The sequence below is a fragment of the Tamandua tetradactyla genome, chromosome 6 (genome assembly GCF_023851605.1).
Source record: "Tamandua tetradactyla isolate mTamTet1 chromosome 6, mTamTet1.pri, whole genome shotgun sequence".
Lineage (NCBI taxonomy): Eukaryota > Metazoa > Chordata > Mammalia > Pilosa > Myrmecophagidae > Tamandua > Tamandua tetradactyla.
The window spans coordinates 119,313,221-119,601,279 of record NC_135332.1 but is presented as its reverse complement, the minus strand read 5'-3'; the positions used below and the strand labels follow the sequence as shown (position 1 = coordinate 119,601,279).

Below are 288,059 nucleotides of genomic sequence, written 5' to 3'. Positions count from 1 at the left end.
TCGTTAGGGTAGAAAACACAAATAAAATTAATGATATTTATCACTTATGTTTTATAACTCCTGTATAATTAATCTTTTCATAAGTTACTCAGACATATATATATCAGAAATAAATCATTGTAAGAGAGTTCGTATGTACTGTCATTGCTTCTAGTTATAGATCTAAGAACCAAGATGTTAAGAACTGGACTTATGATCAGTTCAGGCATTTTTATTTCATTTAATGCTAGAGACCTAGATTGTCTTTAAATTCAACATTTTTAAAAACTCACCTATAGTTTCCTCAGTCAGTCTTATTTTTATAAAAGGAAAGAAAACCATTACTTTTTAAGCAGAGGCCTGAGATAACAGTAAAACAGCTCCTGCCACCGGGACCGCGCAATCTTTCCTGACCCAAGTTTCGTACATCTATATCATGGTAGCTCTGTGTTTTCTATTTGGCAGATGAAATTACTATTCTTTGAATTTTTCTTCCTGAGTATTGTCTGGATGGCAAAATTTGGGCCACAAAATGCTAATTTCTAACCTAACACCATGACAGCAATCACAGCCGTCGCAAGGATGGAATAAAGAGAGCAATCTAACATCCAGGGATATGAGTTTCTCATCAGTGGCTGGCAGACTGCCGTGAAGGCTTACAGTAATCCCATTGGACAGCCCTGGTTGATGAAGCCTGGGAACAGGCAGCCTCAATGTAAGGAGTTCACAATTGCAAGCATTTGTCCATAATTTAAAGCTATACGAGAAGTGGAAGTATTCATCTGAACACAAGCTGTAATTTTACTGGAGTAACATTTACACAATTTTTAACCCGTTAACTCCTTGCACACGCTGACTTTCTTGTTTTGTAAAAGGCCTCTCTAAAACGCAACATGCAAACACGCCACACTAGCTTATCTGTTGAGCTGTGAAAACCTGCCATAAGAATAAAAGCTTTTTGTTTGGAAACAGCATCAGTGAGTGACATTTCTAAATCTCAAACTTGGCAGTTTTTTGATAGTTTCCTCTTACGTAGTGCTTTTAGTACTTGAAATTCATTTTTAGGATATCACAAGCCTATCTGGGCTGATACTTAGCTTTTTTTCTTTTTGTTTTCATGTATGCCAGGTCTAACCAGCCTAAGATATTACCAAAGTGTAATAATTCAAGCAAGTCCAATTTTACCATTGTCATAGAGCTGTTTTTCTTTTTTTGCCCTTGCTATAGTTTGGAAATATTGTAGACCTTCGCAGCTTACGCCTAATGTGCTTCTCTTATTACTTTAAAAATTGGCATTATTTCAAAGAAATGAAGCTATGTTTTTTATGTCAAAAATGTAGAATGATAATTATAAAATATACAAAACACCTACTTGTAAAAATGTGAGTGGTTATATAACGGGTTGTTATGATAAAAGAGTTTTCCATCATCTAATGCTCAGAAAGGAAAAGTTGGAATGACTTTTTCTTCTTCATAGAAAATCTACCCTTTTCCCTTTTTTCATCCCTCCCACTTTCTCCTCAGTATCTCCATATATATAAATATAAGAATTGCACTACATTTTTCCTATCCTCTTAACTAAAAAGACTAAAGGCATGTATATACTCTGATTTTACCTCTATTATCCATCCTTTACCCAGTGTTCAAAGAAATTCTGTACAGCAATGTCTGCTTCTTCCTACCGTTGTTCCTTATTCCCAAACTCTCTCTGCTTCAAGCCACAGAGAAATCCTATGACAACTAGCATCGTAATCTTTTACACTTTGGTCTTCTGGTGCAAATTACTTTATTTTCCAGTAAGTCTATTGGCAACGTCAGTAATTTTGCTTGTGCACAACTCAAACAATTCTAATGGCATCAAATGTTTCCTTTGAAATCAAATGTATTACCTATTTTTTTTGGAGTAGCAGGAAACAGAAACAGGATCAGCAATCACTTTTAAAAAATAACATTATTGGGGCAAAGATCACTGTGGACACGCTCTGCCAACCATTTTGCAATACACAAGTGCTAGAACCCAGAAGATACATTGGTACTGAACCACAACATATTTGGCACGCACAGGTCCCGTCACTCTCCCAAACCTGCTTGTGCTTTTTGTGATGCTATCACAAAACTGTTATACTACTTGTCCGTGATGTTTGAAGGAACACAGTTTCCTATTCAAGTCTGATCTAGAAGTTTCAAGAAGAGTCAAGTATTAATGCTAGTGTCTCTAAAGTGGTTCTATTCACTCTGCTATTCTCAGATTACCCGGGATTCAGAATTTCTCCAAATCCTGTTCATTATATGAATGGTATCAATAAATGTTTGTACTTTCTCACATTAAATTAAAACTCCTTAAACTTGGCACTCAAGACCCTAACCTTTCTTTCTAGTCTTTTTATTTTACCTTTTAGTAGTAGAATAAAACATGAATACAGAAAGCTTCAAAAAAAAAATAGTATATCTTAGTGAATATAAGATAAGCATACTTGATAGCACCACTCTGGTCAAAACATAGTACTTTACCTTCCACCCCAAAAGCTTGCCCAGGTGCTCCAACCCAACAGAAGCCCACTTTTCCTGCATTTGTTTATGATCTTGTCACCGAAGTGTGTACGTGCAGCTCTGGTCTCTATAATATAGTCTTACCAATTTTTAAATGTGATATGCCTTTTTAATCTTTTTAAAAAAATTTACATTCCCCTCTTCCATCCCTTTCTTTTCCATACAATTTTTCAGGTGAGAAACACACACATATCAAGTAACTTAAAATCTATAAACATTTCTACCACGTTTGTCACTTTGGATTTGCTGATTGCATACTTATGGTACAAGTTAACATGTTCTTCTGTCCTCTATATTTCCTGAAAATTGGCAGTTATATCCAGAAGTGTGATAAACCTCAGGGCTGGTAACTTGGTTAGTGGGTTCTTTCATTAGGAAGTGGAAAATGTTTTGTCTGTTTTTGGATGTCTGCAACTATTAATGTTCCATGCCATTAAATTGTTGGACTTGCAAAATGATAATTTTCCAATTCCGTCATTTTGTTTATCTCTATTAACTGGAATAATTTTATAAGGGGCTTTGTAGGACAGAGTTCCTCTAAAGATCTCTGTGTATGTCTAGGGATGCCTGAATGTCTGGCTTTGATTTTTGACCAAGATAAGTGCAGTGGGATTTCTGACATTCAGTTTGATGATCTAAACTCCCCTGGTGACTGCAACACCCAAGGCCAATTTATTTACGGATGGTTTTCAAGTGGTAGAACCAGTCAGAAGGCCTGGATGATTATGTGACCATATAGGGCATAAAATACCCCCTGTGCACATATGCCTTGAGCTCATCTGAAGCCAAGGATCATTGCACAGACCCTGCTGGATCAATTAAGAGATGAGACACATCCATGTGTGAATAAGAACCATGGAGACCTTGCCTCTGAATGTCTCTTGGACCCCAAGTACTTGCTTGTGCTATCTTTTTCTTGATGTAATATTCCCTTGGCCTTAAAACAGAACAAAACAAAACAAAGCTTATTTTTTTGTTCTGGGAGTTTATACTATTTTCAAATATCCAAATATCAAAAATTATGAAATATTTGCAAATGTCCCCCTCACCAATAGTTTTTCAACCAATGGTATAGTTCATATAGAAAGGCAGGATAAATGTTTCTTTCCTTTGGTTACCCAGTTCCCTGTTATAATCAGTAGAAAAGCATTTGGTTAGATTTTATTTAATAAGTTATTTTAAACTTGTTTATTTCAACATATTTAGCAAGTTTAGATCAATTACAATATTTACCCCTACTGAAGCACAAATTGCCCCATTTGTGCTAGTAGTCTTTGATAGCTGCCTTACTATGTGGTATGCCAAGATCTGCCAGTGTCGTCCTTTACATTTCCTGCTCCCGACTTGGGATTAGCCATTACTCCGAAAGCACACTTGGATGATAAGCATGCACATTGTAAATGTCACCAGTCCTTTTCAGAGAACAAAACTGATAAATAAATGAATAGATTATAGATATTTAAAAAATGAATTCATACTCATATTTTGAATCCAAAGTCAGAACTACAGAGAGTTTACTTAACCCTTTCAAAAAGATTCCAAGATTGTACACACAATGACCTCTAATAGATCACTTGAGGAGATTTATTTTAAAAGATGGGAAGTTAAAAACGTTCAGACATAGAGTAATCACAAAGAATAATACAATAACCCACAGCTGAGTATTTAGTTTCACCATTGTTAAAGCAAATACCATGCAATGGATTGGTTTAAAACAATGGAAATTTATTGGCTCATGGTTTTGAGGCTAAGAGAAATCCAAATCAAGGCATCATCATGGTGTTACATTCTGCTTAAAGACTGGCCTTCTTGGGCTGGCTGCCAGTAATCTCTGTTCCCTGGTTTCTCTGTCAAATGACAATGCACATGGCACCCTTTCCTGGCTTCGTCTTTCTTTTTTCAATTTTTGTTGACTCTTAGCTTCTGGTTGCTTCTCTCTATCTGAATTTCATTCTGCATATGAAGGATGCCCATAATAGGATTAAGATCTGATTGATTTGGGCCACACCTTAAGTGAAATAACCTCTTCCAGAGGTTCTCTTTACAATGGGTTCATACCTACCGGAACTGATTAAACTTAAGAACATGTTTTTTCTGGGGTACATAACTCCAAACCACTAAAGTGAACTGTTACCAACTGTAAGAACAAAAGAATGAGACTGGTGGCATGGTTTCTGAAACCTAGGAGAATTGCAGACAGTCAGTTTTCTTATAAGAAAACAGGACCATGTTCAAAGGACACAGCCAGTCCCAGGGAATCGTTCATGGAGGAAGCCAGGAGAATTAACACCCTGACCTCACAGATTTCCTTCCATGATTTTCCACTGGATACATCCAAACTAGAATCACACAGAACAGGAGCTCTGCACATACAGTCCATAAGTAAAGAGAAAGGAGGGATCACTCTAGAGAATAAAGTTGAAGATATTTGAACTATCAATCCTGTTTGTTGATCAGAATCCATTCTTGACTTTGTCTATATGAAATGTTCCCATCGCCAATACAGAGGATGCACAAAACCTCATCAACTATGATGTTCTCATGGAGTGATGCCAATTTGATCTGTCCACTTGAACCTAAAATGTTAACCACCAGTGGGGTAGTACATAAGAGATAGAAAAAGAAACGTGGGAAGAAAAGAAATTACTAAATTATATAAGAGATCTGCTATAGCTCTCATTTCTGCAGCTCTTCACAAGACCTACCTAATAAACATAACTGCTTCCTTCCACAACCAGTTCGTTCTCCTTCACTTCTGCCAGCACCTTGGCCAAATGGAATACTTCACCTTATAGGACAGATACAAATTTCTCACCCACAAAATCTGAGTCCTTGTTCTCATATTTATTTGGGTGAATGACTTTCCATTGAACAAGACTGTTAAGGAAATGGGTATTCAGAGATGCTCCAGCGTTATTACTCGACTCCAAAAGATTCCTCTTTGCTCTGATTATGTAGCTGAAGATCAAATTCCTTCATGCTAATGGAGATTAATTATTACAGTCAGTTCAATGGTCTCTCTCCTTTTAAGGCTTCTCTTATTTCTTTGTCCTTTTTCAGAGTTCAAATGAAGGATTGAATTCACTGGAATCATGACCGTTTTCCTTGGAGGAAACTTTCCTTCCTTAGGCACTAGGATCTCCAAACCCATCAAGTCTTAAGGTTGTAGATAAAGGAACCCTGTTGATAAACTCATATCAGCCTCCAGTGGCAGAAGGTAGGATGGAAGATGGAGCATTGATCTGGGTGGGAAACCAAAGACAGCTGGCAAAATTCATCTATACATATTGTTTATAATGTTTTATACATACTATATTTATCAATAACTGTTCATCAAAAACAGTAATTCAATTGCTGAAAGAAATTCTATAACATATATATGCCACAAATAATGTACTGAATTAGTGATGATTTAGTATTTATTTTCTGTTAATTTTCTGCTATTTAAACAAAGTGTGATGGAATTTTGCATGACTAAATGTGCAAATTTGAAGCTATCCGTTGGGTAAATTTGTAGCAATAGAATTAATATACCAAAAAAGATGTAAAATGTTAGGGATATTTTGTGAAATTGCTCTCTAGAAATATGCTTCCATCATATTTCATCCAACAATCTTTTTTTCCCCTACTGTTGCAAATATTGGGAGTACAAGCAAGTCTTGATTAAAAGTGTCAGATTTCTTAGCATGAAGTCCTGACTCTACTACTTATTAGTTATATGACTCAAGGCAAGTAACTTAATCTGTCTCAGCCTCATTGTTCTGTACAAAGAATGGCAGTAATAATATCTACTTATAGGATTGTTGGAAAGATTAAATAGGATGCTGAATGTTTAAAACAGTGCCTAATATACAGAAAGTACTCAATACATGTCCACTAAATAATGGTGAGTATTACAGCTTTAAAAAAATGTATCTTTCCCAATTTGGTAAGTACAAAAGTTATTTATTATTTAGTATTATATAATCACAATTTGTTATTATAAATTTTAGCTTGAATTTCTTTAATCACATTGATTTTTTTTTCATTTGCTTATTAGTGATTTAAATTTATTCCTTATGAATTGCTTATTTGTGCATTTGCACATTATTCTTATTTAGCAGTATTTATTTTAAATATTAAGGAAAGCATCTATCTTTAGAGATAGTTTATATATCATGTTTCAAATTATTTTCAGATTGACAGTTAAATTTGAGTTATATTGAGGATTTTAACATAGAAACTTTTTAATTATAAGTAATTGATTCCACTGTACTTTTCTTTATGATTTCAGCCTTTGTAATCATGTTTTCAAGGGCCTTCCACAGCTAAATCTTACATTAATAGACTTCATATTATCCTAGTATTTTATAATCTTGGCTTTTTTACACCTGCATCATTAATATATGTGTAGTTTATTTAGATGTAATTTGTGAGATACAGTATCTAAATATTTCCCCCAAATGATTAAGGTCTATGCAACAATTTTTTTTGTATAATATATAATTTTGCCACTGTTTGGAATTGCTATTTTTATTACATGTTACATTTTTCCTGTGTAGACAGAGGTATAGTTCAAGACTTTCTATTGTTTCACCCATATGCCTTTTTGATACATGTTAATATATATGGTAAGGTAAGGATTCTTTCAAAACTATTGTTTCTCGCAATTTTGTGGAATATTGTAATGTGGTGGGTTTTTAAATGTAGGTCATAATCCATTTGAATCTGGAAGCTAATTTATTGGATCACAACCAACATTAAAAAAATACAATAAAAATATTCACTACATGTATTGAGGGCAAATACAATTTTATGAACTTTTTTTCTTTTGTGCATGCATGTGTTTGTATTGTGCATCTCGATGTAGAATGGATCAGAATTTTAAGTATGCTTCATACTGTAGGTCATAGTCCAAAAAAGATTAAAAGCCGCTGTAAATTCTTCTGGATAATACAAAATAATTTTTCAAGTTGCAGTAGACCTCTAATTTTTTATTGGAATTTTTACTTGTATTATATTAAGCAGTAACATTCTTTATTTTCAATTTTTAAAGCCATTTTTCCAAAGTAATCTGATGATTTAATCCATTCCCATGACATTTTAATATTTTTCATTGTATAATATTGTCCACACTAAGAAATTGAGGGAGTATGTGTTCACATGTTATCTGATATTATATAAACTGTAATAGGAAAACTGTGATGAGATTATTATCTCTTATAAGGTCAGATGAGAATTTATAAATGAATTGCCTAAAAGTCAAATATATATATATATATTAGAACCCTCTTGGTAATACACTTACCAGCACCAGAAGCCACTGAGATAAACAAACAAGTAAAGCTTCATAGCAACCTTTAACATGCGCCCAGCATTGTGCTGAAGGCTCTGCATGCATTATCTTATTTAAATTCCAGCCTGTGAGGTTTAAATCTTCATTTTACAAATGATGAAAATGACACGAGTAAAGAAACTAAGTTAAGGACTCAAAGCTGGTGTGTCACAATCCAAGACTGGAAATCAGATTTGCTCACTCTTAGGCACTCTAGGTTGCCCAATGGGTGAAAATTAGTTGTTTCAGAGGTTCTATTATTTGGGAAAATCAAGAGACAGGGAAAACTAAGCTTCCAAGAGTAGAGTCTCTTGTGGCACTTCCTGTCTTTATCAGGTGGATTGGTCCTAATTCTCTTCTACCCGTTCAGACTTATTTGAAAGCTGTTGCCCCAGATTTCTTCACTGTAGAAATATTGGCTTGCTTTCTTTCACTTGAATTCATATTTTTCATTCACATATCTTTTTGAGAGAATGAGTGATTCATTTAATTGAACTTCATATATGGGGCAAAACAAGACAAGTTGAATGTTTTCATTTTTCACTTTGAGGAAAAAAATAAGCTTTTAGTCAAATCAACTTACGAAACAGCTTGAATTGCAAGATAATACTGCTCCTATAAGTAATTGCTTATGTACTTGTCCTATTCATAGTGGAAGAGCTATGATTCATGAACATTTTTATTTAAAGTATAATCTTGGATTTATTCCAAATAATTGTCATTTTTGAAATGTTGTCAACCTGAGCTAGCCACAGGGAAGCCAGAATTAAAGTATTATATCAGCTCACTACATGGTCTGCCCATTGGGCTCAAGTACTTTTTTATCCATCTCTCTTATCAAGTATTTCCTTATTTCACATTTATATTTAATCCTTTGACTTCCATGATTTCTTTTATATGAGGGAGTATGTAAAACACAGGAGAAAATGAGAAGACATATTCACTTAGCAGGAGCTTTCTTTCTGGTCCTTTCTTTCTGGTTGAAACCCCATTAGGCAAAAGTGCTCCTGGTATTACTCTAAGATTATTAGCTGTGAAATGAAACACAAAGGCAAGCCTGGGATGGAGCCTTATGAGGGATGGGAAGATACTTTAGAGTAAAAGGATCAAGAAAAACTGAGTTTAAGGGAAATTTCAAATGATATCAGGCATAAGATATAATACTGGTGACAGCTGCAAAGGAAATAGGGAAATGTATACATAATACATGGGTGCAAACACACTTTCACACACAAAAACATTTGTCAGTGTGGAGATTATTGCCGGCCTTGCATTAATCTTTCCAGTCACATATATGGGCCCAGTAGTCAATATATTTCAGTTTCTCCCTCTTTCTGTTTTGTTTTTTTAATCTCTTTTAATATCATAACTTCTTTTCCCTACACCTTTCCTTGTAGGTGTAGTTGTCGTTATGGTTGTGGCTATACTGTGTGCTCCTCTATATCGTCCAGCTTCCCTTGCAATTAGATCAAGTCATAAGGCTGTGAGACTAGTTCTGGCCAATGCAAATCAATCAGAGGTGACCTGTTTCACATCTAGGTCAAATATTTAAGGATTAGTGTGAGCCCTCTCTGGGGATCCCAGAGAGGATCCCAGCCTAGATCCCAGAGTCGCCAGATGGAAGAGCAGCTCCACTGACTGACATCACACTTGGCATAGGAAAGAAAAGGTTGGGATGCTATTGAGATTCTGGGGTTAATCTTTTCATGTGGCATGATCTAATTTATAAACTAATCTAAGTTTTAAACTAGGGTATACACTGGTATTCATCACTATTATGGTATTAAGTAGAAAGAATAAACAAAACACATATTAGGAAACCAGGATTCTACTGCTATCCTTTCTCTGTTCCTTCAAATAATATGCATAGAGTGTCTACAGTATTTTAATCATTATCGCAGATAAGATCTGGGAATGATTGCCAAAACAGACAAGGCGCCTTCTCTCAGAAGAGGGGGCTAGACAACAATTAAGTAAAAAACTAAATTAATTCAGTAATTCAGAGATAAGAACGTGCTGTAAAGATAATCCCAATATTATGTGTTAGAAGTGACTAGAGGAGACTAAGTTAAATTAAATAGTTAAAGACAGCCTCTTTGTCTTGGAGTTGAGACATGGATTAAATAAAGGAGCTAGCTTAGGCTTTCCAGGGAGAAATCCTTAAATATAAATGAGTTTGATGTATTATGGAAAAGAAAGAAGTCCACAGTGGCTGAAGCATCAAAGCATGGTGATCTTGAGACTGTACCATGAGATGAGACCATAGAGTGGCACGCTACATCTTGAATCCATGGTAAATATTTGGAGTTTCAGTTTAAATTCTATAAGAAAATACTGGAGAAATTAAGTAGGAAAATTACTTAATCCATTTCCATTTTCATGAACTCATTATAGTACAGAGAATGGATATATCTTGAAGGTAGAATTGACCAGACTCACCAATAAATTAGATTTGCAAGGTTAAAAAATAAGGAAATTAAAAATAACTCTTGGGATCCAGGTTTGGGCAGCTGGGTTCTTGGTGACTGTCTTGCTAAAATGGAGAAGCCTAGGAGAATTACATGCTTTCAGATGAGATTCCGGTGATGCCTATTGGACTCCCATGTGGAATTCTTTAATAGGAAGTTAGACATAAAACACTAGAACACAGTGGAAAAGCTAGAGTAAGAGATAAAATTTGGAAATCCTTCTTATACAGTTTACTTCTAATGGCATTGGATTGGTTATGATAATTTAAAGAAAGAGACTAGACAGAAAATATTCCAGCATTTGGCAATTCAGTCTTACTTTTTTAATCCTTCCTCTAAGCAGACTGCTCTAACCAGCTAAGAGCTGCAGGTCTTGAGGGGATCCATAAGAAGTGATTCTCGTGAAAATTTCAGGTACAGTATTAGGCCATTGGGAGAGATCTAATCAGTAAGGCTTTACTTTTAGAAAACTATAAATCACACTGCTTAGGTAGTTGCTTATTCTATCTGCAGGCTCTAATCTCATTAAGTCTGAGCCACCTAACTCAGAGAATTCCTGTCATATGGCTCTACATAGGGAAAATATGGGCAAACTACTTCCTTTAATAAACATGGTGAATACAGTCATAAATTTGAAATAAATTATGACCATGCCACAAATCTTGATTGGGTTCCCATGAACAGCCCACTAGCGAAATATTCACTTGGCTAGCCAAGGAAGCGATAAGGGGGCCACAGAAATGAGTAATTGCTCTAAGAGTGATCCAGCCTGGTTTGTTTTAAGCTTGGGGATATCACTCAAATTTTCTGTGTGTTTTGAAGCAACATTTTGAAAATGACTAGCAACAAAAGTTCCATTTGCCATCTTTGTGGACTATTTTCACAGGCAAAACACAGCCATTGCTCACCAGGTAACATAAATATAGCTTTTATTGGTAACAAAAGAGACATCAGGGGCAGGGGCAGAAGATGTCTCAATGAAATAATGATGTTCAGCTCTCAAAAAACCAATGATGAATTTCAGAATGCCAGCAATAACCCTCTTTCTATAGCACAGTAAACACAGTATCCAGAGAAACCGGAAGAAGTTGTTAAATAAAATGTCTGTATCATAATCTTAATTAACAATCTCATGAAGGAATTTAAAGAGAAGGATTTGTTTGGGGAGGAGAAAAACTATTCACTATTTATTTCAGTAATTTCCTTATATAACCATTAAATCTATTGTAGATACACTTAGCAAAAGTTAACTAACAGAACGGTCATAAATTGGTTTGAATGAATGTCCACTATCAACTCTCAATCCTTACTATATAGCCTAGACTATTAAAGTGTAAACACAATCATTTTCATGCTTCATCATCCAACTTGAATACAGTTGCGTGGTAAATCATCAAAGACATGTTTAATATTCCTTTTATGGCGGAAGGAAAAGCTACAGTTCTGATTTCTTGGTAAAAGACAGCATATTTGTTAAAACAACTCTAAAACTGCTAGGAAAAAAAAAAAAAAACCAAAACAACACAATAGAAGTTCATTCTTGCTCACGTAACAGTCCAAGACAGGTTTGCCAATTGGTTCAGGATTTCTAAAGCTCAATGTTATTGACATTTGGGAACAGATAATTCTGCATTGTGGGTGCATTATCCTGTGCATTACAATCTATTTAGCAGTATCCCAACCTCTACTGACTAGATGTCAGTAGCAACCCTCAGTGGAGAGAAGAAAAAATATCCCCAGGCATTGTTAAATTTCCCTGTGAGGTAACACAGCCTCTTGTTGAGAACTGCTGTGTTGGTGGGTGACTAACCTCCGTGGGGTGATTCGGATTACCAGATTCCCTATACCTAAAGTTCTAGAATCTTCTGCCGACACCAAGGAGATGATGCATCCTAATAGCCTTGACATGGAAGTGGTACACATCAATTCCACTCATATTCCATCGCCAAGAACTTGTTGCAAGGCCTCAAATAGATGCAAATGGCATTAAAGAATGTCATTTAAGGCTAAGCGGCTGCTTCACAGTAAACGTTCTACACAAGACCAGAGGAAACATGAATCTCTAGTGGACAGTTATCCATCTCTGCCACACCTGATTTTTACTAGAAATTTCAGGTCAGTTCAATTCACCAATAAATTCAAAAAAATAAGATAACAGTTTGTTAGTAAAACAATCATATTTCATTTCACCAGTCTGGGAAGGAATAAGAAACAAAGTATGGGTAGGATCAAGCATAGATTATCTGTAATATGGTGATAATAAATACTTACTTTGGATTGATCTGCCATATGCAGTAGCTACTTTGAGGAGGAATCAAAACAGATAGATAAGGAGAAAGCAAAAGATTTTAAAAGGAGAAATTACTGTCTGTTCTAGTTTGCTAGCTGCCGGAATGTAATATACCAAAAACAGAATGGCTTTTAACAAGGGGAATTTAATGAGTTGCTAGTTTACAGTTCTAAGTCCGAGAAAATGTCCCAATTAAAACAAGTCTATAGAAATGTCCAATCAAAGGCATCCAGGGAAAGATACCTTGGTTCAAGAAGGCCGATGAAGTTCAGGGTTTCTTTCTCAAGTGAGATGGCACATGGTGAACACAGTCAGGGCTTCTCTCTCAGCTGGAAGGGCACATGGTGAATACAGTATCATCTGCTAGCTTTCTCTCCTGGCTTCCTATTTCATGAAGCTCCCCGGGAGGTGTTTTCCTTCTTCATCTCCAAAGGTTGCTGGCTCATAGACTCTCTGCATCTCATGGCTTCATCGTTCTGCTCTCTCTGAATCTCTCTGAATCTATTTCTCCAAAATGTTTCCTCTTTTATAGGACTCCAGTAAACCAATCAATACCCACTCAAATGGGTGGAGACATGTCATCCCCTAATCCAGTTTAACAACCATTCTTGACTAAATCACATCAACCAGGGAGATGATCTCATTACAGTGTCAAACATACAGTATTGAATAGAGACCATTCTACCTTTAAGAAATGGGATTATATTAAAACGTGGCTTTCAAACCAGCACACTGTCCTTCTTACTTAAAGACTTGGTTCCAACAAACCAGCAGTTCTCAGTGCCGTGTGAAACTGAGCGCCCTGGTACTCACTGACCTTTTTCTCCAAGGCTTCTCTCATTGCAAACTTAGAGAAACACCTGCCTAATTTCATTATTAACTTTCCAAGGGATCTAATGTGTACCTTCTCCATTTTCCAGTTGCACATCTACCCCTAACAGTCACCATTTCTCTTGGCTTTTCCAAGATGAATTAAGCTGATAAAAGATTGGGTGATTTTGAATATAGCAAAATCTATGTCCACTACCAGGTGTGGGACCTCTGAAAGGCCCAAATAATATTGGGGCTTATCCTGATGAATTCATACATTCAGTCATTTTATCTTTCAGTCATGCTTACATTTTTGTTTAATTTTGCTTTTAGTTTTGTATATCAAGAACCTTTAGAAACTCATTCTGTTAATTGAATATTTGCTAAATATTTATTTAGCACTTATGCTTTACCAAGGATACTCTCATGTTGTGATGATATGGAAGTAGGCATTATACACATTACAGTGAAATTTGAGGACTGTTATAACATAAAGGATGATTCTGAAGTTCATTATAACTATCCTCAGGAGTAACAAACCAATCACAGATTAAAATACTGTAGAAGACCTCTGGGAGAACTGATCCCACGCCCTCTCCTGAATTCTGATTCACACTGGGATAGTCCCTGACTTTCAAATAAATTTGTATTATCAAAACGTTTGTCTTCCAGGCAATCTAAGTAGACATTTCCCCACCAGGCCTAGCATGTGGACTCTTTGTTCCTTGTTCATGTAAATCTTGGATGTGTAATATCAGAGATCACATAAATTGAGTAGAATTAGATCAGTCTACTAACTCAGGACAGTAGTTCCAACTCAAATGCTAACCTAGTCTTTGTGGAGAAAAATTCAGAAGTTCCACATTTGAGATCAGCAAGAAAAAAGAACCATGACAATATCTGTGACAAGGACATAAGAAGGGGAGGGTGATTCCTGTTTTTGCCATACCTGTACTAGATAGAGCACACTCTTCTTTATTTTATTTTTTTGCCTGGGCAGGCACCGGGAACCAAACCTGGGTCTCTGGCATGGCAGACGAGAACTGTGCCACGGAGCCACCTGGCCCTAAGCACACTCTTGTTTACTAGATAGACCACCCATGCAAGACTGTGAGTTCCCCGACAGTTACAGGGAGTCTTACTCATTTCTGTATTCCTTTAAGTGCATAATACTTGTCAACGAGAGAGCAATTGTATGTAAGCTCCTGGCATTGAGAATTAACACTAGGAAATTTCTTTTTATTAAACTCAATACCACATTTTTAAACAAATAGAAAGAGATTTGTCAGGAATTTTCTTGGAATTCTAAATGTGCTTCATTAGATAACTGATGTCTTTCATATTAATATTCTGGCACTGCTGTTTTCTAAACCCACTAAAGAAAGTTGGCAATGCCAAATGCAAAAAATTACGTTATATCAAATTGGCAAGGCATACATATATTCAATAATAGGGGGGTGTTTTTCTATTTTTCATTATATTTTCTCAACACTCCAAGGTACTTATACGATACAAACCTATGTAGTGGAGAAAAAGAATAAAAAAGTTAAACAATCATACTCTATAAGCCATGTGCAACTCCTTATAAATTCCCCAAATTCTGATGGTTTTCTCCCTAGTAAAACCAGTTTATTGGTTTGAACATGATAAGTGCATTTGTCACCTGAACAAAATGGCAAACTTTTGCAATGTTTGTTCTAATAGAATTTTTCTATTAAAATCGTTGTTTCTTGAGGGAAAATGTGTTTTCACAATTGTTTCATTACCAGCACATTTCATGGATCTTTCTCCTCCAGTGCACTGTTTATTCTAAGCATCTTGTCATTTCACATGATTATCTGAAACTTCCATACGGGCTTATAAAATAAGTCTTTCAAATCATTCAATCAGATTAAAAGTTTAGAAAAGAACGTGATAGTTACTTTTGTTGGTATAGGGTGGGCAAGATTAAAAGAAAACCGTTAATGTCATCTATACCACATACATTGATTCGTGGTGAAAAAACTCCTTACTTTATTAGTTCCATCTAAACAGCAAAACTATATAGACAGTGTGATCAAAACACTGCTCTTTAATAATGAGTTACCTGTCATTATTGGCATGCTTCAGTTGTGTTGACTTTTACAACACTGGTAGAAGCAGCTTAACACTAATCGGTGGACTGATACTTAAAATACATATGCTTCATATGTATTTGGAGTCATCTGAATGCTGTCTTATCTGAATGCTGTCTTACGTAAATTTATAGAAAAAAGTTTTCCCAGTGCCAATGGAATAAATGTAGATAAATGTAGGCCAGTATTTGTCTTTGTGCATTTTCTTCTCACCCAGTAGGAAGCAGAATATATACCCTGCTGTGTATCAGGGCTGCACTTTAGCACTGGGTACCCAGTGGACTGATCACGAAGTGGCTGATTTGGGGATGGTGAGTTTTCCGATTTCAACACTAGCAAAGGTGTTCCATGAGTGTTGACTCCTCAGTTGGTATTCTAATGACATTTCAACACCAAATTGAGATAAAGCATTGGACGCTACTAATAGAATTTGCTGCAGGGAAGCCCATGGTGAATTGCTGACTTCACTGTCAACTCTTGGGCTATATGAGTCTAAAACAAAGCTATGGTGAAGGAAGTGAAAGCGAACAAGAAAAAAAAAAAAAAGAGGAACAGGAATTAAAAAATAATAATGTGAATATGGTAAGGCTACGTAACACATTACATGACTTAATGTACAACAATTTTGTTTGCTAAATCTAAAGCCAAGCTCCATGTTTTCTTAGATTAAAAAAGCACTATGCAATGCACACATTTTTATGCTGCTTTGCAGTGCTTGGGATAGTATTATATATTATAATAAACAAAATGCAGGAATGTCACAGTTGGCTAAATTCCTATCAATTATGAACTTAATTTTTACACACATTTAATACTTATCTCATTTCAGACTTTGCTATACTGAGAAATTTTCTTTTAAAGAAAAATGGTTTATACAGTTCACTTCCTGCCATAATCAAGGTCTTTCTAACCTGATATCTGAAGGTTATGCTTCAGTGAATAATTCAGTAGGTTAGTGAAACTCTGGCAGCAAAGAAAGTGCTAATCTTAGATGGAAGCTGTGAGGATATTAAGAAACAATTGCAAAAAGTGACATATTTAATAGAGAAAGATTACGCTGTGCTACATCTATTTAATTTGAATTGAATAAATTTTGCCAGCATTTTATGAGATTCAGGCTAGAAATTATGTGAAACTTCGTAGTGCCACGGAAGTCTAGGAGAGAGAATAAAGGCCTTAAAAATATTTTATTGTAATTTTGCAGACTTCTCAGTCATTCAGAAGAATTTAAAGAAGCTGAAAAAGAGTCACTGCAGGACTTCATTAATTTGAATTTTAAAACAAGGGACAGTAAAAGTGAGTTTCCCAAAGATAAATAAGTGTGGATCTAAAAGGAAACAGTGTGATGTGAGTCCTTGAAATCAGGGAATTCCTTCTAGACTGAGACTAAGTGAGGCTGGCTCCATTCTCCATTTTTCAAGAAAAATTTAGTTGAGCTGGCTGAGACAAGTCTGAAATTATGAATAATTGCAAGTGTGGTAAATGATAGGGGGCAGTTTGTGACCTTAGTCACTAAATAGATCCTCAGATGGGTCCATTTCTGACATTTATAATTAAGTTTTACAATGAGTCCACCTGAAATAATTTTTTAAAAAGAAAATACAAATACTTTCAATGCTTAACCTAAGACTACTAAATTTAAGAACTTTAAAAAGACAAATTTATTAGCAAATTAACATGAATATTTTATCGTAGGGCAAGTGTTGCCATACAGATATCTCTGCATCCATTTGCATATGTGTATATATATATAACATATTCTAGTTTCTTCTTGAATATTCATAATATATACAAGCATATTAGAAAATTGAAAATATTCTTCAGGGAAACAAATTAAAAATCTAAAACATTAGCTAAAATAGCATTGCTTAATCCCATTTTTTCCTAATTTATATGGCTTCAGAAGTCTACCCTGCCCTATCTAATACCTTATCAGCATTCTGAAAAATAGGTTTTGGAAAATGTTCCTAATATTGCTTTATCTTTTCTCATTCTGAATTATATTTTATCCAAATTATGTCCCTGGGTCATGATTTCTTCTGTCCTTAACCCTCTTAGGGACCTACATGCCAGTCTTTTAAAAGTTAGTGCCTTATAGTGGAAAGAACAAAGAAATTATCTCTTGTCTCCAAACACAGGATTTACTGCCATTTATTCTCAAGCAATTTCCACATCTTCTTGAGTCTTGGTCTTTCCCTCTGAAAATGAGTACAGTAACACAAAATTGTTAAATTGATACAAAGATTAAATGAGCCACCTGTATAAAAGTTTTAGAACTGTGCAACTGTAGAAGGTAGACTCTTATTTTGTGACAGAACATAATTATGATAATTATTAAAGGAAATATAAAAACAAACCAACAAACTAGATTATTATCAGTATACACTTACATGTTATAATGATATCACAAATTTGAAGCACTACTATATATTAAGCATCATTAGAAAAATGTCTACTGAATTTCCAATCCCTTTGCTTATGAGGTCCTATGGAAGAGAGAGAGAGAGAGCTAGAGAGACTTGCCTATTTAGCCACTGTAGCAGATTCTCTCGGTTCCCTAGTCACATCCTCTGACTTTACCAATTCAATGTACTCTTGCCAACTTCCACTTGTCAGCCTGCTGCCTACAGGCTAAGTGTGCCTGCAGTGGCTTTTTATCTGGTCATTTGGCCCTTACGAAACTGGAAGAGCTGGGATTTTACTACATAATAGTTTGTAGCTACTTTTTAAAGCTGTGCTTGAATTTAGTAGAGGAGTGAAATACAATTTAGTAGATGAGTGAGTGACGGTCATGGCAACCCTCCTTACTACCTATGAACAGCAGCATTCATTCAACAAACATGTATCAAATATCAGGCTAAGATTAATATAGATGAAAACAAAATGGATTTTGGCATGAACCAAAATTAAATTTGGTTTTTACTTACCTGTCTTTGGAGTAAATGCAGTAGAGTACCAGCATTTGTACTAAATATAAAATATTTATCTTGTAGTGACTAAGAACCACAGCCCAATTTCAAACTCTGTCGTCATTCCAACTTATTCCATGAAGAGACTAAAATGCAAAATGATTAAGTATAAACTTCTCCATCTATGTTTCTTTTTACTTTGCATTTGGACAACATTTTATACTTTTTCCAAAATTTTACCTGACCTAGTACCTAATTTTATCCTCACAATAAACAAATCAGCTGGGCAGGATATGTCATTGTACCCCATTCATGAATGAATATTTAACATGCAGATGAGAAGACGCCTACAACCGTTAGGAATGACAAAAATGCTTATTTCTGTATCTCCACCCTGCTCCACCTTGGTTATATTCTCCCACCTTCTGGTCTACCATGGACAGGTCTGTCTTTAGAGGAGTGCCTAGGGAAGCAGTCATTAAATTATGGGTTTCAACAGTCTAGCCATTACCTTAAAGCATATGCGTTGCTCAGGGCCCCTGTGGTGAGAGCTGTGCTCTGATCTTTGTACCAGATAAAACACTGAACCTACAACGTCTCCCAATCACTGCTATTGATATGAAAGCAAACAGAAGAATAACTCATCCACTTTTGTTCAAGATATGTGATTCAGTGGCTCTGTGAGATACCTTACAGTAAGGACATTCGTCTTCTGAGATACCAGCCTTTCCACTTCTGCCCTAAATCCTATAATTTTCACTTACCTTCTATTTCATTTCCTCTCCATCCATCCATCTCTGACTTCTGCCTTCAAGCACACCCAGGACGTTTACTATTAAAAGAAAAAAGAAATTCAACATTGTGACTTCCAACTACTATGTGTTTTTTTCTTGAGAGACTTTTTTCTAACAGTTTCATCCACTGAATTTTCAAAAAGTTAACTTTCAATAAATCTTTAAGTAGTTTTTAAATAATATATATTATACTTGAAAATGTACAAAATTTGAAATACAAAAATAGTATTCAGTGAAAAATATCCTTTCTTCCTAAGCTTTCATCAGCAGCCTATATCCCTTTCCCAGAGGTAATCATTTTATCGCTGTGTGTCCTTCCAGAGGTAATCTAAACATGTTTAAGCACATAGGTTTAGATGCAGCTTATTTCTTACACAATTGCTTATACACAATGCATAATGTTTGGTGTGTTGGGCTTTTTACCTGACACTCATATATCTTGGAAGCAGCAGCATATCAGAACATATCAAACCTAAGTTTCGTTGTTTCTTTCATTTCTTTGTTTGCTTGTTTACTATCGGCTCAGTAGTCATTGTATAGAGGTACCATAATTTATTTACCCATTAATGGGTATTTAGGTGTCTAAAACTGTTGATATTTCGAATAATACCACAATTGGATATCAGTTACTTATGTCATTGCTCTTATGGGCAAGTGTATATGTAAAATATATTTATATGCATAAAAATGCTTTTCTAAAAACAGAAAACAAAATTAAAAACTTCTTTACATCTTTTCTGTGTATTATTGAATGATCCTATGCTCCAGATAAAATAAATGATTCACTGATCCTCACATCCCTCTCATTTCTGTCCGCATTCGTTTTGTGCCCGTCCCTTTAAATGCCCTTGCCACCACCTCTAGAAACTCAAGTTGCTTGCTATGGGGATACACTCCTTCTTCTTCACATCTCCATTGTGTCTTGCTTACAATTGTACTCTTCTAGCACTTACTGGACTCAAACTTGTAATGTAGTTATTTGTATTAAGGCTTAAGTTTACTCCTAAATCCTTCGAGGGCAGTCTGTGTCATTTTCCCCCCTCAGTTGCACTTAGCACAGACCTGTTTATTTAGTAGCCTCTTAATAAATGTTTGTAGCATATATATACATGAATAAAGAAAGAATGAAAAAATGAAAGAATGAAATCTAAATTTTTCAAAGAACCACATTTAAGGCAATTTCAGAGGGCTATGCTCATCCTTCCAGAATTTTCTCTTTGCATGTAGATGATAATTTTTATCTTCAAAAGTCTTGTTAAATGTATGAAATCTTAGAGTACTTCATAGATCAGAAAATTGAGATAAACTGTAAACCCTTCAAATCAATTGACATATAAATGAAGATGCTATTAGGACATGTTATTCCACTCTGGCTAGGTATATAGGTTCTAGAAAGTAATTCATATGCAGTAATTGAGAACAAAGACAGTATTCCTGGAGAAAAGTCTCTCTTGTTCATCACTGTACAGGAAGTCATGCCTTCTCTGCAACCCCCCTATTGTTTTGAGTCTAGATTCTTCTAGGGTTTAGAAAAAATCCTGGGCTCAGTATAAAACAGTCTACAGGGCTTCTGACTAGCTCTATGAGAGATATAATTGAGGAAACTGCTATCATAAGGCATTGCCAACCCGTTTGCTACCCCCACTGCACAAATAACAGAACTTGCTATTCTTACGTGAAGTTCTGTCTGTCTTAATAGGGTAGCTTATATAAACAATTTTCCTGTCTCTAAATCAGAGGGTTGGAGCAACTGCATGATATTACTATGAGTATCCCAATTCTTATTCTAATTTTGACAACCTCAAGCTTTGGAGAAAAAACAACTTTAGATGGCATACCATAAAATATTGTGGTATAGGAGAAAGACTAATGAATTAGAATTTACAATGGAAGAGTTCTAGTCCTGATTCAGCCACTATGTCACACTGCCCAGGTCCTTTTCCTCTCTTTCATCTTCTCATTGAATAAATAACGATTTAGACTAGAAAATTTGAAGGTCCATTTAAGTCCTAATGATCTATTTAGGAGTGAGAGCTCCAGAGATAGAAAACCTGCCTCCCAGATACATTTCCACTATTTCATGCTAAGTGACTCTTGGCAAGTTATTTAAGCCTCTGAGCCTCTGTTGCTGTATCTTTTTATTTGGTGTTAATAATGTCTACTTTACACGGTTATTATGGGGTAAAAATAAAACAAAATCAGTGAAAAAATTGTGAATTCCAAGTCACTCCTTGCAAATTGTAGTTATAACCACACTATTACCTATTTCTTAATTATGAATAGAGGCAATTCTCATCATTATTGCAAAGTGGTTGTTTTTTCTTCTTCTTTTTTTAGGTAGATTGTATGGTGAATAAGCATGGTACTTCACACACTGTTCTCTAGAACCTAAGCTCTATCTTATGTTTAAGGTTTAAAATCTTAGAAAAAATGACATTATCTTTTTTAACCATAAGCTTTCAATTCCTCTGGGAAACAACAACAGAAATTTTTATTTCTCAAAAAAAGGAATAAATGTTTATATGAAAAATAGTATCAAATAAAATCCAGGAATATTTGAAAACAACCAACCAAAATACCAAGGAAGCTTAAACATTACTAGACTCCATATGCTACCCAAATAGCAATAATAATAACAATAATAATAATAACAAGGAAGAAGTGGTGGACAATGAGAAGGAAAAAAGAAGAAAGAAGAACCATTTTATTTTCAAGTTCCATGCACTTTTCTAAGCATATTGCATGCATTAACTCAATCCTAAAACCACCTTATCTGATGGATATCATCATTTTACAGGTGAGATTAATTAAGGAACAGGTTAAATAATTTGCTCAAATGGAGTCAACCTCTTAGTTCACACAATCCACCTCATTAATAGACATTATAAATACAAACCACCTATCTCATAACAGGTGCTTAATAAAATACATACATACAAGCATATAACTTAATACTAATAACTATTCTAGGCTCAGGTGTCCTAAAAGAAACACAGAAACAAAATTTAGTCATGAAATATTTTCATTACTCTTGAATGTTTAAGTATATCATGAAGAGAAATGGAAATACACAGAGAAAAAAGAGAGAAGAGCTAGGAGAAATTCTGTGAGAGATGGGAGTGGGCACGTAGCAGAAGAGAGAGTTGAGAAAAAAAATATTTGAAATTCTGTGATTCTTGTTCCTTTAAGGTAAATTAAAGGGCTATTCTCTTGAGTTGATCCTTTCTGAGGAAGACAAGCATTGGTGGAAACTGCAGAATTGGAGGCAGTATCAATAACAGCTATAGTAGTATGAGCACTAGTATGGCAGTTAGCATTAGTACGTGAAGGATATTTCTGAGCATCTAAAATACAAGCAAAAGTGCATTTTCCAGTTATTTCCGTTTTTTTTTTCATTTTTGCAAGTTTTAAAAATGATTACTGAAAAAATAGAGGGAAAAATCGGTAAGGAAAAGGTTATTCCTAACCCTTTGCACATGCTGTCTAAACATAGTAGTAGTATTGTGTCATTGGTTGATTTCTTCATACAAAGTGAAGGTTGGCTCTCCCATTTGTCTTTTAAAAGGCTTATTTAGTTTTGTTATAGGGCATAGCATTTTCATAATCAATAATGTTAGTCTTTGTCCAATTAAGAAACAAATGAAAAGTCTAAAACCATCAAGCAGCTTCAATGCAATAATGCTAGCAACTGAAAGCAGCTGTAAATTTTGAGAAACTTCAACTTGACCTATATGTCTTAGGCTTAAAATGCTTTTAGAATCTAAGGGCAATTATACCACTGCTTTTCACAACATGGATTGATCAAAGATCAAATTGAAAAGGTTGCATTTCATGGAACCTCATGCATTTACTCTCCATATACAAAATATTTTTATTTTAAAAACAGGCTGTTTGAAATCTGGCTGGCTAAAGTTACTGTGAGCATGGTTATATAGAATTAAATCTTTCCGTAAACTTCAAAGATGTAGGCTGCATTTACATTAGCTCAAAGGTAGTTAATAAGGCCTAAGCAACTTACAGCGTAAAGCAATGCAGAGTTTCTCTCACTTTGTTAGCTTAGAGTGTGTTTGGAATAGTTGCTGTCGTTTACAAATGTACTCACAACCACAAATGAGAAGCACTATTGTCAGAATGATCCTTATTTTATTGAGCCTTGAATAACAAAATTGTGTTTCTTGGGAAGAGAGTGAAAGATTCCTCCACCAAGTCAGTATTACCTCACTTCATAACTCAGAACTTCACATGAAAATAGCTCTTGAAATTTTGCCCACTCCTAGATTTAAAGCAGCTACTATATTATAGGTCCTTTGTTTTAAATCTAGTCTATCTGATAGGAAGTAGAGTAGCGCATGTTTCTGCCTTCTGCCAAGGAGTTTAAAGTCCCTGGTTTCCAGGAAAGTATTTGAATAAAATGGCCAAGCTCAGAAGTCCCAAAAAGTTGTCAAGGGTCACAGGAAACATTCTGTCCTCTTGAAAGCAGGAAACAAAGAGAAATAAAATGTTCAGACTTCTAGAAATAAGTAACTGGCAAATTGGTTTCCATAATACAAGTAATAGAAAAATGAATGAGAAAGAAGAGAGAGAAAAGAAGTTAAGAGAAGGGAGAGAAAGAGAGAAGGGGAGAGAAGGACAGGTTGTTATGAAGAATGGATCTTACAGGATCTGGGAACCACTCCACTGGCTTTCTTAGCCCTTTGCTTCTTGGCAACCAGGGAGCTGAGTGGAGCATTCTTACCTGGCTTAGAGGAAAAAGGAAAATCTCTTACATCTTCTCCAACCTCTCCAATTAAATCCCTGCCAACAACCTGTATTTAGTCCCAAAGAATCTCTACATAATGCTGGGGATTACATTTAGCTATTCTCAGGAATTGAGAATACTCCTTCGATTGTATATTCCTATATACGGAAGAAAATTATAAAAATGACATCAGTTCAATCAGTAGTCTGTATTTTAGAATCTATAATAAAACACAGAAACCCAAAAGGAAGTATAATTTCATATCGAATACTATTCAGATTAAGTATAGATTGACATCAGAGTCTTTATTAAACACCAATTAAAAGGTATATATTCAAATTGTTGAGATAAATATTCCTTTCATAGAGCATCATAAATGCCCTAAATCCAAGAAAAATATAATTATATCTCCACCTAGTGGATACTTTTGGGAAGAAGTAAGAAGTAAAATATGAGAAATTCCCACCATCTAACGAAAAGCAGCAAAGCAGGGTAGCCATAAAAATCTTATAAGTGAACCCCAAATTGGTCTATGATGGTCTTGAGGAATTCTAGGGAATGATAGGTTACCCTTATTTTTAATTTTTGTCCAAGATAAGCTTATTCTCTGTCGCTCTAGATGTTACAAAATCGTCCCTGTCTCCCCTTCATCGACAGTGTTTTCACCTGACAGTATAAAGCCAACTTTGCATTTATAAATTTGAATGGTACATCCCTACTGACCTTACAGGGGGGAACATGCATTTTAAATGGACTTGGTAGTTGATTTATAGTGTATTCTTGGGTGAATAATACTGTTTAATTTTTGGTCTGAAGAAAATAAAGAGCTTGGTGACTATCATTAGAAACCAAAGGGAATTCCAAATAAAAGAAAAAATAAAGATAAAAAGAGATTTTTATAATGTATCAAGGACCTGTCCAAAAACAATTATTTTGATGCCAATGAAGGGAAAGCAAGAAGCGTAGGCTGACTCATTCACTATCAAATGGTTTAGGTAGAGGTTATCAGGTGTAATTTAATTTCTTAAAGATAACTATAGTATTTTTTGGCCAGCACAAGCATTTTTACTCTAGGAAGCAAATGAAAAATCTTAGTTTGGCTTTCTCCCTTAAGTGTTCAAAAGGAAGTTATAAATATTTAAAAGCTGTGATTTACAGCTGTAAGATTTAGAAGCAGTGGACTGCGGTAATCTGCACCATGTAATATATTTAGCACAATAATGTTCATCACAAAGACATATGTGGGTGTCTATGGGGGGGGGAGTGTTTGAAAAATGTACTTCCCAGAGAGTCAAAGAATAGATGGCATTAAAATCCCATGATTTCTCGACACAAAGAAGTACTTTTAAATGAATCACAGTTAAAAAATCAAGATCATAAATAGTTTTTTTTAAAATAGTTGGATCCAAACTAAGAATAACTTATAAATTTTAAGAAAAACGAAAAGAAATATTTTTAAAAAGCTAAGTTTAAATAGTGAAAAGTAGCAGAACCTATAGATTCCTTTTCGTAGATAGGGACAAAGACTTATAATTTATGAACTATTACTTATCTAGAAAGGTTTATTAATACTAGAAAAAATCAATCAATAAAAAATACCACTAAAACCTGCAGCTGTAAGTAAGAAAATGGAATGAAATTCCAAAGGAATCTAGCAACTGTTACGTTGGGATTTATTTTGCTTCTAAAATATGATCTTTTGGCAATCTTTCCATTTAGAAGTTTCGAGATATGTTAGTTGTTTTACAGATCAGGTTGTCTGAACTACATTTTGAACTTATAGTTTCAAATACAATTTAAATAAAAATTTACCTTGGAATACTGAAATTTAATTTGGAGGTCTCCTATCCATCACCATCCTGTTTATTTTTTTACTATTTCTCAAAATCTTTTGCGGAACTTATATTTGGGAAAGGTTTTAAATGACATTCTCATAATGTTAACACATTGAATTTTCTGCTATTACCACCATTTTCAAAATTGGCATTAAAAACTATTTTCTAATTTAATAACCGTTTTTTAAAATGAACTAAAGCTTGTAAAAGTATTTTCATAGATTCCTTTATTAAAACATTGAGGTAGACAAATTATCCTAAAAATAGAAAATTCAATCATGATTATCAGGATTTAATATGATTTTTGGGTGAATAATTTAGAGTCATATAATTGCTTCTAAAATACAGTAACAACAATAAAACTCTTTTCTATGTACAACCCTGCAAATGCTTTTGAAATTTTTCCTAGACCTTCTTCTCATTTTTTGTGAAACTCAATATAGATACTATGCTTGTTGCTGTCCTTCCACTAAAGATTTAAATTTAAGAAATAATAGATGCCTGTCTAGACAACCCTAAAATTGTTTTAGTTACTGATGTATGGATGACTGATAAATGTCATCTTTTCTGCCTGCAGTGCATTTTGCATCTAGTCCACTGACATTTGTCTACAGCTGACCTGTCTGCATTTTAGATTTACATGAAACATTGAAGTTTTACAACTCTAAACCCTTTGGTTTCATTGTCCCTAGTCTACATCCAATACAATAAAATAATTAGATCTTTTACTATGTTTCTTCTTTTTCACATGGATGTTTTTAATTAAACCAGCAGGGAAGAGTGTAATCAAACGAAAGGCAATGGAATTTACTTCATTCCTTACCTAGTGAAACAATTATTAAATTCCCTAGCTTCATATTTCTCATACAGATAAAATTAAATCTGCAGCTCTGCTTGGAAGGAGGAAAAAAGCAGTCCCAAGTAATCAAAGCCTACAGGTCTTCAGAACAATAATGCAAAATATATGGCCCTGTTGTCTGAAAAATTGTCAGCTTACTCCTGCAGATTTCATGTCAGTTTTCCTCATTTTCACTTTATTGTGAAATGTTCCTCTATTTTACACATAATAACACAGCAGTAACCCTTAGAAAAGTGATTATAAGACCTAATTAGATTATTTCTGAACATTTTTTAATAGAAAGATGGCTTACCTTGAGTTGACCACCATTCTAATGAAAGAAATAGTTTTCCTTGCTTATGTTAGATTATAAAAATGAAATTATCAAGAGCATGAATATGAAAAAATGCTTTTCAGCTGTGTTTATGAATCTATCTTAGACATCTTATTACCTTAATAGACTGTGACATGTGACATTCCAGCTTTTCACCTTTCATGCTGCTCATACCACTTAGACAAGTTTAAAAATTTGTTTGAGAAACCATCATCCTTATATTTCAAACACATGGCGAAAAATACATATTTTCAAAGAAAGAAACAAAGAATTTATGCAAATGACAAGCTTCATTAATATCAGAAAAGATTTCTGACAGTTCTCCATCTGATTTAGGTTTATGCTAAACTTATACCTGACAATAGCCAGTAAAGATAATCCTTCCTATGTACATAACTAATTTACAGCACTTATCTCAAATATAAGAATATTTGATTGCCTCAACCACTTGACTCTGAGATTAAGAGAAGAAAATGTAACATTTGTTCCTAACGAATACTTGACTTATGTAAGCATTCCATGAATATTGAATTTACTAGCGAATTAATGTATATTGAAAGAATAATTAAAATAATAAATATGGTGATAGTTGAAATGGCGATATTATATCACTGAATCCAGACTCTATTCTGTTTAGCCCCAAAATATCAAAAGTATTTATTCACTTGCTACAAGGTCCTAAAAAGAAACCTGAAATTCATAAGTGCAGTTAAGCATCAGATGAAAGCACAGGGACCCTGAAAAGAAAGGGAGAAAGACCTAAGACTTTCTGAGTCTTTGTGTTTGGATTTGGAAGACATGGGAGGAAGAAAAATAAAAGAATGACGATGGACATAATTTTACAATATTTTGATTATGAATTTGAAGCTTCAAACTACAGTAGCTGATGAATTTTCTGAAAATTAGACTGCAGTCCAAACTTCATAGCTCTATTTTTTATTTCTTTTGCCTGGATTCAAAAATAAATCCATGTTCTATAAAGAATGCTACCTCTAATTTATGAAGTGATTTATATAGGCAGATGCAGACACCTTTGAATGAAACTGGGGTTTGCTCAGGGATACAGGAAATGGAATTATATCTGTGGTAAATGTGACTATGGAATTGTGACTAGAGTCAATGCAAATTTTGTGGACAACGTAATTAGTAAGATGATAATGCATTTTAAAAGCAATTTACAAAGATAAATCCTATTATCTTACTCTATTTAGATATGTGAATAGGGCAGTTCAGGTATAGAGTACAAGAAGATAAAAGGAAATTCTCTCAGATAAAAGATGAATTTCCCAAGCAGGATTCAATGAATAAAATAAAACAAAATATACGTGAATCCACTACTATCTTTCTTAAAATTATTATCTCTTCCTTACTTTCCTTAGCTATTACTTTTCATCAGTTTCATTTATTTTATGCTAGCTAACATAAATAGAAAGTAAGAAGAATTCCACCCTAAAAATAAATATTAAAAAGTCTTTAGACAAATAACAAAAAACAAAATATAGTTTATAAAACAAACAATTGAATTTAGAGAAGAAATGAAATCCTTTTTAAAGTAAAAGTGAGTTTTATTTTCTACAAATGTCTTGACAAGAAATCAAAATCATCTTAAAGTAAGCTTTAAAATGTTGATCTATTTTCTCAAAAATTACAGTATATATCATCCCAAATGTCCATGTGTTTAGAAAGTGAGCATGGTCCTTATTAATTCAACCCACTGCATTGCAGGAACCATAATTTAACTTGCAACTGAATAGATAATTAATAAGCTAGAAAATAGTATCAGTGAATTTACTTAGACTGCACCAGAGTGAGCTATAAATTTAAGTATAACGAATATTTGAAAATATCAAATATAGACTGCAAAGGTACTAGAAATAGTTAATAGATATTGTAAGTTTCACTTTTGATAGTGGCATTTGGGCAAAATACCAAACAACAATTAATGCATACCTGTGTATGCCATAATGAAATAACAGAACACAAGACAAAGACAAATGCAAGCAGAAAAAAAGAGTCCAGTTTCATACAAAGGGCTTGTGGGAATTCAGTTGACAACAGAATTCTCATCAGCAACAAAACTCCAGAGGACAGTTAAATATTTCAAATGCTGATGGGACTAAAATTACGGTGATGAATGCACAACTATGTGATGATATCATGGACTACTGATTGTATACTTTGGATGTTTGGATGGCGTGTAAATATATCTTGGTAATGAGATCTATTAAATTAAAAAATAATGTTGAAGGGAAACTCCCAACTTAGAATTTAAAATCCAGTTAAATTATTTTAAAGAAAGATTGGAAAATAAAGATATTTTCAGACCAAGTCTTAGAAAGTGTAACTTTCATGATATCGTCATCATAATAATTATTACTGTTTATGAAAGAGTGAAAAACAAAGTGGAGCTAAAGCAGTAGCCGGCAATAAGATGAAAGGTAGGCTGCAGTAGAGAGTTGTTTGGACTTTGTCATGTGGCTTTTGTATTGTATGGAATGATGGTGGAGAGGTTTATTTTATAATTTATTAAATATGAATGAAAATTAAAATCTCAGAAGTTACTAATAAAAGAATGCAAATATATTAAAATCACAATAACTGTAAAAAGATTATATTTCTTTCTAAATAACAATAAATTTTCTTATTTGGAAAAACAAATTAAAAATAGATCATAGTAATGAAATGTAAATTAAGAAACAGCAAAAAAGATTATCCAAATCTAAAGTCAGGTCATTGAAAATATTAATGTAACACACAAATGACTGGAGAATGTATGGGAGAAAAATAAAGAGGAAACAAAAAGATATTAGAAATTAAAAGGTGACGTAAATACGAAAGTAAAGATTTTTAAAATTTTTCTTAAAGAAAGAAAACCTTGAGCTATTTTATGTCAATCAACACTATCGTCAAAATGGACAATTATCTAGAAAAGCATAACTTTCAAAAAACTGACTTAAGAATGTATAGCAAGCCTAAATAAACTTGTAAGATTATCGAATTATTAGTAAAAAAAAAAAGTCAGCCTGAAAAGAAGAAAATAACAATGAACAGGCACACATAATATAAATTCTTTTACACAAAAACTGGGGAACTGAAAGACTTCATGCCCAAAGATCTGGACCTCACAGAAATGCTTAAATGATGGAGGAATGGCAAATGAGAGCAAATGAGTGTTGAGCAGAGAAAAGGTTAGGTGTGACTAATAGTCACCAAAATTCATAACTCTAGGATGAGAAAGTAACTTTTAAATATGAAATGAATGTTTACATGACTAACAAATATGCAATAATTAACAAATAATAGAACACATCACCCCAAGAGAAAGTCAGAAAACATAAATCGACTCAAAAACTTTGGGGCAGTTTTATAATGTGATCCAGTGAAAAATGCCCAGGTTCTATGGTCACCAGATTTTATCCTAGCAACAAGATCACTGGCATTTGGACTTGAGATATTTATTTTACTTTATGACCTTCCATTTTCTAATCCCCAAGAAGATAATTTTCTTTGTTTGAGAATGTTGTAAGAACTAGTCATAGTGTAAGTAAGTAGCCTGGAATAAAGCAGAGGCATTTTAAAAAATGACAGTCTTACATACCTGCTAAGAAATGCAGTGGTATCTTTAGCCTTTAAGGTCAATGTTAAGGGATGCAAAAAATCCAATCTTATTGTACCTCTTTAAAACTTCTGATCATAAAATAATACAAGGATGAATGCATCAAAGTATTTAAAGTAAGAGATCAATTTTAAGTTTACATATCCCTACACATTTTCAAGGATGTGTAAGACGAGAACATATTGTAGGATTAAAGGTTCAGAGATCACCATTAAAGTCTGTGGTGGTTTAGAATGATACCTGCTCCAGAAAAATATATTCTTAAAGTTAATCCATTCCTGTGGGTGTGAATCCATTGAAAGTAGGACCTTTTGATGGGGATAGTTCAATTGTGACTCACCACAATCAGTATGGGTCTTAATCCTGTTACTGGAATCCTTTATAAGAGGATGAAATTCAGACAAAGGGAGAGAAAGCCATGGAAGCAAGAAGCTGAAGTCAATGAATCCTTAGAGAAGGGAGAGACCAGCAGACACCTCTACGTACTTTGCCATGTGGCAAAGGAACTGAGGACCACTGGCAACTGGTTTTGGAAGACTGCACTGCCTTGTTTTGGACACTTGGCTGGCCTCAACACTATGCATGAATAAATGCCCATTGTTTAACCTACCCATTTCAAGGAATTTTCTTTGACCAGCCTTGATTTAAGGAAACGAAAATAAAATCAAACAAAGTTGGCAAAACAAACAAATAAATAAATAAATAATAAAAATGCATACTTGTATCGTGATTATTTGCCTTTGTGAGAACAGGACAGAACAGAATCGCTACTTGGACGATGGAAAGATTTGGTAATGGATGGTGGTGACAGTAACACAAAATTGTGTCTGAAAGGGGAAATTTTAGGTTCTATATACATTACTAGAATAAAAATTTAAAAATAAAAGAATAGTACAGACACACCCAGATGTTAATTTCTATCTTTAGTAAAATTAGGCCAAATAAAAATATTGACATTTACTGACTTGCAAAGAAAGTTTAACTATTATGATAATAACAGTTAATAGGTGCAGAGTTCTCGCCTGCCATGCCGGAGACCCGGGTTCAATTCCTGGTGCCTGCTTAAGCAAAAACAACAACAAAAAGTTAATAGAGATAAAGCTGAAAGTCTCCCTGGCAGGGTGGGAGATGCGATGACTCCCAGGGATGAGTCTGGCCCTGGCACCATGGGATCAACAATGCCATCCTGACCAAAAGGGGGAAAAGAAGTGTAAAAAATAAGGTATCAATGGCCGAGAGAGTTCAAATAGAGTCAAGATGCTACACTAGAGGCTGCTCTTAAAAAAACTTCAGTTAGACATTGCTACCTATCTTAACTTGCCAAACTCCAACCAAAACCATTCCAGCCCATCCTAAAGAACACTTAGGGACATATATATGATTCTACAAAGATTCCATGCACTAGGGTAACTTTCCAGAAACCTACAACCTCCAGATGGGTTCCTGGACCAGATAAGTCCTGAAACCTAGAGGGTCCAGACTCTTAGAACATCAGCTAGTTTCATCTTCCTACTCCTTATTGTTGACAGATCCTTCCAACATGAAAAAGTTAGAATGGGCATAACCGAAACACCCCAAAGGAGTAGGACAAAGATAAAAGGTTATGGTGAAGTTATACAGAGAAGGTAGGGTTTAACAAGCAAGTATGATTGCTGAATCATTATATTGATATTTCTTTTAGTCTCCTACTCTTAAGAGTAGGTAGACGTAAAAACCAAAAATTGTGGAATTGTAACCCATACTAAACTCTGCAATCTGTTCTACAACACATTGTTGTGCTGTGCTTTGAAATTTATTGCTTTTTTGTATATATGTTATTTTTCACAAAAAAAGAAAAAAAAGTCAATTGTGATGGTAAAAAAATATATTTATTCCTTCTAGCCTCCAATATTCTGGAGCAGCTAGAAGGAAAAATCTGAGATAATGGTATGGTAGCTCATGACAAACTCCGGGATCTGTCCTCTAACTACTTGTTGAAGAGTGCTTTGAAACTATTGCTTTTTTATTTCTTTGCTTTGTATATACGTTTTATTACAGAATATTTTTTAAAGTTAATAAGTATTAACAATGTAATTCCAAAAGAATACCTTCTAAACTTTACCAACATATTTCAAGAGACTGCCAGAATTATTGACCAAGAGGAAATACAACAATTTTGTTTGTAAGCGTACAAACATGTTTTACTGGAGCTACGAAACGAACAGTTACAACTACAAGAGGAATGAAAACTAATTTATACAGACGTGAGTGTGTGGGAATTTTGCCTGGTGAAAGATGTTGGGGATGAGCCATTCTGAATGATAATAAGATCTTATTTATATCTGTGCTGATGGACGATTGAAGCAGTGAGAAAATTCACTGGAATATAATGATTTGGGAAAATGTGAGGAAATATTATTGGAGACAACAATAAAGACATTAAAATCACAGAGGTTAGTGAAAGGGAATGAGTAGGATAAAGATAAATTTTGTTCTAAAGTCTCAGAATAAAGTCCTTTAAGCAGCATTTATGCAGCTCCTAGTAGGTACCAGTTACAGTATAATCATATAAATTATAATATTGTGTATAATAATGCCAAAATGAATAGATGGTCTACTTTGCAAAGAGCTCATGACATTGGAGGAGTTTGGCAGGAGGTATTAGGGATTAAGAGCAGGTGTCTATGAGGGTATATGTTAAAAAGATGGTGTAAACAGCAACAGAATTGAAGTGTTTTGAGATGTGGTGCAGCCAAACATCAGAAAACGGGGACTGAGGAATGCTCACCTCCTGACCCTGAGAACCAGGTTGTTCTGAAGGTACAAAGGCAGCAGTATTACAGGGAACCGGCGGGAATTGTAAATTAATACCACGGGACAAAAAGGCATGAACAACAATTGTATAATTTCAGAGGAGTCAGGGGAGCTTAACAACAGTATGTTAAAGAATCCACCAGGTAGAAGGAAAAATGGTTTAAGGGACTGGTTAAGAGTAGACTTAAAAAAGAATGAGATTGAAGCAGAATAGGATTGAAAGAAATAGGAAGGGTATAAAAAGAAAAGTGAAGCAATTGCCTAAAGGGGCGTGAGTGTGGATAAATAGATAAAAGGAATGGGTGCATCTCTGTGAGCTCATGCTGTCATGCGTACGTGTGCATGTGTGCATACACGTGCAACTGAAAATAGTGAGAAAAATTGGAGTTAAGAAAAAGACTAGAAGGTTTGTAGAGACAGTATATTTTTCTTCTAGAAACCTTGAGGATTCAATTAGTGAAATCTGGGTGGAGCAGAGTAGAATAAGGTGAATTTCCAAAGAGTACCATAAATGACTTAGCGATGGTATATAAGTACTGGTAGTCTTAGCAGAATTTCCATTTTAAGAAGTTCATATTTTCAACAAACATTCAATTTTAGCCATCTTGTTATTTAGAGTCAATAACTTTTATTTGTACAGTATCCCTTGAACCAGCATAATAACACCTCATCTTTTTTTAGCACACTAACTTAAATAAGGTGTTGTCTCTATCTTTAGAAAGTACAAATTCGCAAGTACAACTTGGCAAGTACAAATTACTTGCTGTTGAGAATTGAAAGCATGAAGCAAGAAAGAATGGGAAAGGATAACAGGGATTTTATAATTTAGCAAGCTATTACTGTCAATCCTTTCAGTAGCAATAGGAAATACAAAGGCAAATCATATTGCAGTACAACAAAACATTTGTTGCAGTTGTTGTTTTAAATCAAGAACTATGTATGCCTAAAAAGAAACAGGTATCACTTTCGCACCACTCTGTAGGTGGTGCTGTTGACCTGGGTATCAGAATGGAGACTGAAACACCTGTTTGATTCAATCACTCTTAATAGAATAATATCTATATTAGTTATTTAAAAAAATGGAAATTTTTTTAAATATTCAAAATTTTAAATAAGGCATATTCACCTTAAAGGTGAAAAGTACATTGAAATAAATCAATGTATCTATTTATTTATTATTAAGAACGTCATCCTAAAATAAGGACTATTACTACATCTTCTAATATTTTAGATATATTTAAAGATGTCTACAACATCACACAGACAACTTGCAAACTGATTCATTTCTTTTATATGTATTGTCATATGTTTCTAAAATTATTTAAAATGACCACCTTACATATTTGAATATTTTGTTATTTGTGAATGTGTTCTGTTTTTAAACCCAGGGCCTTAAGGAAAATGCTAACTGCAACAGGCAAAACTCTCAATATGTAGGCCAACTTGAGCATAAATACAGAAAACAATTGGCTTGGACACATACCACAGCACACAGGATAGGTATATGTGAGCTGTGAATTTGTCCTGCTGCTAAAACCTTCAGTGAGTAGTGGTTCTGGAGGTAATCTCTATTCCAATTCTCAACTAGTCCCCATAGCCTTAGGTCATCTAGTAACTTATTTATAACTGCTACCCCCACCCCCACTTTCAACAATACAAGTAAAATAAATTTGCAGATAGTTGTTTTCTAGTTTGCAAATGTTTAAAGATAATTTTTGTAAAAGTAAAATATATGCTTTACACAATACTTTCAAAACTCTAGCCATTTCTGTTTCTATCCTTTATATGCACATCCAGGAGCTCCAAATTTCCTCTAGCTCTGCAGATGTGCCCACCACAGGCAAAAAGGATTGGGGAAAGCCTTCTTCTAGGTGCTTGTGCTGATTTGAAAGCACTATGTACCCCAGAAAAGCCATGTTTTAATCCTGATCCAATCTTATGGGAGCAGCCATTTCTTCTAATCCTATAGTGCGAAACTTTTAATAAGATTATATCCCCAGAGCTGTGACACACCCAGTTGTGGGTGTGACCTTTGATTAGATGGAGATGTGACTCTACCCATTCCAGGTGGGTCTTGATTAGTTTACTGGAATACTTTAAAAGAGGAAACATTTTGTAGAGCGTCAGAAATGATAGAAACAACAGAAACCTCAGAGCCAACAGAAATTTCACAGCAGAGCTGACAGATGTGGACACATGGAGAACAGAAACACGGATGTTTGGAGATGCTTGGAGCCCAGCAGACATTGCCATGAGATGTTAAGCAAGCAAGACCTGTAGAGATCCAAGGGAAGCCAAAAGATGAAAGCCAGCCCTGGAGAAGTAAAGTGAGGAAAGTCCACAGGAACAGAGGCTGAAAGCAACCGAGCCCAGTAACAAGGGACCAGCAGATGCCAGCCATGTGACTACTCCCAGCTGACAGAGGTGTTCCTGACCCATTGGCCTTTCTTGAGTGAAGGTAACCTCTTGTTGGTGCTTTAATTTGGATACCTTCACTTCCTTAGAACTGTAAACTTGTAATGCATTAAATTCTCCTTCTTAAAAGCCATTCCAGTTCAGGTATATTGCATTTCGGCGGCTTACAAGCTAACACATTGCTATTTCAGTGACAGGATTTCATTGCCCTCTGTGCTACCTGACTGGACATAAACAATTTCTACTATTGGTATTATTTGAAAAAACACTTTTTCAATACTTGGAAAACCTTTCTGTGTTGAATGAAGCAACATTCTTCATAGTGGCTGTAATGATCCTTAAAAAACAATTCACTTAAACAAAATAGTCCACTTGTTACTTGAAGACTTGTATTTTAACTATTTAACACCATGCAAATATAACTTAAACTGTCTTTTTCTATGGTGTACAGTGCACATAAATATAATTTATTCCCCAGACCATGTGAATATCTTCCACCATTTTCCAGGAATAATTGGAAGCAATCATATATGAATAAAAAGCGGCCAATCTTCTTTCTGATATTTAGTTTACTATAAGAAGATGGCAAATTTTTTATAGATTTAGCCTGCAGAGTCAAAGTTATTGTTTATTTAGGGAGTATTTTTGCAACACTAAAAGACAGTGAAAACATACAGAGGGGAGGAGAAACGTGATCTAAATACTTTCTTGCTGGTTTCTTATTGATGCTGTGGGGTTGCATTCTTTGCTTCATTTTATTACAGGTGTTTATCTATAACAGTGGGGCGGACTATTTCAAAGTTCCCTCCAAGTCTGCAAAAATCAGAGATGGACTAAGACATACGGGTACCCTAAGAAAGCTCATAATCTGATATCCCATCAAACAAATATTGTCAAACAAATATTAAACTCTTTCTTTTTTTTTTAAGAAGCTGAGGCCTATAGAGCAGAGAAAAGATACTGACTATGAAGGAGAGAAGAGAAAAGAAAGAATTGCTAATGGCAAAATTATATCGTCTTGAGGAATTCTTTTCCAAATTCCAAGCTCCAAAGTTGTATTTCCCACCTGGCAAAAGACCAGAGGTTCCTCCTAAGATAGTTTTCAGCATGGCAGTTGAGGGTGGGGAGCTGAAGTTCGCCCACAGTATTCCATCTCCCAACTATTCATAGAACTTCCCATGAAGAGAGTTCTGGAAAATACAATTTTCTTCACCCTCTTACAACTGTCCAGAGAATGTTTAACAATTTGCCTCCTCACCCAGTTCTGATGTTGTTCAGCACTAATCTTAGTTCTCTGAATTATAGGACATATCACCTTTATATCATATGACCATTATAAAGTGACACACTTTAGAGATTGAGGGGAAATATGAGAAATGTGAATCCTAAACAAAAGAGTTAAGTTTATATTTAGCAAAAGCCCTCTCTTTAAGCATATTTTGCTTTCAGCAGTCCATTACCCCAATTTTCCTATGCAGAGCCCCAAACCAGAGCTGCTTTCCACCAGGCTAGATTTCCACTGTTTAATCCCCTCAAGTCAGATTTATCATAGCCTCCCTTGAAATTAACCCTTTGGGGTCACGTGCCTTCAGAATAATAACCATGGATTTGAGGAATGATGACACAAGAGGAGGCAGGTGAATGCCATAAAAGGAACTCTAAATTGACTTTCTAGCCCTGGGCTACAAAATGGTTATGGGCAAAGGAGGTAAACAAGGAAGACTGATGCAATCAGACTTCAGGCATGCGCAGAAGGAGGGTTCCGTTTCCAAGAAATAGATCCAAAGGAGCCTAAGCTCTGACCATCGGCTTCAAATAAGTCTCCACACCTCCTTGTTCCCATAAGCTCCTAGAACACAGCTTACCTGACAGCAGCAGACCACCCCACTCCCTTTTGGGGACAATTATAAATTCCCAATGCCCTTTCTCACAAAGCTGCGGAATATCTGCTTTTTCTCGGGGCCGTCCGGTTCTCAAATTGTTAGACTATCATAAAGATCTCTTCTTTACATTTGCAGTAGCAGTTCGTTAGAAATGTTCCTAGTAATTTGTTTACATTATTGATTTAATCCATATGCATTTCAGACAAGACCAGAAGTGAGTTTTGTTTTGTTTTTTGTTTTTAAACAGGATGGCCGTTTTCAATTCTTTAAGTAACTTACAGATACTTCTTTAGATTATTTGTTAGGTGATAAAATAAAACACATTCTAAATGATCTCTGTATAAACCCAGGCAGATTTTTAAGCCGAAGATACCTATAAATGCCATTTACCGACTTCCACTGGAAAAATCATGAAGCCTGGCTCAGGCTTAGTCTCCTCACTGTGAAATGGAGATATTAATAGTGTAACTTTAGAGAGAGTTTGAAGAGTCAAATGAATAAATGCACATAATTACTACATTGTGTGAAAAATAGAAGGCATACAATAAAAACTACCTACTGTTGTTATTTGTAGGTCATGTTTGTCTCAAGGAATCGTTAACTTAAGATCCTGGTTTAAGGTGCTTGTTTTAATGACTTACAATATTAGATATATAGAGATACTCAGATAATAGAGTTTAAAATTAGATAATCTTTAAAGTAACTTCGAATCCTAACTCCAACTAATATAACTATGAATTATAAATGTGTCCAGTCACATAATATTCTAAATAGAGTTTTAACGATGTGCTTTGTTTTCTCTTTTTCTTTGTAGATTTCTAACAGCAACTTTGTGCAACTCAAAAGCAGTGAGACTCCTGTGTCAATTTTCTTCACTTTCACTTGAGTATCCAATATAACAAATGTGGGGGTGACTGTTTTATTGATGTTGAGAAAGCGAAACTAAAATCACCATTGAAACAAATGGAGGTTGATGATTCCCCCATCAGTTTAGATGACATAATTGTTAAACATCATTTCTTTGGGGATGTGTTTGCTGTCGAGTCCTATTGACATCAGCAAAAATGCCTTCATTATCTGGTTGCCCTCACTAGCTGTTCACGCAGTCAACTTAGCAAATGCTTCTGCTGGTACACAGCAGCAATTTGATGATTTTAATGTTTTTGCTCTTTCAAAACTCAGCTGCTTTTTTGTTTGTTTTTTTTCTAAATGGCCGAAGGCAGTAGTGCCAGAGAGGCTGTCTGATTATTTGGTTTAAGAATCAAACTAAACTCTTAAGGCCAGTTATCATCTTTTTGACAGATTTTGGAACAGACCACCAAAGCTACACTACAAACTGTCAAAAAAAAAAGTTGTGTTTCAATTCTATAGCTTCCCTCAGGCCTGGTTACCATTTGGTATTTTTAACTTACTTATTGAATTTTTACTCAAGTAATCTGGTTTTCTGAGAATTGTCAAGGTCTTCTATTAACAAGAAAAGCTTGTTCGCAGAATGACAATGAAAACATGGCTCAACCAGAAGTATATCAATTTATAATTTTCACCTCTCACATGACTCTATGTCATTTGGACGTGACTATCACTTGGCTCAGAATGATCAATTTCTGGAATGTTCTCGGTATGCTAGGAACAATTTAAAGAGGGCTAGGGTTTAATTTTACTTTTAATTTTTAATTTAAGATCAATATGCCTACTATAAAATAGTTTTACAGATTGTATTGCTAAGATGTAATAGCTTTCTAGGCAGAAGAACCTTTTGGACTTCATTATTTTCTAAATATAAGATAGAGTGACAGTAGAGATTGTATTTATTTATTTATTTACTTTTTTGTATGGGCAGGCACTGGGAATCAAACCCGAGTCTCTGGCATGGCAGGCGAGAACTCTGCCACTGAGCTACTATTGCCTGCCTTGAAATTGCATTTTATAAATTCTTGATTTATTCCTTTCTCAAGACATTATTTATAGTTTCTTATATTCCTTCCAATAAATAAACATTATGAAACTGCCAATTATTAATGATAATTATTATGATAATGAAATCAAAGTTATTTAGAGATTATAGATAAACTAGCTATAAATGAAAGCTATAAAACCAAGTTTCCAAGTATGTGGCTCTGTTAGTTTGCAAGTTGCCAGAATGTGATATACATGAAATGGAACAACTTTTAAAAAGGGAAATTTATTAAATTGCAAGTTTACAGTTCTAAGCCTGTGAAAATATCGAAATTAAGACATCCAGGGAAAGATAACTTGGTTCAGGAAGGCCAGTGATATTCAGGATTTCTCTATCAGCTGGAAAGGCACACGGTGGTGCTTGCTAGCTTTCTCTCCTCATTTCATAAGTCTTCCCCAAGGGCGTTTTCTTTCTGCTCCACAGGTCTCTGGCTCCATGGGCGCTGTTGGGTCTGTTGGCTCTAAAGCTTTTTCCAAAATGGTTCCCTCTTAAAGGGCTCCAGTATGCAACCCCACCTTGAATGAGTGGTGACACATCTCCACAGAGACCATCTAATCAAAAGCTACCACTCATAATTGGGTGGGTGGGTCATATCTCCATACATACACTAAAATAGCTCCCACCTAGCAGTATTGAATGAGAATTAAAGGACATGGCTCTTTTGGGGTCCATTATAACTTCAAACCAACACAGTGGTTAACTCTTTCTTAAAAATGAGTCAGTAATTTTTAAGTAACAAAATAAGGTAGACTTTTAGAGATGCATTTCAGAGACTATATAAACGTACTCCCCTCATTTTAGAGACATTAGGAAATTGAGCCTCAAAGACAGTCAACTTACTCATAGCCCCACGTATAGCATCACGGAACAACTATCGTGAGCCCCGTTTTCTGTATGTGTCCATTAGGTCACACTACCAGCATGTAATCATTCATTGATTCCAACTTTGTCAGCTCAGACTGTCAGCTCAGTCAGAATAACTGAAAAGAGTTGTGGTCACCACTTTCCAATAACAATTTTTCTAAGACCTTTCCTATATTTTCACATTCCTTGAAAAAATAAAAAGACAGTCTAAAACATATCTACAGTCTGAAACTTTTGGCTTTCCCTGAGATGGCAAGAATACTGCAGAAACAAAGTAGTTTTCAATTATGATTTGTTCTTTTTTAGAAACTTTGGTGTTAAATGATGTGAGAAAAGGTAAAACAGAAGAGAGGCATATTTTGCACTTTAAGAATGGAAGTTGGATTTGGTAAACATGCTTTTCTTCTCCATCTTTATCTCAGGTGTACATCTAGCTGACAACAGTTTCATGACATTAATATTTTTTTTTATTTTGGCAAATTGACATGTACACACTGATGCACTCACAAAAATATTCAGGAAAAATTGAAGAAAATTGTTCATAGGAATTTGCATCTTTTTTTCTATATTTAAGTCATTTCTTCATAGTCTGTTTTTGTTAGTTCTCAGCTTCAAAGTTCTATTTTTAAGATCATGAGCTATATATACGCTCTCTACTTTAAATATATGGGCATATCTCCAAAAACCCATTACTTCACACTGTTGCCACTGGCAATAAAATGCAATGATAGGGCAACGATTGCTCAGTGGCAGAATTCTTGCCTGCCATGCCAGAGGCCTGGGTTCGTTTCCCGGTGCCTGCCCATGAAAAAAAAAAAGCAATGATAGAAAAAGCCAATTATCTGTACTGCTGTGTGGTTACCATATTAATATTCCCTGTCATTTTTTATTCAAGTTTGTGAATGATATACAATGTAGCTTGTTTGATGTTCAATGATAATGTAACTATTCTAATTAAAATATGTCAGTACAAATAAACATTATGGAATAGATTAATTTTAAATGCAAGTTGAATAAATGATTTGCTTTATACCCGTTGCTGAAGTGTATTTCATTATTTGCATTGGAAAAATAAAACCTTTTGCTATATTGTGATGATTTGGCATGAATTAGCCAAATGAATTAGCAGTAGCCCTTTAGTGAAAGCTTCAAGAATTTCTCTGACTAGTTTTGACTGATCTTTCAGGAAAGAATGGGAAGACACAGAGGAAGGGAAGAGTATTTGCTCGATATTTTATTCCATGACTAGTGGGCCAATTTGAAATTTGCAAAGTCTAGAGCCTAAAGTTTGTTGTCTGCCACATCTTATTAAAAATATGACATAAAATGTATGTATCCTAATTCCAGAACACTGAGAGTAAAATTAATTATCTTTAATAGGTCTTCCTTAAAAGACAGCAGTAAAACAGAGCAGAGTCATAGTGTCATACATTTTTGAAATAATTAAAAAAAAGTTTTAATTGCTTCCTCCTCATTTAACTTGGCCTTGCTAGTCAAATTATTGGCAGCTATCATGACCCTTCAATCTCAGTTAATTTTTCTTTGCTACATATAGCAAATATATAATAATAAAAAAAATGTAACTATAGTTAACACTGGCCTCAAATTGCTAGATAAAAATGTACTTTCTCTGTCATAGTTTCTTGCGTTCACTTTTTCTCTCCTGTTTTAAGATCAGCAACATGGATCCTGTTAAAAAGAGTAAAAAACAAAAAAATTCATTATAGCCCTGGCAGTGTCTTTAATAACTCCTATTATTTAACCCGTAATCTTTCAAGACAGGCTTGACTTCTTCAAATCTATGAAAGATTATACAAATCTTTCTACTACTTTTTCATTATTAATTTCTACCAGGTACTTGAACAAGTATCTGGGAAGCTCTGCTTCCAGAATAGGTTATAGAAGAGCCAAAAACTGCTCAATTGCATGGGTGCCCTGCAGAAGTTCTCATTTATCTTATTTGAAAAGGCAAAATACCATTTTGATGCTACACAAAATATTAAGCAAAATCACAAGCAAAATAGATCTAGTTTGAAGACGAATAAAAGCTGTGAACTATGTACCACGACATGGCATTCCTGTGGGTGTACAGCTATAGTAAATAAGGACTATTTGAAGACATTACTTTTAGTTAGGGTGTGGCCCAACTGAATGAGGGTGGATCTTAATCCAATTTACTGGAGGCTTTATAAAGAGATCTACCACAGGAAGGAACCAGAAGAGGAAGTCAGTGGGAACCCAGAAGAAAAAGGAGAGGACATCCCCATGTGGTGGGAAAGCCAAGGAACCCCAAAGATTGTTGGAAGCTAACACCTGGATTCCATGGACTCTAGGAGAAAGCAAGCCTTTCTGATAACTTGATTTCAGACTCAAGATTATGAGTCAAGAAATTCCTGTTGTTTAAACCAACCCGTTGTTTGGTATTTGTCATAGCATCTTGGCAGAATAAGCCAAAAGCCAAAAGCAAAAACGTGGAAATTCTCTTCAGAGTCCCTACTGGTGTGAGGTAGGCTGGAGACTAAGAGAGTCAAAACTTTGATGGTGCAGGGGAGTTTCATGTCCTTCAGAAGAGAAATGTTAGGATGAAGTTGGCTATTTTGCATTAAAGGGTGTTGTGTTCAAGTGCCTGGAAGACAATTAAGAGTGGATTGCACACTCACAGTAACTGTGCTTGAGAGAATATTTGACAGCCAAGATGGTATAGAAGGAGGCAGAAGGCAGCAAGATGGCCACCAAGCTGGATGTAGAGCATACTGAACATATGCAGTGAGGAATAAAGAACTATAAGGCCCACTAAGACTTTGTCTAAATCTGTATTTGTCAGGGGAGTTTAAGAAATTATTAGCAAAGCTTCCTCTATGTGAACTGGCCTAAGAACTTCTGGGGAGATAGCAGCTCCTGAGAAGGTCAGTCGTTTATTGAATGTAAACAAAAGCTTTTAACCTTCTGAGATACCAAAATCACAGTCTCAAATCCTTATGTTGCCTCTTTGAAACTCATAGGAGCCTGCCTGTTTAATGGTTGACTGCCTTCTTCCATCTCAGCTTTGAACTTTTTTGTGCTTTCTAGTCTCCATTTACCAACATGACCTGCATTTCTTTCACTTTATCTTAAACTTCTTTCTTTAGTTCACAATGAACTATCTTGAAATTATCTTGAAATATTCGTCCAATTCATCAAGAGTTAACTTTTCCTCAAGTAGCCAAAAGGTTTATATACATGTACACGTAAGTTTGGGACTAAAAAAACATAAGCATTTATAATTTAAAATAAAAATCCCCATCTAAAGGAATGAAAGAATACAGAAGGCAGGCAATTTCATGTGTATTATATAAAGGCATATACAAAAAAATGACTGAACAAAGGGTTGATGGTTAAATTCATGTGTCAGCTTGTCTAGGTTATAGTGTCCAGTTGTTTGGTCAAGCAAGGACCAGCCTAATTGTTACTTTGAGGGTATTTTGTGGACTTACATCATCAGAGAGTTGATTGTACCTGTGACTGATTATATGTTCAAAAGTGATTATATCAACAAAAGAGATCGCTCCCAGCAATGAGAAAAGTCTCATCCGATCAGCTTAAGGCCTAAAATGAACTGACCATTTCAGCAGTGAGGAAGAATTTCTGTCTCTACTGCAGCCGGCTTCTCTTGGAGAATTCATCAAAACCTTCGGTGAAGTTCCCCAGCATGTGGCCTGCCCTGTGGAATTCAGATTTGCCAATCCCCACAGTCGCTTGAGCCAGTTCCTATAAATCTCTTAATATTTACATACATATTCAGTTTCTCTGGAGAACCTGGCCAATACAAAAGACTTCAGAGTAAAGGAAAAATTATCTTTGCTAATAACTTTGAAATGCAAAGAGAGGGCATACATGTGGTCACTTAAACAAAAGCCTTTTTGTTTATTGATGTTTTGTGGCTATCTTACTTAACAGGCAGTGAGGTTATCTTACTTAACAAAATTATGAACTGAAACGTCCCTTGGTTAGCCAACTGATCACATATAATTTTCTTCATGGACTCCTGCCACAAAATAACACAAAAAAGAACTCTAACATCCAAACTAGCTTCTCATTTCTTCTTATTGGTGCTCTGTTCCCACCCAAAGGTCTTATTTAAGCTACTGTACGCAGTTGACTAGCCTTCGCACTTCTACTGCTCTATAGAAATTCAGCTGCTAAAAGGAAAATTTGTTTTTGTTTTGATGGGAGTGAAACCTTTGTGAGCATAAATGTATAAATAATGAGGCAGGCACCTATTTCAGCAAACTAACACCAGCTGCGGCTTTACTTTGAGAAGTAAAGACATTTCTTAAATACATGGCATATTAATTAGAATGTAAGAGGTCCTAATGACTAAGTAATTTAAATACCCTTTGTTTTCAAAAAGAATTGTGTAAATAAAACTCCAACCTTTCATAACATTTCTTTGAATAGTGCTTAGCATGGTGTAGATCTCTACAGAAGTTTAAGAAAATCTAATAATGGCGAACTGATATAAACACTAACAATGGAAAATTAGGATCAGACACAGTAACTTTCACTCACGATGACTTGAGCCAGAGCTAACACCTGAAATGTTTTTTTCTCTCCGCTTTCTTACACTTGAATGGTTATCACACTTAACTGTCATCGTCGATATGCTCATTAAATTACTTAATAGCTGCTGAAGCAATGCTAAAGCTGGGCAAAGTCATTGAAACCAGCAGATGGACCACACTGTAGAGTTGAAACATATCCCATCAAGTACCTGAACAAATACTGTATAAAGTAGAATAGAAAATAATCTGCTAATTTGTAATATCCTGTTTTCTGTCTTTTCTTACTACACATTTTAGTATTACTCTTTTGTTTCTCTTTTCCCTTTGTCAGGCTCAGCTCATTCTCTCTCGCTGACTCTCTTATAGAAAATAATCACAATTAGCATTAATACTTGGAGAAAAGGGAATTCTTTATTTCCAAGTATCAACATTTTATTAGATCCTATCCCTTTGGGACATTGTGCTTCTTTATGTACTGTGGTCAGAGTGATAGGGGTAGTTTTCCCTTGGTGTTTTGAAAGAAATAAAATTTTTTTTTTTTTTTAAAGGAAAGACAGAGAGAAGGAAGGAAGGGAAACATCTTTAAACATTTTCTGGTTTTATTGTATTTTGTTTCTTCTTTGTTTTTGTTACATGGGCTGGGGCCGGGAATCGAACCGAGGTCCTCCGGCATAGCAGGCAAGCACTTTGCCCGCTGAGCCACCGCGGCCCGCCAAGAAATAAAATTTTAATTCTACCTTTCATCCTAGTCCCATTATTCTACCAATTACTTATTTCTTTACAGTTTTCAAATTTCCTTTTGTGATCTGAATTAAAATTTGGGTCTATGGTCATGTGTGTATATGGGGTCCATAAATTTCATGGGATTTCAAAGTTTTTAGTTGGTTGATCTTTTATGAATATCTTACACAAGTCAATATTATAACCTGAAATATCCCTTAGTTAGCCAACTGTTCATGTATTGCGTCTACACATTTTCATTTATACCTGTCAACAGAATAACACAAAAAGTTATTCTAACATTCAAATTAGCTTCACGTTTCTTCTTACTGGTGTTTTCTGTTGTAACCATCAAAAAAGTGGAGAACCCCAGGTTGCTATTCAATTTTGAAAAAGTTCCTATCAATGACATTGAGTACGCAATAAAATACTAAGGATGTGAATAGTGAAAAAGACCATAAACAGAAGGAAACAGAGCTTCCTCTCTAGTTGGTTTTGTTGAAAACATTTTTTAATGATTTATACACTACTGTATAAGCTTTTTTTCCATGTAGGAGCTATTAATGGTAGTCACATTTTAAAAAATATGACAATCTCACGGACAATGTTATTTTTTCTATTAGAACTCAAGCCATTAAATCCATTATCCACTTTTGTCTCCTTGTCAATGCAATCTGTCTCTTGCTTTGCCCTATTAACGCCATATTGAAAAATTGAATCTGTTCCCTAAGTTAGTCTCTAACCTCTTTTATTATTTGAAAGAGAGTTTAGTGCTTGGAAACTTGCTCAGGGAAATAGAATTCCCTTCCTAAAATTTTCCACAGCACAGACATCAGTATTGTGAGCATGTTCACCAGTGAGCCCCTGGTCTGTTTTTGAAGAATTACTGAGCAAAATGGCTGAGGTCAATATAGGACCTCTCAGAGGAACAGCTAATTCATATGTTACAGGTGACACTGATCCCTTCAGATGAAAAGAAAAGCCACTGCTTTCTGAAGCCCACTGTGTGTGCATGAGGACAGGGGGATTTTATATATATATAGATATATATATACACACATACACACACACACACACACACACACACACGTAATACAAATAATCTTATATACATGGCATATCTTATCATTTCATATTATATTATATTATACATTTAAAATAGTGTGTATACAGTGCATATATGCATTTTTTTAAAAAATGTGTCTATTTGGTCTATCTGCTTTGTGGAACCAAAGAGAAAAAAACCTTCATCAACTTAATGCAAGCTTTAGATACCTTGAAACACAATCCTTCCCACCCTTTTTTTTTTTTTTTTTAACTGCAAGGTAGATTCTATTTTATTTATTGCTTGGCATAATTTTTTTCATTATTATTCATGATGTGTACATATCGGATGAGTAAAATAATCCAAGTGTGCAGCATTGAACACGTACTGTGGCTAAGGTAGTTTAAAAACAAATCAAGTTCTTTTTCTCAGATACCTGGGAAAGTAGGATGGAATAATTATCAGATTTCATCCACCTGAACTCTGATCTCCGCTTAGTTACTTGAAGTCAGTGAGACCACTCTGTTCTGCTTGAGATTTCTCTCCCTGCATCTCTACAGTGCTGACACTTCCTCCAACAAAAAGTTGGGATTGTGAATGTAGGACTCACATCGTTTGTTTTCTTTTTCAGGGATCACAGTCCTGCACTTCTTGCTTTCCAGTATCTAAAAACAGGGGTTACTTATGTCACATCCAGCTCTCCAGTTGTCTACAGTGGAAGAATGAGGGCATTCCCCTTGACTCCTTCACGACAAGAAGCAGAAATTCCTACGTTCATATTTTCTAATTATTTATTTTTATTGATATACATTATATATTCACATACCATGTAATCATCCAAAGTGTACAGTCAATGGTTCACAGTATCATCATATAGCTGTGTATTTATCATCACAATCAATTTGTTTTCTTTTTGTGAAAAATAGCATGTATACAAAAAAATAAATTTCAAAGTGCATCACAACAATGAGCTGTAGAACAGATTTTAGAGTTTGGTATGGGTTACAATTCCACAATTTTTAATTTTAGAATTTACTTCTAGCTGCTCTAAGATACTGGAGACTAAAAGAAATATCAGTATAATGATTCGGCAATCATACTCATTTGTTAAACCCTACCTTCTCTGTATAACTCCACAGTCACCTTTGATCTGTCTCCCACTCTTTAGGGGTATTTGGGCTATGTCCATTCCAATTTTTCATGTTGGAAGGGGCTGTCAATAATACAATAATATGGGATGGGGGATGGAGCTAGGTGACGTTCTGAAGAGCCTGGGCATTTCAGGAGTAATCTGGTCCCCAGAGGTCCATCTGGAGCTCCTACATTCATTTCTGAATTTTAGACTCTTTAATTGAAGAGTTCCATGCATACAGAAAGGGATACAAATTACAAACACAGAAATCAGTTTTCACGAAGAGGACATACCCTGTATATAATTTGTAAATTGCAAAACAAGACATTGCCAGCACTCTAAAGTTCCTTGCATGTCCCCTTCCAGCCACTATATCCTCTATGGTAACCACTTTACTGACCTCTAACATCATAGATTACTTTCGTCTCTGTTTGTACATTATATATATTTATATGTAGTTTCTTGTGCCTGATATCCTTGTTCAATATCATGTTTTTGTAATTAACTATGTTGCACGTAGTTCATTCATTTCTTTGTTATGGAGTATTCTATTGCATGTATATACCACAATAGGTTTTACTGTGCTACTAATAACAGCTCCTTGGTTTGGAGCTGTTACTAATGGTGCTGCTACGAATATTTCTGCATGTGTTTCAAGAACATACGTACATATGTTTCTTAGGTATCTCACTAAATAACTAAACAAAAAATGTTTTTCTTCATTTACTGTAACATCTCTAGTTTGACCAGTCAGATGTGATTTGAAGTTTAGAGTTACTTTAAGTGCCATGCATTGTGTTGCCATGATTTCTTAATCTCATTTTATATTTACTGCTTGAATATTTAGTAACACTCACACTGAATTTGGAAGTGTCAAAAAGCAAAGATTTTCATTATCACTCCAAATTCAGAGACTATAGTTTTGAATTTTTTTATCTTTTATGCTGAAGAGCTAGTTTTATAGTACTCTGTTAGATGCTTTCAAGGCTTTTTTTTTTTTTTCTCATGGGTAGGCACAGGGAAGCAAACCCAGGTCTCCAGCATAGCAGGCGAGAACTCTGCTTGCTGAGCCACTGTGGGGCACCCGCCTTCAAGGTTTTAATAATTGGAGCACTTGCTTCCAAGATTCTCAGATCAACATCTATAGCTCACAATGCTAAAAAGTTTACAAATACCCTGCTCATGTGAAATGAAGCTGTTCATGGTGAAAAGTGATCTGTCATCTGTTCTAGTTTGCTAGCTGCCAGAATGCAATATACTAGAAACAGAATGGCTTTTAAAAAGAGGAATTTAATAGGTTGCTAGTTTGCAGTTCTAAGGTTGAGAAAATGTCCCATTTAAAGCAAGTCTATAGAAATATCCAATCTGAGGCATCCAGGGAAAGACACCTTGATTCAAGAAGGCCAATGAAGTTAAGGGTTTCTCTCTCAAATAGAAGGGCACATGGCAAACACAGTCCAAGTTTCTCTCTCATCTGGAAGAGCACATGGAGGACACAGCATCATCTGCTAGCTTCTTCTCCTGGCTTCCTGTTTCATGAAGCTCCCCGGGAGGCATTTTCCTTCTTCATCAACAAAGGTTGCTGGCTGGTGGACTCTGCTTCTCATGACTATATCGTTCTGCTTTGCTCTCTTTGAATCTCCTTCATTCTCCAAAATGTTTCCTCTTTTATAGGACTCCAAAAATGTATTAAGACCCACCTAAATGGGTGGCGACATGTCGTCACCTAATTCAACTTAACAACCACTCTTGATTAATTCACATCTTTAAGGAGATGATCTGATTACAGTTTCAAACATACAGTATTGAATAGGGGTTATTCTACCTTTACGAAATGGGATTTTGATTAAAACATGGCTTTTCTAGGGTTCATACATCCTTTCAAACCAGCACATCATCCTATTTTGAGCCTTATGCTTCTTAAAACTATGTTTACTTGAGAAATAAAATTCTATGCTAATAAAGCACTGAAAAAGTATTAATGCAACTCTGGGAACTCAGGCTTAAGTTTACTTCATTCCCAAATTTCAAAATCTTTTTTTCATGAAATTAATACCAGAGCAAAGATATGTGGAATATTAATCTGATTTTCTATCTCAGTTTTCATCAGGTTTTATTGAAGAAGTTTCTAGACTTTCACATTTGAACACCAATATGATTTCCTCTTCACTTGTATATACCAAAGTAAAAAAAAAAAAAAAACATGCAAGAACACGTATCTTTAAAATAAATTGCAATTGAATGACAAAATAATTAGTATTTACATAAAATACATGCCAGCAAGTTGAAGAGACCCATAATGTCAGGTTTTTAAGTTGTCATATATTAAAGAGCAGCATTAATTGTAAGACAAAATGCTTAATTTCTAACATAATATCAACAAATCAGCTTCTACAAAAAAAATTATCATTAAGCATTGCATTAATAACTAAACTATAAATTGAATCCAATTTTGTATTGTAAATTATTGATTAATAATTCTTCAAATATAGTTTGCGAATAATAACACACAAAATATAGAGAACTGAAGTTCAAACCACAAATGGAAGTACAATGGGGGTAAAGATATCACCTTACTGTAGTCTTAAACTAAGCTATGAAACTACACTTTAGTGGCAGAAATATCAACTAAACTTTTTACCTGAATAGATATGTCGTGGAAACCACCATCATTATACATTCTTTTAAAGTTTTTGATTTTGCTTTATTCTTTTAACTATACTTAATGAATATATAGTGAAGAGTTCAAAACTAGAATATTTTCCCAAGAAAATCAGCTAAACCAAAGTGTTGTTGGAAAAACATACATCGCAGCATTCTCATAATATTTTGTAACTTATTTTTAATTGTGGAATATAACATATATACAAAAAAGTAATAAATTTCCAAGTATATTGTAACAAGTAGTTATACAACAGATTTTAAAGTTTGGTACAGGTTACAGTTCAACGATTTTTCATTTGTTCTTCTAGCTGCTCCAAGATACTGGAGACCAAAAGAAATATCAATAAAATACCTAAGCAGTCATGTAACTATTTCTGGTTACATTGGGCCTGATTGTAGGGAAAAATTGTAAATAGATGACAGCTTATATTTTTTCTGGTTTTACTGTTTTAGTTCTTCATAGCTGCATTGCAAACTACCACAAAAAGTTAGTGGTTTAAAGCAACAACCACTTTAGTATATCTCATATTTTCATGGGTCAGAATATGTTAATTCTATATAATATTTATCTTATTTAATATATTTTATTTTTTGCATGGGCAGGCACCGGGACTCGAACCCAGGTCTTTGACATGGCAGGCGAGAATTCTGCCACTGAGCCACCTTGTTCCGTCCATATTCATCTTATTTTATTTCCTTGATTTTCTTCTAGACCCTCTTAATTCTCTGTTCTACTTACTGCTTAATTTGCTCTTCTGTATTATATTAATTAGTTAATAATATTGTTGCTATGGGCATTTTTACACGTTTCAAGAGCATATGTTCATATTTTATTTTTTGATCTTCTAATGGAGAATATTCATATCCTTAATCTTCCAACCTTTGTTTTCTAAAACAAGCATTTGAAACTTTTCATGGTTCTCTAAGCACTGATTTAGCTGCATCGAGTAAATTTTGATTGTTATGCTTTCATTAACTTTTAGTTGAAATATTTTCTAATGTTTTTAGACTTCTTTTTCACCCAAAGGTTCTACTTAATTTGAAATATTTTTGACTTTCTACATCTCTTAGCTTTATTGCTTTAATTTAATTATGTTGAGATCAGAAAATTGAGATATGTTTGTGTGCCTCATATGGTTTATCATTGCAAATGATCCATATGTCTTTAAAATTAGTGACTATTCTGCAGTATCAGGTATAATGTACACCATTTAGATATAATTGGATGATGATTTATTTAAATCTATATTGTGCCAGTTTGAATCTGTTATATACCCCAGAAAAGCCACGTTTTAATCCTGACCCAATCTTGTGGAGGCAGCTGTTTCTTTTAATCCTAATTCAATACTATAGGTGGGAAGCATTTGATTAGATTATCTCCACAGAGATATGATGTGCTCAATTGTGGGTGTGACCTTTTGATTAGATGGAGATGTTACTCCACCCATTCCAGGTTGGTCTTGATTGGTTGATTAGTTTAGTTACTAGAGTCATTAAAAGGGGAAACATTTGGAGAAACCTCAGAAATGACAGAGCCAGCAGAGTTACTTCACAGAACAGAGACACAGGTGTTTGGAGATGCCTGGAGGCCAGCAGACATCACTGTGAGATGTTAAGCAAGACAGAACCTGGAAAAAGAGCCAAGGGAAGCAAGAGAAAAAAGCCATCCCCGGAGAAGTAAAGTGAGGAACCCCCACAGGAACAAAGGCTGAAAGCAATGGCGCCCAGGAGCAAAGGACCAGCAGATGCCAGCCATGTGACTACCCAGTTGACAGAGGTGTCCCAGACCCATCGCCCTTACTTGAATGAAGGTATCTCTTTCTGGATGCCTTTGTTTGGACATTTTCATAGGCTTAGAACTGTAAATTTGAAACTTGTTAAATTCCCTTTGTAAAAACCATTTCAAACCTGGTACATCGTGTTCCAGCAGCATTTAACAAACTAATATATATATGCTTGCTGATTTTTGTCTATTTCTAAATAGACTTTTGTCTCAATCAATTATGAAGGCATGAGTATAAGAAATCTTCAGCGATTATTGTGAAAATATCTATTTTTCCATTTAGTTGCCAATTATTTCATATAGGTTTATAGTTCTGACATAAAATGCATATACATTTACTCTCATTATATTTTTTGATGGATTGATCCTCAAATATTATAAAATGCCTTTTAAATTAATATAGCCACCTATGATTTGTTAGGGCATATTTTCCATGCTTTTTATTTTCAGGCTCTTTGTGTTTTACATTTAAAGTATATAGAATATATTTGAATCTTGATTTATATCCAGTTTGAATATCTCTGTCTTTAAGAGTTTAGTTCATTTATATTCAGTGTTATTATTGATAGGCTTGAGTTTAAGTTTACTATATTTTTCCTATATATTCTTTCTTTCTGTTTCCTCATATTTTACTTTCCTAAGGATAATTTAGTTTGTTTAAGAATTTCATTTTTATCTCTATTTTCATTTTATGTATTTCTTTTTATAATATTTTTGGTGATTGCTCTAGGAATAGCAACATGCATTTTTAATTTATCACAGTCTACTTTGAATAACATAATATCAGCTCACTTATAATGTTAGAACTAGACAGCAATGTAATTCCATATACACCCTCCCGTCATTCCTGCTCTTGTTGCAATATATTTCACATTTGAAATTTTGAAAGTATGACAATGTGTTATTGTGCTGGCTTGAAAGGATTATGTGCCCTAGAAAAGTCATGTATTAATCCTGATCCATCTCATGAGGGCAGCCATGTGTTTGAATCCCTATTCAGTACTGTAAGGGTGGAAACTTGATTAAGTTATCTCCACAGAGATGTGACTCACCCAATTGTGAGTATTAACCTTTGATTAGAGGGAGATGTGACTCCACCCGTTCCACATGGGTCTTGATTAGTTTACTGGAATTCTTTAAAAGAAGAAACATTTTGGAGACAGACACAGAGCCATGAGAAAACCATGAGAACCACAGAGCCCACACAGCCAGAGACCTTTGGAGAGGAAGAAAACACCCCTGGGAGGAGCTTCATGAAACAAGAAGCCGGGAGAGAAAGCTAGAAGGCATCGTGATGTTCACCATGTGCCTTTCCAGTTGAGAGAGAAACCCTGAACATCATCGGCCTTCTTGGGCCAAGGTATCTTTCCCTGGAAGCTTTAGATTGGACATTTCTAAAGCTTGACTTTAATTGGGACATTTTCATGGCCTTAGAACTGTAAACTTGAAAACAATAAATTTCTCCTTACAAAAGCCATCCTGTTTCTGGTATATTACATTCCGGCAGCTGACAAACTAAAACACCTATTATTTGGCTTTAAATTATCCAATGTCTTTTATAGATATTATTTCAGACTTATGTGTTTACCATTGCCAGTGTGCTCTTCTTTCTCCCTTTAGATCCAAATTTCACTCCAGTGTTATTTACCATCAAGCTGAAACAGGACTTGTGCATTTCTTACGTGGTAGGTCTGCTGGCAATGAACTCCATCAGCTTTCATTTATTCAAACACGTTGTTTGCCCTCATTTCCATAGAAAGTGTTCACTAGATAAAAAATTCCAGATTGACACACTTTTTCTTTCAGGACTTTAAAGTGTTAAGCTTGTCATCACCTTATCAGTTCTGTACTCTATGGCGTGTATCTATTTATCACTGGCTTCTTTCACAAATTTTTCTTAACTTTGTCTTTTAGTACCTTGGCTATGATATGCCTTGGTGTAAGCATTTGTTTTGTGTGTGTGTGTGTGTGTGTGTGTGTGTGTGTGTGTGTGTGTGTCTTTGGATAGACTAAAAATATTTAATCTATGGATTGTAACTTTTCATTAACTATGAAGAGTTTTCAGCCAGTCTTTCTTCAAATATATTTTCTGTCTAGTTATTTATATGTTAACCCAATCAGTATTGTCCCACTGGTCAAGTAAGCTCTGTCCATGTTCTAATTTTCTTCATGTTTACCAATCCTTTCTTCTGTAGTGTCCAATCTGCTATTAAGTCCACTCAATTAGATTTATTTTCAATTTCATATATTATATATTTTTAGATATGCATTCCATTCTTTTAAAGAGTTGTATAACTCTACTGCAGTCTTAATCTCACCACCCACTTTTTCTTTTTTTTTTTTTTTTGCAGGCAGGCAGGCACCAGGAATCGAACCCGGGTCTCTGGTATGGCAGGTGAGAACTCTTCCTGCTGAGCCACCTTGGTCCATCCTTCACACATTTTTATATACCTTTTCCTGAATGTAAAACAGTTATTTTATATTCCTTTTCTAGTAGTCCAATACCTAGATCTTCTATAAGACTTATCTTATTGATTGTTTTGTTCTCTTGGGTATGAGTCACATTTTCCAGTTTCTTCCCATTTTTAGTAATTTTTATTATACCCTGGATATTTTGGAAGATACATTACAGATTTTCTGGTTTGTGTTATTTTCTACTGAGAACTATTAAATTGTTCTTCAAGCATTTCATCATTGTAAAATCTCCTTGATCCTGTGGAGCTTGATTTCAGACTTCACTACAGTGGGCCTATTTAAGTTTTGCCTTGAATCTAGAGAATAAGCCTTCCTAGATTTGGTATTTTCTTCCAAGATGTGGCCTTTTTGTTGTTTCAGTAGACAGCCTTAGTTATTTACCAAAGCCTTCTAGTTTGAAGGGATTAAAACCCAAAACATCAACTCCCTAGCTCTAAGCTTTTTGTTTTCCAGCTATTACTTTCCTTTGGAGTCCTTGAAATCTTGAGCTATATGTGCACAATTAAGAACTCAGACAAAATTTAAAGGGATTTTGTAGATTTTGAGGCTACTAACTTTGATTTTCTTTATTCATAAATGTTCTCTTACTTCCAGATGCTTTGACAACCCTGAACTCAGGTTTCTGACCACTTTTGCCACTCTCTGTTAGCACTCTATCTCCAATGTAGAACTTATGCTGGGAAGTACCACGAGGGGAAAAATCACACTAAATAAGAATTTCATGTTATGGAATTTCCTTCTTGAAAAGTTCATATTATATTCTATTTCTTCTGCTCTTAGTTGCTTTCCAGTGTCTTTAAAAAGTTGTTTTTTATATGGCATCCAGAGTTGATCACTGTTATTTTTGGCAAAAGATTTAGGCTAATATAGGCTACTCCAACACAATCTGAGCCAGAATTCTCTTCCTTTTTTTTCTCTTGAGTTATTCCCTAGAGTAAAAATATGAAAATACATTTAGCAAAAATGGTATCATACATTTTAATGACCTATATTATTCACTACACTGCAGCCATTAGTCATTTGAAATTTTCTTATTCTACCCTTACAAGCAAATATTCCCAGTCATTAAGGACTTAAACTGAAATAAATTTAGGGTATAGGACCAATTCCCAAAGTGAAAGATATAAAATATCTCAGGGAGATTACAGGGAAAAAGAGCAAAATACATTTAGAAGTTTAATTTCTAGAACTTTTGTTTATAGATAATCTCAAGATAGCACGTATATTATATATCAGCTATTATTATAGTCACTTTTTGGTTCACATATATAAAAAATTAATATACAATAATGATAAAGACATCATCTTTAAATCAAGAAAAATCTTAGTGATATGAACTCCAGATGCAAATTGTGACCATAAGCAAGTTACATAACTTCTCAAACTGCTTCATGTAGTTAATGGCTTTTGTTGTGAGAATTAAATAAATATGTGCGTATTTGGTCCAGTGATAGGAAAATAGTGAGAGCTTATGAAATTTTAATGATTATTACTGGGGAAGACATTTTCCTATCCTAATGTGGCTGTTACAAGTGGTGGGGTGGGGAGTAATTTATAAATGACAGGAACATAAATTTTTAAGAAATGAATTTTAATTAACTTCTGAAGTAAAAGACAAAAAGGGGAAAGTAAGTACTACCTGTACACGATACCTCCAACAATGAGGGACTACCTTTCAATTAATTACTTCAAGAAACATCTGACCATGTGAGCTACATCCTGTGCTCGCTATTAGCAGTACAGTGGTGAATAATTCAGATGTGGTTTCTTGTCCTATTTAGCTTATATTCTAAAGAAAGACAGAGAGAAAAAAGACAAATGAACAAATAACATTATTGCTCATGGAGATAGATTTTTGAAGGCACCTATTATGGTGATGAGATAAAAGAGAAACTTAGGGGACAAAGTCAAGGAAGGTCTCTGAAAAGGTAAAATAAGAGCTGAAACAAAAGCTGTTAGAATATATTAAGCATGTGAGGAGTATTCAAAGTAGAGAAATCTGCACAATCAAAAGCACTAAGCTCACAGAGGACCCGGGTTCAATTCCCGGTGCCTGCCCAAGTTAAAAAAAGTAACAATAAAATAAATAAAGCACTAAGCTCCACTAACCAAAATAATAACAATAACAGCAACTATAATAGAAATAATAATATTGTGTGAATGGAAAATTATTTAGATTAGAAGAAGGATAGATAGTCCACACTTACATTAGGCTTTGTGGGGCATGTAACTTGGATTTTACTCTAAAAGTAAAAGAAAACTAGAAAGGGTTTCAAAAACAGGAATGCCATGATCATTTATGTTTGTTACACACAAATCCAAGTTTCCAGTAAACATGTTTCTTAACTCTATCTCAGCATCTAAGGCCAATTTATAGATTTGCCTGATCGTCTTGCTATGCCTAATAACTGAAAGGAAAAAGTAAACTATCTATTTCAAGTTATTTTACACAAAGCAAAATATTTTCACTTGCACAAACTGTCATTTCATTTATTAAGTTGTAAAGTTTAAACTAATATCATTTATATGCTTATTTCTACTAAAAATTTTTAGTTATTAAAATGCTGCACATGTCAAAAAGATTGTTTTGCAGTTTTTTCCAAAAGTTTGCCAGGGAAGGCTGTTCTCTGTATCTGATCTTATCTGAATCCACCTTGGAGTCAGGAGACAGTCTTCGTGAATTGCTGTGAATAATTGGCTAGAGCTTAAAATCCATGTGAAACTGGCACTTTGAGCTTTCTCTGAGTACAGAAAATTCTCAACAGAGAGGAATTCACTTAGAGCGATTCTCATTTATAGCACTTTTGCAATTACACCTGTGTAATTATTTACAGCACTTAGAGCAGCAAGAGCATAAACTCTGTCACTCAGACTGTCGGGATCTTAAGTATTGCCACATAAAACTAGAAATCCCTGTCTGTATCCTTGGGGTCATGCTAGCTACCAGTTTCAGGTGCGCCATCAACTCCTGGGCTAGAAGTCACCACTTCCTTGCATCTCTTCTATTCTCTTTCCAACCAAAACCTTCTTATATAATAAAGAAAACTGTATGAAAGTCGATGTAGTATGCCCCTTTTAAATTAATATCCATAAATCCAAAAAAACATTAGCCCTACAAGGTACAGATATTGTTTCATTTGATGGTTCAAAAACTATAGGTTTCTAATCACGTTTATAAATGTTGATTGGTAGACCTTTGGCTAGTTTATGGAAGCCCTAACTGCAATGCTTTACCAACATAATGAAAATAGCATTGACATATCAAAGTACCATATATTCAGGTTATGATCAATAGCAGATTATCTGGATCACATTTTGAATGAGGAGTTTAGTTTGCTAATTTGTTTACTGGTTTAAAAATGTGTTTATTCATCTAAGCCCTTAATATTCACCTGGCAACATTATTATGATGCTTTATCATAAATAGCCTGAACAAGAACCTGGTTATTTTTCAAAATTGATATTTTACAGAGAAATTCCTCCTAAATATGTTCTAAGGAACCAAGGAAAGGGAGATAAAAAGGTGAAAATACACTTAAGACAAATATATAATATCTGCCTTAATTCATGATTTTGAAGCCATACTTTCATCAAATGTAGTCATAAAGATAATCCTGCCTATGAAATAGAATTATTAAAAGCAATTTCTAGGAATTAAGTCCTACCTAGTAAATACCTAATTCTTTGAACGGATTTCTGAAATTGAAAAATGATTTTGCACTTTCTCCTGGATTGTATTTTAAGCAAGAAACCCATCTTTTCTGGTTGTGATTTCTATTTCTATTACAGCCCCATTCTCCTGGTTTTGCAACTCACCCCTTAGTTGATGCTTCATTTTCAACTGCATTCTTCCTAATGATTCATTTATAATTTATTTATAATTTTCCTCAAACTTCATGTTCTTCTGTTCTTGACCATTAAATTTCCTCAGTGAAAATGCACTTCATAGCCCCTTCTCCCAATCATCTATATCCAAATTCTGCTCATAAGCCCACCTCAAATATTATTTCTTTTATTAAACATCGCTGGCACTCACAATTGGAAGTAATTGATCTTTTAACTGTGCTCTCAAATCTCATTGTTTTTTACCTTTAATAATAGTTCCTAACATTTTTTTAGTGCTTATTTAGACCCAGGTTCTATGATAAGTACTTTAGTAAACTTTCTCAATGTACCCAAAATAATTTAACTGATCATGTATTATAATTATCCTTTTTTTTCTTTTCCTTCTTCCTCCCCCTTCCTTCCTTCCTTCCTTCTCTCCTTCCTTCCTTCCCTCTTTCTTTCCTTCCCTCCTTCCTTTCTCTCTCTCCCCCTCTCGTCACTTTCTTGGCATAGATTCATATCTGCTCTTTAGATGTAGTAGGTGTAAAATGATTTACAAAGTCCTCTCTGAGTCAAAAGAAAGAAAGGAAGGAAGGAAGGAAGGAAGGAAGGAAGAGAAAGAAAGACTTCTTTCTTTTGACTCAGAGAGAACTTGTAAATAATTTCACACTCACTACACCTGAAGCATAGATATGAATCTATGCTAAGCCCAAATTCTTAATCACTGTGGTACCGAGGACCCTAGCACTTATTTAGTTCTACCTTCTGTTATAAATATTAATATGTCAATCTTTCTAATTAGATTTCAAATACTTCGAAAACAAAAATATTCGTCATTTATTTTCATGTTTCTGATCATATCCAGCTTAATATTTCCCTTGAATCTAGTGTTACCCAGCAGCCCCGGTAGTGCTCGGACAAATCAAGACTTCAACATGGGCTGGCATGGTGAGGATTCTTGACTCAGTCACAGGAAAGAATTGAAGGACAAGTCAGTGTGTACAGCCACATAGATTAATGAGCTCAATGCCGCAGAACCCCAGGAGTTCTCACCAGATGCCAGAGGGCACCAGGAAGCCGTGGAAAAGTCAAGACCTCACCAGGACCCACATGAGTTCCTTCCTATGTTGAGTTGCAGCTGAGTTGTAGTGTGTACTGCTGAAGAATCCAAAGACTAGCCAGTGTGTACAGCTCAAAATCTTGATGCGTAATAAAAGTGCATGCTGCAAGGGAAGTGAGCACGGGCATTCTCCAAAGGAAGAGAAGCCCTCTGAGGTTGGAGTCTTTGCATTATAAAGACTTGGAAGGATTCTACCCCCTCTAACTATGCTAAGAAGGGATTGATGAGCTGTATGTCTTATTGGTTCTTTTCATGTGCTGACCCTAGTGAGGACCAGGCGTGCACGGGCAATGTGTGCATGCCAAAAGGGACTGTGTTACAGGTTTTAGGGTCACTTTCTGCTCCCTTTTTTCCTAACTGGTCTCATTAGTACGTGAAAAACAGAAAGTGAGATCCCAGTGAATAGAGCCCTATATGAGGATTTAACCAAAGATGGAAGCAGCCAGCCATCACAGAAAAAGCAAAGGTTGAAAATAGAGTTATCCAGAAAGGATTTGTGGAAAATCCTGTTGTCTGATCATTATGATCTCTGCATATTGAATAGAACAACAAAGAGACTGTTGTGGAATCTGTATAAATGGAACCACTGCCAGTCTAGACTAAAAGGAATAATAGACAGGGACAAATTGAAGGAAAAATGACTTCAGAAACAGAATCATGGAAGCAAAGATCTGAAGCCAAGAAATATTAGGCCAGAAGAGTGGACCCACCCATGCACTTGGAGAGGGTGAGTTTGCCCTGAAGGCAGAGGGCAGGCACCCCAGGCCTTGAAGAGGGTGGAACACATAAACTGAGGATTAGGGGAAGCCTGGCTACCACCCTATTATTCTGGAAGGGTTGAACGTGTACCCTGGAGATGGCTGAGATCCCATGTGATGCCCTAGTATTTGCAAAGGGTAGACCTTAGAAAAAGGTGGTCCCACCAATAAGTCCCTTCTTGCAATCCTCACTCCAGCATTTGGAGAGAGTAAGGCTGCTGCATACGTCCTTTGAAAGGGTGGGACTGCTTCTCTCTAAACCCAAATATGAATGACTCTCAGATTTTGAAATCCAAAGGAGTTTGCCCTGCAAATTTTCTGAACTGTTTGGATTTGGTGACCCTTGTTTACCTTTTGATTTTTCTTTATGGCAGTGAAATGAAGTCTCTATCATATGACTGTCCCTCCTTTGTATATTGGAAGCAGAATTTGTTCTGAGTTTTTCATTTCCATAACCAGAGGAGACTGGCTTAGAATAGATCACACCTGTAACTGACTTTGATAAGATTTTGTACTGATTTTTCACTTTGTATTGTAACTGAAATGTTTTAAGGCTTTATGATATTGTAATGGAGTTAATGTATTTTGTATATGGAAAGAATATGTCTTTTTTGAGGTCCAGAGGGTGGAAAGTGCTAGTTTGAAAGTATCGTGTACTCCAGAAAAGTCTTATCCTTTAATCTTGATTCAGTATTGTAGGGTGGAAACCCACTTGATTATATAGATCTCCATGGAGATGAGACACTCCCAGTTGTGATTATGGCCTTCTGATTAGATTTCTCCACATCCAATTGTGGATGTGGCCTTTTAGTTAGACTGAGATGTGACTCTCCCCATTCAATGTGGGTCATTTTTAAGTTTGTTGGAGTCCTTTAAAAGGGGGGATATTTTGAAGAAACCACAGATGCAGATGCTTGGAAAACAGTTGCTTTAGATCTGCCAGAGACACGGATGTTTGGAGATGCTTGGAGTGCCAATAGAGTGAACAGATGCCTAGACATGGGCAGAGCCCAAAAGACATTGCCATGTGCCTTCCCACCAGATGCTAAGCAAGCCAATCCCAGAGTTGTGTCCCAGAGGAGGTAAGTGAAGGCCCACAGACACTTAGAGAGGAAGCCACTGGCATCAAAAGCTGGAAGCAACGGAACTGGGAACAAGGACCAGCAGATGTCGGTCTTGTGCCTTCCCAGATCACCCTTCCTTGAACCAAGATGTACTTCTCAGGATGCCTTAGCTAAGACATAGTTATGGCTTTAGAACTGTAAACTTGTAACTTATTAAATTACCTTTTTAAAAGCCATTTCATTTCTTGTATATTGCTTTCTGGCAGCATAAACAGTATAATTCAGGTTTTGATTAGGGAATGCTTTCAAGACCCACATCTGAAGAGAAGGATGGAGACCAAATTTGGTAGAGGATGAAGTTAAGTTATAATGCAGACTTAACAAAGTCCCCAACCAATTCCGCTCTGAACTCCGACCTAGGATGGCTCTCCAGAATGATCTTGCATTGGGATAGGAGGGCCAACCTTTATGCCCCACATTGATCAGTCTCTGGGTGTTGTGGCTTTTCAAATTAGGGCAGTTCTCAGAGATGGCTGCTAACTGAAAGTTGTTAGCCAATAGTCCTTCAGCAATTGGCAGAATTAAGTCCTTCACTCTATGGAGGGATATGCTCAACACATCACAGTGTTGCCTGAAATATAAATAATCCTTGTAGTACTCAAAAGCACATTTTCATATAAGTTTAGGTCCTGGCTCCTCCATGATTCTGTTGAGCCCCTTTTCAGGGAGAATATTAAAAGAGAAATGTTGGTGGGACAAACTTCGTGGCTGAAACTGGTCTTAAGCCTACAACTAATTGTCTCCTTCTTCTACTATGTATTCTATGTTCTCCTTCACCTGTAACCAAACCTCTGCAGTCTCATTGGCTGGTGTGAGTCAGACTTTCATCTCTGAGGGTTCTGAGTCATTGTCCTCAGGTCCTTCTCAGACTTCCAGTACTGTACATGCTGTTGTCAAACAAAGACTGTGATCTTTTGCCCTGCCACTCAATAACCAATTCCAGAGACACCAGGGTTTCAAAGAGAGAAAGAGTTTATTACTAGGCCCTTAATAGGAGAGGAGATGCCCTATTAGCCCAAGATCTGTCTCTACAAAATGCAGTAATCTTGATAGTTTTATTAGAGAAAAAGATGGGCAAGGTTTAGTATAATGAACCCAGTGGCCCAAATACTGCAAATATTGAGCATGCCCAGATTGATTACATGCTTAGTCACCGAATGTATGTAAGAAAATGGTGGAATGAAGTATAGGTGACTTGTAGGTTAAAGTCTAGGCTTCTGTGCATGTCAGGTGGGCCCATTTTGGTTAGATCCAGTCTCAGTTGTCAAGATAACTTCGGATTTGGGGTGGGTTAGTTCTGGACTGACCCAAGACCTTTCATCAATAAACATCAGAGACTGTCTTTAGTGATTACAAGACTTTAAAGTTAAAAAAAAAATGGGTAACTGGATACAAATGAAGGTTAGTCACAAGGATTTTACAATCACAGGGGCAGACGATAGAGGCTCTACAATCTTTATCAGAGATCAAGGCAGCTGTTACAACGTAGAGATTTCAGGTATTTCCCTTTGTCTGCTCCAATATACCAGAAAATAAAAAAAGAATGTCTATATAATAATTCAGTAATCAAAATCATCCCTTATATCCTGATTTCTTAGTTACAGTGCCCATTTACCTTCACAATTGGTCAAGGGGGCCCCATGGAACACCCAATGGAGCACCTAAATGCTAAACGTGTATCTCTATGCTTCCTACTGTCTGTTATCAGAGTCAGTTATTCTTGTTAAGTTGGTGATAACTCTTAGTGTTTCCTGTTCTTTTGGAAATCTTAATAAAAGTATTTTCACCATAGGTATAAATTTTAGTAATTGCACTGTTACCTTGTGCCTGGGGCTATATATCTTAATCACTGTCATCAGTGACACTGTCATCAATGTCTTTATTGAGAGTTGGCTTTTGAGTGATCTAGGTTTAAAATCCCCTTAGTATCTCCTTTCTTGTACCACTTCTTGTACAAGAAGATGCTGATGGGGTTCCCTGGGAAACAGACTCCAGAACTGAGATTAGCATGCGAGACGTTTATTATGGGGTCGTCTTGGGATCTATACAAATGGGAGAAAGAAAGGATGCAGGCTGGGTAGGGGGAGAGGACTGCACTGCATTCCTAACGAAAACTCCCCCCAACTCTTTCGGAGCTTCTGCATCAGAATGGTTTCAACTAGGGTGGCAAGGCCAGGCTTTTGCATTCCTGCTTTATTGAATGGAAGACGCCCATGTGAAAGGGAAGTGTGTTACCTAAAGTTGCAGATTACAGTCATGGGCAGTTTCTAGAAGGACAAAAATTCTGAGCTGTCACCTGGCAGTAATCCCAGCAACAAAAGGCTTAAATCCTTCAGTCCTGAAGGGGCTCTCACAGGTGCATCATAACATCCATAACGTATTATGTTCCTTTGTATACAGCACTTAAACTTATAAATTCTATTATAAATTCTACTACTTTGTTTATAGATTTTTTAAAAATTCTGTGTTTTACAAAAATTATTTGTAAATAATGGCATTATTTGTTCATCATTTTCATATGTATATTATTTAATATCCTTTTCTTGACTTATACCACTGGTTAGGATTCCCAGTACAATACTTAAGGAAATGAAGATTCTTTTTTTGTTCCTGCTGTGCCAGTGTGAATCTGTCACATACCCCAGAAAAGCCATGTTCTTTAATCCTCATTCAATATTGCTGAGTGGGATCTTTTTTATAGTTTCCTTGGAGATATGACCCACCCAACTGTGGGTGGTAACTTTTGATTAGATGGTTTCCATGGAGATGTGTCTCCACCCATTCAAGGTAGGATTGCTTATTGGAGCCTTTAAGAGAGAACCATTTTGAAAAAAGCTTAAAGCCACCAGAGCCACCAGAACTGACAGAGCCAAGAGAATGGTGAGAAGTTGTTGAAGATTCCTGGAGAGAAAGCCAGGTGGCGTCCCCACGTGCCCTTTCCAGCTGAGAGGAAAATCCTGAATGTCATCAGCCTTCTTGAACTAAGGTGTCTTTCCCTGGATGCTTTAGATTGGACATTCTCATAGCCTTGCCTTAATTTGGATATTCTCACAGCATTAGAAGTGTAAACTTGCAACTTAATAAATTCTCCTTTTTTAAAACCATTTTGTTTTTGGTATATCGTATTCCAACAGCTTTCAAACTAGAATACCCACCTTAACAGGAAATAGTTACTATCCCAACAATGAATATAATGTTAGTTGTAGAGTTTTTGTAAATATCCTGTATCAGTTTAAGGAAGTTTTCCTTTATTTCAAGTTTACTCAGAGCTTTTTCTTTTTCATTTGTTTGTTGTTTACTTTGTTTAATCATTATTGGGTTTAAATTTTATTGAATGTTTTTCTGCATCTGTTGAAATGGTCACAGGATTTCAGCCCTTCTATTCATACAGTGAATTAATAATGAATGAATAAATGAATCAATGAATTGCATTGATTGATTTTCGAACATTAAACCAACTTGCATTTCTTGAATAAAGCCTACTTGGATGAGCTTTAAATAGCACTGATCTTAATTTGCAAATAGGTTGTTTGAATATTTTGTATTTATCTTCATCAAGATTTATTGCCCTGTAATTTTCTTTGTGCTTCCTGCATTTTTCGTGCGTGGTATAATTAAGGATTTCAACTAATTCATTTTTGTCATTTTAGAGAAAGTTACTGAATTTATTATAAATTACAATTTTTATATTTCTGATACTACATTTGTGTTTGCTTTCATATTTATATTCTACTGCTTTCCACAGGTTTATTTTCTTGTTCTTTTTATAGTTTCCTGATTATAATGATTAATTTATTTCATTTTATGACCTTTATTAAGGAATAATTCATATACAGGAAAATGCCTCCATTTAAATATGAAGTTTGACAAATTTCGACAAATGTATACATCTGTGTAACCACCACCATGTTAAGATATATGGGTTTTCCATCACTCAAAAAATTTCCTCCTGCCCCTTGAAGTCAAATTCAAGCCAAGGCAATCATTGATTTGTTTTCTGTCACTACAGATAAGTTTACTTATTTAAAAATTTCATATAAATGTCTGATTTGTTTTGTTCTTCATATGGTTGGAAATTAATCCATTTTGTGATGTTTATCAGTGGTTAATTTACTTTAATTGCTGTATCAAATTACTCAGTATATGAATACACTACAATTTGTTTACATGCTGACAGCTGGACGCTTGATTTTTTCCAGTTTTCACTTATTATAAATAAAACTCTTTGTGCAAGTCTTTGTGACATGTATTTTCACTTCTTTTGGGTAAGTACCTAGAAGTGGTATTTCTAGATCATATGGTAATTATATATTTAACCTTCATAAGCAATTGTCAAATTATTTTCAAAGGAGTTGTACCATTTTACATAACCTATCGCATTGTGATTATTTCTAGTCTTTCCATCGTTATTAAAAAAATCATGCATAAAAAGGAAGAACGGTAAGAGAAAAAAGTGATGAATTGGATTTCATCAAAATTAAAAATCACTGCTCTTTAAAGGACACCAATAAGAAAATGAAAAGGTAATTCACAGGCTTAGAGATGATACTGTCAATTTATTTATCTGACAAAGGACCAGATCATGTAAAGAACTCTTACAACTCAATGAGAAGACAAGCAACCCAATTTTAACAATGAGCAAAATATTTAAGTAGAAGTTTGACAAAATAAAAAATATATAAATAGCCAATAGGCACATGAAAAGGTGCTCAACATATTGGTCATCAGGAGAATGCAAATAAGAGCCTTAATGAGATAACACAACACACTCATTAGCATGATAAAAGTAAAAAGAGTAGAGTCCTAACATTCAGTTTGATTCTTATTTAAAGCTATCACAACTAGGAATTTTCCTATGTGTGTTCTTTTGGCTTCATCCCTAAGTTTGAGATGTAGTGTATTTATTATTTTTATGTTTTTAAATAGCATGTAATTACATTTTTATTTAATTTTTACCTAACATATATTTTTTGTTTTCAAGAACTCAATTCTCTTTCAGTTCTTTGTTATTGCTTTTGAGTTTTATTATGGCATGGTAACTACTACAGAATTTATATCTTCTGCTTTCAATTATATGAGGATTCTTTGCAGTCTAACATATTATTTTTTAAATATCTTCAGAATCTTGAATTATTCTTTCTTTATAATTTAATTAGTACCTACAAAATGCATACATAGCCAACTTATCATTAGAATATTCAATTCTTAGATTTTAAAAATTATTTCTAATTTTGGTCAGATATTTGGAGTTAAAATTTGAAATTTAAGCTCTCCTACTATGATTGTGATTCTTGTCAATTACATTTATGTCAATTTGTTTTACATATTTGGTCTGGGTTGGACAAGATACACCTATTATTCCATCAAATTGGATGATTCCTTTTAACAATGTAAAATTAAACATCATCTCATTTGAATTCTAATTCAATTATCAGCATGCCCTTGTATTATCATCAGGTGTTTCTTCTTGGGTGTTCTTTTTGTTTGTTTGTTTGTTTGTTTGATATTTTCAGAGTGTACTTTTGTTCACTTCCATTGCTTACTCCCTGAAGTAGTCTCACTAAGGAAGGTTTGGAGGTATGAAGAAAATGAGCCCTCTGACTAGAAATTGCTGTTTGCTGGGTCAGGCTGTAAGGATACATTCAGAGGGCAGGGGGTATCTGGCTCGGGGATGTTTGGTGGCTGCAGCTTCTCTAATCTCCCTGGTTCCTTCCGGATTGGAGGAAAGGGTTCCAGGAAAGAATTCCACCAGGTCATATAACCACATCACTCAGACACTTCAGTATCATATGCTGTGAGCACTGCTTTTAATGAACTACATCACTTTGATCTCCCATTTGTGTTTCTGGTATAATGTCTCACTTTTTTCCACTCGTGCTGTCATGCTACATTGGCCACAGGTTATATCACGTGACCAGCCTCATCACATGGCAGGTTCCATTGAATCTGGGCTTGATCACAGCCTGTTCTGTATACCCGTCATGCTGATAATATTTGCCCGTTTTGCAGAAAAATACACTTTTAAGTTTCAGTATGAGCACAGATTTATCTTATTTTTAAAATGTCTTTCTCTGGGCAGTTCAAAGAGATTTTGGAGGGAAGGAACGGCAGTTAGTTAAAAGTATCAGTTCAAATAGCTAAGTTGGTATGACTATTAAATGCACTTAAGCATAGAGTTACAATAAGCCTTATTATTAGGGTATTATTTATTCTAAGTCATAGTCTTTCTATGACCTGGAGCAAGCAGCGTTCTTAATCTTCTCATTTTCTCTATAAAATTAGAGGCATGTTGCTTCTATTCTTCACTGGACTTTAAAAATGATATTTTATGTTTTAAAAGATATTTTCCAATTATTTAAAGCGTGAACACTAATGTAAATACAAAATACATAAATATCAAGAAATTGGAAGAATGTGGTGAAGGTGTCTGTACAAAGGCAAATTGTGCTAAAATCTCATCTCTCATAGTAAGAAGTCAAAAGTCAAGGTCTAAAACCAAATAAAAAATTAAAAAAAAAAAAAAAAGGCAGTGGCAGAATTCTCGCCTACCATGCCGGAGACCCGGGTTCGATTTCTGGTGCCTGCCCATGCAAAAAACAAAAAAGAAAAAAAACAGTGATATAAACATTTGTTTTCAAACTATAAAGAAAAATACCAGATAAAACAGCTGCAATAGTTGGGTGTTTTTATTAGACAGCAGAACTTGGGGAAACAGAAGTGCAGGTTGGAGGATAGCTGGTGATACATTCACATATCCTTGATAAGAGTAAAAATAAACTAACCAAACTTGGTAGAACGCTATAAAAATAAAATATGCTGGTTCTTATAATTTAAGAAATTTTACAAATGAACTTTTAAGATGAACAGAGGGTACCAATAATTAAAACATCTAATTTAAAAGTTTATCTCTACAAATCATATCTCTACATCCTAGGTCATTATAGTTTTCAATCCTCTGACAAAACTGAAGAGAAAGCAAAATTATATAATTAAAGTCCAATGTGAACATCATCTCTTCAATAACGTATCCAATGCTGCGATTATGTTGAGACAGATTTGCTCTGGCCTCTACAGACAAGTATTAAAAAGCAACATGTAAAAATTTAATTAAATGAACATATAAAAGCTTTTATAAGTATTTCTAAAATTATGAAATCATTTTGAACACTAATGAGGCATCCCACTTCTATTTTTTTTTTTCAATTTTTATTTAGAAATTTCAGTGAAATAACATGTTATCACAGTTTGGAATTTTAATCTCACTATAATTTAACATTCAAAAATCTAGTAATTTTTGATTTTCAACAATGAAATTTATAAAAATAATTTTATATTTATAAAATGAATCATTATTTAACAATAAATTAATCATTTTTATTACCTGAAAAACATTTTATACTATATAAAAGCAATAGCTTTTCTTACCAATATATTGAAAAGATGCTAAAAACATCAGTTCCTTTTTTGCCCAGCACTTTTGGAAGTTAGGTATACAAAAATATTATAAACTCCCTGACCATAGTTATTAAAACAAAATCTGTACTAGTAATTTCTACAATATAGCTAGTTAGTAAATTATGTGGTTAAATTAGACGCACTGAAAATGAGTTTTATTTTATACTTAAAAAGGTATATTTTCATGTCTTCTAAGAGAATAGCATATAAAAGCAAACAGAAACCTACAAAAGATTTGAATTTATAAACATCAAAATATCATTCATAAAATGGATACTAGTGAATTTCTTAAAATTCAGGGTTAAAAAATGCTTTCTTCTCTCTTACTGCCTCTCTCTGTCTTTCACTTTCTCTCTTTTTCTCTGTCTCTGTTTCAATATTTTATGGTTTGACAAGGATACCAGATCTAGAAGGAATGTTATTGATTCTATTAAATAAATGATAGCTTATAAGTAGTCATTTTCCACTTTGAAAGTTCAATTTCATCTTAAGAGCTAATAAGTTAGTTAACATTTACATTTTTTTATTCGCAGGATAAGTTAGGTTTATGAAATCAAATCTTAGAAATTTTTCAGGATCCAGAAAAAATCATTTAATTAAATCTCTAAATGAAAGCTTGGTGGTATTCTTTTCATTGTGTTGATAATTTGTCAGTTTTTTTGCTGCTAATATGGTGAGGAAAGGGAGAGAGAGGTCACTGCTTCATGAGGAAAACACTCATTAATTGTTTTAAAATAAGCTCCCCGCTGTAAACTCCAATGAACTGTACTCCTCACTCTGGAATTAAATGTTCGATATATCCCTGGATTGCTGGAGTTTTGAAAATCTGCTAAATCACTGATCTGATTTTATTTTTGTCTTTATTTTGACCATAACCTATGCAGTGGATCTTTTCTTCCTCTGTTAGTTTGTTTAAAAATTTGGGGGGAGTAGGTGCTTGTGAAAAGCTGACAAATACATGTCATAAGTAACGTGATAGTTACTTATAATCATGTTAAAAGTAATCACTACTCAATCACATATATTTAAAAATCGCAGTGAGGAGCTCAGGTTTTTTATTCCAATGCACAAAAGACTGATTTTTGTTATTGTCAACCAGACCTGGGCTCAAATGTGGCTCAACCACTTTATTTTTGTGAATTTTGGTTAAGTACTTAAAACCTCTAAGCTTTGGTGTCTTTATGTTTAAAAGAGAGAGAGAAATGCCTCCCTTACAGGGTTGTTGTAAGAATTAAACAAGGCAACATATGTGTGGGGGATGGTTCATTGTCTCCCAGTATCAGTTTTCTCAAGAGTTGTACGGGTAGAGGTGGCAAAGGCTTTCACCTGAAGACTACACTTCTGAGAGCTAGATATGGGCTTGTGTTAAAGCCTACTTAGTGGGATGGCTACTTAAAGATCGTTTCAGGGGAAAGAACTAAACATCTTTCCGCTTTAAGCCACTGTTTGGGGGGTTCCTTGGTTACTATAGCTGAGTCTGTATCCTAACTGAGACATATTGAGATCCTATCATTCTTCCTTGAATACAGCCAGATCTCAAAAAGCATTTGGTTATCTTTGGAATAGCTTTAATTTTTCAAACTCAAGATAGGCATATTTAACTGTGGGCCAAAGAGATGCTTTTTTGATCACAGAATGTTTATATGTGATTCTCTTTTTAAAGATGTACACCCTAGCCTATAACAACTGCTTTATTTGTCTAATCGGCAAGTTTGTAATTTGTAAAAAGTTGGCTCATTTTAAATACCCTGGATTTTTGATTTCCTATTTTCAGTCTAAGAAGGACACTTCATTCTCCACCAATTATTTACAGATTTAAATTAATATTAAGGAAACAAATGAAAATAGTTGAGATTCAGCTGGTTCAAGATACAGTGCCAGGGTAGTGGGGAAAAATACACCATATAAACATATCCAAATGCACATGTACACTGGTTGTATCTGAAGGTTTTAAACAGTAGCAACAGTAATAACAACAACAACAAATGAACATATAAACAGGAAAATGGGGTAACCTCTTATAACAGCACCATGAAGAAGCCTTGGTAAGAGTTTTCCGAAAGGACTATCCTGAGATATTTCAAGGTGAGCAACTTTTCACATTTATTCAGCGCCGTTCAGAAGTAAACACACTCTCACAATTGCTTCTGCTTGGGGAGAGACTGGTGTGAAATGACCGAGGCTTGGTTTGCAGTTATTTTGTACTGTTCTTGTCCAGAGCCTTGCGGTGGGGAAGGGAGTGGGGTTTCAGGAGTTGCTGGAAAAGCAAATGATTGTACGTGAGCATGGCAGTCAATCTGACCATCCCATTAAACTTTATATGACACCAATGAGCATTATATGTTGAAAACATCTTTGAAAGCCCATATTTAAAGTAACAATTTATATAATGCATTGATAAATTATTGGAGAGTCACACCCACCAGGCTTCCCCAGATATCCTTAAACTGGAATAGGGCATGTTTAAAAGACCATAATATTTACTTTAAGGTGGATTCTTCCATTCTTAATACTGTTGGCATGTATCTGTTTCACAAATACAGCAGAAAATGTTAATCAAATGAATTAATAGAATGCCGGGTTTTCAAGTTCTTAGAAAACAAACATTATAAATTTTAAAATCATGAATGTGCATCAAGTAAAACAAAATTTCATCTGGACTCCACATCCGGACATACTAGATGATATAAAAAATTATGATTAACGTCCTTTTAAATAATTTTGAAATCTATGTTGTAGTCAAATGCATCTGAAAAATAATGGCCTTCTTAGGTCAAAATTATGCTATTACAATTGAGCTTGCCTGTGTCTTCACCAACAATACAAGGAGCAATCCTGAATATTTGAAAAAAAAATTGTAGTTTGAATATTTCATTGCCTAGAACAGTATTTCCTCCTGTTGTAAAATTTTAACACATTATAAAATAATCTGAGAGAACATTCCGTAAAGTTTAAAACCTTGAAATATTTTAGTACTCACACTTAATATTATTTCACGTACTAAAGAGAACTGATAGAAAATGTTTAATAATCAGAGCAAGGTATTGCAAACTTTATAGATTGTTTTTCTCAGTTTTAAAAAATTCTGTTTAAAAACAAGAACAGTCTCTTTTCTTGGTTTTCTTTAAAACATTAATGTTTTATTATGGGTAAGTATGGATTAGCAATTACTTAGAGGCAGCTCTTTTAGGAGCAGTTTAATCAATAAAAGACTCATCAATTTAATTAAAAAAAATATTTGTGGATATTTAGGATGCAGTGCTCTGTTCTAGAACACCAAGAAAACAGGCATACACTTAATAACCATATATCCAAGTAAATGTTTTTGTTTATATGTGTTTAATGTCTTGTATTGCTTAGAATATAAACTATTCCAAATGAGCACAAAGCAAGGTTCTCCTTTATAAAGGACTCTTACAGGTATTATGTTGAAAGGAAAAACATGCAAAGTTTGATGATTCTTAAAAGTTTAGGATCAGCAAATATAAATTTTTAAAATACTGGAAAACTACTTTTAAGGAAGGAAAGGATTCCACCACCAGCAGAATTGTTAAACTTTCTTGCCAGTGAATGTCTACACGCTTCATGTGTTATTAAGGTATTTTCATCTTTGGAATTTATGAATAACTGATGTCTGAAAGAAATAATTCCATGGATTTTCTTGGCAGGGTAACTTCTACTTTCAAGGATGGCCCCAACTTAATGTGGCCCAGGGTCCTGCAGAATAAACATCCCATACCATTTCCAAAATTTCTATCGTTTTCTAACAGTTTCATTTCTGTCTCTCTCATAGAATCAAAGAATGTTATTTCAGGCACAATAGACACAAAGGTCTGTAAGTGCTTGTCTCTCAAGGACAGCAGTGATAGCAGGCTTGCTGTGGCCTCCACTTTTCCTAACACTAGCTAGCACCCAAGTGGTATTTGCTAAATTGCTGTTGCATTGCATTGAACATTTGGGTAAAATGTAATTAGTTATCCAGGGCACTTTAAGTTCAGCAGGTAATACATGTATGCATAATAATTACAGCACAAAAACCCAAGTTATCCCTAAGATAGCAGATTTGGTGTTCAGAGGTGATAGATCAAAGCTAAATCTGGGATGAATAAGGATAAATTCAGAAGCAATTAATTCTAGATATTTTGTCAAGTTTATTGAGATTTTTCTCCCAATGATAGCTTAAAAAAATACAAGTTGCATTAAAGTCAATGTAGTTTGCAGTGATAATATCAGATAATAACAGGGCTACTAATGGCCCCTCCTATTTACTTTGTACAATTCTCATATGCACACATTTCAGTTGCCATGGTTTTGTTAAATAGCACCACTCTTCCAACACCAAGGTTCAAATTGCAGTCATCATGCTATATTAAATGTAATTGCATAAAGTTCAAACTTCAATGCTAACTCCGCCTACAAATCAGTTCCTAAATGACAGATGTGCATTAGGATCAGTGACCAATCAAGTAACGTTTTTCAAAGTCTGTCGGTGATTGGTCACTTTGTATCTTTTATTCATGTCACACATTGACCAAAAAGTGTGTAGTTGTATTGCGTCTTTATCTCCCAGTGATAAATCCACATGACATTTCATAAAAATGGATAATCAAAAGAGAATTGGCCAGCAAAGCTGAAAATGCAGCGAATAACCAGAAAGTGATAACCTGGAAGTGAAATTTGAACGCAACATAAATGGAGTTATAGAAAAAGCAGTTGACATGTCGCTGTTTTAGTTCCTAAATATGCACCAGAGGAACAAGTGAAGCCAAACTTGTCACATAAATTAGTAAATGGGTTGTGACAAAAAGGATGAACAAATCCCAGAGGAAGTAAAACTGGCAAAAAACATCACATTAAAGGAATTCTCAAAGATATTTCATGATACTAAAAGTGCAAAGGTTAAAATGTTGGAAGCTGACCCAAACACCTAAAGGGGTGCATTTCATCAAGCCATGGAAAGATGCTTGCTTGTCCTGTAAGTTATCAGACAAGAAGAAAGTAAGCATTGATCAAACTACTCTTCTTAAACATTATAAAACGCATTAATTCTCAATATTTCTAACGTTTTAAATTGTGCTGTAGCATATAGATATTAGGATTACTATTATTTTTTTCACTTTCCCTATATGATTATAACCTATAGTTAAGAGAAATTTTGATGTTTTGGTAAACATTTTTAAGGGTTGTGAATAATCATAATTATCCTATTGATTGTCAAGATTGCTTTGGTTTGAGCTTTGCAGGGTCATTTTTATGCTCACACACTACCCTGCAAAGTGAGAACTACCTGTACATTCTTTTCCGCTCCCAAAACCTATGAAGTAGAAAGATGTAGGGACTCACATCTCCATTCTAGGAAGCAAACTCAGGCCTAGGGAGAAGTGATGTGCTGATATCAAATGGCTGAGTCCTAGAACGGAAGTTGTACCCAATTTTGCAATTTCTGGGTACTAATAGATTTTTCCCAAAATTTCACTTTCACAAGTAATTAAGTTTAAGAAATATTAGGGTTGAAAAGTAGTCCAAATACTTACAGATCTGGTCTGTATGAACCAGTGACGACATTGAACTTATAAGGATAGTCTGTCCAGTTAATGGATCTTGAGACAAATGTGGGTGCATTGGATGATGGAGATGGCTGGCATCATTGGAAGCACCTGCAAATGATACAAAGATGCTTTCATTAGTGATATTTAATCAGAAATAGAGAGTTTACCTTGGAATAAATGCAGTGACTGACAGCTTAAATACTGCTATTTTTGCAAAGTGCTTTTTGGAAATTCAAAAATAAATTAATAGAACCACTACCATTTTAAAGACAATGTCAGCCTTCACTGTACATTGGCTAGATTAATGTTGTATCATACTATATTGTATATTAATAATGGACCTTGTGTGCTGTTTCCTGGAATCATTAGATTTGCTGCCGTTGTTAAGGCAATTCCAAGAATCACTTACCTCAAGTTTATAGTATTTGGGATCAACCTAATAGCATGAACAACTTTATTTCAGCAAGATATCATTAGGAACACATTACACACCAGAGAACTAAAAATAAATAAAGTGATTTTACAAGGAAATTTAATCTAGACTGGAGCACAAAATAAATGATTTCATAACTTATTCCTGACATTTATTGCAGCAATAAATCTCATTTTCCCCCTCATTGTTTGTCATCAACTAATTATTTCAAGAGAAAAGTTAATTTTTAAGATATTTACTCTACATTTTTTTAGGTTGTGTTGCATTTCCAGTATCTTTGAGATTTTAAAGGAGTCGAGGCACAATATAAAGAGAATATACTTCAAGGAGTCCTAAAAACAGCCAATAAATTTCTATCTATCACATTTGGAAGGACCTGAAAATTAGGTAACGGGTTTTGTGGAACAAAGATGGTGGAAGCTGGCAAGCATGAGGATTTGATTATGATTCAAGCACTTTTTGTCCCCATCCAACACTTTTACAGACTTTAATATAAAAATTGTATTCATTGTGTCACGGAAAATAAAATAAAAGGCAGGAACAACCAGCATGTTTAAAAGATGAAATAAAAATGGACAAAAAACAAATGGGTCAAACTGGTTTTAAAGTACTCAGTGCCATGCTAATAAATACAATAGAAATGTTTAAATGTACTCACCACCCAGTAGCATTTCCTGAAGGAGACTGTCGATTTTAACCATCCCAAATAGTTTAACAAACTGTATTTGCTCTATCATTTGCCAGGTAATGCTCTGCAGGGTGGGTAGGAGCAGAAGCAGCTCCCCGAACCTCCCCCGGGAGTCGTACTGCCGGTCGTTGATGTAGTCCTCCAACCCGATCTGAACTTGGAACCGCATGTTCTTAATTTTCCCTGGGTCACTGAGCCCCTTTGCATCTAATGAAGAAATAAAATGCGCGAACCAAAGATTTATTACTCTACCTAGAGTGTGAGAACAAATGTTCTAATTAAAAAGGAGTTTAATTTCCACGGCAATTATTTTTTTAAAGGCACTTTGAAAACAAACCTGGATCAAAGAATACAATTGCTTTCAAGCAAGCATATTCGTTGTCATCGATCTGAATTTCTTGAAATGGTCTGACTAGCTCATCCAGAATGCGATTGGCCACGCGGCTGATCTCTACTTCACAGCTGTTGCGGTGAATAATGTAGTTGTTTCCTAGGGGGGGATAAAAAGTCACCACCGCCACCCAAAAATTGTCAGATATTGTTTCAGTTTTTGCAAACCGATGTCTAATATGGTCTTCCCTTGAAGTTACAGTAATAATAGTCCTCTCCACAGTGTTAAGTTAGTTATGTTAGAAAAACTTCACAAGATGACTTAAAAGATCAATAACATTGATAATGTGATCACATGCATTTTAACAGCCTGAGTCACAGGTGATAACATGAAAGTACAGACCAACAACAAGCTAATAATTGACAAGGGTGAAGCAAACTGTAATGATTAGCTTTCCGCTATGTCCGTCATCTATTACGTCTATTAATCTTGCAAGTAGCATTCTCATTGATGGACGTAATACAAAACCTAGAGGCTCTTTCTTGTTTACAGCGCATTACAAACAGCATCACCGTGATCTCTGGTGATGTAGGGGTAATATTTTTGAGACACAATTTTAATGAGCCTAACTAAATGAAGCTGATTTTGAAAAATTGCCATGCTTATTCTCTTATATTGCCTCATTAACTAGTAAATTCCTTCTTCCTAGGTTTAAGGAGTGGTGGGTTGAGCACTTTTACAGCAGAATTCAAGGAAATTCAGAAATTGGATAGAGACCTGAACCATCCAACTCCTAAAGACTGTTATAATTTAGGAAATCTCTGGTTAGAATATGATGACTGTTTATTTTAGTAAAACAAGCTAAATTGTCATTTTCTGACTTTATGAAAAGTGGAATATTCTGAATTCTTTCACCAAAGGCAAAGACAATCTTTGGGCTAACAGCACACACACAAGTACTCATAAAATGTAACCTTGCTCTTTCTCGTGAAAAGTTAGCTTACCTAATTATTCAGGGTAAAGCAATTCAGAACTACATAGTGAAACATTTTTTTCTAGGTATATTGTATTCAGATCTATAATGAGAACAGTAAGGTAGGTGTTTACTAGAAATTCAGACCTGTAAGAGAAGTATATAATAGAATTTAAGAACTTACTCTCTGCAGCCACATTATGTGTTTTAAAATCCGGGCTCCATCCTTACTAGCTTTGTGACCTTAGGCAAATTCTCTCTGCCTCCATCTCTTCACAAGCAAAAAGGGTTGAAAATAATAGTACCTATATATACCATAGTGTTATTGTGAAAATTAGGTAGTGTGCATCTTATACAGCAAGTTCTCAATAAACATTAGTCACTGTTACATTACTTTAAATATGTTTATATTTGGGAGCAAAACAACTATTTGCAAAAATAGAATAATCTAGGTATCATTTCACGAAGGCTGGAGGGAGCTGGCGAATAAACATTAGAGAGAACTTCAGCTCTCTCACTAGGAGATCTAGTGTCTGAGGTGCATAAGGTGAAGGAATGGGAGCAATTTAAGGAATACAAGGCTTTCTCTTCGCATCTAATCCCTTGCATTCCACGTGCCATCTTTACTGTTGCCTCTAAAGCTACTCGTACTTAAGTACCAGGGTTTTGTAAACATTGCCAACAAAATTTATTATTTTTTAATTTGGGATTATAGAGCATATCATGAGCAAGGGGATCATAGCAGATAAACATGCTCCTTTAAAGTGTATAAGTAGTATATTGCAATTATTAAGCAGATGCTGAGGATGTGAAAAACAATTCAGAGACTCCATGCATCACAGGATGGTCACAGAAGTCACTAATTATTTGTTCTGACTGAATGTGAATATACTTCAATACTGTTTATTAAGCAAAATATCTTCTTTTATTTCTTAATCTTAGCACACCCTGATCATCTCAATGTACTTTGAACTCCCCTGCAATTAAAACAAGGAAAACTATGGCCCAAGTGAGGGCACAATCAATTAAATCTAATCTGTGAAGTGAGAACACCATTTGACGGTCTCTGCAAATGCTTGGTACATACAGAAAAGATCCTGTGTATTACTGTATGGATGAAATATGTACAATTTCTTTTTAAATAAAGAAAAACTTACCCAAAAGCAAAATATCTTTATACACCATGGATCTCTTTGTAGCTCCAAGCAATAAGTGTTCCCCTGCGTGAGCTCTCAACAGTGCCACCTTAATGAAAAATTCCAAGGTTTATAAGTAATTATGAAAAATAGTGACTAAAAAATGGTACAATATGTCTGATTAACTTACAGTTTTCAGTATGCCTGGGACTTTTGTTGGTTTAGCAAATAACAGTATTCATAAATACTTGCCATCGTAAAACCTTCTGGTTTTCTATCTTACCATGTCCATAGAGTTTCATTTTTCTAATTTCAAAACTATCTAATAAGTCGACCAGAATGGCAGCAAACAAAGCAGAAAAATCATGTTCTGAATTCAAACAGGCCAGCATCAAACAGATCACAGTGCAAATCCCAGCTTGGCTACTTACTAGCTGTTTAACCTTGGGTAAGTTAACTAAGTATGTTAGAGTTGCGTTGTTCATCTGTAAAATGAAGGGAGTGATAATGTCCACGTGTAGTCATGAGGATTATATGAGAAAATGTATGTAGGACACAATCTCCTGCACATAATAAACTGAATAAACGAGAGTAAAAAGACTTGTGATGTAGTAGAAAGAGAATGAGCTTGCTTTCTCATGGAGATTGGGGACCTGCCACTTTCTAAGTCTGGAATTCTTAACTCTTTGCACCAGACTCTCAATGGAACTTCATTCATAGACTCGGTTCCCTAGAGTAGATCACCACTAGGAAGTAATGAAAGCATTTAAAATTCAACACATTCCCAATGTAATGTTTCTCCTTATCATCTTAATAAAAGGTGCCACCATTCAGGAAGGGGCAAGGGTAGCTCAGTGATAGAATCCTTCCCCCCACATGGGAGACCTCGGTTCAATTCCTGGACTTGGTGCTTGCCAAAAAAAAAAAAATGGTACCATGTTCCAAAGTGATTGCTCACTGCAAAAGCACGTCTTCCCTTTTTTCTTCATCCCTCTCATCGAATTCTATAGCAAATCAAGTGGCAGTTTCCCCACAAAATTTATCAAATCGATCCCCTACTATCCATCTCCATCACTGCCAGGCCAGTCCAAGGCCTCATCATTCACCTGGGTTACCGCAAAACAATCCTAATAGCCATAAGGTCTCCCTGCTTTCTTTCTGGTTCTTCCACCCTAAATTCTTCTAAACAAAGCTCCCAGGGTGTCATTTGTAAAACAGAAATCAGTTAGTACCACCCCTCTGCTGAAAACTCTTCACTGCTTTCTTATTGTCCTTAGACTAAAACCCGAATTCCTTAACCTTGGCCTCGGGGAGGGAATGAACTGACTGCCTCGTGCCCCTCCCCCACCTCATCTTGCCACATTCCCTTGTTTATTTTTCTCCAGAGACACTGTTCATTCCTCAGTCTTTGAACGTGTTTTTCCTGTACCTGGAATGCTCGGCTTGTTTGACCCTTGTCATTCAAGTCTCAGTGAAAATCTTCTCTGATTCCCAGTGTAAAGTATCTCTCATCACTCCACTCCCAGACCCCTCCAACAACTCATTCTGCTCCTCCTTTTTATAGTATGGTATACAGCTCGCCCCCATCTAGATTAACTTACTCATGTTTTGTATCTTTTTATTGTCTCCCCTACATAGAATGCAAACTTTATGAGGACTAGTGATACAATCTGAGTTTTTACTAAGAAATAGCCACGCTGCCTAAAACTGAATAGTAGGCATCTAATAAATATTTGTTTGATGAATTTATTGAATGAATTAAACTTGATATAGAACTCCCTCAGTCTCTTAAACTCAAAATGGAAACGATAACACTAATGCCCCAGAACTCCTGAGAGGATTTAATACAATAATATAACTTATAATGCAGCTGAGAGCTGCTTTCCCCGGGGCCTTACCTATAATGGACCTGCACTAATTCTTGGCTATAAATGTTATGCAGTTGATATTAAAATGTCAGTTAGTAAATGAAAACTATTTTGACTGGTTACAGGATTATAATTTCCCATTTTAAAAATCTTTTTCTTCAAACACAAGTCAGCAACTTCTAAATAACAGTGATAATAAAAATATAAAACTGATAAATAATATAACTCTACTTATATTGCTTGGGGTGAGACGAGTAGCTTTTAGCAATTTAGCATTATTCACTGTGGCATAACCTCCTGAGCCAAGCTATCTTTATGATATGTCAATAACTGTGACTCATACCAGGAAGGCAGTTACAAAACATTTTAAGAATGATTTCAGATTTCACAGTACTTTATTTCCCTCTGTCACCAGGTGAAATGCACTGTTAAAAATGTAATTGCTAACTTTCTATCTTCATTTATTTTGTCCATGCAAATATTTCCCCCTTCTTTGATTTTTAAACAATCATTCATTCCCCTTTGATTATTCCATTGTTTTTGTGTATGGATGATAAGGAGCACAGGTCAGAGGAGTAAAAATAGACATTGGGTGAGCACATAGTTTTCCTGTGTGGGAGAACTGGAGGCTTTCAAAGTACTTTCATCTATAAAAAAATCATACACTTCTTAGTGAGAAGAGTGTTAAGAGTCTGAAACTAATAATCTTATCTTCATAGACTAATTAGGGCATCAAACTTCCTAACCATTAATTAAGAATGTCTTTATGCTCACGTGACAAAGTATGAAAATATGTATATGAGGAAAAGATCATTAAATCTGAATTCTATTTCCCTGTAGATGCCAGAGCATGTTCAATAGGCTCTGTTGACAGATGTATAATGTTTATACAGCAAATGCTAGAAGAAAATTGACAATAGGTAAGAAAAATTTTGCACATTAATTGCATAAATCACCCACAAAGACCCCAACACATCCTGTGTGGTTTCTGTCTAAGATATTTAGACAGACTTGATATTCCTGAGGAATTTTATATGGTGTCTTCTGTAAACACCAAGAAACAATATAGAGTAACATTTGCCTCCCAAACATTTTCTCTTCTAATAATTTGTCCCTCAATGACAATAACTTGCCGTCTGTCCTTCTCCCTCACAGAAGCTTTTTCACCTCCAAGAGGTAGAACCATGTCTTCTCCAACTATTCTCCAACCTACAAGTTTGCTAGCTTCAAAATCAGAAGTCAGGCAGTTACTTACACATCTTGATAGAAGCAGGTGAAATGGACGGAGCAACCTCTTAGGATAATTTAACCTTTGTCAAATATGCTAAATCTACTACCAATATAATTAACAGAACACGAAAACTTAGCAAAGTGATTTAAAAGTATTCATTATTTCTTTTTAAATAATACCTGATCATCCAGTGGTAACTCAGAGAAAGCAGGGATATATTTAGCCCATTCCACCAACACTAAGAGTTGCTGTCTCATAGATTCACAGACATCAGCAATACTTGCAATTTTCTTAACATTTATGTCAGTGCTTGCCCCAGGGCTTGAGACAGGGATCTAGCATTAAGAAGAATGTTATATTAATTTATCATTTAAAATAAGACATGCCCAAAATACCTCTTTTTGCTATTACTTTAATAAGTCACCGCCCCTGAAGTAGGACTATCATAGCATCCTGAAAATACTAAACATTTTTAAGTTGAGAATAAAATACCTATCACTTTTCAAGTTAAATAAAAAATACTTAATGCATAACACAGTGGTCTGGGAACTGTATCTTACTTTACCGGCCAAATCTTTATATAAGTTACCACAATTTTTAAAAGAGTTTCATTAATTCTAAATGGCCACATGAAGAGATATGAAATATCCAACTCAGCTATGCTCTGTTTTTATTTTCAATTGGAAAAAAAAAAGGTTTGCCATTAAGGAAGCCCCATTTTTAATCTGTTGAAGTTTATGAAGAAAATGCTTCCAACGAATAAAGTTTACCAAATAGGCAAGAAAAACATTGGACAAGAAGTAGAACTACTTATGTTGCTTTATTAAATGGAAGTTCATCCAAATAACATTTTAAAACCAACCACTGATTGAGCAGTGCTGTGCAGCTTAGCACGTAAAGAGGAATGTTTAAAACTGGATATAATTTTTTTTTTGCATTTTTTTTTTTTTACACAAGCAGGCACCGGGAATCGAACCCAGGTCCTCCAGCATGGCAGGCAAGCATTCTTGCCTGCTGAGTCACCGTGGCCCGCCCTAAAACTGTATATAATTTCGACTGTATAAAAATATAAGTGGTGTTAAAATGTCTTTCAGCTGAGAAAAGCCCTGTCTAAAAGGTCTTATACATTTTTCTCTTGAACATGCGTGCATGTGCTTAGGTGTATGTGTATATTCCCTCATAGCTCCCCTGTAAGTCATTCTATAAATGTTTTACAGGACCATCAAGTAATGATGATGATAAATGTGATGTTAACCTCATCATATCACCCTGTGTTATCAAAAACGAAAGTAGTCACGCTGACTCATATAGGAGCTGATTAAGCTATTTCATAACATGCTTTAAAATAGAAAAAAAATCACTAGCATTTCTAATAAGGGTAATGCTAAAATAAACTGTCTTCAAGGATTTCTTTATTGGCTTCTTCAGTGATCTATTTTCAGGTATATAACCAATAGCTCTTTTTAAAGCTTAGGACTAATATTTTCATTCTAGAAATTCAAAATAATAAAGCCCTCTTTCTCCTGTGTTTTATGAATTCTGTTTTTTTTTTTTCCCATAAATAACTGTTTCCCAAACAGGATGCCAAGGTGACTTCTTGAGCCCAGAAGTCATTTTCAACAAAGGAAGTACAGATGACAGGTCTCCATCAAATTCCCAAAAGTTTTGCTAACTGATTTTTACAGGTTCAATCAATAAAATAAAACATTGCCCCCAGAGCATTGTGCTATGCAGTAGGTATTTTTCATTCAACCTTGTAAGAGAACACTTTTTCACAATATTAGTCCAAAACATATTTCATTTTCCCAATTTACAAAAAAAATAGGGTCATGTCCAGGAAACGTCAAAATTCATGTCAGCGGTCCCATTAATAACTTTAAAAAAAAGCTCTTGAATTTGTGTAGATGTAATTGATTTTACTGACAAGCACAATTTGGAAGAACTTAGAATATCTTGGCATTACGTCCAAATAAACATTTTACTCTATTAAACAGGATTGGTCGCTGGTGTGCAGGTACCTGGCGAGACAGAGCTTCAGCCTGTGCCAACGTGTTAATGGAAGGGATATTGCTGCCATCAAATGCACTTCTTCTGGTGCTTATTCTATCGCGTTCATTTTGCACAGCTAGAGGAGTAAAACAATCTTTTAAAATCATTTCTGTTTGGGAAATGTTTCTACAGCTTAAGGTTCAAACAAAGAGTGAGAATATAAGGAAGTTATCCCTCGCAAAGACAGGGATGGGTGTGGATGAGGGTCTGATCAAAGAAATGGTTCATACTGCACCACGTGGAAATATAGGAAGAGCAAAACTTGCCACTAGAGCTGATAATTTATTGCTGTTTAGGAGTTGGGGATGACATACCTGTGAGAAACCGTGGGGTCAGCTAGTTCAACTGCACTGTATTTTTAATAGGATCATTTTCTTTCTCAAAGTTAATAAAACCGCAAGATAACTACAGGAAAAGGTTTAGCCTGTGATTTTGACTGGGTCAAAGATAAGAGCATATTCAGTCAGAAGATTTGAGTCACAGAAATTTAAAACTTCCATTTTCTTTTTCCCTATAAAAGTCTAGCAAAAATGGAAAGTACATTGATTTCACAGAGGATGATTTTAAGGTTTCAATCTCATGATCTCCTATGAAACACTGTCCTCTGGACAGTTTACCAACATTAATAAAGCAAAAGGTGAAGTAGGTAAGGGTGTCACCCAAGAAGATGGAAGTTTGAACACCAGTATTTTGGAAAGATGAAGACATTTTTAAGTATTATATAAATGCGAGTAAGAGAGAACTAGGTCTCCTTTCTTATTTCAGAAAGAAAAGATTGAATAATATATTTTCTAAAAGCTGTTACTGAAAACTAGATTTTTAAAAATTAGGAAGAATGGGTGAGGTGTATTTAGTTGTACACTTGTCATTTTAAAAAGTCAACAAAATCAAACATTGAAATTGGATTTCAAAACTCAGAAAGTAAAATTATCTTCCATTTCCTAAAGAGAAAGAAAGCAAGACTCATAGTCCCTACTATTATTAGTGTTCTGCCCTATTTTCTGGAAAGATAAGGCACAAATCAACAGAATTTTTTTTCTGCAATTATTCTCTCATTAAAACAATCTACTAATTTTCTATGCCAAAATTTAGTAACAGAAGCCCAAAATTTGCTATTTGCTATTGACTCCATTAAATAGTAAGAGAAAATATTTGGCATTTTGCTGGTTAAAAAAAAAAAAAATGAATAGTTTTTAAATTGGAGTGAATCATCAATATTTTATATTAAAATCATATTTACTGGTAGCTCACACTTCTTTTTACAGAAATTGTTATTGATTTTTCAACCTAAACTGACTTGTGGAAATGCAAATGCGGATATAAAAAATTAAGATGTTGACTCTTACAAATTTCATTTACATTATAAATCTTTAGAAAAATGCTAAAGTATATTGGGAAAATTTGTTATCTTTCTCATTGCTATTATGTCTGACATAAAACCATGTTTACCTAGGTTTCCATTTAATTAATCCTGATACAATGCTATATAATCAACGAGAGAGGGATATCGATTTTGAAACCCAGAAATTACTTTCTAATCTATTTAGGAAAAATTAATGCACTCTTTCTTGACTACTTGAGGATATAATTTCACTATTTTTTGAAATAATTTTATTTCATAAATTTAAAAACTCATAAAGGAAAAATAGGATTGGGATTTGCCCAAACTTTTTTAGAGGTCAAGCTGGAATTCAAGTAGATGGATGAAATGATGATCATCAAAGTTCCTTATTAAGCCCTGCCACATAAAGCCCTCATGAGATTAAAAATGTCATTTTGAAGTGAGAAAATGTTTTTAATTGATAATTTTTATTTTTGTAGTTTTATGAAGTTTATTTTTTGCCTTCTTCTTTGGAACTAACAACCTGATCAAAATTAAAAGTACTTCTGTCTCTTTGAAAATCTTGAGGGCAAAGGAAAAAAAAGCTATGTTCAAAATAAGTTTCTTTGATAAATTTTACACTTCTGTAATGTAATGATTTGATTTCATTTTATTTTTTTATAGTTCGTGAACTAGTTTGCAACAAACATTTCTTTATAGGCATATGCATGTGATAAAACTGATAGGCATGAAATCTTACAGTTGCTATTCCCTGCCGAACATTCAGAATGCATCCAAAAATCTGTTTCTAAATTAACCTTATTTAGAATGCAAGATAGTATAAGTGAGTCGTTACTATGTACAAACTGAAATTACTGCACACTAAAATAGAGTACCTAGTTTAGTGTCTTTGTATCCCCAAAGAACATAAAAGGTCTATGAGAGGGGAAATTATTTTGCCTATTTTATTAACTGCTGAAACCCCAGAACCTAGAACAGTGTTTAGAAAGTAATAGTGTTCAATAAATATTTGTTGAATGAATAATGAATGAATGAAAAGTAGACGCTCAGTTAATGTCTATGAAATGAATAAAGATATTCAAATGTCATTGACAATGAAGAGATGTGAGTTTTAAAATAAATTTATAATTTATAAAACTTATTAAAGTAGTTGCCCACTTATTTTCAAATTGGACATTGAAATGTTATTTAGACAGTAATTATATTGCCAAGGACAACACAGTGGTATGGAGAATGATTTTTGAAATTAGACAGTCACGAGATCTAGACTGGCTCCTCTCTCGCTACCTGTGTGACTTTGGGCTGTATTTTTAAACTCAAGGAATCCTAAGCCTTTATATAATATGAGGAAAATCATATGATGCATATGAAAAGGTTATTGTGATTAATTAAGAATATACGTGTATTACTTTTATCAATAATGTTAATCATCATTGTTATTATCATAATTACCTTCTTTTTTCATTCCGGCTCTAAAACACTTCCTTAACCGACAATATCTACATTGATTCCTTTTGTCCTTGTCAACAACACATTGACGACTGAACCTATAATATCAAACAAAGATATATTAGTATGCAAAAAAATTGGTAATACAAAGAAGCCAAAAAAACAGACTTTAGATAAATATGGAATTTTGCTTAATAGAAAGAATGTGTAAGAACAATTGACCATGATCCTTCTATAGGACCTCATGATCAGTACATATGTGGGACTAGAAATCCCACCTCCCCTGTAGTTCTGTATCATAAAAGAAAAATGAACAGGACTATCTCGTTTTTATCTAGTAGGTAATGATCATTTCTATCATGAGTCATTAAAGCCAAAGCTAAAATTTTAGAAAATTTGTACAAAAACTTGAATTTTCATTGTTGAATGATTTGGGTATGAGGAAGAACATAATAAGACTTCCTCCCATGGTTTCCTCCTTTAAAAATTCTCCCATTAATTTTAAATGAACCTCATATTCTAATGAAGTTTACTTCAAATGCCAAATTACACATCAAGAGGCAGTTGATAACAGCAGTAAGGGTTTAGTCTCTGCACAAAAGATACCCCTTCATACTGACTATGATGGCTATAATCAAATCAGACAAGAGCAAGCATTGTCCAATATGCGGAGAAATAGAAACACTTATACATTCCTGGTTGGACTATAAAATGGTTAACAGGTGCTCTGGAAGAAAATCTGGCAGTTTCTTAAAAAGTTAAACATGACATTGTCATATGCTCTAGCAATTTCACTCCTGGGATGATACCCAAGAGAAATGAAAACATGTGTCCACATAAAAACTTGTACACAAATGTGCATACAGCATTATTTATAATAGCCAAGAAGTGGTAACAACCTGAATGTCCATCAACTGATCAATGGTTAACTAAAATGTGTTACAGCCATATAATGGAATATTATTTGGCAATAAAAAAAGAGAAATGATGTACTAATACATTCGACGACATGGATGACTGTCGAAAGCATTATGCTAAGTGAAAGAAGCCAGGCACAGAAGACCAAACATTATATGATCTCATTTATAGGAAGTCCCAGAATAAGCAAATAAATAAAACATAAAGTATATTAGCGGCTGCCTCATCTTGGTGGTGGGCACTTTGGGGAATGGGGAGTGACGACTAAAGGGGGAAGTGTGATTAAAATGTTCCAAATTGATTGTAGCAATAGTTACACAACTCTATACCAAAAAAAACAGAATTGTCATAAAATTACCCATATGCATTGATGTATCCCTCATTATTTGTAATTGATTATTAATGATGAAAAGGAAGGATTATATTCTGTGACCTATAAAAAATACATTTTTTTCTAAAACCTATGGATGGCCACTTAAAATTGAATAAGAAATAAAGCTTACTATAAATCAATTAAACTAGAAAAAAGTTATGTTTCATGGTGAGGACAAAAACATTGTTCATTTGGGAATGCATGACTCAGGAGAGCAAACCAGATCACCAATAACCACAACAAGATCACCAATAACCACAACCATCGAATTAATGTGAAATCAATAAAAATTTGAACAAATATATATTAAGCACCTACTGGGTATTAGATCCTGGAGTAGGAATTAAACAGATAAATATTATCTGTCTCTTCATTCTACAACTCTACAATCTAACAGAATACACATACATGTTTACAAATAGCCATAATAAAAAGCATAATGTGTGAATTAAAGCATCAATTTAAAGTGATTTGGGAAGGAAAGCCCAATTTCAGTATAATGAAATGGTTATAATGGAAATGGAATTTGTAAATCTAAGGAAATAATATATTTGAGATCAGCAGTATCTAAGCTGAGCAAAAACCTTTATGTCACCAAACTTTGCATCAAATACAATTACATAAAATCCCTAAATGGGAAATCATAGAGGTTGCCTAAAATATGTGAAGAAGGCTAGGTTGGCAGGATTATCCATGACGGAAAGGTATAACTGTACATGTTGGAATATTACTTAAACTTCCAAAATTACTGTGGGAACACTCCTTTCCCACGCTTCCCCTACAGGAAGGATGGGAATTCTGCTACCATTTTCTGTTTTCTTAAATTTGTTATTTAATTGTTTGAATCACCATATTTCACATAGATGTATTTTACTTTTAATGAACACATAAGTCAAAAAAGTGGTTTTTCACATATTATTTTCACTTACTTTAGTTGTTAATTTTTCAGGAACATATAACATTTAATGCAATTATAGAGAAAATGTTTTTGATGAAGGAAATTGAACTTTTACCTGTACAGTTTTGGTGTATGTAAAAAATAGATCAGTCTAAATTCTCTTTTTGTTTACTAAGAAGGTTTTCAAGTGGGTGCTTTTTATTTTTTAAAACCTACCTCAAACTCTCATGGAAAAATTATTAGAGAACATTAATTATATTTTTGTGGAATATATATAAACTTTTTCACAACACTGGAAATCAAATGGCACCATGTGGTGAAAGAGTTAAATTCTTCCCATATGCCCAACTTGTTCTAAAATATCCAACTTGTAGTATAATTAATAATCCTACAAATACTTTCCATTGATAGTGGAAATACAGGGCTTTTTTTTTTTCTGTTCAGGAATTTTTCTTACAGTCCTTTTTTTAGCCTGAATATAATATATATTCAAGAACTATCACACTGAAAAATCAAGGTGTGGTATCTAAACCTAAATTGTGCTATGGTGTTGACTAGGTACTATTTAAAAATAGTCAACTAAAGGTATGACAAACAATATAATTAGTAAGTTTCAGGCAAAACAAATTTAAATGGCAAGGCATGTGTGCTAAGAAATACATTGTAAAAATTGGACTTAAAAATCAACTTTAATTCATTAACATCAACAAACTACCAAACAAAGTACCATCTGCACTTTTATAATTTTGTTTCAAAAGAGCCAGGATGTTATGATGCAAAAATAAAGTCAAGCTGCAGAAAAACACATACATTATGATACAATTTAAATGCGGGTTTAAAAATGTTTAGTGGTGTATACATACATGATAAAACAATAAAGAAACACGAGAATACGATAAACCCATATTCCAGACAGTGGTTACCTGGGAGACGAGAGAAACACAAAGTGACAGAAGAAGTGTCCACTAGAGCTGGGGGTAGGTATTCTAATTTTTATATATATTTTTATAAGTTTAAAATATTTCCTAAAAAAAGAACTACCTGAGTGAATATATGCTGCAACTTACAGTTTTTATTTATAGAGTTAGAGAAATATGAAAGCTCTGAATTGCTTTCTTTTACTTTTTGCATGCCATTTTGAAACACCCCTAAAGATAAGGTTCCTAAAAAGAGCATTTGAAGTTACCTGCAAGAATAAACGTGACTCTTGCGAATGCTGCGTCTGAAGAAGCCCTTGCACCCATCACAGCTCGATGCCCCATAGTGCTTTCCTGTCGCTCTATCCCCACATATAGCACATAGGCAATTCACACCGCTGTCTGCAGTATTCATACTTGTTGTCTCTGGAGCAGAACTATCTGTTAGAGAAAAAGTTTAAGTAGAGTTAGAATTAGTACTAGTATTTCTTTATTAAATTTCCCAATTAATTATTCATAGGCTCTAAACACTCTGTTCCTTGGCTTCTTGGATGCCCCATCGGCTTCTCTTGCCAGTCTCCCTTCCAACCTCCCCACTTGTTTTTTTCACCATTGGTCTTTAAGGAGCCATGGGGCTCAGGCTCCGACAACACTGTTTCACCAGGGAAGGCTGTGTAGTCCTATGACTTTAAATACCATGTGTATCGTAGGAAGAACCCAAATTTTATCTCCAGCCCTAACCCCTCCTCTGGGCATCCATCTGAAATACCCAAATGCTTATTTAACAACTTCACCTTGAAACCTAATAGGAATCACAAATCAACAAATCAAAAACAGAACTCTGATTTCTCCCTAAAAGTTTTTCTTCCATCAGTTTTTCCCATATCAGTCAATGGTACCATTCAGTGTCTATCATCAATAACTGGGAGTCTTTCCTGAATTTTCACCTTCCTTCTTCACATCCAATCCATTAGTAATGCTACATTAAGTATATGTAATCCACAAGTTCTCCCCCTTTTAACACTACCCTTTTTCAATAGCCCATCACCTAGATAATTGTAACGGCCTCCTATCTGATTTCCCTACCCTTGCTCCCTTACCATTTATTTATCCACATATATATTTGTATTCAATAATGTTTCTTAAATTAGTTAATACTGCTGACTACATCCTTAAAAATATGCTTAAGTAAAAAGATATTGTACATATGATAAGGCAATATATTTGAATGATTAATTAATTTAATTATAAAACAGTATAGTGGGATAAATATAAGGTCATTATTTTATAACCACAGGATAAAATTTAAAGTTGTCACTTTCATATTTCATTCTCACAACACATATATTTTGCTTGCTAATAGATAGATATTGACATGTATACGATAAAACTTGAAAAAACTTTGATGTCACATATAAATAAACATATAGAGAGTTACACATATATATTTAAACATACAATAGCATTATAGAATATAAATGCTAACAAAATTTCTTTTAATAACATTACCAAAATGGAGTATTAGAAACTTGGAGATAAAAAGTGTTCAGGATTGATAGTGAGATTATATTGAAATATGAACAGCAAATTAAACTCTCACTTCTAAATTAATGGCATACTTATATATTTTTAGAAACATTATTACAAACAAACAAGTGTATCACTCACTAGACAGCACTTTAGAAATACCCAAAGTCAGTTATTTTAGTAATTTACTTATGGTAAATACAACCCAACTGCTTAGTAATTTATAGCCTTTAAAAAAAAATCATGGCGTATTAAGAAACTCTGTTAAATATCTGTCGACAAGTCTCAACTAAGAAACCAAAGTAGTGACTTTTTGGGGCAGGGGGGGAGTGTGTATGGTCCAGGAATCGAACCAGGGTCTCCTGCAAGAAAGGTGAGCATTCTACCACTGGACCACCCATGCACCCAAACACTGCCTTTCTAAAAGTTGCCCTACAGATTCACTTTAACCCTACTTGTGGTAAAATGTCAGAATTCATTTTCTAACAATTTTTTAAAATCTTAACATTAATAAACTTTTTTGTTGATTATAAATATAATCAGAATACCAGTCAGACAAGTTGTACAAAGTAGTAATAACATATTCTGAGTACAACATAGATTCTCAACGCTAAATTAAGCACAAAGACACACAGATATGGACATTTTCCAAAGTATACATGATTACTAGATATTAGACATTCTAACAATTAGAACTCACTTTGGAAAAATTTTTTCACTTAGGCAGAATTCAGTCAACAGTAAACTGTTACATAAAAGACATGAAGACTTAACAATTCATGTCTTATTTAAGGTTAAAATGTTACAGTAGATAAATACCAAGAGCTTCATGCGGCTAAATATTAGCCTGTCAAGAGAGTTTATAATCTAAACCTCTATTTCCCTTCATATTTTCATTCAATGCAAAGACTTCATAGTAATTTTAAATGCAGCTCCTCATCAGCAATAATTGAGAATTGTAATAATGAAAGGAGGTGACAATCAGTAAAATTCCCCACTGTTCTATAGAAACTTTGCTCCATATGCTATTTTGAATATCACATAGAAAATATACTTTCACAGTCAAAATGCCAATGTTACTTATCACTATGATTTCACCAAATAAAGTAGCTGCTGAAATTATTCTCTTTTTTTAACCTCTCTACCTGACTCATGACAGAATTCTGCAGTTACTTTATGATGAAGAACTAGGCTTTTTCTATTTCAAACATAAAATAGTGATAGCATTATTAATTTAAACTTTGTGATAAGATGCAAAGATTCTGATTTGTGGCCTTAAGAAGTAAGCCCTGAATCTTCGGCAATGAAACACTGAGCTACCATCACGGTAAGCTCCGTGTCTCTTCTTCCATTATTTTCTTTACTTCTATAAGCAGATAAGAACTCACCATTTGAATTATATAGAATCTGCATCGTTTCAAACTCCAAAGTTGTGTAAGTTGGGTCCAAAACTTCACTGTAATTTGCCATTTCCATGTCCAGTATTGGTTCCGATACCCTCATCATTGATTTAGAGACACACATACAAGTGACACCACGGTCCCTGAGAAGTGCGTGAAGACTGTTTTGCTTTCAATCTGTGAGTGATAATCCAAAGTTAACTGTAACTGAGTGACTTATGTGCGGCAGGGGGAGGAGCCGTAAAGCTGTGAACTCCTTCAACAGGCCACATTCTGCTTATTTCTTTCTCTTTTATGGTATACAATAGCAATTCCCTGTGATAATCTTGGAATGTTTCATGGCATCACCTTATCTTTACTGCTTAGTGAACTAAAATGATTTTCTAAAGTGATTTCCAGTAGACAATAAATATCATTGAAAAAAGGATTAAAAATAGAAAAGAAAATCCCTCAGTTTTTGAACTGTAATTACAATGTGATTTCCCTCATTTCGGGAACTGAAACCACGTAACAGCCTAATCTAAAAGATGAGACTTTACTATTGTAAATTTGCTAAGTCAATAATGTAAGTTAATGAATGCATCAACACTTAACATAAGCACTTCAGTCCAAGTTTTCTCACATGTATGATAAAACTAACAAGGCTTATGTTTGTGTAAAGTAAATTTGTACTTTGGAAACTATATTAGGTGTGATCCCAAAGCTGCTTTTAACATATTCTTTGTATCAACTGTTTCCCTTGCATGTTGCTAACTTCCAAAGGGAAGATTAATTCCTAGTACACTGTAGACATCAATAAAGAAGTGTTTTATTTCCCTCGACTCTGATACCTACTACATTCTAGGCATTAAACTATAGTAAAATGATCTCTAACGTATACACTGTAAATTTTACATGTAGATGTGACCATTTAGAGTTTGGTAATATGTAAAAGATAGTACTAAATGAATATATTTTACATCTGATACATCCATTGATTTATTTTTCTTCCAAGAAATAATTCTAGCCATATTTACACTATCAGTTCATTATTCCACATTTGTTAAAGATTTTTACAGAATAGTGCTTCTTACTCAATCTCTTAATACAATAAACCTCATAAATATTGTATTTTAGGTTAGAAATCATTGCATCTTTGCATCTGGGAAGGTTGACCTCTTAAAATGAACTAAAAATTACACAAAGAATTGCGATAAAGATAGGAGTAATTTTAACCACCAGATTCACTAACTCAGTAAGTGATCACTGGAACAGTAATATTGCCCAGATAGTGTTATAACACCACATAGTGTGGTGTTATTTGAATAGGGTCACACTTATTTTGGGGATAAGTCTGAGGGACTATTTTTCTTTTAAGTAAGCCTAACCATATTTTTTCCATTTTTTGAGAAGTTGGCAGCAGATAAATCCTGCCCCATTTGAGCAGTGGGTGCAGCGGTTCTCATTGGTGGTTACATAACAAAGACATGGTTCTTGTGGACCCCAAAGGTGAAAATTGTGTAGAACCCACGGTCTCTCTCATCTATGTAGTAAATAACCAACACTGAAGGACATCGCCAGTGGAGTGCCCTAATAGAACAAAAATGAAAGATAGAAAACCACTCACTCATAGAACTGCTAGACATTAAGGAAACATGAATATAAGCACACAAGAGCAATGACATAGTTTTAAAATGATCTTTTTTCTCTTTTTACTACCTTCATCATTGCCAAGAAAGGGGTAGATGGCCACCACTCAAGGAGCTTTTCATTATGGTACTTTTATAGGTAGATTCATTAAGGCTACGTTTGATTAAATGCTCATTATGTTTTACAGTTCCTTGTTTCATCCTCTAGATTTCCTTCTAGTGATATACACAACCTTATCACTCTACCTTGTCCTTTGCCTATGACGCTCTCACGGTAAGGTCAGGACATTCCATGCTAAGGTAGAAAAGGCTATGGAAGCATCTCAGCAGAAATCGTCAAGAGGCCATTAGCAATGGATCAGTGCTGGCTTTCATGATGAAAACTGTTTTTCATCCATGTTTTTATTATAAATTATTATCTTCATTTTATAGAATAAGAATTTGAAAATTTCCAGAAGCTAGAGCTAATCTAACTCCAACTTAGATAGCCAAGGAAGGATTCTCTGTAGATATTTTCTCAAAAGGATTACCAAGTTCATTAGAAACCCTGTTTTCTTAAATTTTAGGACTGGTAATTCACTGAACTGATTAAGCAAATAAAATAATTAAAACAAACAGTCATAAAATAAGGTACATCCACATTTAATAGCTCATTTGCTAGTGTTCTGTTATAGAACCAAGGTTTTTTTCTTTAAATACATAGTTGACTGAGAGTCTATTAATTTTTTGCATAAATCTCATGCATTCCCTGTTATTTCTAGTCTATTGTCTTTGAAATGGAGGGGAAAAGTCAAAGCTTACTTAAAAAGCTCTCTGAATGAAAAGGCTTTCTAGAATATTTTATACTTTTTCAAAATTTTTAAAATATTTTACCAAATGCCCTTATCCACTTCCAGAGTATTTCTCTTGGGTTTTATAGGGGGGGAAAAAAACATTTAACACTCATATTTAATTAGATTATGTAAATTCAACCAATTATGAAATGTGATAAGAACAAACACCATTAATATGCTGGGTAGAAAATGCAAGTGATTCTTGACAAGATGTAAAGTTGGTGAGATGTGCAGGGGATAAATTAGGATGAGTACGAATTAGGATGCTCCACAGAGGATACTGAGAATCTGAGCTAATCCAGGGAATTGGCTAGGTAGGGGGGTCAGTTATAGATCGTCTTGTGTGGATCTTAATTTGAGAGACCTTGTATTTCTAAATAAACTCATAGTCCTCATTATAGGCAATCCTTGCTTTCTATTTCAAAAATCAGTTAGGCTAAATTCAGAATATTTTGATTTACCTAAAGAAGAGAAAGAGAAGTTTGAGGAGAACAAGAAGGAAAATAAACAAAAAAGAGAAAAAGAAGAAGGGACTCTTGCAGAGAAATAATTTTAGTTATGATTACTCTTTGCATTATTATTTATGCATCATGAGGTATTCTCTGAGTTTTCAGTTCAATAGCAAGTATGGAGTTTTCATAATTTAGGAAATCTGACTTTTTGAAACAAGTCCATGCACAACCGAGCAAAATAAAATTACACAATTTGTTGCATAAACTTTTAATACATAAATCAATTACGGTATGCATGTGTTTTCATATTAAATTCAGTTATTTATAGGAAAGGGGTAGATAGCTACCACTTAAAGAGATTTTCATTATTGCACTTTTTATAGGTAGATTCATTAAGGCTGCATTTGATTAAGTGCTCAAAATTTGTAGATTTTGATCTCTAATCTGAGCAAAATGCTACTTTTCTTTAGTGTGAACTCATATTTTATAGGCTAAAATGTACTGTCTTAGTCCTAGTCAGGTCAAATACCCCTATATTATTTGTAGATGAAAGGTCAATTTTAAATAACTCAACCGATGACACTGAAAAATATAATTCTCTAAATTGGCATATTAAGTTTCTTTAAAGGAATGTAACAAGAGATGAAAAAGCACAGTTTTTAAAGAAGGCAACAACTCAATTCACTACTGACTATTTAAGATAATAACAGAAACTTTTCTATCTTATCTGTAAGACTATTAAGCCTGTTAACGTGTCCATATTTCATTTTTGATTTAATCATTCCTTTACAGCGTGATTTAAAATAGAACACAGGCTAATAAAAATCAAGGTTATTTTCATAAATAAATTTCATGAAAATATGTTGGAATTCTAATTCTAATATAAAAACATTTTCTTTTAAAGAGTAATTCATAAAATTTGTTCTTTAAATTTGTTCCATTGTGATTATTTGTCATTACCAATAGTACTACATACTAATCCCAAAAGCACATCTGTACTTTCTATTTTCTCTGGATTCCATCTTTTGCAAGTGTGATTATACAAATGGGATCACTAAAAGCTAGAAGAAGAACAATCCAAATCAACCCTGTGTATTTTTCATTGTAAACAAGAAACTACTAAGTGAAAAACTCTACTAATGTCCAATAATAATATTAATACAAAGCAAAGTCACTTTTCATTTCTCAAAATATCTCCTAGCCATTACTGTCCTAACCATTATTCCTCATTACAGAGTGACATCTTTCTCTTCTTCTTCCTACTTTTCAGGAAGGAAAACAAGCAAATCTGAAAAAATGAAAACAGGATTCTAGTCAACCAAGATGATGGTATAAGACACTCCAGGTTGCTGTAGCTCCACATAATCTTTGAACAACTAGCAAAACCTGGAAGAGTAATCTTCCTTAAAACTCCAGAAAACAGTTAAAGGGTTGCAATAACTATGTGAATACTAAATTAAGAAAATACAGCCCTAAAAATCAGTAGAAGCTTGTGTTATGCTTGCTGGCCCCTTTGTCAACCCCTCGCAATTTGGTGTGGAACCAGCCTGTACTTCAATTGTGGGTCTCTGGCCCTGCTCTGGAGGGAGCAGAGTAATCTGTATACATGTATTATCACATTCAGTGGCAGAGAGCCTGAAAGACTGGCTCACACTCCCAGAACTTGCACTGCAGGCAGAAGCTGCTTAAGGACAGCTGAAGCAGTGTAAGAAACAATCAAGTCAAAGTGGCCTGGGCAAAATCTGCTTTAAGTCATAGAATTGAACACCCAGGAGGAGCAGAAAGTTAATTTCACAGGGAGTAGAGGAACTTTCAAAATCCTGTAAATGGGGGAATTCCTAAGGCCAGGAGCAAGCACAAGCACAGAACATGATGAGGCTCAAAAAAGCAGAAAAGGTCCTGAACTTCACATTCACCTTTGACCTATCTAAACTCTAGGAGAGTTTAAATAGGTAGGAGAACTAAACTCTGAAGGATGGCACATGTCAATGAAAACTTTTCAAAAACTCTGAAATGCATTATTATTATTATTTGCATTGGTTTGTTTTTGTTAGCTCCTAAGACTCAAGGAAATCTCTGTCATATCACTAGCTGCATACAAACACAAGGAACACAAAGTTCAGGGACTAAATCTGAGAGTTAACACTTTGAAATATTAAAACATACAGTGTATAACAAAAGATTATAGAACAAAGAAACAGGAAAGGATGGTCCATTCAAAAAAGAAAGATTAAAATACAGAACTATCAAGGAAGAAGAACAGACTCTGACATACTGGAAAAACACTTTTGAAAAATGATCCTTAATATATTCAAGGAAATAAAGGAAACACAGAGAGAGAACTAAAAGATATCAGCAACATAAGGGATAAAAAAAAATATGAGAATCTAAATAAAGAGATACAAATTTTAAAAAGGAACTAAACAGATGTACTGGAATCGAAGAGCATAATAACTGAAAAAAAAATTCCTGGGAGGGTTTCACAACAAATCAAAGCTGGCAGAAGAAAGAATCAGTGAAATCAAAGAACAAGACAAATGGAATATTTCAGACTGAGGAGCAGAAAGAAAAAAGAATGAGAAAAATAAATAAATAAACAGAGCCAAAGAGATTGTGGGACTCCAATATATGCAGTATGTAAATCCCAGAAAGAGAAGAAAGAGATAAAGGGGCAGAAGGAATATACAAAGAAATAGTGGATGAGGATCTCCCAAATTTAACACATGACTATGCGCATTCAAGAACCCCAGTGAACCCTAAACAGAACAAGTGTAAAGATATTACTAGTCACTAAACACCTACTAGCAAAACTGTCAAATGCCAAGGACAAGGAGAGAGTTCTGAAAGCTGCAAGAGAAAATCAGAGTTATGAATAACGGATCCCCGAGAAGATTGAGTTCTGATTTCTCACCAGAAACTATGAAGAAAATAAGGCAGTGGGATGACATATTAAAGTAATTAAAGAAATCAAATATGAACCAAAAACTCTATATCTGATGAAACCCTTTTTCAAAAATGAGGGAGAGAATGCACATTCACAGATAAACAAAAGCTTAGAGAGTTTGTCCTCAGTAGACCTGTATTTCAAGCAACGCTAAAGGGAGTTCTTCAGAATTGAAAGGAAAGGACACTAGACAGTGGCTCAAATCAGTATAAATAAATAAGGACCATAAGTAAAGGAAATCCTATGGGTAATCATAAATGCTAGTACTATTATATTATGCTTTTTGGTAGGTAACTCTCCTTTTTACTTCTTACAGTTTCTAAAATGTAAATGCTTAAATGTAATGATAAATCTACAATTTTGGGCATACAGTGTATAAGGATATAATTTGTATCAAGCTCAAAAAAACAAAAGATGGGGGAATGGAGGTGTATAGAAACAGCATATTTAAATGCTACTAGTTAAATTGGAATCAGACAAACATGATTGCTACAGATTTAAGATATTAAATTTAAGACCCACAGTAGCCACAAAAAATATGAAAAATACATACAAAAAATGTAGAAGGGACTCAAAATACCACATTAAAAGAAAATCAAATTATTATTGTGAAACTAGGCATTAATGGAAAATTGAGGGACAAGAAAAGGTATAATACTTGCAAAGGCCAAATAGCAAAAAGACAGAAGAAAGTCCAGCATTATCAGTAGTTAATTTAAATGTAAGTGGAAAAACTCTCCAGTCAAAAAGTAGAGATTGACAGAACGAATAAAAACACATGAACCAGGGTGCATGGGTGGTTCAACGGTAGAATGCTCGCCCTCCATGTGGGAGACCTGGCTTTGATTCCAGCACCATGCACCTAAAAACAAACAAAACAAAACAAACAAACAAGCAAACAAAATGAACCAATGATAAACAGTGTACAACAGAGCCACCTTAACTTCAAAGATACAAGCAGGTTGAAAGTGAAAAGATGGAAAAAATGTCATGCAAATGGTACCTAAAAGAGAGTTTGTATAGCTATACTAATATCAGATAAATAGATTTGAATTCAAAAACAATTATGACGGGAGGCATCATATCTGATAAATGGATCAATTCAACAAGAAGACATAGTTTGTAATACACACCTAATATCAGAGTCACAAAATATATGAAGCAAATGTCAGCAGATTTGAAGGGAGAAGAAATAGACATTCTACATTAATAGCAGGAGACTTCAACATATCACTTTCAGTAATTTAGATAGAAGATCAATAAGGAAGTAGAAGACTTGAGTATAACTATAAGCTAACTAGACCTAACACTTCACCCATCAGCAGGAGAATATACATTCTTCTTTTGCACACATGAATCATTCTCCAGGTTAGAGTATACATTAGGTCACAAAATAAGTTTCAATATATTAAAGACTATTAAATCATACAATGTATCTTCTCTAACCACAATAGAATGAAGCTAGAAATCAATAACAGAAGGAGGACGGGAAAATGCATAAATATGTGGAAATTAAACAATGCTCTCTTAAACAACCAATGTGTCAAAGAAGAAACCACAAGAGAAATTAGGAAATATCTTGAGGAAAATAAAAAACAAAAGCACATCATATCAAAACTCATAGGATGCAGCAAAAGCAGTGTTGAGAGAAAAAATTTATAGCTCTATACATTTTTATTAAAAAAAGAAGAAAGTTCTCAAATACAAGATACAACCTCACAAATGGAGGATCTGGAAAAGCAGAGTAACCTAAACCCAAAGTGAACAGAAGGAAGGGAATAACGAAGTTTGAAGATAACAAAAAGAGGATCAACCAAACCAGAAATTGGTTCTTTGAAAAAATTGATAAAGTTAACTTTCCTATAGCTTAACTGATGAAGAAAAAAAAAGAAGAAGAAAGGAAGCAAATAAATAAAATTAGAAATTAAAGCAGAGCATTACCACTGACCTCACAAAAATAAAAATGATTAAAAGAGGATACTACAAACAACTGTTTACCAACAAGTTAGATAAACTAGATGAAATGGACAAGTTCTTAGAAACTACTTTTTACCCCAGAAAAGCCAGGTTTTGAAACTATTATTTACCCCAGAAAAGCCATGTTTTAATCCTGAGCCAATCTATTGGTAGCTTTTAATCCTGATTCAATATTGTTTAGGGTGAAAACTTCGATTAGATTGTTTCCATGGAGCTATGACACACCCAATTGTGGGTATGGCCTTTTTATTAGATGGAGATGTGACTCTGCCCATTTAAGGTAGGTCTCGATTAATTTATTAGAGTCCTTTAAAAGAGGAAATATTTTTGAGAAACTTCAGATGCAGATGCTTGGAAAGCACTGCTTCAGAGTTGACAGATATGCAGACATCTGTAGACGTTTGTAGTGCTAACAGAGAGAGTAGAGGATGTTTGGAGATACAGAGCCCAGGAAACATTGCCATGTGCCTTCCCATGAGATGCTAAGCAAGCCAGAACCCAGAGTTGTGTCTCAGAAGACCTAAGTGAAGGCCCACAGATGCTTAGAGAGTAAACCACTGGTATCAGAAGCTAGCAGCAATGGAACTGGGAACAAGGACCAGCAGACTCCAGCGATGTGCCTTCCCATGTGAAAGACACTGGCCTTTCTTGAGTCTAGGTATCTTTTTCTGGTTGCCTTAGCTTGGACATTTTTATATCTTTAGAACTTAAACTTGTAACTTAATAAATTTCCTTTTTAAAAGCTATTCCATTTCTGGTATATTGCATTCTAGCAGCATTAACAAATCAAAACACACAAACTACACAACTTGACTCAAGAGGAAAGAGAAGATCTCAACAGACATTAAGAAGAGATTGAATCTATAATCAAAAATCTCCCCACAAGGAGAAGCTGAAGACCACATGGCTTCACCAGTGAATTTTACCAAACATTCCAAGAAGAACTTATACCAATACTCCTCAAACTCTTCCAAAACATTGAAGAGAAGGGAACACTTCTTAATGCATTCTATGAAACCAACATTATCCTAATACCAAAGCCAGACAAAGGTACCACAAGAAAAGAAAATTACAGACTACTATTCTTTATGAATATATATGCAAAGCTCTTCAAGAAAATACTAATAAGGTAAATCCAGAAGGACGATTAAAGAATTATAACCATGATCAAGTGGGATTCATTCCAAGTATGCAACATAGAATATCAATTAATGTAATACACTCTAATAACAGAATGAAGGGATAGAAAAAAAGCCATGATCATCTCAGTTGATTCAGAAAAAGGCATTTGACAAAATGTAGCAGCAATTATTGATAAAAGCCCTAAGAAAACTAGGAATAAAAGAAAAAAGACTTCTATGACAAACTCACAGCTAGCATCATATATTATGGTAAAAGACTAACAGCTTTCCTTCTAAGAGCAGGAACAAGGCAAGGATGCTCACTGTCACCACTGTTATTCAACATTGTACTGGAAGTTCTAGCTAAAGCAATTAGACAAGAGAAAGAAATGAAAGACATTCAAACTGGAAAGGAAGAGGTAAAACTTTATCTATTTGCGATTGACATGATCCTATCCTGGAAAATCCACAACAAAGCTACTAGTATTAAAAAAATGAATTCTGCAAGGTAGCAGGGTACAAGATCAATACTGAAAAATCAGTAGTGTTTCAATCTGAAGAGGAAATGAAGAAAAATTTCAATTTACAATACAAGTAAAAGAAACAAATAGCTAGGAATGAATTTAACCGAGGCTATAAAGGACCTGTACATGGAAAACTACAAAATATTGCTAGAAGAAATTAAAGAAGACCTAAATAAAGGAAGGGCATTCCTAGTTCATGGATTACAAGACCAAATATTGTTAAGACATCAAATCTACCCAAAGGAATTTATAGACAATACAATCCAAATAAAAATTCTAGCATTTTTCTTTGCAGAAAAGGAAGTCAGTCATAAAATTTATGTGGGAGGTTAAGCAGTCCCAGGTAGCCTAAACAATCATAAAAAAGATAGAAGCTCATGGAGTCACACTTCCCAAATTTAAAACTTCTTAAAAAGCTACAGTAATCAAAACAGCATGGTCCTGGCCAAAGGACACAAATATAGAACAATGGAATCAAATGGAGAGTCTAGGAACAAACCTGCACATCTATAGGCAAATGATTTCTGACAAGGGTGCCAAGTGCACTCAAAGGAGGAAGAATAGTCCCTTCAACAAACAGTGCTTGGAAAACTGGATATTGTTATGCAAAAGTATGGAGGTGAACCCTTACCTCTCACCATATACAGAAATGAACACAAAATGGATCAGAGACTTAAATGTAAGAACAAAAACTACAAAACTTCTATAAGAAAATGTAGGAAAGCATCTTCAGGTACTCGTGTTAGACAATGGCTACTTAGACTTTGTACCAAAAGCATGAACAACAAAATAAAAAAATATATAAATGGAATTTCGTCAAAGTTTAAAACTTTTATACAACAAATGACTTCATCATTAGAGGAAAAAGACAACCTACAGAGTGGGAGAAAATATTTGGGAACCACTTATCTAATAAAGGTTTAATAATCAGAATTTATAAAGAAATTCTACAATTCAACAACAAAAAGACAACCCAATCAAAAATTGAGTACTTCTCCAAAGAACATATGCAAATGGCCAAAAAGCACATGAAAAGATGATCAATATCATTAGCTATTAGGAAAATATAAGTCAAAACACACATGAGATACTAGTTCACACACAATAGAATGGCTGCTATTTAAAAAATAGAAAATAATACATGTTGGAGAGTTGTGGAGCTATAGGAACATTTGTACATTGTTAGTGGGAATGGAAAATTGTGTAGCAACTGTGGAAAATAACTTGGAGGGTCCTCAGATAGTTAAGTATAGAATTACCATATGATCTGGCAATCTTACTTCTAAGTATATGCCCAAAAGAATTAAAAGCAGGGACTTGAACAGATATTTGCGCCCCTATGTTCATAGTGTCATTATTCACAATAGCTAAAAGCTGGGAGCAACCCTAGCATCCATCAGATGATGGGACAAACAAAACGTGGTATATGCATACAACGGAATATTATTGAGCCATAAAAAGTAATGAATTGCTGATACAAACAATAGTATGGATGAAACTTGAAGACATCATGTTGCGTATAATAAGTCAGACACAAAAGGACAAATATTGTAGGATCTCACTTATATGAAATATTTCAAATGTGCAAATTCATAGAGTCAAAAATGTTATCAAGGGTTGGAGTGGGGGTAATGAATGGGCAGTTAATGTTCAATTGGTAAAGAGTTTATCTTTGAGGTGATGGAAAAATTTTGGTAATGGATATGCTGATGGTAGCACAATATTACGAATGTAATTAATGCCACTGAGTTGTATATTTGAAAGTGATAAAATTGGATATTTTAAGTTGTGTATAAATTACCAGTGTAAAAAAATGTTTAAACCTTAGAGATGGCTCCTATGCCAGATAAGCCCTGAAATCCAGAAGTACCAGTTTCTCTAAGAACATCAACTCGTTTCATTCCTCTACCCCACAATGTCAACACCCCTTTTCAGGACAAAGAAGCTGGAGTGGTCACTGCCCAGATATCCCTGAAGTTTGAGAGAAAGATCAAATGAGAGAGAAAAAGTGTAACTGAGAAATTAGGATTTAACAAATGACTATGACCACTGAGTCATATGACACCTTTTCCTTTTTAATTTCTAGTGTATTAGAATAGCCAGAAGAAAATACCTGAAGAAATTTCCTAATTTCTCTTGTGGTTTCTTCTTTGACACATTGGTTGTTTAAGAGAGCATTGTTTAATTTCCACATATTTATGCATTTTCCCGTCCTCCTTCTGTTATTGATTTCTAGCTTCATTCTATTGTGGTTAGAGAAGATACATTGTATGATTTAATAGTCTTTAATATATTGAAACTTATTTTGTGACCTAATGTATACTCTAACCTGGAGAATGATTCATGTGTGCAAAAGAAGAATGTATATTCTCCTGCTGATGGGTGAAGTGTTAGGTCTAGTTAGCTTATAGTTATACTCAAGTCTTCTACTTCCTTATTGATCTTCTATCTAAATTACTGAAAGTGATATGTTGAAGTCTCCTGCTATTAATGTAGAATGTCTATTTCTTCTCCCTTCAAATCTGCTGACATTTGCTTCATATATTTTGTGACTCTGATATTAGGTGTGTATTACAAACTATGTCTTCTTGTTGAATTGATCCATTTATCAGATATGATGCCTCCCGTCATAATTGTTGAACTGTAATCCAGTAGCCTTGGCATCTGATAATAATTGTATAACTATAGAACTTTAATCTTGTGACATGTGATTGGAAAAACCCTGCGACTGACACCCCCTTTACCCAGTGTATGGTAGATGAGTAATAAAGACATGCATGAAAAAAATAACAATAATAAAAGGCTGGCAATAGGGGGAAAAACCTTATGTAAATAGACAATATTTGATAGTATAATTATAGTATTTCATCAATTGTAACAAAGTTACTGCACTAATGCAAGTTGTTAACAATGGGGAAAGCCTGTGTGTGTGTGTGTGTGTGTGTGTGTGTGTGTGTGTGTGTGTGTGTGAGGGAGTATATATAGGGACTCTATTTTATGTATGATTTTTCTGTAATCCTACAGCTTCTCTAATAATTTTTTTTAAAAAAATGGAAACAAATGGAAATAGCATTTTAATATTCAAAGCAAGTCACTATAAAACAAAGACGTTTGAAGTGCACTGTAACAATGGGATTTGATTTTCAAAGATCCTTATAAGTCTTTTCTTAAAGTCTGAATTATATTACATTTCATTTCTAGATAAGATATATTTTTCCTCATCTTTTCCCGTTTGTCTTCAATCTAGCAGATGATCCTGCAATAGCTAGGAACCGCATGAGCTCATTAGGACATTTAAGCCGAAGCCATTCCCAAGATTTAAAATATATATGTCTATTATTATTATTATTGCGACATAGGTTTCCTTTAGAACTGTTGAACATTTCATAAAGTTAAACAGAATGTACATAGATTCTGTTTACATATTTTATCATTCTCATTAAAGATTGTTTTTCAACTTATGAACCTTAGCCCAAGGAACCAATTGCCGCGGAAGTCAAGGACACACCTAGTGGCCGTGGTCAGCCCTCACCTACATCTATTACATGCAGATGTTTCAAATTTCCATTCTGCAACCTGTGGGAGATGTTAGGGCTAATGTAAAGGCCTGACCATACCTTAACCCTGAAACCAAGAACAAACAGTTTCAGCTCTTACCAGGGTGGGAACTCTCAACGGCAGAACCCCCTTGGTTTATATAAATACCCCCACTGGGCAGCACAACTTTGTCTCTCATCTCTGAGGTGAAATGGGGTGTGCAGAGCCGCTGTCCACTGACCCTGACCTAAGCAGTCAGCCTCCCTGGGAGACCAGCTAGGATGGGATTTCTCCCCATGCTCTTTTGGTCCCTTTGTGCTGTGTAATGAATAAAGCTGTCATTTGCTGAAAGTTTCTGTGAGCCTGTGTTCCCACTACATGCCATATAGCCACTTGCTTCACATCAGTTTGCTTTTTTTTTTTTTTTGTATGCTGTGTGGTGGGGGTCGCATTTCATTCTTCTTTCGTGTGCGTATCCCATTACTGCCAGCATCATTTGTTGGATTTTTGTTTTATTTTGTTTTTTCTTTCTTTTGTTTGCCTGTTTGTTTTTAGGAAGTGCCTGGGCCGAGAACTGAACCCAGGTCTCCCGCATGGCAGGCGAGAATTCTACCACTGAACTACCCTTGCACCCCCCACACCAGTAATCTTATTTTAGTTTTACAACATCCATATATTTCTTCTGACCAGTGCAAACAACTCACATCACTACTAGAAAATGCCACATTATACAGTTAAATCTGAATAAACTGAAGAGAGATTCAGAAGTACCTTCTGAAATAGCTGAATTAGTTTAAAGAGATGCTGCTATTCTTTCTTACATTTACGATTTATCGCAAATATTCATATTTATTTTAATTTCTCATGAAAGTATCAGATTATTATATACAACTAATTATATATAAGTCTAACATAAAAGCTAAAGAACAGTGGAAGCTGTATCATAATTAAATTGGTTACTGTTAGCATAGACAAAAGGAGGACTGTACAACTGAGGCTTAAATACAGCCAAGAAATACTCTGAAGAAGAACTTAGAGGTGATATAAGAAATCTGCATATGGTAAACCTACCTTCAAGGTCAGTTGCCTTGTGATTCAAAACATACTCTCCTTTTTAGAAGATAAGGAGCTGATTAGTACTAAATTATTACCTGGAATATAGATTATACTGGTAAGGAACATTTTTAAAAAGCATGGCTGTAAGGGACAACTTAAGAGCTGACAATCACTGTTGCTGCATTTCCATTTTACAATGGGTATTATCATCATCGTTGTCGCTGCAAACTCAGCAAAGCTAGCTATAATATTTAAGATTGTGGTGGCACTCTGATACCAAATTTGCTGCATTAGGCAAAATGAAGGGAAAGAAGTTTTGGGCCAAAAACCTATTTCAAATATGTTCTGAAGAGGTATAATATTTAAGAAAACAGCATTTTTACTATGCTGATGTGCACATTTAGACTTAAACATTTTGAACAAGGGCATTATAATGACCATAAACTATCTGGAAGTCAAATCAATGAATAAAGAAATACATAAATAAACAAAGTTTGCAGCTTCTACATATAAGAAAATACAGTACTGGCCTGTATAGTGTTATAGTCAAGAGCTGCTCAGATTCAGCCAAAACAGTATCTGCAACTCCAGAGATGCTAGTTTAGAGTTTTCCACTTAAAATAGTATAATTGAATACAAGTAAGTATATGGTGGACTCAATCGAAATGCTATCTCACCTCCGTTTTGATAAATATTTTTTTTAAAAACAATGCTTGTTGGTTTTCGACAATATCATAATGAAATGTTTCTTTGGAAGTAAAAATATAAGACATACATAAAATGACATTAATAGTAAATGTATATATATGAACCTAGTTTGAACTATATATATATATATTACATTAAAGCAGTGTACAAAGATTGACAATTAAACCACAAGCTCTCATCTCTCTCAAGTAATTTGGAATTGCTTAACGTGGAACTTGCACTTTAGGGCAGTTATTCATAATTGTCCCGCACATCAGAATCATCCTCTTTTTAGAGGAGCTTTTAAAAACCCCAATGTCCATCAGATACAATTAAATCTTAATATCTTGGGGTGGTAGTCACATCAGATACAGTTAAATCTTAATATCTTGGGGTCGTAGTCAGGCATCAGTGTATTTCAAAATCTTTAGGTGATTCTGATGTGCAATAGAGTTTGGGAACCACTGCATTAATCACATTGCATGTGGGTAAATACATTTTTCTATGCATTATGATGATTCTAGGGCCTAGAACAGTGTGGGCCACTTAGTAAAAACATCACAAGTTCTTACTAAATATGTGAATAAGATACATAGGCCAACAATTAACTTTGACAAGGTACAGCTTTTTTTTTTGAGCACGAGTGCAGTTTACAATCACAGACCCACCTAGGGGCTATCTCCCAGCCCTCACCTGTCCTTCCCCCCTTTTCACTGTGCAGATGTTTCCATAGGTTTCCATTCTGCAACCCCTGAGAGATGCGAAGCCCAATGGAGCAGCCTGACTATACCTTAAACCTGAAATCCGCAGCCCTTTGTGCTGTGCGATTATAAAGTGGTCATTTGCAGGCAGTCTTTCTTGTGCCTAAGCTCATGTTCCCATGACATCATATAGCAATTCCCTCCACAGGGTCAAGCACTTTTCTAGTCAATGGGCATTTTTCTATAAACAAAATCTCTGTCCTCATAGAGTTTGCAAACTGATGATAAGATTGATGATTTACACCTGTGTAAAAAGACTGAAAGCTGAACTGTTATGCTTCCATAGGATTCGAGAAGCTGGATTGAAAAATAAAAATTGGTGTTCTATACATTTGAACCTCTGAAACAGAGCAAACTGGTTTTCATATAGATAGAAAGAAGTGTAAGACCACTCTTGGATGTTGAACTTTATTTGGACTGTTGATAATTCTTAGGAGTTTGTTGTGTATTGAAATATTAATGATCTTGAATTCCTAAAACACTGCAAACATGCTGACTACAATTAAAAAGCATAAACAAATTGAGAAAAACAAGTTTTTGTAACAACTGATGACAGACATTCTCATAAGGATATGATATGGACTGGGGTTTGATGCCAGCCAAAGGGCGCTTCCTCTAAAAACCCAGAGCAAACGCCACTTCAGTGAGCAATAGGCTGAGGCTCACGTGGTCTCGCAGCTTCAGTGCCTGTGCTGCGCTGCAAAAAAAAAAAAAAAAAAAAAAAAACCTCATATCGCTCTGGCGCTACACTGCAGCCAGCACCTCCGTCACGGGAGTTCAGACTTGGTTCCCCATGCCTCTCATTAAACGTAGCCACCTGCATTTTTTGGCCCTAGGGCCGATGGACTTCAGAGACTCTCGGATCCTCCACCTTTAAATGTGCTCTGTGCCCTTCACCTGGTCACGTTGACAGCTTGAGATTAAGCAGCAAATAAATTGCATTGAGCATTTTTTTAAAGCTAGTCATGTTGAATCACTTTTTTAAGTGCTGAATAAACTTTTGATTCTGATCTGCTTTCTGTTTCGACAAGTACATTTACAAGAAGTAGAACTAGTTTAAAATAAAGGTGAAACTCATCCTGAATTGTGGAGCAGTCTCTCCTATAGGATTATTGATTTAAATCATAATACAGGGCCATGCCTTCCCAAAGCATCGAGAGCATTCTACTGGTTGCCTGGTCACTTCTACTCCAGATTTAAGCATCAGAGGTACTGTTTGGGAAATATACTTCAATGTGCTGTAAAAGCCAGCACTGAAGTAGAAGTTGATCACACAAACACTATCAAAATGTTTACCAAAACTCAACCTTGAATATACTTCTAAATGGTAGAACAGTAAGGCCGTTCCCTTAACCTAAGGATGATAAAGGCGCATACAATACCATCAACTCCAGTCAACATTATTTTGTAGGTTCTAGCATTTACAATAAGGAAACAAAATTAAGTAACTGGTATAAATCTTGGAAAATAATGAGTCTCTAGGAAATAATCCTCTAGAAATAAAAATGATAAATATTCCATTTACACTGACAAAACTTTACTTGACAATAAATTTTTAAAAGTACAGAAGAAAATGCAACCAAAATATAAATTATTTATGAAATCTAAAAGAAGGTCAAACCAATGAAAACTTTCCTATTCTTTTATGAAAAAGCTAATATTATAAAAACAATTCTCTCCAAATAGTATATGTAATTTCAGCTAGGAAGCCAGTGGTCAGTTGGGTTTAATTTATCTATTATTGATGGGTCAGAGGGGATTTAGATGACATGGTTTCAGAATTTAATTTGAAGAATAAATTTTTGTGAATAACCAAAAATTATAAATGAAAGAATAGTGAGGATGACCTTATATGGTATTTAAACATATTATAAATCCATTAGAATAAAAACAGTGTAGTATTATATTGGAAGAGATAAACAGATCAGGAGATAAAACAGAAATTCCACATTAGATACCAGTATTTAGGAAATTAATATATTAAAAGCGTGGTTAATTATTTTAGTTCAGTATATAAAAAAAGAAGATATTTCATCCAAATAATTAATTTGACATTTTTTATCTCATAGATAAAAAACTAAGTAGGACTTAAATGTCATATCACACACAAAAAATAAATTGTACTTACCTTTATACATGAAATTTAAAAATGACAGTATAATAATACAAAATTGAACAGAAAATACATGTCTTTTATTCTAACAGATGAATGTTATCTTGGTTGGGGGTGAGGGTTAGTTATCAAAGACCTTTTCTCTCAATCATCTGTAAATGTGATTGTTCTCTATTCCAGTTTCCTGTATACACCATAAAATATCTGACTGCTAATATTTGGAATTTGGGAATTTATCATGAAAAGTCTAGGAGTACCTCTCAATTTTATTTTTCAGAAATCTTTCATGGAAATTGGTATCTGTACATAGTGTGTCTTCATTATAGGAAAATTCTTCTATTATATTTTTACAGACTTTCTTATTCTTGTCCTTCAAGAAAACTCTCATTATTCATACATTAGACATCTCTAGAATTTCCACCTCAAATGGTCATTGAAAGCAATAAATGAACTCGAAACTGAAAGGCACATTCATTGAATCATTCCAGGCACGTGGAAGACTTCAAAAAATTAAGCTCATATTTTCCATCCGGTCAGCCTTGTATGATGTCCTTTATGATTTCTATCTCTTTGGCTCTTGTTTGGGATATTTATATACTTTGGTGCACTTTCTGGACAATAATGTGGATCTCAGTAGGGATGATATGCTTGTTTAATTCTTTGTTCATATTTTTTAAATCAAAATCATGCATTTTAATCTTAGAAGGTAACTTGAATCCATAATCACCCTTAAATTCTCATTATTTTCATCTAATTATTAGTAGTCAGCTTGAGAAATTCTGCTTAAATGCAGGTTGTTCTAAGTGTTTCACTTCTTTTTCCTTTGGTTTTTGGATCCCCTTAGGTGCAACACTTTTCTTTATTTACTCATGGCTCGATTCACACTCTGGTCTCAGATCAGCCTGTGATAGCCTGTGGCAAGAATCTCACCAGAGTGGAATGCTCAGCAGACAGGCAGGTGACAGAGCACCTACAAATTCATCAGTTCCACTTCAAGGTGACAGGTGTTGCCTCTCTGTTTCCAATCCCTTCAGCTTCAAAGTCCAGTGTTCTGAGAGTCTCAGGGGTAGGGAAGTTCAGCCTAATATCTCAGCACTCCTTTTCTCTTCAAAAGCTGTTCCCACAACACAGCACATTAGGCTAGTGTGACCCATCCTTGCGGGCACTGGAATTGGTTCAAATATTTTGATTGAAACGCTATTCATTTGATATTCACAGTAACTATGCAAGGTATTTATATCCTTCATTTAAAAAAAGCTGATTTGCATTTCATTGCGATTTTACATGAAGTTTAAGGCTTGAGTGTAACTACTCTTGAATTTCCTCAAGCCATAGTCTTGCCCCTATTTTAGAAATGATCTGAAGTAGGAATCTGTCAAAATGTCCTAATGCTGAAAAGAATGATCTAGGAACCTTGTATGATCCATATATGGCACGTCAGTGGCATCAAGACACGGAGATACCCACAGACACTTCCTGATTTCCCACTTACCTCACATATCACTCTTACTCCTTCCAGATTTAGGAATGAGCAAATAAATGGAACCAGTTAGATGAGGACTGCAAAATGCATGATGAAGCCCTCTCATGTGAACAAGGTTAGAGACACAGATATCGATGTAGTGTTTAAAACCTTTTATTCATGATTTCACAAAGAAAAAAAGTGTTGAACTAGAAGGGTACATTGATTTCTTTGAGCTACTAAATTTTCACCAAATAACAGAGAGATCAATCAAGAAGCATTTTTTGGGAAAACCAGAAGAGGAAGTAGTGGATTTTATCGAATTTACAGACAATGGCAAAAGACATTTTGAGGCAAACAAAACTGAAATTTTACAAAGCTCTTTGTTAATTTTACAAATACAGACATAGTTTTAAAATTCTTATTTCCATTTGTTGAAGAACTATCAATCTAAAAAATAGCTACCTGAATATATTTTTGAGTTAGAGTTTGGGTATTAAATATAAAGAAAATTTTATATATATTAACAAATCCATTTCCTTTCATGTTGTCCATTTTTGTTGAACCAATCTCCAAGTGTTTACAAATTATTTTGATACAGGAGCTGCACAGTAACTTTATAGATCATGGATTGCAAGACTAAACATAGTTAAGATGTCAATTCTACCTAAATTGATTTACAGATTCAATGCAATACCAATCAAAATCCCAACAACTTATTTTTTCAGAAATAGAAAAACCAATAAGCAAATTTATCTGGAAGGGCAGGGTGCCCTGAATTGCTAAAAGTATCTTGAGGAAAAAAAACGAAGCTGGAGGTCTTGCGCTGCCTGACTTTAAGGCATATTATGAAGCCACAGTGGTCAAAACAGCATGGTACTGGCATAAAGACAGATATATCGACCAATGGAATCGAATAGAGTGCTCAGATATAGACCCTCTCATCTATGGACATTTGATCTTTGATAAGGCAGTCAAACCAACTCATCTGGGACAGAACAGTCTCTTCAATAAATGGTGCCTAGAGAACTGGATATCCATATGCAAAAGAATGAAAGAGGACCCGTATCTCACACCCTATACAAAAGTTAACTCAAAATGGATCAAAGATCTAAACATTAGGTCTAAGACCATAAAACAGTTAGAGGAAAATGTAGGGAGATATTTTATGAAGCTTATAACTGGAGGCGGTTTTATGGGCTTTACACCTAAAGCAAGAGCACTGAAGAAATAAATAAATGGGAGCTCCTCAAAATTAAGCACTTTTGTGCATCAAAAAACTTCATCAAGAAAGTAAAAAGACAGCCTACACAATGGGAGACAATATTTGGAAACGACATATCAGATAAAGGTCTAGTGTCCAGAATTTATAAAGAGATTGTTCAACTCAACAACAAAAAGACAGCCAATCCAATTACAAAATGGGAAAAAGACTTGAACAAACACTTCTCAGAAGAGGAAATACAAATGGCCAAAAGGCACATGAAGAGATGCTCAATGTCCCTGGCCATTAGAGAAATGCAAATCAAAACCACAATGAGATATCATCTCATACCCACCAGAATGGCCATTATCAATAAAACAGAAAATGACAAGTGCTGGAAAGGATGCGGAGAAAGAGGCACACTTATCCACTGTTGGTGGGAATGTCAAATGGTGCAACCACTGTGGAAGGCAGTTTGGCGGTTCCTCAAAAAGCTGAATATAGAATTGCCATATGACCCAACAATACCATTGCTAGGTATCTACTCAGAGGACTTAAGGGCAAAGACACAAATGGACATGTGCACACCAGTGTTTATAGCAGCATTATTTACAATTGCAAAGAGATGGAAACAGCCAAAATGTCCATCAACAGACCAGTGGCTAAACAAACTGTGGTATATACATACGATGGAATATTATGCAGCTATAAGACAGAATAAACTTATGAAGCATGTAATAACATGGATGGATCTAGAGAACAATATGCTGAGTGAGACTAGCCAAAAACTAAAGGACAAATACTGTATGGTCCCACTGATATGAACCGACATTAGTGAATAAACTTGGAATATGTCATTGGTAACAGAGACCATCAGGAGATAGAAATAGGGTTAGATAATGGGTAATTGGAGCTGAAGGGGTACAGACTGTGCAACAGGACTGGATACAAAAACTCAAAAATGGACAGCACAATACTACCTAATTGTAATGTAATTATGTTAAAACATTGAAAGAAGCTGCATGTGAGGTATAGTGTTTTTTTTTTTCTATTATCATTTTATTTCTTTTTCTGTTGTCTTTTTACGTCCTTTTATAAATCGATGCAAATGTACTAAGAAATGATGAATATGCAACTATGTGATGATGTTAAGAATCACTGATTGTATATGTAGAATGGAATGATTTCTAAATGTTTTGTTAGTTAATCTTTTTTAATTAATAAATAAAAAAAGCACATAGCACATAGTCTTCTCTAAGATGTATACCAGATTCAAACCAGCACACCAACCTTTCTGATTTTTTTTAAATATAATGGTTTTTACAACATAAAAACCATGTAACATATAGACAAAAGGATATAAAGCAGGTTTTGAAAACTAACCATGATTCAACACCAAACGACAAAACTTTTCTCAAGACAACCATTTTAATGAGACAGGCTAACATTCTTGTGACTTTTGAGTCTTCTTCAGTAAGAAACATGGGTTTGGCATGGAATTGTAGAATGTTTTGAATTGTGGCTAACTTTTCCTTTCAATATGTCTTCCAAATTTACAGCAACTTCCCCTAGAGTTATAACCTTTCATATTCCTTTTGGTACTTAGTAGAATACTATGTAAATAATATTTATACCTTAAATTCTTCCTTAATAAATATATTAATAGGAAATCCAACCCACGAGATATGTATGCCCACCATAAATCTTTAAAATTGCTCAAATCTCTGTATTTAAATCCTAATCTTTGAATACATGGGTGTGTATTGTTTGTGAAACTTTATCATGCCATACACGTATGTGTATTTTTCTGTATCTATATTATACTTCAATAAAGATTTTAAAAAATTAATCTGCTTGGAAGATTGTATTTAAGGCAGTGTCAACATTTCCAGCCATTTAAGTTAGTCCCATGTAAACTATCTTCTATTTAATGTTTTCAATATACTGTACACACAGTATATATATACATACAGTACTAATATATAATATATTTTATATTAATTATATACAACTCTGACATTTTAGTTAGAAAAGTGACAATTACTGAGATTTCTATGAAAATATAGAGTTGCAAATATATAGAACTATTTTTTGTCAGTTATAACTAGTGCAAGCATTGATATAATGCCTTGGTCACCTTTTTAAAATTTAATACTCTTCAATATTATGGATTTGGGGAAAGTTTTAAAAAAAAGTTCATTGAAATTTTACCCTAATAAATGTGCCATAGTCCACTATTTGCATCTGGTTGTTTATGTATCACTATAGTATATACCAGCCTCCCATACATTCAATATACTTACGCTAAGATGACTCACATAAATATCTGTTTCTTCAATTGGTGTTCATCGCTAGAGCTCACAATTGGAGCAATTAGTTTGTTCTACATCTAGAATGAGATCAGTGTGTTTGTGTGTATGATTGGGGAAAGAAAAAATGACATAAATGATGTATTATATCTTTTCCTATGAGAAGCCAGTGTTACAATGAGATTTAGGGATTAACAGGAGTCATAACTAGAAGCAAGTAAGTTTGGAGGCTGGGAAGCTGCTAGGAAGTTCTGGCAATAGCTCAGAAGACTGATGACAGCTTTTCTTTCAATCTGGAACTGTATCTGTTCAGGCTTTCCACGAAGTAGACCTCAAGATGGGTGGTATATGTGGTAAGTGGGAAATCAAGAAGACTCTACAGGTATCTCCAGGTCCTGATGCCATTGATATGCCTTATATGTATAATATAAGACTCCTGGATCATTTTTTTCAGCATTAGGGTGTTTTGCCTGATTCCTTTTAGATCACTTCTAAAACAGAGGCAAGACTATGGTTTGAGGAGATTCAAGAATAGTTACACCCAAACCTGGCTGTTTGCAGATTAAATAGCAAAATCATACATTTTAGTCTTCTAAGATTAAAGTGTATGATTTGAACTTGCTGAAATTCAATTCTCATTGCATCATTTACTCAAAACCCTTTAATGGCTTCCTACTACTCTTAAAATGGAGCTCAAAATTTTCAACAGGGATTATAAAACACTTTAAACCCAGTGCTGGTCTTCCTTTTCAACTTCATGTTTTGTAACTTACCTCTGCTCCTCTAAGCTTCAGTATTAATGTACTTCTGTGCCCACGTTCTCTCTTGCTTCTATGCCTATGTACATGGTTCTCCTCTCACTCTTTTCCTTCCCTAGCATAAAAGATCAGTATTTCCTACTGTAAAAGCTTTTGATTGTCTTTGCAGTTAGACTCCAATCTCTATTGGCAATTGTGTCCTCTTACAACTTTTGTCTTCTTACCTGAAGAAAAAAATCAGTGCTCAAAAAATACTTTCTGAATAGATAAATCATTTTAAACTTAGAAAAACTATTTATCAAGATACTTAACAAATTTTCTTACGGTTGTGATGACATACTTTGTATCTGACTCTTTCATCTATTTAGAACTTATTTTGGATCACAATGTAGACAGCGATCTAAATTCATTTTATTTTTAAGTAAGTGCTTTTGATCCACATATGTATATATATATTAAATATTAAATAACTGGAAAAACATATCTTATTTGGATATTACAAGATTAACAAATGACCCAAGTCCTTTATCCAGTCCCCCTTTCAAATACAGGGGAAAGAAGAGAAAGGAATCTCTAAACCTTATCTGCCTATTTACCCTGGAAGGATGGGTTTTACCTGTACATGAAAAGGGACTCCATTTAGAAACTCTAATTTTACATGATTTTGCCTGCCTTTTCCTGTCTCAGCACTATCAGTGAGGCCTTTTAATGTTGTTTCATATTTGATATGGTTAGTCTCCATTCACTTTTCTCTATTGTTAGAACTACTTTATTCTGGGCGGGCCACAGTGGCTCAGCAGGCAGAGTCCATGCCTGCCATGCCGAAGACCTGGGTTCGATTCCCAGTGCCTGCCATGCAAAAAAAAAAACAAAAACTACTTTATTCTCTTTGTCATGTTAAAATTAAGTTTAGAATCCTTTAGACAAGTTTTGCTCAAACTATAAATTAATTTAAAACTTCTAAATTCTTTACACATTTTAGTTATCTTTCTCAGGAAGCTGGTAATTTCAGTCATTTTTTTTATGTCTTCATTTAATCAATTAATAAATTTATAGTTATATTAAAATTGGCACATCTCTGCTGGAGGCTATTTCCAAATGCCATTTAAATGAAAACATATAAACAGTTCAATTTTGATGGAATTAGTTAATACCTTTTTGAGAGTTTTTAAAATTTACTGAAAAAATAAATATTTTTGGTAAGACATATTATCTGTAAAAGAATAACAGTCTTCATCCCTGCCTTTTCCCTTGTATATAATTATAAAAGTCATATTATCTTGAATGTAAAATAATATCAAAACATCAAATATATGTATACTAAAATCTGAAAGTCAATTCTCTTTCCCGACTAAAGGGATAAGGATTTGGAGCTGGAGATTGTAAAAAAACATAGGTAGAAGATAAGTAGATAAGCTATATATAGAAGTGGATACATATACATCTATCAATCATTTATTTACATTCCTATGCATAATCTATATAGAAATTATAAAATACATACCTCACAAACACACACAAATACATGGGATTTTTATACATGTAATCTTTTTGTACATCTAGAGAATTTCCCAGTCCAGATAAAATTATATTGTACTTTAACAACCCTATGTTGATACGTGGAAATCTAGCTAAGTTTTTAGTGACTTCACGCCCTTACTGACTTTGACAAAAGGTATTTCAGTGGTTCTCATCTATAGCACAGGAGTCTGTCCTTGTATCCTTGGCTGGATAAATTGGCTGGAAGGGGAAAATAGCCTTTGCCGTTTACCTTTTAATATTATATGAGTGGAGAAAAATGTAGTTTGGGAAAAGCCAGTGCATAAACAGCATACTCAGAAAAATTTTAGGTACTATTTTAAATGTTAACAACCCAGTTGAATCATGAGATCTATTAAGCTCCAAACTAGAGAGTAGGTCAAAGGGAATGATATTGTGGCAATCAAGACACACATTTCCTTGTAAGAATTAAAGGACAGGAGAGTGAGTTTGTTAATTATTTTCTCTGATTAGGTTATCTATTCTCCCTATGTACATTTAAATATTAATCAGAGATTCTCTCTAGTACAGTTTTGTTCAAAAGGATTAAATGAGGGAAGAGTTCATGTATAAGATAAAACAGTCACTTAAACTGGAAGATAAGTGTTCCTTGCTTACTAAATGTATTATTGAATAATTGATAAAGACACTTGTAAATTTTACAATGCAGTATCTTGCTATCTTATGAACTGAACTTTTATGTTTCTTAAATTAGTACTTGTTTAAATTTCCAACTCAGATTCTTATAAAACTCAGTCTTTTACTGCCAGACCTATTATTATTCAACTTTATACTACACAGTCCCTAATTCACTAGATAGTCAGTGGTAGAAAGAAAAGGTAAACATCTTTATAATAGATGTCTGATTATAAACTACTTATATAATCATTCTTAAAAAGGTGAAAGTGGTTAAAATGGGAAATTTTCAGTTGTATATACACTACTACAATAAGAAGAATAAAAGCCCGCTTGAAGGTTATATTTGCATATCACTAAAAGAAAAGTATATTTGCATATCACTAAAAGAAAAGCTCACCCCAATTTTTAAAACACAAGATTCTTTCACTTTCATTGAGAAAAAAAATTCACAAAACCAATTCTAAAAGCTCAATTTTACCTCCAAGAATCTTAAATTCTTGAAATGTTTTTCTGCCTTTTCCTAATTAAAAAAATTAATTAAAGTGAATTGTGTTAGTTATTACAAACAGACTGTCAGGGGTCATTCCACTTAAATCATTGAGTGGTAAGCAGAGTTAATTATTCAGAGTCTATGTATTTGCAAACTGTTTAAAATGTAACTGATAGTTAAATGGATTTATTACATCCTTCCTCAGATGATTTTTAACTAGATGAAAAAAGTGCCAAGAATTTTTAAATATATGCATTCATGACTCTTGTACATGTATTTTAAAACAATATAAAATAATGTTCTTTCATATTTTGGCTTAATTTCATCTGTATTTTTAGGGAATGAATATAATTTAAAAATGTATGCTGTTTTGAGAGTTGCAAGCTTTTAATCTTTTCTACTGCTTACCTTCTCTAGAGAGAAGGTTAAATGAAGAATAAGATAAATTGGAAGGCCAACTCATTGTAGATCATGGACAATCCCAAATTTATCTGTATATGCCAAAGGTGTAGCTGGAAGTACAAGTGCATAATATAAATAAATTGGAAAGGTGCTGCTAGAAAGAGTTGAGAGACGTCTTAGACTAGTGCTTCATTTTGATGTTGAGGAAACAAAGAGGTTAAGTGACTTGTCCAAGGTCTACTGGCAAGTTAGTGGGAAAATTGGGTTTAGAAACTAGTAGCTACAACAAACATTTAGAGAGTAAAATCAGTGCCTGCACTAAAAAATTAACACATTTTCAGTACTTATCAGCATAGAGCAGAAATTTCTCCCTAAACCTTAATGATTTATCTGGAAAAATCCTGCAAAAAGAAAATTTCTCAGCAGTGATCATAACGAGGGTTGATAATTGAGCATATCCCACAAATTTGGTGGAAATTTCTATAATCACCTATATAAGTGGTTGAGATTAAGAAATACTTACCCTCATATTCATTAATGTACCACCTATATAATAACACACAATTCAAAAGTACAGCATTATGGACTTAGATAAGATGCTCAAATTTGCTTCCATAATTCACAATTCACTATGTATAATTTCAGGGTTATTTATATATAAATAATAAAGAGATCATTTTAATTTGTAAGTAAAACAAGTTATGCCAATAAACAAATGGTCACCTATGGAATGTAAATATACACAAACGGAAATATAAATAGAAGATCAACACATGGAAAAGTGCAAATTTTATAACAATTAAAAAAAATTAACCTCAAAACAGAATCATATGCCTAATAAAATTACCTCATTTTTTAAATGGCAGCATCATATTCTGCAGATAACAGCATAATTTACATCACTTATACAATGCTGATAACAATGTAATTGCCATTATAGTGCTCATAAATATACTGGGGCTCAGCACACCATGGCAATTAGCAATATCTAACTGAAGTTTGCATAAGAGTTGCATAGCCCCTCAACTCTGAAACCTCTTAGCCACAAAAACATAATTTCGTTATATTTCTTTTTACCCTTTAGTTCAGGAAAGCATTGTCAATCTCACAATGCTATGCCCAGAATTTTATTAGCTTTTAAAATCACAGCAGCAAATTAGGCTGATCCATTCTGAAAATATCTACAATGATTCCTTTAGCCTTGATGACTTGGAACTTCATGTTTACTGGCTTAAACCAGCTCCCATCCATAGTGAAAGATTATAGCTGATAATGATATGATTCTTCTCCTATATGGCACTCTCTCACTAACAATTCTCTGCAGTGTACAATGAATAACCATTTTTCCTCCCATGCAAAAAAAAAACCCTTTCAGAATTCAAGAGGGTGAGAGGATTTTTTTTATAGGCAGGACACTGACTCTACTCTAACATAAAGGAAACCATCTTCAAACTTTGGTAAAGTATTACAAGTAACAAATTACCCACAACCTCATTATTTTCCTGAACTTTCTTTCGACATAAATGTAAAATTAACACATAGAAGATTTTAGTGTACTTCATAAAAGCAATCTCAACAATCTACGTGAGGTCACTGCAAAATCAGCCCAGTCACATTGACCCAGAGAATCTAAATGATGGATGTGTTCTCAGAGATCATTCAGTTCACTCTTTTGTTCAAATGTGGCCTCTCTCTCTCTAAGCCAATTGGGCAGGTGAACTCAGTACCCTTCCCCCTACATGAGATATGATTCCTAAGGATATAAATCTCCCTGGCAACATGGGACATGACTCCCAGGGATGCGCCTGGACCCAGCATCATGGGATTGAGCAAGCCTTCTTGACCAAAAAGGGGAAGTGAGAAATGAGGCAAAATGAAGTTTCAGTGGCTGAGAGATTTCAAATATAGTCGAGAGGTTATTCTGGAGGTTATTCTTATTCACTATATAGATAGCCATTTTTAGTTTTTAGTGTATTACAACAGCTAGAAGGAAATACCTGAAACTGTTGAATTGTGTTCCAGTAACATTGATTCTTGAAGACAATTGTATAACTATATAGCTTTTATGGTGTGAGCGTGTGATTGTGAAAACTTTGTGACTGACACTCCCTTTATCCAGGGTATGGACAGCTGAGTAAAAAAAATAAGGGCAAATAAACAAATAAATAATAGGGGGGGGAGATAAGGGGTAAAAAAAATTGGGTAGATTGCATTACTAGTGGTCAATGAGGGGGTGTAAAGAGTATGTGATGGTTGGGGTCTTTCTTTTTCCTTTTTATTTATCTTTCTGGAGTAATGCAAATGTTCTAAAAATGGTAATGGTGATGAGTACACAACTATTTGATGACATTGTGAGCCATTGATTGTACACTTTAGATGGACTGTATGGTGCATGAAGATATCACAACAAAAATATTTTTTTTAAAAAGATCACTCAGCTCAAGTGTCTTAGTTAGCATTTAGAGAAATTGAGATCCAAAGAACCATGTCAATTTTCCATGGCCATTTGAAAGATACTGTCATTTATTATCTTCATTTAATTATTAAAGAAACAAGAGAAATTCACATAAAAATAAGGAATATGAAGCAAAAGCAATAAAGATGAGTGATAATACTAATAGAAAACAACCTGACATTGAGGAATGAATTCCACCATATTTCCCCACAAAACTAAAACTGTAGTTCTTTAAGAAGAAAAGAGACATTTTTAATAAAAGAAATGAATAGGCTCCTGGATCATTTGAAAATCCAATTAATGAAGGGGTGTGGATCAAATGACACATTGAGAAAAGATTTAAATTTCTTGCTGGTTTGACACAAAATACTGACATTGACGAAGGTCATGTAAAATGCATGATACAGTACAAAGTGGATAATGAGTATCATTAGTTCAAGTGATACACAAACTAACTACTGTGGTACTTTGAAGCTGTTATGTACCCCCGAAAAGGCCATATTCTTTTACTGCATTCCCACGGGTGTAGACTTCATGTGGGTGGGACCTTTTGATTAGGTTATTTCAATTGAGATGTGACCTACTTCATACAGAGTGGGTCTTGATTCTCTCACTGGAGTCCTTTATGAGAGGCTAAAAGATGAAATTCAGAGAAACATCCAGAAATGTTTACAGAAAAAGCCACATATGGAGAAGCCAGAAGTGGAAGCAATGAAACACGGAAGAGAAGGACCAGAAGACGTCACCGTGTGATAAATGAGCCCAAGTTTGCCGGTAATGGCAAGGAGGGAAGGTTCCTCCTGTTGCTGCCTTAAGTGGGACATTTTCATGGACTTACAACTGTAAATTTGTAAGCTCATAAACCTCCATTGTAAAAGCCAACCTATTTCTGGCATATTGCATTTCATCAGCTTTAACAAACCAAAAGAGTCACTGTACAAGAAAACATGAAATCCTCAAAATCTTATAGTTTTTATGAAATAAATTTGATAAAAATCTTCCCAAATTTGAAAACAATCTTAAAAATTATATGTGGTAGTATCGATCACAAGTTATGAACCAGCACGAAAATTTTCTAAATGATCTGTAACAAACAATTTTCAAACAAACAAAAAGTCTTCAATCTAGAGCACGAGAACATACATTTTATCTGAAAATATAACTTGCTGAGAAATTTGACAAACTTTCTCATTTAACCACCCTTTGAGTTCTTTTTTTTTAATATTTCATTTTATAGCTTCTGAAGGGGCAGTAAAAGAATCTTCCCTTTCCTATGTTTTTAGCTAGGTGTAGTTTAACAGGAGACAATTATTAAACAAGACAGAATTGTATCCGATCACATGGTAGGTTGAGTGATTCATACTATCAGTGGTGAAAGAATTTCTAAGGGGAGAGACAAGAGGGTGGGAACAATAGGGATAAAAGGAGTGGGGGGGGTGTGGGGGATGGTGGTACTTCAACTGGGTCTTGAAACACTGGGAGAATGTGAGAAAAGCAAATCCAGTCCAGGAGGGCACCATGAAAACAGGTATAGGAAACTCGTTCTAGAGGTTATTGCTCTCAGGATGCAGGGAGAGAGTCAAAGGAGAATATAGTAACACAAGTTGGCACAAAGTGCCTTGGTGACTAAGAAAGCTGATGACACTTTGAAGCAAACCTCACAGAAACAGGTCTGACACCCACTGGCATCCTGGCCTCATTGTCTAATGTCTCTTCCTTGATTACAGATGAGCCCCACTTGTGTCCACCACTTGCCCACATCACACTGTCTAGAAACACCTAGCTTTCTCTGCTTATGCCCTCATTATGGATCCGAACTGTTGCCCTCTAGCAGGTTTAAATTCTCCATTCATTGAGAATAAAAGTGATCTTAGAATTAATGTGATCTTAAAAGTTTGTTTTCATTCACATCAAATTTCCAAAACTTAGAAAATATACACGAACAAGTTGTTACAGTTATGAGGTATATTTTCTTTATTACTGCCGGTCTTTATTATTACAGGTATAAAATTAAATTCTGAAGCAAAAAATACCCATAAATAACACATCATAAGCATTACTGACACTTAATATGTATCTGCGCAAAGAACTCTAAATATATTATCTCATTTATTCTTCCAGGAATAAATATATTATCTCATTTATTCTTCCAGGAACCTTTTCAGGTGGGCATCATCATCATCATCATCATCATCGTTATTCATTTTATAGTGAAAGAAATGGAGGTTTAAAGAATTGAGTTACTTGCCTAAAATCACAGGGCTTATCAGTGGCAGAGATGAGATTGCAAAATCCATACTCTTAAACGTTGTCAAGTGAATTTTAAGGGATGTACTAGAAGATAGCTTGGAGTTTCAAACTCCAGGACTAGTTACAAAATATTTACTTGTCCTGAGCCTACAAAAGTAAGAAGCAAGGGGAAGGACAGGGAAGTACCTATACATTAAGTCCATGCCTCTTTCTATTGAGTGTTTTTATAGTATGTGTGTATAGTTTCCGTCAGCTACAAATAGGCAGTTAAAATCTGCTAAAATTGATCTGTTTGCCGGAAACAAAAGTGTATTGTTTATAATCTAAAATAAACATCTTAAAAATTATAATTCAGAACATCTAAGAGAAGATAGTAATTTAGAAAAGAGAGAAAACATTTGCAATTGTTTTCCAAACATGGAATCAATTGCATCCATGCAAGTGAATGAAATATACCATCTGCTTTGATAAGTCTTTTTTTTATTAGAGAAGTTGTGACTTTACAAAACAATTCTGCATAAAATACAGGATTCCCATATACTATCACATGTCCAACACTGTGCATTGGTGTGGAACATTTCTTACAATTGATGATAGAATTTTAAAAATAATTATTCTGTTTCATTAACGTGAGTATTTATGTCATTTGTAAGAGTTGGGGATTTTTTGGCCATGATTTACTCAAATATTCTTCCGGCCCCTTTTCTCGTTTCTTCTCCTTATGGGAGACCCAGGACACATAAATTTGCATGCTTCATGCTGTCATTCAGATCCCTGAGATGCTGCTCATTTTTTTCCCAGTCTTTAGTCTCATACTTTCTAAATGCTCTAGGCAGGGAATTAGGAAAGACACCAAAAACATCTCTGATGGCTTCCCAAGTCTGTGCTTTCCTGACCTGCCCAACACACATAGCCATTCACTAACCATCCCCCAGATCTCTAAAAAGGTAAATCTTCCCTGGCTCCACCCTGTCCAGGGAGGGTTTGAACAATGGCTGCTGCTGCCTTTGTCTGGAACAGATTCAAACATTAGCTCAGAGCCAGGACCCAGCAATTTGAATTTGCTAATCAAATGCTGTAATCGGTGATCTGCCATACCCACCTCTGTTGTTGGGAAAGAGGATTTTTATGTCCCTTTCTGTCCCCAGCGAGGTAGCCAGGGACTGGACCCCAAAGTGGCCCAGCATGAGTGGGGTGTGGATGTCAGCAGATACCACGCAGAAAGAGCAACTCACTGTTCTTTATTGTAGTTTATCATTCTTTTCTTCCCGTTCTTCCTTGTATGTGGTACAGAGTTCTTCTGGCCACCGAACTTTAAAATTAGCTGTTTCACACAGTTCTTCTTTGTGTAACAGCTGCTTCGGTGGAAGAACTGAGGCCTGGAGCTCTGCACTGTGCCATCTTCCACAGAAGATATCAATAGAAACTGTTTGCATCATCACCAAAAAAATATTCACCAAATGTTCCTAACATTTTAGTTTGAAAATGTGCTAATCAATCACCCCATGTTGGGATCCAAATTTCCAGGCTGCCTAGTGCTCAGTCTGGCATGTATGTATATAAGCACTTACGCTATTTTGTAGGTTATATATCAGAAACAGACTCAATGACAAAAGGCATAACAATGATAATATGGACAGCACAAAGCATATTTGTATTATGTGATATGAAAGAAAGGACTCTTATGAGAAAGTTGCCGTTAGTACACACCTTAAGAACTTTTGATATATATGAGATCATAGAAAGTACAAACAAGTCAGATAGTAAGAGGTCTTTACAAGGTGTCCTAGTAATAAATAATTTATAAAGCAATTTGGTACCTCACCAGTCACCACTTACAAGGCAGTGGTAGGGAGCGGAGTCTGTATTTGTTGAGAATAGAATTAATACAAGAAGTAGGCTGTCAGTGTTTTCTATAGTGTCAATATCTCAGACAGGCTGCTTTCACTGGTCCTCTTGTGGAAACAATTTCCAAAAGTATACTATTGAGTGACATGCTGCATGGATTAAATGATTTACTTTAATCCTCTAACTGCATGTTGAAAGACTGATAGCCCAAAAGGAATAGTACAGAGCCTGAGGACAAAGCAACCTATAATAACAGTGGGATTCCAGAATGGTTTATACTTAAGAAAACCCTAATGCCACAACAAGTTCCATCCAGAATAGTGAGTAAAAATGAGAAGTAGCCACGATAGACTTATAATATCTGGCTACCAAGAGGATCATTCCCAATATTGAGAAATCTGATTACTTAGATTTATGGGTCAACTTTTCCATTCAGTCATCAGGTAAAATGATGATTTATCTTAGCACAGCCGTGGGAAGTCTTAACTCTCTTTTAGTTTTCACCTATGCGATGAGGACCCAGTAAAGATTTTTGAAGTGTCTTACAAAACTCAAACATGGCTATTGCAGAAAGGATTTAGGCATAATCAATACTTATTAAATCAGAAGTTTACAGAATTCAATTGACTGTAAGTATGGAGCAATAGGCAGTTTCAGAGAGCAGAGAAACACTGCACCTATAGCCATGGAGATAGGTTTTTAAAAAGTTGGCTCTACAACTCCATTGCTTTGTGATTTTGATCTTTTAGATGAGAAGATGGATTCAATTAGCCCTATTCCTCTCCAGTACTAACAATTCTATTACTGTTCTATTATTGTTCAGTGTTATAGCAGATTGGTAATTTGTGAGCCATTGACATGTGTAGGAGCATTTTCCGTTCAATTAAATTCCTTTTCCAGTTGAGATTCTGCCATTTAGGGATACTAACACAACATTAGGAGGTGGAAAATAAACAGAAGCGTTATCTCTCCTCCACCATTAGCAAGCAAATACATGCTTGGATTTTACCTAGTGGCCTCTGGATGTTTTCCCGAAATATCAGCCACCTCGATGTTGCAGGCAATTTCATCACTGCCGGCAGCTTCCTAAAGTCAGTGGTGAATTGAAAGCTAACAGCAGTCTTTCCTGAATTTTGTTTCTCCAAGACTTCCAATGGTTTTGTGATCACTGTGTTCCTTCAGTTAAATCCCTTCCTGATTCGAATTCTTAAAGAGGTTTCTGCTTTCCTGAACAAACCAGGGATGTGATGGTGCCTTTTACCATTTTTTAATAGACAAAAAACATCATCCCACACATATTCCACTTAAAGTTTGAGGAGGCAGAAAGAGAAAGGATATCAAAGATGTTGAGATAAAAACTATTAAGAATGGCTGACTCACATATACAAATATATTTAAGAAAAAAAAAAAAAACTGTGAGTTGACAAAAAGAATCTGTCCAAAAGCAAACAAAAGAAATTAAATATTGTGAAAATCAGTTGCAAAGCATTTATGCCATTCCTAAAAGAGTGAATAAATAAATGCCAGGTTGCTGAATTTCACTACTTTTTAAATTGCTGACATGTTAAGAGAGATCTTAGAATTACCCAGTTTTTTTAAATTCACCTTTGAAGAGAGAATGATTTTGAAAAATCAAATTCAAACTTTTAAGCCTAGAAAAGGTTTCTTTGATTTTTGTTTGTCATTTGCTTGAACTTTACTGGGTTCCATTTACGAAGTTACAGATGAGCTTGAATTGATTTCTACAAACAAAACATGATAAATTTTACTTAAATTAACTAATTTAAGTAAAATATAAAATATTGTTAGGCAGGGAATATGGTTTGCATGCATTTTACTTTCTCCCTCAAGGCTTAGCTCATTACTTTGCACAAAACACATGTTCAACATGCATATAATCAAAGATATCTGACTATTAAAATACAAGAAGATTGAGGACATTACACTGAGTGAAATAAGCCAAGTGCAAAATGACAGCTATTGTGTGATCCCACTGATATGAGCTAACTATAATCAAGCAAACTCATAGAGTTAGAATAGAGAATATGGATTACCAAGGGATAGACTGGGGTTGAGAACGGGGAGCTGATGCTTAATTTACACAAAAGGTTTATTGTAAAAGTTTGGAAATGAATGATGGTGATGGTAGCACATTATTGTGAGTGTAATTAACAGCAATGAATTATGTATGTAAATGTGGTTGAAAGGTGAAGTTTTGGATTGAGTATGTTACTAAAATTAAAGGTAGAAGATAAAATATGTGACTATAAGACAGTCAACTCTGGGGTAGACAATGGACTGTGGTTAATAGTACAGGTATAAGAATGTTCTTTCCTGAATTATAATAAATGCACAACACTAATATAGGGTACTAATAATAGGGTGATAATGGGAAAATATACTTAGTATAAACTATAAATAGTTAAAAGTACTATCTTAATATTCTTTCATCAATTATAACAAATGTACCACACTAATGCAAAGTGTCAACGATGGGGGTATATGGGTACATTATATTTTTTACATGACTTTTCTGTGAACATATTTCTCTAATTAAAAATAATAATTTAAAAACAAAAACATTATGCTAAGTGAAAGGAACCAGGCACAAACTACTACATATGGAATGATTCCATTTATATAAAATGCAACTATAAATAACTCAATAGAGACAGAATTAGATTAGTGGTCCAATCTAATTAGATAGACAGACTGAGAGGTGACTGGGGAAGGATGGACAGATTGAGAGGTGACTGCCAAGGGATATGGGGTTTTTCTTTTTGGAATAATGAAAATGTTCTAAAATTGATTTTGGTGATATATGTACAACTCTGTGACTATAGTAAAAGCCATTGATTGTTTAAAAAAAATAAAAAGAAGAAGTCCCGTCAGGGTTCAGGAAGAAAGCATGGTGGGGCTTTGCAAGAAGACAATGAAAAGTAATACTTAAGATGTACAGGATCTAGGAAAAAGTAGTTTGGAAAAGACTGGTCCTAGGAACAATGTCCAAAGAAAGACAAGCAGGTTCATTGGTGATTCAGGACCAGGAAATCCAATAAGGAAGTCAGAAAAGATCAACTAAAGCCAACTTGGTAGGTGAACTCATTGCCCTCTCCCTACAGGGGACATGACTCCCAGGAGTGTAAATTTCCCTGACAGTGTGGGATAGGACTCCTCCTGTGAGCAATCCCAGCATCATGGGATTGAGAAAATCTTCAGACCGAAAGAGGGAAAAGAGAAATTAGACAAAATAAAGTTTCAGAGGCTGAGAAATCTCAAAGAGTCGAGATGCATTATATAGATACCCCTTTTTTAGTATATGGTGTATTGGAGTGGCTGGAGTGAAGTACCTGAAACTGTTGAACTGTGTTCCAATAGCCTTGATTCTTAAAGATGATTGTATGATAATAATGTTTACAGTGTGGCCGTGTGATTATGAAAACCTTGTGTCTGATGCCCCTTATATCCATGGTATGGACAGATGAGTAAAAACAAGGGGGGGGGATAATAAATAAATAAATAATAAAAGGGGTGGATAAAGAGTTAAAAATTGGGTAGATTGAAATTGGTCAATGAAAGGGAGGGGTAAGGGGTATGGGATGTATGAGCTTTTTCTTTCTTCCTTTTATTTCTTTTTCTGGAGTTATACAAACATGATCACGGTAATAAATGCACAACTACATGATGATATTGTGACCCACTGATTGTATGCCATGTATGGACCGTATGTGTGTAAAGATTTTGCAATAAAAACATCTTTTTAAAAAAAGAGCAGCTAGAGCCTTCCATGCAGGAGACCCAGGTTCAATTCCTGGACCATGTTCCCCCCAACCCCCACCCCCCAAAAAAAAGAGCAGATAGAAATTAAAAATCAAATTAAGGCTGGATTATCTTTCTTTTACTCAATCATTCATTCACAAGCTAGGCATGAAGCCTGAATAAACATATGCCCTATATAATCACTCAGGGTTTATTTATGTTTAATGATTTGGATCTAAGATATGGTAGGAAGCTTGCACAGACCTATAGATTAGTCCAGTAGCCCTGACAACCTTCAGAATCTGGCTGTGGACAGTATAAATGAACCCCAAGCTCTATCAAGTGCTGTATCTCAAGATACATGATCCTGTCCTGTCAAGAGTAGCTAACAAACTAGAGTGTCTGAGCCCAGAGCTGCTCAGGGCCCCTGCTCATTCGAACCTACTTCAAAGGCAAGGATGATCCAGACAGCAATCAAAGGAATAGGAGCTCAGAGCATGGGAAGAAAAGGGATGATGAAAATTCTAGAGATAAATTTTAAATTATGTTACCTTGGTGAGTTTCAAGAAAAAATTAACTTTTGAAAGGCAAGTTCATCTTAAATTTTTATGCTTGCAATATATAAAACAGGAATCCTTAAAACTGTATCATAAAAATTTGCTAGCTGGCAGTGTCTATGATAGAAAATTGAAAGAATAAAAGGCATAGATAGAAATATATTTAACCAGCTCAAAGCGCTAAGTAATTAATAGCTTCTATGGTATAGAGCTAATATGGCTTCCAGTTCTACAGTCTTACAGAGAGAGAGATAGATAATTAGATTTTACACAGACTTTTCTACTTAAATTTTAAAAACACATTTTAAAGAATGACCCTGGATTACATTACCAGAAAAAACTATTTTCTCTTCCATCAACAATCAATTGTATGTCAATTCACAAGATGGATCTCAATTTTTCAATTTTTATATGAATTTTGTATAAATTTAAAAAACTCTGACTTTTCTCTTAAGTTCTATTTATTTAAGGAAACTCTTTGGGATTTATGCCAAAAGACTTGGATTTGAGACCTCGCTTGAACATTTGTAGGTGAATAGATTTTAATAATTTTCTTCTTTTTTATAAAAATGTTGAACACTTAGTGTAGAAAATTTGGGAGAGATAGAATTATAGGCAGAAATAAAAACCATTGTGATCTTTCCGCTGTGTACATTCTTACATAGTTTCTTCAGTATATAAGATACTTTTATTAATAAATTATTAATATGATATTGGTGATATTTCATATTTTACTTACAGACATGGTGATTTAATATGGTTCAACAAGATATAGTTATCTTAATAAATGTACTTAATGCAACCAACTACACCATCAGCGGCCAAGGGATTAGACTCTGGACTCGATGACATCAGGATTAACTTCAAGTTACCCATTTACTTGCTATATAATTTGGGCAATTTACTCTAAGCTTTAGTTTTCCCAACCATAAAATGTGATCAAGATGGTACTGACTTCTAAAGTTTTTGCCTCAATGAGATTATGTATAAACTGATTCAGCATGGGGCATTTCATTGCATCCATTCATTCATGTATTCAGCAACTGTTTACTGAGTTCATCTACGCAGCACTCATTGTGATAGGCGCTGAGTAAGCAAGACTAATATAGTTATTGCTCTCATGAAGCTTATAGTCTACAGGGGGAAAGAGACATTAAAAAGATAACCACAAGTGTGGTTCAGTGTAGAATGCTCACCTTGCATGAGGGAGACCTGGGTTCGATTCCCAGATCATGCACCCCACCCCCCAAAAAAAAGATAACAACAAGTTAATTAATTAGGATCATCATGAAGATTATGAAGGAAAAGTATAGTGTTAATAGAGCATATATTGGGGAACATAACCTGGCCTAAGCCAATCCTGAGAATCAGAAAGCCTTTCAGCTGGAATCTGAAGGCGTAGCAGTCAGGCAAAGAGGCAGAGCAAAAGAAATTCAGGCAAAGAAAGCAGCAAGTGCAAGGGCCCTGAGGTTGCAGAAGCACATGCCCTGGAGCCACTCAGGCTCAGTACTTAGAGATATGCTGACATAATTACGATCACACTCACTATATATTTGTATACAGTTATGCCTTCCACATCATGGAAGATAGGAGATCTGAAAAGTTCAAGTAAAATTGTTTGGCCCTCCCTGTGTACCAAAGTATTAGTCTGAATTTTTTTTCTTTTATGGGGTGTTTACAATACCTTAGTAAAATTGAGGTTAAATATTTTATCATAGACTATATATAGGTCGATGTTAAGTTAAAAATATTGTCATCTACTGGCTTTTGTGTGTTATCTGTGGCTTCCGCAAAAGTCCCCCCCAAATTAGCATTTAATTAATTTCTTATGCCGACTTGCAATATATAGAAACCAAAATGGGGGAGGTCAAGAACTGGGATAACTGTATATATATTTTTTTTCATTTAATGTGTCAGTTTGAAACTGTTGTGTACCCTAGAAAAGCCATGTTCTTTAATCCTGACTCAATATTTCTGGGTGGGATCTTTTCAATTAAGTTGATTCCATGGAGATGTGTCTCCACCCATTCAAGGTGAATCTAAGCCTGCTTATTAGGGTCCTTTAAGAAGCAATAATTGTGAAAAAAGCTTCAGAGCTGACAAAGCCAGAAATCTTTGGGGATGCAGAAAGAAGATACCCCCAGGGAAGCTGTTTGAAAGGAAAAACTAAAGAACCAGTGACTTTACCAGATCATATTTTACCAGATCGGCCTTTCTAGAGTCAAGGTACCTTTCCCTGGATGCCTTTGTTTGGGCATTTTTATGGTCTTAGAACTATAAAATTGTAATTCAACAATTTCCCTTTTTAAAAGCCCACCCATTTCTGGCATATTGCATTCTGCAGCATTGACAAACTAAAATATTTAATATTAACCTGTAAGCATTTGTCCATGTTACTAAAAAACATGATTTGTGATGGCTGCTTATTACTCACCATGCAGATCCACCATAACATACTTAATCCTTCTACCATTTGGTCATTTGGTTTATTTCTAATAATTTCTAATTTAAGAAACGCTGAGCTGAATACCCTGCTTCTGTGAGATCAATTCTTCATAACGATATTGTGCTGGTTTGAAAGGAAGTATGCCCCCTAGAAAAGCCATGTTTTAATCAAAATCCCATTTCATAAAGGCAGAATAATCCCTATTCAATACTGTATGTTTGAAACTGTAATCAAATCATCTCCTTGGATGATGTGATTTAGTCAAGAGTGGTTGTTAAACTGGATTAGGTGACAACATGTCTCCACCCATTTGGGTGGGTCTTGATTGGTTTATTTGAGTCCTAAAGAAGAGGAGACATTTTGGAGAATGGGAGATTCAGAGACAGCAGAGAATGCTGCAGCACCACAAAGCAGAGAGTCCACAAGCCAGTGACTTTTGGAAATGAAGAAGGAAAGCGCCTCCTGGGGAGCTTCATGAAACCAGAAGCCAGGAGAGAAAGCTAGCAGATGACGCCGTGTTCACCACGTGCCCTTCCAGATGAGAGAGAAACCCTGAACTTCATTGGCCTTCTTGAACCAAGGTATCTTTCCCTGGATGTCTTTGACTGGACATTTCTATAGACTTGTTTTATTTGGACATTTTCTTGGCCTTAGAACTGTAAACTAGCAACTTATTAAATGCCCTTTGTTAAAAGCCATTCCATTTCTGGTATATTGCCTTCCAGCAGCTAGCAAACTAGAACAGATATGTTAAGTCAAAAGGAAAAAAAATACTGTCAATTTTACCAAATTCCGTTTCATTAGGAAAGTAAACAATTCTGGAAGCAGTCATCCACCTGAGTTCCTAAACTTGAATTATCATTGTTTTTTTAATCTCTAATAATATAAACATCAGATAAGATAATGATAATGATAGATGGTTGTGATAATCCAATGAGTCATTTCATATGAAAGTGTTATGAGTATAGAAAATTATAATAAAAGCTTTTTATTTTCATCATTGCTATTAATCATTTTCATTCAAAATATATTAACACAGGCATAAGAGTTCTAAACTACTGCAACTAGTAATACTTATTGAGATGTAAGCTTGTCTCCTCCTATAGTGGAAAAATTATTCTAACAAAACTTTAACAGAAATATCTGATATATACATGGTTTATAAAATATTATTCTCTATTTAAATACTTTGATCTCCCTTAGCCTCAAAGAGAGCAGAGCTATCACTCGATAAGCCCAGCATGACAAAAGTGATATTGAACTTCAATGAAAAGTTGCTCTGACTGTATACTTTTTAGGGAGAATAAAAGATGAGTAACTTCCACAATTTAGACTGTGAGGCCACACGGTGAAGTGCAGGGGGCAGTGTAACAAAGGCTGAGAAATGAAATGGCAGCACTGCCAGAGTCCACATAGGGAGGGGCAGGGCACCAGCGGGAACTGCCCCGGGCAGAATAAGTGGATTGTTCTTTTTAACAAGAGAACTTCACTGATCACTTTATGTTAATAGGCCTGTTAAAAGAAAAAGTGGGGTGTAGTGCAGACTAGCTAAGGGTTATCAAAACCACTTAAAAGAATAAGGTTTGAGCTAGGAAAATTCTTATCTGACCTATTTGAAATAAATGAATAAAGATTTTAAGAGATCAACACTTATTATTTTTACAAATGTAAGCATTTTTATATTCATTTTAGAGAAATATAGTATTAACAAATCATTGGGTATTTCCTCATAATTTAAACATTTTCCTTTTATCATGAACAAATGATATTTGTCTTTATTTTATGATGTTTGCGCATGTTCAGGTCACATGCCATTGAGTTTAGAAGTATTCAATCACCACCCAAGGATGCTCAATCACTCTGCAATACTTTGTTATTTAGTGAGAAGCAGAATAAAAGATAGACTAGCATTTTAACCAGAGCATTAAAAAGTTAATTGGGAATTACTTCAAGTTACATACAGAAATAAAATGATATGAATGTACTATAAACACTGTTTACCACAGTTAGTTCCAGTATCAAAATACAAGTGCTTCAAATGTTGTTTGAACCATTTCAAAAGGCAGTAAGTTCATCATGGGAAAAGGGAAGTATGATTGATCATCAGAAGAGCAATATTTATTTAAAAGAATATAAACTTGTCAGTATTCTAGTATATGTGTCAGACACCTAAATTGCTCAGAAAACATCTACACAGGAAAACATACTATAATACAAATCATCTTGTACAAGATCAAAACAAGGTCACATGTATAAACCCTCAAATTTCCAGACAAGACTTTTGATCTCTTCTGATCTCTCTGCCTCTTGTGTTACTATAGTAGAACTGTGAAATATTCCTTAATCTCACCCTTGTCCTGGAAGGCTTTTATGTTATACCACCAAGTACCAAAAAGGTGACACTCCAAGGTTAAGAGTCAAAGATTTTATCTTTAAATATGATCCACTTACAATATGACCACCTTGGGGATATTGTCACAATGCTCGTGACTGCCAGTTTAGCCTAAATTTTTATCAATGTCATGATTATATTCAAATGTATACTAAAAAGGCTGCCTGAACATTCAAATAAAATTCAGTAAATTTTGCTGAAAAAAGGTGCAAATAAGTAGATGATGTCCAGTTAGGGAAGGAAGACTTCTGTACTTGTGCAGTCCAGAGTTGTATACAGGGGGCTATGGCACACATTTTTTATTTTATTTGCTTTTGGTGGGTTTTTTTTTTCTAAATTTTTCAGTTAGTTTCCAAAAGTTAACATTTTTATATTAATCTTCAGATGTACAACTTTTCGTGAGTTATAACAGGGCACTACTGGTCTTAAATTTCCCTGTAGACTTAGTGCCGAGCCACCCCATTAAGCCATCCAGCACCCCATGAGGGATATCTGCTCTCCTTGAAGGGTCCTTTTGTCCCAACATTACCTTTTACCCCACTCCCTATTCCAGCTAGATGTCTGCCAGTAGAGAGGCATCTCCTCTAATGACAGAATGAAGAACTGGTAACTGCCTCAAAACTGATCCTAACCTACTGCTCTAGAAATCTGAGGGAAGGAGAGTTTAGCCCTGTCTTCACAAGCCTGATCATTGCTGAGAGGGCTGTAGAGCTGGATCTCAAAAAACAAGTGGAATTGCAACAGGTGAAAATGGGCAGATGTGCATTTCAATGCAAACCTGGAGGGTTAAGTAGTATCAGCAATGGAAAAACACAAAATATGGGTGGTGATTTGTGTGTCTGATCACAGTGCAGGACTTAGGAAAGAAGACGTGGGTCATAGAATGTTAAAGTTGGAAGTGATTCCAGATATAATCTAGCTCCGGTGCTTTTCACACCTTTAATTTATGGAAGTATCTGCTAAACAAATTTTATGCATGAGTCCAATAGGCAAAACATAATATCATGATGGTGTGAGATACTAAAGCACTCCTGATCCATCAGCCTTGGCAGAGCATTGTTGAAAACCAATGGTCTAATTCAAGGCTCTGATGAGAAAAATGAGACTCAGTGAAATGAAGTTACTTGCTCAAGGACATTATTGTCCTGGCAACCAAGAGAACCTTGCTTTGCAGAAGTATTTAGACCCCTATTAATTATCTCAGCTATATTTTCCAACAATATTCTGGTGAAATTAAGTAATCTATTATTCAGAGACCACATTTCAATATGAAAATGTTAATAATTTGGACAGGTTTTAACCTCCAACTGAATTTTCTTTTATTTTAAATGATATCTTTTCCATTAATTTTGGTTTCACTAATGAAAGGTATTTTGTAATGTAAATTGGAAATCAGAAGATCTAAGGTTAATATCAAGGTGCAGTTATGTTGTATGATTTAGTCTGAGCTGCCAACTTTGTTCTCCTTGAACTTTCAACATTCAATGGATGAAGTTCCTTCATGGCTGCATGAATGTCCAAACTTTTGTGTCTTGTTCACAGATGTGAAAACAAATTTTCCCAAATTTGGATTTATTTTCAGTGCACCTATTAGAGTGTTTCTGGTTCAACCTTATTATTGTTTTGTGTTTCCGTTCATTCTTGACACATATTTTTCATTATTTAGATTAATAAACTAAAAAATTACCTTATATGTCACATATATAAGCAAGTATTGCCCACTGGGCAGTTAAGTAGAGATTCGGTAAAAATTATATTATTCTTAAATTGCACAAGATGTTTTCCAAAATAAAACTCATGTCTGAACTACACAAATTTAAAAATTAGACATTGCAAAAACAATGTTTTTCAACTTTTTTTTCAGCTTATTATAAAATCATCCTTCATGCCCATAGTAGTTAGAACAGTTGGTAAATTCCCTCCGTGCTATCCAGTTTCTAATAAACAAAATGTTTGTTGAACAAATAAGTGGCTATACACAGCATAGCTAGTTCTAAAAACAAAACAAAATAAAAACATTCAAAACAAGTGACAGTATCATGTTAATGAGGTAGCACTGGTATCAATTTATAGACTGAATTTATCTCTGATTATTTACTGCACCATGAATAAACGCACAAGCTCCAAAGCCACTTTGTCCAAGTTCAAATCCTGGCTCTGTCACTCACTAGTGTGTGACTTTGGGGAAATGGATCTAAATTCTAGGGGATGCCACTTCCTTATATGCAAAATTGGAGTAATAGTCATACGTAACGGAGTAGTGTGTTAATACACATGAACTGCTTGGTGTGGTGACTGGCATTTGTAACTACTCAGTATATCTGACGTATCAATAATTTGAAATTATTAACAATGAAGAATTCACACATTCTTTTTTCAATGGTGGAAGAAAAGACAACCCATATTGATTTTAAAGCTAAAAACATTACAGATTTTTAAAAATCTCAAAGAAATGCTTAAATCATACAATGTCATTAATCCCACCCACCCCAGCACTTGCTTTCTTACTGGGAAAAAACTGCTGAATTTCTGACCTCTTGATGTACTATCTTCTGGTTATTGTAGAATTGTTTTTAGGGAAGAGTAGACAAAAGTATTAAAGGACTGCTGACTAATATCCACATAGAAAATGGCGAAAAAAAAATTGTCTCTAAAAGAAACAGCACTTACTTTCAAATAATCTACATTTTAGAATCACATTATCAGTGTAGCATGCAAAAAATAAAAGATTTTGATTTACACCATAGGCAGCATATTTTTTAGGTACATGAATCTGCAGATTGTTCAGGAACAATCATGTCTATCCTTTTAGATAAAACAATCATTTGCCTTCATTGATAAACAAAGCTATGAGACATTATCCAAGAGGCCAATCCATCTCTGAAGCAATCCCAAAAGCTTGAATTTTGATCAGGGACCATTTTGAGAGCTCCATTTGAAAGAAGGAGCATACTGAGCTGAACAGATAACTGAAGCCCAATTCTGTGCCAGGCATTTTGCAAAGCCCTTTATAGCTCTTATGTCATTTAATCCTAATCAGCTCTTAGAATGGATATGTTATGATCCCCATTTTTACAATAAGAAACTGAGACTTAAAAAGGTAAAGTAATTTGTTCAAAGATACCTAATATTCACAAAATCAAGACTCTAATTTCTGATACCAAAATGCATTCTCATATCACCACATTGAACTGAGGACTCCAGAGTCTACTAAGTGATTCTGTTTAATTTTTAGGGTGAGCACATTGTTTTTGTGTTCTCAGACTCAACATTGGCGTAGGTCTAAACCCCTATTATTTGCTTTGCTGTAAATGTCACCGTCTTTTCATTAAAAGAAAAACAGTTGTTGGAAAATCTGTACAGGACTTGTACTTTAGAATCCGTGTAACAATAAGTTTAAGCACATTAGAATACCTGGTAGAATATTGCAGGGTTTTCTTATTTATGTGTTTCCTTAAAAGGCTTCTGTCCTTTTTTCCAAGAATTATTTGAATTTCAATACATATTGATATATAAGCTCATGAGTCATGAGAACTTGTTTAAATAATTTTTAAAATGATGCAAATAATTCAAAAAACCTGCAGGAGCTAGTACAATAATAAGCCTATCTCTCAGTTTGGGTTGGATCCTATTCTGAATATCTACTTATTTCTTGCTTGCTTGTATATCTGTTGCCCTTTGCTCTCTGTACACATTTCCAAATTTGTCATCTAGAAATTAACTGTTCTTTGAAGTCTCAGTACATATAAAGAGACTTAAAGAATTTGATTTTAAATATAGAGATACAATAGATAATAGTATTGATAAAATCAAATACTTTCTAGTCTCTATAGTGTGATTTTAATAACTATTTCAGCATTAAAAGTTCATGATTGGAAAAATAAACCTGAAAATCTTTTCAATAAAAGTCATAGGCTCTGATCTCAAAGAACATAAGCACATCAAATTGTTTTCCTTTTCATAACTTAATAAACCAAAAATTTCAGCAACTTTAAGCAAAACTGGCAAATGCATTTTTTTCAACCCACAAATTTCTACTAAATGTATTATCAGTAAACTTAAGGAGGGATGTTGATAACACAAAGAGGTTAAGGGGGCTAAAGAATTCTGAAACTAAATATCCAGTATTTGATTTTACTTTGAAAATAGATAAGAAAGCCAATTATCAATCACTACATTCAATAAGACTTTTAATGCCTAATTTTCAGACTGAATCTACTCATAAATATTAGAAATGTTGACAATTTTGGAGGATGCAGGTGGGAGGAGCACTCACTGTTCATTCCTGATGTTTCTTTCTGTAGAAATGGGTGTCCTTTAGGATGTAGCCTTACTTCATCCTACCCTGTTACTCACCTGGCCTTAGAGAAGGTGGAGGGGCTCATTGAATTGATAAATTTGGAAGGCCTAACCTTAATGCATAGCCTAATCTAGCCTCTTTTTTGAGGGGAAGTAAACAGCCTGCAAAACCCCACAGAAGGTTCTACAGAAAGAAATTCCTACATTGTAAATTCTGGATAAAATGGGACATGAATAAACTCCTGTATATGAGAAAATGAATAAATAAATTTTAAGAAATTATGCTTAAGTTACCTTATTTCCTCACAAGGACAAATGTTAAATTATACAACTGGGTTAATTTTGTTAATAATTTCAGCCTCACAATTATAAAAAGAAACATAAGGCTAACATTTAATAGTCAGTCATAAGACAAATACTCAAACTCAGAAGCTCAACAATTTGCTTTTGAAATTAAGCATATTAGAAATTCACTTCTAAATTGCCAGTTAAATAAACCTAGCATATATTTTAGTTCTTCCTCTATAATAAAAAACGTACTTCCATAGTTTATTGTAAACAGAACACAGATTGGGAACTGAATTTTTTTTTCTTGGAACTTTAAATTTAAAAAAATAATAATAACAAGACTTCTGGGAAGATGGTGGAATAGGATAGACTGCTCCTGCTCCAAGGAACAGCTAGAGAAGTGACAGAAAAACAACTAGGATGCAAATGACCTGAGAGGTCTTCTACACAACATAGGGAGGCCCTGGATGAAAGGACTAAGGAATTGAGATACAGAGAACCAGAGACTATCCAGCTAGTGCAAAGACCCTAATGCACCCCTTTCCAGAGGCCTGGAGCCCTCTTGAAAGCTCCACAACGCACGTGCACTATTCCCCATGCATCTGCACAGCCCACCTCCCAGTCCACTTCCCACTGTGCCCTGCCTCCCCTCCATACTCTGCCCCTGCACTTCGAGACCTGCCCAAGCTGTACCCTGCCCCTGTAGTCTCCATGTCCTGCACCCCATGCTCCCAGGTACCAGCATGGTGCCCCCACTCTGTGCCTACTCTTGCACTGTGCCCCCGCAAAACACAACTGCACCCCACCCAATATTCCAGGCCCTGCCTCACACCTGTCCCACAAATACAAAACCTTAGATGACTGAGAGAAATCAACATCCAAAGTAAACCTATCAAGATAATTAAATGCCTCAAAGACAACAAAAAATCACAAAGTATATGAGAATGCACACAGACATAGCCCAACCTGATGACCAAATTAAAACAATGAAGGAGATACAGACTTCAGAACAACTAATCAAAATGTTTATACAACTCTACTAAATAAATTCAGTGTGTTAGCTAATGATATAAAGGAGACAAAGAAGACACTAGAAGAGCTTAAAGAAGAATTCAAAAGAATAAATAGAAAAATAGCAGATATCACAGAGATGAAAGATATTGTACACCAAATTAAAAATATACTAGAGGCACCCACAGCTGATTTGAACAGAGAGGAGAAAGAATAAGTGAACTAGAGGACAGGATAGTTGATTTCGAATGCAGAAAAGACAAATGGCAAAAAGATGGAAAAATTTAAATTGGATCTCAGGGAAATGACAGATGACATGAAGTGCACAAATAGAAGAATCACTGGTGTCCCAGAAGGAAATGAGAAGCATAAAGGGCTAGGAAGATTAATTGAAAAGATACTGGGGGAAAATTTCCCAAAACTTTGAAAAGACATAAGCATGTAAATCAAAGAATCCCAATGAACCCCAAATAAAATAAATCCAAATAAGGCCTACTCCAAGACACATCATAATCAGCCTGTCAAATGTTGAAGAGAAGCAGAAAATCCTGAAAGCAGCAAGAGAAAAGCAATTTACTATATACAAGGGAAACCACGGAAGACTGAGTTCAGACTATTCAACAGGCACCATGGAGGTGAGAAGGCAGTGATATGATACATTTAAGATACTGAAAGAAAAAGACTTTCAGCCAAGAATTTGGTACCCAGCCAGAATGTCAAAACTGAGGGAGAAGTGGAGTTATACAGAGATGGCAGTGTTTAACAAATGAGTATGACTGCTGAATCATTACATTGATATTTCTTTTAGTCTCCAGTATCTTAGAGCAGCTAGAAGTAAAAACCTAAAATTGTGGAACTTTATCCTATACCAAACTCTGAAATCTGTTCTATAACTAATTGTTGTGTTGTGCTTTGAAATCTATTGCTTTTTTTGTATATGTATTATTTCTCACATGCAAAAAAAAAATTGATCATGATGATACAAAATATTTATTCCTTTTAGACTCCAATGTTCTGGAGCAGCAAGAAGGAAAAATCTGAGAAGATTGTATGGGAGCCCATGACAAATCCTGAGATCTGTCCTGAAACTACTTGTTGAAGAGTGCTTTAAAACTATTCCTTTTTTTCTTTCTTTGCTTTGTATATATGTTATAACATACAATAAAAAAAAAGTTAAAAAAAAAACTGAGTGAGAGATTAAAATTTTCACAGATTAAAATAAAATACTGAGAGAATTTGTTAACAAGAGACTGACCCTACAAGAATATTAAAGAGAGTTCTGTAGGTTGAAATAACAAGACAGGAAAGGGAGGTCTGGAGGTGGGCACTAAATTGAAGAGTACCAGTAAGAATAACTTAAAAGATAAAAAGAAAAAGAAGAAAAAGGGTATTGTCATGGTCAGTTTCATGTGTCAATTTGGCCAAGTGGTGACTGGGCAAGTGCTGGCTTGTCTGTTGTGATGAGGACAGTTCATAGAATTAAATCATGGTCATGTCAGCTGCATCCACAGCTGATTCCATTTGTAATCAGCCAAAGGGGCATGTCTTCTACAATGAGTGATGCTTAATCTAATCACGGAAAGCCTTATAAGGAGGATTCAGAAGAGACAGGCTCTTCCTGTTTCGGATGGTGAGCCTCTCCTGTGGAGTTTGTCCAGATCCTCCATTGGAATAGTCGGCTTCAAAGCCTGCCCTGCGGATTTTGGACTCTGCATTCCTGCAGTCATGTGAGACACTTTTATAAATTTTATATTTGCGAGTGTTCCCCGTTGATTCTGTTTCTCTAGAAAACCCTAACTAATACAGCTATCTAGATCTGACAAATAAAATCCAAAGGATTCAAGAAATGTCTTTACAGTAATAACTTTGAATGTAAATTGACTAAACTCACCCATTAAAAGATACAGATTGGCAGACTGAATTAAGAAACATCATTCATCCATACACTGCTTACAAAAGACTCATCTTAGACCCAAGGATAAAAATTGATTGAAGGTGAAAGGATGGAAAAAGATGCTCCATGCAAGCTGCAACTGAAAGAAAGCAGGAATAGCTATACCAATATCAGATAAAATAGACTTGAAGTGTAAAGAAGTCATAAGAGACAAAGTAAGACACTAAATATATTAGTAAAGGGACAATTCAGCAAGAAGTAATAACAATCATAAATGTTTACACTCCCAATCAAGGAGCTCCAAAGTACATGAGGCAAACACTGGCAAAATAGAAGGGAGTGATAGATGTTTCAACAATAACAGTGGGAGACTTCAATACAGCATTCTTCCATAGATAGAACAACCAGACAAGGAAATAGAGATCTTAAACAATTTGATAAATAAATTAGCCCTAACAGACATATAGATCATTACATTCCTAAACACCAGAATATACATTCTTTTCTAGTGCTCATGGAATGTTCTCCAGGATAGACCATATGCTGGGGCACAAAACAGGTCTTTATAAATTTTAAAAGACTGAAATTATTCTAAACACTTTCTCTGATCACATGGAATGATGCTGAAAATCAATAATCAAAGAAACAGAACTTTCATAAATATATGGAGATTAAATAACACTCTTAAGTGGCTCAATGAAGAAATTGTTAGAGAAATTGATAACTATATGGAGATAAATGAAAATGAGAATATGATATATCAAAATTTATGGGATGCGAAAAAAAAAACCTAATGGGATTCAGTGAAGGCAGGGCTGAGAAGGAAATTTATTGCCCTGAATGCCTGTATTAGAAAAGAAGAAAGAGCAAAAATCAAGGATTTAACTGCTAACCTGGAGGAGCTAAAGAACAAACAGCAAACTAATCCCAAAACAAATAGAAGAAGATAAATAATAAAGATTACAGCAGAATTAAATGAATTGGAGAAAAAAAGGACAATAGAAAGAGTCAATAAAACCAAATATTGGTTCTTTGAAAAAATCAATAAAATCGATGAACCCCTAACTAGGCTGACAAATTAAAAAAAGAGGCTACAAATAAAATCAGAAATGGGGGGGGGGAGATTGTCGTTACCATAGACATTGAAGAAGTTTTAAAAATCATAACAGGTTACTATGAACAACTATACTTTAACAAACTAGAAAACTTAAATGAAATGGACAAATTCTTAGAAACACATGAACAAGCTATCTGACTCAAGAGGAAATAGATCTCAATAAATCAATCACAAGTAAAGAGATTCAATCAGTCATCAAAAATCTTCTTACAAAGAAAACCCCAGGACAAAACGGTTTCACAGAGGAATTTTATCAAACATTCTAAAAGGAACTAACACCAATCTCTCTCAAAATCTTCTAAAATATTGAGGATAAATGTACTCTGCCTAACTCATTTTATAAAGCTAACATCTCTCTAAGATCAAAACTGGGTAAAGACACTATAAGAAAAGGCAACTACACACCAATCTTCCTAATGAACATGGATGCAAAAATTCTTAACAAAATACTAGCAAATCTAATCCAACAACAAATTAAAAGAATTATATACCATAAGCAAGTGGGGTTTATACCAGGAATGCAAGGGAAGTTTAATACAAGAAAATCAATCAATGTAATATAGCACATTAACAAACCCAAGGGGAAAAATCACATGATCATCTCAGTTGATGCTTGTGTCAGTTTGAAAGTATTATGTACCCCAGAAAAGCCATGTTTTAATCCTGATCCAGTCTTCTGGGGGGCAGACTTTTCTTTTATTCCTGATTCAAAACTGTAGGGCAGAAACTCTTGAGTAGATTAACTCCATGGAGCTGTGGTGTGCCCAATTCTGGGTGTGACCTTTTGGTTAGATGGAAATGTGACTCTGCTTACTCAGGGTCAGTCTTGAGTAGTTTACTGGAGTCCTTTAAAAGAGGAAACATTTCTGAGAAAGCTCACAGCAGACACAGACACTTGGAAAGCATTTGCTTCAGAGCCAGCACTAGACCCAGGGTCCAACACACATTGCCATGTGCTTTCCCATGAAATAATAAGCAGGTCAGAGCCCAGAGTTGTGTTCCAAAGGAGCTAAGTGAAGGTGCACAGATGCCAAGTAAGATCCGCTCCCCACCCCAACCCAGGAAATAGAGGCTGAAAGCAATGTAGACTAGGAACAAGGGACCAACAGATGCCAGCCACATGATTTCCCAGCTGTCAGAGTGTTCTGGACAGCATCACCCTTTCTTGAGTAACCTCTTGTTAGTGCCTTAGTTTACACATTTTCTGAGCCTTAGAACTGTAAACTTGCAACTGAAAAAGGATTCGACAAAATTCAACATCCTTTTCTGATAAAAACACTTCAAAAAGTAGGAATCCAGGGAAACTTTTTCAGTATGATAAAGGGTATATATGAAAAACCCATACCAGCATCTTACCATAAATACGGATAACCAAAAAGGACATGAAGAGATGCTCGTTTTCATTAGCTATAAGGGAAATGCAAATCAAAACGACAATGAGATACCACCACATACCTTTAAGAATGGTTCTATTAAACAAACAGGAATCTACAAATGTTAGAGGGAGTATGGAGAAATTGGAACACTTATGCACTGCTGGTGGGAATGTATAATGATACAGCCACTATGAAGACATTTTGGTGTTTCCTTTGAAAACTAAATTTCGAGTTGACCTATGATCCAGAATACCACTACCTGATACATACCCAGAAGACCTGAAAGCAGTGACACAGACATTTCCACACCAATGTTCATAGCAGCATTAGTCACAATCGTCAAAAAATGGAAACAATCCAAGTGCCCATCAACAGACAAGTGGATAAACAAGACACTGTATATACATACAATGGAATATTATGCACCAGTAAGACAAAATGATGTCCTGAAGCACATGAAGACATAATACTGACTAAAATAAGCCAGACACAAAAGGATAGCTACTCTATGCATAATCTTGCTTTTATGACCTTGGTAAAGGTAAAGTCAGAGGCTTATAATATAGAATATAGAGGATCTAGAGATACACAGAAGCTAGATAGGTGAATGGTTAGCTAATGAAGTTGAACTTAAATGTAACGGAATGGCTAGAAGTGAAGGCAGATCATTAGTGGGCCTATAAGTCATATTGCCATATTGAAGTTGAATATGATTGAAAATGTTGTTATAGAGCCACGTATCCCACTGATTAAAACTGCAAATATAAATAAGTTACTGCCTGAACTGCTTCAAAGGTATGAATCTTGTACAAAAAATATATAATATTGGGATATTGGGGGAAAACTACTATTGCATGCTATGGGCTATATTTAACAGGAAGATATCAACAGTACCACAGCAATAGCAGGGGTAAATAACTGGGGGGAGAAGGACAAGATTTAAGGGGAGTTTTGGATTTTCTATTTGGTGAGGGTGTGTTTATCAGTCATTTTTCTCTTGGGAGCAATGGAAATTGTCTAAAATTGAGTGTTGCTGATAATACAAGTAAGTGAGGATAATGTGAAGTTTATACTGTTAACTTTGGACATTCTACATGATGCCCAATGGATGGAGGTGGTTGAAGGATACACTGACTGAGAAGTACAGTGGTGAACTATGGTGTATACATATGAAGGAATATAGTGTGGCTACAGAAAGGAATGAAGTTGTGAGGCAAACAACGATGTGAATGAACCTGTGGGACATTAAGTGATGCAAAGTAAGCCATAAACAAAAAAACAAATATTGTATGGTCTCAAATAGAAAATACTTATAAGATATTTGGGGCCTAGATTGTAAGCTCTTATGGCTGTAATTTGTTGCTTCTAAATTCTGAGAGACTGAGCTATATGTGCATGTACCAGTTTGAAAGGATTATGTACTCTAAAAAGTCATGTTTTAATCCTGATCCGTCTTGAGGAAGGAGACATTTCTATTAATCCTTATAAGTGCTGTAGGTTGGAAACTTGATTAGATTATCTCCACAGAGATGTGACACACCCAATTGTGGGTATTAACCTTGGATTTGAGGGAGATGTGACTCCACCCATTCCAGGTGGGTCTTGATTAGTTTGCTGGAATCCTTTGAAAGAAGAAACACTTTGGAAAAAACTTCAGAGCCACAAGAACCACAAGAGCCAATACAGTCAGAAACCTTTGGAGATGAAGAAGGAAAATACCCCTAGGGGAGCAAGCCTGGAGATAAAGCTAGTAGATGTCACCATGTTCACCATGTGCCTTTCTAGTTGAGAGAGAAACCCTGAACTTCATTAGCCTTTCTTGAGTGAAGGTAACCTCTTGTTGGTGCCCTAATTTAGACATTTTTATAGACTTGTTTAATTTGGGCATATTCACAGTCTTAGAACTGTAAGCTTGCAACTTATTAAAATTTCATTTTCAAAAGCTGTTCCATTTCTGGTATATCACATTCTGGCAGCTTGCAAACAAAAACAATGTATAACCTGGTATTTCACTGGAATTTTGGGTACCTGTATGATACCTAAGACTCAGAATTGGAGTTCTTCAGATCTGAAAGTCAGCATTGGCATATACAACTGTTAAAGAAACTGAAAAAGAGATCAGGCTTCAGAGATAAGAACAAAACTGATCAGGTTAGGACGAAGGTAAATCAAAATACAGGAGTAAGGAGGACATTGTCTGTATTTTAGAACTTTACCTATTACCTTTACCTCTATTAGACCAAAGAAAGAGAGGTTTATTTTAGCCAAAACCTAAATTTTCTGTAGCTCTGTAATGCCTACATACCTCCCATAGTAGATTGAACAGATAATTTTAAAATATTGGCAAAGTCCATTGAGGTATGGGAGAAAAAATATGAAACTATTAAACTTTACCACCAGGGAAACCCCTGATACTGTCTCAAACATTAGGGACTCCCAAGTCAGTAGGCCAAGACCTCGATCTTAAGGCTTGCTCTTGTGAAACTCATTTATGTAATGGAGACCTACCTAAAATTATGTCTAAGAGTTACTTCCAGAGGGCCTCTTTTGCTACTCAAATGTAGTCTCTCTCTCTCTCTCAGGCAACTCTGCAAGGAAAATCATTGCCCGTCCCCCTACACAGGACATGACATTCAGGGGTGAAAGTCTCCCTGGCAATATGGTATATGAATCCCAGGGATGAGCCTGACCCTGGTACCATGGGATTGACAATGCCTTCCTGATCAAAGGGGGGAAAAGAAATGTAACAAAATAAGGTATCAGCAGCTGAGAGGGTTCAAATTGAGTTGAAAGGCTATTCTGGAGACTACCCTTATGCAAGCTTTAGTCAGATATTGCTAATTACCAGGTTTGCCAAAACCCAACCAACACCATTCCTATTAACTCTAAAGAATACCTATGGTTACATCTGAGATTCTACAAAATTTCACATACTAAGATTATTTTCCAGAAACCTACAACTTTGAGATGGTTGCTAGGTCTGAAAAGTCCTGAAACCCAGAGGGACCAGCCTCTCCAAGACCATCAACTAGTTCCATCCCCCTCCTATATTGTTGACACACCTTACCAATGTGAAAAAGTTAGAATGGACAAAGCCTAAATACCCCTAAAGATTGGGAGAAGGATCAAAGGAGAAGGAGGAGACGATAGAATTTAATAAATGAATATGATTGCTGAATCATTATATTGGATTTTTTTTAGTCTCCAGTGTCTTAGAGCAGCTAGAAAGAAAAATGCTTAATTGTGAAACTGTAACCCACACCAAACTCTGAAATCTGTTCTATAATTAAGTGTTGCAGTGTACTTTGAAATTTATTGCTTTTTTGTATATGTTATTTTTCACAATTAAAAAAATAAACAAACAAAACCTCCTTAAAACACTGTTTTCAGTTTTCATGAATATAGTTGATCCGTGAGCCATTAGTGAGTCATAAAATTAAAAAGCCCAATAAAATAATCATAACATCACATGCTTATTTAGTTGTGAGACTTAAATGATGGACCTTTGTACCTAACCATGCCTACAGACACAGTTTCATTACACAAACACACACGCACGCACGTGCACAAATACACATCTAAACACTTTTGCTCACACTTTCAGTTATTTAGACCCATAACACATGGGACATGGGACATTATCTACAGTGTCATCACAGATTCCCTCTAATAAGCCACAAAAACATGTTATATTGAAAAATTCTAAATTGTAACTGTTTAAAATTCTTGAGCTCTGAATTTCCTTTGAATAAGAGAAAAGCTCAACACCTTACTTCAGACCCCAAAAAAAGATCAACTTGATCAACTTATGTGACCATATTTCAATGCTTTATAATTCGACTTCTAGTTCTCTGAATTTATTTCACCGTTAATTTAAGCATTTTTAAAATGCAGAATCTAAGATTTTTATACAAAAATCTTTCTAACTTCCTAACTTACACATATAGAGAAAGTCAAAAGTTGCATAACTTCTCAAGTGATAGTGGTATATTAGGCAAAATTTAGGGAGAATAAAAAATATGCCTCACACATAGCAAAGTAAATTATTTTATACCCTCAAATGAGTCTCTTGTCACTAACAGAAAATTAGTAGGCTAATGTACATGACTGATTACAACGTGTTGTCCCTGGTCAATTTTCAACACACAGTAAAAGATGTCGAACACTGTCTCTTTGTAAACTGCTGTTATCTACAACAAGTATCTCTCCATCTTCTCTGGTCTTAATCTCTAGGGGTCAAGCATAGGGAATTGCTTTCTTCTGAGATAATCTCCTTAACTAGGATTTGATTTCTTTCTTAGATTCATTTCTACCCTGGGTCTAAAGTCCTTCTCCACTGACTCTCCCGGTTGACCACAATGATTCTCATCTATCTTTGCAGAAACCTTCTTCTCCTCATTCTAATTGCCCGGTGTTTCCCCTCAGCATGTTTTCTCATGTTGCAGTTCTAAAAAGTTGTTTACAATTTGATCTTCATATTATCAACCCCCCACTCACTTGTTTTAACCTCGTTTTCCCCCTTCGTGGTCAAGAAACTGTTTTTCTCTATCAGTTGTCACCAGCCCAGGCCAAAGTCTTCCTTATCTTGCTTCTTTTGTGTGGTCCCTACCTGGTCTCCCAGTTCCAACCCCACGTACCCCTTCCTGACAGGTTGACCTTTCTCATCCTCCTAATGCATAGTTTGGTAAATCTGTCCTAGCATGGAGGTTGAAGAGGATGGAAGGAGGAGAGAAGCCCCAGTGATTCCTCAGTGGTTAAAGAACCAAACATATTCCCTTTTCTTTGGGTAGACTTTCATCTGATCTCATTATCTTCTTCTTCACCTATGAGTTGGTAAAGTTGTTCACTCCTCCACAGCTTTCACACTGCTGCCTCCCCATGCCTCAACACTGAGTAATCCCTTTGTCTGAAACAGTATTTTCAAATATTTTTTGCCATAATGAGACGTTCATTTTAAATTGTGACCAAGTATTCACATAAGCATATTTATACGTATCTGCTTTGTAAATATGTGTCATATTCAATCTCAACAATTGCTATGATAGAATGATATACTTTTTTTAATGATATACTTTTTTTATATAAACTTTTTTATGTGTGAATCATGACCCACTAAATATATTCCATCACCCAATAATGAAGATCAACCCACGGTTTGAAAACTCTAATCTATAATGTCCCTTTCTTTTACCCTCTGATTATCTAAATTCTCTCCCTTTTTCTAAATCTGGTTCAATCGCAAATCTCATCAAGCCATTCATTTTTCATTTCACTCAGAAAACATGGATTGATCCTCTATTGGAAGCCAGGCACTTCCGTGCACACTAGGATTAAAATGAGCAGGAGCAAAGCAAACAAGTCCCAGTCCTCTACAGTGTCCATCACCCATGCTTCGTGTGTCCTAAAGCACTTACCTACTAAACCATTTTACATGGATATCATCCCACTTTGCTTGTTCTTGTATTTTATATTTAAGTCCCATCTCCACAAATAGACTATAATACACATCGAGGGAAGAATCTTAATTATATATATTTGCACTAAGTACCTACACTTGGTAAGAAAACAATACGATATAATGTCAAAAAGATCTGAATTCAGGTCTTAGCTCACCACTTACCAGCTTTGCAAACTTGGGCAGATCAAGTTCTCTCAAATTCAGTTTCTTCATCTGTAAAATGAGAGGATGATGCCTCATAAGTGGTTGTCAATTGATAACGCATGAAGATTTCAGCATGATGGCAAGGGATCTTCTCTCAAAGCTATAAGACCCTGGGGTCCCCATCTTCTGCCTGAAAATGTAGTTTACTATTTTGTTTGGAAAAAGAGAGGAGTATTGATGCTAGGTATGCTTTTGCTATTTCTAAAATTATTAAATCCCAAGATTCTGCAATTATGTTCCCCAGCTTCTCTACCAAACAAGATTGAGGTGGGTGGAAGAAGGATAAGAAAGGAAGAAAAATGGTAGGAAAGAGGGAGGGTAGGAGGGAAGGAGGGGGAAAGGAAGGAAGAGAAGATGCCTTTCATAGAATAGACGACTATGCATCAGAATCAGTGCTGTGAGCAGCACATATGTTTTCTTATTTTTCTATTCATCAAGATAGTATTATTACGCCCATTTTACACACGAGGACAATAAGCTCAGAAAGGTTAGACAGCTTGCTCAAGTCTACAATTAAGAAGCAATGAGACCAAGGTCTGTACACTTTCCATGAATTCTTCCAAGCTGCCCTTAAAAGATGCTAACATCAGCATGACATTTGCCTTTTTCATTTTTCTCATATTTTTCTTAACTTCATTCTCACATTAGAATTGGGCGTTAGACTCCAGCATTATTCTTATTTTGTGAATTAGGAAGCCAAGATTCAGAAAAATGAAAGTGACGTGCTCACTGCCAAAGAAATTGAATGAGGCAAGGATGGAATTAAATACCTGAATTCATATTCTGTGCTCTGTCCTCCACACCAAACTGCCTCCTTTAAAAGAAAGAAAGAGAAGTAGAGAAACAATGAGAAGGAAGGAGGCAGAGAGTATGGGAGAGGTGGAGAATGTTAACAATTTCCCTGCTTACTTTAAAGGGCTATTGAGTCAACTGAGATAATTTAATGGAAAGCACCTTGAAAAATCTGAAACACTATACCAATATAATGCATTATTATTAACATATTAGTGACTTTTTGATCAGTGTGCATTGAGGATGACATTTTATATTTTTGTAAAATTCCATGCAGAAACTGCAAATATAAAAGAGCTATATAAAGAATTAATTGCTTAGACATACTGTAGAAACACATACAAAAGAAAGGCAATCTGACGCAGTTAAGATTATGATACAAGAACGGGTTACACATGCCTTCTTTGTGTTCATGATATAGAGTACCCACTGGCAGTAGAATAATTCAAATTTTCAATTTTTCTTGGATTTCATCACAAACTCAATCAAAAGCATGAAAGTCAGTGTTTTAATATCCTTGCACCATGTGAAAAATAGTAGTATGCTCCACTACCTGAACCCTTAGAGCATTTTTTATTTTGATTGTCTCCCCATTATACTGAGAGATTGTCAGGACTTTATCAGGAAGATCATCCAAACAAACTAGAACATTATTAAAGTTCCAGCAGTGCAGTAACTCACTGAATGTATGAGTGATTAAAAGTCATATAGTTGTGACAAGGACCGTAAGGAGATCAGACAAAGGAGTTACAGGTCTTTAAAAGAAGAAGTAAAAAAAAAAAAAAAAATCCCTAGAACAATTTAACCTTCCCGGTGCCAAAACTGCAGCATTTTTTATCAATATTTAAAGCCTAATGTAACTGGAAACTCTATGGCAAATGATTTCCAAAGATCAAAATAGTGGGACATAGGATCAACACAGAATTATTAAGGGATTTAAGGGAGCATGGTTAGGTAAATGAAGAGTAAGTGAAATGACTGTACATTTTGTATATTGAGAAAAAGGTGCCCATGGAATATTCAAGTTTCATTTGAAACACAAGAACTACACTCCAAAGACAGACTGGGGCACTTTCCCCTTTATTTTCACCATGAGAAGTAATTAATCATAAAATACAAGCAAGTAAACAAGTAACCTTTTTATTCTTGTAAGTGAAACCCTTTAAAACATCTTTGAGAAAGTTTCTGGAAACCAAAAACAAAAAGTCACATACATCAAAAATACTCATCTTTACATTCATATACTTATTTCTGAGAAAGACTGGATTATTATTCCCAATTATTCATTTCCTTGTACTAGGATTATAGATCACATCGTGTGCTATGTAATTTTACAGTGTAAATATAAAAGCATTCTTGGTATACATGTGGGTGAAATGTGCAGTTTATACTTTTCCTATCCCACTAATCCAGGGCTTGGCCATGAAATTTGCTTTGACTAATGGAATATGAATGAACATAATGTAAGCAGAAACCTTAATTGCTTGCATGATTTGGCTTGCTTTCTCATGCACCTGAGGCCTGCCACAAAAGAATGTGCCCAGATATCTACCGTTCTTTCTGCCTGGATATCACCTGAAAATTACGTGCTAGCCCTGATCCAGAGGCGACTGGCCCACACCAACCAAGGCACAGCCAAGTGAGTATAAACACAAATAAATAAAAGAGCAGTAGCTCCCGAGATTTAAAAAAAAAAAATTGTTTTGTAGCATTATTATAGCAATGGACTTTTTTTTTTTACAATAGACATCTAATGTATCTTTTCCTTTACTTCAAAGAATACAGTTTTTCTTTTTTTTCCTTAAAACTGTGGTTTTTTAAACAAAGCCATAATCCTCTTGTCTTAACTTGCTTTCCTGATTATAGGGAGGTGATAAAAGAAATGTCATATTAGAAAGGAATTATTGATGAGTAGGAATATACAGAGAGGGAGGAAAAACCATGATTGTTCAAATATTTTAAAAATTAAGACACTCTAAACATATTTTATATGGGTCTTCAATTCATCAGATGAACATAAGCTAGGAGATGTTGGTTGAGGCAGGGTTCGCATGTAATTCTGAAGTCACCTCCACAGAAGTTAAAGTGTTGAAGAAATAGGACCAAAGGAGGGGCATTTCCTGGAGGACATCAGCATTTAACAGACAGATAAGAAAGAAGCCAATAGAAAAGACTAAGAAGAAATGATGAGAAGCAGTTGTACAACTGGAAAAACAGTGTTATAGAATTCAATGGAGAAGAGAGTACAAGATATTAGAGTAGTAGATGGGGCATTAAAATGTTATTCCCTCTTAACTATTATTTCCACCTTTTGTCCACTCTGATGATATAATTATGCACAGATGCCCTGACTACATATCTGGATAATTTTAAAGACTTCAGAAATAAACTATTAGAATCAAGATATAAATTCTGCAAGGTTGCCGTATACATAGTCAATGTACACATGCACCAAAAAACTGTGTTTCTATGTATAGGTAAAGAGACAATGAAAATTTTTAAGTATTCTTTTTATAATAGGATCAAAAAATCAAATACCTAGGAATAGTTTTAATAAAATATTTATAATACTTCCATACAAAACACTCTAAAGTTGAAGGTGATAAAATCAATAAGGGAAATATCATGCCCATGAATTGGATGACTCAAAAAATTAAAGTTGTCAACTCATTGCAAAGTAATCAGTGAAAGCATAACATTTCCTATGAAAATATAAGCATCAATTTTTAGTTGTTTTTGATAAGTTCATTCTTAAATCTATTATGAAAATCAAGGACTAAGAATAGCCAAAACAATCTTGAAGACAATATTTTATCTGCTTTTATGTATGTGTTATATATATAAAAATCAAAATGAGTCAATAAATAGAAATAATTATAGAACAAGAAATAGATCTTAGAGCTTAAACAGAGAATAACAAAAATATAAAATGCCTAGGAGCCTGAAAAATAAGTAATGAAATGCTTTCTTGTAACAAAGCAAAAGAAGAAAGGGAACAAAAATATGAGATAAAAGATAAGACACAGAGAAAATAAATCCAGGTCGTCCAACTAATAGAAATGGAAACTACCAGGAGAAAACAGAAATGAGAGAGAAGAAATTATCAAAGAAAAAAGCAGAAAATATCCCCAAACTACAGCAAGGCATGAGTTTCAAAACTGAACAAGCCCATGGGAGCCCTGCACAACAATGAAAAAAGGTCCACACTAATATACTTATGAAATTTTGGAACACTGTGAATGGTGAGATTTTTCAAAACTCTCAGAGAGTGAAAAGAAAAAATCACCCTTTTAAACCTGAATCTGACTTCTCATTCAAAGCAATGGGTGCTATGCAAAAATGAAGGCACCTATTCCAAGTTTCAAGTGAACAGAACAAGAATTTTATACCCAATCAAACTCTTAATCAAGTATAAGGAAAAATAAAGACATTTGAAAGCAAGAACTTAGAAACTACTTCCATTAGCTCTTTATTGGAAAACACATGAGAATTTTGGTATGAATTTCGCAAATAAAAATTCTAATATGGAAATTGTAACTTTATAACTAAAATTTATTTTCTGGCTCTGAATCTCCATCTACACTAAGAGATGGCTGTGAACTAAATCTTCTACTTTCTGTTTTCTCATTCCATTCCAGTGACTCCTCATTTGGTATTTGTGGTTGCCGTTTGGTAATACTCTCTGTTTTGGTCTGTCCAATGCAAGCTCAGTCCTAAACTGGCCTTTCATTTTAGATGTCAACTCTACTCTGTCTCTTTCCCCTGAGGGTCCACTGTCCCAGGTAGGCTCCCAGTTCTCAGATCTAGTCAACCACTGAACAACTTCATTGTTCTGCTATTCTTTCTGTGAACTCCTAGAAGCCATGGGAAAGAGTCAGCTCTCCTGACTTCTAAAGCTGACATGCAGTATCTGTGGGCTCTTATGATACTCCAGTATCCTCTTGGTGCCATTTCTAGAAGTTAACCCAATACCAGAGTTCCAATCAGAGGAGAGTATTCCTTCTATTCTCAGATCTCTTGGGAAATTGAGAGAGACTGCTGTGCATCTACTTTATCCTAATCTAGCAGAGAGTAGGGAACATAGTTTATCATACAACACAATACCTCATTCCTTTTCCTCTCCTCTGAAAATTCGGTCCTTAGTTTTTCCTGAAAACTCCCCCAGGGAAAAAGGCAGCCTCTCATCCCATGGTCTTAACAAGAATAATTGGAGGGTAGTCAAGGGCAAAAGACAAATCAATGGCAAATATCTCGGATTATTAAGACACACCCTGATGGGCTCCAGAAAAGACAACAATAGACAAAGTGACATAGAAAATGAGGATCTCATCTAAGAAATAAAGTGAAAAGCATTCTGAGGATTACAGCTGTTTAGGAAGACTAAAGAGGCAACCAATCCTGAATAGACTAAGAAAAAGACATAGAGCTCCATGAGAATTTTCCATGAGAAGTTTCAAGAAAAATGAATTTGAGACAATATAAGAATTTGAAGGGGATAGGACGAGGATAAGCTAGAGGCAAACAGCATAGAAAATAAAAACAGAAACAATTGGAAGTTTCAGGACAAAAACAAACCTAAAAATGAAAAAAAAATAATCCATTTGAACAGGGTGAACTTTTCCACATGGGTGTCCTAGTTTCTGGAGAGTGGCTCTGTATCAGAGAATATAACACACTATGTATCTCAGTATTTTAATTTGCTAAAGCTGCTGAAATGCAATGCAACAGAAAAGGGCTGACTTTTCACAACGGGATTTATTAGTTTGCAAGCTTATAGTTCTGAGGCTGTGAAAATGTCAAATGCAGGCAGCTTGTTCCTGAAGATAAACTGCCAGTTAGGCTAAACTCCCCTGTTCAGTGGCAAGGCACATGGTCACAACTGTTGGTCTCTCCCTTCTTTTCTGGGTCTCATTGCTTACAGCTTCCGGCTTCTGTGGCCTTCTCACTGAGCTTCTGTGGCTTTCTTTCTCAGCTTCTGTTTCTTTCTCTCTGAATCGTATCCTCTTATCAAGGACTCCAGGAAGAGGATTAAGGCCCACCCTGCCTGAACTGGGTCATATCTTAAGATCCTACTTACCGAGAGATGCTACTTACAGTGGCTCCACACCCACAGAAAGGAATTAATTTTAAGAACATGCTTTTCTGAAGTTGATAAAGCCTTGAAACCATCACACTCTACCCTCTGCACCCCAGAAAGACATGCTCTTTCTAAGGCAAAACACATTCATTCCATCACCCATCTAAAGCCTTAAATCGTTTCAGTAACAATACAAAGTACAAAGTCTCATCAAAGTCTCTTACATGTACTCCCAAGGATGAGTCTGGCCCTGGCACCATGGGATCAACAATTCCATCCTGACTAAAAAGGGGAAAAGAAGTGTGATTATCAAAATATCAGTGGCTGAGAGAGTTCAAATAAAGTCCAGAGGCTACTTTGGAGGTCACTCTTATGCAAGCTTTAGTTAGACATTGCTACCTATATTAACTCGCCAAACTCCAACCAAAACCATTCCAGCCAATCCTAAAGAACACCTAGGGCAATATAAAAGGTTCGATAAAGTTTCTATGCACTAGGGTAACTTTCCAGAAACCCACAACCTCCAGATGGGTCCTTGGACCAGATAAATCCTTAAAAAACCTGGAGGGCCCAGCTTCTCCGGAACATCATCTGTTTCCATCTTCGTACCCTGTATTACTGACAGCCCCTTCCAAGTAGCATCTCTTGGTAAGTAGGATCTTGTAAGTAGGATCTAAAAAGTGGGATAGAAAGATCAAAGGTGATGGCAGAGTTATACAGAGAAGGTAGATTTTAACAAATGAAAATGATTGCTGAAACATTAATTTGATATTTCTTTTAATCTCCAGTATCTTAAAGTAGCTAGAAGTAAAAACCTAAAATTATGAAATTATAACCCAAATCAAACTCTGCAATCTATTCTACAACACACTGTTGTGCTGTGCTTTGAAATTTATTGCTTTTTTGTATATATGTTATTTTTCACAAAAAAGAAAAAAAGTCAATTGTGATGATAAAAAAAGTATTTATTCCTTCTAGCCTCCTATATTCTGGGGGAGCTAGAAGGAAAAATCTGACAAACTCTGGGATCTGTCCTATAACTACTTGTTGAAAAGTGCTTTGAAAATTATTTTTTTTCTTTCTTTGTTTTGTAAATATGTTATATTATACAATAAAAAATTTAAAACACTTAAAAAAATCACTTATGATTTGTCCTGGGGCACAATTTCCCTCTGGCTGTGAGCCTGTGAAATTTACAGGAAGCTATCTGCTTCCAATATACAAAGGAGGGACATTCAGAGTAAACATTGCCATTACCATAAGGAGAAACTGGAAGGAAAATAGAGGTCACTGATTCCAAACAGTCTGAATCCCTTCACGGCATACTTTATTAAAATTTAAAGGTCTGAGAGTCATCTACAGAACAATGCCTTGCCCTTGAGGCTTGATGGAGCAGCAGCCCCAACTCCTCCACATGCTTGCCCAGTGGTCATGTTCTCAGTTCCACCCTCATCAAGGATCAGGGTGATGGCAGATCTCTAGGGTTTACCTTTGTGAAGTATCAGGATAGCAGCCAAACTCTAGACCCCACCTTCCTCAAGCACCAAGATAGTGACGAGTCTCTCCCCAATCCCTAGGGAATGTAGTCCACCTTCTCTGAAGCCTGGGTACAATACTCTCCCTGAACAATGGGACCATCAAGCTTTCCTTAATCCCTCAGGCATCTGAGAACCCTGGGGTGGTAACACTTTTTCTGAACAACAGGACTTAAAGCTCAACCTCTGTAAGCTCTGGGGCAAATTCATCATTTCCACATACATGGGTTGACCAGCTCTCTCGGCTGGAGAAGATGCTTTGCTCTATACCTTAGCTTCCATAGTTCTGCCCTTGAATTCATTTTTCTTTCAATCTTTCCCTTTTGGTCTAGGCTGGCTGTGGTTCTGTTCATACAGATCTTGCAAAAAGCTTGTTGGTTTCACATATAGTGCCCAGGGGTTCCAACTATCAGACAGTAGGACTTCCCACAGATCCTTCCTGGATACCTGCATTTCCATTCCTTACTTGCACTGAAGTGGCTGACTGGTTCCTTGTTCAGTTAAAACCTCACATGGAGCGCTGTCCTCTGGGGACTCGTTTGCCAGAAGCTCGGAATTTTCCAACCATCAATTACTGGTTTCTTAATACCCAGGAATTCAGTTATCAGCTCATCCCATTCTTCTAGCATTTTATTATAAGCTGCAAGGGGAAGTCAGGCTGCACTTTCCACATTTAGTTCTGAAATCTCCTCAGCTAAATATCCAAACTCATCACTTTGAAATTCTGCCTTCCCTCTGACAGCAGTACTCAATTTTACCAAATTGTCTGCCACTTTAAAACAAGGGTCACCTCTTTCACAGTTTGCAATGACATGTGTGTCATTTCATCTAAGGCCTCCTCAGAGTATCCTTAGCATCCATATTTCTACCAACAATCTCTTTTCAAAGAAATCTAGGTCTTTTCCTTCAAGCACCTCACAATTCTTCCCACACAGCCAATCAACAAGCCATTTCTACATATTTGGTATTTATAATAGGGCAGCACCTACTTTCCTGGTACCAACATCTGTTTTAGTTTTTGTTAAAGCTACTGAAATGCAATATACCAGAAAAGGGCTGGCTTTTAACAGTGGGAATTTATTAGTTTACAAGCTTATCGTTCTGAGGCTGTGAAAATGTCCATACCTAGACATCATCAAGATGATGCTTTCTGGGCAGGCCACGGTGGCTCAGCAGGCAGAGTTCTCGCCTGCCATGCTGGAGACCAGCTTGGCATCCTGGTGCCTGCCCATGTAGGGGAAAAAAAAAAAAAAAGATGATACCTTCTTCCCGAAGAGAGGCTGCCAATGAGTTTAAACTTCTTTGTCCATGACAAGGCACATGGTAACAAATGTTGATCTCTCCCTTCTCTTCCAGGTTTCATTGCTTACAGCTTCTGGCTTCTGTGGCTTTCTCTCCCTGAACTTCTGTGGCTTATTTTCTCAGTTTCTGTGTCTTTTTCTCTGAATGTCATTCTCTTATAAAGGACTCCAGGAAGAGGATTAAGGCCCAAGCTGCTTGAAGTGGGCCACATCCTCAGATCCTCCTTACCAAGAGATGCTACTTACAATGGGTCCAGACCCAGAGGAGTGAGTTAATTTTTCCATAATGGCTTCAAACCATCACATTCAGCATTAAACAATATCTGAGGGATGCCAACGTTGTTTATACATTTCCAACTTTTAGAATCAACCTATAAACAAAAACTGGAAGACCTGGTGGTGGTTACGGGAAGAATGTAAATATAGAAGCCTCACCTGAAAAAAAGCCATAAGAGGAAGGAAAAGTTAAGAAACTGAGTAGGGTTATTAGTATTTTGTCGTAGAAAGTGAAGAATATATACTTTGTGGAAAACAAAAAAATGAACTTTTAAATATATTAAATTCTAAAAGTATTCAACAGGAGAAGTATAAAAAGGACAGGCAAGGGAGATAGAGGAGTGAATTGAGGCAGATCCCCAACTTCCACATTGGGAGTCAATAATATGGTTTTAAAGTTGATGAGTATATTCCTAGCATCATAGACTAACTTTCCCAAAGAAAAAGAATGAAAAATCAATGGTCATGAGCTTCCAGTAAGTAAATGATGGAGCAAGGATTTTTCTTTTTAATTCAAAGCTACTCTATTATATTGCACTATTATAATAACTTTGGTGATTATTAATCTCAGTGATTTTGCTTTCTGGTTTCCTAAATCATAGTATTAAGATGTAATTTTAAAATATAAACATAGCCACATTATATTTACTCAGATCTTTTTTAGCTTCTGTGGGAGTCAGAATAATAGTCCCCCGAAAGATGTTCTAACCCTTGGTACCTGCATGCAAACTTACATAGTAAGGGGACTTTGCAGATGTGATTAAATCAAGGCTTTTATAATGGAGATTATCCTAGATTGTGTGGATGGGCTCAATGTAATCACAGGGTCCTTAAGAAATGGAAGAGGGAAGCTAAAGAGTCAAAGAGGGCAATGTTATGACAGAAACAGAGGGGGTAGTGGGGTGACTACCCGCTTTGAAGATGGATAAAGGGGTCACAAGCCAAGAATTGTAGGCAGCTTCTAGAAGCTGGAAAAGATATGAAAACAGCTTCTCCCTTAGAACCTGTAGAAGGAAAGTGCCCTGCTGGCATCTTGATTTTCATCCTGGTAAATCCTATTTTGTACTGCTGACCTCCAGCATGGTAAAATACTAAATTGGTGGTGTTTTAAACCACTATATTTGTGGCTATTTGTGGCAACAGCAGTAGGAAAATAACACAGGCTTCGCATCAGAATCAGAAGGACATGGGCTGAAATCAGGTCTCTGCTGACTGATGTTGGGCCAAGTCTCCATGAACCTCTATTTGTTTAGTTGAAATTATTTTAAAAACAGCTATTGAAAGATTATGATGATAATTAGTCGGCAATACAAACTCATTCAACAGTAAGTTTTATTGCTGGGTTGTAATTATGGAAATGATTAGGAAATGGAAAGGAGTATAGAAGTATAGGAGGAAGAAACTGAATTAAATTTGTAAGAGAAAATGGTTAACATTATATTTTGCTTCTAAACCCCCAAAGTTACCTAGCCAGTGATTCTCCCTAACATATAGCCTACGAGTTGAAATATGAAGGGGGAAAATTGCTCCAATATTGAAACCACTTCATGATTTGAGCTCATTCACTGTACTCCTTTAATATCTTGCCTCTTTGGGGAAGAGGCAATATCCTTGACTGGCTATAAATTTATGAGTGTAGTTGTTTTATGGCTCTGAATGTAATAGAACCTAAGTAAATACTGATAAGTTTGCTATTCTTCTGAGAAGTTTCCACCCACATAATATTGTCCTATCACTGGAAATCCCCACAGTTTTGATAAGAGCAAAGGCAAGAACTCTTTCATATATAACAGTTGTCAATTGAAATCAGAACAGCATTCATCATTTTACTTGGAAGGGTTGCGGGTGTTTTAAAACCCACTTGAAGCCTATATAATGAAATTTTACCTTTATTATCTTTTGAGCATCTTCTCCTGATTTGAGAGGTTGATGTTGACTTCCAAGTTTCTTTTCTTAAAGCAGCTTTTAGCATGCTTTGCATTTATAGATTAAATGGTAAACTGAATTAAAAGAAATAAGTATTTTCTGTCATCACCATAACCCCACATAATAGACCATGTTTGAAACTCATGTCCATCCTTTCGATATAGAGATAAGTAGATCTTCATTAATTAGTTTGCAAGAATCTGTATTAACTCTTTCAAACCACTGAGCTACCAGGTATTTTCATGAATGTTTTGTGTATACTGTATTTAGGGAGATTTTTTTTCCCCTTTTTTCCTTGATTTTAAGTGTTCTGCATACTAAATTACAGTATGACACAAGTTAATTAGTAACTAGACAGGTTCTCAGGGAAAACCATGATACTATAAACAGTATAAAATGTGACTACAGAAAACTGATGATTTGTTATATAGCTCCCTATTCCATGGGGTATGATTCTTTCTCAGTATATGAATCACTTAAAGATATTCCACTTATGTCACTTGAAAAGTAACACTTTATAGAACCATTACTAAGATTGATCAAAAGAGAATCTTGCAGATCTCACCTGGTTATTTTGCTTTGGCTATAAGTAAACTTTTGCTTTGGGAATTTCTTTTTGGTGCAGAGTGGAGGCAAGAGTGAGGGGGTAGTTTCTTTGTCTAAAATTTCAGGCATTACCTAACAGAAAAGGCCTTATCTCTTATACAAAACTAGTAGGTGCTCATTAAATTCTTGTGAATATATATACACACATATATACATCTGAGTTCACAGTCCAGAAATGAGAAGCTTTTCTAGCCTGCTAGTATTCCGGAGGCCACAGCCTTGCCATGCTGGGCCACAGGAAGTGTGGATAAACATCTATATAATAAATTGCATAAATGAACAAACTTTTCTAAATGAACATGTAAATGAGTTATTTATTTGATTTTCACATGAGGGCAAAACAGAATTTACTTCTTGTTAGTGTGAAGACAAAATTTACAGGTGGCTTACAAAAACTACTGCACAAGCAACATTATGAAGTCATTATTAGAATCAATATTTTATTACCCACAATCCTATCACCTAACAAATTGACTATCACTCTCTTTCATGCTCCTATTAAATTCCTAACCATATTTTATGCAATTCATTTGTTTGGCCCAGAGAAATCACAGTTTTTTCCCTACATAATGAGTATAAAATTCTGCACATAAATTGGGCTTCATAATTTTGAGAGTCTGCAGTGATGTGTCCTTCTTAATAACTCACGACACTTCTTAAATATCATACTGACTAGAGATGCAGTCATAGGCTACTTTGTGTCACCTTTGATATTACTGTTTTAGCCTGACTCCTATTCAGTTTTACATATATGTTATTTACCTGCTTGTATGAAGCTCCTTCCTACCATGGAATATGGATTATGTCTCTTTATATAATCTCACTCTGCCTAGGAGGGCCAGATAGATAGACAGAGAGATAGATGCAGAGGCAGATACATTTCTTTTGAATGAATGTCAAATTAACATGGTCACTGCAAATGATTAAAATAAATAAATGGGAAAAATTTTTAAATAACTGATATTTTAAATTCTTATATTATAAAGATAACCATAGTAGTTTGTTTCATAATCTTCTGCCTCTTCAGATAAGGACCATCGTGTCCCTTAAAAAATACACATTTAAAGATAATCAGCATATTTTCCATTAGTATCGTATTCATTAAATAGCTAAGATATCAGAGAGTCATTAGGAAAAAATAAAATAGACCCAGAGGGCTTATCATTCTTCTTTGTAGATTCCCCCATTCAATTTTCATCTCAAAAAGTATATGTGAGATGAGAATTGTTTCTTCACCTTGACCCTTTGAAGATGCTGAAGCAGCATGACCTCTGCTCCCGAGTGTCATCCTGTAGGTGGAGGCTATTGCTTCTTTCCAAGAGGGTGTAAATTCAGTTCAGTAAATGTGTGATTAATAATTAATGTGAAATTAATAATACACCACCTTCAAGGTATTTACAGCAGAGTCAGGGAATTTTTACATTTTTTTCATTGTCAAAATCAGAACAATTGTTTTTAGTAGAAATCATGAACATTTGATTCTTCCTTATTTTGGAGAAAACAAAGCCAATGAAAATCAAACAAGTCTTCTTGTCCTCTAGGTTTCCTTCATTTTGGCAGCTATTCCTCAGTGAAAAATAGATAAAGGTTAGCCCGTTAAATATAAACTAACAGTGGTCTCCTTTCACCTCTCTTTCTTCCTTATCCACCTTCTTAGTTGGATTTTACATTTTCCTCCCATTCTTAAGCTAAGACTTGGTCTTTAATGTTATCTTGTTTCTCCATATACATATTAATTCAGTGATCTTATGCATGATAGGTGATGTTACTATCATTATTACCTCTCAAATTTTTATTTCTAATCCTAACCACCTACAGTCTCTCACCACACTCCTGCCATATATCTATATGTATAAATATTTATGTTTTTATTTGTATTTGTTTAGGTACATTTAAATGTGCACACATACCTATATGTATGTATTTATCTGCATGTATATACACATATTTACAAGTATGTATGCACGTGTATGTGTGTGTGTGTATATATATGCCTATGTACATATATATATGCATATATATATATACTTTAAACATAACCATTCCCTCATTCTATACATTGCATCTTTCACCAAATCATTTTGATGATACTTCAGGAATGAGAATCTAATTTCTGGAGCTGTAACAGCAAGTTTTTATTTTCTTCAAAATTTCAAATATCCAGTGAGTAACCATTATCCAGTGAGTAACCTTTCCTCACTATGGTCACTTCTCTCTCAATGAGTCAATCATCCCATCTTAAGGCTCTTGAGCTCAGCCTAGAGACCACGCCAGGCCCCAGTGGAGCTGCTCACACCCACAGCCTCAATACCAGCTCTGCAACTCATACCTCAGGTTTATTGAGACACCAACCCAATTTCAACTACAGTTGCTCATTGCCAGTGCTCTTCTAAGTAGATCAGGCTCGGACTCTATCAGACCTTAGATCCCACCTTCCCACCTCCAAAAAGGGCTGCATCTCTATCGTACGGCAATGATTCTTATGAGGAAATATCTCTTTGCTGAGCAAGATCTGAGCATTCCCCCTGCCCCTCACATGAAGAGATGTCCCATTTGCCTCTGCAGGGGTATACCCTACAGCACACAGCAGAGGACCTACCTATTACAGTCAAAGTGACACGTCAGGCCCCTTGGAAGTTTCAACCTCTCGCAGATACTACCTCTCTTCTCAAATAACTAATAGTAAAATCTAGCAGAATGGCTGGAGAGTCGCATACAGCCAAGTTTCAATTCTGTCCCTTTTAAAGAGGCTGACAACTTTATTTTCTTCATTTAAATAATGAAGCTAGAAAGATTTCCCTCAGGGGTACAGAGAAGGATAGGCATAAAGTTTTTGGCCCATGGTGGACACTAACCACCTTTGTGTCTTAAGACCAAGACAGGGGATCCCATAAACCTACCTGAGAAGTTAAGGCACTATCTGATTGCACAAAATATGCAGAAGGGGTAGCAGGAAGTTAATACTTATCCTCGTTTTCTCACTTTCTCTTAGGCATATGGTTCTTGTTCATGCAAACATTCACACGGTCCTCTTACAACTGGCCTGAAGCATCAACCCTTCAGATACTCGGTAAGTGGCTGGATTAATCAATTAGTTCATGAATCTGTTCTGGGTATATCAGAATACCAGAGACTTGGTAAATATTTAAACAATTTAACTAGTCAGAGTAGTTTGCTTCTTTATTCTATGTGGCTTTTATACAAGCTTTTATTATCTTCAGAACACTAGGAATAGACTTCAGTTAGCATTTTGGTAAGAACTATCTTTCTTATACTTTCTAAGACAGTAATTCAGTCAATTCTTTATGTTCCATTTAAAAATAAAAGGTATTGGGCCTAAAAATAGTCCAGATAAAACACAATACCAGACATAAATTTGAACAGAAAATTAAGTGATCCAATAAAACACACAGAGAGTTACATTTTATCAGAAGACTATGCTAGAGAAATAAGTGAGTTTTTTTAAACATCTCAGGTATATAAATCAGCAAATTCTTGTGATAGCCCCTAATTCACTTCTTGAATTGTATTATGTCTCAGAATAGATACAGAAATGGAAGATAAGTACTTAGAGACTTTTAATAGATTTGACTTTGCTGCATTATCCATCCGGGAATCAGTGGCCTCATCTCACTTAACAGGGCTTCACCAGTTTGGTTGGTAAACGCAACATGACAAATCCACGTACTAGTCACGCACAGTAGAGCCCTGTAATGTTTTCACGATTCGATTGGCAACCATCATATAATGTGTCTGAAAATCTCACAAAATATAAGCGCGTTTGTGAAAGGAGGGAGTGAGGGAAGGAGGGTATAAAGGAGGAAGGAAAGAGAGAGACCTAGGGAAGGAGAGAGGGAGGAAGAGAGAGTGAGGAAGGAAGATAGTTGCGAATCACTACAAAAGAACAAGTTGGTGACAAAAGGCATATAGACTGGAAAGGATAAAAGAGGGCATTTGACTTCTTGAGTAATCCTGTTTTTAGTATGATTTTCCTTTTGAAAACATACCAAACATATTCAAAAAAATCAATCAAATCATTAAAACTGGGAAGCCAAGAAAATGTTAAAACCTTAAAACTGAAAGCAAGCGAAAACAATGGAAACTAATTGTTCCACTAATTCGTTACAAATGAATATCGATCCGTAAGCACAGGGAGGGAGGGAGGAAGAAGGTAATCTAAGTTACCTATGCATCCAGTATTTATGTGCATTACCCTCAGCCTCGGGGAGTGTGGGATGCTGTGGAAGGAAGACAAGGTGCAAACAAATCCTGAACTCATTTTAATAAGTTTGTTTATTACAGTACCATAAGCAAAGCAGTGCCATTTTTCTGACCAATTTGAAGGTAACATGACAGCCCTTTATCTAGTGTGTAATTCCTAAGAACAGGAATATCTTCTCACATAACCACAGTGCAGTTATCAGTTTCATAAATTTACATTGATACAATATTTTTATCAATCTACCATCCACATTCAAATTTTCCAGTTGATTTAACAATGTCCTTTATGGCACTTTTTTCCCCACTAGCAGAGGGTCAGTCTGGGGCAATACACTTCAGGTGGTATTTTTATGTCTCTTTAACTTGTTTTAATCTGAAACATTTTCACAACCATACTTTGTCTTTTATGACACTGGACACTTTTGAAGAATATAGACTCCTCCCTTCCCATCTTATTTTGTTTGTCTGATGCGTCCTCATGATGTTGAGAAAAAAAATGTATAGATAGATGATAAATAGATGACAGATGGAGAACTAGCTAGCTAGATAGGAAAAAAAATAAAGCATATGAGCTAAAATGTTAACAAGTGAATCCAGATATAGAGTATTTCATGGTACTACTTTTATTTTTGTAAGTGGAAAGGATGCCCAAATATGTACTTTAATAAATGAATATACTGAACTTGCTGAAACTGCTTTAAAATCTTACTGTACTCCTGTGAGATTAACTGTAACAAAACATAGAAACAATTTAAATATACATTGCTCCTTATGGTGTTGTCGTAACCCAACTAAACTTAGATACATCAAAAGAGCAAGAAAAAAGCTCTTCTGTCACATGAGAAACTCTAAATATTTATATACATTATGATTATTCAAAATATTCCTATACACAGAATTGTTATCTCAAACATAATATTTTTTTAGAAACAATTGCAGAATGACAAAAAGTTACAAAGGTAATAGATTCTTCTTTAATTGCTTATAACATTCTCAACGAACAGTATGTAGACCTTTTCTAATTTTCTTTTCTCTGTACTATATTTCTTCTGTTGATAAATGCGATTTAATTTATTTTTCTTAGAAATGCATTGTGATTTCATTAATTGTAATTCATTTGAATTTTGCAATTTATAAGGGTTGGAAATAAAAATAAATACTGGCCCTTTGTCATGGATAGTTTGAGAAGCATTGCTCGGAGGTATACTTAGCAGTGGAACTGCTGAGTCATAGCAGCATTGCTTAACTTCACGTAAGTACAAATAGTTTTCTAGAGTGATTGTACAAAGATACACTTTCCCCTACAGTATAGGACAGTTTCTGTTGCTTACTTATGCAAACATTGCCATATATTTAATTCCTGGAAATTTTGTGGGTGGAAATAATATTCACTGTAATTTAGCTTTACTTTTCTCTTATTACAGATTAACGCAAGCAAGTTTACAAATATTTCTTGGCTATTCTAATTTATTTCCTGCCACACACCTATGCATGCCTTTTCCCCATTTTTCTACTGGTTGTTTATCTTTCTCTTATTGACTGACGCCAACTTTTTGTATATTCTGGATTCTACACTTTGTTGATGATTGGCAATGCAAATATTTTCTTCCAGTGTATGAACTGTCATTTTACTCTTTTTATAGGGCTTTTCAATGTACAAATTTATTAATTTTAGTGAAATGAGATTTAGCAATCTATCACTTTATGGCTGTGCATCTTTTTGTAAAGTTATCCTCTCATGGAAGGAGATCAGCAAGATATTCTCTTGGGTGTTATTTCAAAGTCATTTGTTAATCCAATTTGCATTGATTTTTATGTTAACTGTGACGTGAAATCCAGTTTTGTCTTTTCCAGATTAAGAACCACTTTTCCCAAATCTTTTATCCGGTGGTTTGTCTTTTCCCTATTGATCTGCAGTGCTAGTGCAAAGAACAATTTTCCATATACGTGTGAGTTGTTTGTGAGCCAAACATTCTGTTCTAGCAATCTATTGTGAAACTAATAACACACTCTAATAAATATAATAGGTTTAAAATAGATCTGGATATCTGATAGGGCAAGAGCTACTTTCCTGTACTACTTTTTCAGGGGTGAATCAGCAATTCTTGTGCTTTTGACCTACTATATAAATTTTTAATGAGTTTCTCAATTTTAATGAAAATTTTTGTTGGGACTTGATAGGAATTTCATTGGAGCATAAACTAGCTTGAGGAAAATTGTCATTTTAAAAGTATTGTCTTCTTATGTATATAAATTATAATATATAATATAATATAGTATATTTCTCCACTTATTAGGTGCCTTTTAGTATTTTGCAGTACAACATTATAACTTTCCACTTAGAAATATTTTACTTTGATTTCATTATTCTAATTTTTGTTGCCATTATAAGGGAATGCTTTTCTACGTAAAATATTAATTACTTTTTATCAATATACAAAATTTAAATTGAATTTTGATTTATACTAAAAAATCACTAATTTGTCTACAGATTTTTCTAAATGAAAAAAGTTATATCTATAACAATTTAAAATCTCTTTCCTCTCAAATCCTAATAATGTCTTTAGTTTTTTTGGGGGGTGCATGGTCCAGGAATCAAACCCAGGTCTCCTGCATGGAAGGTGAGTATTCTACCACTGAACCACCTGTGCACCCCAAACCCTAATAACTTTTATTTCTTTTTTGCATTTTATTGTCCTGGCTATGATCTATAGAATAATGTTGAATTGATACAGCAAAAACAGACATTTTAATTTATTCACAATATCAACATTTCACTGTGGAGTGAGATGTCTGCTAAAAACTTTGGTAGTTAAACTTTATCGTGTTAAAGATGATCTCCTGAATTCTTACATTATTAAACTTTTTAATAAATAGATTATCAGATTGAATTTTATAAATGTTTTTTTCTGTGATTATAAAATGATCATACAGAGTTTACCTTTAATCTATTAATATGGTGAATATATTAATAAATTTCTGAAGTTGAATCGACTCTGCATTCCTATTAAGAAGTGTAAATTAGTGATGATGTAATCTTTTTTATAGCAAAAAAAGTTAGTTCAGTGGTAGAGTTCTCACCTGCCATGCAGGAGACCTGTGTTCAATTCCTGGTCCATGCTTCTCCCCCTCAAAATACAAACAAACGAAACAAACATACAAAAATTCAGCAAATGGTGCTGCAATAACGGGATATTCACATGGAAAAATAAAGAAATGAGACCCTTCCATACAGCATACCAAAAAAAAAAAAAGGAAACCTGGATTTGTTTTGCTAATATTTTGTATAGTATTTTAAAATCTATTTTCATGATGCACATTGGCCTGCTATTTTGCTTCCTCATTTTATATGTGTTTAGTTTTGGTATTGTAGTAGCTTGTATTATATACCCCAATTTAAGCATGTTCTTAATCTTATTATCCATTCCTATGGGTGTGAACCTAGTGTAAATAGGATCTCTTAAAAATGTTATTTTAAATTAATGTGTAGCCCAATTGAATGAGGTTGTGTCTTAATCTGGATTATCTGAGGTTTTATAAAGAAAAAGAACCTGAACTCAGAGTCAGAGAAAGCCACAGGGAGGAACCAGAATTTGGAAGTCAGTGGGAATCCAGAAGAAAAAGGAGAGGCCATCATCATGTAACACAAGCCAAGGAACCCCAATGATTGCTGGCAGCTAGAATGCTATAGACCTTGGAGAGAAAGACTTGTCTTGCTGACACCATTTTTTTTTTACTTCTCCTTGCCTCAAAACCATGAGCCAATAAATTCACACTAATCCAACTCATTGTACAGTATTTATCATGGCCACTCAGGAAAATGAAGACAGGAGTCAAGGTTATGCAAGCCTCGTTAAAAAAGTTGTGGAGTTTCCTCAAGTTTTCTATGTCGTTCCAGTATTCATGTAAGATGGAAATTATGTGTTCCTTAATTATTAGGTAAATGCACCTAAATAAATCACCTGGACTTGTATTTTCTTTATGAAGAGATTTTTCTACTTTTAATGCAATATTCCTTATTGGCTATTAGACTGCTGAGATTTTCTCTTTCTTCATATGTCAGTTTCAGCAATTTATATCTTTAAGGATATGATTCTTTTCCCAATATTTTAAGCATGCATGTATAGGGCTATTCATGAATTGTAATATCTGCTGCATCATCATTATATCACACTTGTATTACCTAATTTACATATGGGTATGTGTTTTAGCAATATTATTTCTTTCTTTGTTTTTCTTGAGTCACCTCCTTAGAGGTTTTCAAATTTCTGGAGGTTTTTTCACTCTTTACTTTTCATTCTCAATTGTATATTTGGTTTTTTGTTCATTAATTTTTTTTATCATTGTGATAAAAACAATAGATTCCTTCATCTCTCAGGTTTTTTCCCCCATTGTTCTGTTTCTAATATCTTCAGTGTTTTTTTCTTATCTATTTCAGCAAGTGAAGACTTTAAATTGCCTTTTTGACTCTACTTCAGTGGTATTCCAAAAGTTTTGATATTTGCCATATTCATGTTACTCAATTCCAATTTTTTTTGCATTCATAACAACTAAGTAATTACAATTATTGAATCAATGTTTAACTTTCCTCTAGCTGCAACCATCATGAATAAGACATTACCTAGCCCATTACTGTCCTTAAGAAGCAGTTTATTTTTAATTGTGAAACATTATAAATAAAACCGTGCATATAACGCATTTGTACAGCTGAAAGATTAATAATTAATGAAATAATTATAAAGGATTGCCGAAGTGAAGAAGAAAACATTGGCAGTCTCTGAAATCCTCAATTGTGCTCCTCTCTAGCTGTATAGCCACCTGCCAGACATATACCAGCATAATAATTAAACATTATCTTGAGGCTTTGATAATTATTCCTGCACTTTCTTTTATAAAAAAATAATAATAATATTTATGGTCCTCATCTGTGCTCCTTTCCAATCATATACCCACTTGCCAGGAATATACCAGCATAATAGTTAAGCACTATCCCAAGGCCTTTATAATTATTCCCCTTCATAGAAAATAAATAATTAATATTTATGTGTCATGTAAACAAAAAGTATTTAGATTTTCTAATTTTTGGAATTACATTAAAGGAATTCTTATGAATGGAACTGTGTCCTCCAAACATGCTCAAGTTCTAACCCCCATTCGTGTCAATGTAAACTCATTTGTAAATAGCCTCTTTGAAGATGTGATTAGTTAAAATAAGGCTCAACTGGATTGGGGTAGGCCTACCTAATCCAATGTGGGCAGAGACTCTCTAAGAAGAAGACATTTGGGCAGAGACAGCTTATGCAGAGAGAGAGAAAAAGAGAAAGAGAAAGAGACATCTATGTTACAAGAAGCAAGATTGAGTTATAAATGACTGGTATGCTGGTTTGAATATTATGTACCCCAGAAAAGTCATGTTTTAATCCTGATTCAATCTTGTGGAGGCAGCTCTTTCCCTTCATCCTAATCCAATACTATAGGGCAGTAATTTTGATTAGGTTATCTCCACGGAGATGTGGCATGCCCAATTGGGGGTGTGACCTATTGATTACACAGAGATGCGACTCCACCCATTCTAGGTGTGTCTTGATTAGTTTACTGAAATCCTTTAAAAGAGGAAACATTTGGGGGAAAGTCAGAAAAGACAGAAATGACAGAGCTGACAGAGAGAAAGCCAATAGAAACTTCAGTGCCAACAGAGAGAATAGAGACATGGATGTTTGGAGATGCTTGGAGCCCAGCAGATGTTGCCATGTGAATTCCCATGAGATGTTAAACAAATCAGAACCTGGAGAGAGCCATGGGAAGCCAAAAGATGAAAGCCAGCTTCAGAGAGGCAAAGGGAAGAACCCCCACTGAAACAAAGGCTGAAAGCAACGGAAGTCCAGGACCAAGGGGTCAGCACATGCCAACCACATCACTTCCCAGCTGACAGAGGTGTTGGAAACCCATCAGCCCTCCTTGAATTAACGTATAATTCCCTGTATGCCTTAATTTGGACATTTTTATAGACTTAGAACTGTAAACTTGTAACTCATTAGTTTCTCCTTTTTAAAAGCTGTTCCAGTTCTGGTTTATTGCATTCCAGCAACTTCCAAACTAGAACAACTGGCAAGCTACCGTTAGAAACCCACAGATGTCTGAAGAAGCATGGCCCTGCTGACACTTTGATTTCAAACATCTTACTTCCAGAACTGAGATAATAAATTCTTGTTGTTAAGCCAATTAGCTTGTGGTTCTTTGTAATAGCAGCCCCGGCAAATTAAGAGAGGAATCATACTATATTCTCCTGTGACTTCTTTCACCCAATGTTAGGTTTCTGAGATTCAACCACAGAATAGATGGACATACCTCTAGTTCATTCATTCTACCAGATAGTATTCCACTAACAATTGATGGAATTGGAGTTGTTTGCTTCTACTATTAGAAACAATGTTGCTATTACTATTTTTGTTCAAGACCCATGCTATCATTGTGCAAGACTTGTCTAGGGGAAACTAATAGAAAATATCTCTTGGCTAATAGTGCTGCACAAACCTTCAGAGCTCATATAAATTATTAAAGTATAAGCTATTTTATGTGCTATACATGGTCATATATATTTATATGACTATTATATAAAGTTCAGATTTTATAAATTTTCTCAATACACCCCTGCTATTATCTAAATCAAAGAAGCATACATTTAAAAATTTAACACGTTTCATTAATGTATTCATTTGTTCATCAAATATTTATTAAGGCAACCTCTGTGTGTCAGGTACTGCACAGGATGCTAAAATATTCTTATATTTTTATATACACTTATTCCTATAGGTAATCAGAGTCTGGATGCATCTTAGACATTCAACCACACAGCCTACCACAGAACTTCAGAAGCTAAGCTCTGTTCTGGTCCTAAGAACCATAGCGAGATCATGAGTAGGAATATATCAGGAAAGAGCTAATACATGATATGTTATAAACTGTTGCTAATAATGTTCTAACAAGATTACTTATTTTTTGCTTCAATTTTTATTTTTTTGTTTTTATTTTATTTTTTCTTTTGCTTTTCTTGTTTTATTTTGTGCTTTAATTCTTATGTAATAGAACATCTTTGAACATTAACTCTAAAACTAACTCGTTTTCAAAAGTTAAATAACTTTAATAATAATATGGAAAAGAACAGATATTTATAATTTTGCAATCTGATTTTGGTCTTGCTTTTAAAAAAATATCACTGAATTTCTCCCCCACCCAATCCTCACCACCAGACCTAGGAATGGCTTTACCTGGTGGAGTTTTAACAAGTGACTATAAAACACCCAAGTACTAAAATAAACATTAATATCGTTCGATCAGTGTCAGGAAGTTCCATGGTACTTAGTCAATCATTATCACTTCCCATCTTACTCTTTTCACTAAACATCTTTTATCTTCCAATAAGTAAGAATTACAATAATGGCAACATTGTCTGGTCTGCACCTTGAGCATATTATTAAGCTTCAAACCTTGGCTATAATTTAGGCAACCCAGAGAGAAGATATTTATTGCCGGCACACCCTAACAAATAAAAGCTGCTTTATGACTATGCATGAAGGATTGTGTTAAAAGAATTTTTTTTTAACCTACTTCCTGGTTCAGAGGTATAAGAGAGGGTATAAGAGAATCATCAGATTAATCTAGAGAATATTTTGCTGTAAGGTGATCAAAACAGATAATTTATAAGAAGAGCTCAAGTTTTTTAAAAGTTACTTTCTCATACTCTTACTTAAATAAAGAGTATGTTTTCAAAATCATATTCATTAATGCACAGTAAAGCACAAGATTGGGGGGGGGAGGGGAATGCATGTGTGCTGTACTTACCTGAACTATTTGCATAAACTGTACGTTAAACAAAGTACCACGGTAGAGTTTTATGGAGTTCATCACCATAAACTAATGCCTACCTGTCAGTCAAGAGCATGTATTCAGTTCTCAGTAAGTATGAAGTGATAAAGTGCAATGGGGAAACAGAGAAGGGTGATGATGTCCCTCTGGGCAGACATAATGATGCACGCAAAATCCATGAGAAGAAGAGAAGAGTGCTTATAGCCAAAATAATGATAATAAGTATAATGACAGGCTAACATTTTGGGAACATGTTTGTGTGAACAAATAGTTATAGTTGCATGTATGTTGAGGTGATACAGAAACAAAGGGAAGGATCAAAGGCAGGTGGAATTTGTTAAGTTTTGGCACATATGAAAGACCAAGTTTCTAGACTCAACTCTGCTACTGCTTTCCTAAATTGTTATTCAGTCTGTCCATTTCTGTAAGAAGAATATAATGTTCTCATCAATTTACAATATGGGAATATTTATAGTAGTTTTTAAATAGGTTTTATACCATTAAAATGCAATATTAGCAAAACATATATGTCCCCTATGACCTAGCAACTCTTCTCTTGGAAATATATCCATCAGAAATGAAGGCTTAGGTCTAGTAAAAGATTTTTAAAAATATGCTGACAGCAGCTTTACTTGAAATAGCTCGAAATTGGAAACAACCCAAATGTCCATTAACAGTGGACTGGGAAAATTAATTGTGGTATATTCATCCAATGACATACTACAGAGCAGTGAGAAAGAACAGGAAATGATATGAATAACAACAGGATTAAATCGGCAAAATTAATTTCTGCCTGGATGGGGGCCCAATGGTAATGTCTAAAGGGTTGGCAATATTCTATTTGGGGCAGAGATGGTTACATATGTAAAAATCCAAGTTTGTGTTTAAGATTAGCAAACATACATGCCACAACTCAATAAAACCTTTCTAATTAAAAATAAAAATATGACACTATGTGTCAAAAGCCAGAAAAAGGTTGACTTACTTAACTCCTAGAAATTAATACTAGGGAAATGAATCAATGTTTTTAAATAAAAAGCTCTATTCCTAGAAACACATTCGTTACAAAATTATGAATACTGGGAAATAATTTAAATTAACCTGTACAACAAAAGGAAAATGGTTAAGTAGATTATTTCAACTTAATGGAAATTTTATGCAATATTAAAAAGATAGTTCTAAAAATTGCTCTAATAAGACAAAAAAAGTTAATTCAATAATCAGTGATGACATAGAATTAGAAACTATTCATGGTGAATAAATATACAACATATGTATACCCACAAACACTCATATATAAGAGAATGGACCGAAATGTACAAAAACGAAGTGTATTTGTGCTGGATTAAGAGTTATTTAATGTTCTCATTTTCAAAAACTTCCTTGAACATTATTAAAATTCTGATCTTGAGGACTTCCAGAGAAGATGGCGGCTTAGTAAGATTCACGGGTCTTAGTTCCTCCTCCACAACAGCTACTAGAGAAGTAGAAACAATACAGAACAGCTCCCGGAGCCACGACAGAGACCAAGAAGACAGCAGACCCCATTCTGGAACGGCTGACTGGCTGGGAGAACCAGCTGCGGTGAGATTACTGAGGGGCACGCGCTTCCCAAGGCCGGGGCGTCAGGCAGCCAGAGTCCCTCCCTCCCTCCTTCCCGGGCTGGCTGGGAGAATTGGACAGGCAATCCCCTCAAGCCACGGCAGCTGGCGCCACCCCCACGAGCGGCCCCACGGACCAGCTGGGAGAATTGGATCGGAGATCCCCCAAGCCGCGGAGACGGGCGACAGGGGTCCTTTCCAAACACGTGGCTTCCCAGTCCGGCTGGGAACGGTGGATAGGCATTCCCCCAAGCCGTGGCGGCCGGCACCCCCCCCCCGCCATGCTTGGCGCCCCGGACCGGCTGGGAAATCTGGTCAGGCACTCCCCCAAACCGCGGAGGCCGGTGCCCCCCCACCAGGCTTGGTGCCCCGGGCCGGCTGTGAAATTTGGACAGGCGCTCCCCTAATCCGCGGAGCCTGGTGACCCTCCCCACGCGTGGATTTCCGGGCCGGCTGGGAGATTCGGATTGGCACTTCCCCAAGCCGCTTCGGCTGGCGATCCTCCCCTACAGCGAGAGTTTTCCAAAGTTAAAGGAGCCACAGCATCTTTTACTGGTGGGACCCGCAGACAGACAAGCACCACAAACACCACCTACTGGGCAGGATAAGAAAAACAGGCAAAGAGATTTCACAGAAAAATCTTTCAACCTGCTGGGTTCCACACCCACGGAAATCTGATTAAATGCTCAGATGCCAGCAGAAGATAATGGATCATGCTCAGAAAATTGAAGATATGGCCCAGTCAAAGGAACAAACCAATAGTTCAAATGAGATACAGGAGCTCAGACAACTAATGCTGAATATACGAACAGAAATGGAAAACGTCTTCAAAAACCAAATCAATAAATTGAGGGAAGACATGAAGAAGACATGGGCTGAACAAAAAGAAGAAATAGAAAAATGGAAAAAACAAATCACAGAACTTATGGGAGTGAAGGACAAAGGAGAAAAGATGGAAAAAACAATGGATACCTGCAATGGTAGATTTAAAGACACAGAAGCTAGAATTAGTGAATTGGAGGATGAAACATCTGAATTCCAAAAACAAACAGAAACTATAGGGAAAATAATGGAAAAATTTGAACAGGGGATCAGGGAACTGAATGACAATATGAAGCGCACAAATATACGTGTTGTGGGTGTCCCAGAAGGAGAAGAGAAGGGAAAAGGAGGAGAAAAACTAATGGAAGAAATCATCACTGAAAATTTCCCAACTCTTATGAAAGACCTAAAATTACAGATCCAAGAAATGCAGCACACCCCAAAGAGAATAGACCCAAATAGGCATTCTCCAAGACACTTACTAGTTAGAATGTCAGAGGTCAAAGAGAAAGAGAGGCTCTTGAAAGCAGCAAGAGAAAAACAATCCATCACATACAAGGGAAACCCAACAAGACTATATGTAGATTTCTCAGCAGAAACCATGGAAGCTAGAAGACAGTGGGATGATATATTTAAATCACTAAAAGAGAAAAGCTGCCAACCAAGACTTCTATATCCAGCAAAATTGTCCTTCAAAAATGAGGGAGAAATTAAAACATTCTCAGACAAAAAGTCACTGAGAGAATTTGTGACCAAGAGACCAGCTCTGCAAGAAATACTAAAGGGAGCACTAGAGTCAGACACAAAAAGACAGAAGAGAGAGGTATGGAGAAGAGTGTAGAAAGAAGGAAAATCAGATATGATATATAAAATACAAAAGGCAAAATGTTAGAGGAAAATATTGTACAAACAGTAATAACACTAAATGTTAATGGACTGAATTCCCCAATCAAAAGACATAGACTGGCAGAATGGATTAAGAAACAGGATCCTTCTATATGCTATCTATAGGAAACACATCTTAGACCCAAAGATAAATATAGGTTGAAAGTGAAAGGTTGGGAAAAGATATTTCATGCAAATAACAACCAAAAAACAGCAGGAGTAGCTATACTAATATCCAACAAATTAGACTTCAAATGTAAAACAGTTAAAAGAGACAAAGAAGGACACTATCTACTAATAAAAGGAACAATTAAACAAGAAGACATAACAATCATAAATATTTATGCACCGAACCAGAATGCCCCAAAATATGTGAGGAATACACTGCAAACACTGAAAAGGGAAATAGACACATATACCATAATAGTTGGAGACTTCAATTCCCCACTCTCATCAATGGACAGAACATCTAGACAGAGGATCAATAAAGAAATAGAGAATTTGAATATTACTATAAATGAGCTAGACTTAACAGACATTTATAGGACATTACATTCCACAACAGCAGGATACACCTTTTTCTCAAGTGCTCATGGATCATTCTCAAAGATAGACCATATGCTGGGTCACAAAGCAAGTCTTAACAAATTTAAAAAGATTGAAATCATACACAACACTTTCTCGGATCATAAACGAATGAAGTTGGAAATCAATAATAGCCAGATGCCAAAAAATTCACAAATACGTAGAGGCTCAACAACACACTCTTAAACAACGAGTGGGTCAAGGAAGAAATTGCAAGAGAAATTAGAAAATATCTTGAGGCGAATGAAAACGAAAACACAACATATCAAAACCTATGAGACACAGCAAAGGCAGTGCTAAGACGGAAATTTATTGCCCTAAATGCCTATATCAGAAAGAAGAAAAGTCAAAAATTCAGGAATTAACTGTCCACTTGGAAGAACTGGAGAAAGAACAGCAAACTAACCTCAAAGCAAGCAAAAGGAAAGAAATAACAAAGATTAGAGCAGAAATAAATGAAACTGAAAATATGAAAACAATAGAGAAAATCAATAAGACCAGAAGTTGGTTCTATGTGAAAATCAATAAGATTGATGGGCCCTTAGCAAGATTGACAAAAAGAAGAGAGAGGACACAAATAAATAAGATCAGAAATGGAAGAGGAGACATAACCACTGACCTCACAGAAATAAAGGAGGTAATAACAGGATACTATGAACAACTTTACGCTAATAAGTACAACAATTTAGATGAAATGGACGGGTTCCTGGAAAGACATGAACAACCAACGTTGACTCAAGAAGAAATAGATGACCTCAACAAACCAATCACAAGTAAAGAAATTGAATCAGTCATTCAAAAGCTTCCTAAAAAGAAAAGTCCAGGACCAGACGGCTTCACATGTGAGTTTTATCAAACATTCCAGAAAGAATTACTACAAACTCTCCTCAAACTCTTCAAAAAAAATCGAAGCGGAGGGAAAGCTACTTAATTCATTCTATGAAGCCAACATCACCCTCATACCAAAACCAGGCAAAGATACTACAAAAAAAGAAAACTACGGACCAATCTCTCTAATGAATATAGATGCAAAAATCCTCAACAAAATTCTAGCAAATCGAATCCAACAACACATTAAAAGAATTATACATCATGACCAAGTAGGATTCATCCCAGGTATGCAAGGATGGTTCAACATAAGAAAATCAATTAATGTAATACACCATATCAACAAATCAAAGCAGAAAAATCACATGATCATCTCAATTGATGCAGAGAAGGCATTTGACAAGATTCAACATCCTTTCTTGTTGAAAACACTTCAAAAGATTGGAATACAAGGGAACTTCCTTAAAATGATAGAGGGAATATATGAAAAACCCACAGCTAATATCATCCTCAATGGGGAAAAATTGAAAACTTTCCACCTAAGATCAGGAAGAAGACAAGGATGTCCATTATCACCACTATTATTCACCATCATGTTGGAGGTTCTAGCCAAAGCAATTAGACAAGAAAAAGAAATACAAGGCATCAAAATTGGAAAGGAAGAAGTAAAACTATCACTGTTTGCAGACAATATGATACTATATGTCAAAAACCCAGAAAAATCCACAACAAAACTACTAGAGCTAATAAATGAGTACAGCAAAGTAGCAGGTTACAAGATCAACATTCAAAAATCTGTAGCATTTCTATACACTAGCAATGACCAAGCTGAGGGCGAAATCAAGAAACGAATCCCATTTACAACTGCAACTAAAAGAATAAAATACCTAGGAATAAATTTACCTAAACAGACAAAAAACCTATACAAAGAAAACTACAAAAAACTGTTAAAAGAAATCACAGAAGACCTAAATAGATGGAAGGGCATACTGTGTTCATGGACTGGAAGACTAAATATAGTTAAGATGTCAATCCTACCTAAATTGATTTACAGATTCAATGCAATACCAATCAAAATCCCAACAACTTATTTTTCAGAAATAGAAAAACCAATAAGCAAATTTATCTGGAAGGGCAGGGTGCCCCAAATTGCTAAAAGTATCTTGAGGAAAAAAAACGAAGCTGGAGGTCTCACGGTGCCGGACTTTAAGGCATATTATGAAGCCACAGTGGTCAAAACAGCATGGTATTGGCATAAAGATAGATATATTGACCAATGGAATCGAATAGAATGCTCAGATATAGACCCTCTCATCTATGGACATTTGATCTTTGATAAGGCAGTCAAGCCAACTCACCTGGGACAGAACAGTCTCTTCAATAAATGGTGCCTAGAGAACAGGATATCCATATGCAAAAGAATGAAAGAGGACCCGTATCTCACACCCTATACAAAAGTTAACTCAAAATGGATCAAAGATCTAAACGTTAGGTCTAAGACCATAAAACAGTTAGAGGAAAATGTAGGGAGATATCTTACGAAACTTACAATTGGTGGTGGTTTCATGGACCTTAAACCTAAAGCAAGAGCACTGAAGAAAGAAATAAATAAATGGGAGCTCCTCAAAATTAAACACTTTTGTGCATCAAAGAACTTCATCAAGAAAGTAGAAAGACAGCCTACACAATGGGAGACAGTATTTGGAAACGACATATCAGATAAAGGTCTAGTATCCAGAATTTATAAAGAGATTGTTCACCTCAACAACAAAAAGACAGCCAACCGAATTACAAAATGGGAAAAAGATTTGAACAGACACCTCTCAGAAGAGGAAATACAAATGGCCAAAAGGCACATGAAGAGATGCTCAATGTCCCTGGCCATTAGAGAAATGCAAATCAAAACCACAATGAGATATCATCTCACACCCACCAGAATGGCCATTATCAACAAAACAGAAAATGACAAGTGCTGGAGAGGATGCGGAGAAAGAGGCACACTTATCCACTGTTGGTGGGAATGTCAAATGGTGCAACCACTGTGGAAGGCAGTTTGGCGGTTCCTCAAAAAGCTGAATATAGAATTGCCATATGACCCAGCAATACCATTGCTAGGTATCTACTCAAAGGACTTAAGGGCAAAGACACAAACGGACATTTGCACACCAATGTTTATAGCAGCGTTATTTACAATTGCAAAGAGATGGAAACAGCCAAAATGTCCATCAACAGACGAGTGGCTAAACAAACTGTGGTATATACATATGATGGAATATTATGCAGCTTTAAGACAGAATAAACTTATGAAGCATGTAATAACATGGATGGACCTAGAGAACATTATGCTGAGTGAGTCTAGCCAAAAACTAAAGGACAAATACTGTATGGTCCCACTGATGTGAACTGACATTCGAGAATAAACTTGGAATATGTCATTGGTAACAGAGACCAGCAGGAGTTAGAAACAGGGTAAGATAATGGGTAATTGGAGCTGAAGAGATACAGACTGTGCAACAGGACTAGATACAAAAACTCAAAAATGGACAGCACAATAATACCTAATTGTAAAGTAATCATGTTAAAACACTGAATGAAGCTGCATCTGAGCCATAGGTTTTTTTTTTTTGTCTGTCTGTTTCTTTGTTTGTGTCTTTTTTTTTCTATTATTATTTTTATTTTTTTCTCTATATTAACATTCTATATCTTTTTCTGTTGTTTTGCTAGTTCTTTTCCTAAATCGATGCAAATGTACTAAGAAATGATGATCATGCATCTATGTGATGATGTTAAAAATTACTGATTGCATATGTAGAATGGAATGATTTCTAAATGTTGTGTTATTTCTTTTTTCTTTAATTAATAAATAAAATAAAATTTAATTAAATTAAAAAATTCTGCTCCTATAATTAAGAACAGGCCCCAAAATACCGAGAGTTCTAAATGCTGGTTAATGTAAAGTACTATCAAATAGTGAACAGAATTGGGACACATCTAAGCAAAAAGAGGGATTCTGCTATCAATAAGATAAATGGCATAGAGAAGGGCAGGGAGGGAGGTACCAGTACGTTAGACTTGAGGCATGTCAAAGGGAAAAAACTGGGAGAAATTCAAATGGATGTATAGTTGGGTACAAATTTATAGAATAGGAGGTCAGAGAAGGGAGGGGTAAGCCATAAAAGAACAAACGAAGGCAACTGAACCTCACAGAGGGAAGTTCAATGCAGCAAGCAGTTCAGGGTACCAGGGTATTATCCCTGCTGCTAACTAGCTGTGTATTATTTACCTATAAAATAAGAACCATAATAATAAAGCCATAATCTTGTTAAAAGGGTTAAATTAGTTGATGTAGGTAAAGCATTTAGAGCCGCGCATGCCACTAAAAAGTGCTCGATCAATATTGAATCATGCTACTAGGAAACACCAGAGAAAATCAAGAGGAAAGATTAATTACATTGAATCTGTTCTTCTAAATTTAACATATAAAAATATTTTCCACATCCATAGCTCTTTAAAGTTAATACTGTATATTTAATTTCATAACGATTTTTCTCTTCACTCAAAATTTGACAGTAATTTTATCTACTATTCACTGAGGCCTTGGAGAAATTCAACATAATTCAGTAAGCACTGTGAGCATTCCCCTTTTGGCATAAACAATGTTACCTATTCCATGTGAGCTTCAAAACTACATGTAATTGGAATTTAGAGTAGATGACAAAATGATTAGAAAAACAGATATGTCACAGCGGGGCCAGAGCAGCGGGGAGGCGGTGTGTGTTTCAGATTTTGACTGAGTATTCAACAGAGCTAATGTTGCTTAAATAAAAGACTATCATGTGGACCTAGAAAATAAACCAATCGTTAGGGTAAAATCCCTCCCAATGCCCCACCTTCACAGCAAACGTAGTAAAATTTAAATCGCTGGGGAGTGGGTGTTTCTCCTGGACCTCAGTAGGATTTCTTCAACAATTTCCTTTTCAAAATTTGTCATTTCGTTCCCCCTCTACTCTTATGTTCTACACTAACAAATGGATAGGTAACCTCCTCCATTCACCCACAAACACAGAAGACACAAGCAAAAACCCGGGGTTTCCAAGGTCTGCTTCTCCAACCAAACGCCACCCTCTGCCTGCACGGTTCCTAGGCGCGCAGGGATCTGAGGGTACCGGGCGTTTTTCGCACGTGGGGGCCAGACCAGCCACTGCAGCAGTCCCAGGCAGCCCGCCCGAAATGCAGATTCTCAGTGACACCTCTGACTTTCTGAAACAAAATCTCAGGTGGTGTAGTCCAGTAGTGTATGCATTTGGATATGTTCTGCAAATTGCCTCATCTCTAAATCTTAAAAGCAGTAAAAAGTATAGTGGCAATATTAACTCTAATTGTAAACCAACCCTTGACAACCCCACTATTTAGCTCCAAGCATAATTAAGAGAGGCATGATAGGTTTTCATTTTTATATATGTAAGAAAATAATTTTTCATAAATTTATTACAAAGTATTTGGAAACAAATCTAATATAGCTAACCTAAAAACATTAATCCAAAATTAGTTTGTCGCAAAGTTAAATTAAAGGATCATCCCGGCTAAAGAAAGGTTAGTAGACCTTGAACCTTGTTTGAGTTACCTTTAGATCTGGACTGACCAATACGGAAGCCACGAGGCACATGTGGCTATTGGGCACTTGAATTATGACCACTGCAAATGGAGATGGGCTGCAAGTTTAAAGCACACATCAGGTTTTGAAGACTTAGTATTAAAAAAAAAAGGAATGTAAAATAGCTCATTGATGATTTTTTTATTTATTACATATCGAAATGATTATATTTAGGATACACTGGGTTAAATAAAATATATTATTAAAATTACTTTCACTTGCTTCTATTTTTGTAATGTGATCATGAGAAAATCTAAAATTACATGTGTAGCTGGCATTATATTTCTGTTGCACAGTGCTACTTTCAGCTCCTAAATTAGCATTTAGAAATAAATATATCTTAATCCAAACCAAAAAAAAGTTGCATAATGTGTTTTCAAGTCATACGTAGATTAAAGAATGTGTCAGACATTATTTTATTAATTATTTAGCATTTTGATTTCCTTTCTCCTCTTGTTTCTCAGTTCTTTTGTTCCATCTCTTTGCCAAGCTCCACCCAAGTTTCTGCTGCCTCCAGGCCTGTGATTATCGACAATAATCAATAAATATGGAAAAGGTCACATTTACAACTTAGAGGAAACTCACGGAACCCCTCTCTGTGGAGGTAACAGTTAAGCTGAGGAATAAAGGATGAAGTTATATGATATGTATGTGAGGGTGTGGGATGTGGGAGTAGGTGCAGAAGGAGCCTGGAATACAAAAAGAAGAGACTTTGGGATGAAAAATAACTTAAACTATTTTGGGAATAAAGGAAAAAACTTCAGTGTGACTAAAATCGAAGGCGTCAAGGGGTTGTTGCAAGAGGGGAGACTTAGAGAGAAGGGCTGAGGCCACTAAGGCCATAGTAGACTCTGGATTTGATGCCAGGTAAGATGGGATTCCATTGGATGGTTTTAAGGGGTAACATGTCTGACGTCTTTTAAGAACACCACTCATGGAAGTAGCATATGGAAACTGAAAGAACTGTTAATTAATTCTTACAGTCATCCAGGCACATGATAATTGTGGCTTGTACAACGTAGCAATAGTAGAGGTAAGGTAAGTGGAAAAACTCAAGGCTCATTTGGAAGTAATATTGACATATCTCTAATTCACTGACATTACATAGGTTTGGTAAGGAAAAGACAAACATTAAGGACAACTTCTGCCTTTTGGTTTAAGTTAAAAAGTAAAAATTAAAAAAAAAAAAACCCATTTCCCATATCATAAGAGGAAAATAAAAATAATGGAGGAGAAAAGGAAAGATCCTTCTATTCATTAAGCAACTGCTAAGCACCACATATGGTGCTGGGTAGTGCTTCATATATGTTGTTCAATCAGAAACCCCAGTAAAGTAGGTGTCACAATCCCAGTTCAGAGATGAGCAAACTGAGGGTCAAAGAAGTGAAGTAACTTTTCATGGGTTTGTCACTCAGGTAGCTCAGTCAACATAACCCAATTCCCTCTAGCTAGAACGTGTTACACATACCACACCATACCATGACCTAATGATTTTCTCAAAATAAATGGACTGCTATTCATTAGATATTATCACAAAATGGCTGAAGTCATTAACATAGCTATTATTTCACAGTTTTAAAACAGACTTACCAGTGGGTATTCACTATTTCAAACAACTGTGATTTGCAAGTATACTATTAGTGAAATTAAAGTGTTTGAGAGAGTAGTCATGAAGTTATACTGCACTGTGAGTTAAGATTCTAACTGGGGAATTCTGAAGCTATCTGTTTAATGCATAACCTCAACTACAGAAACCTTTGTACTTTAAAGGGCGCGTGTGTTTGTATCCCTCTTGCTAGGAAAGAGGAGATGCAGCCATGGATGGCACTAAAAATTGGTCTGATAATGTGACACTTTTGTTCTCAGCACAAATGACACTTTGCTGTATGTCTCTTTCCCACTAATTCAAGAATGCAGTTCAGCAGTCTCTGAATTATTGTATATATTCCTGTGCAAAATCTTCTTGCTTAAACTCAATAAACTAAGATGATACAGAAATGCTTGTATTAGGACCTGGGCCCAGCAAAGACAGGATTGAAAAGGATATTTAAGGCATAATAACTGCCCTGCTTTGGAGTTAAGCCTAAATTGGCAATACTCTTTAACTTCAGGTCTACGTGACATGGACATACATACCCATACGACTGCCCTCTACTTCCACTTATTCAATACACTGCACCACTGATTCACAAGCAGATGGAGAAATAGTAGCATGAACTTACATAGCAGACTGTAGGAAAATTAAAAATGAAAAATAACAGGCTCATCTCTAAGTTAGTCTTGGAAAATTCCTCTTTTATATATTACTCAGTGACTCCAGATGGCATTCTTGCACCATAACTACACAGAGAGGTCACTGTTGCCACTTGTCCCAGGCAGGAGGGACCTGTCAAGAGGATTGGGATGAATGTAAAGAGAAAGGGAGGCCTTCCAGAGTCCAGTATAAATGGTTTTAGTCTTAAATGGTTGGACAGGATTGATTTAACTGATGGTCTAAAACAAATGTATACATAAAGTATGAGGAAGATATGAAACATCTAAGATTGTAATAAGACTGAATCACTTTCTTTATACCCTTCCAAAAATACATATTTTATTCATTCTTTTCCCTTACGTAGAAAAAATTTTTTTCAGATTAATTCTTTGTATTTTCTCTATATCTGGAATATTCTATATCAAAAAAAAGTTGAAATGTATTCTTTTTGGTGGACAAATTTTTATAGAAATGGATATATAATAGTTTATATTGTATTAATTTCCTTAATTTTGCTCCCATTTTCCTCTGTTTCAATATCATCATCACTAGTTTTGATAACTACTCTTTTTATTTTTAATCCATTTTTTTAATTGACAAATTGTTCAAGGAATAATACTTAACTGACAAAAGATATGGTAACTAATGGAAAATATTGCAAATATTGCAAATTAAAACTTTTACTTTGTCCAATTAAACTTGGAATAAAGCATCTCAAATGTTTAGAATCTAAATTAAAAATTTGTATGTACTCATGTGATTAGTATATATTGTTAGTGTATTTATAATATTTATGCATGCGCACACACACACATCTGAACATCCTGGAATAAGTGAATTGTTTATTTCAACCCTTACCAAAAATCAACTTGAACAAGGTTTTTTTTATGTATTTATTTTCCCAACTAGATTGCTACTTCCTAAAATTAAGGTACCTTGCTTATTCTTTAAATCACTTAAGCCATGACATGTTTTTCACATAATACCTCAAAAACTCCTGTCTAAATTGAATTGCAATCTGCTTGTTTCAAATATACAACTTATCAGTTCAATTTAATAAAATAAAATGCCAGTTTCTGGCTTCATAAGAACAAAATTGTTCTTTGTGCAGGTAGAAAATCACAATGTTACTCAAAATCATTTTGGACTTAAATAATAAAACTGCATGTTATGAATGTGTGCTGTTTGTTCTCATTACAGCTGGGGTGTTTGAGGTGGGTTAAGAGCATATGCCAAAAGTCAGCGGACATGCCCAAGCCCTGCAGGTTTGGATAAAATCTATTTGGCTCCAAAGACTGCAAGCTTTTTCCATTGTCCTAAATCAAACACATACGAATGGGAAGGGAAAGATTTTGTGAGTATTTTTTAAAAGCAGCTCTGACCTTCCAGGTTAACCTGTGGGAAATTGACACTTTCCAAGCTTTGTGTGTCTGCAAGGATATCCTGTATAATATTTGTGCAGTTCTTAAAGTGATTCTGAAATGATTACACGAAAGATACACAATAAGATATATTTATGTGCATGGACACATTATACATAATTAAATCACTTTACCTTTTGGTAAAAGAGTGTTTTGACATGATTATGTCTCATTCTTTCAAGTATATTTCAGTTATTCTAGATTACAATTCTCTTATTCATTTATCACAAAAACTTGCAAGTGAGTCCAATATGCAAATAAACAGATAAATAAGAAAATGCCTAAATCATGAATGTGTTCAGCATGTAATGCTTGTATGTTTCTGAAATTGGTCTAAGGCAGAAGTAGTTCACATCTGTAGCATGGGCAAGGAAGAAGTCAGGGACCTGAAAATAGAATATGCATTAAACCAAAGGATTATATTTGAAGAGAAAAAGTTCTCTGAATGTCCCATGAGAAACAATAATGAATGAATAAATAAATAAATAAGAAAGAACTTGGTCATATTATGGTTTTATCTTGATAAAATAACATATACATTTTATTTTTTTGTCAGTTTACAAATAAAGTACAATTAAAAGAAACTTCACAGAATCTAGAAAATCCTCTGAGATTTTGAAATTTTTATGAAACTCTACATCAGTGAATTGTCATTTTCCAAGTACATCAATGCACCCAACCTTTAGGAGAGCCTATTGTGCCATCTGCCATGGCTCAGCAGGATACTTTTTCCTGCCCCAGTGAGAAAGTACCCTCTTGAGCCGTTGCAGACCAACCCAGGTGTCACTGTTTTCCTCATATGCCATTAAATTTGCACACACACACACACACACACACACACACACAGAACACACACTGGTATGTAGCTGAGAAACATTGCCTGCAAATTCAAAAATATATTTAATATTGACAGCATACATCTCTAAGTCTTAGTGTCTTTCTATCATTGTTACAGGGCTTAAGTAAAATAATATAGGCAGAAAACCCTGTAAGTTGTGCATGTGAAAGAACTCAAACTGTTAAGTTCAAATATTAGTGTCATTGTTGTTATTGTATTGATATTTATTAATTGTTATCATTTACAAGAGAGTCTAAATTCCATAGCATAACACAGATTTTTATATTCAGGATTCTTCCTATTTCTGTAAACTCACTTCTTTCTACCACCTTCTCCTACTTACTATTTTGGAGCCTCGTAAAACCAACTTTATTTTTTCCTTTGCACATTTTATTCCTATTCATTATGATTAGGGCTGAAATAGTCTTTACTCTCTTTTTCTTTTTGTCAAACCCTACTCCTTGTTTAAGAATGAATTTTTAAAAAATTGAATTCATATTTGGGAGAAAATATTTGCAAAATACATATCTGATAAAGGAACTTATACCCATAATATATATATAGAACTCTTATAACTCAATAATAAGAAAACATCTCAATTTTGAATAGGGGGAGGATGAGTAGGTTTTGAGCAAAATATTCACCAAATATAATACATGAATGGTACATACACACATGAAAAGATACTCAGAATCATTAGTCACTAAAGAAATGAAAATTAAAATCACAATGAGATACCATTGTGTAGCTTTTAGAGGGTCAAAATTAAGAGACTGATCCTACCAAGTGTTGGTGAGGATGTGGAGCACGTGGAGCTCTCACACACTACTGGTGTAATGTAAAATGGTACAATTACTCTCGAAAACAATCCCATAGTTTCTTCCATTTGATCAGCTATTCCTACATTTTACAAGCAAAATTATTGCACTAACGATAAAAAGACTTGCACAAGAATGTTCACACGGCTTTGTTTGTAATAGCACAAAACTGGAAACTATAACATGTTCATTAACAGGTGAATAGATAAACAAATTGTGGCATAAATGCACAATGGCATGAACATACAATGGTAAAGAGTGGAATGAACTGTTTATACATGCAACTCTATAAGTGAATTTCAAGGAAATTGTGCTAAGTGAAAGAAGCCAGACATAGAAGAAGTCTGTACTATTCCAAATATATAAAACTCTAAAAAAGGAAACTTAATTTAAAGTGCAGAAAGTTGACTAGGGGTTGCCTTAAGATGGGGAAGAGGAGAGTGGGAAGGGGCAGAATAAAGAGTTTACAAAGGAATATATGGAGACTTTTAGAGTGATAGCTATATTATTATTACAGTGGTGATGGATTCACATATATATAAATATGTCAAAAATGTTCAAATGTATGCTTTAAATATATGCATTTTACTGTATGTCAATTATATCTCAATAAATCTGTTTTTAAAAAAGAATAAATTACTGACACAATCAACAAAATCTTTGAATCTCAAAAACATTATGTTAAATGAAAAAAGCCAAAAGAAAATACTATATACTGTATGATTTCATTTATATATTATTTGGGAGCAGTTATACTAAGAGCAGAAATCATATTAGTGATTGCCTGAAGGAGTAGGAAAGGTGGTTGACAGTCACACAAGAAAATTTGGGTGGAGAGTGACGTGGCTGTTTGAAGCTGTCTGTACCCCCAGGAAAACATCCATTTCTATGGGAGTGAACTCACTGGAAGTAGGACCTTTTGATAAAGTTATCTCAGTTAAGTTGTGTCCAAATTCATTCTGGATGGGTCTAAATCCTATTACTGGAGTCCTTTATAAGAGAATGAAATTCAGACAGAGAAGAGAAAGCTACAGAGGAAGCAGCCGGAAGCTGAAATCAAAGAAACTTGGAAGAGAAGGGAGAGGCCAGGAGAGTTGTATGTGCCTTGCTATGTGACAGAGGAACCAAGATTGTTAGCAGCACCCCCCAGAACACCACAGTATTTGGGCAGAGAGTATCTCAGCTTGATGATGCCTTGATTTGGACAATTTCCCAGCCTCAAAACCATAAGCAAATAAATTCCCATTCCATAGTATTTGCTCAAGCAGCCTAGGAAACTAAAATAAGAGAAATGCTCTATATCTTGGTTGTGGTAATAGTTACACAACTATATGCATTTGCTGAAACTCATTGAACTGTATGCTTAAAAAAGGCAGAATTTTATTGAATATAAATTATATTGCAATGAACAATTTAAAAGAATTGAAAATAAATTATATTGCAATTAAAAAATGTAAAAGAATCCATATATCAATTCCTGTGTAACATATACCAGGAGAACTGGTGGGTCTTTCACTACATTTCCATAATGTTTCACCATTACTCAATGATTTCACTCATCACAGTGAATACTAATTCTGTTCTATGTATCCCCAACCAGAGATGAGAAACTTAGAAGAATTGTTTCTTAGTCATTGCTTAAGTCCTAGCATAGAATTTAGTGCTTAACAATTTAGGCACTGAACAAATGTTTTCTAATTCTATTATTGATATTTTATTTCCCTTCTCCATTAACATAATTAACTTATTCAGTGAATACAAAGTCATTAATCGTCAAATAAACGTTAGGAATTGGGAATAGGTGAGCAGCGACATTTTAGTTCCTTACTCAGAGACCTAAAACCCAAATCTGAAAGAATGATCATCAAACACAGAAACACAATGTGTGATGAAGATGGTAAGTGTCATGATGAGGAAAGCACAAGACATTGATACATGGGGTCAGAAATTTAGTAGAGATTTTAAAGTAGTATATTCGAGCCAAGTCCTGAAGGGATAAATGGAAATTAGTTAGGATGTTTGGGGGTAGAGGAAAAATGAAGGCAATGGCAGCTGGTAGTGTTCCGAGGAGTAGAAACAACACTTTGGAAGGTACACAATAAGGTGCATTTGAAGAACTAAGAGATTTATTCCAACTGAACACTAAAGTAAGGGGTCTCAGATAGTATGGAAATCATGGGCAAATTCACAAGGGGTCTAGTTGTCTGAAGGCATTTGGACATTACTAAGGGTATTAAGAAGTAATAATTGATTTTAAGTGGGGAGAAAAGATCGTGACCAGATTTGTCTTCTGTTCATTACCTAGCTGCTCTCTTGGGAAAAATATTGGAGGCCAACAAAGTGAGACAGGGAGAACCATTGGTTGTTGCAGTATCCAGGTTAAAAACAAACAATTATTACTTTGTTGAAAGTTAGTCCAAAAGAAGGAAATAATACTCTTATAACTAACAACCCCTCTCAAATGATCAAGCAAGCTTCTGTTTTGCTATGCAAAACAAGTTTTTAAACATGAATGAATTGTACGAATATAATAGTTGGAGAAATGTAAGTCCACAATGACCATGGTCAAATCTTAAACTTCCTTGTAGAATCCTAAAGAATATGAATTTAGGATCAGCATTAACTCCTCTCTCCCTCATCTTCTTTATCTAATAGTCCTTAACTCCAGTTTACAGATCTTAATCCTCTTCTCTACATCTACATTGTCCCTGGACTCTTGTGAAAGCCTCTCTTTTCCCGCCTCTTGTCTCTCCCTCTACAAACCATCCTCTGAAATGCTGCTAGTTAATCATAAAAAAAAAAAAAAAAAGTTCATAACCTGGCCTACTTAAAAACTTGTGATGGCTTCCCACTGCTAGAAGACAGAGTTCAAATCTTTGTTACCCGCATTCACGCTCGCCAGACTCTGGACCAGTCATCCATCTCCACTTCATCTCTTTCTACTCTTCTTACTCCAAATGCAATCTCCTCTGCTTCAAATATACTACTTCTCCACCAAGCAAGCTCTAAAAAAAATCATAACTCCTCCGTGAAATTTCTCTAGACTATTCAAGCTAAATGTATCCTTTGTGCTCTCATTTTCCATGGTATTTCTATCTATAACGCCCATGAAAGAGTTATCACCATATATTCTGGATGGTTGTATGATGTGTTTGTCTTCTCAGTAGATTTATTTGTATTTGAGGGAGGAAATCTGCTTTATTAATTTTTCTATTCCAGGTACCTTGTACAGTGCCTATAACTTAATTTCTGTTAAATAAATATATATCAACTCTATTTGCAACCTATAACATGACTTCTGAAATAAGGAAAAACAAAAATTAAAAACAAAATTACTGCGACCAGATTCCATAATCTTCAGTCAGCTATGAATATAAAAGCAAAGCAAATCACAGTATATAAAGCCTAAATAGAACAATACTTAATGATTCAAAATATTAAAACATATTTAAATATTCAAATTTAAATATTAAAACATCAAGCCCAGATGGTAACAGCTAAGACTTAAAATAAGACGAAAAATCTGTCTAGATGTCTATGTCAACATTTTTATCATATATAATTTCTTTCTTATTTGAATTAGAATGTGCAGAAAGCTGTCAAACACTGAACAAATAAAATACTTGATTTAAATAATACAAGAATTAATCCATAAACCTTTTGAGAGTAAGGATTATTAGCCTCATCTTGCAGCTTTTTAAGGTGAGACACAGAAACATTAAGTAACTTGCCTGGGAAGAGAGTTGGGAAAAGGCAGAAGCAAAGACCTGCACACAGATTATAACCATTCCAAAGCCCATGCTCTATCCCTTGAACTATATGCACAACAATTCTCGGGAAAGTAATATTCAGCGAAAAGCTGCATGAAGTCAGGATCCATTCATGTCTATCTTATTCATGGTTGAATCTCCAAGGTCTATTAGAGGCCTTGGTTAGGTTGTAGGGATCCATAAACTCTTGAAGTTATATGCAATTTGTTTACGTATGTAAACGTAATATATTCTAGAGAGGGGGTGTCAATCAAAACAGGTAATACCAAGAATTTACTACAAGTCAGGTAGTATTTTAAATGCATTACTCATTCTATAACATATGTGATATGTGTTAAGCACTGTTCTAAATGTCTTCCATATATGTATTAACATATATGATCATCACACCAACACTATGACATAGGTATTATAATTATATACATTTCAGAAATGTGGGAATTGGGGCTTGAAGAGGTTGTTATTTGCCCAAGGCCCACACATTTAGTAAAAAAGTGTTATAAATCTCCCTGTTTGTCTATAAAGCCTGCGCTCCTGGGTTGTGTCATATGCTACTTGTGGCACTGGTCCTTCTCAAAGGCCTCCAAAAGCCAAAGTCACCCAAAATGGGGAGTATTGTGAAAAGCAAAATAAAACAAAACTGAAATCCCTTTGTCTTTTCCACGAAACTGCCTTGATAAAATGAAAGGTTTTTATGGGAACACATCAGAAGCCATCAATCCATTCTACCATGTAGATAGTATAATGTGTCCTGATGTATTTAAAAATAAGGTAAGAAATATAGTCAGGAAGGCAGATCTGTAGGGTGTGTTTATGAAGAGTTGGCAAGATAGTATGAGGTTACAAAGGTACTCGCTGGCAATAAACCTCCAAATATGTATACAAGTAGCTCCGTAAATGATACATCAGGAACAGGGTTGCTGCCAGCCTCTGCAGTGCCATTTTGTGAGCTAGAGGTTTCCCGTCCCCGGAGAATACCCGGCCAAGAACCAAGGAGCATGGCTTGACCCGTGCAGTGGGGTCAGGGTTTCAGTTCTTATTCCACCCACAACCCCATGGAACAGCCATAGTTACCCTCACGGCCTGGAGCTGGAGCCAAGACGCCTGCATTTCAACTCCTCAGCCCCTTGCAGATGTACGACCTTGCAAGTTACCTAATTTCTCTTTGCTTATTTTTCTCATCCATGAAATAGGGAAAATATAAGTGTCAACCGCATAGGATTGTTGTAAGAATCTAAAAGAGAAAATGCGTGTAAGTTGCTTAGATATTAAGGCCCTATTAGAGATTCAGTGAGTATTAGCTAGAAATATACTGAAATTACTATACAGCTTGCTCGACTGTAATAAGGAAGCCATATCTGAAATGATCCCTGGTTCTGTGTATGAGTTGGGGGACTAGCAACAGCAGGCACACATTTCTAGGAGAGTGGAGAAAAGGATTCATCAGTTCATATTGAGTTGTTTTGTTTACCTCAATGGCTTCTCAACAATCCAAGCTGTGATAACTCATTTAAAATTGTGCCATCATCCCCAGTGGGGTGAAGCATCTTTTATGAAGGTGGAGAACATGTTCAATCAAGAACCATAAAACATAAAATACAAGAGTGACTACAAAAGAAATGATAGTCCCATGTTTGCAATATGGAAATTCTCACTATTCATGCACCAATATCTCTAGCCATTCAGTAACGGACAGATAATAACAAATGTGGTGGCATCTTTTACAAGCTCAAAATAAGATTGCATTTTGAAATACATCTAATTCTCTTCCCACTTTATTATATTTTTAAAACAAAAATCTCACACTCCCCAAGGCAGATGTTCCAAAACTGGCTTATATAATTTCAAGGTATCAAACTCCAACAATGAGAAATCAATTTTTTGACACATTGTCAACATTTTAAACAAATCATTACTTTATTATTCAATGTTGGCAAGAGCATGGTAAATATACTGTGGATACTTAGAAAGGCTCCACAATATCCATCAGATTTAAAGTGAACATCTCCCTGAAGCCAGCAATTCTTTTCTCAGAATAAATCTTTGGAAGTACCCATGCAAAGATAATGTACACAGATACTCACTACATCACTTTGTAATAACAAAACATTGGAAAATCTAAATGATCATTCTGGGGGATGTTGGTTGGGTACATAGAGCAGACACATTAAGAGAGAATCTTCATATATTTACAGGGAAATATTTGAAAAAGAGTTAATGAAAAATCAATTTCAGAACATTGGGTATTGTATGAGCTCATTATCCAATTTTTTTAAATAATGAAAGAAAAATGCCTTGGGTGATACATACGGAAACTGGAGGGACACAAACCCAGTTATTAGTAGTGGATACATAAATATAGTGGAATGGGGTGAGGGAGGCTTCATTTGATATTTTATTAGAATTACAGGGTTTTATTAGCAAGTATCATCTTTAGGATTTATAGAAATACGAATTTTCAAAAAAAGAATGGACACTCAAAAATAAGGTTATTTACATGATGAGTATTAAAGAAACCTCCGCAATTCCCAAAATTAATTTCTGATGTCTTATATGATTATAGCTACAATTGCAGAATAAAATGCCAGTGATAGCTTAAGAGACACATTTTAATAAAAGGGTTGTGTGCCTCCATAAAACGTGATGAAAAAATTTCCCCTTTCTTAAGCCTATGAATGGAGCCTAAGGGGAATGGACAGGAGAAGACGAAAGGTTCTCAATTTCTACTCCTCTTTGAAAACAGCACACTGAATAGTCTACCAGCACTCCCCCTCCCCTTTCCCCCAGTGGTACTAGGGGAACCAAGTCTACTTAGCCACAGACTTCCAACTCTCAAGGGGTCAGGAGGAGGGTCCATGGACCTGAGAACAGAGGAAGGTGTGATGAGAGGATGGAGGAGGACTCAGAGAAATGGTGATAGCTGGAGAGGAAGAGTATTGTAAGTTTACATGCAAGATGAAGGTAAAGCAAGAGAAAGTAACACAGGGAGAAATGTTGCTATCCTGTTATTTCGTTTTCAGGACACCCAATTAGGTTTTGAGCATCTACATTCTGTATTGTCTAGCCCTGGCCCTCAGAGGAGAGTTTGACAGGAAGTTTTGCATGTTGGAGAGGAGTGCTTTGACGCTGGCTTGAGCAAGATTTAGAACCGTGGTGATGTAGGTATGAGGCATAGGTTATATCCAATTCTAAGATCTGATCACGTGCTGATCTATTCCCGTTAGGCATAGTATGATTCTTGTTTAGGTGACACATTGTTCAGCTAAAGCTTCCAATAGACCTTTTCTTCACAAAGGATGCTAAGATAAAGTTTAAATATTATCTATCTATATATTTATAACATGTAATTATACAGTATTATTTTGTACAGCGTTATATTTATGATTTCATATCTATGGTTTTATAATATTTATATCTGTATCTTCACCTCTCTCTTTCTCTCCCTCTCTCTCTATATAGAATCCAAAACTTTCCCCATTCTCATCACCTGAAGATGCCCACGCGTGACACGTCTCTAAGAGAACGCACCGAAGATGAGAGTTGAGCAAAGGCCGTGGGGGTGGTGCTCCAATAACAAGCACCTCTCCACAAATGTCCGCATCCCACAAGACATCCTCATGTCCTAGCTTTGCCCCAGGCCACAACAACCCCACCTGCGACCCCAGAGACTTGTGGGGATCACGTGAGTCGCGGACAGACACCAAAGTTTTCTCTGCCCCCAAGCAAACCCAACTTTTATTTTTGTCTTCCTGGGTAAATGGCTCGCACATCCCACCCCTTTTCGCTCCCTCCCCTCCACCCTTTCCTCTTCCCTCCACTGCAGGCTGTGGGAGGCCTCAGGGTATCTGCTTTCAACCCTGCTTGGAGTCAGGGTCCTAAAGGCTCAGCTCCTCCTGGGCGGGCGCCCCTCCTTCAGCCGCCGGAAGGGAACCGAGACTCCTCCTGCCAAACCCCGGCCGGGGGCCGCGGACTCTCTACCCTCGCGGCTCAGCCCCGGGCCCCGCGACGCGTGCGGAGAAACTTACCTGCGTGGAGCCGCTCCGGGAGCTCCCGCGTCTCAGTCAGCTGCGCGGCAGCCGCCGCATCTCCCAGCTGCAGGTCCCCCCACCCAGCCCTGCCAGCGCTGTCCTGCGCTGCACTTTCCCGAGCCTGGGAAGTTTGTTAAAAGCGAGGAGATGGGAGGAGGGGGTGGGGCTGGGGTGAATTGGTAGTCTAGGCTTAAGGATTTTGTTGTCGTTTGTTTTTTTTTTTGTTGTTGTTTTTGTTTTTGTTTCGATCTCGAGCAAAGACTTTATACCATATGCTGGGGAGAATATTAGCTTTGCTCAATGGCGACAGGACAGCGGCTCGACTCTCACAGTCCGATCGATTTACTAAACAAACTGGGACGTGGGTGGGGATGTTAAACAGTAACCAGCAGCCTCAATGAAAACTGAAAGCAGCGAGGTCGCCACCGCCTCGGCGCGCTCATTTCCCTGTTCCCAAGGCCCCAGCCGGGGCAGCCAGCGGGCCGGCCAGCAAGTCCCAACCCCCGACCTCCTTTGGCCGCCGCGGTTCTCCCGGGCTTCACGAGCCACGTGCCGAAATTTTCCCCGGCAAAGCCCGGCGCGCCGCGGCTTGGCCATTCGGAGCCGGGGTCTCTCTCTCCCGCGTCGCCCGCACCTCGAGGAGCCCCCGCGAGGGCGCCAGCGGTCTAAGGCCAAGCTGCGATCGCGGGTGCGGGAAGCACCGTCCGCGTTCCCCGCCTACAGCCACTCCCAGTCTAGGGCAATACAGCTGGGCCCGCATTTCTTTTCCACGACTGGCGCTCCCCACCCCCCCCCCCACCCCCGCCCCCACGACTGGCAGTAGCAGGGAGAAACTAGTTGACCCCAGAATGAGGATTTAATTCCCACCAGTTAGGTCCAGAAAGGGGGCGGAAATGTGACAGGGAATTCAGTGGGCCCTTAAGAACTGCACTGAGGCCAACCCCAAGAAGCTTCAGTCATTTCATTAAACTGCACCTTGGGCCTCAGGGTTAGACTCTGCTCAGATGCTTGTGACCGCCTTGCTCTGCAAGAGTTCTGGGAAAAGGGGAACTCGTTTCCATTCCAGGCCATGCCTGGCACCTGTGGCTTCAGGTGCCCTTTTTATATGTGCTGCTGATGGAAAGCTTTTCCTTTCTCCCAGCCATACCCGAGGCACCTCCGCGTGACTTCTCCCAGAAATGACTCTCAGACCCAGCAGAGATGCGCCGGTCATCCCGATCTCGCATTTGTCAAATAGCCGGAAGCCTGGCCTTTAAAAACATCCCAACAATTTAACTTCGTGGTTTCAGGAATGAATGACTTCAGGTCCAACAAGTAATTATGCTCATGAGATAAATAGTTGCTTAATCCAGAAGGTTTTGCTTTCCAACCAAGGGGTTAGCTGTTATTTTAAGACCATAATAACAATGCCATGGAGATTAAAGGAAAGGTGCATTTTTTTCTTTTTATTTTAAGATCGGGTTTACTAAACTTTTTCAGTTTCCTCTTTCTGAGTCTCATGGTGAAAAGCTCTTTCAAAAACAAGTAGTTAGCTGTTTTAGAAAGCAGAACAAAGGGGAGAGATCACATACTATTTTCTTTAAATCTTCCTTCTTGAGCAAAACACATTCTTGGGTCCTCTTTGTCCACGTGGTCTGCAGACCGTGTCGCAAGAGCGACCTCTGTTCCCGTCGCCGGCGGGGGAGTGTCCGGAGACGTCTGAGATGGAGGAGCAGTAATTAACAGGTTACATATATTATGCAAATCATTCTTAGGTATGCTGTTTAAAGATCCCCTGTGGCGATTCCTTTATATGTATAATGATATATATTTCTAGTTACTTCTATAATGAAGGTTGCCTTATATGTCAAAATGTGAATGTGTAATTTCTATAAAACACTGAAAATCTGAAGACAGAAATGCTCCATCCCAGTTCACAGAAGCTTTCATAACACCTGGCCTCTGTTGTTCCCGGGAGAGAAATATTTTAATTCAGTAATTTCAGGCTATTTCACTCTTAAGAACCCGCGATGTCATTGAGTTCGGTTTCGGATTATCAATTCATCATCAATGTGCGGTAGAGTCGTTGTTCTACCAGGAATGAACGTCATATATTCGGTGTTCAAAAATATTTTGACACCATATATAGACCCTTTGCCTGGCAATTTTATTAACACGAGAGTTTTAACTAATGATGAGAGAGAAACGGCCATGCATTCAAGGAAACGTAAACTGCACAGCGTTAGTTACTATCTAAAGAGGGAACATTGTACTTGATCAGTTTTAAAAAATCTCAGAAGAGTTTAGTTTACACGGCTAACACCCCAGCGTCCTCAGCGTGAAGGAAATGGTTTCCGATGACTTTTTAAAATCAGAACACTGTTAAGCGAAAAGAAAAAACGAGGGGTCTGCTCCACTCCGGGCTCGGCAGTTTTTACTAGATACCTCAATGCCAATCAACCAAGCCTTAGAGCATCGCTTTTATTATTCCTGAAACTAATTTATTACCATTCTTCATGGCACGGGTTTAAGCTGCTGAAGATGAAAATTTTACTATAAGGAGATTTGTCCCCTGATGCACGGGAGTGGGGTGAGTTGGACTAAAGTGAGAAGCAAAGAGATCAGGTGATTGTCCAGAGACAGGTTCTCTGGAGACACAGAGTTCTGTTTCACTAGTTAGTGGTGGTGGTGGTGGGGGGGGGGGGATGATAACACATATGCATATATGTATATCTCATATGTTTTTCTGACCTAAAACTAAACACACCAAAAGTGGCGTCAAGAAAACCTTTACTTCGCTTTCCTGTCAAATGTCTCATTTAGCCTGTGCTTTGGTGATCTTTTATTACACCGTTTTAAATTCTTCCCAGAGCCACCCAGATCGTTTTGATAAGAACACTGGGTTCTCCCCAAAACGATTTTGATACTATTAATTAAAAGCAGTGACCTGGGGTGGAGAACTCAGGATTTGGGGAGGGCGCAGGCAGGCGCGCGACGTTTCCAGGGAAAGTCATGATTTAAGCATACAGAGACCCTATTACCCAGGGCGACCCCGCGCCCTCACAAGACGCCGGGAATGGAAATGGCCCCTTCCTGTCGCGGTGCTACCGGGGTCTCTGTCACCTCTGCTGACCTGGTCCCGAACCGGCTCCTCCACCATGGGCGTAGTAGTCACACCTGGGTGGGCCACCGCCTAGCGCGGGCGCAATTTGATAGGGATTACCGCCCACCCTCGCGCGCGTGTCCTCGCAAAAGAAAGGGAGAACTTCAACTCATACAGTTCTCCACCTCCCCGTTCTTTCCGGATTTGGGCAAAGTCGAGTGACCGCTTCAAAGTCGCTCCTATATAAAGGACTGTGGACTGGAAGAGACCGCAGGGACTCCACTGAAATTAACCGAGTCTGGGGCTGCGCTGAACGCGTCTCCCCACGCCTCGCTGGGGCTGTGATTTGACCCCGAGGAAAGAAGAGCTGAAGCAGCCTCCTCCAGAATTTCAAAAAGTCCCCGGAGGCCACTGAGTGATTTCTGCTTCAGAAAGGGGAGGTCGGAATCCCGGTCACTGGGGCTGGGGGGCGGGGGAGGGGGCTGGACCAGTGGTGCGAGGATGGGGTGGGGTGGGTGGTTGGGTGGGAAACGGCCTCGAGGCTTTCTGGCCTCCGGTGTTGGGCCGCGCGCGAGCCTTTTCTCCTGGCTGCGACTTCCTACCGCCTTGCCCCCGCCTCTTTCAGGAAAAGCACTGTCCTTTTGCTCCCGAGCGCTGCCCAAAGCCAGGGCATACATTGCCAGAGCCATAAAGCTGCCCTTCTGCGCCCCTGGGAGAGGAGACGCCGGGCCATTTCTCTCCTCCCACCTGGCGCGGCCGCCCCACGCGGGGTCGGACCCCGGGTCTGGAGCTACAACGGATTGTGATTCGGTTCTGGCGGCTTTGGTACCTGTTTCATCCCTTGTCTGTTATTTGAGTTGTCGGACTTTTCACAGGGCACCCACCTCTTAACGCTTTTAATTTTAACGTACTAAAAAAAGAAGAAAAAGAAAAACGATGAACAAGGGCCGAGGGATTGGTGCCCTACAGCCCATTCTTCTGTGTGCTGTGCAGATGCTAAAAAGTAACATCTAGACACTCCTAGACCATCTCGGCTGCGAGGTGCTTAAAAACACTTATGAATAGCTGCAGGCATGGCCTCTAGAACTGAGGATTAGTCTTTTATGTTGTTCTCAAGTCAAAGATTTGGAGTTCCTAGGATAAGCCCATTTAAGGCCACAGAAGTGCTCCCATGCTCTGTCACTTGTTAATAAAAATGCAAAGCCAAGACTTCTGGATGAGCTTCTAATTTGAAACTGCTCGGCGTTATGACATGCATTTGAGACACTAAAAATCTGACACTTAGTTCTCAATGTCAAAGAGCAAGAGCAAACTGGATTTCTTTCCTTCCCCCACCCCCTCTCTGTTGATTTCCTGCTAAAATATTGATTGTCAAGGTCTGTGCAAAATTTGCAAACTTTTACAGTCATTTATGGCACTTGCAATAAAAAGAGGTGATATGAGCATGCTAGTTCAAGGTGTAATGCAAAGATGTATTCGGTGCCCTTGGCAACTATCTGTGGGACCTGTTTGTCTTTGCACAACACACCCTTCTCTGCAATGAACCCCTGTGCAGCAAAGATTGGCCCTTTACATTTCCAGGGCCTTGGCCCCTCAATGAAAATGAGCACAGGGTTCAAAGCAGAAAATTCGGTCATTTCAATCTCGTTTTAAGCCAGAAGAAAAAAGATCTAACCAAAAGTCTTCTCTGGGGAGGGGGAATCTCTTTTAAATTTCCCTGCTTCCCTACTGTCTCTTATCTAAAAGAAAAAAAAAAAAATAAAAGTAAATCAATTACTAATTTACAATGTAATCTCTAACTGCCTCTTGACTAGCAGGAATCCACAGGACCTCACACTATGGAAAGACAAAGGATTGTGATTATACAGAGACTACACATCCTTTCGTATTGTTGGTACCCAAAAGAGAGAGAGAAAGAAAGAGAGAGGAACCAACTTGAATGTTTCACATGAAAATACGTGGCGAGTTAAGTACCGATTTGTAGCTGGATTCTGGTTTTACGAATTTTTGTATAAAGAAAATACACAGGAGGGCTGTTTCACTCTGTAATTGTAGATAGAACTTTAAATCCTTATTAGAAACCCTATGCCCCCTTACCAGTTTTACCAGTCTTTCTTTTTTTTAAAGTCTGTGGGTAGGAGTGTGGGGGGAGGGATGGAACCAGAGGAAGAAAGAGACTAATTTCTCAAATTTCCTACTTTGAACCAAGTCGGTTTTCTCATCTAGTGCTGCAGGTGAGAATACATGACACAGCTTCGGAAGGGTATTCAGAAACCTATACCTGCCATCTAGTGGGCATAAGAGAAAATACTAGCTATCTGTGCAAGATTGAGTCTTCCTATTTTTTTTATTTATAAACTAAAACAAGTCTAAGAAATTAAAGAAAAATTTAACTTTAAAGCAAAAGGAAAGAAAGTAAACAATTGTGTTAAGGAGCTTTATAGCATATTCATGTAACTGCTCTCCATTTCCTTTTATATTAGTAATCATTAAAAATATTGATCTTGGTCCAGATAATCCACTTATTGCATGTGTTTTTCATTTTTCTTTTGTGTATTCTCTTCATGTAGATTTTATGCTTCTGGATAAAATTAACTTTGGGTTAAATTCATTATCAGTTTTGAATCCAATTGATATTCAAATTTTTTTTTAAGAAAATCAACAACACTAAAGGCAGCTATAGATAGATCTCTTCCTATTTGAACACTTAGAATATCCACACAAAGCCATACCCCAATTAAAAAAGAAAAGGAAATTGAGTTGATTATACTTACACATTTGCTTGTGATGCCTTGTTACACGTATCATGTGACTTTCAAAACTGTCTTCACCAAATAACAAATAAACCTATCTGGTTGTGGCATTTAAATCTGTTATCTCAAGCTTCACATTATAAAGTATTCAGCATATATAGGTTTGCTGAATGAAGTAGCCATAAAAAATAATCATCACCGTATTTCAATGGATAGCTGACTTTTTTTTTGAGTGCTCAAATGTGCCAGGTGGTGCTCTGTGGGCTTTTCATAAGTTAGCATTTTGAACACTTACAACAACCCTAGAAGACTAGTATTATTAACACCATTTTATAGGTAACACAAGTGAGGATCAGAATCATGAAGATGGTAAGTGTATAAAATTTAAAACTTTGTCTGTTTCATGAGCCAAGGCTCTTATCTGCCATGCCATACTCCTCCCATAAAGGAAAGAGACAAAAGGGCACCACTGCAATCCAAGTTATAGGGTAAAATAGATGCAAAAGAAATATCTGTTTGAAGGTACATGGTCTGCAGGCATCCAAATGAAAAGATAAAATTTCAGTTAATTATTGTAAGAGTCAAGTGCTAAGAAACATATGTTGTAATTAGTAATTAATGTATTAATTTACTTCATCTGTTTAGTACAATTTTTTTGACAGATGCCATGCAAATCTTTACCATAAATTTGTCCTATAGTCTATACCCACTTGTATTTTAACTTCAAATAAGTAAAATGAAGTTATCAATGCTAAGCCAATTGGTCCTTGAAAAGCCCTCCAAACATACTGCCAAAGATTTATCTCTGAATCCAACTTGCCCTGTCAGCTCAATTATCATCTCTCCTTGCCTCATTCTAATTTCAAATTTCATTTCCTAAGCAAAATGTATGTGGATTCTGAACATATTTTTCTATTCTCTAATTACACAAAATATTTTCCTCTTAACAGCACAGTTACTTTATAAATATGAGCTAGTTAAGAGCCAAGAAGCTTAAATCATCACAAGTAAATGTATTCAAATTCCTTCCCTAATGCTGGGTCAAGAGAACAAGGTTTCCCTTCTGTAGGTGAATGTGCAGTCTTTGGCAAAGGTGTTTTTTTTTTGAACCATAGGTTTTGAAATATTAATTATTACGCAGTCTTGTAATATGGAGGTATTCATTTGAAAGTAGAGAGTGCTTTAAAAAACTCCCAGCAGCTGGCTGGGGCTTCTGCCATGGTTTAATATTCACAAGTGAAGCCTCCAAGTGCTGCCTTTCTGATTGCTTACATGCCTCCAATCAACATCAGACATCAGATAAAAGCAGCAGCCAGGCTTGGTGTCCCCCTGCGTATCCGAGCAGATCTGCGTGTGCCTTCCTCCCTCTCAGGAAGCAGTACTGAGGCTCTCACAGGAAGAAGAGATTCAACTCCTGGTTAAGGTTAATTCCTTCCTGCATGGGCCAGGCCTTGTTCTGTCAATTGTTTCTTTGTTTAATTCATCAAATTTTCCCTCTCCAATGGCTCTTTCTGCTCAGGCTATAAATACGTTCAAGTCTTACCCAACAAACAACAATGACGAAAGCATTCTCACTACTTATGGCCACTTGTGTTGTCTTATTCTGTTTTTTGTAGTCAAGATTCACTAGTCTAAGAGTGAGTTCACAAGTCAAAGACTTGTGGTGTTCTTATCACTTCCATTCACTTCCCCACTCTGGCTTTAGTGGATTCTGCCCCACAGACTACTCCCCCAAAGGCCTTTAGTAGCCTCACTATTGGTAAATTTAATGAACATATTCAATCCTTATCTTAAGCTCAATAGAGTCTATAGCTAAGCCTCTTAATATTCTTTTGTCTGTATTTCTTGCCACTTTTCTCTACCGTGCCATACTCCTGTAACAACAGGTATTTTGTAAGATTTTTATCTTAGACTTTTTCTTCTCAATCTATCTCTTCCTGGGCAATCCCATGTACCCTAACAGTTTTACCTACCACAAAATTGACTGTTGATTCCTTAATTCTTTTCACACTCAGATTTTTTCTCTTAACTCTCAGTACTACAGAAGTTTTGGTGTACCGATAGTCGGCTCTTTGGAACTGTGTTGACAAGTATTAGTAAATTGGGTTTTGCTGTGAACAGGCCACTTCAGGACTTAGTGGCTTAAAACAACAATAATCATATCTCACAATTCTTTGAGGTCTGGTGGGACAATTTCGAACTAGCTCAGCTGAGGCTGGATAATCTATGATGGCATCACACAAATATCTAGTACCTCAATCCCAGAATATCTAGCTGGGATGGCAGGGCCTCCCTCTCTTTCCACGTAACCTGTCATCCTCGGGGTAGCCAGGGCTTCTTCCCATGGCCATCTCAATATTCCCAGTGAGTCCCAATGCACTGGCACTTACTTTATAAGTGTCTGCATATACTGTGTTTGTGAATATCCCATTGGCCAAAGCAAGTCACATGGCCAGGCCTAGATTCAAAAGTTTGGGAGAAAGATTCCTCTTCTTGATGGAAAGATGGCAAATCACAGCTCTCACAGGGTAGGAAAAACTTGTGGCCACCTTTTCCCATCAACTGCAGTAATGAAGTAGGAGAGAATAGGTATTTGGGTGAGCAATAGTAGTGATTTCCTCACCTCTCATTTCAACCCTGGTCACTCTGTTGGTGTCCTAATTAATAACACTTAAAATTAAAAATCAGCACTTTCTGTGCCTCCCCATAACTCTAATTCCTTACCTTTAGTTCTCAACTAACTCCACATCAGTGATTTTGTTAAACGTTCTTGGATGAGTCACTTTGAAAGCCAGATCAAAGTCATGGGTTGTCTTTCAGAAGCAAACAAATGCATGATGCACAGAACTTTATCAGTGTGTCTGGGCACCCAGAGTGCAACCTGGGAATCTTTCATGTGCTCATGCCTCCCAAGTTACAAGACCTTAAGAGCTCTCAAAAGCACACACTTACTCACATGTTCACCTCTTTAAAAACTTCTGGTAGACTCTCATCAGCTTCAAACTGCTTAGTGTGGTCTGCCAGGCTTTTCCAGATCTTGCCTTGAACCTCCTTGCCACTGATTGCCATGGCCACTCCTAACTTCTTTCTCCTGGAACCATACTACGGTAGGGAATTGTTTTTCCACCTCCCTTCACATTTTTACACATGCCAGCTCTGCCTGGAGTACTCTCCCACTTCTCATCTGTCTGGTGTGCTTTTACTCACTCATTTTTCCAATATTGTTTTTTTCTGTGAATAACAAATCCTTTCCTGTAGTTCTCACACAAACTCCCTCAGACAGAGCTCATCAGTTTCTCTCTCTATGCTACCTCTATTTTCTAAACTATACTGTACTTGTCTTATTTCTTCTCCACTTGTGAAAATGAATTAATAAATTTTGTTTTCACTCTCAAAACATTTTATTGCTCCATGATTAAGCAAAACACATTTATGTATTTGTTAGTTTTGCATTTTCTTTCAGTAGGATTTGGAGGTAGCTAGTGCTGCCACAGCCTTACCTCTTCATGGAGTATCTCATGCTCTCAATGTAGTTTCTCACTTTTTTTTATTTACACTAGCTGGCGACTGAAAATGCAAAATATGTTTATGATTGCTACTAGCCAATGCTTTATGCCTCCCAAGGGTATCTGCATTTTAATCAGGCTGGGGAAAGATTTTAAATCGAAGAAATAAATCTTGAACTGTGGAATTTAGGGCATTACCAAGGGTCTGGGAGAAGATCAGTGGGCTCTCTTTCCCCTATATCCTTTAAATTTTGCCATATCTGTGGCTAACTCTTTCTTCTATGCTCATGGATATCAACGTTCCCATTTATATATTGCCAAAATGGTAGTTTACAAAAATTAAGGAACCAGTGAATATATCTGTGTGGTGTTTCAAGTATTGCAGATGCATTTGTGGTCCTCTAACAATAGTGCTTCTTCTGCTACTACTGCTATCTCTACTCCTACTCCTAATAGCAATAACTGTCAATTAATAAAGGTTTATGTGTCAGGTGCTGTGCATTTAATCCCAGCAACAGCTCTGTGAGGTAGTTTTACAGATGCAAAAATAAAAACATCAAGACATTAAGTGACAGGCACACAGAAATGTAAGTCCAAAATCAAGATTACGTCAGGCCAGGCTTTCTCATGAAGTCTGTATATTCTGGTGCTGGCTTGCTGTGATCCTTGAGTTCCTTAACTTAATTCTCTGACTCTGTCAAATGGCACTCTGTCTCATTCTCTGGTATCTGACTTCTGGCATCTACTGACTGTCTGGGCTGAAATGTCCTCTGCTAGTAAAGACTCAGTCACATGGATTAAGGCCCACCCTGATTCAACTTAACCTCATCTGAATAGGATCGTCAAAGATTTCATTTACACATGAATCCATACCTTAACTAAGAATAATATCCTTGAAGGTCCTAATTATGAATGGGTTCACAAGAATAGGAATACAGACTGAGGCTTGAACATACCTTTATGGGGTATATGATTCAATCCCCAGCACACCTACCAGAAAGCATTCACCATGGAAGAGGCACTGGACAACCAAATAGACAAAATGACTAAGCTGACTGACATTAACCCAACTTTGTCAGTGACCAACCCACAATTGCCATGATGTACACATAAGTGGAGTGGTCCTGGAGGCAGAGATAGAGGTTATGTATGGGACTGACAACAAAGACTCTCACTTACCATGGCTAGTCTAACTACTGCTTTTTCTGAACATTCAACTGAACTAAACTGAGCCCACATTACGGCATCATTCCCCAAGGTCATCAACTGACCACTTGGTGACAAGTTGACTAAACCAGGCACTTTCTCTCCTGGGAGGCCGGTGTTTATTTTTCAGAGAGGTAGATAACTATTGTGGATCTCCTGCCAACAGACCCTCAGCTTGATCATAGGCACCAAATCGCACATGGCATATATCTGACTAGGAGACCCATTTCACAACAAAGGAGGAGTGGGAGTGACCCCATAACAATACGATCTACTGGTCATATCACATACTGCTTGTCCCAGAGGCAGCTGTCCTCATAGATCTCTGGAACAGCCTTCCAAAGGCATAATTGAAGCACCAGGTTGGAGAAAACACTTGAATTGTTGGTGTGCCATCCTTCAAGACACATGCATTTATTAAATCCAACACTTCTTTATGATACTGCATCCACAGGAAGAAGACATGGGTCCAGGAATCAAGGTCAAAACTGGAGTTGTATCTATTACCATTACTCACAATGACCTACTGGAAAATGCTATAATTTTCCCACAATTCTAAGCTCTTCAGGATTGAAAATTCTGTTCCCCCAAAAGACACACTTTTGTAGGGGACACAACAAGGTTCCCATAGAACTATAAATTATGGCTACCATCAGGGCACTTTAGATTCTTTGTGCCCAGGGCACAACAGATGAGAAAAGGAGTCACTAACCAGAGCAATTCCTGATTAACAGGAGGAAGTAGAGCTACTTTTAAACTAAGGAATCAGGAAGGAAAACATGTGAAACCCAGATGATTCCCTGGGTGCCTCCTAGTACTCCCTCGACTTATTTTAACTGTCAGCAGACACATGTAGCAATCCTGCATTAAGAAGGATATGAATATCAAAGCTTCACACTCTTCAAGAATTAAGGTCTTGGGTCACACCAACAGGAAAGCCATCAAGACTGCCCAAGTGATAGCTAGCGGAGAGTGAAGGGAATTTAGAATGGGTGGTAGAGGCGGGAGAGGATTGGTATCAGTCTGGTCCAAGAGGAAATGCAACAGCAAGAGCTGTACTCATCTCACTAACCTCCCTCTTCTGAGGTTCCACTCAGCAAGAGGGACCCCTAGGAGCCTTGGGGGAGTTATTCTGTGAACGTGTGTGGTGAAGTAGACCTGTGTACCACAATGGTTAGAGTTTAGTGACCATGCACACTTCCCTCTCAGAGTTCCAGCTATAAGGAGCTTACTTGACTATGAGCCCTAGCTGCTGCACTTAGATATTCATCACCGTGTTTGCCTCGAGAACGTGATTCCCACAGGCTTCTCCCCATTAGTGACTGAGTTTTCCAGGGGGTACGAAGGCAGGCCAATTTCTAAGAGATATGGGACTACTCTGACATCTTTGCTACAGAACACTTTTGCAGCCTTTTCAAATCTGCCTTTGACTGCACGGCCATCAGGATACTTCTGCCTTTTGTTCCTTCCTTCCCTTTCTCCTTCACCCAAAGTGAATTTTGAATGGTACTGTGGCAGCTTTTGCAGACTTCTCTGGCTCCTTCTCCGTTTTCTCTCATAGATATTTCCTATAATAAAATTATTACATGTTTAGTTCCATCTTGGCATTTGCTTCTTGGAAGACCTGAATGAAGATTGTTGTCGGGGTAGGAAGCCCTCGCAGAGTAGGATCAGGAAGATTTCAAGATTGCTATTAACCGGCGACTGCTGTGGGACTCCCATTCTTTCCCTTTCTAGATGGGAGTATTTGTTGGGATGAATTGTCATTTTCTATTGTTTATTGGGGTGAGAATAATGTCTTTTTTGCTCATGTCTGGTTCAGGAAGAGGTATATCTGGACCTGTTATAGAGACCACTACATATTACCTTTAAATGCTATGATGCAAAAGTGTGAACTTTGAACTCAATGCCATGCTGAATGAGACTTTCGTATTATTCCCCTGGGTTAGGAGGTGAGTGTGAACTTTGTCTAAAGAAAAGAGAGTGAACCAAATATTTGATAATCAGCATTGCAGGTTGCGGTGATTCTAAAAGCTGCCCACCAACTATTTTTGGTCTCTACCTCATGTGACACAGCTTTCCCAACCCTCTTGTAATTGGATGGGACCAAGTTATTAGATCTGGCCAATGAGTTCCAAGTAGAAGCAACCTGCATATTCCTAGGCCTGAGAATTTAATTGGGAGGCATCGTTTCCCTCTAAAATGGTGGCAGCAGTGTTCATTCAGATTGGATTTTGAAGTGAGGATGTCACAGAACAGAGCAGCCAGGTCACACACAGGGATGAGGAAGAAACCTTTGGTGTTTTAAACCATGAGAAGTTTATCTGAGCATAATTCATCCCAGAGTTTCTCAAATTCACTTCAGAATCACCTAAAGGACTTGTTAAAATACAGATTTTTTTGTCTTACCCTGAGTTTCTGATTCTGTATGTCTGCGTTGGGACCCAAGAATCTGCATTTTTAAAAAGTTCCCAGGTGACGCTGAAGCTGCTGGTTCAATAACTCTACCCTGAGAATATGATCTAGCCAATTCTGTTAACCCTGAGTATTCTTATGCAGTCTATATAATTGCTGGCTTGAAGCAGTTTAAGAGTAAGTGTGATGGTAGCCTGTTTTCTGCACAATGAGGATATCAATTCAGTTCCCAAGCAATTAGAAAATTACTTTTCCCATCAATTCCAGTGGGAAATAATCCCATTTGTTCTCTACAGTGTGGACAGTATCTTGATTCAGGAGTCAAGGCACACAGTGACAGACAGAACATTTTAGAACCATGCAAATAGATAAGGAAGCATTATAGCTGTACTGGTCAGAGCGCAATTGCAGAGGCCAGAATCTACTCTAATGTTTAATAAGAATTGCTTTAGTAGTTGGTATTAAATAGCTTAAAAACGCTTAAAGGGCAAAGAAATAAATTCTAGTGACTGTGTCTGCCCTGGCATTACTGTTCTCCAGTTTCCTATACAAGTGCCTTGCCATATATTTGTTGAGTGAATAAGGCCAAAGAGTTCAAGACTTTTATTACAGCTTTTCATCACCCTCTCATTGAGACTCATTATCAGTAAATGTGGATAGAGTAGGGTTGTAGTATAACTGAAAATTGCTTTACATTAAATTTTTTTGGCAGAAAATTTACTCTTATATTCACTCTAACTCTGTGAGGGTAATGGGTAAGATATGGACTCTGCCTTATGTTCAGAAGACAAACTTTCTTAAATGTGCACAAGAGGTGAATTTAGAGATGCAATAGACGGTTTTATAGAAGTGACCAGTTCCACCTGTTCTTGAAGACAACCTTCAGAGGGTTGGTCAAATAAATCTTGTTTTAAAATTTTTATTTTGTTTTCATTGAACAATATACTTAAAATGAGTTCACTTTATTGTCTATCAATTATACCTCCATAAAGTTGATTTGAAACTAAAAAAAAAAAATCTTTTTTGGTTTTGTTTGTTTTTTCCAAGGAGCTGTGAAAATGTAAACATAAAGCATTTAACATGCTCCTGAAAATTAAGTGGAAATGAAGTTTTAATCAAACTCTAGAAAAAGATTTTTTTTTTGTCTAATGCAATTAAAAAATTTTCTGTTATGGAAACTGAGGAAGCTATATAGTCTAATCTATTTCTTTTCTTCTGTACTTAAATAACACGTATTTCATTTGCTGGAAAATAAAGTAAAAACAGAACTTATGTTCAAGAGTAAATGACATTTTTGTAGCTAAACATATTTATTGCATTTATTTTTTAATCTAGTAGCCAGGTATTTGAAACCTGAATGATTAAGGAGGAAGAGTTAAAAGAAAGATTATTAAGCTATTAGGTCCATTTTTAAGCATTAGTAGAGCAATAAATATGGTAGAGCATTTTTGCTATTTTCTTTATTTATATGAATAAGTCTCTTTATGAAGTGTTGCATACTACAAAGCACTGTTCTCATGCTATGTTATATCATGTAGTATTCAAGGCACAATGTTAGTTCTCTCTCATTCTTTGTTAACACCAGTAGAGCATAAATTGGTAATTGTGTGGTAACTATGCAATTAACTCTTGTCACCACAGTACCTTTTCATTAGCGTCACCTAGAGTAGTATTACCCTCTTGGTGACCTCAGCAGAAGTGATAACATCCTTAGTTGTTAAAGTGAAAAAAAAAAAAAAATAAGTGAATTTAGTGTTGCACAGGGTGATGGAGTGATAGCCTTGGAGACGGAGCCGTTTTTACTATCACATGGCACAAATAGAGAAAATACAAACCTCTCTAAACATCCTCATTAATATATCTCACCTCTCTTCCCTAAGAACAGAAGATTTATTACTTATTCCTTTCCTTGCTAAGATGACTTGCAGAGTTACCTCTTATGTTTGCAATTTTTCCCATGATGGGTAATGACTCTGAGAGCCCTCCCAATGTCACTGGTTCATTTCCTGCTTCTAGATAGTTTCAATGCCAGCAAACCCATGTGATTTAAGAACCTCTGTTCCTAAAGCATGAATTCAGAAAGTTTTATCATCGATTTTACTTATTAAGCATCTACTTGGGGTATAACCAAAAACTATTAATCATTAAATTACTTTTACAGAAAATCCATTCTTATATTCAAACTTGATCAGGTTTTGCATTTTAGGTCCATGTCCTTACTGGAAATAAAATTGAAAACAGATTATATATTCAATGGTGAGGATTTCTGTGAGCCTTAGGACATGGGAGAAGAACATTTTTAAGCTAAAAGGGGTCGTTACCACTGAATATAAGCACAGTTTGGGGACCACTGGGCTTGGGACCAGGTGCCATTATTTCCTAGATTTGAAATTTTGGCCATTTTGTTTTTACTTAACTTTTCTTAGCTGAACTTTGTTTTCTATAAAATGAGGTCCGTATCAGTACTGCATTTATTTGTTTGCTTTTGATGAGTAAAGGATGTAGAAAAGACTCAATGTATGTTGGCTTTCTTCTCATTAATTAACATTTGAGCAGGTAATATAAACCATAGATTTTAAATGCATTATCCAATTTTATGTAAGTATAATGTAATGTATGTAATCTTACAAGATAGGTACTAGCATCCCATTTTATTTGTTAAAGAAACTGATACTTAGAGATGCTAAATAACAGTCCAAATTTTCATGTTAATCACTAACAACCAAATATTAAGATTCTAAGTCCTTTATGCACCTCAAATCTGCCTCTGTATGAAATGGCTACTGACCAGCATTTTCCTTCAGGCAGAATTCTGCAGAACAAGTAATAGTAAGGTTTTATTTAAAAAAATAAATGTAATATAATAGACTTACTCTAAACTTATGTTCCTACTCTTGCCTTACCTACCAGCGCAATTCACATCTACCTTCTGTATTAATTATTTCATTCATTCAGTGAATAATTACTGAATACCTATTTTGTGCATGGAACTGTTCCAGGTACAGGGGATATAGTTGTTAACAAAAAAAAAGAGAGACCCAAACCTTCTGCTCATAGAACTTTCAATCTATTGGCAAAGGCTGGAGGCAGATATTAATAAAATGATCATGTTAAAACATGCATACTTACAAATGCGGAAAGGGACTCTGAAATTAACTATGCTAATACTACTGTTCAGTGGGAGCATATAAGAGCACTGAAGTACTATAGAAAGCTTCCCTGAGGAAATAACTGTTTAGTCTGTGATCTGAAAGAGAATCTAGGAACAGGGAAGCACATTTTAGACAGAAAGACCAAAAGACAAGCATATGCAAAGACTCTATGGCTCTATGGTTAAGAGAGAATCTAGGTCATTCAAGGAGACAAAAAAGACCTCCAAGATAGTAGAAGGCTGAGGGGACATGACATGATCTGAAAACTGGAGAAGCAGGCAAGCTGCAGGCTATGCAGAACACAGAACTCTGATGAGATTGCAGATCAGTATCTGCAAAGCAGTGGAAAGCCACCTGAGTTCTAAAAGTGTGTGTAAATGAGAAGGGGAGTGTGGAAGGTAAGGTGCAGTAGATGGGTTTTAGTAAAATATGTATTTTTAAGAGAGTTCTGGTTCCATTGTAGAGTATAGAGAGGACAAGAATCTAAATGGGAGATTAGTTTCAAGGCTAGTACAATATTTTAGGCAAGTGATGAGAGTAAGGGTGGCAGTGGAGATGGAAAGATGCATTCAAATTCAAGAACTATTTAGGAGACAAAATTGATGAGACATGTATTGGGAGATAAGGAGAGGGAAAGTTATGGATGACCCCCAGGTTTTGGCTTGCAGAACTAGATGAATAGTTACTCACGTGGGGGACAATAAAGACAAATTTGTGATGAGAAGACCTGAGAATTATCAAATTGAGTTTGAGATTTTCAGGAACAGATAATGAGTACACGGTATCTATTTTTTTTTAACTTTTTTATTGTATAGTATAACATATATACAAAGCCAAGAAATAAAAAAACAAGAGTTTTCAAAGCACTCTTCAATAAGTAGTTACAGGACAGATCCCAGAGTTTGTCCTGGGCTACCATACAATCGTCTCAGATTTTTCCTTCTAGCTGCTTCAGAATATAGGAGGCTAGAAGGCTTAAATATTATTTTATCATCACAATCGACTTTTTTCTTTCCTTTTTTGTGAAAAATAACATATATACAAAAGAGCAATAAATTTCAAAGCACAGTTCCACATAGTAGAACATATTTCAGCATTTGACATGGGTTACAATTCTATGATTTTATGTCTTTACTTCTAGCTGCTAAGATACTGGAGACTAAATGAGATATCAATTTAATGATTCAGCATTCATATTCATTTGTTAAATCCTGTCTTCATTCCATTGTGATCAGAGAAAGTGCTTTGAATAATTTCAAATGTTTTTAAATTTATAAAGACCTGTTTTGTGCCCCAGCATATGATCTATCCTGGAGAATGTTCCATGAGCACTAGAGAAGAATGTATATACTTGTGTTTTGGGGTGCAATGGCCTATATATGTCAGTTAGGTTTAATTACTTAATAGCTTAATTAATTCTCTATTTCCTTGTTTATCTTCTGTCTGGTTGTTCTATCTATAGAGGAGAGTGGTGTATTGAAGTCTCCTACTATTATTGATGAAACATCTATTGCTCCCTTCAGTTTTGCCGATGTCTGTGTCATGTACTTTGGAGCTCCTTGTTTGAGAGCATAAACATTTATGATTGTTATATCTTCTTGGTGAATTGACCTTGTAGTTAGTATATAGTGTCCTTCTTTGTCTCTTATGTCTTTACATTTAAAGTCTATTTTGTCCGATGTTAATAGAGCTACTCTTGCTTTCTTTTGGTTACAACTTGAGTGAAAAAACTTTTTCTATCCTTTCCTTTCACTTTCAATATATTTATACCCTTCTGTTTAAGGTGAGTCTCTTGTAAGCAGCATATAGCTGGATTATGTTTCTTAATCCATTTTGCCAATCTGCATCTTTTAATTGGTAAATTTTGTCTGTTAACATTCAAAGTTATTACTGAAAAGGTGTTTCTTGAATCCACCATCTTTTAAAATTTTATTTCAGATCTAAATACTATTTTCTCTCTTTCTTTTTTTATCCTTTAAATTACCCTTAATGGAACTCTTCAATTCTGTGCCCTCCACCAGAACACCCTCTCCTGTCTTTTTTTTTTTTTTTTTTCAGCTGGCAGAACTCCTTTTAGTATTTCTTGTAGAGTCAGTGTGCTGTTGAGAAACTCTTTCAGGACTTGCTTGTCTGTGAAAACTTTAATCTCTCCCTCAGTTTTGAAGGACAATTTGGCTGGGTACAGAATTCTTCACTGGAAGTCTTTCTCTTTCAGGATCTTGAATATATCATACCACTGCCTTCTCGCTTCCATGGTGCTAGTTGAGTACTCTGAACTCAGTCTTATTTGGTTTCCCTTGTATGTAATAGATTGTTTTTCTCTTGCTGTTTTCAGAATGTTCTGCTTCTCTTCAACATTTGACAGATTGATTAGTATGTGTCTTGGGAAAGGCCTATTTGGATTTATTCTGTTTGGAGTTCATTGGGCTTCTTTGACTTGTATATTTATGTCCTTTAAAAGGGTTGGGAAGTTTTCCCCCATTATATCCTCAAGTACTCTTCCTAACCCATTACTCCTCTCTTCTCCTTCTGGGACACCAATGATTCTTAGATTTGTGCATTTTGTTTTGTCTATCATTTCTCTGACATCCAACTCAAATTTTTCCATCATCTTTTTTGCCATCTGCTGTTTTGAGTCTTTGAACTCAAAACCTGTCCTCTATATCACTTATTCTTTCTTCTGTCCCTTCAAATCTGGTGTTATGTGCCTCTAGTATGTTTTTTATTTGGTCAGCAGAGTCTTTAATCTCTGTGATATCCACTATTTCTATTCATTCTTTCAAATTCTTCTTCATGCTCTTCTACTGTTTTCTTGATCTCTTTTATGTCATTTTCCATCCCACTTATTTTATTCAGCAGAGTTAAATGAGTATCTTTAATTAGTTGTTCCAGTGTCTGTCTCCTCTGGTGTTTTACTTTGGTCGTTAAGCAGGGCTATACCTGTCTGCATTGTGATATGCTTAGTGATCTTCTGCTGTTTTCATCTCTTATAAATATCTTGATTGATTTACTTTGGGAGTTGATTTCTTGCAGTAGTCTAAGGCCTTGTGTTTGCAGGATGGAAGAACAACAGGGAGCAAAGTATGAGGTGGGGCACTCAGTGCGATGGTTTGTTCCAGGGCAGGTATAGGCGCAGGTTGGGGATATTACACTGATGCTTGTGAACGTGGGTGCCCAGCCACCAGGGAGGATGTAGCTGTGAGGGTGCACCAGTCTGGGGGGGCATAATCCTGGTGTGCACTGGTCTAGTGTGCAGGGCCCTTTATCTGCGTGCATAGAGCTGTGGCAGCAGGTCAGTGTTATGCCTTCATGGGTTGGGGGCAGATGTGACCTGGCTGTGCAGGTGATCACTTTCTCAGAGGTAGGAAGTGTGGCTGAGGGCCATGTGCATGTGCAGTTCTCAGACTGCCATAACCTGAAGTTCCCAGATGAATGATGTGATTGGTGGTTTGTGTGTATGTGCAGGTCTAGGAGTGTCGTAACTGATGCGCAGAGCTCTGGGGGGAGGAGGGGCAGAGTGAGGTTGTGGGACTCTATGGGTGGAGGGTAGCCTGGGTATGGAGATTAGTGCCCACAACCTTTATGCCCTGGCAACAGCCTGCAGGGAACAAGGAGGGGGAGGTAGCGCTTGGGAGGGGTACAGGAGAGGTGGGTTGGGCTGCACTTGGGGTGGGCATGTGGGGCAGGTATATGTGCTGGGGGCTGGTAGCGCTGGGGTGTCTGGAGCACGGGGAATGGGAGCAGGTGAAAGGGTTCGGGTGTGTGGGGTGTGGGGTGAGTCGCCGGTCACAGGGCCTGCGTGGTGAGGGTAGCACACCCAAGGAATTTGGCCCGGCTTACTTCCTAGGCTCCATGTCACATCTGAGTACACAGTATCTTGTATGCTCTTTTTTAGTAACTGTACTTACTTGTGTCCCTTCTAATTCATTTCCCATAGCAAAGTTATAAACATCTTACAGAAATCCTAATTTGATTTTAGCACTTCTCCCTCTGTTTAAAACCCTTAAATAGATTCTCTGTGCACTTCAGTTTGAAAGGAAAAAACTTAAAAGTATCTAAAAAGTTTGTCTTATCTGGTCCCTGCTTCTTCTGTGGGATTAGAATATACCACTCTTCTCCTGCCCCTTTATACGTCCTTTACATTGTCCTACTTTTAGGTTCTTGAAAGCATCATGCATTACAGCCTATGGGCTCAGTAATTTGGGTCTATCTGTTTTCTATCTATCCTTCAGCTGTCAGCTCCAGCCTCACTTCTTGTGGGAAGTCTTCTCTGCTATATGTTTCCTTGGCCCTTGTAACCTCCTTTTATGACCTATCACTCTTTGTATGTTTGTAATTGTGAGACTGGTTTTGACAGCCCCCATGACACTCTAAGCTCCTTCAGGGCCTTTTTCACCATCTTCTTCCCAGGGCTTGTCACAGTGTCTGCCACGTAGACACCACTCAGCAAACAGTGAATGAATGAATGAACGTGGAGTTATAAATAGAGTCTTAAAAGTAGGATTCTTTGCAGGAAATGCTCATGAGGGAGGAAATTCCAAGAAGAGAAATTAGCATAAGCACAGGCTCACAGGAGCACAAGGGAATAGCAGGTGGTTCAGTGTAGCTTCTACTAGACATAAATGGAGCTGCTTCTATGCCACTTAGGTCCTAATGATTGATGCTCCCTTGCTGTCCTAATTCTTCCATTCAGCTTCAAAAATCACTAGACTGAAGTGCTAGAATTAGCTACCATGTCCACATGCCATGAACTAATATGGCCTTGGATCATCATTTATTCACAAACCATCTAGGGATAATGACTTTTCATTTGGCTTGTTCTTTATTGCATCTCTTTCTCCATGTACGTTTGGCATACATTGCTGCAACAGGAGAGACAGAGGGTAACCATGTGATCTATTGTGTTTGCTAGAAATTTTTCAGAGCAAAAGTGGGACCTCAAAAGGATTACAATTATATAATTATTTGAATTTTGGACCTATTGATGCAGTTAATAATGAGCAATAAAGAGGAAGAACAATAAAGGAGCTTGGAAAATCAAATTTATGGACACATAATGTAGCTATATTTAAAACTTCTCAAAAGCAATATCTTCAAAAATAAAAATAACATATTCACATACCTTGAAGGAAAAAACATACTGATAACATTAAAAATATTAAACTGAACATTAAAAATAGCATAAGCAGATTTTTCTCTTGGGAACAAAGAAATTATCTAACATTGAGAGTATTTATGTGCTGTGGACTTTGGGCATTATGCATGGTGCCTAATGAATGCTGATGGCTGAAGGATGCACTGACTGAGAAGTAGATTGGCCAAAGATGGTGTATTTATAGGATCACATATTGTGCTGCTACAAAAAGGAATGAAGTCGTGAGGCATGCAATGATGTGAATGAACCTGTGGGACATTTGGTGAGGCAAAAAAAGCCCAAAATGAAAACAATTATTGTATGGTCTCCTTTAGAAAATGCTTATAAGAAAACCAGGACCTAGATTGTAAGCTCTTATAGCAGACATATTTATCCTTTGTGGTAATTATTATTCCTGAATTTTGAGAGCCTGTTTTATGTATCTTTAACCTGGTATTTAGAAATAAGAACAAAGTCAATCAGGTCGGGATTAAAGAATTTCAGAGCACAGGGGTAAGGAAGACTTTGTCAATACTTTAGAACTGCACCTGCTCTTTGAGACCAAAGGAAGAAAGGTTTATTTTGTCAGAAACCGAAGTTTTCTGTAGCACATAATTTAACTCAACCTGTCTGGATAGCTCATTTGAACAACTGAAACACAGGGAGCCCAGAATAAGAATGAGGGCCTTTAATCCTGTATAGCTTAATGTAATGCCTGGATACATCCTAGAGTATATTAAGCAGATAATCAAAAAGTATTGGCAAAATCCCTTGAAGGATGGGAGAAAAGTATGGAAGTATTAAACTTTACCACCAGAGAATCCCTTGAAACTGTGTCAAACATTTGGAACACCCAAATCAATAGGCAAAGCCTGGAACTTGAGGCTTACTCTTGTGAAGCTTATGTAGGTAGTAGAGATGCTTAGCTTGCTTATAGGTATGCCTAAGAGTTTCTTCTGGAGGATCTTTTTTGTTGCTCAGATGTGGCCTCAGTCTCTCTAAGTCCAACTCTGCAAGTGAAATCATTGCCTTCCCCGCTACGTGGGACATGACATCCAGGGGTGAAAGTCTCCTTGGTGGTGTGGGAGGTGACTCCCAGAGCTGAATCTTGCCCTGGCCCCATGGGATCAACAATTCCATCCTGACCAAAAGGGGGAAAAGAAGTGTAACTAATAAAGTAATCAGTGGCTGAAAGAGTTCAAATAGAGTAAGAGGCTGCTCTGGAGGTCACTCTTACGTAAGCTTCAATTAGACCTTGCCATCTATCATAACTTGCCAAATCCCAACCAAAACCATTCTAGCCAATCCTAAAGAACACCCACGGCAATACATAGGATTCTACAAAGATTCCATGCACTAGGGTAACATTCCAGAAACCTGCAACCTCCAGATGGGTCCCTGGATCAGATAAGTCCTGAAACCTAGAGGGCCCAGCCTCTCCAGAACATCAGATAGTTCCATCTCCCTACCTCACATTAGTGACAGATCCTTCCAACATGAAAAAGTTAGAACATAAAAATTTAGAAATCGTTGCATGCCTCACGACCCCATTCCTTTTTGTAGCAGCACAATATGTGATTTTATATATACACAAGCGTTCGCCAATCTACTTCTCAGTCAGTGCATCCTTCAGCCCCAAAATCCCTAAAGAGTGGGATAGAAAGATCAATGGTGATGGTGGAGTTATACAGAGAAGGTAGGTTTTAACAAGTGAATATATTACTGAATCATTAAATTGATATCTCTTTTAGTCTCCAGTATCTTAAAGCAGCTAGAAGTATAAACCTAAAATTGTGAAATTGTAATCCATGTTAAACTCTGAAATCTGTTCTACAACTAATTGCTGTGCTGTGCTTTGAAACTTATTGCTTTGTTGTATATATGTTATTTTTCACAAAAAAGAAAAAAAATTTATTGTGGTAAAAAATAAAATTAAATTAAAAAATAAAACAAATAGCATAAGCAGAATCTATTCTTGGCACCTATTCACATGCTTTAACCAATTTCTAAGTCATATTTATCTCTGACCTTATGACACTGGCAATTTTCTTGAAGAATGTATTTTAAAATCAGATCATATTTAAAACAATCATCAAACTGCCATAATTTTCAATGGTGCGTTTTGTGGCTAATCCATTTTAAACTGCTAACACCTTCAATTAACTCCTCCTTGTAGATTATAGTATTATAATATTCTAATTAAGAAAATGCTGTACTTATTGAGAAAGACATATCACTTACTAGATACTGAGGTACCTGGTAAACTCTGATTAAATTTGGCTACTTGAAAAATATATAATCCCATGTTGAAATACATAACTATATCAAACAAAATATATTCCCACATACTTTTTGCTTCCATTTAGAGTACACTTCTTAATACTCATCAAATAAGATGTCTATAATTTACTTGAATGCATGCCTATTTTAGTATAGAATCATAAACATTCTCATCTCATTCCCTTCTATTACAAGGGAATAATTAATACACCCTAGTGCTGTAGCTTCACCATTAAAACTTTTCCCACTATTAGGTATCTAAAATTGCAGTTACTAAATCTTAAAATTAAACATTGTACACTTTGAGTCATCATCTGTTCTGTTCAGTTCCCCCTTGCTTTTTTTTTTTTTTTTTTTGGCTTGGCTCTGGCCTGGCAGGTGAGAACTCTTCCACTGAGCCACCGCTGCACCGCCACCCCGTCCCCCGCCCCAACTTGCTTTTGAAGAGATAAACGTCAGTGTCTTTCTTGAAGTTTATATTTGGATTGTTAGATTATCATAGTCTTTTTTGGATGCATGGGAGGCAGAATATTGACCCCCAAAGATGTCCATGCCCTAATCTGGAACTTGTGTATCCATTAATTTATATGACAAAAAGGACTTTGCAGTTGTAATTCAGTTAAGGACTTTGAAGTGGTGAGGTTATCCTGAATTATTTGCACAGGCCCCATCTGATCTCATGGGTTCTTAAAGGTAGAGAACCTTCCCCAGCTGTGGTCAGGAAAAGAGATGTGACCACAGAGGCGGGGTAGGAGAGATTCTACGTTACTGGTTGAAGATGGAAGGAGAGGAAATGTGGACAACTAGAAGATGGAAAGGCAAGGAAAAAATTCTTCCCTAGAGCCCCCAGAAAAGAATGCAACACTGCCAGTACCTTCATTTTTGCCAGGTGAGATCTGTCTTAGAATTCTGACCCACTGAACTGTTAAAGATAAGAAATTTGTGTTAAGACACTAAATTTGTGGTAATTTGTTACAGCAGGAATAGAAAACAAATACAGGCACAATTATGGATTATGTTTGCAACATAACTTATTCCAAGTTTATTTCTGTTACATCGCTTTCCTCTTTTAAGAATTACATTGTTTTACCATGGTGCTGAGTTTCATGATAATTTAGTGTTTTGAATTATCAATGCAAGAAATTACCTCCAACTTTGATGTACTTAATTGAACACAAAGTAGCATTCATAATAATGTCAAATATTTCACTACAGAAAAAATAAACTTCCAGAGCTCTATATTGATTCTATAAAGTGGATGAAGAAATTATTGAGTCATTATTAAAATTAATCTAGGTAATTATTTTTAACACCTGAGAACTCTGATCTAAAACTGGGATAATTCAACTGTTTATAAATGTTTTTCTTTGCTAATGGATCCAAAATATCAACAACAATCATCTCCCAATTCTGTAAGAAATTATAGAATTGAAATGAGCAACATTAATTTGGAAGAACGGTCATCTGACTCATATGAAAAATCAGGCATCAAGTGGTGATATAAAAATGTACCTTCTACAGCCATTCTTTCTCAGTTTTTGTGTACAAGCATGTTCTTTTTTTAAATAACTGCTAGTTTTTGAGATCGATGCTGATCCTTCTTCATCGGATTTATTTCCTCTGGTATTTATATGGTCAATGATATCATTAGAGCTCCATGTTGGATGGTAAAGGTCAGCAAATAATTTGAACAAGTTACACACTCGTCATCAACCTTCTTGAGAAATAAATTTCAATACTAAATTTTCATTAAATGTGCACTTTCATTTTTTTTCAACTTTTTGTTGCTGCCAAAAGTGTTTATTGCAAAATAAAGCAGCATTGTCAAATATTAAAAAAAATAGCAGCCGATTTACACCATACGGTAAATTACGAGACTGCCATGATGACAAGAGCATTCAGATCACCCTCTATTGCTTTTATTTCAGAACTGATCTTCCTCTGTTTCTCATTTCATGAATGCCTAGCTTATCACTCCCCATGTTTCTCACTGGTCGCATTAACTGCTTTAATGAACAACTGGCTGGAAGAACAAGTGGCCAGCAGGGGGAGCAGGTATTAAATATTCTCCTACTGCCACTAGGCACAGAAAGAATTAACTGCCCCTTGCCAGTTGTGTCCATAACATGTACTATGCAAATGTTATATTCAAAATTTCCCTGGGCCTCTGCCCTACAATCTATCCTTCGATTAAGTTTGGATGTCTCTATTCTCTTTAGAATGCACTTCTGGGGGAGTTTTTGTTTTTTTTTTTTTTTTTTCCTCTCAAAACTTAGGAGTTTAGTCATGAAAATGGACTAGGTGCTCCAATTTTATCAATTTCCATTTCTTCCCAGGGTCTCCTCAACCCTGATGCAAATAGGCCTCTTGCTGCTCTATCTTGCCAATAATTCATATAGGTCTGGGTGTGTCTGCTCTCACAATTTGAAAAGTTGAGTCCCTTGCTCCCTTGTAGTTTCCTGCCATCTGCTTTTCCTCAACTCTCTATGGTCTTAAATCATTTCTCAGAACAACAGAAACTCCCCAAATTTAAAAGAGTTTAGAGCTTGGAGTAACTGCTACATACAATTATCTGTTCTCTCGAAACAAATTTGCTTTTCAGGTTTATCAATACAAACCCAGCCCACTAAGCCAGTTAAACAGAAATTTAGCTTTATCTTTCTACGCTGAGCTTAATGTCTTTTTGAGTTCCTACTCCTTTCTGTGGCAGAAACTTCACCTTCAATAATTCCAAATAACCTTCGATAATTCAGATCCCTCTAAACTTTCCTTTACCTCATCCAAATTCTCAGCAGCTTAATTGATTTATCAATAAGTGCCAATAAATTTAATGTTAATTCTTAATACCAAACACTGAGCAGCAAAAAGTCATCCTCTGTCCCTACTTGCTTCTCCTGTGCTGGAACTTCTTGGCCCTTTATCTACCCAGCTGCTGCTTCATTGCCCCCTGGTCCTGACTTCAGGGTTTCTCTAGATTCACCTCTCTGAGCTAGCTCCTTCCATACCCTTCTCAAGGTCACAGGAATCAATGGCTTCCTTTTGTGCCACTCTGTGAGGCCATGTCAGGTTCATATATCTTGACACAAAACTTTTGTCAACCATGGGAAGTTCTGAGCTTTTCCATCATCATGACAATAATCAGATAAAGCAACTCACTATCTCACACCCTAAGTACCCGTAAGCAAAATCATGCAAAGGGGAATCTGCCACTATCAGAGATTGTTTTTGAGCCTCAAGAAGAACCATTCTCCTAAGTCAGAAAGAAGATCACATTCAACTCGTATGAATTACAACAAAAGGCGCTACTAAATATCTACATGTTTTTGTATTAGTAAACAAATAATTTCCTGTGCTGGCCTCCAGATTAAACCCAAGTTTGTTCCCTCATTATTGTCATTTTGTTTTGTGTTGTTGGTTCTCTGTGTTTGGAATCAGAGATCTTAGCTTTTCCTTACTTCAGCTTATTATTTTTCTCCAGAAGCATTTTATAGACAGAAAAGTTGAATATGTGACCTGAATTTGAAGACTCATAGGGTGAAAGAGATGGAAATCCATGATAGTTAGTGAGAAATGAACCTGTTTGATGTAGTTATGCAATTATGGAAATTTATCAACTTTGTTAGCGGGGCCACAGAAGTAGGTTCAGGCTCTGTGACAATGAAAAAGCCATGTTATCCTTTTCATTCCAGTATGGGTAGACCAGCTAAAACCTCTTTGCATTGGGCTTGCATTTTGGTTCTAATTGTCATGCTGCATTGCTGGTCCCGATAATTTGGGTTGGCTTTCCTGGCCTCCTAACTTTCATGGACCCTGAGAATAAATTTACATGAGAAAATGCCCCTTACACAGACATATTCTCAGAAAACTGTATAAATTCTTTTTTTAAAACTTTTATTTTGTATAATATGACATATGTGCTGGTTTGAAAGGATGCATGTACCCTAGAAAAGCCATATTTTAACCATAATCCCATTTTCTAAAAGCAACCATTTCTTCTAATCCCTATTCAGTACTGTATGCTTGAAACCTCATGATTAGATCTTCTCCCTGGAGATATGATTTAATCAAGAGTGGTTGTTAAGCTGGATGAAGTGGAGAAATGTCTCCACCCATTTGGGTGGGTCTTGATTAGTTTACTGGAATCCTATAAAAGAGGAAACATTTTGGAGAAAGTGAGAAATTCTGAGAGAACAGAATGATAGAGCCACGAGAACCAGAGTCCACCAGTCAGCGACCACTGGAGATGAAACAGGAAAGCACCGCCCGGGGAGCTTCATAAAACAGAAAGCCAGGAGAGAAAGCTAGCAGATGGTGCCGTGTTCACCACGTGCCTTTCCAGATGAAAGAGAAACCTTGACCATGTGCACCATGTGCCTTATCACTTGACAGAGAAACCCTGAACTTCATCGGCCTTCTTGAACCAAGGTATCTTTCCCTGGATGCCTTTGATTGGGCATTTCTACAGACTTGTTTTAATTGGGACATTTTTTTGGCCTTAGAACTATAAACTAACAACTTATTAAATTCCCCATTTTAAAAGCCGTTCTGTTTCTGGCATATTGCATTCTGGCAGCTAGCAAACTAGAACAACATGTATACAAAGCAAAGAAATAAAAAGGCAAAAGTTTTCAAAGCACCCTTAAACAAATAGTTACAGGACAGACCCCAGATTTTGTCATGAGCTACCATAAGGTCCTCTCAGATTTTTCCTTCTACCTGCTCCAGAATATAGGAGGCTAGAAGGCTTAAATATTTTTATCACCACAATCGACTTTCTTTCCTTCTTTTTTTGTAAAAAATAACATATATACAAAAAAGCAATAAATTTCAAAGAACAGCACCACAGTTAGTTGTAGAACAGATTTCAGAGTTTAACATGGGCTACAATTCCACAATTCTAGGTTCTTACATCTAACTGCTCTAAGATACTGAAAACTAAAAGAGATATCAATTTAATGATCCAGCTTCATATTCATTTGCTAAATCCTACCTTCTCTGTAAAACTCCACCATCACATTCAATGTTTCTAATCCTCTCTTTAGAAGTGTTTGGGCTATGACCAGTCTAACTTTTTCATGTTGGAAGGATCTGTGACTAATATGGGGTAGGGAGATGGAACTATCTGATGTTCTAGAGAGGCTGAGCCCTCTAGGTTTCAGGACTTATCTGGTCCAGGGACCCATGTGGACATTGCAGATTTCTGGAAAGTTACTCTAGTGCATGGAACTTTTGTAGAATCTTATATATTGCTCTAGGTATTCTTTAGGATTGGCTGGAATGGTCCTGGTTTGGCAGGTTATGATAGGTAGCAAGGTCTAATTGAAGCTTGCATAAGAGCAACCTCCAGAGTAATCTCTCAACTCTATTTGAACTCTGTCTGCCACTGATAATCTATCAGTTACTTTTCTTTTCTCCCTTTATGTCAGGATGGAATTGTTGATCACACTATGCCAGGACAAGATTCAGTCCTGGGAGTCATCTCCCAAATTGCCAGAGAGACTTTCACCACTGGATGCCATGTCTCACATAGCAGGGAGGGCAATGATTTCACTTGCAGAGTTGGGTTTAGAAAGAATGAGGCCACATCTGAGCAACAGAAGAGGTCCTCCTGAAGTAACTCTTAGGCATACCTATAGGTAGTCTAAGCATCTTTGCTACCTATTTAAGCTTCACAAGAGTAAATTTCAAGACTCAGGGCTTGGCCTATTGATTTGGATGTCTCTAAAGTTTGGCACAATATCAGGGATTCCCTGGTGGTAAAGTTGAATAGTTCTATATTTTTTTCTCCCATCTCTCAAGGCACAATATTTTTGATTGTCTGTTTAATATACTCTAGGATGTATCAAGGCATTATATTAAACTGTACAGGATTAACAGACCTCTTTCTTATTCTGGGGTCCCTGTATTTCAATTGTTCAAATGAGCATTCCGGGTACACTGAGTTACATTACGTACTACAGAAAAGTTTGGTTCCAGACCAAATAAACCTTTCTTCCTTTGGTCTCAGAGTATGTGTGGTTCTGAAATATAGACATTATCTTCCTTACCCCTGTGTTCTGAATTACTTTAACCACAATCTGACCAGCTTCATTCTTATGTCTAAATATCAGGTTATTAAATATATATACATATGTGTGTGTGTGTGTGTGTGTGTGTGTGTGTGTGTGTGTGTGTGTGCGCTTTCCAAATATTTTCTCCCACTGAGTTGGCTGCCTCTTCACATTTTTGACAAAGTCTTTTGAGGTACAGAAGCATTTGATTTTGAGGAGTTCCCATTTTTCTGTTAATTCCTTTTATTGCTTGTGATTTAGGTGTAAAGTTTGGGAAGCTACCTCCTATTACGAGGTCTTCAAGATGTTTCTCTACATTCTTCCAGAAACTTTATGCTAGTTCTTATATTTAAATGTTTGGCCCGCTTTGAGTCAATTCTTGTATAAGATGTAAGACAGGGGTCCTCTTTCATTGTTTTGGCTATTGATATCCAGTTCTTCCATGCTTGTTTATTGAAAAGACTATTTTGTCCCAGTTCACAGGATTTTAAGGCCTTGTCAAAAATCAGCTGACCGTAGATTTGGTGGTCTATTTCTCCACTCTTGATTCAGTTCCCTTGGTCAATGCTTCTATCTTTGTGCCAGTGCCATGCTGTCTGACCACTCTAACTTTATAATAGATTTTAAAGTCAGGGAGTGTTAATCCTCCCACTTCATTTTTCTTCTTTAGAATGCTTTTAGCTATTCAAGGTCTCTTTCTTTCCAGGTGAATTTGGTACTTTTCTTTACAAGTCTTCAAACTAGGTGGAATTTTGATTGGTACTGTGTTGAATCTATAGATCAGCTTTGGGTAGAATTGACATCTGTGGTAGCTAGATTCAGTTGTCAACTTGGCCAGGTGAAGGAACCTATTTCTGTTGCTGTGGACATGAGCCAATGATAGGTGAACCTCATCTGTTGCTGATTTACATCTGCAGTCAGTTAGGAGGCATGTCTGCTGCAATGAATGACATTTGACTTAATTGGCTAGTGCTTAAATGAGAGAGCACAACGTAGCACAGATAAGAAGCTCGGCATTCCTCGTCTCAGCATTTGCAGCTCAGCCTAGGCCTTTGGAGATGCAGAAAGAAGTCACCCCTGGGAAATTTGTTGGAACCCAGAGGCCTGGAGAGAAGACCAGCAGAGACCATCCTGTGCCTTCCACATAAGAAAGAACCTCAGTGGAAAGTTAGCTACCTTTCCTCTGAAGAACTAACAAAATAAATCCCCTTTTATTAAAAGCCAATCCATCTCTGGTGTGTTGCATTCTGGCAGCTAGCAAACTACAACAACATCTTAACTATATTTAGCTTTCCTATCCATGAGCAGGGAATATCTTTCAACCTATTTAGATCTCCTTTGATTTCTTTTAGCAATGTTATGTAGTTTCCTGTGTGCAAGTCCTTTACATCCCTAGTTAAGTTCATTCCTAAGTATTTGATCCTTGAATGGAATTTTTTCCTTAACTGACTCCTCAGCTAGGTCATTGCTTGTGAATAGAAATGTTACTGATTTTTGCGCATTAATATTTTGTTTATTAGCTCAAGTATCTTTGCTATAGATTTCTCAGGATCTTCCCAGTATAGTATCATGTCATCTGCAAATAATGAAAGTTTTATTTCTTCCTTTCCAATTTGGATATCTTTTATTTATTTGTCCTGCCTGATTGCTCTAGTTAGAACTTCTGGCACAATGTTGACTTAAATGTGAGAGTGGACATCCTTGTCTCATTCTTGATCTTAGGGGGAAAGTTTTCAGTCTCTCTCCATTGAGTATGATGCTGGCTATCAGTTTTTGATATATTTCCTTTATCATATTGAGGTAGTTACCTTTGGTTCCTATCTTTTGGAGTGCTTTATCAGAAAAGGATGTTGAATCTTGTCGCATGCTTTTTCAGCATCAATCGAGATGATCATGTGATTTTTTTCCCTTTCAATTTGCTAATGTGCTTTACTATATTAATTGATTTTCTTGTGTTGAACCATCTTTGCATACCTGGTATAAACATTACTTGGTCATGGTTTATAATTATGTTAATGTGTTGTTGGATTTGATTTGCTAATATTTTGTTGAGAATTTTTGCATCTATGTTTGTTAGGGAGATTGGCCTATAGTTTTCTTTTCTTATAGCTTCTTTGCCCAGTTTTGGTATTAAAATGATATTAGCCTCATAAAATTAGTTAGGTAGAGTTCTTTCTTCCTCAATTTTCTGGAAAAGTTTGAGCAGGATTGGGGTCAGTCATTTTTGGAATGTTTGATAACATTCTTTTTACTTGGGATTGTTTGTTGAGCTCTTCTATTTCTTTCTGAGTCAGTGTAGGTTGTTTATGCATTCCCAGAAATTTGTTCATTTCATCTAAGCTGCCTAGTTTGTTTACATTTAGTTGTTCACAGTATCTTCTCATGATTTATTTTATTTCTTCAGGGTCTGGGGCTATTCAACCCTTCTCTTTTCTGATTTTGGTTGTTTGCATCCTCTCCTTTTTTTTCTTTGTCAAAGTGGCCTGTCAATTTTATTGATTTTTTTCAAAGAACCAACTTTTGGTTTTATTGATTCTATTGTTCTTTTGTCCTCCCATTCATTTAACTTTGCTTTAATCCTTGTTATTTCTCTTCCTCTACTTACTTTAGGGTTAGTTTGCTGTTCTTTCTCAAGTTCCTCCAGGTGAGCAGTTAAGTCCTTGTTTTTTGCTTTTTTTTGTTTTATAACACAAGGATATAGGGCAATAAATTTCCCTCTCAACGCAGCCTTTGCCACATTCCATATGTTCTGATAAGTTTCATTCCCATTTTCATCTGTCTCCAGATAGCTACTGATTTCTCTAGCATCTTGTTCTTTAATCCACTAGTTGTTTAAGAGTGTGTTATTTAAACTGCATGTATTTATGAATGTTCTTATTCTTTGATGGTTATTGAGATCCAGCTTTATTCCATTGTGAGCAGAGAAAGTGCTTTGAATAATTTCAATGTTTTTAAATTTATGAAGATTTGTTTTGTGCCCCAGCATATGTTCTATGCTGGAGAATGTTCCATGAATTCTAGAGAAGAATGTATATCCTGGTGTTTTGGGGTGCAATGACCTATTTATGTCTGTTAGGTCTAATTCATTTATAAAGTTGTTTAACTTCTCTCTTTCCATGTTGACCTTCTGTCTGGTTGTTCTATCTATAGACAAGAGTGGTGTTTTGAGGTCTCCTATTATTATTGTTGAAACATCTATTGCTCCCTTCAGTTTTGCCAGTGTCTGTCTCATGTACTTTGGAGCTCCTTGATTGGGAACAATTGCCTTTATGATAGTTATATCTTCTTGGTGAATTGACCCTTTAATTAGTATATAGTATCCGTTGTCTCTTATGATGTCTTTCTACTTAAAGTCTATTTGTCCAATATTATATAGCTACTCCTGCTCTCTTTTGGTTATAACATGTATGGAACATTTTTTCCATCCTTTCACTTTCAATCTATTTGCATTCTTGTGTCTGAGATAAGTCTCTTGTAAGCAGCATATAGTTGGATTATATTTCTTAATCCGTTCTGCCAATCTGTAACTTTTAATTCATATGTTTAGTTCATTAACACTCAAAGTTATTACTGAAAAGGCATTTATTATATCCACCATCTTATATTTTTTATTTTACTTGTCAGATCTATATATTCTTCCTGCTCTTTCTCTTTTTATCCTTTAAGTTACCCTTATTGGTGCTCTTCAATTCTGTGCCCTCCTCCAACCTCCCTCTCCCATCTTTTTTTTTTCAACTGGCAGAACTCCCTTTCATATTTCTTGTACAGCCAGTGTGTTGTTGAGAAAGTCTTTCAGGATTTTGTGTGTCTGTGAACACTTTAATCTCTCCCTCAGTTTTGAAGGACAATTTGGCTGGTACGGAATTCTTGGCTGGATGTATATCTCTTCATTGCCTTCTTGCCTCCAGGGTGCTAGTTGAATAGTCTGAACTCAGTCTTATTTGGTTTCCCTTGTATGTAATAGATTGTTTTTCCCTTGTCGCTTTCAGAATTTTCTGCTTCTCTTCAGCATTTGACAGACTAATTAGTATGTGTCTTGAGGAAGGCCTATTTGAATTTATGCTCTTTGGAGTTCATTGACTTTCTTTGACTTGTATATTTATGTCCTTTATAAGGGTTGGGAAGTTTTCCCTCATTATATCCTCAACTACTCTTCCTAGCCCTTTACTCCTCTCTTCTCCTTCTGGGACACCAATGATTCTTATATTTGTGCATTTTTTTCTATCATTACCCTGAGATCCAATTCAAATTTTTCCTTTTTTTTTTTTTTTTTACCATTTGCTATTTTGAGTGTTTGAAATCCATTATCCTGTCCTCTATGTCACGTATTCTTTCTTCTGTCTCTTCAAATCTGGTGTTGTGTGCCTCTAGTGTGTTTTTTATTTGGTCAACAGAGACTTTAATCTCTGTGATATCTGCTATTTTTCTATTTATTTTTCAAATTCCTCTTCATGCTCTTCTCCTGCCTCCTTAATCTCCTTTATGTGATTAGCCATCCCACTTATTTTATTAAGTAGAGTTAAATGAATATCTTTAATTAGTTGTTTCAACATCTGTATCTCTTCTGGTGTTTTATTTTGGTCATTAGACTGAACTTTACCTGTCTGCATTGTGATATGCTTAGTGATCTTCTGTTGTTTTCATTGCAAGTAAATATCTTGATTGATTTACTTTGGGGGGGTGATTTCCTTCAGCAGTCTAAAACCTTGTGTTTACAGGGTGGGTGTAGCTGGATGCAGCATATGGGGCAGGGCACAACAGTGCAGTGAGCATTGCAGCGTAGGGCTATGGGCAGTTTGGTGATGTTATGCTGATGCTTGCGAACGTGGGCTCCCAGCAGCCAAGGAGGATGTAGCTGTGTGAGTGCATGAGTCTGGGGTTCAAAACCCTGATGTGCACTGGCCTAGGGTGTGGGGCCCTTTGTGCACATATATAGAGCTATGGCAGCGGTCAGCGCGAAGCCTTCCTGGGCTGGGGCGGATGTGACTTGGTTGCGCATGTCAGGGCTTTCTCAAAGCTGGGAAGCATGACTGAGGGCTGCCCACATGATAGCGCAGAACTCAGGGGAGATGCAGTGAGGTTGTTGGACACTATGTGCAGGGGGCTGGTGTAGCCTGGGTATGAAGGCTACATTATATTATACTATACTATAATATATTATATTATAATTAGCACCCACAGCCTGCAGGGAGCAGAAAGGGAGAGGTAGTGCTTGGTAGAGGTACAGGACAGGTGGACCAGGCTGCACTTTAGGTGGGGGTGCAGGGCGGGTACTTGCTTTGGGGGCTGCTGGGGTGGGGAGTGGGAGCAGGTCATGGGGTTCAAGTGCGTGGGGTTTGGGATGTGTTGTGGGCCACAGGGCTGCACTGATGAAGGTAGCGCATTCAAGGAACGCAGCCCAGTTTACTTCCTAATTCCCGTCTCCCTATCTCCCATCTTTCCATCTCCCTGACTGTGCACTCTTGTGGGCTCCATGCCTCTGCATTAGGCTCCAGTTTTCTGCTTCTCAGCTGTTTAGCCCCTGCAACCAGGACCACCGTATATGGTGCAGAAGGCTCTCCCAGGTCAGTTGCACTCTTGAATCACCATCTCAGTCGCCCTCCCATCCCTTCTCTAATCTTTCCTTGGAGCAGGGCTGAACTTAACCTACTTTATTTGGCCATCTTCCTGGAGTTGAGGAAACTATATAGATTCTTTGTTCTATTTCAGGCAAGACAGGCAAAATAGTTTGTCCTGTTTTGAAAGAACCTTTTTATTTTCAATTATTTATATTCTGCTATTTTTCCCAAAGGATTTTAAGTGAACTCCAAGAGGATCTAAATTGCATCTCATCCAGGCTGGATGGTGAAAGAATAAAAATCACCAGCCATCTTGTTACTTGAAGATGTATTTACAGAAGCTGGCTGATGTTCCCTGGACATACACTACTAGTGGCATAAATATACCTGTCCATTGAAGAGCCAAAGCTCTGAATTCACCTCCTTCTTCTTTAGACTTCCAGGAGGATAGCAGACACCCACTACCTGTAACTGTAATTATAAGAATGCGTAATTAGGGGGGATGCAGGGTAGTCAGAAGCAGAATTCTTGCCTGCCATGCAGGAGATCCAGGTTCAATTCCCGGCCCATATGCTCCCCCAAAACAAATACACAAGCATAAGCAAACAAACAAACAAACAAAAAATTTCAACAAATGGTGCTGCAACAATGGGATACTCACATGGAAAAAGAATAAAATGTGAACCTAGCCATACAACATGCAAAAAAAGAAAGAAAGAAAGAAAAGAAAAGAATGCATAAGTAGCAGACATTATGCTTTGTTCAACATTCTTAAACTTACCTTCAAAGCAGTAACAAGATACATCTTTCTGGAAATCCTAATGTTCCGTTCCATTCTGATTCTGAACCATCCACAAATGTTTGCCAAATACTGTGCATTCCTAACTATAAGCAGTACTACATAGGTTTAAAGAGAAGTGGAAATCTAGAACTCCATTGAGGTGGTCTAAACATAATAATAAGATGTGATTAAGGAAAAATGCTAGACAAATCTATAACAACCTACTCAAGATAAATGCCCTATTATTCTGTGATTTAAAATAAGTGATTAAATTTCTACTTTGCAGCAGTGCAAAAAAATAAGCAGGCTACTACCAGGAAATGGAGAGATTACAATGGCTGAAGTTTAACAAATCACCAAGAGGGAAAGGTGGGGACATAAGATATGCCTGAAATATGTATTTGAATTAGTAAGATGGAGAACAGAGAAGTCATTCCAACTCTAACACAGCAATAAATTCATTTCCCTGGCTTTGTCTTACTGGTTGATATACATCTTTGTTCTGAATTCAATATTTTTCCCTTCATCCTGTGGACATCCTCTAGTCCTTTGATTTTTGAATATCGGCATCTACCTTACTAATGTAACAGAACAGGAAAACAGAATCATTTGAATTCAGTCCAAATATATTTGTAAAACAAAACAAAACTTAAGAATAGATTTTAAAGTTCTATAATCTTAACCAATAAACTCAGCCTACATATAAGTTCCTAGGACCTCTGAAACCACTATCTCTGTTTAGAGGAGTAAGAAGGAAAGAGGGATTCTAAAGGAGTATGAGCTATAACTTATGTTCCTCAGGAGTTTATGGTTGCTTTCATCTGCCCAGCACTCCTTCCTCTTTTCTGAGTGATATCAAACCCCATGTATTAACTGTCTATGGTTGCTTTAACAAATTATCACAAACTCAGCAGTTTAAGTCAACACAAATTTATCATCTTATGGTTCTGGAGATCGGAAGTCAGAAATTGGTCGCCCTTGGTTGAAATCAAAGCATTTGCAGGGCTGGGTCCTCCCGGACAAGCTAAAGGAGAATCTGTTTCCCCGCTTTTTCCAGATTCTAGAGGCCATTCCCTTACTGTATCTTTAAAGCCAGGAATACGGGGCCAAGTTCTTCTTGGCCATCTCTTGCTACCATCTCTCCATCGCTCTTCTTCTGCTTCTCTCATCCACTTAGAAGAATCCTTGTGATTATGCTGGGCCAATTCAGGTAATTCCAGGGTAGTCTCACCATTTTAAGTCAGCAGATTATCAATCTTAATTACATCTACAACCTTAATTCCCCTTTTTCATGTCACCTAACATATTCACAGGCTCTGGATATTAGAATGTACACAGCTTTGGGGGGCTGTTCTGCCTATCACATCCCCCACCCCCACTTCCAATTCCCGCACACCTACTCCCTTTGGAGACCCCTTGATCCCCAACCCATAGGTTCTGATTCATGATAAAGTTTGACAATCAAAGAACTCTGCCCCAGCCAATCCCATCATCCAACCAAAGAAAGGCACATAACTCAGGTTGGGTGAGTCATAGTTATATGTACTCTTTGTTGTAGTGTACAGGAGGCAGAAATGATACCCAACTGGACCAATTATCACTGTTCCCTCAATTGCTACAAGGGGAAAAATATAGCTCTTTCTTTCCTGTTGGATCTTCAAGATATAAACTTAGTTATGTTCCCTGCTATATTTAGGCACTTGAGATGGACATACTGAAATAGCCTAGACTAGTGATGACAGTGACGGGTGGAGAAAGATTAAGATAGAGAGTGCTGATGTCGTTTGTATTGCAAACTCCAGATTTTATCACTGAAACTCTGTCTTTCTGTGGTTTGGTTATGTGAGCCAATACATTTCCTTTATACATAAGCCATTTTCAGTTGGATTTCCATGACTTGAAACTGAAAATTCCAAAATACAGATGCCTATGGAAGAGTTTAGAATAACAGAACACAATAAAATGGTATAACTATATTGGAATGAAAGTTCAAAGAAATGAATGAATTGTGTGGAAGGGAGTCATGAAATGGAACCATGAATACTACGTGTTGTTGATCAGGATTTAATAAAACTTTATTTTGGTGATAAGAATTTTGAAAGGGAGATAAGATTTGATTTAGTGAAGACGAAGGAGAGAATTCTCTTTAAGTATAGATGCATAAACAAAGGAGTAGCAGGAGGAAAAGCCTGAAATTCACATACCTATTTCAACTGCACATATAATTTCAGAAATGTTAGATCACTTTGTCACATTAACTGAAACCTCACCAATCAGAGTTTTGTTGGGGGTAATAAGTCTCTAATTTTAAAAATTATAAGTTCTTAAAAGGTTATCAGTCATTTAGACCATAGTATAAATTAATGTGCTCCTTTCAATTCCTTCTGCTATAAACAAAGTTGAAGAAATGGGTACTCTGGTAAAAGAACCAAGAAAATCAAGAAAAATCATAACACCTTTGAAGGAGAATAAGGAGAGAGACTTGCCCTAACATCTGTCAATAGCCATCTTAAATCTGTATAATTGAAACATTGTCATATTTGTGCAGTGACAGAAAATAGGCATATATATTTGGAATTATCCAGTGAGTTAAACATATTTATTCTTTTCAAAGTTTTATAAATGAAATTTTCTAAATTTTTACTGTGCCTTGTGTTTATGTTTGCTAGGCTGCTGAGAACAAATACCATAAAATGTGTTGTTTTCTCACAGCAGGAATTTATTAGCCTACAGATTTCCAGTTTTGAGGCCATGAAAATATTCAAATCAAGGCATCATCAGGGCGATGCTTTCTCCCACGAACGGACTGTGGGTCATCCTTTCCTCCTCTGCTACATGGCAAGACACGTGGTGGTGTCTGCTAGTCTCTCCCTTCTCTTCTATGTTTCCTTGCTTTCAGCGTCTTGCTTCTTTCTTGGATTTCTTTCTCTTTGTTTGAATTTCATTCTCTTATAAAGGACTCCAGGAAGAGATTTAATACCAATCCTGGGCCATGTCTTAAATGAAGTAACTTTTTCAAAATGTCCTACTTACAATGGGTTTACATCTGTAAGAATGGATTCGCTTTAAGAACATTATTTTCTGTTGTATATACAGTTCCAAACCCTTACACTCCACCCTCAGGGCCCCAAAGACTTGCTTTTTCCATATACAAAGTGCGTTCATTCCATCACAGTACCCCAAAGGCTTTAAGTCATTTCAGTAAGTACAAAGGACAAAGTCATCAAAATCAGTATAGATGTGCTCTGTGCTGGGGCACAGTTCCCATCAGTGAGTGGACCTGTGAAACCTAGAGAACAAGTTATCTGCTTCCAATATACAAAGGAGGGACAGTCATAGCAGAAACACTTCCATTTCCATATGAGAAATTGGAAGGATAACAGGGGTCACGGGTCCCAATCACTCCTGGTACACTGTAAGGCATACTCCATGAGATTTCAAGGTCTGAGATGTATTGATGGCTTGTCTTCCAGACCTGATGGAGGGGCAGTCCCACACTTACCAAGCACTTGTGTAGCACCCATGTTCTCCCAAGACACTGGTGCCCCAACATTTTTAAGCATTGCTATGACGGCCGGACTCTAGACTCCACCCTAATCAAATATCAGCCTGGCAGCCAGACTCTTTGTAATCCCCTAGGCATCAGAGAAAACTGGGCATAATCACCCTTTCCACGTACATGGGCAGGTCCTCTCTTTTGGACTGAGAAGATGCCTTTGGTCCAAACTTCAGCTTCCATGGTTTTGCCTTTGAAGTCATTTTCCCTCCAATCTGTCCTTTTTCTGTCACTTTTAGTCCAAGCCAGTAGTGGTTCTGTTCAAGCGAGAGCGCGCGCACACACACACACACACACACACACACACACAAAAATAAACTTGCTGGTTTTGCGTGAAGTATGAAATAAAAAAAGAACTTTCCACAAATCCTTTCTGGTAGCAATATGGAAGGTTTGATATCTCTCTGATCATAAGTAAGTTCAATTGAATTTAAAGCTACAATCCAACCAGTTCAACAACTTTAGGGAGAATCTAAATAATTAGGCTTTCACTCTAAATGTTGGCAGAGAAAAAGATCTGCTCTTTCTGAAAAGTAAATAACATTAAATAAAACAAAATTTACCTTAATCTCCACTGTTCTTTTATACACAATGCTTCATATATAATTCAAAATAATAAATAAAGCAAAGAAGCAGAGAAATAATCAACAGGAAAACAAATCAATGAAATCATATTCACTAATGGTTCAGTTATTAAAACTAGCAGACAAGGTCTTTAAAATAACTATTATAAATCTATTCAAGAATTTAGAGGAAAAGATAAATATAATATGTTAAAAGATAAGGTATTCCAAAAGAGAACTAGAAATTATAATGGGAATTTGCAAATGGAAATTTGCAAAACTTAAATAAAAAAATTGTTTAGTGAGTTTAATAGGGAATTGAACTGTATGAAATAATAATAAATAAAATTGAAAACATGACAGTAGAAATTATCCAAACTACAAAAAAAGAAGAAAAATATTAAAATAAATGATCATTACATCAGGGTCCTGTGAAATTTTAAGTGACCTAACATCTATGTAATTTCCTCTCTCCGGAAAGAGAGGAAAGAGAAAGTAGGATGGAAAAAAAAAGAAAGAAACTGCTAATAGACAAAAATTGAAAAATCTGACTGTAACACATTTTTTGAAGGGTATGGAGCAAAGGGAGCTCTAATTACAGGTGAAACTACATCTTGAAGCAACTACTCAGGGAAAAAACCCAGTATTTATAGTATAATTGAAGACCCACGTAATGTAAGCCCAGTAACTTTATTCCTAGAGATAGTCTTGCATATTCTATAAGTTACATGGGGCAAGAACCTTAATAGTAATTTTGTTTGTAATGGCCCCATTCTGGATTGGATCATACCCCCTACAAAGATGTGTTCAAATCCTAATCCCAGTCCTATGATGTGAACACTTAATGATCCTGTTAAGGTGAGGCCAAACTGAATCGGAGTAAACCTTAATCCAATATAACTGGAGTTCTTATAAGCAGAACAATTTTGCACCTGGGTTATAGGGAATAGAGGGGGATACATGGCCATGTGATGGAGGTAGAGATTGAATGATGATGGCAAGCCAACACGAGAATGCTGCAGACTTCAGAGAAAGCATGATCCTGCCTGGTACCTTGAGTTTGAACTTCTAGCCTCTAAGACTCTGAGACAATTATATTCCTGTTGTTGAAGCCAACCAGGCTGTGATACATCGTTATATCATGCCTGGAAAATTAAGATAAGTCTCCAAACTGGAAAGTACTCAAATATCCAATGGTAAAATGGATAAATATATTTAGTATACACATTCAAATGCTGCATAGAGCAACATAAATAAATCTTACAAATCTTATGTTGAGTGAAAGAATCAAGACACAATAGAATGCATATGTAATGGTTCCATTTTACATGAAATTCAAAACCAGGAAAATCTAAAATATTTTATGACATATTCATACTCAGGAAGTAAAACTATAAAGAGAAACAAGGAAATAATCTATGAAGGGCACACATGGTGCTTTGTGTATGACAAAACAATTTCTTGACCTGTGTGGTGGCTGTGATTGTTCACTTTATAATTATAATTATTCTTTTGAAACATATTCAATATATCTAAATTCACAATAAGAATCACAATTTTGATTTTTGTTATTGGGAGTTTTTCAAGAAAGGGTATTTATTAAGCAATAGAGTTGACATTTAGACGAGGAATGTAAGACTCTAATCTGCACCCTTTGTCCATTCATTAAAACACACACACACTCTCTCTGTCACACACACACACAAAATCCTTGACTCTAAGGATGATATTAAAGGCATGAAACTCTTGTTATAGATCGTCTATGTCAATATTTTGGAAAATAGTTCAGGTAGCGTAAGCAATAAATCAGTTTCTGACATAAGACTTCAGTTTTTCCCACATGTAGGTTTATTCTTTTGCACCCTTGAAATTTGATGTTTCTTGAAAGTTGATGATTTTCCTCGGCTTGAAGAGGATGGAATTGTACTTGGAAGCCAGGAATTAAACTAAACAGTCTTGATCACCTTACCTATGTGTTATTTCTACGAGGATGATTTTTAAACGTTATTAGTTTTAGTAAGAATTTATTACTGACATTGTTTCTAGATTGCAATGTTGGAGCTGAGAAATAGTATTGTTGGTTGTGTTTAATGTTTTCTTTGGTTATCAGACTGAATGCCATCTAAATTTGCATCATCACTTTACTCAAAGTTTTTGTGTGCTGTGTTTATACACTTATTAGGTGAAAAAATCACTATTCATAAAGCTGGCAGTGAAATTATGTAGGAGGAAAACATTATACATTTGAAAATCAATTCTGAACAAGGTAATTGTGTAGATGAGCCTCCGTATTAAATCTTATTTATATTGATGCCACAGATGCCTAGCAAATACTGTACAACAAATAAAATTGTTATATTATGCAAATGCACGGCTACCCTCATAAACATACTTTTTGAAGAACCTTTACATTTTCATATATTAAGTATATTGTTGCCTTTTGGGTAAAAATATATACCACATGGATTAGTTTTAGATTATTTTTCATTTCTTTCTTTCTCTTCTTTTCTTTTTGTGTTTTTTTTTTTACATGGGCAGGCACCAGGAATCGAACCCGGGTCCTCGGGCATGGCAGGCAAGCATTCTTATCCGCTGAGCCACTGTGGCCCACCCTTTCTGTACTTTTTTAACAAGACATGTGCAAGATATTCCTCTGCCTATGAAAGTTTATTAAAATATTTGTAATATTTTTTTTTCATTTTATCATAGTCATATTAAGTTATAAACTTGTTTTCATTTTACTGCTTGAAAACAGCCACCTTGAAAAGAAGATCTATTTTTCAAAAAAACATGTCAGATTATTTGTAAACTTATGTAAATGAACTATGGTATCTGAAAGCAACACAAGGCGGATCTTTTCTGTAATTACCTTTCCTTAAAACAACATACAATCTTTCTCTTTGATTTTAAAATTTTTCATCCTTTAGTCAAGCCTAACAATATTAGCATAGGTTTATATATTACTAGTCAGATGTTTCTTCATGCATTTATAAAGCATGGTTTATGCTCGTTCATATGATTATGGAGCCTGTTATATAACAGTGTATATGTATTAATATATGTTAATTGCTTGAAAGCTCCTCAATATAAATAAGTTATACATATGGATGTTTATAGAGAATTAATCCATATTATCCAAATTTAAGTACTTAGCCCATTTAGGAATGCTATTTTAAAAGATCTATTATCTTGAAAATGTGATGATGACATAATTTATAATGAATAGCAAAAGACCATGATGTACTTTTCCTGTAATTAGCATGTACTAGAATAGGAAAAGCTGCATGATTTAAAGAAACATATAAATTAAATACATGTGAACAAGGGCTTTAAAAAGTCTAAGATGATTTTTAGAATCATGCAAATATTCACTTGGTGAAAGAGAAATTAATTTTCTTTCATATACCAATTTTCAAATCATATTGATAGAGAGAATCAAGTGTACTTCTCTAAGTAGCCACCAGATGGCCATATGGACCCCTTCTTGATTTTGATATTCTTTTTTATTTCTTATTAATCTCCCCCCACCCCCACCCCCAACTAAAGTTTCAAGCAATAACTTACATAATTTCTATGGAGTTTTCAAATAAGGAAGTGTGATGATATAATGAATATGAAGACAATGACAAATATATATATGTATATTTTTTCTTCTGATTTTAGACTGTCTTGAAGACTTATTGGGAAGAATTTTAAAGACTCATCAACTCACACAGAACTTTAAAACATTTGCGTAGCTATCCATCCTCTAGCCTAATCCTCTAATTTTACAGGTTAGGAACTTGAGACTTAAAAATACACATTTCTTCGTCTTTTAAGCTATATTTTCACTGACCGAGTAAATTGTAAGTGCATTATTTTCATAATTTAAATGCAGAATTAGGGAAAGGATAGCAACAACACCTGTAAAACTACTCTGCAATTATTGAAAAAAAGATTCTTTTTTTAAAAAATTATTATTCAGGTAGTTATATGTATCCAAACACTGAATTTTCGCTTTGCTTGCATTCTGTCAGTGCATTTATAGGGGGAGAACAAAAGGCAAAATAATAGAAGGTATTAAAAAAAAGAATTATGATTAAACTTTATTGGCATATTTTTCTCTGGGATATAATTCTGAAAATAATTAGCTTAATGCTACAATTATTATTGATTCTTAGAATTCTTTGCATAATATACAGTAATTTGTTTCCAAAAACAAAATCCATTTTGATGCAATTTTTCAGAACTATTTCAAAATTATTTTCATTTGTTCGTGTTGATTATATTGTTTTGAATATATCTTTGCATCTTATAAAATTGGATTAAAAATTGCAACCAATGATACGGAAATGACTTAGCATAGTTGGTCTCCTTTCCTGAGAAGGCATTGCGTGTATGCGTGCAACTATGAGATTTTACTCAGAAAGTGTAGGTTGCCTTTTTCCTCCAAAAATGTGACTGTCAACTTGGGAAGGTTAGTACTGCCATGGTAGAGGAGGGCTTGGGGAGTGCCTAGGAATGTCTGAGTGATGCCACTTTAGTGGGGTCAGAATTTATACCCTACAGCTCAGATATCTTAGATAGTGAAAACATTCTTTTTTTGATAACTAATTTCATCTTGCAATCAAGCACCCTTTCTCAGTGATTAAGAAAGGGAAAAAAAGAGAGAGGGCAAAAAAGAAAGAAACCTTAAACTTGACAAGCCAACATTTGCTTTTGTTGGTAGTATCCTTCAGATAATTGTTGCAAACTTCTTTCCATTTGGAAGGATCCTCTCTTCCACTTTTCTTCCCAAGATGGTGTAAAATAGGATGCAGGACAAACAATTTTTATCCTCCTGGTGGAGAGGAAAGGGCCCTGGTCAGCCGGTTGTTTTCTGAGTCCGTGCTGTCTCTCTAGATACGTCCCTGGCCCCTGCACATGCTGCAACAGGGTCACTCTCGAAGTCATGTGTCCCGCATTAAGCCCTCAAGAGCCCCTGCCCTTTGGCCCTGGGACACTAGTCCACTCTCAGCAGTGACTAGCAACCTCTAATTTTACTCTAATCATGATGTTATTCTTTACCCTATGATGACATCTCCTCTCAGCTTTCAAAGCAGGAAGCAGAGCACAGAAAGAGCTGTTGCTTTTAGTTTCCCTTCAGTTTCACTGCATTTTATTGTTTCTTAGAACAACCTAGCTCCTATTTCAAAGTTGAATAGAGTTGTTGGGTGAAGGGAAAGTTGTTTCTGAATCATGGTCTCATCTCCTCCAAATCTTTCCAGCCTCATCAATGGAATCCCATCCCCAACACTGAAGAAGTCCTTTTCCTTTCAACTGCAGGGACTTTTCTTACATTATATGCTCATTCTCTCTACTGTGGTTTTTATAGGAAAGCCGTGTGATTGAACCATCAAGCTTTTCTCCGGCTCTGTGTTTTGTAGGCTTCTGAATTGAGAAAAAATTTTCCTCTCTCTACAGAGCCTACTTTTCCAAACTTCTGTTTCTTTATGCAAATATTTTAAAATAGCTAATTTGAGGCTAAAATTTGAGCAATAACCTTTTTGATTTAAGACCTGTTCATATTACCTTTGCAAAATGAGGAACGAAAGTATTAAATGGGAGGGGAAGACAATCTATAGTGGAAAAAAAAGCATTGATTTAACATCTCAAATATACTATTCAGGTACTATCCACAACGCTCAGCAATAACTGCTTGAAGCAGCATAAAATTTGTATTTGATTGCCACTGTATTTTGTTGCCCGCCCAGCTGCCAGGGCATGAAAAAATGAAACGGCCTGTCTCATTTAAAGTCTCATTCATTTGTTTATTCATATATTGATTCATTCATTAATTGAGTGCAGATGGCTATAAAGCTACAGCAATCATGACAGTAGCCACAAAGCTGGATCCTCACCTCTCTGTACCACATTGTAATGTTTAAAGAAGCTTTTAAGACATTAAAAGGGCAAAATCAAGGCATCGGTTTACGGTTAATTTTTTTTCAAGGTGCAGTTAACTTGAGAGACTCCCCTGGGAAAGAAATTGGTTCTGCTGCACTTGTTATTACTTTTTATAATAAGAGGGAAAAGCGTCATAAAAAGACATGATTTTGACCTCACACTGGCCCAGGGTTTGACAGCTCTAATTAAAAAGTGAATGTACCCAGTGTCTTACAGAATAAAGCCCTTTTATAACAAATAACCTTTTGATGGAGAAACCATACTGTTTGTACACCAAAAAGTAATTTTAAGGCTTATCTTGAGTTAATGCCAGGGTAAATAGAAGCTGAAGCTTCTTGCCCTTCTTTTCTCTTTACCGAGGAATCAAAGCAGATCTTTCTGAGCATTCTGCTTTTACAAATATTCTACTGTAAATTTTATGCAGTTTGCAAGGACAAATGCCCTACCAGTGACATTTTGGAGCAAAAGTGAAAATTCTAGGTCTACGGTTGTGTGATGACTAGATTTTAACAATTTGCACAGAAGAAACCTTATTGTGAGGGAAGCCAAATTTCTGGCCGAAATGTTCCAAAAACTTGTCAACAGTTCATTTAAGGAAACATTAAGGAAACATCTCACTCTTGAAATTCAATTTTGACCCATTTTATAAAAGTTGGAAAGCCTGAGTGTTTATGTTTTAGTGAAAGGACACTTTTTTTTGGAAACCTGAGTTTATCTCCATAACTTAATATATGGAACGGTGAGTATATTAAAGATAGGTTTGTTTTGATAGGATTCTCAATTAGGTAATTCTTAAAAATCCTCAGTGACAAGTTAACAGTTTAAAGGAATTTCGAGCCACCAAAAAGTCAATTCTAAAAATGAACCATTTTGCAGACTCTCATCTTTTAAATATTGATCATTTCATTTTGATAATTAAATGCCAAAAATTAATGGGTAAGTTATAAGTCTGTCCTTCTCACTTCAATAAACCAAAAAAGAGACCATCGTTACTGAGCACTCCTAGATCGAGTTCAATGAGAGCTTAAGAAGTTCTTCAGGTGACACTTTGTTTATTAATGTCATATAATATCCCTGTAGCACTTTACAATTTAACAAATGCTTTCATGCATTTTATCGCATTTGGTCCTCTCATGATGTTTTTAGGTTAACAAGGCTTTCTTTTTTATGTTGAGTTTTTTCCCACTTTACAGATGAATAAATCATGAGAGTTAAGTGCCTCTACTAAGGTTATGTAACTAATCAGTGGAAGCACCAGGCTATAGTTAAATGCAGAATTTCTGACTCCAAATTGCTTGCAAATGCATAGTTTTTACTTTCATATAAACACAGCACTCTTATTTATAAACACATCTTTTCTTCTTATTTGATACTTAAACACAAGTGTTACAGAAGTTTGATGAGATTTGTGGGGTTTTTTCAAAGAACCTCTTCTTCTGAGCCCTCAACCCCATTTGCTCCCCCCGTTAATGACATCTCTAGTCCTGGAGAGCAGGTCAAAGAGGGTTGGCACTGTACCCAGTTTTGCTCATATTGAAGCCCCTGCACCTAGTAAAATGCCTCACATGTAGTAGCTCTTCAATAAGTTGGAGGCTGATGAATAAGTGAATGTGTAAAGGTGAGACAGACCAGTTCTTCACCGGAAAGGAATAGAGAGTAAGATATACTTGTCTTCTCTGATTTCCACTCTCAGCTCTAGCACGTTGTGAGCAGCGAATTCTGCAACATTGGTAGATAGACTGCTTTTCCTCTTGAACTCTAATCTTTTCAAAGTTGTCACCTTTCTGCTTTTTAAAAAGTTCATAATAAGTTTCTATTTAGGAAGTTTTTAAAAAGTGATTTCTCGGGGGTGCAACAGTCGTTCAGTGGTAGAATTCTTGCCTGCCATCTGGGAGACCAGGGTTCGATTCCCAGTCTATGCACTTCCCTCAAACAAACAAGCAAAACAAACCAAAAATTTCAACAATTATTGCTGCAATAATAGGATATTCACATGGAAAAATAATGAAATTTGACCCCGCCATACAGCATACAAAAAAAAAAATCTGTAAAAAGTGATTCTCCAGATTCAAAAATTTAAACGAATTACTTTGGCATTCATTAATAAGAAAAAAAAATCTTATAATAATTTGTTGTTTTATTGCCCTTGATAACAAAAATGTCAATTAATAACAAAACTCATGAATTTCACATAATAAATAAACACTTGCATTTTAGAAGTAGAATTCATAAATAGTCAGAAACTAAGACTGTGTTATCAGGTTATTCTTTTGTAGTTTTCTTGAAATTTTTAAAAATTACTTTTCCTGGGCCTTTTTCTTCTTCCTACTTAATAAGGCCAAAGTTTAAGGTTCTTAGTTTTTACATAGCTATGGCTTGTGCATACCTCCTACCCAATTATTCTGCTTTATTCTTCCCCTTTCCATTATGCTTCCAGTTATTCTCTTAAAACAAAAAGACCAGCAGTTGATGACATCAGGCTCTTGCTTTTGGAATTCATGACAAAAACTGCAGGTGCATTGTTAACCTGCTCACCAGGTAATTTTGAGGCACACTATTTAAGGGCAATTGCTCTAAAGAATAGCATCCCCAATCCAAGCAGAGCATTCCCTGCCCTTAATCATTTGGATCCATCCTACGTACATCATCTTCTCTCCACTTTGTCTTCTGTTTCCTTCATGCAAACTCTATTCCAACAAACCGAATTCCTTGCCATCTCTTGGGCTTACCAACTTGTTGCCTGAATCTGTGGTTTTGTAGATTCAGCTCTGCAGCCTAGTAGACGTAAAGTGCCTCTTAACTGCCTTTGTGCTGCATAGATTTCTTTTGATTAAGTGTGCAGTGCAGGATCTCCCAGTGCCTAGAAGAATATAGGTGAGATTGTAGAAATGTAGTTATTTCCCTCACAGTGCATAGAACTTTTGGAATTCCCTTTTGGAATTCAGTGAATTAAAGAGCTTGAGCCAAAAAGTGTTGTACTTAGTTATAGTTTAATTATATATACCTCACTTTGGGACATGCAATTTATCTGGCAACCTCAATTATTTGAAAACCAAATAATAAGAAACCAAAAGATTTCTGAAAATCAAAATAGAATTAATATCTCAACCTTTTAAAATTTTACTTACTAGAAATATACAAGCTTATTCATTCCTAATTTAGATACATATTAATAAATTCATTTCTTTTTTTTTTTTTTTGACTCCTAGTACACAGCAAATACAATCAGAACTTAAATAGAAGGAGGTTGCATGAGGGATAGAGGAAAGCGATAGTACTGTAAAACTGAGGAAAACAATAGCAGACAGCCAGAAAGATGGAAAAATTATTTTAAGAAGCAAAAGATTTAAGAGCTTAGAAAACTCCCTAGGAGTTACTAAAGTTAGGAAACTTTAGTATAAGGGAAGATACTCCTCATTCTTTCAGTCAACAAACATTTTCGGTCATCATCTATTTATGTGCTTAAAGTCATAAAATGAGTAAGATTTTTTTCTACCATTGAAAAGGTTATCATAATTTAAATATACTGGAAAGCATTCAGTGATGTTTATATTGATGATGCCAATTATTAGGAAACATTTTATTTATTTAAATATCATCTGCTTATGAAGGCAAAAATCTGTTCAATACATTTTAGAATGAGCCGCAATTGAAGTTGCTCAAATAACAATAGTAAACATTGGAATTCCACTGTCAGAATTAGACTTTTGCTATGTTCTTTATGCATGTTGTTGCCTCATCCACTCCATCACCTAAACGTCTCCTTCATGGAGAGCCCTGGAGGACCAGCATGGGTGGGGCACTTATTAGGTCATTAGAACATTTTTTATATTGAATATTTTTATATTTTATATAAAGTATATTTAGATTACTTTCGGTGGCTGTGAACACTTGAAAGCCAGGATGAAACTAGTTGAAAATTTTATTTGGGTTAAGAGAATAAATCCAAATATACTGTTCTACTTCTGCCGTTTTTCAATGGACGTATAATCTGTAGGCATGCCCCAACAGAAATAAACTGGCCTCTATGTTTAAAAATAAACAAGCCAGTTGTGATCCCGCCCAGAACTTCATGTGTAGTGCTGATATTACTTGAGGCCCAGTTGTCATTTTCCACTTTAGTCGTTTTCTCTTTCCAGCTGACCTGCCTCCCCAAACCATATTTTGCTTCTGTGATTGATCTCCTCTGAGATCAATCTGTTCTAGGCTTCTGCCTCCTTTCCAAACACGACTTCAATTTCTGTTCATGGGGTTCATCTACTATACTGGGTGAGGGGCAGCTCACCCCTAAGCCATAGGGACCTTCTCCAAACCCCCGACTTCTTTCACCCCCGAATCACCATCCCACCACTCTCGCCATCTTCCCAACGCCTAGTGTCTGAGGAAAGAAATTGGTGCATGCAGAGTTTTGGCTCTGCCTATTAACTGGAATTTCCTTGAACAATACTTCATCAAACTTATTCTATCACAGTAACTTAATGGTATGACGATTATATTAAACAACAGCAGCCACGGTAAAAAAGAAAACAGAAAAAAAAAAGCACCTCTTTACCGCACACTATGTGCCTGGCAATATACTCATTTAGATTTTGATACATTTCCTAATTTTATCTTCACAACCTTATGAGATGTAATCTCTCCATTTCCCAAAGCGGTGTCTGAGGATTAGCGGCCTTAAGCAATCTGCCAAGTTCTTAAGTGTCAGCAACAGTTTTGAAACTAGATCAACTCTAGCGTCATCCTCAACCATCCTACTAGTACTCTGAACCTCATTCTACTAATACTCTAAACCAATTTTCTGTTCTTTTATTTGGTCATCATTTTTTTATTTAGTGCCAGCCACTGTGAATATAAAAAGTGAATAAAAGAAAACATAGTTTGCAAAAAAAAGTACATCTCATGATGGAGATACAGATGTAAACCAACAAGTTCAATATGGGTGGTAAGGGGGCCAATGGAAGTAAGTGGAGAAACTAGAGGATGCTGTGGGGGTGGGACAGGAAAGGCTCTGACTTTCACCTGGGGAAAAGGGATAGGGTGATTATAGAAGATTTTCCAGAAGATGTGAAGCTTAAGCTAAGCTTAAGAGTGAAGATGAGATTACCGGGTCAAAAATGGTGCATAGAAGGGCCCCTCCCTTACACATAATCCTTAAAATAGGAGCTTAAGAAGCATTAAGAATGAAAAAATTTAAGAATATCTATTTCATTCTCATTTCTTGAAAATTTTGCCTATAATATACTCATGGTAATATTATGTTATGAGCTATTTTTGTGAATATAAAAAGAAACATTCTATCAACAGCAAAATTTGGGATGGGGAAACTTTTGCAATATGAAGAATTTAACTAACATATTAGCATTTCAAAGTATTGGAATTTTGCTACATAATTTATTCAAACATATTATCTTTAAAAAAATAAGGATTGGAGAAAATTTTTTCTCATGATGTGCAAACAGAAAAAGTAAAAGAATTAAGATGCAACGTGACTTTTTGACAAATTTTAATATTGAAAAGGTTTAACTCAAAATTGGTTTTACAAAGTAAAACATATTTATAGTAGAATATGAATATTTATGGTTTTAAGAATTTATGCACCCATAATAAAAATCTACATGTCAAATTTAACTGGTGATGAGCAACTTCATAAGAGAATAAATTAGTATGCTATACTGTAAGCAGTCTTGATTAATTCTACACATAAAAATCCATCCTTTGGTCAGAGTTTGTCAGCGTTACAGGTGCAGTATTCTAAATAATAAAAGAAAAACAGACAAAAAAACCGCTGTCTTTGAACTTAAAGAGATTACAGCCTTGTTCAGAAAAGACATAAGGGTGTTAAAAGATATCATCAACAACAAAATAAGGCAAGCATATGTCACAGAACTTTATAGAAGGATATGATCAATTTTAGAATTAATGATATGAAACCTATTATAGAAGAGAGGGCATGTAACATTGCCATTGAAGATTTGGTGGCATTTGGACAGGCAGAAATAAGGGAGAATTTGCAGAGAAAGAAGATTGCCTGGCATCAGCATGTACACTGTGCTAAGGTTGTCTCAACCTGAACATTTACCATGGCTGACTCTGCTAACAGAGCCCAGCATCCTCACAATCCTTCCCAACACAGTCTAAATTCAATCAGTCCTGGTTTGATTCGGAAGTGAAGCTACCTTAGGCATAGCAGATATGGGCAAAGGTTCACTATCAAGAAAGGACATTTGGAAAGAAAATAGAGCAGCTGTTCAAAACTGAATTTTTATAACACAGCAAAGAGTGGAACTATACCATACTAAGATTTTCTCCTTTTTGATATCACATTATATTCATGTTTTTGTGTTGTTATTTTCTTTTCTGATGACCTCATATTTGATACTATAATACTGGTATTGAATTTGCTTTTAGAACCTTTTAATATTTCTGCAGTCTCCACTTAATGTTCTTTACTGGGCACTAAAGATAAGTACTAATTAACTTAGCAAAAGTTTATGGAGTGTCCCCATTGTGCTGAACCCTAGGGCTGGGGAGTCAGAATGTAGCAGTGCAGGACTGGTAGTTCCCATTCTCCTGAAGCTGTGATAAAGCATGGAATAGAATGAACTGAATAATTATGAGAAGCTTGATAGCAGAGGAATTATGGGTTATTTTGCTCTTATGCAAGCTTTCTAAGATTGTTTTATCCTGATGTGTTTATTATCATGATTCTGAAGAGCTTTTAAAGTCTCTATGATTTTCCTGATTTTTTCAAATTTTTTATATTTCTCTAGTCCCAGAATATACAACCATATATTATATTGAAAGGTGTATCCATCTTTTTGGTCTTTGAGATAGTTCTTGAAATGTTTGCACACAATAGATCCTTATTCATATTTAAGAAATACTAATTTGATTTATTTCAATGGGTTTTTTTAATAGAATGTTAATTCCAGCATTTAGGAGATACAGCCCAGCTGAGGCTGACTGGAAAATTATCTTGCATGTCAGTACTAAGTCCTGGTAGCCTTGGTGCTTAGTGTGGGGGAGCACTTCAGGAAATGATAATACGATAGCAAGTGACCTACCAAGCAGAAACACTCATTTTCCTTTGAAAACATAGTATGCCAGCATACCAGCTTTCCCTGTCCTACTTCATGAATTGTCCGTGGTTGCAGGATGCAATTTTGGGAATAATAAATTTGGAAGGAATTTATTCTCCTCTCATATTTCAGGATCATCGTTTAATTTTTCATATTATTACTAGACAGAGCAGGCAGTACCTTCAGAAATACAAATGTAAATGAAATCTACAAGTAAACATAGGTAGCAAGCGTTTTAGTACCCTACACATCTTTCTATGAAATTGCATTTCAGAATATATTGAATGTTAAAATTCTGATGCCTTATTATCATGATGCGACAGGAATGGAAAAATGGTAGAGGCATACAGGCAATTTATTTTCATGACAACCCTGCAATATCATGAAGAATTGTAAACATAAACCATTCTCATCGCCATCTCAAGACTGTAATCTTGTCCTCCAAAGATGTCACACCTGAGCCTCAGTTGTTTAAAATGACTCATTTAATATCTCTAGATATTCGTGACCAGTCTAGTTATCAGATCCAACCATTTCTAAAATAAATGAATGTTATTCTCATCTACTCCATTGAAGAAAATCTTGTCAACACAGAATGCTAAGTTTGAATATTTATGAACCATCCAGGCAATTTGGAAATACAGTGATTTTATTGAAAGTTTGGTTTTTGAGTTCACAATATGATTTATAGAAATAAGCAATTTCTACAGATGTTATAGCATACACTTTTAAAAAATGAATTAGATGTTAGAGGATTAGTGTGTGTGTTATATAATTAGAGCTGTTATGACCCAAAATGCTTAAATAATATTTACTGACATACCAACATAGCATCAAAAAAGTGTTACAAAATTCCACTCAATTAGCACCATTTCAGAGATTTAAATGAATTTGAGAACTCAAAACAAATGTATATTTATTATCATATGTATTCTGTAGGAAATACATAAAAATCTGTTTTAATAATGTAAAAATGATCTTAGAGTTCAGTAAAGCCTATTTTTATGATATACTGAATAAAAAAGTATTGACCTTGATCGAAAAATATGTATTTTTATTGTGCTGTGCCCTTTGAGACATGCAATTTTAATATTATGTTGAGATAAACAATGCTATATGCCTACAGTTTCCGGATTCCATTTAATATTACAACTTAGCTGGGACTATTAATGAATGAACTGTGATTGCATTATTGTTACTTGGTTAATTTATATGATATCTTATTACCATCTCTAATGCTTCTCCTGAGTTATGACAGCTGTCCTGTCAAATAAAAAATATTTATTGAATTCTTAATGTGCACTGCAGAGAATCAAAAAAGCACACCTTTAGATAACTAGCAAACAATACCTGATACTTTTAGAATTGTTTATAATCTTTGTCTAGAGCATAGAATGCTTTCAGATCTGATGTAAAGATGAAGATTCTCTCCCTAGAAAAATCCACCTTTATACATGAAGTCAAAATTTTTCATGCAATTCCATGAGGCTCATAGATCTAAACTGGAAGATATGTCCTGGTAATATACAGAACATGAAATGATGTTGGATTAACTGTATAACTTTGGACAAGTTATTTAAAGTCTCCATGCCTCAGCTTCCTCATCTGTATGCTTTGGAAATTTTTAAGACTGTCTCCTGGGATTGTTGTGGGGATTGAGTTGATCTCCGTCAGGTGCTCAGATCAGTGCCTGGCATGGAGTAGGTACTCTGTACATATATGCACGCTTGCTTTTATTGTGGTGGTTGTTAAATGCTGCAGGTAGGCTGAAAGGAAAAGTAAATCTACCTTTTTACCAAAAGCCCTTCTGTATTAGTTTCTTAGGACTGCCATAACAAAGTACCAAAAATCTGCAGGTCTTGAAACAACAAAAATTTTTTTTCACAGTTCTGAAGTTTAGAGGTCCAAAATCAAGGGCCTTGCTCTGTCTGAAATTTATAGAGGAGAACTTCCTTGCCTCTTTCTAGCTTCTGGAGGTTTGCCAGCAATCCTTGGTGTTCTTTGGCTTCAGTGGTCATGTGACATTCTCCCCTGTCTGTGTGTCCAAATTTCCTCACCTTACTAGGACAAAGTCTTATTGGATTAGGGCCAATCCTGATCCATTTTGGGATCATTTTACCCAATCACCTCTTCAGAAACCCTATTTCCAAATACAGTCCCATTTCACAGGGTTAGGGCTTGAACAGACCTTTTGATGGAAGGAGGGTGCACATTGATCCATAACACCTACTTTATGAAAAATGCTGAATTTAAGCTAGGTCTTTGGACTTGATTTTTGGATTGAACAAGAGGAGAGGAGAGTGTTTTGAGAACTGTGAGTACACTCTTAGGAAGTTGCGTGGCTTGTCGCACCAGAGCCCATTCAAGCACAGAAGGCTCTGTTTGCTAATGGCTATAAGGAACAACTGGCAGAATGGATAAAGGACCTCCAGACGGTGAAGAGCTTTTGATACTAGTCTGGTTTGATAAATCAGAAGGAAAGGAAGTCTACATTTTTATTACATACCATTTTTCTTCAGACCCCTTAGTGTCTACCTTACACAGGTCCGACCATAGCAAAAAGGAACAGAACACTCAAGCTCAAGCTGGTTAATGTAGCTGAAACTCCCAGGAGAGCAATTAGTATTTCCAAAGCAGTATCGATGAGTTCATGGAAAATGTTACACATGGAGATATTACACAGGAAAAGGGATGAATGCTGAATTAAAGAAAGAAAAAGAAAATAATAGACCGAAAATAGAGAAATGACTTGGTCTTAAAAGTGGACCTACCACATGATGAGTGAAGTAGTTTGAAGGTTCCATGTGCAGTCCCACTAACGCTAACAAAATGTATTGCACTCCCATGCTCATAGTTGCTGTGAGATGATAGTTTAAATAGTATTAATGTCTATTTCTCTTTTTCCTTTGAGATGATCTTCTTGGCAAGCAGGGGGAGTTTGTTCACCTACCTGTGTAAGTGGAGAGACAGCAGACTTAAAAGGGTTTGCTACAGAAGGAAGGAATTTTCGTTCAGCTTTTGATATGCAGACTAGGGCTAAGCCTAGAGAGAGGAGTTGTCCTGACTTTGCCCCACTTCCCTTCCCGACTTAGCAGCATATCAGGGGGTTAGCCAGGAGGAAGCAGCTCTTAGAGTTCCAAGGCTGGAGACGAGTCATCCTTTGTCTTCTGAGGCTGGGCTGGTTCCATGATTTGGTTAAGAGGAAATGGTAGAAAGAACGAGAAGGAAAACCCCACTTCCTTTTCCCGCGTTAGGAACAGAAAAAAAAGAGAAGCAGAGGAAGAAAGTGGGTATTTATCTGGTTTTTCTTTGAGGTTTTGGCACAGACAGAAGTGTGTTAGATAAGGAGACAAAGTCCTAGAGCCTAAGACACAGGAATGAGAATCTTCCTGTTTGGGGTCCTAAGAGGAGGACGTGTTTCAGGCTTCTTCAGCCCATGTCAGTGGCTGAAATGCAGGATCAACTCACGGAGAAGAGTGAACTATTCCTAGAAGGAATGCTTAACGATGAGATCAGAGTATGGTTTAGGATAGATTGAACACTTCTTTTCCCTGCTAGCAAGTGGGTGAAATCATAGGAAGAAAGCCAAATTATTTAAGAAGCTGAATAAATGATTATACCTTAATTTTCTGCATATGTGAATATTGGTCTAAGTTTAATTTTTTACTCAACTTACTTTTATATGCTTAATTTAAGATATGACATTGGGGAATGATATTCATAGTTATCACAATTATGAAATTACTGTCCCATGCTCTGCTTCGAACACACCAAAATAAAACTGAAGTTCTAAAAAGACAAATGATCACTGTTGAAAGAATTTTCTTTTAATACAACATGCACAAGCAAACAAACAAGTAATAACTATTGAAAAATAATAACATTTATGTTGCTTTTATTTTAAACACTTTCTATTTCAGTAGTATCACTATTTTTCTTACAGTTACAAAGAATTTAGGAGAATGTGTAATATTATGGTCTATGGTTTTATTTTTTTCCAGAGTGTGGGATCCTCGACTTCAGGAAACAAATGAAATGAAACTCTTTCTTCTATCTTGTACTGTGCTTTCCTTTATACTTTCTAGATGAAGTCTGGAAAATTCTCTGTAGAAAACAGTAAAGTCAGAAGCATTTTAAACATACGAAATTCTCCACAAACAATACCAGAGTAAATTTTTTTTAAATTTTTTTTATTAATTAAAAAAATTAACAAACAAAACATTTAGATATCATTCCATTCTACATATACAATCAGTAATTCTTAATATCATCACATAGTTGCATATTCATCATTTCTTAGTACATTTGCGTTGATTTAGAATAAGAAGTAAAAAGACAACAGAAAAAGAAATAAAATGATAATAGAGAAAAAAAAGACTATGCATACCATACCCCTTACCCCTTGCTTTCATTTACCACTAGAATTTCAAACTGTATTTTAACATTTGTTCCCCCTATTATTTATTTTTATTCCATATGTTCTACTCTTCTGTTGATATAGTAGCTAAAAGGAGCATCAGACATAAGGTTTTCACATTCACAGAGTCTCATTGTGAAAGCTATATCATTGTTTAATCATCATCAAGAAACATGTCTACTGGAACACAGCACTACATTTTCAGGCAATTCCCTCCAGCCTCTCCACTACATCTTGAACAAGGTGATATCTACTTAATGCGTAAGAATAACCTCCAGGATAACCTCTCCACTCTGTTTGGAATCTCTCAGCCATTGACACTTTGTCTCATTTTACTCTTCCCCTTTTTGGTTGAGAAGTTTCTCTCAATCCCTTGATGTTAATTCTTAGCTCATTCTAGGGTTTTTCTCAGTTCCTTGATGCTGAGTCTCAACTCATTCCAGGATCTCTGCTCCATGTTGCCAGGAAGGTCCACACCCCTGGGAGTCATGTCCCATGCAGAGAGGGGGAGAGTGGTGAGACTGCTCGTCATGTTGGCTGGAGAGAGAGGCTACATCTGAGCAACAAAAGAGGCTCTCTTGGGGGTGACTCTTAGGCCTAAATTTTAAGTAGACTTGATCTATCCTTTGTGGGGTTAAGTTTCATGTGAACAAACCCCAAGCCTGGGGTCTCAGCCTATAGCTTTGGTTGTCCACACTGCTTGTGAGAATATCAAGAATTCAACTTGGGGAAGTTGAATTTCTCCCCACTCTCACCATTCCCTGAAGGGGGCTTGCAAATATTTTCTAGTCACCAATACCAGAGTAAATTTTACTTCAAGCTGTTGGGGAACACAAAACCAAAAACCAAACAGAAACAAAAACTCTGAGGTAAAGTGTTGATTGTAAACAGACAGAAACCACCCTGTTTCTTCATCAATAATTATACTGGAGAAAAATGCTGATTTTGTAAATGTGTGAAAATAAAATAGTTAAAACTGGTGTTTTACAACTGGGAAAAATTCCAGAAATGAATGAAAGCTCTTCACACATTCTCTTTTACAGCATTGTTTTTTCACCTAATAGGTACTTTAAAAATGTTTGCCAAATGAATGAATTATCCTTGAGAATACCTGGAATCAATTAACCTGATACATTTACCTGGAATACAGTGGGCATTTTTCCAGAGCTGAAGATTTGTCTTAGCATATTTGAATAATACAGCTATTTCATTTCCTCCATCTCAGTTCCCTTCACCTTTAGTCTTGGTTTCCCCTTAAATGCCTTCAACTGTACAGACAATTTCACAACTGACTCCTCCCATGCCAGTGCAGAGGGCTGAGCAGCGGCCCAGACCAATTGCCTCTGGGTATTTCCCTTAATAGCTTGAACACTCAGTCCTAGAGTTTGTATTTTAAAATATCTGCCAACAGTATACTGACAGTACAATGGAGCTTTGGATTTTTCTTCATTTTTTATTGAAGTCTTATTTTTTTCATGCCCTACTTATTTTTTTGAAAGTAAGTACTCTTCTCTTTTCAAGATGTTTCTTTAATGAATGATTTTATTTAATGTGACTTAGAAGGAACTTAATGACAAGATGGTTACAATATTTTTTTTTTCTCTTGTTTTTACTCAGGAAGAGCTCCTCACAGAGTTATTTGTGTGTTTTAGCACACTGAAATTTTAGTTAGGGCATCTACATCAAAAACTACATCTTTCCATCTTTCCTTAGGTCCCCTGCGTATCAGTGGGAGTCAGTTTATAGTTTGAAGTTGAAAACCTCCTTCTGATTCCCAGCACTTTTTTAATAAAAGCTGTGGCATGTCCCAGGACACCGCCAAGTTTTAGTTTTCTTATTTTTATAATGAGAATGATTTGATTAAGTGTGGTAATGTATGAAAGGTGCCCAGGCTATCCTGAATATCAACAAAGACTAGTTTCTCTCTTTCCTTCAACTTCTCACTTCCAGCTGAGAGAACTCGGATTGTTCTCCATCTTTTTCTTTGGTCACTCAGTTCCCACAATTCAGGTCTCACAAACTACTCCCCTGTCTCTACAGTTCAGCAGACTATTGTCTCAAACCACATTTCCTAGAGAGCAGAATCAGAGGCAAGGATTCAATTGCTCTGGAGAAGTGCAAATCCAGCAGTGCAAGAGCAAGTGCAAGGAAAGATGTGAAGCCATGTGAAGTGATGCGTTCGTGTGCTGGCTGCTGTCATACAGTACTTTTCTGGATGAGCTGTACAGAGAAACTTTCTCAGAGCAGTTAGGAGAATTCAGTCATATAGCTTCTCCTAACTCCTGCTTTTCCCACTAGTCAAAGTTCCACCCGTGCAGAGTTAACACCCTCACTTCTGGGATGAGTTGTTTGGCTTCTTTGGAGGTTTCTGTAAGCCAGGTCTCACGATCTGCGGTGGTGTGGTGTTTCCTCCAAGTCTAGAGGTAGTGACCAGGGTGGAGGTGAGGGTGGGGGTGGGCGGGTTCACTGGTGACAGGTGATCTCGAATGTAGGAGGATCAAGCACTCCAGTAGTAAGAACTGCTTGGTCCCAGGCAGGGCATGTCCAAGAATGCGGACATGAATCTTAGGAATCACCCAATCAAAATTTACTCCTGATTATTTTATGTAAAGATGTTTTCCCCAATTCTAAAACTGATTCAAAACTTAACAGAGACCTGAAGTCACAAATTCGTAATCTTCAGTTTCTGTTTTCAGCTGAATGGCAGGGACGGCCCTTCACCCTCTTTCGCAGTTGTCCTTCTCATGGGTTAGTCCTGTTTCATCTCCACAATCCCTGTACAGAGGGGGCTCAATCATCGCAGATTGGATTCCCTTTTCCTTCCAACATTATTACAAAGAGAAAGCAAATATCTGCAGAGATAATACTATTTCTGAAATTAATCATGGTCATGTATATCCCAGCAGAAGTGGACTTAGCTAAGTGTGTCAATGTCATGAGTAATAATTTTCCTCCATCTTCCACAGCAACATTATTACATATTTTCTGAGACAATAGGTGACTGTGTCTTTACCTGGGCTTATCATTTGTACATACTTCTGTGATGACTTCCCTCTACCATGCATTGTGTAAATATTTTTGTTTCTTTTTCAAAAAGACAAAAGAAATCAATGTATGATGCCGCTGATAGCTTCAGCCGGGCCGCGCGACCGGTACACTGGGTGGGTTTGGGGCGAGCTCGCAGGAATTAACCTGGGTAAGCTGGAGCCGGCGCTTTCCCCAGCCGGCGGTCGCGAGAAGTCGTCACTCAGGCCAGATGCGGGTTTTAAGCTTTTATTGTTACACTCCGGGATGGGCCACCCGGGAACCCGAGGAGTGAGACGTCTGGGGTCCGAAGACCCTGGGGCTCGGAAGACCCAGAGCGGGGTAAGCGTGGGGCTTAAGTACTCTCGGGGAGGGGTGGAGTCTTGGGCGCACACGTCAGGGGGAGACAGCCAATCACACAAGGCAGGAGGCAGTTGCTAGGCTGAGGGCTTAGGTTAGGTATAGAGGAGTGAAGAGAATAACAGGAAGGCTTGCGGTTTAGTGGTGAGCTACGGAAATGGGCGGTCTACAACAAGAGGGGGAAGGGGGAAACAGAGAGGGGGGTTACAGGTACAGAGGGCAGAGAGTGAATGTAGAGAGGGAGAGAAGGATTAAAAAATTTTAAGCATGGCTAGGCTCCAGTCCCTGAGAAACATGCCACAGTATGATTCTTCCCCCCCCACCCCACTTATTAAACATTTAATGAACTTTCAGCTCAAAGATGGGCAGGAGATATCATTAATCAAAGATAATAGTTATTTTGATATGAGGGGAATAAAATGAGTTTTGAGTCTAAAAGGCAGATTCTGATTCTGCTTCTCCCACAAACTAGCTGTTTAACTGTGGGTACGTTACTTAACCTTTCTGAGCTTTGGACTTTTCATGTGTATATGTCTCAAGGATAGAGCAAAATTAAAAGTCTTAAAATGTGTTTTACACCTGGTAAGCTCTCTGCACATGGTACTCAATATTAGAACCAGAAACCTTAGAGTTCGTATATGCAATTTCCCCATTTTTCAGTTGGGAAACTGAAATTTGACAATGATAAACCACTGGCCCAAAGTAGTATAACTACTTAGTGACAGAAACAGGTCTATAACCCAGATCTCTTAACGAAAATCTAAAACCCTTTTTCTCCAGAACAATGGCTCTTTCACTAATTGAGTACTATGAATATTATATTTCTGACATGGAGAATGATTGCATTTCCCATTGTGATAAGAGAAAAAATGTTGGTAATCTTATTTTATATTGGGGATTTATATTAGAATCTTCTTTTGTCAAGAGCAAAATTTTGTACAAAAGTAAATACATTAGCAAAGCATAATTTATTTAAGGACCATATAACTAAGTTCAAAACAACTTGATTTCCCTGGTGTATACTCTGAATTTCACTCTAGCAATCAAGCATAGTATATTTAAATGCGATTTAATAGTACTTAGATGAAATATTATTTAATTTATTGCATTGAGTGCCTGCACAATTTCATCATTATAGTGCCATAGCAAGTCTACTGAATAAGTGCTCTGGTTTCAGCTGCTCTTTTAGTATTAGAATGTGGTTTTCCCCATTAATCTTTTCTATTTCATTTGATACTATGATAATTTTGAAATAAAAAGCTATTCCTTACTTCCTTGTGTGTAAATGTATATTCATATTATGTCCATAATAATCAAGATGAAATGGTGCTTAGCATAAAAGTCCTTTCATGTTCAGAGGGAATGAATGGTTTTGCAAAACGTAGGTCTAGACCAAAATCATAGCATTACGCTTGTGACGGCCTAATGGCTTTCCTAAAAATAATTCTGACAGAGTCAATTTTGTTAAAAACAGCCCAGCAAACTAACTGCACTTCTGAAAAAGTAGTGGTGGTTCTAAGGTGCAGGCCTGCTGTTGAATGAAGCCTATTGTGATTCTGTCAGCGGTGAACTATGTAGAATGGAATGCTGTCGGGCATGTGCTGTATCAAGATCTTACACTATTTGGCTGTGTATGTTTGCGTAAGTCACTTAGCCTCTCTGAGCCTCTGGATCCTTTTCTCTTATTCATAAATATTAATGCCCAAGAACAATGATATATTTTAAGTTTTTCCATCCTTGGAAGGATACTATGGCAAATTGATTTTTTCTTCCTAGACTTTTTTCCATCAGTTATAACTCTCTTTATCTTGAAACTTCAAAATCTCTTCGGCATAACCTGTTTAGTCAATTCGTCAAACTCTGACCCCATTCTCACTACTATTCTTCTACTAGCCATAACTTTCTTTTTTTTCTTTTCATGCTAAATTTCTTGAGTTTCTCATCTCTGTTGTAACCATATACAAGAACAGAGAATATCAGAAAAACTGTAATATATTTAATGTACTTGAAGTAGAAGTACAGACAGGTAAAGTTAAAGATAATCAGGAACCAAAATGTAAAAAATCATTAGTCATAAACATTGACAGGGTACTAAGATTGCATTTCATCCTAAAGCATCTTTTGCCTTTACTTTTTTATTATATAGTGTAACATATATAAAAGCAACAACAAGTGGTTACAGGACACATCCCAGAGTTTATCATGGGCTACGACACGATCCTCTCCGATTTTTCCTTCTAGCTGCTCCAGAATATAAGAGACTAGAAGACTTAAATATTTTTATCATCACAATCTATTTTTTCCTTCTTTTTTTGTATACAAAAAAAAAGCCAGAATTTTCAAAGCACAGCACCACAATTAGTTGTAGAACATATTTCAGAGTTTAACAAGGGTTACAATTTCACAATTTTAGGTTTTTACTTCTAGCTGCTCTAAGATACTGGAGATTGAAAGAGTTACCAATTTAATGATTCAGTATTCATATTCATTTGTTAAATCCTATCCTCACTGTATAACTACATCATCACCTTTGATCTTTCCATCCCTCTCTTTGGGGATATTTGGGCTATGGACATTCTAAATTTTTCATATTGGAAAGGTCTGTCACTAATATGGGGTAAGGAGATGGAACTATCTGATGTTCTGGAAAGCCTGGGCCCTCTAGGTTTCTAGATTTGTCTGGACCAGGGACCCATCTGGAAGTTGTAGGTTTCTGGAAAGTTACTCTAGTGCATGGAACCCTTGCAGAATTTTATATATTAATCTAGGTGTTCATTAGGATTGGCTGGAATGGTCCTGGTTGATATTTGGCAGGTTATTATAGGTAGCAAGGTCTAATTGAAGCTTGCGTAAGAGTAACCTCCAGAGTAGTCTCTTGACTCTATTTGAACTTCCTCTGCCCCTGCTTCTTTATTAGTTACACTTCTTTTCCTCTTTTTGGTTGGGTTGGAACTGTTGATCCCATGGTTCTAGGGTCGAATTCAGCCCTGGGAGTCATCTCTCACATCGTCAGGGAGACTTTCCCCCCTGGATGTCATGTCCCACTTAGAGGGGAGAGCAATGATTTCACTTGCAGTGTTGAGCTTATAAGCATTTTCTAAAGGTGACCATATCATTGTTGTTCTTTTGTTTCTGGGTTACTTTGCCTCACCAAATGTCCCACATACTCATTCACATCATTGCATGCTTCCCAACTTTGTTCTTTTGTAGCAGCACAACCTTCATTCATAAGTATACACCATCATTCACCAATCTACTTTTCAGTCAGTGTATCCCTCAGCCACCTGCTTTCATCAGGTATCATGTATAGTGCCCAAAGTCCACAGTCCATTAGCGTTCTCAATTTTAGATAGTTTCATTGTTCTCAAGAGAAAGAAAACCAGTAAACACACCCTGCCAAATAGGGAATCTAAAACTTCTCTTAACACTTGCCCCAGCCCCCCGCCATGATTTACCTCTGCTATTGCTGCAGTAGTCCTGATGTTTTTCTTTTGAACATAGCCCATAGCATGTAATAGCAGATTCCCCCCTATACCCTGGACTTAAATACTCTGTGCACAAATCATATCTTTGAAGTAATTCTCGCAAGAACTAATTCATATATCTAGTGTTAATCAGTGGGACACAAAGACCTATACAACCTCTTTCAATCTTGTTCATCTTCAATATGGTAATGCTACTTCTAGACCCACTAGAGAACCACCTTCACTTTTCTCTATTCCCTTACATTGGAGTTAAACCTTATTACCTAAACATTCACCCAGCTCTAGTTTCTATGTATCTCTAAGTCCCCTATATTTTGTATTATAAGCCTCTGATTTTAACTTTTCTATGGTCATAAAAGTGGAACTGTACAATATCTATTCTTTTGTGTCTGGCTTATTTCACTCAGCATTATGTCCTCAAGGCTCATCCATCTTGTCATGTGCTTCAGAACATCATTTCGTCTTACTGCTGCATAATTTTCCATTGCATATATATACCACATTTTGTTGATCCACTCATCTGTTGAGGGCATTTGGCTTGTTTATAACTATGTTAATGTGTTGTTGGATTCAATTTGCTAGTATTTTGTTGAGAGTTTTGCATCTATGTTCATTAGGGAGATTGGCCTGTAGTTTTCCTTTCTTATAGCACCTTTACCCAATTCTGGTATTAAAATAATATTAGCTTCTTAAAATTAGTTAGGTAGGAGGCGGGGCCAACATGGCAGCTTGGTAAGGTACACGCATCTTAGTTCCTCCTCCAGAGCAACTACTAGGTGAACAGAAACAGTGCAGAACAGCTCCCGGGGCCACGGCAGGGAATGGACACACAGCGTACCCCAGTCTGGACTGGCTAGACTGATTGCGAGACTCTGCTGTGGTGAGATCCCCGAGCAGCGTGCGCTTCCCTGAGCCACGGGAGCTGGTGGCCGGAGCTCCTCCCTCCCTCCTTCCCGGGCCGGCTGAGAGTCTCGGAGAGGCAGGTTTCCCAAGCCACGGCGGCCTGTGCCCCTCTTTTGCAGGCAGCTTCCTGGACCAGCTACGAGTCTCAGATCAGAGGGCTACCTAAGCCGTGATGGGTGGCAACCGGTGCCCCTCCACGGTGGGCGGCTTCCCAGCCCGGTGGCGGGTCTCGGATGGGTGAGCTCCCCAGGCCGCGGCAGCTGGCAACCAGTGCCCCTCCCCCACAGGCAGCTTCCTGGTCCGGTGGCGAGTTCCCAGGCTGCGGTGGCCAGCGACCGGCGCCCATCCCCCACAGGCGGCTTCCTGGTCCGGTGGCGAGTTCCCCAGTCCGGGGCGGCCCGCGACCGGCACCCCTCCAGGGAGAAGAGGGAATTTCTGACAGTGGCAGGGACTGGGTCCAACCAAACACCAATAGGGGCATAAATAAAGGAGCCACAGGGTCCCCTCTGCTGCAGCAGCGGGCGCCCCCACCACGTGTGGCCCCCCGGACCAACTGAGAGAATTAGATCGGAAATCCCCAGGCCACGGAGAATGGTGACGGGGGAATCCCTTCCAAACACGTGAGACAAACGTGTGCCACGAGTGCCACCTACAGGGCAGGATAAGAAAAACAGAACCCAGAGATTTCACAGAAAAATCTTCCAACCTCTTGGGTCTAACACCCAGGGAAATCTGATTAAATGCCCAGGCGCCAGCAGAAGATAATGGACCACACTCAGAAGATTGAAAATATGGCCCAGTCAAAGGAACAAGCCAATAGTTTAAATGAGATACAGGAGCTGAGACAACTAATGCTGAATATACGAACAGAAATGGAAACCTCTTCAAAAACAAAATCGATAAATTGAGGGAGGACATGAAGAAGACATGGGCTGAACAAAAAGAAGAAATAGAAAAACTGAAAAAACAAATCACAGAACTTATGGAAGTGAAGGATAAAGTAGAAAAGATGGGAAAAACAATGGATACCTACAATGATAGATTTAAAGAGACAGAAGATAGAATTAGTGATTTGGAGGATGGAACATCTGAATTCCAAAAAGAAATGGAAACTATCGGGAAAAGAATGGAAAAATTTGACCAGGGTATCAGGGAACTCAAGGATAATATGAACTGCAAAAATATATGTGTTGTGGGTGTCCCAGAAGGAGAAGAGAAGGGAAAAGGAGGAGAAAAACTAATGGAAGAAATTATCACTGAAAATTTCCCAACTCTTATGAAAGACCTAAAATTACAGATCCAAGAAGTGCAGAACACCCCAAAGAGATTAGACCCAAATAGGCATTCTCCAAGACACTTACTAGTTAGAATGTCAGAGGTCAAAGAGAAAGAGAGGATCTTGAAAGCAGCAAGAGAAAAACAATCCATCACATACAAGGGAAACCCAATAAGACTATGTGTAGATTTCTCAGCAGAAACCATGGAAGCTAGAAGACAGTGGGATGATATATTTAAGTTACTAAAAGAGAAAAACTGCCAACTAAGACTCCCATATCCAGCAAAATTGTCCTTCAAAAATGAGGGAGAAATTAAAACATTCTCAGACAAAAAGTCACTGAGAGAATTTGTGACCAAGAGACCAGCTCTGCAAGAAATACTAAAGGGAGCACTAGAGTCAGATACAAAAAGACAGAAGAGAGAGGTATGGAGAAGAGGGTAGAAAGAAGGAAAATCAGATATGATATCTATAATACAAAAGGCAAAATGTTAGAGGAAAATATTACCCAAACAGTAATAACGCTAAATGTTAATGGCCTGAATTCCCCAATCAAAAGACATAGACTGGCAGAATGGATTAAAAAACAGGATCTTTCTATATGCTGTCTACAGGAAACACATCTTAGACCCAAAGATAAACATAGGTTGAAAGTGAAAGGTTGGGAAAAGATATTTCATGCAAATAACAACCAGAAAAGAGCAGGAGTGGCTATACTAATATCCAACAAATTAGACTTCAAATGTAAAACAGTTAAAAGAGACAAAGAAGGACACTATATACTAATAAAAGAAACAATTAAACAAGAAGACATAAGAATCATAAATATTTACGCACTGAACCAGAATGCCCCAAAATATGAGAGGAATACACTGCAAACACTGAAAAGGGAAACAGACTCATATACCATAATAGTTGGAGACTTCAACTCCCCACTCTCATCAATGGACAGAACATCTAGACAGAGGACCAATAAAGAAATAGAGAATCTGAATATTACTATAAATGAACTAGACTTAACAGATATTTATAGGACATTACATCCCACAACAGCAGGATACACCTTTTTCTCAAGCGCTCATGGATCATTCTCAAAGATTGACCATATGCTGGGTCAAAAAGCAAGTCTTAACAAATTTAAAAAGATTGAAATCATACACAACACTTTCTCAGATCATAAAGGAATGAAGTTGGAAATCAATAATAGGACGAGTGTCAGAAAATTCACAAATACATGGAGGCTCAACAACACACTCTTAAACAACAAGTGGGTCAAAGAAGAAATTGCAAGAGAAATTAGCAAATACCTTGAGGTGAATGAAAATGAAAACACAGCATATCAAAACATATGGGATGTGGCAAAGGCAGTGCTAAGAGGGAAATTTATTGCCCTAAATGCCTATATCAGAAAAGAAGAAAAGGCAAAAATTCAGGAATTAACTGTCCACTTGGAAGAACTGGAGAAAGAACAGCAAACTAATCCCAAAGCAAGCAAAAGGAAAGAAATAACAAAGATTAGAGCAGAAATAAATGAAATTGAAAACATGAAAACAATAGAGAAAATCAATAAGACCAGAAGTTAGTTCTATGAGAAAATCAATAAGATTGATGGGTCCTTAGAAAGATTGACAAAAAGAAGAAGAGAGAGGATGCAAATAAATAAGATCAGAAATGAAAGAGGAGACATAACTACTGACCTCACAGAAATAAAGGAGGTAATAACAGGATACTATGAACAACTTTACGCTAATAAATACAACAATTTAGATGAAATATACGGGTTCCTGGAAAGACATGAACAACCAACTTTGACTCAAGAAGACATAGATGACCTCAACAAACCAATCACGAGTAAAGAAATTGAATTAGTCATTCAAAAGCTTCCTAAAAAGAAAAGTTCAGGACCAAACGGCTTCACATGTGAATTCTATCAAACATTCCAGAAAGAATTAGTACCAACTCTCCTCAAACTCTTCAAAAAAATCAAAGTGGAGGGAAAACTACCTAATTCATTCTATGAAGCCAACATCACCCTCACACCAAAACCAGGCAAAGATATTACAAAAAAAGAAAACTACAGACCAATCTCTCTAATGAATATAGATGCAAAAATCCTCAATAAAATTCTAGCAAATCGTATCCAACAACACATTAAAAGAATTATATATCATGACCAAGTAGGATTCATCCCAGGTATGCAAGGATGGTTCAACATAAGAAAATCAATTAATGTAATACACCATATCAACAAATCAAAGCAGAAAAATCACATGATCATCTCAATTGATGCAGAGAAGGCATTTGACAAGATTCAACATCCTTTCTTGTTGAAAACACTTCTAAAGATAGGAATACAAGGGAACTTCCTTAAAATGATAGAGGGAATATATGAAAAACCCACAGCTAATATCATCCTCAATGGGGAAAAATTGAAAACTTTCCCCCTAAGATCAGGAACAAAACAAGGATGTCCACTATCACCACTATTATTCAACATTGTGTTGGAGAATCTAGCCAGAGCAATTAGACAAGAAAAAGAAATACAAGGCATCAAAATTGGAAAGGAATAAGTAAAACTATCACTGTTTGCAGACGATATGATACTATACGTCGAAAACCCGGAAAAATCCACAACAAAACTACTAGAGCTAATAAATGAGTACAGCAAAGTAGCAGGTTACAAGATTAACAGTCAAAAATCTGTAGCATTTCTATACACTAGTAATGAACAAGCTGAGGGGGAAATCAAGAAACAAATCCCATTTACAATTGAAACTAAAAGAATGAAATACCTAGGAATAAATTTAACTAAAGAGACAAAAAACCTATATAAAGAAAACTACAAAAAACTGAGAAAAGAAATCACAGTAGACCTAAATAGATGGAAGGCCATACCGTGTTCATGGATTGGAAGACTAAATATAGTTAAGATGTCAATCCTACCTAAATTGATTTACAGATTCAATGCAATACCAATCAAAATCCCAACAATTTATTTTTCAGAAATAGAAAAAACAATAAGCAAATTTATCTGGAAGGGCAGGGTGCCCCGAATTGCTAAAAACATCTTGAGGAAAAAAAAACGAAGCTGGAGGTCTCGCGCTGCCTGACTTTAAGGCATATTATGAAGCCACAGTGGTCAAAACAGCATGGTATTGGCATAAAGATAGATATATCTACTAATGGAATCGAATAGAGTGCTCAGATATAGACCCTCTCATCTATGGATATTTGATCTTTGATAAGGCAGTCAAGCCAACTCACCTGGGACAGAACAATCCCTTCAATAAATGGTGCCTAGAGAACAGGATATCCATATGCAAAAGAATGAAAGAAGACCCATATCTTACACCCTATGCAAAAGTTAACTCAAAATGGATCAAAGATCTAAACATTAGGTCTAAGACCATAAAACAGTTAGAGGAAAATGTAGGGAGATATCTTATGAAACTTACAATTGGAGGCGGTTTTGTGGACCTTAAACCTAAAGCAAGAGCACTGAAGAAATAAATAAATAAATGGGAGCTTCTCAAAATTGAACACTTTTGTGCATCAAAGAACTTCATCAAGAAGGTAGAAAGACAACCTACACAATGGGAGACAATATTTGGAAACAACACATCAGATAAAGGTCTAGTATCCAGAATTTATAAAGAGATTGTCCAACTCAACAACAAAAAGACAGCCAACCGAATTACAAAATGGGAAAAAGACTTGAACAGACACCTCTCAGAAGAGGAAATACAAATGGCCAAAAGGCACATGAAGAGTGCTCAATGTCCCTGGCCATTACAGAAATGCAAATCAAAACCACAATGAAATATCATCTCACACCCACCAGAATGGCCATTATCAACAAAACAGAAAATGACAAGTGCTGGAGAGGATGCAGAGAAAGAGGCACCCTTATCCACTGTTGGTGGGAATGTCAAATGGTGCAACCACTGTGAAAGGCAGTTTGGTGGTTCCTCAAAAAGCTGAATATAGAATTGCCATACGACCCAGCAATACCATTGCTGGGAATCTACTCAAAGGACTTAAGGGCAAAGACACAAACAGACATTTGCACACCAATGTTTATAGCAGCATTATTTACAATTGCAAAGAGATGGAAACAGCCAAAATGTCCATCAACAGACGAGTGGCTAAACAAACTGTGGTATATACATACGATGGAATATTATGCAGCTTTAAGACAAGATAAACTTATGAAGCATGTAATAACATGGATGGACCTAGAGAACATTATGCTGAGTGAGTCTAGCCAAAAACTAAAAGACAAATACTGTATGGTCCCACTGATATGAACCGACATTCGAGAATAAACTTGGAATATGTCATTGGTAACAGAGTCCAGCAGGAGTTAGAAACAGAGTAAGATAATGGGTAATTGGAGCTGAAGGGATACAGACTGTGCAACAGGACTAGATACAAAAACTCAAAAATGGGCAGCACAATAATACCTAATTGTAAAGTAATCATGGTAAAACACCGAATGAAGCTGCATCTGAGCTATATGTTTTTGTTTTGTTTTGATTTTTTTTTACTATTATTATTACTTTTATTTTTTTTCTCTATATTAACATTCTATATCTTTTTCTGTTGTGTTGCTAGTTCTTCTAAACCGATGCAAATGTACTAAGAAATGATGATCATGCATCTATGTGATGATGTTAAGAATTACTGATTGCACATGTAGAAAGGTATGATTTCTAAATGTTGGGCTAATTTCTTTTTTTCTGTTAATTAATAAAAAAAAATTAGTTAGGTAGAGTTCCTTTTTCCTCAATTTCTTGGAAAAGTTTGAGCAGGATTGGTGTTAGTTCTCTTTGGAATGTTAGATAAAACTCCCCTGTGAAGCCATCTGTTCCTGGGTTTTCTTTGTAGGAAGATTTCTGAAGACTGATTGAATTCCTTTGCTTGTGTTTGGTTTGTTGAGAGTTTCTGTTTCTCCCTGAGTCAGTGTAGCTTGTTTGTGTGTTTCCAGGAATTTATCTATTTCATCTAAATTGTCCAGTTTGGTGGTATATAGTTGTTCATAGTATCCTCTTATGATTCCTTTTATTTCTTTGTGGTCTGTGGTAACACACCCCTTCTCATTTATGATTTTTTTTTGCATCCTCTCTTTTTCCCTTTGTCAATCTTCATAGTGGCTCATCGTTTTTATTGATTTTCTTAAAGAACCAACTTCTGATTTTATTGATTCTTTCTGTTTTTCTTTTCTTCTCCCATTCATTTATCTCTGCTTTAATCTTTGTTATTTCTCTTCTTCTATTTGCTTTGGGGTTGATTTGTTGTTCTGTTTCAAGTTCCTCCAGGTGAGCTCTTAAGTCCTCAATTCTTGCTCTCTCTCTTTTGTTAATATAGGCATTTAGGGCAATACATTTCCCTCTCTGCACAGCCTTTCCTGCATCCCATAAGTTCTGATAAGTTGCATTTCCCTTTTCCTTTATCTCCAGATTGCTAATGATTTGATTTCTCTATCAATTTCTTTTTGTCTTTGGCCCACTGGTTGTTTAAGAGTGTGTTATTTAATCTCCATATATTATTGAAGTTCTCATCTCAGTATTGAAATTTGTGTATTGAAATCTCCTACTATTATTGTTGAAACATCTGAAACAGAATGAAACATTCTGTTCAGTTTGCCAATGTGTCTCTTGTATTTTGGAGCTCCTTGATTGGGATCATAAGTATTTATGATTGTTACAGCCTCTTGGTGAATTGACCCTTTTATTAGTATGCAGTGTCCTTCTTTGTCTCTTATGATGCTTTTACATTTAAAGTCTATTTTGTCTGATGTTAGCATAGCCACTCCTGCTTTCTTTTTGGGTTACAACTTGCATGGAAAATCTTTTTCCATCCTTTCACCTTAAATCTATTTGTATCTTTGTGTCTAAGATCAATCTCTTGTAGGAAGCATATAGCTGGTTTATATTTTTTAATCCATTCTGCCAATCTGTACTCTTAATTGGTAAGTTTAGTACATTAACATTCAAAGTTATTACTGAAAAGGCATTTCTTTTTTTAATTTTTTACTAATTTAAAAAATTTACAAGAAACACAAATATTCTTAATATATGCTCACTCCATTCTACATATATAATCAGTAATTCACAATATCATCACATGGTTGCATATTCATCATCATGATCATTTCTTAGAACATTTGCATCAATTCAGAAAAAGAAAACAAAAGACAACAGAAAAATAAAATGAAAACAGAAAAAAAAAATTATGTACCATATTCCTTACCCCTCCCTTTCATTGATCACTAGCATTTCAAACTAAATTTATTTTAACATTTATTCCCCCTATTATTTATTTTTATTCCATATGTTCTACTTGTTTGTTGACAAGGTAGATAAAAGGAGCATCAGACACAAGGTTTTCACAATCACACAGTCACATTGTGAAAGCTTTATCATTATACAATCATCCTCAAGAAACATGGCTACTGGAACACAGCTCTACATTTTCAGGCTGTGCCCTCCTGCCTCTCCATTACATCTTGAATAACAAGGTGATATCTACTTAATGCGTAAGAATAACCTCCAGGATAACCTCTCGACTCTGTTTGGAATCTCTCAGCCATTGACACTTTGTCTCATTTCATTCTTCCCCCTTTTGGTTGAGAAGGTTTTCTCAATTTCTTGATGCTGAGTCTCAGCTCATTCTAGGATTTCTGTCCCACATTGCCAGGAAGGTCTACACTCCTGTGAGTCATATCCTACATAGACAGGGGGAGGGTGGTGAGTTTGCCTGTTGTATTGGTTGGAGAGAAAGGCCACATCTGAGCAACAAAAGAGGTTCTCTTGGGAGGTGAGTCTTAGTCCTAATTTTAAGTAGGCTTGACCTATCCTTTGTAGGGTTAAGTTTCATATGAACAAACCCCAAGACTGGGGGCTCAGCCTATAGCTTTGGTTGTGCACACTGCTTGTGAGAATATCAAGAATTCAACTTGGGGAGTTTGAATTTTCCCTTGTCTCACCATTCTCCAAAGGGGACTTTGCAAATACTTTCCCACTCACTGATCAAATCACTCTGGGATTCATCAGGGCATCACTCTGGACAAACCAACAAAATCTCATCTCCTACCCAAGGTTCCGTGTACTTATGTTGTTGAACCAACTATCTACATAAGTTATATTAGGAGATGCACCAGTCAAAATATAAATTTTGTACCAAATAAACATTTTTTTACTTTAGTCTCACACATAAGGTGAAATTTTAAAATATTAATTACCATCTATTTTCAGCACCCTGCAGTAATGACATTCCTTTATTCTTCCTCATGCAAAAACATTTTTTAATTTGCACATTTAGTCACTATCATTATACACTCTAGGCATTCCTAGATTATACCATCTCAATCTTTATCATCTATCTTTCTTAGTGATTTCATTTATGCCCCCAGCCCTCTTCCCTCTATCATTCTCACATTCAGCTTCATTTAGTTTTTTAACATAATTATATTACAGTTAGGTAGTATTGTGCTGTCCATTTCTGAGTTTTTATATTTAGTCCTTTTGCACAATCTGTATCCCATCAGCTCCAATTACCCAATAATCTTACCCTTTTTCTATTTCCTGATGGTCTCTGTTACCAATGAAATATTCCAAGTTTACTCACTAACATCAGTTCATATCAGTGAGACCACACAGTATTTGTCCTTTTGTTTTTGGCTAATCTCACTCAACATAATATCCTCAAGGTTCATCCATGTTGTTACATACTTCATAACTTTATTCTGTCTTACAGCTGCATAATATTCCATCATATGTATAGGCCACAGTTTGTTTAACCACCCATCTGTTGATGGAAAATTTAGCTGTTTCTGTTTCTTGGTAATTTTAAATAATTCTTCAATAAACATTGGTGTGCAAATGTCCATTTGTGTCCTTGCCCTCATGTTCTTTGAATAGAGACAGCATATAGATTGGTCCTGGTTTTAATCCATTCTGCCAGTCTATGTCTTCTGATTGGGGAGTTTAATCCATTAACATTTAGTGTTATTACTGCACGGGTAGTACTTTCTTCTACTGTTTTTCCTTCTAGATTTTATATATGTCATATTTAATTTTCCCTCTTTTTACTTTTACTCATAGTCTTCCTTTCTACTCTCTTCTCCACACCTCTCTCTTCTGTCTTTTCATATCTGTCTGTAGTGCTCCCTTTAATATTTCTTGCAGAGCTGGTCTCTTGGTCACAAATTCTCTCAGTGATTTTTTGTCTGAAAATGTTTTAATTTCTCCCTCATTTTGGAAGGACAATTTTGCTGGATATAGAACTCTTGGCTGGCAGTTTTTCTCTTTTAATAATTCAAATATATCATCCCACTGTCTTCTCGCCTCCATGGTTTCTGCTGAGAGATCTACACATGGTCTTATTGGGCTTCCTGTGTATGTGATGGATTGCTTTTCTCTTGCTGCTTTCAAGATTCTCACTTTCTCTTTGATGTCTGACATTCTGATTAGTAAATGTCTTAGAGTATGTCTATTTGGATCTATTCTCTTTGGGGTACACTGCACTTCTTGATCTGTAATTTTAAGTCTTTCATAAGAGTTGGAAATTTTCAGTGATAATTTCCTCCATTAGTTTTTCTCCTCCTTTTTCCTCCTCTTCTCCTTCTGGGACACCCACAACACATATTTTCGTGCACTTCATATTGTCTTTCAATTCCCTGAGTCCCTGTTCATATTCTTCCATTTTTTTCCCTATATTTTCTTTTTCTTGCTGGATTTCAGATGTTCTATCCTCCAGTTCACTAATCCTATATTCTGTCTCTCAAAATCTCCCATTGTAGGTTTCAATTGTTTTTTTCATCTCTTCTACCATGCTTTTCATTCACATAAGTTCTGTGATTTGTTTTTTCAGACTTTCGGTTTCTTCTTTTTGCTCATTCCTTGTCTTCTTTCTATCCTCCCTCAATTCATTGATTTGGTTTTTGATGAGGTTTTCCATGTCTGTTCATATATTCTGAATTAATTGTTTCAGCTCCTGTATCTCATTTGAATTGTTGGTTTGTTCCTTTGACTGGGGCATATCTTCAATTTTCCTAGTGTGATTTGTTATTTTTTGCTGGTGTCTAGGCATTTAATTACCTTACTTAGTTTATTTTGGAGATTGCTTTCACTTCTTTTACCTAGGGTTTTCTTGCTGGATGAATTTGTTGTCTATCTGTTCTTTGACATTGACTTCAGCATTTTATGGACCTCTAGCTTAGGTTTTGTTTAACAAAGGAGAATTTTTCAGTTCTTGTTTTCTTGTTTCTTGCCCTACCTGTATGGTGCCTTTCCCCCCCACCCCCACCCTTAGCCAAGTCTACTTAGGAATTATAGATCCCAGCCAGATTTTCCCAGACCAAACTGGCCTCCTATCAGGAGGAGTCACCTGCATTGGTTTTCCCTGAGGGTGAGACCCAGCAGATTGAAAGACTTTCCTGTGAACTCTCTGGGCTTTGTTTTTCTTATCCTGCCCAGTATGTGGTGCTTGTCTGCCTGTAGGTCCCACCAGCATAAGATGATGCGGTACCTTTAACTTTGGCAGACTCTCCCTGCGGGGGGCATGGTGGAGACAGAGGCGAGGTTGTAGGCTGGTTTTAATGGCTTCAAATTACCAAACCCTGGTGTCTGAATTCCTTGAGGGAGGGATTCCACCTGAGTTGGGCTTCACCCTTCCCCTGGGGAAGGCACAGGCTCCAGACAAGCCCTCAAACAAGCTTGTTTCTGCCTGTGCCTGGGGCAGTTGCAGCCTGAGAAGCCCTGCCACTGTATCCAAAGGCAGTCAAGCCTTTGTAGAAACACAGCCACAAAAACCTATGTTTCCTTCTTTTTTTTTTTCTTTTTCCATCAGCCCTGACCCCTTGGCACTGGGGCAAAAATGAATGACCTCTGCTTTGACCAGGTTTACCTGAGCTGGGGCCCTATTTTTAGTAGTCAGAATTTGTTAATTAATTCCACAATTGGTGTTTGGTTGGGCTCAGCCCCTGCTGCTGGTAAAGTCTCTTTCCTTTCCCCTCTGGGAAGCAGCCTGTGGGGGAGGGATGCCAGCCGCCATGGCTTGGGGAGCTCATGGTTCTGGGGGTCTCACAGCTGGTCCAGCTGGTCCAGATTGGGGTATGCTGTGTGTCTTGTCACTGCCTTGGCCCCAGGAGCTGTTCTGTACTGTTTCTGGTTATTTAGTAGTTGTTCTGTAGGACAAACTAAAATGCACACATTGTTAAGCTGTTATCTTGGCCCAGAAGTCCTGAAAAGTCATTTCTTGAATTCACCACCTTATCTTTGTTATTTTATTTGTGTCAGATATATATATATTCTTTCCCCTCTTTCTCTTTTTATTCCTTAAATTACTCATAGTGGTACTCTTCAATTCTGTTCCCTCCTCCAGACCTCCCTCTCCTGCCTTTTTTTTCAGCTGGCAGAACTCCTTTTAGTATTTCTTATAGGGGTGGTCTCTTGTTGACAAAACCTTTCAGGACATGTTTGACTGTGAAAACTTTAATCTCTCCCTCAGTTTTCAAGGACGCTTTGGCTGAGTGCAAAATATATATTTGTGAATGTTCTTTTTCTTTGCTGGTTATTGATATCCAGCTTCATCCCATTGTGATCAGAGAAAGTGCTTTGAATAATTTCGATGTTCTCAAATTTATAAAGACCTGTTTTGTGACCCAGCATATGATCTATCCTGGAGAATGTTCCATGAGCACTAGAGAAGAATGTATATCCTTGTGTTTTGGGGTGCAATGACCTATAAATGTCTGTTATGTCTAATTCTTTTATCAAGTTGTTTATTTCCCTATTTCCTTGTTGACCTTCTGTCTGGTTGTTCTATTTATAGATGAGAGTGGTGTACTGAACTCTCTTACTATTATTGCTATTATTGTTCAATCATCTATCACTCCCTTCAGTTTTATCAATTTTGACTCATGTAGTTTGGAATTCCTTGATTGGGAACATAAACTTTATGATTGTTATATCTTTTTGGTGAATTGGCCCTTTAATTAGTATATTATTTCTTTGACTCTTATGATGTCTTGACATTTAAAGTCTATTTTGTCTGCTATTACTATAGCTACTCCTGCTTCCTTTTGGTTACATCTTACATGGAAAATCATTTTCCATCCTTTCACTTTCAATCTATTTGTATCCTTGTATATAAGATGAGTCTCTTATAAGCAGCCTGTAACTGGATTATATTTCTTAATCCATTCTTATGTTCTGTATCTTTTAATTGGTAAGTTTAGTCTGTTCACATTCAAAGTTATTACTGAAAAGGTGTTTATGAATCCACCATCTTATCTTTTTATTTTATTTCTCAGATCTGTATATTCTTTTCCTTCTTTCTCTTTTTACCCTTTAAATTATCTTTACTGGTACTCTTAAATTCTGTGCTCTCCTCCAGACCTCCCTCTCCGGTCTTTTTTTTTCTTTTTTTTCAGCTGGCAGAACTCCTTTTAGTATTTCTTGTAGGGCCTGTCTCTTGTTGATAAATTCTTTCAGGATTTGTTTTTCTGTGAAAATTTTAATCTCTCCCTCAGTTTTGAAGGACAGTTTGGCTGGGTATAGAATTCTTGGCTGGAAGTCTTTCTCTTTCAGGATCTTAAATATATCATACTATTGCCTTCTCATCTCCATGGTACTAGTTGAGTAGTCTGAACTCAGTCTTATGTAGTTTCTTGTGTATGTAGTAGATTGTTTTTCTCTTGTTGCTTTCAGAATTTTTTGCTTTTCTTCAACATTTGGCAGACTAATTAGTATGTTTCTTGGGGAAGGCCTATTTGGATTTATTCTGTTTGAAGTTCATTGGGCTTCTTTGACTTGTATATTTATGTCCTTTATAAGGGTTGGGAAGTTTTCCCCCACTATAGCTTCAACTACTCTTCCTAGCCCTTTATTCTTCTCTTCTCCTCCTGGGACACCAATGATTCATTTATTTGTGTGCTTTGTTTTACCTTTCATTTCCTCAACATCCAATTCAATTTTTTCCTTTTTTTTTTTTGTTGCCATTTTCTGCTTTGAGTTTTTGAAGTCAGTTATCCTGTCCTCTATATTGCTTATTCTTTCTTCTGTCTCTTCAAATCTGGTGTTGTGTGCCTCTAGTATTTTTTTAAATTTGGTTGACAGAGTCTTTAATCTCTGTGTTACCTGCTATTTTTCTATTTATTCTTTCAAATTCCTCTTTAGGCTCTTCTTCTGCCTTCTTGATCTCCTTTATATCTTTTGCCATCCAACTTATTTTATTAAGTAGAGTTGCATGAATGTCTTTGATTAGTGTTCCAATGCCTGTGTCTTCTTTGGTGTTTTAATTTGGTCATTAGGCAGGGCTGTATATTTCTGCATTGTGATATGCTTAGTGATCTTCTGTTGTTTTTATCTCTTGTAAATATCTTGATTGATTTATTTTGGGAGTTGATTTCTTTCAGTAGTCTAAGGCCTTGTGTTTGTGGAATAGATATGCAGCAGGGAGCAGGGTAGGGGTGGGACACAACTGTGTGGTGATTTGTTTCAGGGCAGGAATGGGTGTAGGATGGGGATGTTATGCTGGCGCCTATGAATGTGAGCTCCAAGAGGTCAGGGAGAATGTAAATGTGTGGGTCCAACTGGTTTGGTTAGTGTAACCCTGGTGTGCACTGGTCTACAGTGCTGGGCCTTTTGTGTAAATGCTGTGGCAGCAGGTCAGTGTTATGCCTTCATTTTGGGAGAACTGATGTAACCTGGCTGTGCAGGTCAGCACCTTTTCAGAGCTGGGAAATGTGACCGAGGCCCCTGCACATGTACTGGCCTAAGACTGTCACAAACAGACGTCCCAGAGCTGAATGATATGACTGGGGGCCCATGTGCATGCGCAGGTCTAGAAGTGCTGTAAATGGATGTGCAGAGCTCATGGGTACGGGGTGAGGCTGTGTGACACTATGGGTGGGGGCAGGGGTAGCCTGGGAATGGAGGTTATCACCCATAGCCTTTATGCATTGGCCACAGCCTGCAGGAAACAGGGAAGGGGAGGTAGTTTTCAAGAGAAAAACAGGAAAGGTGGGTTAGGCTGCACTTGGGATGGGGGTGTAGTGTGGGTATGCAGGCTGAAGCTGGTGAGGTGAGAGGCACTTGAGCTCAGTGAATGGGAGCAGGTGACAGGGTTTGGGTGTGTGGGGTGTGGGGTGAGCTATGAGTCACGGTGCTGCACTGATGAGGGCAGCATGTTCAAGGAACATGGCCTATCTTACGTCCTAGTCCCTGTCTTCCTGTCTGTGCACTTCTGTGAGCTCCATGCTTCTGCATTAGGCGCTAGTTTTCTGCTTCTCAGTTCCTCAGCTTTTACAACCAGAGCTCCCCTATGTGGTGCAGAAGGGTCTCCCAGGTCATGGTGCAGAAGGCTCTCCCAGGTCAGTTGCACTCTTGAATTGCCATATAAGCTGTCTTCCTATCCCTTCTCTAATTTTCCCTGTGGAACAGGGCTGAACTTGGCCTACCCTATTGGGTCATCTTCCTGGAAGTCCCCCAGACACACTTTTATATAGTTAATTTTTTTTGTTAAATATCAAGGTGATTCAATGGGGAATTAATTTTTCAAAAAATAGTGCTGGAATATTTGGATTTTCATATGCAAAAATAAAAAATAAACATCAACCCTTAACTCTCCGTATACACAATAATTAACTCTAAACTCATCCTAGCATATTAAATAGAGCTAAAGCCTAGATCTTTTGGAATAAATCATAGGAGAAAATCTTTGTATCATAGGAGAAAATCTATTGTGACTGAAAGCAGATCAGTGGTTGCTGAAGGCTGGACTGAGAGAAGGGAATTGACTGCAGAGTATAAAGGAACATTTTGGGGTAATGAAAATGGACTGTTTGGCTTATAGTGGAGGTTATAAGTCTGCATACATTTACCCCGAATCATAAAACTCTGCACTTAAAATAGGCAAATGTTATTGTACGTAAATTGTACCTCAATAAAGTTGTCAAAAAAATTATCCTAAGAACTGAAATAAATAGGTAAGATATTTTAATTCATTATCAATTTTATATTTTCCAGCTGACTGTAGAAAGAATTTTAGTTTATGTTGGGCATGATGAGATGACATCATCTTTATATACACCAGCCATGTTAAGCAGACCTGGAAAGAGAGAGACAGAAAATTAGTGTTTATTAGCTTCAGGAAGACATTCAAAAAAGAACAATTTCCAGCTTATCAACATGCTCTTAAATAAACTGCAGACCATTTTGCACTCCCTTTTTTTTGGTATTTTAATCCACCAGCCACACTTGACAGAGGTCTTAATAATAGAAACTTTATTTGCTTTCTGCTGGAGACTAGTCTTTCTCTTGCTTTTTTTGGCAATTCCTTTAGATATGCTTGGAGATACTTTTAACACTCTCTATATAGGTAATTTCCACAAATATTCTATATTTGCCATAGTTTTCTATTGCTATGTAACAAATTCCCCCCACACTTACCAGTTTAAAATAACACAGCCATTTATTATCTCACAGCTTTTGTGGATCAGGAATTTAAGAAAAGCTTAGAAGGATGGGATGCTTCATGCTCAGGGTTGTTCATGAAAGTATAGACATGATGTTGGCTGGAATTATAGTAACTTAAAGGCTAGACAGGAGCTAAAGATCACATCCAAAATGGCTCCTTCACATGCCTGGGAAGTAAATGTTGTAGTTTCCTCTTCTCGTGAACCTCTCTATATGGCCTTTTGGGTGCCTGGTTTTCCCCGGAGTGAGTTATCCAAGAGAGTGAGACATGCTCCAAAGCTTTTGTAGCTCAGCATTGGTAATCACACTCAGTTCTTTCCATAGTATCCTATTGGTTATGTGTCAGCCTTACTAGCTATATAGAGAAGCTACCACAAAGTGGTAAGTACCACTGGGGCCATTTCAGAGGCTGGCTACTCTGTGCTTTTTAAAAATGTGTATTTTTTTGTTGTTGAATATGGTGCTACAAATACACAGTAATCCAAGCTTTTTATTTGTGCTCCTCAAATCTTCTCTATTCTTATTTCAAAAACTTTTAGCATACATTCAGCAGGTACACATCTTGAAATTTTACAAACACATACACACATGCAACTACTACCTATATCAAGAATTAGAACACTATCAATACCCAGAAGTCTCTATCAGGTCCCCCTCTGTGTAATTCTTTTTCCAAAGGTTATTATTATTATGACTTTTATCACTATAAAAAAAGTGATAAAAAATTAAAAAAATCTTTATAAAAAAATCTTTACATTTAAAAAAATACATAAATAAAATCATACCATAAACATTTCTTTTTGCCTAATTCTTTTGCTCAAATCTGTCTAATGAGATTTGTTTGGGTTGTTTCATGAGACTGTTGTACATTCTCTCATTGCTATATAGAAATTTCACTGAATGATTATGTACTTATTTACCTTTTAACTGTTAATGTCCACTTGGACTATTTCCAGTTGGTGGCTGTTGAAAATGATACAGCTGTGAACATTCTCATACATGTATTTGGTGCACAGATGCTTATATTTCCATAAATATATATACCTTGGGTGAAATTTTTGGGTCATAGGCATGAGTATGTTTAATATAATAAATAATCCCATCTATTTTTCCAAAGAGGTTTACTACTTTATATTCTTCCCAGAAATATATGCGAGTCCTAGCTGTTTCCCATCCTCACCAACCATTGATTTACACATTTTTTTTCAAACATAATGTGCCAGCTGCAGACTGACTAATACACCAGGGTATAGAGGGGAAATTCCTCATAGATTATTTTAAACATTATATTTCTGTTTATATAGGCTAAAAGTAAATTAGCTATTTTTCTATATGTCAATCATGCCTCATGGTTAGCTCATAATGAGTTTGGACTCAATTAAAATTCCTGATCGCACATAAATAGACATGAAATCAGAACACCACATGACATTGTTTAAAGTAAGATATAGAAGCTAACAATTATTGTGCCTCAACTGTATATAGATAGTTTCAGGACTAACCAAGCATATTTTTAAGAATTATGATTCCATGTATTATTAATAATCCTTAATAAAAATTAATACATTTTATTAAGTCTAAAATTTCTCAGACATTGTAAGTCTTATCTAATACCCAAAACAGCCCTATAAGTTACATATTATTATTTCCTTTTTATAGGTAGATGTAGAGTCAGTCAGAGTCTCAGTATTTCAACACAAGTGCATTATATGAGTTTTTTTCTCTTTTCTTTCTATTCCTTTATTCTTTTTCTGAATTGATGCAAATGTTCTAAGAAATGATTGTGGTGATGAATACACAACTATGTGATGATATTGTGAGTTATTGATTATATACCAGGAATGGAATGATCATATGGTAAGAATGTTCATGATTGTATGCCATGTTTAAAAAAATATATAATAATAAAAAAAAGAAAATTTAAGAAATACTTACCAAAAAAAATAATAAAAAAATAAAGTGCATACTATCAAAGGAAAAAAATAGTTAACCTCACTTCAAAGCTTTCCTATATGCTGAATTTATATTTTCACTATTAGCTCCATTGTCAGATGAGTAAAACCAGAGAAATGTTAAATAATTTACCCACAGTTACATGCCTAGTGATTCCTTTGTCTTAACCACGTTACCCACAACACACTGGTTCACCAGTCTCTCTGCTGATTTCTTAGACCAGGTGTCCATTGTTTCTTACCTAATCTAGTACAGTTTCCTCCTACTTGGTGATCATAATGTTAGTCTTGCTCCCTCCAACCTAATTATCCACATGCCTATCAGAGTCACCTTTCTAGGAGATGAATATGATCTAACCAAAATCTTTCAGGGGCTTCTGTGACCATGACAAAGTACCATATCTTTAATAAGGGTTATAAGGTCCTTCAAAATATGCCACTGGCTATCTGGCCTCGTCATCAGCTGTGGTTCCAGGGATTCTGTCACTCATGGTGCTGCCTCTTCCAGACGTGTCACCTGCAGCATCTCTGCAATACCCAAGATCTGGCCAAAATGTAACTTTCTCGGTTTTCTTACTAGATTATTTATTTCTTCTCTCATGTTGCTATAGCACTTTGGTACATATTTTTATTAAAGTTCATGTCAAATTGCTATAATTAGTAATTTATATGCCTCTCCTGCACTAATCTAACTGGTAAATCCTGATCGGTTTGGGCATCTGCTTCTCAGCACTAAGTGTATTGTTCAGCACACAGTAAGCCTTTAATTTGCTTTTTCTGTGTGTATCAGAGGAAAGATGGAAAGAACAAAGAGAGAAGAAAGGGAAGGAAGGGAGAAAGAGAAAGAAGGAAGGGAGTAAGGAAGGAAAGAAATTAATTCCGGAATTATAGATCAATGACATCATTGAATCTGGCAAAATTTATAGATTATTAAATAAATGTTTCTAAATATTTAAGTGGAATATGTAAATATTTTAAATGGAAATAGAGTAATTACACATTTTAAAGATTTGTTTCCCATGTATGTAATAGATTCCCATCATAGTTTTAATTTACATCTCCCATATACTTAATTAGCAGTATGCTGGCAGATGTCTACATCCTGCTCTCTCACTTACACACACATAAACATACACTCATTAATTCTAAATTTTACTAATATAAAGGATGTGTTGCACACAATGTACAAGTAAAAGTAAGTTGATATTTATTGTCATAAATTCTACTTAGTCAACTGATTCTCACAGAAGCTTTTGATGATTCTTAAGGAATTCTTGATTCTGTAGCCCACCTGTGGTTGCATTCCGACCATGGTTTGAGAAATGGGGTTGCATTCCAATCCACTAACTACTTTCCAAATAAATTTATTGTCCTTAAATCTGACATGTGGTTTTCTCAAACATATCTCAGTTTCATACAAATTATTTTCAGTGAACCAAATGCTCATTCAGTCACCCATAACACACTTTTTCCAATGAAATGAGTTCACAAAACAGTCATGCCTAAATTGCAAGATTCTCATATACCACCCTGTTATTAACACCTTGCATGGGTGTGGTTATAACACACTTTTAAGTTTAATCAGCATTATTAACATTTTCTCTATCACTTTCTTAATTCTAGACAATTAAGAAAACAAATCAAACCCTGATTTGTAGTATTTGCCAATTTCCATGATGTAAATACTCCCCACATTTTCTATTTGGAGTTACCAAAGTGAAGATATTAAACACTCAGTTGGGAGTAGATGCTCAATAAAGCAGTTTATATAGTATTTCACAGTACAGATAAAATAGCCATAAATAACTGGAAGAAGTGGATAACAGAAAATGTGGTAGACTGAATTATGTACTCCAGTAAAAACCTGTTCTTAATCTTAATCCTGGTCCTGTGGGTGTGAACCCTTTGTAAATAACACCCTGTGAAGTTGTTATTTTTAGTTAAGATGTGGCTAACTGAAACAGGGTGAGTCTTGTGCCTATCACTGGAAGCCTGATAAAGAGAAAGCCATGGGGAAAAGACTGAAGCCGGAAGTCAATAGAACCTGGAAGAGAAAGGAGAGTCCATTGTCAGGAGACTGCGGGAAGTCAAGCCAAGGAATGCCAGACAGACAGAATGCTATCCTCCTGACCCTGGGAAGAAGCAAGTCTTCTAGCCTCGAAACCCTGAGCCAATAAGTTCCTGTAGCTTAAGCCAAAACCAGTTTGTGCAATTTGCAGTTGCAACCTGGAAAAATGAAACAGTAATATGTGAATAAAATAATTAAAAAGTGAACCTCAAGAACACAGAGTAAAATATAGTAAAGCAATTAATAAATAATGTTTGTCCTTATTTCTATTGTTTATATGATAATGTATTCAGTTATAAATTAATACACATTGATTTTTAATAGTGATTGCTTCATTATCTGCTCACAAAATTCCTGAAAGTTTAACAATTGATTCTAGAGAGGCTGTATGAGCTGCCTTGTGCCACACCACTAGCTTAAAGATACCCATCACCTTTTCATATGGTTACGGGCTACCTGGGTAGCCTTTCTTGTAAACACCTATTAAAATCTTTATTTGATTTTTAAATGAAGTCATTTATTTTTTCTTTTGACTTCAGAAATTCTTTATGCATTTTGTCTAAAAGTCTTTGTCAGCTATATATATTGCAAGTACTTTCATTCTTTGCATTTTATTTATTTTTGGTGTCTTTTGATAAATACAAATTTTTTAATGGACTGTGATTTATCAATCTTTTCCTTTACAGTTAATACTTTGTGTAACCTAAATGAATTGTTGCCCACCTCAGTGTGGTGGCGTATATATTCTACTATATTATATTCTAGAAATTTTACTAATTAAATCTAGAAGATTTAAACATTTTGGTCTGTGACAAGTTGAAAATTTATGTTTATGTACAGTGTGTGGTAAACATTGAGGTTCTTTTTATCCCATACGTATATTCCAACTGAACAATATTGTTTACTGAGAAGGTTCTTCTTTTCTTAGTACATTCATTGCACCTTTGTTTTAAATTAAGTGATCACATATATATGGAAATGTTTTCTAGACTCTCACTTTTTAAAAAAATATTTTTTTTGCGATGTCTTCACATACCATAGAGCCCACCAAAAGTATACAATCAGTGGCTCACAATATCATCACATAGTTGTGCATATCATGACCATTTTTAAAACATCTGCATCCCTCCAGAAAAAGAAAAACCCAATACCTCCCATACCCCTTCCCTCTGCCTCTCATTGACTACTAGTATTGCAATATATCCACCTTTTTTTGCCCCTTATCCACCCTTATTTATCCTTATTTTTTACTCACCTGTCTATATCCTGGATAAAGAGAGGATCTAGACACTCACTTTTGTGTCAGTTGTCAAGTTGTCTGTGCGTGCCCCAATACCAGACTCATTTAATATCAATATAGCTTTACAATATATTTTGATTTCTTGTACTATTTCAATTTTGCTCTTCTTTTGTCAGAATTGCCTTGGTTTTCTTGGTCCAGTGAATTTTCATATAAATTTTGTAATCTGATTGCCAATTTCCCCAAGAAATTTGCAGGATTTTTGGTTAGGATCATACTGAATTTATAGGCCCAACTAGGAAGATTTGCATATTTGTAACAGTGAGTCTTAAAATTCATGACCATATTGTATGCTTTCTGTACTGGTTTGAAATGATGTATGTTTTAATCCTAATCCCATTTTGTAAATGCGGCCTTTCTTCTAATTCCTATTCAGTATTGTATGTTTGAAACTGTAATCAGATCATCTCCCTGGAGATGTGATTCAGTTAAGAGTGGTGGTTAAACTGGATTAGGTAGAGGCGTGTCTCCACATATTTGGGTGGATCTTAATTATATAATTATAAATTACATAATTTATATATAATAAATTATAATATAATTATAAAATTATATTCATTTTGTAGGGTCTGAAGTCCTATAAAAGAGGAAACATTTTGGAGAATGGACAATTCAGAGAGAGCAGAGCAGAATGACATAGCCACGAGAAGCAGCGTTCACCAGCCAGTGACCTTGGGAGATAAAGAAGGAAAACGCCTCCCGGGGAGTTTCATGAAATCAGAAGCCGGGAGAGAAAGTCAGCAGATGACACTGTGCTCATCATGTATCCTTCCAGCTGAGAGAGAAACTGTAACTGTGTTTGCCATGTGCCTTTCCAGATGAGAGAGAAGCGCTGACTGTGATCGCCATGTGCCTTCTCACTTGAGAGAGAAACCCCGAACTTCATCAGCCTTCTTGAACCAAGGTATCTTTCCCTGGATGCCTTAGATTGGACAGTTCCATTGATTTGTTTCAATTGGGATTTTCTTGGCCTTGGAACTATAAACTAGCAACTGATTAAATTTCCCTTTTTAAAAGCCATTCTGTTTCTGGTATACTGCATTCCAGTAGCTAGCAAACTAGAACATTTCCATTTATATACATATTTTAATTTTTTCTTAATAATTTTTTGTAGTGAAGTTTTATACTTCTATAATTTGATGTTTTCTAGATATTTTGAAAATTTCTATTTCTAATGGTTTGTTGTTAGTGTATAAAAATATAAATAATTTTTGTATTTTGGCATTTTATATTGTGACCATTTTATATTTACTACTAATACATTTTTGTAAATTCTTTGGGGTTTTTCTAAGTACTTAGTCATTTCACATGTAAATAATCATATTATGAAATTCTATTCCTTATTTTCAAATATTTATAGCTTGTATTTCTTTTTCTTCTTGTTCTATCATTTTGTTTAGGACCTGTGGCAAAAAGACGATTAGAAGTTGTGATAGTGGACAGCTTTGCCTTGTTCTTGATTTCGGTGGTGGGGAGACTTTCAACATTTCACTTTTTAACATCATGTTGTAGGGCTTTAGTAGATACCATTTATTAAGTTAAGGGAATACCCAGTTTTCCTGCATTGTTGAATGTTATTAGCCACTGGTAATGAATATTATCACAAGCTTTTCTGTAATTATTTAGGAAATAATGTGATTTTCCTCTCTACTCTATTAACGTTGTGAATTACACTGTCTTTTATATTTAAGCTAACCTTGCATTATTGTCATGAACTCACAGTTTATCATGATATGTATCTTTTTATCTACCTCCAGATTCAAATTGCTAATATTGTTTAGTGCTTTTAGCCTAATTTTGTGAGAGGTACATTTTCCTTTAATTTTACTTTCTTATAATGTCTTTGCCCACAGTTAATATCAATATAATCTTTCTTTCTTTCTTCCTTGATCTGTCTGTTTTACATATTTCAACTCTGTTATTTACTGCATATAGCTTTAAAATTTGAAAATTTTTCTGAGGAATTAGGAATTTTATGAGTGTGAAGCAAATCTTGAAGCAATGCTTTTAAAAAATACTTTTCACTAACAATATAGACATACTAAAATTATTTTGATTAGAATTTGCCTTGTATACACTTAAAAAAGAAACCCAGCTTTATTGAGATATAACTCACATACTATACAATTCATAGAAAATGCCAATGCAGTTTATTTCAGTGTATTCACCATACTGTGCTGCCATACCAAAATCCAATTTTAGAGCATTTTCACCACCAAAGAAACACCATTAATATTCAATCTTCTCTTCACCCTTAGCCCAAAAGAACCACTAATTTGGGTATTCATTTGAGTTGACTCATACTGCTTCTTTCATTTACCATATGGTTTTCAAGTTTCATTCATACTGTAGCAGGTATCATAACTTCATTTCTTATTATTACTGAATAATATTCTGTTGTATGAATACAGTGCAATTTGTTTATCCATTCATCAGCTGATAGATGTTTGAGTTGTTTTCACCTTTTGGCTATTCTGAATAATGCTGCTATGACATTCATATACAAGTTTTGTATATGTTGACATATGATTTCATTTCTCTTGGGTTTATACCTAGAAGTAAAATTACTGGGTCCTGTGTTTAATTTTTTGAGGAACTATGAAGCTGTTTTTCAAAGTTGGTTGTACCATTTCATCTTCTTACCAGCATGTGAAGGTTCCAAGTTCTCTATCCTTTTATTTTAGCATATCTGTGACTCAAACATGTTCCCATTGAAGATTGTGGCTGCATTTTTGTTGTTGTCGCTCTAAGTTGACCAAGGTGCCTTAAGTATACATTATATTTATTTTTTTCTTCCTATGTTTTCTCTATACTCATTTGATTGGTATATACTCTAGTTTTATTCTTTAATGAAAAACCTAGAAATGTTATCATGCGTATTTAACTTAAATTCTAAAACTAATCTTTATCCACTCTCTTTCTAATCAGTACAAGAAATTAGTATGATTTAACTCTGATCAACCCCTTCTAACTTATATAACATTTGAGTCTGATTTTAGTTCTGTTCATAGTTAATTTCAACCCAACAACTTAAAATATATTATTATTTTATAATTCCTCATTTGAGTCACCATTGTATTTACCTTCAATCCCTTCTTGTATCTAAACCCTTTGATAGTTGGAAAATGGTAATTTCCTACTTTTATCATCCCTTCTACTTTGAGTTGGTATTCAACCGTTAGGAATAATTTTCTTTCTTCCTTTCTTTTCTTCATTCATTCATTCATTTATATCGATATTGACCAGTGGATTCCTAATTAATCAATAGGTTGTAATTCTCAAATATCATTATTTTCATGTGCAAATTTCCCAGATTTGACCAGTCAGAGCCTCTTTAAGAGGGTTCTGTGAACTTCACATCTATTCCCCTTATTCTTTGTGTACTTCTTTGTGTACATTTGGGCACAACACAACATTTCAAGCTAAGGCTTTTTTCTTTTATCTTTTTTTCTCCTGCATCAGCTGTGGAATTTGGCATTTCTTCAGGGGCCTACTTCTTTCCATCAGAGTGATTTTTAATATCCCAGATATGCTTGGGTTTGTTTCTTGTACTTTTTCTATCATTAGTCTCTCCATAGATACTGCACTAACAAAGACTTTGATTTATAATTGCTTTATTCCACAAATATTAACTAAGCTATTGTGTGCCAGAGACTGCTTATAGAAATAAGTGATACATCAGTGAAGCAAAACAGGCACATTCCATCTGGAAATATATTTTATTTGGAGAAGAGAGGCAAAATATAACGTAAAGTACAGATATGATAGATGATTATAAATGTCTTATAATGACAGTTCTTTATCCTTATTACCTTTTTCAGAAATGTCTAGGTTATTTCTGATTCTATTCCATATGAATTTTGAATCAGTTTTTAAGTGCCATTAAAGTTCTGAAGGGATTTTTTTTTCAGAGTTTCTAGACTTTTGTGGAGAATTGACAACTTGATGATCCCAAGTCTTTGCTTCCTTATTAAGGTATAGAGCTAGATTATAGCATAAGTATTGGTTCTCATTCATTAATGACCTTTGCTTAAATTATTTTGTGATGAATTGTTTTGTTATTAGTCTGTTTTATCATGTATTAGTTAGGGTTCTCTGGAGAAATGGAATCAACAGGGAACACTAGCAAATATAAAATTTATAAAAGTGTCTCACATGACTGTGGGAACACAGAGTCCAAAATCCACAGGGCAGGCTGTGAAGCTGACAATTCCCATGGAGAGTCTGGATGAAGTCCACAGGAGAGGCTCGCTGGCCAAAGCAGGAAGAAAAGACTGTCTCTTCTGAATCCTCCTTAAAAGGCTTCCAGTGATTAGATTGAGCATCACTTATTGCAGAAGACATTCCCCTTGCCTGATTACAGATGGAATCAGCTGTGGATGCAGCTGATGTGATCATGACCTAATCCTATGAAAGGTCCTCATTGCAGCAGACAGGCCAGCACTTGCTCAACCAGACAAATAAGTACCACCACTTGGCCAAGTTGACACATGAAGCTGACCATGACACATCATAATATATGACCTTCAAAAATACTAATGTATGCATATTTATAGTTTATGTGCAACCAAGAATTCTGTCTTGCTCAATGATACCAGGGTGCTATTATACAGCGTGTGGCTAAAGAATGAAAAAGGGGTAACAGAGAAGCTGAGATACTGGTGGGAAGAAGAAAAACTAAGAGCAATGGAAAAAGGATCAACAGGACAATCAGATGAGGAACCCAGCAGTCTATATGGTAGGATAAAAATTCAGGAATCTTCATGTGTGATAATAGAGAGTCTTTGAGGCAGGTATGATGAGTAAGATAATAAGGAAAATAAGAAGAGAAATTTTTGAATTTCAGTAACTCTTTGACATATACAATAAATGGAACCTTTGGTCTTTGAGAATAATTTCAATGCAGAAAATTTGCTTTAAAAAAAAACCTTTTATTTTAGATAGTTTTAAGTTTAGAGAACGGTTGTAAAGATAGTACAGAGAGTTCCTGTAAACACCATAGTCAGTTTTTTTGGCATTTTATGTTATTATGGTTTATTTGTCACAACTAGTTAATCCATATTGATACTTATTATTAACTAAATAAAATACTTTATTCAAATTTCCTTCATGTCTTCTTAATGTTCTTTTTCCAGGATCCTGTCTAGGACTACTAGACAAATTAAATTTAAATCAATCTGTTGCTGTTGCTGGATTCATAGTTCTTTCAATAAAACCCTACCCTTGAGTCTGACTTCCAGACATGTGCAGGCCAGTCTGGCTTCATGTAGATACTAGGACATGAAGATTAAATCATCACGTTTCTCCTGTTTTATAGACTTAGACTAAGATCCATTATATTTAGATTTTAAATATTTTTCCCCTAGAAGAAAAAAAAAAACCTGTGTGTCAAGGTATTAGGATGATCACCTAACAGTATTGCCCTTAAACAACCAAATCTGAAGTCAGAAAATATACCAGGAATGACACTTCCAGCGACCTCTGCAATTGACGTGCTTTACTCCAACCTGTAGTTGCCCAAGCATCTTGGTTATATTTCTCAGTGCCATCCTAACTTCTGTTGCGCTCAGACTTTTGGTGAATAATGTGAGATGCTCACGAATATCAAAAATCATGGATTAAGTACTAAAAC

The 288,059-nt window shown here is 35.9% G+C and overlaps 1 protein-coding gene across 4 annotated transcripts; it reads right to left on the bottom strand.

Moving 5' to 3' along the window:
* Positions 1-68,363: 68,363 nt before the first annotated feature.
* Positions 68,364-196,479, bottom strand: HNF4G (hepatocyte nuclear factor 4 gamma). 4 transcript variants are annotated; one of them, XM_077167033.1, is made up of 11 exons: positions 196,117-196,479; positions 149,974-150,024; positions 89,568-89,739; positions 86,196-86,290; positions 83,371-83,477; positions 81,532-81,687; positions 78,275-78,362; positions 76,151-76,303; positions 75,784-76,020; positions 74,678-74,800; positions 68,364-71,400 (listed from the first exon to the last, which is right to left on the bottom strand). In XM_077167033.1, the coding sequence occupies exons 3-11, from the start codon at positions 89,711-89,713 to the stop codon at positions 71,279-71,281; spliced, it is 1,227 nt and encodes a 408-aa protein (XP_077023148.1). In that variant the 5' UTR covers positions 89,714-89,739; positions 149,974-150,024; positions 196,117-196,479; the 3' UTR covers positions 68,364-71,278. The 4 variants fall into 4 exon arrangements, with proteins under 4 accessions (XP_077023148.1, XP_077023149.1, XP_077023150.1 ...); XM_077167034.1 differs by lacking the exon at positions 149,974-150,024; XM_077167035.1 differs by lacking the exons at positions 149,974-150,024; positions 196,117-196,479 and adding an exon at positions 193,166-195,795.
* Between the last annotated feature and the right edge of the window lie 91,580 nt (positions 196,480-288,059).

Excerpts from the sequence above, each read along its gene's own strand:
- HNF4G (XM_077167032.1), bottom strand. The coding sequence starts at position 92,349 with ATGTGTGTCTCTAAATCAATGATGAGGGTATCGGAACCAATACTGGAC. Across the intron at positions 86,291-89,567 it reads AGTCACGTTTATTCTTGCAG|GTTCAGTCGTCAATGTGTTG; the intron begins GTAACTTCAAAT and ends TTGATATTATAG. Across the intron at positions 83,478-86,195 it reads AGCCGGAATGAAAAAAGAAG|CTGTGCAAAATGAACGCGAT; the intron begins GTAATTATGATA and ends TTACTCCTCTAG.